We start from the raw sequence: 288,358 nt of genomic DNA, 5'->3' as shown, positions 1-288,358 counted from the left end.
TACAAACCTGTCAAGCCCACCCATTCACTTTCAGTGTCTAGGTGAGGGTCCAATGATGAAGCATGCCACAGGTGGTACCTGTGGGTGAGGACCCTTTATATAAATATGTGTGTGTATATATATATAGATGATTGCGTGTCCTCTTGTAGTCATGGAACCGTCCAATAATTATATGTAGCCCTGAGAATTTTGTTTTGATGTGGTTACGTATTATAATATAGCGTTGAGCTACTGGATTAAACCAAGCACTGTTTTTTGCACTTTAAATCAGGTGGTATGTTTACAACCAATGACAACACTTGTCTTTTAAATTGAAAAAGAAAAAAGAGAAAAAAGTGTGTGTAACTGTTTAAAAGGAATGCTGTAGGTAGTTTGGCGTCATGTGATCAAGTCCCCAGGGAGGGACGAAACGCGTCATGGCTGCCTACACTGTTTGTACGCTGTAAAGAATAAAAACGAAGGTATTTCAAGATTTAGGCGGTCCGTGCTCTTCATTTGCGTCCCGAGAAGAAAAAGCAGAGACTGGAGTATTCTTCGATATATATATATATATATATATATATATATATATATACATATATATATATATATATATATATATATATATATAAACGTAAATCAAGGTGGATCATGGACCTCGAGACCAAGTTCCCGGGGGGCCATAACCTTGATGAGGAATTATCAACTCACTTGCATGAATAAACTATAAGTGAGATGGAGATATCGACTGAACATGAGAAGGGCATATGTATACTATGATTTCTAATACTTTGCTGTATACTGTGAATAACTGCATAATATGATCACAGAATTTTAACGTATGATGTTTTTAATTACGTTTTATGTTATGTTTGTTCTAGGAGAGACAATCAATTCACTGTCCTGTGCACTTCACTGTCTCCTTCTTCTCTTTTTTGGGGATCGAAGACACCCCTGTAAGATTATATAATTCACAAATGTATGCACTTATTTCTTGCACTAGTATTCGTAAGTATTCCGGCAGGAGAACAGATCTACACAACTTTTTTAAGTGGCTTCATCTTATCTCATTTTGAAACTGTCTCTAAGATGTTTCGTTCTGTTGAGAAACCATACTTTTTTATCGCCCAGAAACCTTTTTCGTTCCCTTGGATTTTTCCAGAAGACTGGGAAATATTGATACATTATGTATATTGGGGGTAATAGCGCGGGGTGGAGCGTAGATCAGACTCCCCAGGGCGGGGCTCTACACCTAGAGATTACTAACTCTCAGAACTGGGACGACTGGGCTTTTTCTGGTACTATACCGAGTGGAATGTAAGAATCATATGCATTTATTGGTTCGTTGGTGTTTTAATTTATATAGGTACTATACTGAGTGAAAAGCAATAACCATATGCTTATGGCTGATTCCTTGCGGTTCGACAAATGAGTAAAAGCATATACTTATTTAGTACTGTTCAGCAGAATGTTTTGAAGTAGATTATACTTTAGAAAACAATTGTGTTACAATGTATTTAGATACTTCACCACTTAGTAATGGCGGATCTGAAAATGTATCTTGTCATGTGACCTGTAAATAATGTAGCCGCCCTTTGTTTGTGTTTATTTAAACATACCGGTTATGTCGAAGCATTTCGTGTGATCAAGACACAAGTCAAGACTGAGCGTGACCAAGCCGTATTGGCGAAACGCGTCGTGGAGATTTTTTCATCTGCCAAATAAATCCTTGAACTGGAGCTCTGGGTGTCCTGTTTTCTTCAAGAGTTTTGAAGTTTCGTGGAGCGAATATATATATATATATATTACATATATATATATTATATATATATATATATATATATATATATATATATATATATATATATATATAATATATATATATATATATATACATATATGTGATCAAGGCTGCAGGGACGGCCGAAACACGTCGTGACAAGCTGTTTATTTGGGAATGAATGAATGCTGCAACACAAGTTGGTTCATGCCTCGTATTTCTACCTAAGGGGTGGAGTGCTGCTGCTGCGAGGTATTGCAGATATATATATATATATATATATATATATATATATATATATATATATGTAAAGGGTTTTGACCTTTCTTCCACACACTCTGATATCCTTTGGGATCTTGTTCGCGCTATATAAAACTTTATAAATAAATGAAATAAAATAAATATATATATGCAACAAACAAGAAGCCCATTTAGGAGAGCCCACGCAGATAGCAGGAATTTAGTTTTTATTGGGAAGTTGCAGCACACTGAATGCAAGTCTGTTCCAAAAGAAATTAAGCAGCATAACGCGTTTCATGCTTCACGCAGCATTTCCTCAGAGGCTAGAGTCCTTGTCAAGTGAAGCACACCGGCATTACTCAAATAGTCTCACCAGCTGCCCCAGTGGGCATTGGCTCTCGCTTAGCATGCTGGTTCTTGCAGTGCTGTTAATAATACTACAGTGAGTTGCTTGCACTTATCAAAATTTGGACAGAAATAAAAACCCCAGTGGGTCTAGAAAAGAGTCCCGCTCTCACCAGGTTGCATCTTGTTGCCTCCCAAACGGCTATTCTGCCTCTTGCACTGCCTTTCGGTAAAATGCAGCGCGGTCCATCCTTTCATGGCAGGGCTCTCCTACGACCGGGACCAGCCGTCATTAAATCCAACAAACAAGAAGCCCATTTAGGAGCGCCCACGCAGATAGCAGGAATTTCGTTTCTATTGGGAAGTTGCAGCACACTGAATGCAAGTCTGTTCCAAAAGAAATTAAGGAGCCTAACGTGTTTCATGCTTCACACAGCATTTCCTCAGAGGCTAGAGTCCTTGTCAAGTGAAGCACACCGGCATTACTCAAATAGTCTCACCAGCTGCCCCAGTGGGCGTTGGCTCTCGCTTAGCATGCTGGTTCTTGTAGTGCCGTTAATAATACTACAGTGAGTTGCTTGCACTTATCAAAATTTGGACAGAAATAAAAACCCCATATGTGTGTGTATATATATATATATATATATATATATATATATATATACCTATACTAATATAATAAAGAGAGAGCCCAAACCTTTGAGGCGGGTAATCTCAGGAACCACAGCACCAATCACAACACCCAATACAGCGTTGGAAAGGGAAGTTGCAGCAGAAGGACATAGGCTATGCAGACGCCCACCATATACATTTAAAAGGTAAAAGAACCGTGCCAGTATAGTAGTCCCTTGTGGGCGTGTCAGCGTTGTGCTGTGGGCGTGTGCTGGGGGGCGTGACAAACGCTGGGGGCGTGTGGTACGTTCCACCCTTCATGCCATGTCTCATATCGTGTGCTGTGGGCGTGTGCTGGGGCGTGGGCATGTGCGGGGCGCGGGATTACGGGGAAAAAAAAGCGAGCGTTGTGCCCAATATATCATTGTTTTTTCTTCCCAGGTTCTGTACATTCCAGCTCCGGGTGTCCACCCTGCTCCTTTAACCCCTTGCCCGTGGCCGGAATTCCGCTCCTGTTCAGGACATTCCGATCGCAGGCGTGGTCATGACGGCCCCCAGCCGTCATCAGCACACGAGCACTGTGTGCCATGACAGCTGGGGGCCGTCATCAGCATGGAAGGGGTTAAATACCCCTGCACCCCATAATCATAACCCGCCCTTACTCCTTAAAATACCCCAACACCCTTAAACACTAACCCATCATAACCCTATAAATATACCCTGTACCCCAAAACCCAAACCTATCCCTAAACCCTAAAAATACCCCTGTACCCCAAAACCCAAACCTAGCCCTGAACCCTATAAATACCCCTGTACCTCAAACCCCAAACCTACCCCTGAACCCTAAAAATACCCCTGTACCCCAAAACCCAAACCTAGCCCTGAACCCTAAAAATACCATTAGTTCAGAGAGATTCGAAAAGATTGGATCAAGGAGATGTCCTTTCGTGTGTGTGTGGGTTGACAATTCGTGAGATGAAGCTGGTATGCTGCTAGGTCGAGTGCTAGTTCCCTCGCCACATTGTCTCCAGGATTATCAAAGTGGAGGTTGAGGTTTCCTAGAATGGTGAAGTTGGGTAGGGTGGTATATAAGGAGCCCCGAGAGTGACATCAGGGGAGAGAATTGAATAGTAAAAAGAGCAATTTCACAATCTGAGGTGGGGCTATCAAGAAAACGGCATGTAAGGTGATTTTTGTATATAATTGCTATTCCCCCCCCTTGCCATTGGGTCTATCGAGGCATTGAATCAGGTAGCCCGAGGGCAGGGCCTGAACAACGTCTGAGTCAGCATCTGGGGAGAGCCAGGTTTCTGTTAAGCACAGAACTTCAAGGCAGGAGTCCTGTAGGAGCTTGTAGATTTTCACAGCATGTTTAGGCAGGGACTTGCAGTTCAGCAGGGCCATGCAGATTTGGTTACGTATTGGGTAGCGCGGATCTGAAAGGGGAAAACTGTAGGAGCAGTGGGGGCGGTGACTTTGTTGTTTCCCAGTGGAGATTGACTGAGCACATTGGGGCTGGGGAGCCTGTCTGAGTTCAAGAAGAGTTTCCCCAGAGTAGCATAGGGGCGACCGGGAGATAGGGACAGAGGTTCCTGGCCCTAGGACCATTCTGGCGTGGACGGGCACAGACGGGCTTACCCGTCATGCTTATTTAAAGATTTAAATAAGGCATACTAGTGACATAGAGCTCTGCCAGTGGACTCAAATCTGACCTCCAGGCCTCCTGTTTTTCAATTACTTGTAGCCACCAACATTTTACATTCCACAGACAGATGCTTAAATATGTGAAAGAGAGGGGGGGTTACGGCTTCTGCACAGGAGGCATAAAGATAGCTAGGAAAAGGGGACATATGTGCAAGGAAATGGCACAGTGTGGAACTGTGGCAAATTTTGCAGGGCCCGCTGCGCTGTTTCCAAAACACAGGGTTTTGCCCTATTTACAAGAAAATGGATCACCCCTGTGGTTTCCCTAGTTCTGGTGCTAAGAATTGCGGCCTAGCGCCAACACAGAACCTTACGCCATAGTGCAAGGGTGCCTGCATTGCAAGGAAGAAAGTTTATGTCAAAGGGTACCCCTTCCTGCACATAAACAATCAATAATGGCAATTTGATACTTCTATGTGTGCTGCATTCTGCAGCATACATAGATGTAGTAGTAAATCACCGTTGTTTAATGATGTTTTTGTAAATGAAGGAACAACTTGATGCACAAAAACAATCATTAATGGCATTTTGCTCTTTCTATGTGTGCTGCAGAATGCAGCACACATAGAAAAAGCAAAACAAGGAGAAATAAAAGTATTTCTCCTCGTTGCGCCAATCTAACGGCTGCTTCTGCACGGCATTCGTTTTTGGCCCTGTCTCAGATTTACAGATCCTTGTAAATCTGGGGCAGCGTAAAAAAGCTGTTGGTTGCGGTGGAACGCCCACAGGAACATCCGTTGCACGCAGAGACGTTTTAAGGCCAAAGTTGGCTCTGGCCCAGGGCCCCACCATTTCAGGGGGCCCCTGATAGAGCCAGCTCTGTTCAGCAAGTCTTGCCCTGATGACCTTAACTCATTCTTAGAGGGATTGTTTTAAATACCGTTTTCCTTTAATTTAGTTTTAATGTGGGTGAGGTTTGCAGAGAAATGTTGTGTTTTTTGTTTCATGCAGCATCCATAAAAAAAAGCTTCTTTTAGAACATAGCAAGACCTCACATATGAGAAATGGGAGGGTGTAACAGAGATTATTTGTAGAAATATTCGTGAGCTGCTACAATATTAAAAACTACACATCACTATCCCTGAATATTAGATTTAAAAAAATTTAGAATTTGGACCTGGCCAAACAGGGCATAAAAGAGCTGAAATTGGATCATAAATTCAAGCTGTTCCAAACAGGGGACTCTAAATAAGTTTGGCCCAGGGCCCCCACAATCCTTAAGATGTCCCTGATTACATGCCCCTTTCGTGCATAAAAAGTGGCTTAACGTAACTTTGTAAATATGGAACAGTGCATTGTGCCACTGGAGCGTCGGTAAAAGTGACGTTCGGATGGCACATTCCCCATGTACATATGCCCCAAGTTTTTGAACTCTTGCAGAAGGAGGAAGCACTGGGGCATGAGCTAAAATGGTGCAGTTGATTAGAGCAACCAAGAGGAAACCATGTGGTACCTAGTGTAGGGTGAGACACCTGTAGGACAAACAAGACCAGTGACTGTAACAATTCAACACCTGGGAATGTTGCACTGGAACACCCGCTAATATCCCTTGCAGTACAGTACAGTATAGCAAGGAAATGCGGAACCGTCAGACTTAACTCTTATCAGAATGTGGTTGCCCGATCCCACCGAGAGCCATCTTAAGGACTTTTAGGGCAATGCAGAAACATATTTTAGGACCTCCCTTTTGGAACAATTTGAATAGGTTTCCTATTTTCAGCTACTTAAAGCCTTCAAAATGCCACACAATATTGGCCTGTATATTATTTTTTCAGAAAGGTGGACATGCAACAACACTTGAAATCACAGGCTTCCCAATGTCCATCTGCCAAATTGAACTAAAAGAAAACAGCTATAACAAACGCTGATAAAGGAAAGACAAAGTGAAGGTGACTCAGTGGATGTTTAGTGGACTATTTCATTATACTAAAATAGCACAAATGGATATAGCACTTAAAACTGTAACTTTAATTGCTGGGTATTCGCAATTACTTATTAGTCTCCCTTCACAACTAGCATTCTTGTAGCATCAGTGAAAATCAAAGCACTATTCCAAGGACTTTCAACATTCTTTACTAAAATATAGGATATTTTTTTCCTTTATTTTCTTCCCCTACTTGGCCTTCAATCTGGTATAATTTTCTAGCTAGACAGTTACCTCTGGCTCTACTAAGTAATAGAAATGGAAGGGGCATGGGGCAGGCGATGGAGAGAGAAGAAAATAAAACAGTATAGTGAGAGAGAGGGAAGACAGAGATAGGTAGTTAGACAGAAAGAGGAGGAGGTAGAGAAAGAGAGGTCAAGAGACAAGTAAGGTTTTAGACAAGGGTGAGCGGAGTTGGCAGAGTGACACTACACGAATTTCCGCTGAGTTGCCTAAAACCTCTGTTGAATTCCACTCCACTCGGCTCCGCCCTGCCGCAACACGAAATTTACCTCTGGCGGCGGTACTTCCTGACTCCATGTTGCCTGCCTGCCTGCCTCCTTGGGGATGTATGTCGCTACAACGCATGCTTTTACAACGCATGCCATTACGATGCAGGTTTTACAACGCAAGTCATTACAACGCCTTGCGTTGGGGGGCGCTGGATAGTGAATAGTTTAATTTACTATTCCAACTCCAGTCCCCGTGGATAGTAGGGAAGGTGTTGGATAGTAATTAAACTATTCCCTATCCTAGAGCGCCCTCCAGCGCAATTCGTTGTAATGACTTGCGTTGTAAAAGTTGCGTCGTAATGGTAGTGTGTTGTAAAAGTTGCGTTGTAAAGGATGTTTCCCCTCCTTGGTGCATGACGATTCTTCTTCTCCTCCAGTGGACTGTAAAATGGAAACCCCTTCCTGCAGGACTCGCGAGGACTGTGCATGCGCACGCATGCGAAGTCCTCGCGAGTCTTGCTGGAAGGGGTTTCCATTTTACAGTAAAAAACAAAGGAGGTGTCCCCGACGTGACACCAGACTCTCTTGCTCTTTCTTGCATTTTCCACACAGTCTCGAAAAACTGAACCAATTTATATGTACAAATGTAACATTTAATTCTTATAGCAATATTACAATAAACATTTTTTTGAACAAGTTTATTCTAAAATCACAATCTGGCAAATTCTGGTACTTAATCATACAGATTGTCACTTGATGTATCCATAAACACACTTTCACACCTATGTGCATACAATACAAATACAATATTTCATCAACATCACAGTTAAAATAATCACAAAAATCTCAAACATCTATACAAATAAAAATACTGTAACCATAGGGTTGTCAACGCAGCATTTTGGTAGATGAAATTCAATAAGGCCACCTTCTTCAGGACTATTTATATGGCAACAGTGATCTATTGGTAAAAGTATTAAAAAAAACATTACTGCTATAATAAAAATATCACCCTCACATACGAAAATAGCTCAGTTATTATTGGCAAATCCATTCTAGTTAGAAACATCTCCTTACTACTCATTCATTCAATCTGTTAATTAGATTTTTTTTGTATCGAAGCAATTTTTTTTTTCTGGAAGTTTAGATTACTAAAAAAATATCTGTGTGTTTTACACGGACTCAGTTAATTTGGGGATTCTGAGTCACAAAATATATCTGCAATCGGAAAATATTATGTACTAGCAGCCCGTCCCGACGTTGTCCGGGTATGAATTGCTGCCGGCCAGTAGTATATTGTTTTGTAGGATTTCGTTTTGATAGCATTTCTTATCTGTGACAGGCCTGTGAAACGCTCCGATTCACAGTGCACTGTTGATGCACTTAAGAGTGTGCGTTCAGTAGTGTGTGAACTCGAGTTTCCCTACTTTATTTTTCCTTGCAATATTATATAGCACGAACTCGACAACATGGCATGAGCACAATTTACATTACAGAAGAACACATTCATTTGTGGTAGGCACGGGGAGACAAAGCGATTTGCCTGGAATCACAGAATGTTGAGCTGATACCGAGATTCGAACGTAGCTCCCCAGCTCTAAAGTTCGCAATTCTAGAACTTGTGGCGGGAGGTGTGTCTAAAAGTGTATGTCGGTGCTGGCCATCAATGAGAGAGACGTGTGCATTTTTCAAATTGGTGGTGAAAAAATATGAGTATGTTGCTGGAGATGTGGGCCGCCGTGCCACCAATGTACTTACCGGGGGAGGGTAAACACCCATTATTCCGCAACTTTCTTTCCGCATACCATCACTCTGCATACTTTCATTACGAAAGTACCATGACTCCGCAATGCCATTATAACGCATGGCATTACATTTTATATGCTTTACCAAGCATACATTTACAACGAAATTCGTTGTAAATGCATGAATGGTAAAAGCATGTTTTTTTTATGTTTGAATAAGGGAAGTATGGGTATAGGGGTATATGTTTTGCGGTACTGAGGTATATGTTTTGGGGTGTTTGGGTATTTTAAATGTTCAGATATACTTTTGGGTTATGGTGTACAGGGGTAGTTTTAGGGTTTAGGGATAGGTATGGGTTTTGGGGTACAGGGGTATTTTTAGGGTTCAGGGCTAGGTCTGGGTTTTGGGGTATAGGGGTATTTTTAGGGTTCAGGGGTAAGTTTGGGTTTTGGGGTACAGGGGTATTTTAAGGGTTCAGGGTTAGGTTTGGGTTTTGGGGTACAGGGGTATTTTTAGGGTTCAGGGCTAGGTTAGGGTTTTGGGGTACAGTGGTATTTTAGGGTTCAGGGTTAGGTTTGGGTTGTGGGGTACAGGGTTATTTTTATGGTTCAGGGGTAGGTTTGGGTTTTGGGGTACAGGATTATTTTAAGGGTTCAGGGCTAGGTTTGGGTTTTGGGGTACAGGGGTATTTTTAGGGTTCAGGGCTAGGTTATGGTTTTGGGGTACAGGGGTATTTTAGGGTTCAGGGGTAGGTTTGGGCTTTGGGGTACAGGAGTATTTTAAGGCTTCAGGGCTAGGTTTGGGTTTTGGGGTACAGGGGTATTTTAGGGTTCAGGGGTAGGTTTGGGTTTTGGGGTACAGGGGTATTTTTAGGGTTCAGGGCTAGGTTTGGGTTTTGGAGTGCAAGGGTATTTTTAGGGATTAGGGATAGGTTTGGGTTTTGGGGTACAGGGTATATTTATAGGGTTAAGATGGGTTAGTGTTTAAGGGTGTTGGGGTATTTTAAGGATTCAGGGTGAGTTATGATTATGGGGTGCAGGGTATTTTAAGGAGTAACGGTGGGTTATGATTATGGGGTGCAGGGGTATTTAAAGGGAGCAGGGTGGACACCCGGAGCTGGAATGTACAGAACCTGGGAAGAAAAAACAATGAAATATTGGGCACACACTCGCTTTTTTTTCCGCAATCCCGCGCCCCACACACGCCCACGCCCACAGCACACGCTCATAGCACAAGATATGAGACATGGCATGAAGGGCGGAACGTACCACACGCCCCCAGCGTTTGTCATGCCCCCAGCACACACCCACAGCACAACGCAGGCACGCCCACAAGGGACTACTTTGCTGGCACGGTTCTTTTACCTTTTAAATGTATATGGTGGGCGTCTGCATAGCCTATGTCCTTCTGCTGCAACTGCCCTTTCCAACGCTGTATTGGGTGTTGTGATTGGTGCTGGGGTTCCTGAGATTACCCGCCTCAAAGGTTTGGGCTCTCTCTTTATTATATTAGTATAGATATAGATGTGATACAAACTCGTCAACTTGGTGATTGCAATTTAAATGTCACTACCATTCTAGTTCATTACCTTAACTGGGGGACTGAATTATCACCCCACTGGAATTATTGATGGTTCCTACACATCGGAATTCTGCTTCCGTAGTCTCATTTGGTTCAACCTGAGACCATCATAGGAGTCAATAAAATATGTCTCAGTTAATCTCCTCTGTTTATTATTACTTTTTTAATTTTGAGTTGCAATCTATAGTTTGTACTCTCCACAATTTAATTTGTGCTCTCCAATTATTTTCGTTCTGTAGAGGGAGATCCTATTGTTGTTAATGCACTCAATTCAGGCGCTCTGCAGTTATCCTTTCAGAGTTAGCATAAGCAAACTATACAAAAAGGGAAAAATATACAAAAAAGGAACATATGTGCTATCTTCTACATAATGTTCTCATTCATAAATATTTTATCTCAATGCCGTAAAATATATCGCTATGACTGGTGCCTATCGAGTATATAATATAATATTACAACCCCCCCCAACTCTATGTGCGAGTGATCTACATTGCTTTCGTACCATAATCATGTTGGTATATTTCTTCAAAGTTCCCATGTCCTATATTCCCTAGGAGATTAGGCTGAAAAAGCTAAGGGAAACAGTCCTTTACTATCAACAATGGTGGCCTGGAAGGAAACTACTGCCAGGAGGCACAATGGTTTCGTCCCACCGGCTTTTCAAATCACCCCATTGTTAGAAACAAAAACACAATTCTTTTACTTTTGCACGCGCCATCTATTACTTTATAGGCACTTTCCCCTCCAAGTCTACTTACTTCTGATCAAGGCCTAATCCCGTCATCATGATCGGGTGTCTGTCTTTAATTTGGTGAGGTACGCGTCACTCCATACGCCATCTTTATATTTAGTTGTGTACGTATGGGTGCTTCCATTTTTCTTTTTTTCAAAAACGGAAACGTGTGTCAATATAACTTTATTGATACATACTTATAATTTACAAAAAGCCTCTTCAAATTAGTGGTGGAAATTAGGCCTACATTTGGAAATGATTTACCTCTACCATATAAATCGCAAAATATTAACAGAGATACATTAAACATTTAATTTGATAACATTTAGTTAAAGGCATATATGCGATCCTATTATTAATACACTTGATTTTTAATAATCTTACCTCATTGTTTGTACCTAACTCGATCAGCAACAACTTTTTCTAATTGTGCCAACCGTCCGTGTGTTCTTGCATCATCGGTGCAATGGGCTTTATCTTTCTCATATGTATCAATTGTAATTACATTTCCAACCATTGTCAATAGGGTCTTTATTACCAACATTGTATCATTACCCAGGAGTCATTCTTTTACTTACTTTTTTACTTGTACTTCCTTAGTATTCCCCAGCAGACGTTTGATACTATAGTTGGATATAGTTTTTTTAGGGTTCTCCATTTTTGACTGCAAACTTGTAACACCTGCAGTTTTAATGTTTTTAACTGTTTTGTTCCCCTCTTTTTCCCCCTTCTTTAATCATGAATAACCCATCCCTAAACCCTAAAAAATACCCTTACCACTCTATACCCTTACCCACCCCTCAACCCATCCCAAACCCTTAAAAAGCCCTTTCCCTTACACCCAAATATATATACAGGACATTTCTGGACCAAGATGAATGATGTGAATTGGACAGAGGATTCTTATCTAATAACACTGGATATAGAATCCTTATACACAAGTATTGACCATAAGCAAGGACTAGAGGCAGTCAAATACTTCCTTTCCTTACAACCAATAAAGTTCTATGGCCATAATAAAGTCATAATCGAACTGATTAGCTGGTGCCTTAACAATAATGTCTTCCTATTCAACAATACTCTATATAAACATCTCAGAGGCGTGGCCATGGGGGCCTGCTTTTCCCCCAGCTAGGCGTGTTTACACGTAGGCTGGTGGGAGGAGCAGGTCCTCAGGCACATACACCGCCAACAACTGGATGAGAATGTGTCCACATATTATAGATATATTGACGATGTCTTTTTAATATGGCGGGGAGATTTAGCATCAGCAGTCAAATTCATTGAAGAGATCAATGTTAATGACTTTAATTTGAAGTTTACGTCACACATTCACCCAACTCAAATTGACTTTCTTGATGTAAGGCTGCATGTGGAAAATTCCAGACTTGAAAGTACTATGTTCAGAAAACCCACAGCAGGGAACATTACGCTCCATGCGAACAGCTCACACCCCAGACACTTGTTAGCCAATATACCTTATGGGGAAATTCTAAGATTAAAACGAATATGCAGCAATAATGAAAACTTTAAAACCTGTCAGGAAGATATGCGGACTAGACTCATCAAGAGAGGATATAGTGATCAAATCATAAATGATGCAATTGTAAAAGCCCAGGATCGTCCACGATCCAGTTTATTTGAGAAAAAAACCAACAACACTGGGAAAAAAGATGAAAATGATTCTATAGATAGCCCGAGATTGATCACTACATACTCAAGACAGGAACGCAAAATTAGAACTATCATACAGAAACACTGGCCCATTGTATTAACAGATACAGTTCTTCATGAACGCCTGTCGCCTTCTCCTACTATAACTTTCAGAAGGGGCAGATCGATGGGCAATGATTTAGACAAGAATTCCCCAGAAACGAGAAAGTCCGTGAATTGGTTTCAGCCAACCAGGGTCTTTAAACGATGCACAGCTTGTCGAGCATGTAAATTTGGATGTAGTAAAACATCTTACATGACTCCATTTGATGCATCTCCAGTGGCAATTAAGGGCAGCTTTAATTGCAAAACAGAGTTCGGCGTGTATGTCCTGACCTGTACCTGTGGCCTTAGATATATGGGAAGCACAAGGCTACAGGTACACGTCAGGATACTACAACATCTAAGAACCATCCTTCATCATGACACAGCTTACCCAGTGGCACGACACTTCAACAAATGTCATAACAGGGATCTAAACTGTCTGTCTTATTATGTCATTGGGGCAGTGCCAGCAAGCAAAAGAGGTGGCAACCGTGACAAACAATTAAGACAGCTGGAAACAAAATTTATCCTTGAACTAGACAGTAAGAGGCCACAGGGAATGAATAATGCAGAGGACATGCACACTTATTTATGAACCCAGTGCTTTGCTCCAACAAGTATTAACATAGCTATTAATTCAACTATGAATACTGATGATTATTTTACTTGCAAAATTAAATACCTATGAAAGATGCCATGTCAGTAACTCTATCTCTTAAAAGGAAAAAAATACTTTTAACAAACAATGATGATATTATATATTTTAAGCAATTTTACAAATCTTTTATATAGTTTTTAATAGTGTTTTTTTATCCGGCTGGAGTAAAAACTTTACACTGTTGAGATTGTATGAAATGAGATTTTGCTTTTAAAGGATATATATATATATATATAGCATGTTTGTAAGGGAAACCTTAGATGAAATCGCACTTTATATTTATTCACTGTTGGTTGTATTTTTGCACAATTCCTGTTGCACTTTATTTACAAATCTTTGCACTAGAAAAAGGCACTAAAGCACTTTCGGTTGCGTATTTGCACATATATATAATTTTGGAGTCAATGAGTTGATCAACAGGATAAAATGAAGTCTAAAAAATGTGATAAATATCCCGCTCTACAGTGGACAAATTTCGATGTGATTATAACATCATGGATTTAACCAGCGAAAATATGTCTTTTATTTATTTATTCATATGATTATCAGTATTTATACTGATAAATGTTTTAAATAATGAGACTGCACTTGAGAACAATAGTGCTAAAATGTGTTGATATTTCTTTCAAGGCATTCATGCAGCAATCATGTTGGGAACTACGAGAACTATATATAGTCTGTTGTTTCTGTCCAGCATCATGTGACCCAAACCATCATCGTGGAAGCGTTGTGTACATTGTTAACCACATTACAAAAAGTGAAAAATGCATAATGAACGCTGAATGTGAACAAGGGCTCCTGAAGCCCGAAACACGTCGTTGCTGGCTGGGTTGAACAACTAATAAAAACTTACCTTGCCTGAAAAAACGCTGTGGTCGGTCTAAGTTCCTGCTTCGCCGCGAAGAAACGGAAGTGGCCGGAATTATTGGTGCATATATATATATATATATATATATATATATATATATGCCTCCAGCTGGTTTCGGTGCCAACGAAACCTCCCGAGCACTTTCTCCAGCGCACAGACACAAGTAACGCTCCAAAAACCAGTCTTTCAATTCATCGTGGTTTTATTCAATCATAAGTGCAGGGGTGCAGATGAGAGCATCGAACAGACGCGTTTCGGGCGTGGCCGCCCTTGCTCACTGTTAACGGGTAGGTGGACAAACAGACATTTATATAGGTCACATTGCATTTCAAAAAAGCGCGGTTTAAATGAAAAAAGCGCGTTCTCACAAAATTAGAAAACATGGTAAAAGGACTTATACAAAATTCAAAGTAAGTAATGCTGCTCAAAACATGTCGGCCATCTTAACTTAGTCAAGGAAAAAATCTGACTTAATGAATCTAATACTTCAACAGTTCATGCAGATAAATCCAAATCTTGTCGTGATTCATAAGACAAAATGTGTATTCCATAAATAAAATTTCAACTAGAGGCAATTCAATTTGTAAGTGTATGTACTAATAGTGAAGCCCAAATACCCCAAAAAGTTTTTTTGTGACAATCGACAGAAACACATGTTATGAGTGCATTGAAAAATAAAGAGCACAAATGCCCCATGTCCTTACCATTGTTTTTGTATATTATTTCTACATGTATTATTCAAAGTCATGAATCAATACCTATGTTTGTCCATCCTATCATAAAAAAACATAATATTACAAAAATGGGGGAGTGACAAAAAGTCAGCGATCAGGCTCGTTTTGACAAATTGTGTGCCAGGTTAAATCCAATACCAAAAATAAAAAATAAAAAAAGTTGAATACTGTGTAAATAAATGAATATTATCCAATAAGGTGTACATCATTGTGATTAATATTTGTTAAATTCTCAGATGTTGACGCCACATCCTTTTTGTTCCTAGAGTCACATAGTGTGGAGATATGTGTAAAGTCAATCATTTGATTTGTACCAAACGATGATATTGGTGAATTCAATAGTGCACTCTGGCTTCTTTATTCAGTATTAGGAATCTAAACGGAAACATGATATCTGAAAACGATAATATGCAGAGATTTATAGAAAGTTCCTCAAATCTTCTCCCATATTGAGTCCTGCAGGAATTTTACTATTGAGTCTTATGATGTACATTGACTCCAGTTGTCTTAATTTCTTTTCGTAATCCCCTCCTTTTTTGGATGTTCTTACAGCATCTATTACAAAATAGTTTAGCTGAGATAGGTTTCTGTTGTGAAATTGGTCGAAGTGTCGGGCTACAGGGTAGCTCTGATCACAATTCACAATAGCCCGGAGATGTTGGAGGATACGCTGGTATACAGGTAGTTTGGTACTCCCTATGTACCTCAAATTACAAGTACAAGTCAAGACATACACTGCTAGTTCTGTCCTGCAGGTATAATGGGCTTTTATTGCAATGGGCTTTGGATCAAAAGGAGTTGTGTAGGTCCTAGTATTAATGCCAAAATGGCATGCACGGCAAGAGATACAGCGGTAGAAACCCTTACGGGGTGATAGCCAATCATCATTTATTACAGTTTCTGGTGCATTGGATACCAGCTCATTGCGCATGCTATAAGCCCTTCTATATGTCACTGTTGGTTTATCTGGTAAGACATCATTTAATACAGGGTCAGTTAGAATTACTGGCCACTGTTTTCTTACCAGATTAGAAATTTGACGGGCTTGTCTGCTGTAGCTGGTAATTAGTCTGATTTCATTGCCTTTGTCTGTAGAGCTTGTTACATTTTTATTTATTGGGGTTTCTGCCAATAAATTCATTCTGTCAACTTTATTTGCCTTGATTCTGGCTTTATTTAGTTCTGTTCTTTTGTAGCCTCTTGCTTCCAAACGGGCACTCGCCTCTTTTTGGTGCTGATCCCTAAGTTCTACCGTACTACAAGTCCTATGTATTCTCAGGAACTCCCCGTAGGGGATTGCTCTAATAGTATGTTGTGGATGAAAACTTTGAGCATGCAGGATGCTATTTCCCGCTGTACTTTTCCTAAAAAGACTTGTTACAAGGGTATTGTCCACTATTTCAACAAGAACATCAAGGAAACTGACTTTGTGTTTGCTTATTTCAGCAGAAAACCTCAAATTAGAGTTATTCTTATTAATGTTCGATACAAACAAATTGGCTTCCTCCCAACTCCCTCTCCAGACAATAAAAATATCGTCAATATACCTGATATACTTCACAATGTTGTCATTCCAAGCTGTGGCATGTTCCACCTTGAGGACATGCTCCTCCCACCAGCCCACGTGGAGCCCCGCGTAGCTGGGGGAGAAGCATGCCCCCATAGCCACACCCCTCAACTGCTTGTAAACCTTCTCATTAAAAAGGAAAACATTATTATTAAGGCAGCGTTCAATCATTGTGATCAGCATGGCATTGTGCTTGTACAGTTCAACAGGTCTTTTGTCCAAATAAAATTTGATAGCTTTTAGACCTTCTTCATGTGAAATGCTGGTATAAAGACTGGCAATGTCCATTGTCATTAACAGGTATTCCGCTGACCAATTGCATTGATTAACGTTTCTGAGGAATTCCGTCGAGTCCTTGATGTAGGCAGGCAACTTTATTACAAAGTCTTGCAAGTAATAGTCAATATATTTTGAGGTGTTCTCAAATAGGCTATTTATAGCAGATACTATTGGCCGCCCTGGAATTGGAGAGACATCCTTATGAACTTTCGGGATGAAATAGATATTGGGTAGTACTGGGTGATCTTTTTGTAAAAAGTTCATTTCTTCCTTAGATAACAGACCATCTCTTTTCCATCCGTGAAGTTCCTTATGATAGGATTGTTGAATCAACCTTGTGGTTTTAAGATCAATTTGTGTATAACATTCTGGATCATTGAGATGTTTATATGCCTCATCCATATATTGTTGTTTGCTCCAGAGTACAATGTTCCCACCTTTGTCAGAGGGTTTGACAATCACTGTTTGCTCCATTTTTAGTTTTTTCATTAACTCATTATATGGTCTTGTCTTAATGTTTGTAACTCTTTCTTTTTCTTTGGTACGTGAATTAAGTGTTTTGAGGCCATCTATTATAAGATCCGCATATACATCTATTGCATCCTTAGGCATTATTGGCATGAAGGTTGATGGTAATTTGAAAGGGCTCTCTACAGTTTGGCCCAGGCTGATGCCCTCTTCCCTGGCCACCTCCTGTGTAGTTTGGGTGGGTATATCTTCAGATGATTGCAGTGTATGCATTGTTTTCATTAATGTAATGTCTTTAGCTTGCAGTCCACTCTTTCTCATTGATGGGGTAGGGGTCATCATTGTACTTTTTTTCGTGGTCCCCACTCCTTCCTTGATTGCAAAGTATTTGCGTAATTTTATTTTCCTAATGAATTTAAATATATCCACTCTGGTGTGGCCATAGTTGAAATTGCTCTCTGGGCAATAGGAAAGTCCCAATGTCAATAATTGCTTTTCCGCCTGGTCCAATGTAATATCAGTGAGGTTGATTATAGTATTGTCATTTACTATTTGTTGCTTTTCCAATTCCTTTTTTTCGGTGGTCGCTCTCTGCCTCTTTGCGCACTTCCTGCGTTGTCTTCGCCTTGAGTTCCTGAGCTGTTTGCTTGTGTGTTTCTGGAGCGTAGTGTGCCCCTTCGTTGCATTCTCATGAACTCCAATTCTTCCCTCAGAGTTAGTTGACCCATATCCCCTTCCTTTGCACCTGGGATTCCGCTATCAGAGTCTTCACTTGTTGGTACTAAGCTTTCATTGGATGTCGTGGCAATTGAGTCACCTAGATTTGCTGTTGCGGGTTCTACTCGCGGTTGGGCTTGTGCTTGTTTGGGAGCATTCTTGCCCGATGTCCTTTGTTTTCGCAAGTGATCATATTTTAGCGCAAAAGTGTAAATTTGCCCTAATTTATAATCTTGTTCATCACGGGCAAATTTATATACCTTTCTGGTTTTTATTGTTGCTTCGTGTTTGCTCAGCCGTTTTTTGATATCTTTTCGTGTTTGTTCAATCAACGCCTGATCTTTGGCAAATTGTTCTTTTGCAATTTCTTCATTTATACGTATAATTTCCAAAAGATCCTTATCTCGATCAATTTTGGCATATTTTATCAAAAGGCATAACAGTCTCATTGAAGCTTCCAGGTTTGATTCTGCCCATTCTTTGAGTAGCATCGGGTTTGGATTGTCGAAGCTAGGTACTAACATAATCCTTAAGCCTCGTGGCACCCTGCCTACTTCATGGTATTTTTCTAATGAGCGGATCTCCCACCATTTCGTGAGTTCACTCCTCATATGTTTTTCCAAATCCCTTAGTAATTTCTTAATGTCGTTTTCCGTTTCAGTTTCTGCACTTGTATTTTTATTTCTGTCTCCACTCTGTGTGACCTTGGGCAAATTTAAAAACAGCTGATCGAACGCCTCCTCCCGTTCCCGCTCCTCCGACATTCTCCTATCTTTGCCCCCTTAAGTTATGCACAAAGAGTTATTAGCTTAAGGAAATGGCACGTTTGGAGTGTGCCGCTCCTTACCGCTGGTTTGACGGAGCACCTCTGCAACCTGGGGGGAAATCACAGCTTCTTGTGCCGACACGGCGTTTTTTTCCCACCGCCTCCGGGATACTAAGCACGGGATCCCCGTTCGACGACGGATTTTCCCGCAGCGGTTCACTCGGACGTCGGCAACTTCACTCCTAGTTCTCCTCCAGGGGGTTGACGTAGTTTGCTTCCCAAAGCATAAATCCAAAGCGGTCCGTTTAACAAGTCAGCCAACTTGATGCAAAGGGGTCTGTGCTAACAGGAACCGACCGTCCTGTGTTTATATGCCTCCAGCTGGTTTCGGTGCCAACGAAACCTCCCGAGCACTTTCTCCAGCGCACAGACACAAGTAACGCTCCAAAAACCAGTCTTTCAATTCATCGTGGTTTTATTCAATCATAAGTGCAGGGGTGCAGATGAGAGCATCGAACAGACGCGTTTCGGGCGTGGCCGCCCTTGCTCACTGTTAACGGGTAGGTGGACAAACAGACATTTATATAGGTCACATTGCATTTCAAAAAAGCGCGGTTTAAATGAAAAAAGCGCGTTCTCACAAAATTAGAAAACATGGTAAAAGGACTTATACAAAATTCAAAGTAAGTAATGCTGCTCAAAACATGTCGGCCATCTTAATATATATATATTGTTTTTCATTCAATGGCTCTGCAGCAAAGAAAGCACACGGCAGCAGAAAGGTCTGTGAAAACCTCATTTATTTTGCATAAAGATGTCCCAGCTTCCGTCCATTAATCTTGTTAGCCCGACGCGTTTCAGTGCTTCCCTGCACTTTCCTCTGGGGCTGGATGGCAGTGCGTTTCAAATGCAAATGGCTTGTGCAATTTCCAGTTCCTTTTGGCTTAAGTAGATCCATTCAGGAGGCGCTATAGTAGCACGTGACTTTTTTATGTCTTCTGGGAATTGTAGTTTGTATCGCCTGATTAATTCCCGTAGTGGGTTCCACACTGTCATTCACTAATTTCTATATATATATTGTTGCAGCAAATGTCCCAATGCGAGAGGAGCAACTCAATGGCTGGTGCTGGCGGCGAGGTCCGAGACGCCCTCGCAATTAATGTTTTACAGCAAAAAACCTTCCAAAGGGTTTTTTGCTGTAAAAAAAAAAATATATATATATATATATATATATGCAGTAACTTCCCTCCACACGTAGAGGAAACAGAGGCCAGAGGGGATTCCAGGTATGAACCACGTTTATTCAGAAGCAATATGCAGTACTGGCGAATGCATTTCGACCTTAAGTCTTCTTCAGCGCCCCATACCGCAGAGAGTCATTCCCTAAAAATAGTCCCTTCACAGCAACTCGTTATAAGTAGTCCTGCATGGTACCGCCCCCTTGCTGATGCTTCACACATGTTGCCTGTCACGGTGAAATGCCAGAACTCCAACTCCCAGAATGCAAAATGCGATGCATCCTGGCTGGTGGTGTGGAGGTTGTGAGTTGTATTCACACCTCCGATTACTTCCAAACACTGCATGGCTCTCCCTGGGTCCCCTCGGGCCGCCGCTGCCATTCAAATCAGGTAAGCCTATCCAGCAGGGACAGCCATACTTCGGCACAGCGTCCTGATGGAGGTATGAATACCTCACGCCACCGGAGCCTCCCGAGATGAAATGGCGGACATAAGACTTCTCAGTACCCTGAGTTCGTAGATCCGCTGCAAGCAGCGAACGGTCACCAGCTTGAGTCCGAGTCATATATATATATCTATACTACTATTATAAAGGAAGAACTTTGAACCTTTGAGACGGGTAAACTCTGGAACCACAGCGCCAATCTACACACCCGATACATCGTTGTAATCGTCAGGGTGTGCAGATGGACATAGGCTATATAAACTTAATAAATATACGTTATTTAAAAGATGTACCGGAAAAAAAGTAGTCCCTTGGAAGAAGTGCCGGCCGCGACGTGCGTGCCCGACGTGAGGAGCGCGGGGAGGAGCGGCATCCAGGAGCGCGAGGAGGACCGGCGGGCATGGCGCGGGCATGGTGCGGGGAGGAGCGGTGAGGAGCGGCGGACAGGCGGTGAGGAGCGGCGGACAGGCGGGGAGGAGCAGTGAGCAGCGGATGAGGTAGGTTATTTATTTATTTATTTAGGAGCGGTGAGCGGCGGTAAAATGAAGCAAAAATGAAAATCGTGAGCAAGAGGAAGCAAACGGAGCATTACAAAAGTTAGCCAAACGGTGCATTACTGGACGAAAAAGTTACGTGTGCAGGTTACAAAAGCGTACATCGTGGGCAGGAGGAAGCAAACGGAGCATTACAAAAGTGAGCCAAACGGTGCATTACAGGAGGAAAAAGTTACTTGTGCACGTTACAAAAGCGTAAAAAGTAAACATAGAGGTATAATACTGCAATATATGGAGGAAGGCTCCGGGGGACCCACGGACAACGTCCGGGCGGGTGCCCTGAAGCCTAATTGCTCCCAGACAACGTCGGGACGGGCTGCTATTAAAGCGACAAAGTAAACATAGAGGTATAATACTGCAATATATGGAGGAAGGCTTCAGGGGACCCAAGGACAACGTCGAGGCGGGTGGGGGCCCTGAAGCCTAATTGCACCCGGACAACGTCAGGACGGGCTGCTAGTACTAATATAATAAAGAGAGAGCCCAAACCTTTGAGGTGGGTAATCTCAGGAACCACAGCACAAATCACAACACCCAATACAGCGTTGGAAAGGGCAGTTGCAGCAGAAGGACATAGGCTATGCAGACGCCCACCATATACATTTGAAAGGTAAAAGAACCGTGCCAGCAAAGTAGTCCCTTGTGGGCGTGCCTGCGTTGTGCTGTGGGCATGTACTGGGGGTGTGACAAACGCTGGGGGCGTGTGGTACGTTCCGCTCTTCATGCCATGTCTCATATCGTGTGCTGTGGGCGTGGGCGTGTGTGGGGCGCGGGATTACGGAAAAAAAGCGAGTGTTGTGCCCAATATTTCATTATTTTTTCTTCCCAGGTTCTGTACATTCCAATTCCGGGTGTCCACCCTGCTCCCTTTAAATACCCCTGCACCCCATAATCAAAACCCACTGTTACTCCTTAAAATACCCTGCACCCCATAATCATAACCCACCCTTACTCCTTAAAATACCCCAACACCCTTAAACACTAACCCATCTTAACCCTATAAATATAACCTGTACCCCAAAACCCAAACCTATCCCTAATCCCTAAAAATACCCCTGCACCCCAAAACCCAAACCTAGCCCTGAACCCTAAAAATACCCCTGTACCCCAAAACCCAAACCTACCCCTGAACCCTAAAATACCCCTGTACCCCAAAACCCAAACCTAGCCCTGAACCCTTAAAATACTCGTGTACCCCAAAACCTAAACCTACCCCTGAACCCTAAAAATACCCCTGTACCCCACAACCCAAACCTACCCCTGAACCCTAAAATACCCCTGTACCCCAAAAACATAACCTAGCCCTGAACCCTAAAAATACCCCTGTACCCCAAAACCCAAACCTAGCCCTGAACCCTTAAAATACTCCTGTACCCCAAAACCCAAACCTACCCCTGAACCATAAAAAATAACCCTGTACCCCACAACCCAAACGTACCCCTGAATCCTAAAATACCCCTGTACCCCAAAACCCTAACCTAGCCCTGAACCCTAAAAATACCCCTGTACCCCAAAACCCAAACCTAACCCTGAACCCTTAAAATACCCCTGTACCCCAAAACCCAAACCTACCCCTAAACCCTAAAAATACCCCTATACCCCAAAACCCAGACCTAGCCCTGAAGCCTAAAAATACCCCTGTACCCCAAAACCCATACCTATCCCTGAACCCTAAAATACCCCTGTACCCCAAAACCCAAACCTAGCCCTGAACCCTTAAAATACTCGTGTACCCCAAAACCCAAACCTACTCCTGAACCCTAAAAATACCCCTGTACCCCACAACCCAAACCTACCCCTGAACCCTAAAATACCCCTGTACCCCAAAACCCATACCTATCCCTAAACCCTAAAACAACCCCTGTACCCCATAACCCAAAACTATATCTGAACCCTTAAAATACCCAAACACCCCAAAACATATACCTCAGTACCCCAAAACATATACCCCTATACCCATACTTCCCTTATCCAAACATAAAAAAACATGCCTTTACCATTCATGCATTTACAACGAATTTCGTTGTAAATGTATGCGTGGTAAATCATATAAAATGTAATGCCATGTGTTATAATGGCATTGCGGAGTCATGGTACTTTCGTAATGAAAGTATGCAGAGTTTTGGTATGCGGAAAGAAAGTTGCGGAATAATGGGTGTTTACCCTCCCCCGGTAAGCACATTGGTGGCACGGCGGCCCACATCTCCAGCAACATACCCATTTTTTTTCACCACCAATTTGAAAAATGCACACGTCTCTCTCATTGATGGCCAGCACCGACATACACTTTTAGACACACCTCCCGCCACAAGTTCTAGAATTGCGAACTTTAGAGCTGGGGAGCTAGGTTCAAATCTCGGCATCAGCTCAACATCCTGTGATTCCAGGCAAATCGCTTTGTCTCCCCGTGCCTACCACAAATGAATGTATTCTTCTGTAATGTAAATTGTGCTCATGCCATGTTGTCGAGTTCGCGCTATATAATATTGCAAGGAAAAATAAAGTAGGGAAACTCGAGTTCACACACTACTGAATGCGCACTCTTAAGTGCATCAGCAGTGCACTGTGAATCGGAGCGTTTCACAGGCCTGTCACAGATAAGAAATGCTATCAAAACGAAATCCTACAAAACAATATACTACTGGCCGGCAGCAAATCATACCCGGACAACATTGGGACGGGCTGCTAGTATATATATATATATATATATATGTACACACACACACACATACACGCACGTACGTCCACACACACACACACACACACACACACACACACTCTCTTATTGGGTTTCACTCTCATTGTAAAGTCATACGTGGTAAAGGCGTAAGCGTAGTAAAGGCATTGTGTGCTAAAGGATGCGTGGTAAAGGCTGATTCCCATGGAAAATAAGCAATAGAGGTAATGAAAGTCATAGCAAGAAAGTATCTAGGTGGTGAGAGAAAACAGGTAGAAAACGAAGAAGAGGTGAAGGAGAGGTGTCTGACTTGTAGAGAGTGAGATACAGAGCGAGAGAGAGACAGGGTAGGACAGAGAGAGAAAGAAAGACAGAGGGAGTGAGGGGGTGATTACTAGAACAACAGGCTCTATCACAGAGAGAAAGAATCCAATAAGCTAACAGTCCTGCGGGAGAGGTAGCGCATGCGGGAGGGCCACAATGAGGCAATATGTCTTCCCTTCCCACTAGTTGAAAATAGCACTCTGTGATTCTCAACTCACGCTTGGCAGTCTGCTTGCAAAGGGAAAGGAGCTACTGAAGGTGAGGCGGTATGTCTTTGCCAATCTGTTGACTTGCATAGCCTAACAGAGAGATATAATGTCACGTCCTTTAGTGCTCATAGAAGAAGAAGGGTGACCATAATGACAAGCACACCAGCTATAAAAAAGGACTTTAGTAAATGAAGCCTGTAATTCAGAGTGGAAATTAGGAGAGACTGAATTTTTAAAGACAATTGTGTTGCAGAGCACCTTATGCAGAATCATCTTTGGAATAATAGTATCCCAAACCCATAGAGGACTGAAACAACATGCTTGTCCACATGTCCATATAACCTGAATAATCTGACCAGAAAGACAAGCTCTCTAACTACATTTAGAGACATAGAGTGGTCTCTCTAGTCCATGGGAGACGAGAGGAGTAAGTTTGTGGGAGTAGAGGGTGACTGAGAAGAATTATTCAGAGAGACACTGCAAACCGACAGCTCAAGAAACGACGAGGTGCCTATCACATCAACCAGTTTTAGTGGCCCCATGGACACAAAAATAAATCCCCACTTACTGTTCAAATATTGTCTTTTGTCAGAATCCCATAATTTAGCAATCATATCTTAATTATGACAAGAAAGAGAGAAGAACAAATATTTTCACACAGTCTCCCAAAAACAAATCCCCCAATGACCACACAAAGGTGGTAGTAGCTGGGACGCCTAATTTGGGCTCAGAATCAATCATTGGTGTGAGTCAGGTAAACCTACCTTCTTTCGCTACTTAGAGCCTATCTACGTAGATGAATCTGCCCTGATTGTATCATCTTAGCAGGGTGTGATGAGGTTGTGGCTTCCTCATTCTAACTGGCACTTCTTGGTTGGGTAAGTCCCAAGTGGTGAAAGCAGCTAGGTTTACCTGATTCACACATTGATTGAGTATGAGCCCTAATGAGGCATCAAAGCTACTACCATCACAGTTTTTTGTGATTTATTTTTAAAAGCGATATCTTAAACATAAGTAAAATCAATATTTCTATCCTATAACAAGCTCCCTTAAGCAGAATGAAGATTAAAACTACAAGTCTCCAAAGGCTGCATCCTCGACCTTGTCTTCTCAACATCACCAAAACCTAGAGCAATCCTCCAATACCTCTTTGATGGGACCCATCACTTTGCTATACCTAATTCCATGCTCAGCACCCTACCAACAAACTAAGGTCAAAACCAAAGAAAAGACCAAACTTTCATATTCTTTAAGGACCTCTCCACAGACAACCTAATAACGTTGGTGCTCCTGTCTCCCCATATCAAATCTACATCTGATGCCAACGACTCTACTAAAGAACTTCACATTTTTTGGGAAAACTGTGAACATGAATGCCCCAAGTACAACACACAAGTGCACGCCGAAACCGTTGGCACTCTGATTCTCTAAAGACCTTGATGATAATGAACAACCCATCCACAGACAGGAAAGAAAATGAAAGAAAAACAAAACTCCAGGGCACATTTTGATACAGAAGTGCCTTCACGCAACACACAGACAGCTCATCACATCAGCCAAAGCAAAGCCCTATATCAACATCATCAATGAAGCCACCTACAGAAGCAGAACACTATTCAAGATAATCAAGCACTGCAATAACACCATGCCGGACCCATCCATTCCTCACTCCAAGGAAAAATGCAATGACATAAACCTCTTTTTTAGTGACAAAATACAGAAGATGTGTCTCACACCCATCCCTTCCCGTAGAATCCCACAATTGTCAGCCTTCAAAGCCTCATCTCTCCCATATCTCGCTGACATACTCAACTCCCTTAAATATAACTCTTATGAAGATGATGCCTTACCATCGTCCTTCATAAAAACTCTCTCTGGGGAAGCTCTATTACCCCCACTTACCATTGTCAGTCCCTACGCACTCCTAACATCTTCAGACAAACTCTCAAGACAAGCCACATCCTCCCTCTACAAAATATTATATATTAAATCCTGATGACCTCCCCAACAACTGGCCTATCACTCACCTACCATCCAGAGATGTTTTAAAGCGTGGACTCTAAGTGGTCAATTGCCCAGGGCCCCCATCTTCCAGGGGGCCCCTGAGAAGCTAAATATACTCTTTATTAGACTTCCATTTCTCTATCACAGCCAATCTCCCTCTCTTTGCCTTCCTTTAACCATAACTTTTATCTCTCTCTTCCCAGTGGCATCTTAAGAAAATATTTTGGGTAATTGGGTAAGACAGATTTAATTTGTTTTTTATGTAATTCTATTTCTCAATCCAGAGTTGTTCTCAACAGGACCCACAAAATATGTCTTACTCAGGGTCCCCAAAATCCTTAAGGTGACACTGTGGGTTAGTGTCAGCCTAAGTGGTTTTGTTTTGACAATGACTGGTCAGATATGTTTTCATTTACTTCTGGTGGAAAACACAAGGAAGCCATGGTAATGCAATCACTAGTTGATATTTGAATGTAGGAAGATGGTGAAATGTGGGACTCTAAACAGAGGCACAAAGTGCACTTGATATTTTTAACTCGGGTGGGACGAGGCAACGCCTTTTCCTTCAAGAGAGGAGGCGTTAGGATGAAGTGGGAGTGGCCCAGTGGGGTGTTTTGGTGGAACCTGTCATCTGTCGTCTTGCAGAGAGGCAAGATGTAACTGACCTCGTTTTTTGAAGTCGACAGTGACCGTTTTAAAATCTCATCACACCATAGCTAAGATTGCACCTGAGGCTGCTGAACACGAGTTTAAACAAACATTGGTAAAGCCAATAGATCTGGCTTTGGCAAGCTACTGTGATGGTTATATTTATTTTGTTTTCTATTGCAATCATTTGCAGAAAATATAAAACGAAGAATAAAAAACATGTTGGCATCTAATCTTGGCAGAACTATGCTTGAAATTAAAATGTTAAATTAAAAAAGAAATAACCACTTGTATAATTTTGATAGAATACTATGGTTTCTTCCTAGTAGGGAGCTCTAAGAGCAAGTATAAAAACTTCAGATTTTAAATGAGCATGACACGAAAATATGATTATTTTTGGCACAAAGAAAAAGTAGTCTTGGCTTTGCCATAGTGTGATCTGAATACATAGTTACAGCCCACAAACATGGCTACAAAATAAGACGAATTGAAAGAAAAGAAGCATGGGCATAATAAAGTATTGGTCCACCAGCCTTAGCACTGAAGCCCCCCTCCTTCTTAGGCAGATGTGCATTTGTCATCAGGAAAATGCTTTCACAGTGGAAGACAGCACATTGCTGAAGTTAGTTAAAACATTGCTCTCTGCTGTGGTGGGCAGGAGGAACATGCAGCTTACCTGTTCAATGAGTAAGACGGTTAATCCAAAGCACCTCTGTAGGACAACACAGAATGGAAGTGCATGGAGGAGTTTAGCGGAGAGAAGCAAATGAGTGAGACAGAGCGTTCTGTACATGAAGGAGAGAGCAACATGGAGAGAAGTGCATGAGGGAGAGTGTAATATGATGCAAGGGAGTAGGGAAGTTGAGCAGCACATGATGGAGAGAGCAACATGAAAGACGGGGTTGGTATTTGGTAGGGGTGGGCTGGAAAACCTGCACACTCATGGAGTGCTTAACCAAAAATAAAGAAATTAGTTCTCTCAAAGTGATAAGTGGAAGGATACAGGTCAGGCAATCAAAAGGATGGTAAAGTCCTTCAGACAGGGGAGGGACAAACATAAGAAGGGGAAGGCAAGCCATTAAATAAGAAGCAAGCAAATGAGAGTGACAATCAAGCCAACTAATGCTAAGCAATGGGCGGACTATAAACCCACTGTAATTACACAATAGGTAGTCAATATCTAAATTTGAAAGGTGGCAAGGGAAAAAGGTGGATGATGGAGTGGAGCCTAAAAATACCTGCAATGGCAGATAGTAACAGGAAATTAAGGTAGTACTCAATGGCTCAGTGATGGAGTATCTGAAGACATGAAGTAGAAGGTATGCAATAGGAGAACAGAACAGCATTCAGCTACTTTGAAGCAATGCAGAAGGTTTACTAGCCTGAATGAGAGTGAGAAAGATGTTTATGGAGCTAAGACTGTGCTTTGCTCTGGAGGCCGCAAATGGGCAGCAAATCAATGTGAGTTGTTTTGGTGAAAAACTATTACTGCAGCAGCACAGAGGTCATCTTGAAAGGATGGGAGGCATTCCGCCTCGAATGCGACATGAACATTATAATATAGAGAAATGAAAGCCATCTTGAAGAGCTGACAAATTTCTTTATTCCTCCCGAGACTCACACCTTTTGCCTCGTGGAACCAAATTCCCGGAGGACTGCCTGCTTTAATTTGCCCAGAATCAATGTAACGCTCATGAGTTTGGATTCTGTGCTTGCGTACCCACAGATCACTCAAAGGTGTTTGCCAGACATCATGACAGGGTCAAAGAATCAAGAAAGGAATGGAATTTTGCCAGTATTAAAGCAGGAGGTGTTTAATACATTGAAATTAGTATGAAAAAAATGAATAATCACTATTATACCAAAGGTTAGCATCATTCCAGAAAGGAACCACTTCAGAACGTAGGTGCAGAAGGAAGGGGAGTATGTGGGAAATGTAGGTAAATATTTGAGAAGTTTGGTCATGAGCATATAAGAGATCGATTTCTTTTGAAATGTTGTAATGACAAACTGCATGAAGTATTGTGGTTTCCCTACTATCCCCACTGAATGCGGTGTTACTGGTGGCAAAAAAGGTGGAACAGGGGGTGATGTATGTTAGAGTGAGAAAAAGAGATGGTGAAAAAAGCTGGATTTGAATATAGTAGCAGTAAAGAAGTTAAAAGGCAAAGTCAGCAAAGAATTGAAATGTAAACCCTATATTTTAGGTATGGTATGACTGGATATTGTCAAAGCACAACTTTTAAAGAGGCAAACAGTCAGTGCACAGTCATGGTATACAAAAGAGCAAAGTTTATTTGCCCAGCTCGAGCGTGAACCTCCAGTTATCATCTGACAAGAGTTTCACTTGGCTGGAGTTACATTGAGTCTTTTATGTCATAGTAAATCCATAGGAGTAGGTTTGAAGATCTAAATCATCTACTACTTGCATCTACAAGGTCACTCTTATTGGGCACTTGAAAGCACCAATTTTGACAGTTATGCAGCTTAGCAGTAAAACTGTTACCTACAGCTAACTAATGTTCATTAGTTTTCAAGGCCCCAGTCAGGCATTCATAAGATAAAGCAGACTTTATGTGCCTGTCCTTGGATTCTTTCAGTAATTGGACAAGGAGGGGAAACTTCTTTAATCGAATGGGCTCACCCATGTTCTGCACCTGATTTTGATAATTGCAAGCGAGTAATGAAACTTTACTTATTTCTGCCTAAACCACTAATTAGGAAAGTTACCCCCAAGCAGATACAGGATGAAGGGTCAGTCTCATAATGTTTAAACAAAGTTCAAGGAATGATGAATTCATACTTCAGCACACTTATCTTGATCTCCAAGGTCCTTTTTAAATCGAAAACACAATTTCTACCACCATTGCATATCTGAGCTGAGCCCACGCCTAGCCCGCACCTGTGTTTTTTCAAGAGACAAGTAATACGTTTTCATTAACAAGTTTTTACATAATACAAGCACATTACAAAGGCAGTCTTGAAGCAGTCATAACATGGAATGGTTGAACGATGGTTCACTTATATATGTTTTCTCTTTTGACTTTCACAAACCACCCTTTGAACCTTCGTTCAAACATTAATAGTATCATTTCTCAATCAATTTCTATTTTACACAGCTCCTCGCAGTGGAGCAGTTCTTGGCTAAATATGTTTTGCTGGGGGATGTAAGGAAACCCCTATTGACCCCTCTGAACCCCATACTTGCCTTATAGCCCACTGTTGTCTCCCTAGCCTTCTTCCTGCCTTCCACACCTGACCTATGGAAATAAAAGAGAGACCACGTTGAGAAAGGTGCCCCCAACTACCGTTGTCATCAACAATTGCGAGGGGACAAGACCAATGGTCGAGTGGGGCAGAGGGAGAAAAGTAAGTCATCGCTGGAAGGAGAGAGAGCGAGCCGGAAGCAGAGGAGCATGGAGCGAGATGCGAAAGACTGAGAGCAGAATGTATGCACAAGGAACACACCATCAGGGTACAGGAGGACACTGACCCCGACGAGACGCCAGAAGCGTGGAGAGAGGCGTGGTGGTCCAGGTTTCCCATGGATGAAGTGTGCGAGTCACCATAGCTCAGGAGAGTTGCGGCAGACGCGGTTAGGTGAATACAGAATTGTTGTAAGGGCAGTCGGGACACAACTAGGTTCCGGGAGTGTATGTGCAGCTGGGTAGAAACATTGAAGATTTTTTTTCTTTGTTTCTTCTCTTCATTCCCCCTTTCTTTTCTTTGCTATTACCAATTGTTTCACTTTGAATCTTTTTTCCTTTACACAAAGTCGGTATTTTCTTTTTCGTGTCTTTCCCTGAGAAGACTCTGAGAGGACAGAAGACCTCAATCAAGGGAACTAGGGTGATTTGTGAACTGCCTATTGTGTATTTTACCCGTTATGTGATGCCGTAAGGAAAAGGGACTGGGTGGGAGAAAACTCTTGATGGCAATCAGTGATTCCTCATTTCAAGTATAATAATACCAGCATATGTATGAACAGTCCTGGGAATAGGGAAATTCTAGGGACACAGGATTGCATGTGCACCTTTCCACCAAGAGTGTGTTATTCAGACCACAAAATCCACCAGTCACTGAGTGTGGTAACAGTTTCTATTCTCTACAAGCACTGAGAAAAGTACTCTTACTTACCGCTGTTTTCTTTTCCTTTTTGAGCCTCCAAGTGACACCCTCGTTGACGAAGTCAACGTTCTTTAAGAGAAAAGAGCAAAGAAGAAGTCAATGAAAATCACCCATGAGTGCCTAATTATATAAAAGATTCCATCATTAAGAAGCACATTCAGACTCCTCACTTCTTTTTCCACCCAGCCCTCCCACAGGGCTGTAGCAGCTTGGGTGCTCACAGAAGTCCTGTTTGAGAAGTTACTCTCACTTAGTTCAGATACTGTATCCAGTGACAGTTCCTCTAGGATCTGTCAATAACTATATTGGAGGGGTCTAAACAGAGTACATTTTCTTCACCATCCTGAAGGCTGGCAGAAGTTAAATTAGCCCATACCCGCTAGTAGCTCGAGGGGCACTCCTGGGGTAACCACAACTTTGGTTGAGCCACCAAGAGGCATTTTTAGCAGCTTCTACTCTGTGTCTGTTATTTCGCCGATATGAGACCACGGTCCGGGTTTATTCCTAATGCATGCCCAGTGTCTTTTTGTTGCTTTCCTTAACCTCTATTCTCCTTTATCTAGCACCAGTAAGTGTAGACCAGGTATGTACTAGCCCGTCATAAGAGAAGATAGTCACTTACGGTATTGGTTGAGCGAGAGCTGCACTCTCTGCCTGTGCTGGTTCTTCCCCTGATAGCAGCCCAAGTATTTCATCCAACTCTTTCAGATGTTTTTCTTCTTCTGTGATCTCAGGTTGCATGGTGCTGTCTTGTTGCTGAATGGTTGTGGGTATTGCTGAAATCCTTCTGTTCTGGTGATGGTAGATGCTTTCAGCACCGCTTGCGATGGGACACTCTTCAGTTGGGACGCATGGATCTAATTCTTGTTGTTGGTACATCTGACTGCAATTTGCATGGCCAACAGGACCTGCTCATTGCCCTTCCACCGAAGCTGAAGACTGTTGGACCTCTGGAAGCTGCAGATGACCACCCAGTCACCTGGCTGGAAGCGATTCCCACTACCTTGCAAATGTTATGGCAAGGCCACCTTCACCTATTGTTTAATAGAAGCAAGATGTTATTTGACATAATAGTTGTCATTTCTTTTTTTGGAACTTCCCAGGCTGTCATTGCTCTGTCAGGCACAATTTTCTAGGGGCTCAATTTTCTTTTGCATCAGGGGTATTTCTCATGCTGTTAAGTGCAATAAGCGTCCATCCATGTCAATTTTGTTTCTGCACATACCTGTGCAATCTTATACTTGAGCACACCATTCTTTCTTTCCACAGCACCTGCTACTTCTCAGTGGAAGGCACAGTGGAACTTTTAGTTCACCCCTAAAGCTTTGCAAACTAGTTCCATGACTTTATTTAGAAAATGTGATCCATTGTCTGTCCAAACCACTTTTGGTATTCCAAACCTTGGTATTAAAACTTTCACTAAGCACTTTGCCGTTGCCATAGAATCATTCACTTAGACCGGATAGGCTTCTACTAGGGGTGGGTGGTAAAATCCGCTGCACGGGCAGAGTTTTCAGGGTTTTGCTACTTTGTGTTCCCTTTGGATTACAAAGTTTTTGGCAAAAACTCCGCCTAAGCCTCGTAGCAGAGCACGTTGCCCACCCTTAATTTTAGCACCCGCATCACTTTGAATTGCAGTTAGGAGTCAGAGATAATCTGTGACAAATATAGTAAATCAAGAATACAGCTCATGTGTTCTCCGAGCCAAAATAAACTGCATGTTGGTGAAAGCAGCTACATAGTTATTTACTATCTACCAAATGTGTGCGGTGAGCATGCGCACATGACACTAGATGACCTGTTTGGCCTAGATGTGAATGCTCTGCTCTCTGATCTGTGATCTCAACCCAAAATTGAGTAGAGGAACCGTACTGGGGTCAGCCCACAGACGAATACAAACAGCAAATGACGCATGTGATAATTAATCCTATATGTCTAGAGGAATTTGAACTGGGGTATGCATTGGGATGCCACCAAGCTGAAGGCCTTATCACAGGCCAGCTGTTTATCAAGTTTTAATAGCAAATTTGGGGGACTTTCTCATCTTCCATTATTAAGGGCATATGAGAGGAAGATACCTCTACTGGGTATATACGGAGGAGAGGTTTTTTCGCTTGACCCGACATTTGAATGGTACAGATTAGAAGGCCTTAGAAGGCTTTTATCCCTCCCCCAAAGGGTACTATGGTTCAGGCCATAAGAAGAGAGTGCAATCTGGGCTCTTCGAACTTGATGGCCTCTACACGGGCCATAAGATATTTCAATACTTTTAAGGAGAATGATGAGGTGTTAAAAGTCTTCAAATTGTGTTGGGAAGAGATTCAATGCAGCAAAAGATCTTGGGCAAAGGTTGTAAGAAAAAGATTGATTACTCTTAAGAACCTCCATTTAGATAGTGGTATAATTACATCTTGGTCCCGCCTCCCAGGCAAGCGCGCATTGAAATACGCGGTTGCCTCGGTATCCAAATTGAATGACCAACCTTATCTGCGCAAGAAACCATCCATCCTTTTCTCATTCCATACACTGGGCCAGGATACTGTTTTCACCTATTTATCGCAGCTACCAGACCCAAGGCTGCGAAATGAAATATTGAGTGTCAAGGTGGATTGCAATTCAATTTATTCATCCTGCCTATACTCGTCCAGGGTCCAGCATAACTGTGATCTCTGCCCCTGCATCCTTAAAGCTAAATGTACCCTACTACATATATTGATGGATTGTCTCTTTTATCTTGTAAATCGAATTACGTTTTTAAGACCTCTGTTTTTTAAATATGGTGTTGTCCATAGAATTAATATTTACAACAAGGGGTGGTGAGGGACAGAGTCTCTGAATTAAGCAGAATACTCTCACCCAGTCAAAAGATCAGGGCTAGATCCAACACCGTTTTTTAGCTCATTGCACCATCCCAGTTTCAGAACCTGGCTGTATGCTAATTAGTCTGTTCCTGTCCCAGTGCATGATGGGAACAGGGCAAACCAAACTACAAAAGCCAATTCTTACACTGGGAAGGAAACAAGCTTCCGGGGACCGGTTTCTGGCATTACAGCCGTCTTCGGCCCGGCTTGCTTGAATCCTGATGGTGCAATGAGCAAGGGACTCATGTCTGAGTATACCCTTCCACGCTTAGGGTGGACAAAAATATTTACAACAAGGGGTGGTGAGGGACAGAGTCTCTAAATTAAGCAGAATACCCTCACCCAGTCAAAAGATCAGGGCTAGATCCAACACCGTTTTTTTTAGAATTAAAGCTGGGGAGCTGTTGACAGAAATACGTTATCTGGATGTGGCTGTTGGAACTGCGTGGTTTTTACGGTCTGTTAAACACATACCTCGAAGAGAACAGGATCCTGGACCCTTCCCAGTCAGGGTTCCGCAGCAACCACAGCACCGAGACCGCCCTCATCGCCGCCACCGATGAAATCAGGACTCTGCTAGACAACGGGGAGACTGCAGCACTCATCCTCCTAGACCTCTCCGCCGCCTTCAACACCGTCTGCCACCGCACACTACGCGCACGCCTCCACGCCGCAGGGATCCGAGGCAAGGCTCTGGAATGGACCACCTCCTTCCTCTTTGGCAGAACCCAGAGCATCCGCCTCCCCCCGTTCCGTTCCGAAGCCTCCGAGATCATCTGCGGCATACCTCAAGGATCCTCCCTCAGCCCGAAACTGTTCAACATTTACACGGCCCCGCTCACACACGTCACCTGACAGCAAGACCTCAACCTAATCTCCTACGCCGACGACACTCAACTGATCCTCTCCCTCACCAAGGACCACATCACCGCCAAAGCCAACCTCCATGAAGGAATGAAGGCCGTCGCCGACTGGATGAAGATCGGCCATCTGAAGCTGAACTCGGACAAGACGGAGGTTCTCATCCTCAGCTCCAACCCGTCAGCCTGGGACGACTCCTGGTGGCCAACGGCACTGGGGGCAGCCCCGACCCCCACCGACCACGCACGCAACCTGGGAATCATCCTCTACTCAATGCTCTCAATGACCAAGCAATGTCCCCCTATTTATGCTGTGGCTGTCAAAGGCGCGGAGATACTCCTCCGGGAGTCGAGTCCAGCGCGGTACAAACTCGCAAATAAATAAAAATAAATAAGTCAACGCCGTCTCCTCCTCCTGCTTCAACACCCTCCACATGCTCCGCAAGATCTACAGATGGATCCCGACAGATACAAGAAAGACAGTCACCCAGGCCCTCGTCAGCAGCAGACTCGACTATGGAAACGCCCTCTATGCGGGAGCCCCGACCAAGTTCATCAATCGACTACAACACATCTAAAATGCCTCGGCATGACTGATCCTCGATGTACAACGACAAGGCCACATCACCCCCCACCTGAGAAACCTGCACTGGCTCCCTGTCAACAAGAGGATATCCTTCAAGCTCCTAATCCACACACACAAGGCACTCCACAAGACCGGCCCAGCCTACCTCAACAGACGGCTCTCCTTCTACACCCCCAACCGCCAGCTACACTCCGCTGACCACTCACTTGGCACCATCCCGCGCATCCGAAGAACAACAACCGGCGGGAGATCCTTCTCCAACCCTCCCACTGCCTTAGAGCAGCAGAAACATAGTGGAGTAGCTGTGGATACTACAAGGGTCAGAGATAAGGGTGTTTGGACATACATACTTTTGTGTTGACACTAGTGGCAAACTACTGGGTTTCACACTAGGATCTTTTCCTGTAAAGTTATTCACACAATTATAAAGAGCTCAGCTCGACCCCGCAAGACATGTGCGTGTTTGGGAGGTTGCTCTAATTTTTTAGGTCAAGCTGGAGAAAGCAATGCGAAGCATTGCGTCCAGCGAAGTATCTATTGTTGTCCGCTTTCGGGAATCTGAGACAGGGGATGTGCACGGGGCGATTTCACTTTGTGGGCGCGCACGCCCAGCCCGGCGCCGTGCACATCTCCTGTGTCAGATTCACAGCAAGACAGCCTCTCGCCGCTCTCAATCGCGCGCACACATAGCCACACTCACGCATGCGCACACACACATATACACCCACGCAGGCACAATGCAGCAGGGCGCACGCACACAGAACCACATATACACACGCACAGCTAACAGACACACAGTCACACATATATATACATACACACGCACAGCTGCACACGCGCACCCACACAGCTACACTCACACACACGCACACACCCCTCACTCCCCCCCTCCCCTGCCGCCACCCCCACTACAACTAAGCCCCACTTACCGCATATAAATATTAAATTTATCATTATCTGATGTCCAAGCCCGCGGTTTCCACAAACCAATTCTACACGTCCAGCCCCTTCCATGCAGGATAGGCCGAGGAGTCTTGAAGTCCCCGCCTCTTTCTGTTAACCGTGAGCCTCATGTAGTGAAGTAGTCGAAGGCAGAGTATGTTTATCTTTTAGAGCGAGTGCAAACGCCCCGGCCCCCCCCCCCCCGCAGCCGCAGGTGACACAGGTGGAGCAATGGCACGAGGAGGAAGGACGAGCCTCGAGCGCGCTCTGCAGCTCCCCCTCCCGCTGGTGGGCAGTGCCACCACCGGAAGTTGTAATCCCGGATGTTCCGGGGGGAGCCGCAGCATAAACAGAGATGGCGGAGGCAGTGGCGGCGGCTGTAGCGGCTCCGGGGATACAGTCAGCAGCGGCCGCCGGCTCCTCTTCCTCCGCCACCCGGGGCCCCACCACCCTCGCCATCATCCCCACTATCCCTCCATGGGGAGGCTGGACCCGGCAGGTAGCCTGCAGGTGAGACCTCTGGGCTGAACCAGGGTTGTTGCCCGATATTGGTCCTCTTAAGTGTCGTGGCTTGCGCCGACCCCCCAATGCACCCCCTTGCAGCGAGTGCACCACCGTGTGCTCAGCAAGCCGTCTGCATACACCGGCCAACTGATCTGTACTTTCCTGCCGGTTATTCTGTAATCATTCAGTAGTGAGCATCCTACTTCCGCGATGCCCTCACGCCTCTCTCATTTCCCCGCTGTAATATTCGACTTCCCCCCATTGCAGGTAGCCTGCTATGCATCTTAATAATACAGCACTGCACCGCCTACATCTCACTTTACTATTGCTACGTTACTACTGCCATGCTGTACTCCATTTGTCCCCTGGTGCTGCCGTGCTTACACGTTTCCTGCACCCTGGAACCACACTATTACAATGCATTTTAAAAGGGGTCTGCTGATCCTATACCTCCCCCCCCCCCCCACCCAACTGCTGTTCCTTGAAAGCACAACCTTTCAGCACCCTGCTGCTGCAGTGCAATGCAATTTTGGTGTCCCAGCTGGATCATGTTATCTTGCTGCATCCTGCTCCTATTTCATATACCTTTTTAGGTCGAGCTGGAGAAAGCAATGCGAAGCATTGCATCCAGCGAAGTATCTATTGTTGTCCACTTTTGGGAATCTGAGACAGGGGATGTGCACGCGGCGATTTCACTTTGTGGGCGCGCATGCCCAGCCCAGCGCCGTGCACATCTCCTGTGTCAGATTCACAGCAAGATAGACTCTCGCCGCTCTCAATCGCGCGCACACATAGCCACACTCACGCATGCGCACACATACACCCACGCAGGCACAATGCAGCAGGGCGCACGCACACAGAACCACATATACACACGCACAGCTAACAGACACACAGTCACACATATAAATACATACACACGCACAGCTGTACACGCGCACCCACACAGCTACACACACGCACACACCCCTCACTCCCCCCTCCCCTGCCGCCACCACCACTACAACTAAGCCCCACTTACTGCATCGGCGCAACTCCGGACTTCAGCCGCCACCGCGGGGCTCTCCCTCGGGCATGAGAGCCCCACGTCACCACTGCTCCTCTCCTGGCCAGCCACTCCATGGGCGCGAGCTTCCAGCAGGAAACGGAAGTCCCGCCCCACGGCAGTTTTTGTTTTTGTCAGTGCACGCGCACATCTTGTTCAGAAGTGTGGTGGTTGTCATCCAGGAGTCAGAGGCTTGTTTAATGAAGCAAGCGTCGGCATTCTCAAAGGTCGCATCAGACAGCCTGTGTCGGCATCTTTTTCTTTTCTTGTTATTAATAGTTACCCTGGATTCATCCACCTTCAACTTCCCCGATGCACAAGGGTGAGCTATGGGTGTGTATTATTGATAACACGGTCCCTTTGATAACTGCCACTGAGGGAGGGTTTCTTTGTTTATAGATATTTATCGCTCTCCAACAAGCATCCATAGCAAACCATATTTTACACCTTGTACATCGCATGGGGAAGATATGGGCTTGCGTAAATGACAACCCGTTCCCGTTGATATCTGCCACTAAGGGAGGGTTACTTTGGTTGTGGATAGTGAGTGCTTTTAAATTAAGCAACCTAGGCAGACCAATAAAGTTTGCAAATAATATTGAGGCAGGAATAAAGAAAAAACGCCACGCCTAAAGGTCTCCATGGCAACGCGTAAGTGCGTTGCGCTGTTGCGGTCACGTGACGTGATGACACTGCAATCACGTTCTCACATGACCACAAGCCCGCTCCGCACAAAGAGACGCCTCGCCCGATCGCCGGTTGTTCTTCACAGCGGTAACGGGACAAAGGGTCCGGCGTAGCCTCACTTTTGAAGTAGTAAGGAGTTGCGGGGGCAGGCACCTTGGAGGGGGGCCTAAAATAACAGAGGGCTTCTCATAAAATAACTTAAAGGATGCCTGATAAACAGTGGGCAGATAGCAAACAGGGGATGGTTTTCAATTAATAACATGCTTGGATTAACTTTACTCATGACTAGGGGTAATTTAGAACATACTGCATATACTACCGAGGTCATAATTAGATTGTGATCCTAACCTTTGATATATGACCAACTTGGCTAAAGACCCAACAGTTGAAATTTACGGTAATCACTGGCCTGTTTTACAAGGTGCGCAAGGCCTTTTAACCTGGGTGGCCAAAAAACCCGGATGAGTTTGGACAGACCAGACACAGATGCTAGCTCTCTGCTAACCTAAAAACTTCTCTTCTCCATGTTTAGCCCTGCAGGGTTCAGTGAGCTATTTTGGGGTTTTGTCATGTTTCCAGGCTTCTTGTTTTTGTGCATTTCCAGTGTGATTCATATTGTGGTGCAGGTTTTGGGATTTACACATTTTTATGGTCTAGAGTTGTGGTATGTTAGAAAGTTTAATAACCTCAAATTCATTGGCATGAAGATGGTGCACATGTGGAATAAAAAAGATGGAGGATGGTTGACAAGTGAGATCTGAGTGGCAGCAGCAACTGGCAGCAAACCGCCTCACCCATAACTTTTTTCTCTCACTGCCTCTCGTATTCAGCCCTCCATACTACCACACCCACCACCACCATCACCACAACTTCCACCACCACCACGTCCACCACCACCACCACCACACCTACCTCCACCTCCACCACGTCCACAACCATCACCACCCCGTCCACCATCACCATGTCCACCACATCCACCACCACATCCGCCACCACCATGTCCACCACCAACACCATGTCCACCACCACGGCCACCACCACATCCACCACGAGGCCACTACCACGTCCACCATTGCTATAGGTGTCACATTTGCGAAAGTTAAAACTATTGGCATTGTAAATGACAAAGCTATTAATTTCGCTATTTTCAAAAACAACACATAAATAAACAAGCATTTGCAATGCAATAGGTCTCGCATTAGGAAAGTTTGAGCTATTGGTATTGTAAATGGCAAAGTTTTTATTTATGTTTCTTTTTTTTTAAATAGCTAAATTAATAGCTTCGTCATTTACAATGCCAATAGTTATAACTTTCGCATATGTGATACCTATAGCATTTGTAATGCAATATGTTTTGTATTTACAAACCGCGAGAGGACAAAAAAAAGCTCCGGACCACCGCCTCCTCCCAGGCCTTCAAAAGGGACCTCAAAGTTCTCCTCCTCGAGAGACACCTCCAAAAGTAATTCACGTCCTCTTGCTATTTCTGAGGAAGACTTCCCACTACTGATAATTTCTACTTTCCATGACCATGGAAGTGCCTTCCCAGTGTATGCCTGTGATTGGAGGGTCTGCCTTTTTGCAGTATATTCCATGTACTGGTGTTCGGTGCCCTTTTGTAACATGCACACACCACTCTGCCCTTGCAACACACGGCTGCTACCTCTCACATGTCTTTGCCTTTGATACTTGCACAAGTGCCACCTTTCCCATGTAACGCTTGTTCCTGAGCCTGAGTGTCTAGCACTTATTGCAGGACTATAACTCTAATTAGACTCTGTTTTCTCTTATAACTGCACACTTGTCACTTTCATTTCCTCTTGTGCACTTTTGACTACCTCATGTATTTTGGTTGCTCACAATTTTTACTCAAGTATTTTGTTTGCTCACGATTGTCACTATTACCTTTACTACCTCATGTATTTTTGGTTGCTCATAGTTTTCACTACCTCATGTATTTTGTTTGCTCACAATTGTCACTATTACCTTATGTAAGTAACGTATGTTTTTGCAACCTGTTCTTTTGTAATGTTTCTCATTATGTTTCATTTCTGTTCCTAATGTGAAGCGCTCTGACGCCTTCGGGTAAAGTCCGCGCTATATAAAAATGCATAAATACATAAATAAATAAATACCGCCTTCGGGTAAAGTCCACGCTATATAAAAATGCATAAATAAATAAATACCGCAAATCAAACATCCTCGTCACTCTGCCGGCCTGCGACCAGGAAGTCAGGCAGGCCGGCGCGACAACCGGAAACAGGAAGTAGGAGGGCTGGAGCCTACCCCGCCTCCCACGGAAGAGCCGCGATTGTTTGGAGCACCGGAGCAGGCAGGAGCCTACCCTGCGCCCCGGTGCCGAAGCAGGGAAGAAGAGTCCTGCTGCCGGGCCCTGCAGCTGAGGAGAGCCGCCGCACGAAGGAAGCCGGTGAGTGGGTTGCTGAGCTGCAGGGGGTGGGGGGCGGGGGGGGGGGGGGGGGGGTGGGGGAGCATGTGTGTGCGCGCGCGCGTGCGGGGGGGCGGGCTGTGTATGTGTGTGTGCGTGTGTGTGTGTATGTGTCTTGGAGTGCGTGTGTGTGACTGTGGGGGAGGGGGTGTGTGTGTGAGCGAGTGTCTGTCTGCGCGCGCATGTGTACGGTGCGGGACGCGACGTGCGCGTTCGCGCACACGAATCCAGGAAAAAAAGCTCGTACACCCTCTTGTCCTCCTTCCCCCCAGACTGATCGCTATACGTCTCCAGCTGGACACATGCATCCTTGCGGATGCATTTTGCCAGCGAGACCCAAAAATGTGTCATTTACAATACCAATAGCTCAAACTTTCCTAATGCGAGACCTATTGCATTGCAAATGCTTGTTTTATTTTGGAAACAACCAATCGGAAACAGCTAACTATCAGACAATCTGATTGTACACTGTCCTGACAGCAAAACACTCGACCCTGCCTTGCATGTGTGTATAGTATCTCCAGAGTGGACACCATGGAAAACCCATGCTCATCATCGCTGTTGAGTTGAGTGAGTTGCTTTAAAGGTGGGGAAGAAATGCAAGGCGAGCCACCTGGAAATGTAGCAAGTGAATGAGACATGATAGGTAACAAATAAGGGAGGGCAAGGTGGGGTAGGGGTGAAGGTCAGGGGCTAAAACATGAGTGACACTCGCATGTAGAGGGCGACCTAGGTGCTTGATTTTAAACTTGTTTTTTATGAGGTGAACTGATGAGTTCTTGCTACCTCGCACGTGCAGGCACTCAAAAAAATATATATTGCCCTAGCGCGAACAACAGCCAAGGAAGTGAAGCGATCCGTTTTGCTCCCAGTAGTCCTGATAAGAAGAAGACCTCTTGAAAGTTACATCTAAAAGTAACGTAACGTAATTGGTCATCACAAAGGCCCAAACAGTACAATTGTATGGAAATGCTGCCATCTTGTGGCTGAAGGTGGGGCAAGCCCTAGAGATATCAGCAGTTTGTCAAAAACACAGTGTAAATGATAGCGCTGCATTTTCGTGGCTTGAGTCCTCAGTTACATTAAGGTGGGCTCGGCTAACTCCGCGGAATCTCACCGAGTTTTTATGTTACTCGGCGAGTTCCGCCCACCACTAGCCCCTTCTACCCATTTTGAGAACATATCCACCACCATGAGGATACATCTGAATGTATTTGTTGTGGGAAATTTAATGTAGTCCAGTTGCAGTCCCTCAAAAGGTACTGTTGGTTGCACAAAGTGGCCCTTAAGTAATGGAGCTGTATTTCCCACATTACGCTCAGCACACACCATACAACTCTGACCCACTTCTGTAGCGTATTTCCTAATGTTCTTGTTAGCCCAAAACATAGTCATACAGTTCATTAAGCCATCTCTGCCCATAAATGCGGGACTGAGAATTGTTACTGTCATTGGGTAAAGATACTTATCTGGCAACATGTTCTGTGTTCCAGTTTTGTCCATCCAGCACCCATTCAAATGTGTGCCAGTCAGAGATCATTGTGTTTTTTTTGTTCCTCCTCTGTAGCATCCTTTTGCATTTCCTGTATACCTTCCAATGCCATATCAATAGTCATTTGTTCTGTAGGTAACTGAACCACGAACATGAGGTTGGAAATGTCCCTTGCATTTCTTTAGCTACTTTGTCTGCAAAGGCATTTCCTTGGCCCACCTTGTCAGTCACTTTCTTATGTGCATTACATTTTATTATTGCCACTTTTTTATGAAGAGCTAGAGAATGCAATAGTCTTGTTATCAGTACAACATGCTGTATTTTTCCCCCGGAGATGTGATAAAACTCAGTTCCTTCCCTAATCTTCCAAAATTATTGGCGACACTGAATGCATACTCGGTGTCTGTATAGGTGTTGACAATCCCATCTACTGCTATTTCACATGCTCTAGTCAGGGCATTTATTTCGGCAGCGTCTGCTGATTGTTTCATTATTCCACAACTTTCAACAACATTGTGTAACGTTGTAATTGCTTATGCTGCGGATACTGTGCCATCTTCTGTTCTAAGACATGAACCAGCCACCCATAGCTTCCATTCAGCATCACCAAATGGTGTATTCTGCATATCTATTCTGCCCTTTGTCTGTTCCTCCATTCTGTAAATGCAATCATGCCCAACAAAGGATAGCTGTAAACTTTCAATGTGAGCTAGTAGTGTTGCTGGGTTCAAAATATTACACCTGTGTATGTGCACAAGGAGATTAAACGAACATACTGCATAGTGTGTTATCCGCGCATTAGTCAAATGTTGTGTTCTTGATTTATTCAGTATTAGGTCAACTGAATGAAGGACTTATACGTGTACTGTGTATCCCATAATTAATGTTTCAGTTTGCTGTAATACAAAAGTTGCTGCCGCTACTGCTTTGAGGCACAATGGCAATGCCCTGGTCACAGTATAAGGAGGGCAGAGAAGTAAGTGCATAGTCTTTTGTAATCACCCCACCACTGGGTGAGAACTGAAAGAGCACATCCGTTGGACTCTAGAAAGGAGAGGACAAAGTCTTTGGTACAGTCAGGCAACCCCAAAGCAGGAGATTCGCAGAGAGCTTGCCAAATGGCAAGGAAGCTATGTTCATGGTCCACTGACCAATACAACGGCTCAGGTGTGTCCTTGTGGGTAAGACAAATAATGGCTTTGCCAATAATGAAAAATGAGGAATCCAAGGGCGGCAGTAGCCAGCCGTTCTTAAAAATGTACATACCTTTTTTGTGTGATTGGAGGTAGAACAGCCACAACTGATTTTGTGCGCCGTGAGCCCAATTGTCTCTGCCCTTTTGAAAAGAATTGTCCTAGATAGGAAGCCTCTTGTTGAACAAATTGTATTTTATCAGGAGATACTTGTGTCCTCTGACAGATAGTAAGTTCAGTACATTTACAATATTGTTTGTGCACTGTTCTTCACTAGTGCTTGCCAATAATAAATTGTCTATGTACTGAATTAAGTTTGTTGTTTGATAGCTTTGGAAAGCATCCAATTCCTTCTTTAATGCCTGATTATATATTGAAAGGCTCTCACAGTAGCCCTGTGGATTTATTTGGGAAACAATAACTTTGTCCTGTGACTGAGAAAGTAAATAAAAACATGCTATCCTCATACACAGGGCTAGAAAGGAAAGCATCTTTAAATATATCACAGAAAAGGGTTTTGTCAGGTGTCAGAGTAAATAGGATGGTTACTGTGTTTGGAACTTCAGGGAATTGTGGGACCATTATCTTGTTAATCTCGTGCAATCAACAATGAACCTCCAAGAGGCAGGCCTAGTTTTATCCTTCTGTTTTTTAAGAACCGGAAGTATAGGGCTGTCGCAGGGACTACCTGTTATTTACTTGACTATACCCTCCTTTAACAGGTCCCTTGCTATGTCTTGTAGGCCGTGCAATCTTTCTTGCAGAATCTTATACAAGAGTATTCTTGGCAACTTTACATTCTATTTGACATTAATCCTTACAGGGTTGATATACATTCTTCCTACATCACTTTTATGTTCAGCCCAAACACTGTCATCAGTTACTAGTAGCAGTGCCACTAGTATTGTCTGCAATCCTGATCTAACAATGCCCATGAATTCAAACAGCTGCTTTCCTCCATCTATCTCCAAATAGACTCCATCCAGAGAATATTTTAGAGTTGCCCTTAGTTTCTTCAATAAATCCAAACCTAGTAAGCTATATGCACATTTATCAGTCATCAAAAATGAATGCTTATTAGTAATGGGAGCCATGGTATATTTTATGGGGGCGTGAATAGGGATGGATACCAGAACACTGCTGAATCCCACAGATCGTTTATTCTTTCCCGAGAATGGAACCTGTGGGAGTGTAGTTTTCGTAATGGAGGAGTTGGTGGCCCCTGTATATCGAGGATAACTTTAACAGGTGTGCCCTCTATCTCCCCTAGTATGTACGCATATGTATTGCCCACTGGGCCAGCAGTCCGATGTACTAAACCTCTTGGGAAGCCCGATGGGTAATAATGCTGTACATAGCTCACATCATCAGAAGCTTGATAATCATAGTCAACTTGTATCATCTGAGTTTGCTATGACCTACTGTCAAAATAGTTCTAACTCTGTTGATCAGCTGATTGCTGAGTATTTTGTCTCTTCTCGTCTGCTCTATTTGTGTCCCTCCCCTGTATTGCTCCTCCTCTCTCTCTGCCTGCGAGGCTTTCGACTATCACGTGCCCAATTGGCTGAACCTCCACAATTGTGACATGGCTGTGAAGGCTGTTCCCCTGTCAGATACTGTTGGTTGGTATTGTGCTGCCCGCCCTTTCCCTGAGGTGGGGCTGACTGAGCTCTCTGTTGTCCTCTTGTGCCTCTTTATCCTCTTCCCTGGCCACCACTTCCTTTATTCTGGGAAAACCTGTTTTATCAGCACCTTAGTTTTGAGCTCTTTGTGTTTCCTTTCTTTTACTTCCTCTTCCTTAGCATGCATATCCTCATAGCTCTTGGCTAAATGAAGTACTTCTGCCAGAATCTTGTGTGTCCATATGAGATTTTACTGTCGAATTTCCTGTTTTATGGACTCTTGTAAGTTATTTACAAAATGAGAACTCAAAGCATGCTGAAATGTCTCAGCAGCTGGACAGCTCCACTGCATGACGTAAACACCTTTTGTATTCTACCAAAATAGGCACTCACTATCTCTCCTACTTCTTGTTTGCTGTTATTTAACTTGTGATAATCTATTTTACGTTGGGGTATTGCTTTATTCACTTTTATTAATATCTTATCAGGGGATGTACGTCAGTACAACGCGATCTTTTAGATCGCAGTACTTTACAACGCTGCCATTACAATGCTGTGCGCGGATTGAGGATTATTATAATTTTATATTCCAACACCAGCCCACGTAACAGTAGGGAAGGTGTTGGAATATAAAATTACAATATTCCTTATGCAACAGCGCCATCCAGTGCACGTCGTAGTAACGACTTGCGTTGTAATGGCATCGGTGTAAAGGTGCGGTGTAAACACCGCGTTGTAAACAATGTTTCCCTTATCAGGTAGTCTTATCAGGTCTTCACTTAGTCCTGCTCCCTTTCTGTCCTCACTGTTCACAGCTATTTGATCCTAATCTGTTTTTAGTGCAACATCACTGTTGTCCCTTATCGGTCTCCAGACATCTGAAGGCAATATAATGGGGGGAGTGTTAGGGGGTTTATAATACATTAAAAAAATAAGACTTACCTGAAGCTGCCAGCCACCTGGCGCCTCGGTGTTTCTCTGCTTCCTGGTCCCAGCAGATACTGGGACAACTACAGAGACTCCCTGAGCAATCCCCGCGCAGCTCTCATGCTATTCCCAAGCATGGGAGCAGTGCGGGGATTGGTCTGAGCGGGCTGGTTTAACGCTCGCTCAGGCACAGAGTCTGTGCTGTTTCTCCAACCCGACAGTGCAATACAGCTGGGTTGGGGAAACTTAACAGCGCAAGTCTGTTTGGCCAGCCTAAAACGGCCGGCCAAACAGACAGCGCAATTAGAAGTGTACATAGTACTCCATTCCTCCTCCCTCCCATGGCACGGCCCGCCCCTCCCTAAACATGCTGGCTCAGCCAGCAGCTAAAAAATAAAACAATAATAAAATATTGTTTTATTTTTCAGCTGCTGGCTCCGAGTCAGTGGGGTGACACTCCTCTGTTATTTCGGAGGAGTCGCCGCTGAGATTGCAATCCTATAATACTCCTAGGCCTTAGAGGCAGCACTGGGGTTATAAGATTGCTGCTATTGGTCATGCTGCCAGGAGAATCAACCTGACACCCATATACTGTAAATGCAGAATGAGTTTGCGTGGGGGTGCGGCATTTTCCCCCACCTCTTCTTCAGTGAAGGCTGTGTTGGGCACCAACCCCCATAGTGCCAAGGGGTGTGGATTACAACAGTGCATTATCGCAGCAGCTAACAACTGTTGCAATTAAATAGTTATTTGGAGTTAAGTGACTCACATCCATATTCTGTGGTTTTGAGGGGAGTTCTCACATCTGTGAGCTAGGTTTGTCCCATTACCTCTAATACAAGCTATTTATGGCCATGATGGCCAGGGCAGACTTCAGAATCTTGAAAGGGGTGGTAATTGAGGAGGAACCTAACTATTTTAATGACAAGAATTTATTGGAAGCCATTGATGCATTAGTGAAAGCTTTAGTGTTTGAAGCCATTTAGCCACCCTGAAAACTATTAGGCTTAAGGCTCTGCATACAACTGCCCCCAGTGTTCCTGTGCCTGGACCATTCAGTTTTTCCCATTCTATGGTAAGTAAGGCCAGGAACCTAGCCAGCATTGCCTGCCGTAGCCCTCTAAAACCAAAGCCAAGCATAAGTAGGGGCTGCATGCAGATGTGTGTGAACAGCTTATGACCACTTTACATGTTAAATGAGAGACAACTTGGTGGGAAAACTGCCGCACATATTGGATGCAACGTGGGTTCTAAGACCTCAACACCCCGGCTGATGTATATTACAAGATTATTGTGTTGGGCTCATATGATTCTACTTACACTGAGTCAGAGGAGGACTCAGGCAAGTTTTGACACCTCTTGTTTGTGCACCACAAGCATAAAAGGCAAATTGATCCAGGTGGAGATCTGGAATGGCCACCAGATTTCCACCAATTGGACTGTTACTGATATGTACACTCCAGAGGACCTTGTCCGTTCCTGGTGTTCTGGCTGGACACTTTCTTCCAAGGTCGTTGACTACACCTAGTGTCGCATTTGACAAGGACATTACAAACAAACTAAGAGTTGAATGTTGCAGACCCCCCTCAGCCTGCAAGGTGACTGTGACACTCGAAATAAACCACAAAATGTGCGTTGAAATTTTCGATGTACCCCAACAAAGGTATAGCTAGAGATAGAAGGGGTGTCAAGAAAAGCTGTTAGAGCTGATGGGCTCCCTCGACAAAGATGTTTGATCTGGCAGTAACTGCCAAAGATAAGGAACTGGCGATCAATCCAGGTATTGGAGGAATGGGTGCAGAGAAAAAATTGCCTATAAGGCAACGCCAAATGTGCAATTTTCCCAGAGGAGCGTCATACCGACCAGCGTTGACTAAAAGTTGCAAGGTCTTCCTTCTTCAGAAAGGATGCCCATAGCAGAATGGTTCCCATTCGAGGCCGCTTTGTCAATGAGCTTAGCAAATACATCAGAACCATAACAGCCTTCAATCAACAAGATACCCTAACTCTCTTCTGCTTCAGAAGAACTGCCTTTGCAGATCCGATAGGTATCTGGATTTTTTTTACTATCTATGGCAAGAGGCAGTGGAAGATCTTTTTCAAAAGGTATCCTAAGAGGCAGCTCTCACAGAGGTTTCCTGACAGTATTTTCGGATGACAACAGTGCTATTTTCATAAGTCGAGTTAAGAGTAAGCAGAGTCTGATTGCCCAAAACTCCAGTTTTGCAACCCAAGACCAAGTTTATTTTCTTCTCAGTAGCAGGCCATTATAAATTAAGAAGTTTTCAATTGCTAATGAAAGTCACAATGAAGAAATCTCTTACCCACCCAGCCAGCCGCGGTCCGTGGAGGGAGTTGCGGTGGGGCGAAAGACAGGGCGGGGGAGGGGCAGGGTGGGGGATGCTAAAAACCAGAGTATGGATAATTGGAGGTAAGTAAACAATTTAATTAATAAAACGAATTTCGTAGCGCGGGCTGCATCGCATTAGATTTAACACTATCCATCATAGCTTCAACATCACACAAAGAGTGAACCCATTTTTTTATCCAACCAGGACAAAATCTTGTGCTGGCTTTCCTCCCTCTCAAAACCTCAAAGGGACAAAACTTAGTACTGGAATGAGGAGTGGTTCTGTAAAACCACAACATACTGTCTAATGAAGACAACACATCATGACTTCCCTTGACAGCCAATTTGATGGTCTCTCCCACAACTCTGTTCATTCTTTCCACTAGGCCATTACCCTGTGGATAATATAGAGAACTCTTGAGGTGCTTAATGCCACTGGACTTTAGAAAAATTTGAAATTCATTACTCACAAATTGACTTCCATTGTCCGAAACCAGAAATTGGGGAAAGCCTTCCCTCAAAAACACCTCCTTCATGAACTTAATGACGCTAGCAGCACTAGCTTCTCTAACCATTCTGACCTCAGGCCACTTGGAAGCATAATCTATCATAACAATGACAAACCTCATGTTCTGAGGAAGAATCTCATAGGGACCCATTATATCCACACCTACTTTAATCCATGGGCCGTCAGGATACTCAACAGGAGAAAGAGGAGGCGTATTGGCTTTGAGTGTCTTATCGGAAGAAGAGCTCAACAAACAATTTTCAACAGAAGTCCTGATCTCATTGTCCATACTAGGCTACCAAAAATTCTCTCGAACCCGTCGTATAGTAAGTGAAATGCCCAGATGTCCATCATGAGATTCCTTGATAATTATTGACCTGAGAGAATGCGGAGGAATCAACTTATCACACCTCATGAGTAAACCATCCTCTAACGAAATCTCAGATTCAACCTTCCAATAAGGCTGAAGTTCAGGAGAAAGAGCTTTCTCATTCGGCCATCCATTCGTAACAAACATACACACGTCTTGAAGAACCTTGTCTTCAGAAAAAGCCAATCTCCAATCATCCTCAGACCCAACCGCCAAAACAGGAATGTCCACTGAGGCCACAAAACAATCTTCTTCATCCTCATCACACAGCTCTTGGAATCCAGTGCCTTCACACAAAACAGAAGATTGAGGAAAACGTGACAAATAGTCAGCTCTAATATTCTTACCCCCAGCTATGTGAGTAATATCAAACTGATACTGTAACATTTTACTAACCATTCTAGTGATTCTAGGGGTACAACATTTACTTGGACCTGACGATAATATAGACTCAAGAGGTTTGTGATCAGTAACTAAATTGAAATGCCTTCCACAAACATATGGGCGAAACTTGTCAATAGCCCACAAGCAAGCTAGTAATTCTTTTTCGATCACAGAGTAATGTTCTTCAGATCCTCTCAGAACTCTGGATGCAAATGCAACCGTACATTCTTGGTCAAAAGATCTTTTCGTGATAATAGCACCTAAACCACTTTTACACGCATCGACTGTAATGAAACAAGGCAGTGCTGGGGCAAAAGGTGTCAGTGCATTGCTCTCCTTAAGAGCTTTTTTAACCTCCCTGGAAGCACAATCACAATCAGATGACCAAATAAATTTTGAGGAACTTTTAAGAAGATTACTGATAGGCCTAACTAAGGACGCATAATTGTACACAAATCTGGAATAGTATTCCAATAGTCCCAATAAAGACTTAACTCCTGTTTTGTCACTGGGTACAGGAGCTTCCATTATAGCATCAATAAGACATTGCCTGGGTTTGATGCCATCCTTGGATAAAATATGGCCTAGATACTCTATTTCATCACATGCAAATTTACACTTCTCAATCTTTAACACCACACCATGTTTTAAAAAAATCTCAAGTACTCTCCTGATAATATTGTCGTGGATTTCATTGTTCTTAGCATAAATAAGGACATCATCTTGGAATACTAGAACTCCCTCCACACCCCTCAACATATTCTGCATAACCCTCTGAAAAACTGAAGCAGCGGAGGCTAACCCAAATGGCATCCTTTTATAACGGAACATACCTAGAGGGGAGACAAAAGCAGTCAAGGAGCATGAATCTGGATGAAGCTCAATTTGATGATAGGCGCTAGCCAAGTCAAGCTTAGAGAAAACTCTTGCGCCTTTGATGCATGAGAATAAATCAGTTATTTTGGGTAATGGGTGTGAGTCTACCCAGATCTCCTTGTTGAGAGACCTGAGATCCACACACACTCTAAGTTTACCATCCCGTTTGCGGGCAACCACCAAGAGAGATAACCAGAGTGAAGAATCCGTAGGTTTAATGACCCCCTTCTCACATAAAGAAGTACGTTCCTTATCAAGATCTTCCCTGACACTAAACGGGACACTTCTAAGTTTGTGTTTAATCAGAGTTGTGCCCTTTTTAACAATCATTTTATGCTTAAAACCTGAGATCTTACCCAATTCATTACTGAAAACAGTGGTAAACTCATTGACCCATCTTGTGTTTGCTCCATCACAAGTTATGAGCATTACTTGTTCTTTTGCCCCTGGTCTTAATTGCATACCAAACAACCCTTGGTAAAACCACCCTAGGATTTTAAGACCTTTGACAGCCACATATATCTTTCCCCTCAATTTCCTGCCTTTGATAACTAAGAAATATTCGATGAAACCCATTAGTTCGATCTTCCGTCCTTGATAGGACACCGGTGATCGATCAGGAGGAAAAAGATCTCTCCCTCCCCATGTTTCTTGGAACTGTTTCTGGGTATCATTGTAATCCTGGCTCCGGAGTCAACTAATAAGTTTAAGGTTTTATCACCAACTCTTATATCCACAACAGGATCAACACATGTAGAGGGATCTCCAGTGAGTGGAATGTGATACTGATCAGAATGACTGTGATCCTGGACAACAGAGACAATCTCTTCTTCAGAATCATCTGATTCTAAGACACAGGCCACAGATTGCTTTTGAAATTTCTTTTTTAAACAAACACTAGCAAAATGACCCGTTTTTTTGCAGTAATTACATGTGACATTGAAAGCAGGACATTTTGAGCCTTTAGTGTGAGGAGAACTACCACAACGTAAACAGATGTTAGAAAGTATGGTGTTATCAGATTTTTTTCTTTGAAAAATTGGACCCACTTTTCTTTACAAATGGGTTTTTGGATTTTTTTGATGGACCTACATAATTAATGGTATTAGGATCACCCGGTTTATCTTCCAACTCCTTGAGAGATATGTTAGATGTTTCAATGCTTTTGGCTACCTTAATAGTCTCATCAAGGGGATGGGTTATCCATGGACAGCAACTTTTGTCTGATATGTTTATCCTTACAGTTCGCAACAAATTGATCACGAATTAACTGTTTCATGAAATTCTCAAGTAAACAAACAGACGCAAGTTTTCTGAGAAAAGAGATGTAGTCATCTACGCCTCGTTGTCAGATTGTTTTCTCTTGAAAAACGTATGCCTTAGCACAATTACATTGGGCTGATTATCAAAGCGAGCCTTGAGTTTAGCTACAGTGGACAGGTACTCATCAGAATATCTCACCCCCATCAGGTAGATCTGGCAAGTGCTTGAAAATTGATCCACCTTCGAACCCCATAGAATGTAATAGAAGACACTTCTTCCTCTCTGGTCGAAACCTTGAAGCACCTATGGCACCTAAATATGTTTCAAATGCGTTGAACCATATATCCCACTTAACTGCAGGTTCACCAGGAGTTTCAAGAAATGAAGGAGGAGCATTGACAGATTGCATTGAGGACATAACTGATAAATATAGAGTGAATGTAAACAAAACTTGAATAGAGAAAGAACTGTAATAACACAACGTTACAATAAACTGTGTTTGTAGAGAGTCCACAGGTGTGCAAATCACCGGAGTGTTGAAAGGTAGATCCGCCAATGATTTATGAAAACTAAAAAAAAAGAGTCACAGTTCTTTAAATCCTGAAGGATTTGTTGAAAGAAAAATGATAAAAAGAAAAAAATATATCCTTGAATAAAAGAACAATATTGAAGTATTGACAAAAAAAACCAATCCTTTGTGCCATAAAAGTCAAGCTTTCCAGAAAGATGTAGTCTAAAAACAAAGCGACAATGGAAATTCTTAATAGAATTCTTCTTTGAGCAAGCCTTCTGTCTGAACAAGAAACAATGGAGATTCTTATTAGAATACTTCCTTGAGCGAGCCTTCCTTTTGAACAAAAAAAACAATTGCAGAATAGAACAATTACGTCATGGTTGGCAAAGTGGCAGACAACAAAAAAAATGGCTGACACACTGGTGGTTGGCAAATGTAGTATTCTATGCGCATGCGCGAGATTGAGGAATCAAAATCTCACAGGAGCACGGCAAATGGCAGAAGAGACAACTGGATTGGGCATGCACGAGACTGAGACAGAGTCTCGCGCGAGCGGCAACTTGTAAGCAAGTAAATGACAACAGCGCGATGAATCCTCAGCGCGAGAAAGTGCGCGATGTATCCTGAGCGCAGGGAGCAGGCACGAGTCAACAGTCAACAGTCAGGTAGGTCTCATTTTGAAAAATAACTTCTTTAAAATCCAACTTTACAAGCGAAATAGTGCAAGCGGATTAAAGTAGAAGCAGAATGGAAACATTAAAATTGTTGTAACCTTCAGTTATTAGATCGATTGATAAAAGAGTACAAATTGGGAAAAAAAAAAGTCTACTTCTTTTTAAATATTCCACAAGGAGAAATATCAACAAACTACGCTTTCAAAAATTTAGAAAGAATTACCAACAGTCTACTTCCTTAAAAAGAAGCAAAAATAAGGAGATGTCAACCAAGCTCGCTTGCCAACCACGCTGTAAATAAAAATAGGGATGGAAGAAAGGTAAAAGATAGTTGAATAAGCTGTATAACTTATCTTCACTATGCTCGCGTTGAATGTTGAAGATGACAATATTAGAGTAAGATCCAAAGTTGGCTTGAACTTGATGCAGCAGATGATGTTGAAAGAAGATAAAAAAAATTTGAGGTTATTGAATCTTGAATCTTAAAAATAGCCATGGGTTCAGCTGAGTAGAGTCTTCGTCGCCAAAAATATGTTATAATCTCAATAATTCTTGGATCCAGGTAATGATTCAAAAAAATGTAATGTTGAGAAACAGGTCTACACAGCTCATCATCTGCCAGCAGTCTCCAACAGTCTCAGTTGACATCAAACATTGGAATAATAACATTCTAACAGCAGTGACATCACAAGCCCATTTGACACAAGCTCTACATGTAATCTCATTGAGTACAGCTTAATATGTATAGAGTTTGTTTAACAAATGAACACAGCGAACCTAGAGTATAACAGTCAGGTACACCGGGGTAGGCGTATTTTAGAAACACCAGTTGAGCACGTTTAGTCAACTTTTATAATTGTATGTATTTTATCCGTTTTAAGTATCATATGGCTCAGAAACCATATCAATGCTTATACAGTATTATTTCATAATACTCCTTTTACTGTACGCACTTTACTTTATGACAAGTTTTGCAATTGTGCCAATTCACTTCTCTTGCACGAGAAAGAGGACTGCTCAATAAATAACAACTTTTATTGAAAACGCCCGTCTCTCTCTATTTCTCTGCACTCCTGGTGAAACTAAGCATGCACGATTGACTGAGTGAAATAGCTGTTTATTGTTTTCCGTGACTCTGGAGATATACTCCTTATTCTGGGGGGAGCAAAGTTGTCATGTTTATGCGGTTGTCAGAAACTAATCCCTTCTTGTCTATTCAGGAAAGTTAACCCCTTCCTGTTCACTCGAGAAAGTTTCTAGTGACCTCTGAGCTAGCTGGCATTCATAATTAAGTCTAACGTATTCAATAGAGACCTAGATGACCTCAGTCCTACGTCTAAACTATCGTTTATGTTATTCCAATGCGCAGAGCCTATTGGGAATATAGGAACTACACTACATGGCGCCCAACGTTTGGTAAGGCGATAATCTAAAGCTAGATACTAGAGTAACTCAATCGTGCTTTTCACACAGACCCCTTTTCCCGTAAAAACTCCAATAGACGTCTGGAGAGGGTAAAAGGTTAATATCCGCCAGAACTTAGTAGGATGAGAATCCTATGTATTAGTTTTTGGTTTAGTCAACGTTAAAGGATACAGTGTTCCAAAATATTGTGCACCTAATCTTTGTTTCCTTGAAACTTGCTCTGAAAAACTTTCTATCAGTAAAATGGTGGAAAGTGATGATGAAAGGGAGAGAGCTAGAATAGCAGCTCAATTTCTAGCGGATGACACAAGTCTCCAAAATGAAGACCCGAATGGTATAATCATTCCGGTAAATGTAAGAAAAACTATAACTATGAAACTTATAGAAAAGGGAGTATTATCAAGAGGTGGTACAGTCATATTTGTGGTAGAGGCCCATGAACATCGGCAGACAGAGGTATTCTATTCATGGATACATTTTCCTGAAGCAAATCCAATAACACACGATTTCCACTATTACAAAATAGAGGAATCTCCAGAGGAATACGCCCCTTTCGAGGACGTTGAAATTCCATTAACATACCAAGAGCACATGGTCTGGTTTAATGGCGCCATAAAACATCAAAATCACATCACCAGGCTCGGTCCACTAGGTAGACCGGGAGCCACATGGCCGGTTCTAGCCAGCTATACACCACATCCCGACATTGAAAAAATGTCAAGCGGAGAACTTTTAGTTAAGCTAAAAGAATTAACAAAAGCATATAGAGAATTAGTTCAATTGACAATTGACGGTACAACGATCCGCCAGAAATCGGAAAGAAGAGGACGGTCAGAACACAAAGAAGAGCACGTCAAGTCCAAAGACAAGGAACCTGCTCATCAAAGTAAAAAATTACAATATCCAAAAAAGAAGGTAGCTAGTATTAAAATAAAACATGCCGAGGATTCTGAGGACACAACTGAAAAACGGAAGCTTGGAAAGTGACGCAAATTGAAACTGCTGAAAAAATACAAGAAATTGATCGTATTCATTTGGAAAAATCACTGTCTGTAGTGGACAATGGGTTAACGACTCTGTCCTCCAGAATTTATTCACTGGACAGCATTGTATCATCTGCTATTGATATAATAGAGCAGGACTTGCTAATGTTACAACATGGCCAGTCCCAATTGCGTTCTATTGTACAGCTAGGGTGGCCGTTGCAAAACCTTCGTTCAGGCTACGTGCCATGGCGTCTAATCAACACAACATCATTATTTTCTATCTTTAACCTTACAGATAAACAAATCTCGTTGGCACAAAAAGGAGCAGACTATACGGTACTGAGCATTGAAAAACTTGAGAGATTAACATTGACAATGTCAGAGAGACCTGTCATTGAATGGATAATACATGGTACAATTACAATTCCGATAACAACTTTTCAGTTTCAGTATTGCCAACAGTATATACCAGCAGGCCTGTATGAAAGGTTGGGTAAAGGATACATCAAGTCAACCTGGAATTTACCTTATACACATAGATGCTATAGTGAAGGGAAAAAAGAGGTATTTCTTAGTGGTAATAACTGTAAAAATTCACTAAGCGGTACACTTCTGTGTCAAGGTATTAACTTGCATGGAGCCTGTGAAGGTTCATCAAATAACCTTTCATGTCACCTGCACGGCACCCCTGCAGCACAAATAGAGCCTTTTTGCAGACAGCTTCCCAACGGCAGCTACGTTATAATAAGTGACCACAGCTGTTGTGGCATGGTGCCAGGAAAAGCCTATCTCGTGAGCGTTACTTCCAGGGTCATTTGCTGTATGCAAGTATTGTATCCAAACAGCAAACCAGACAAGGAGGCAGCAATATGGCCATCTCTGAATATCTCTTCTATTCGAATTGATACTTTAAGCAGAATGAAGTCTATTCTTTTACAGACAACTGTGCCTTTAACCTCGTCCAAAGACACGTATGATCTGCAAGTTGCAAGGACAGCGGCAGAGATACATACCCTATTATCGACAAATTGCCCCGTGCATTTTGTAGAAATGTTAAGCCAAATTCTAAACATGTCTGATACCAGTGGCATCGCACATGTATTTAAGACAATTTTTTCAGGACTGTTAGCACCCTTTGAAACAGTTCTGGGCATCTTCCCGAATTTCGTGCATTCTGTATTCGGCGGCCTGCCTCTTCTTTTGGGATTCGTAGCAGGAATTTTATTTTTGTTCCTTCTGCTCCGTATGGCAAGCCAAGCCACAGACAAAACTCAGGCTACAATGGAAGAAAAGATCAGGGCTATACGATACCGAGAACGGATCACTAAAGTCCTCGGCTTTGCCCGGCTAAGAGATCTGAGTACTACCTGGTTTCTTTCATTCAGACCAATCTGGCAAGATTGCTTCTTACCTGTGCTACGATGTCTGCTATGCGGGGAAGAATGCGTGTTGGATGTCTGTCTTACACTACCAACAGCAGTACCAATGGATATCGATACTTTGCTTGGTTCGGTAACGGCTCATGCAACGTGTTGTCCCCAGCGGCTACCTATTCTGATGACGGCATTCGTTGAGACCTCACCATTACGATTGGGTGGCGGTGAAGTACGAGATGAAAGCAGCATCACACAGGTACAACCTTCTGTGAGCATTGCTCATGTAGAAATCGATGATGGCAATGATTCTCACATATGCACTATCTCAGCTTTTTCGAACCTGGTCGAACTTTCACCTACTGTTGTAGACCAATTTTTCGCCAGCCTGTCTGATTTAATGTTCTCTCCTAACAATGAGAATAACTTTTGAAACAATCGAGCACACAGCGTTCCCTGAACTCTGAATTCGGCCTTCAGTTTTTGATAAACAACACTACTGAAAACATCTGAACAATTTTTTTCCCCTGAAAGCGAAATTATTTTTCCGTTTCCAAAATATTTACCTTTTTTTTGGCACATGGTACTCTGCTTAAAGTAGAACTATTCTTAGAGAACAGAACTTCTATTTTTAGAGACTCTAGAGACAATATTTTGACTTAGCCTCTAGCACATGTACAGTATTGTATAAATATGTGATGAAATGGTCTAGACCTTCTCTTCTGTATTAAGAGCCATTTCATAAATGTAATTTTCGCAATTAATTCAGCAGATATTTATATATGCATTATCTGAATGATACCACTGCTTGAAAAACGTACAGCATAATACTCATTTTCGTGTACATACCATTTCAAATGCATTTTATGTATTTTGGGGTGGGTTGGAAAACACATGCATCGTTATATGTTTAGTATTGCTTAGTATTTAGTAAGGATGGACATTATACGTGGAGTGGGTGTTGTGAACGTATCTAGGACCCTAATTAAATATTCCCGATTTATGCCCTTATGTGGTTATAACAAATAATATCCTCATTAAGGCATAAGAATCATATCCATATTTAGTCATAGCCAATGCAGTCCAAATACGGCAAGGCTACTCCCATAGACTCCTAGAAAGTACAACGCGTTCTTTAAACAAACCAAGACTCCAGCAGTCCGGGAATTCCCCCTGCTTTTGTTTTGATTTGCCCAAGAACTCCTGGAGTCCAGAAAGAACTGTAAGTTCTTAGTGACGTCTTATGTCCAACCTTACGTCAAACTCGGCACCTTCCAGGTATAAATATACCAGCATTTGCCTTAAGCAAACACATGGTGGTTTGGAGCAGATTGACTATCTACTTGCCCGACGCCCAGCTGATGTGAGTGCTGAAGAAAGCCGACCCTCCCATTGACGCACTGAGAAAGACGCTGTATTTTCTCCTACCAAGAAATCCAGCTCCAGTGTTTCCAGTCACCCTTGCGGGTTGCTGGGAGATCGAGTCCTGAGAGAGATACAAGACCTCCTTCATTCTATAACCAAGATACGGAGCTGATTAGATCCTTAGAGAATTCTTGATACAGATTCTTGGCAAAACTATCTTAACTCACTTACTCCTTCCCACGTATTAGCCTTAGGTCAGGTACACCGGGGTAGGCGTATTTTAGAAACACAAGTTGAGCACGTTTAGTCAACTTTTATAATTGTATGTATTTTATCCGTTTTAAGTATCATATGGCTCAGAAACCATATCAATGCTTTTACAGTATTATTTCATAATACTCCTTTTACTGTACGCACTTTACTTTATGACAAGTATTGCAATTGTGGCAATTCACTTCTCTTGCACGAGAAAGAGGACTACTCAATAAAAAATAACTTTTATTGAAAACGCCCGTCTCTCTATTTCTCTGCACTCCTGGTGAAACTAAGCATGCACGATTGACTGAGTGAAATTGCTGTCTATTGTATTCCGCGCCTCTGGAGATATACTCCTTATTCTGGGGGGAGCAAAGTTGTCATGTTTATGCGGTTGTCAGAAACGAATCCCTTCTTGTTTATTCAGGAAAGTTAACCCCTTCCTGTTCACTCGAGAAAGTTTCTAGTGACCTCTGAGCTAGCTGGCATTCATAATTAAGTCTAACGTATTCAATAGAGACCTAGATGACCTCAGTCCTACGTCTAAACTATTGTTTATGTTATTCCAATGCGCAGAGCCTATTGGGAATATAGTAACTACACTACAATATCTGCTCTGAACGGAAGCACGAGCAGCTTCATACTGGTTTCAGCCTTGTTAGGGATCCTCACGGAGGTCAACTTGACATCCTATGGCACAGTAACCTATGGGGCTCACATCCGGACATACCCATGACAGTTAGGGAGATTCAGTGAGAAGAATAATTAGGTGAAGAATGGAATGCTTGAACTAATTTCAACCCCTGGTAATAAGCATTCCAGTCCATAGATGTTTTGCAGACGGGGACAAACCACAAGCAAATAAGCCTTGGTTCTCATGTTGAAAACGTACAAACATCCGGGCTTTTGCTCTTTTTTTCCAAATGTGTTCCTGATTTAGACATGGAAATACTGTCCATGCTACTAAAATACTGGCTTGGAGGCAACCTTAGAGGCCAGGCCTCTCTCACCTGGGCCTATGAGCCAGGGTACTGCACTGTGGTGCCCAGGGAAGAGGGTTTATTTGTATGCAGCATCATTTAATTGTATCTGACGTACTTTTCATGTGTGGTCCAAAATTGGGGAAAGGATTGCCTGAATGCAGGTGAAAGAAGATATATTTCAATACTGTTAACTGAATCTGCATTGTGCTCGTTAAAAAAAGGAAATACACTTTGGAACCATCTAAATATATGCTGAGAATTAGTATGAGTCTTTTTTAAGGCTGCAAAGGGGGTGATAGGGTCCTTGTAGCCATGGCTAGGGCACCCCCATTGAACCCTTTTAGCCCATTTAACATTGCACTCTGGTAATTTTCCATTTAACAATATATGTTTGTGCTGAAAATATGTAAATCTAAATCAGTGTCAGAGAAAACCCAAAATAAGGCTTTGTTTGTACAATGCTCGGCAGACCTTATCTAGACCTGGCCTTCGCTTTGAAATACTTTGGAGTAAAAAGGCCAAATGTACCAGAACTTAGATTTATCTCACTAGGTCCCATTTCGAAAGTTATAGTGACTTTAGCAGAAGTAAAGCTCGTTTCACTTGCTTTGATTTCCCTCTGTCTTTCTATTAAAAAATCTTCTGTGTTTTATATCATCTTTTGTGGTGCATATTTTATCTTGCGCTCTGTATCTGGGAAACCATTGTGGAATTTTAAGCCACACTTGCCTAACTTAAGAGCATTGGTATGCCTAATTAAGGAATATGATCACATCACCCCGGTACTGAAGGAAATCCACTGGCACTGCTGCTCTAACCCGCACCATCTTCAAGACCAGGTGTGCTATCTAAAACATGTTGATTTATCTTCACCAGGAATCCAGAAAGCTGAAAGCAACACTAGAGCGAGTAGCCACTTTTTGTGTTCAACATGTTTATGTTGTATGTCCAGATCGACTGAGTTAGGATGACACACTGATAATAGTAAGAAACAGGGTAGCTATTCTCGGGGCACCCACTTAGTCCAGACAAAAGCTGAGTACTCATTGGTGCCTTTCTAGCCAGAACTGAAAAATGTTGATACAAAAAGGGTGTAGGGCCATAATACCCCATCATCATCCCAGATACATAGGGCCAGATGTAGGTAATCTCGATTTACCTACTCTTAAATACCGAATCATACCGATTCGGTATTTAAGAGTAGGCAAATGGGATGTAGGTAATTTCACTTTTGAAATTACCGAATCGGAATGATTCAGTAATTACCGAATCGGTATTTACCGATTCGGTAATTGCCATTGATTCCTATGGGCCTGGAGGCCCATAGGATTGAATGTCAATTAACGAATCGGTAAATACAGATTCGGTAAAATGACCGAATTTGCAAGGGGGACAGGGTGTCACTATGACACCCTGTTGCACCCCTCAATTGTGCATGGGTGCACATGTTGCTGACATACATGCCCTTAGGGCATGTATGTCTGCAACATGGCACATTTTTTAAAGCAAAAAAAAATGCTTTTTGAAGGGTTTCATTATTTACCACCAACTTCTAGTTGGTGGTAAATAACGAATTCTTAAACCATTGTAGCACTGATTACAGTGCTACCTACATGTTAAATTACAGAATCTGTAAGGTTACCGAATCGGTATTTTACAGAATCGGAAAAATTACAAATTCGGTAAAATTACCGATTCTGTAATTTAACATGCCCCTACATCTCACTGTCCAAATACCGGTCGGAAACGGCCGAAAATCGGTAATTTCGGCCGTTTCCGACCGATATTTGCCTACCTACATCGGGCCCATAGTCTTTATTTATACCAAAAGCATCCACTATTACAAAGGGATACCTGGGTGTTTTTAGGTATTTTTAACCTTTAGAAGACCCCGGCAGGCAAATATCTCAAAGTGCTCCCTGGAATACGGTTGAGCTCATCCTGGCTTTTCGGGACTAGGAGGCAAACCGATGATGAAGAATGCCACTATTAGAGTGGGTGAGGGTCACGACGATATCCTACACATGATGTGGTTGGGCCCTGCATTACGCATCCACTGGGAGGGAGCGATCCAACTCTTGAATTTATGTACTGACAGAACACTCCCAAGTAATTGGGAGGCCTGCATACTGGGCGTGTTCGCCAGGGACAAAATACACAGAGCCACTACCCGATTCCTGGGCCTGGTTTTAGCCAAAAATCTTATCACCAAATCCTGGAAGTTGGAAGACCCCCTGACCCTACAAGGCTTAGTCACTTCATATTGAACTGGGCCAAGGCGGAGGGTGCTGCCCTACACATAGAGGATACCCTTTGACTGCGTAAATATCGAATCTCATCCCAGTGGAATATAATTCTATCGACACTCCAGGTAGAGCTGACTACGGGGAGAGCTACTGACATCCCTAATACAGGATATCCTGAATTAAGCTCGTAATCGGGATGACATACCAGAATAACTGGGTCAAATACACAACACATACACCAGTTGTATTATGATGTGGAAATAAACCAAGGCCACGTAGGAGATTAACACAGGACTTCAGGACGCCATAAGAGGTGCAGATCCCCCCCCCACCGTTGGGTAGGCTCAATCCCCCCGCCCCCACTGTTCCAATTGTTCTTCTCATTTAGTTGTCAGATCTATAATCAAGAGATGCAATACTGACGTGGGATGTATCACACACAGACCGGCAGCTGTTGCACACAGCAAAACGGCAACCTTACGCAAGAACATAGCAGTTTAATGCTTGGGTTTTCTCTTTTTTCTCACTGTCAATTGCAATGTGATTACATGCTTGTGCAATCGAACCATGCTGTTTAACAGTTTAAATTGTATGTATAAGCCATATCACTGTAATGTAACATTCTTTAATAGTTGGAATTGTCTGTTACTTGTGTAACCTCAAAAACTAATAAAACAGATAAAAAAAAAATAATAGAGTGGGTTGAGGGTCCTAAAGTGAAAACCAAAAGATTTTAGGTCTACATGGGTCAATTTCCAGATGCTCTGCCATGACCTCCATTCTTCTTCTTTAGGCCACAATGTTTTAGGATACCTTGACGTGTATTTGATTTGTTCTGGGAGACGCTATGCAATACTCCTTAATTTTTCTCTCCTATTCCAGTCTAACAGTGGCCTAGGTTGCATTCAGGGTTGATAAAGGTACCATCTAAAAAGCCATCACACCTGGAACCCCTGCTCTGCTGGATGATAAGCTCACAATCTCCACTGGCTCTCAGCTCACATGCAACCAGGACACCTTCAGAATGGAGATGAAGAAGTACCAAAAAGAAAAGAACAATGCAACAGGCCTTCCTCATCTTTGCACCCAGGATCTGGAACGATATTCCCATATCCATCATGACTGCCCTCACCGTGCTCCAATTCAGTAAAGAGCTGAAGAATACCTCTTTCAAGAATAGCATTTGATGATGGGTGTACCAGTCCACAAACCAGCTACCCCTCCTATCAGATGTTGCCTGTGTGTTTGCCTTCGACTCTTTACAGTGCTACACTGCCTTTCTGTATTGCCTGTGCAATATACATACCACATACATATTAATGCACTAAACTGGAAACAATTAGTTAACATTTGAGAACGATGGGGCATATTTACAAGGGCTTTATCTCCGCTTTTTTGGCTTAAAAAGCCAAAAAAGCGGAGATAAAACTATTGCCCTATTTACAAGAGGGTGCTAACATGCATAATCGCATGTTAGCACCCTTTTTCCCAACGCCTCCGTTTGCATCTCTAATGAGATGCAAAGTGGGCCTCACTGGGCGTACCCTGGATGGACTACCATGCAAATATTGCTGATGTTCACATCGCGATATTTACATGGCAGCCACAGGATTTTAGCACACGTTAGATTTTGGCGAAAACTACGGTTTTCGCCAAAATCTAACGTCTGCCAAAATCCTTACTTACCTATGCTTAACATAGGGGTGGATTATGCTGATACGAACACAGGGTCGTATCAGCAAGGTTATCGCCGTTTTGCAGGGAACATCGCTGGAAAACCAGCGATGTTCCCTGCAAAACGGCGATGACCTTGCTATCGCTGGAATTTTTATCGCCCTGGAGAAACGCGTTGTTAATAACGCGCTACCAGGGCAATAAATTCCAGAGATAGCCTGCAATAAAAAATGTATCGCTAAGCATGGCCAGCGATAATTATCGCTGGCCGTTGATGATATGCCCTGATATTAGTTGTGTGGAGAGACCATGGCCAAGCTTTTCTACCTAGTGTAACTGACATCACGTATGTCCACTTATTACTGCCTTAAAATATATGTACTTATTTATTTGCATTAATATTTGTATTAGCCCACTTTCACAATTCCAGAGGCTTAACCGTCAACTGATGTCACTTCCTGTGATGGCATTTTCTAAGAAGTGCTATAATATGGAAATTAGAGGGACTTGCACATTTGGCCAAGTTGTGAAGACAATTTTTATCAGATCGTTCACTGGCTTCAGGTCTTAAACAACTGTAGGAATGCAATGCAAAATCAGTCTGCAGTTAGAATGAGTAAAAAGTTTCTCCCTCCCCCTACCTCCCCCTAAAATGTTTAGAAAATGCTTGGTTTCTTAGTGTTGTCATCAGTAGTCTTTGGTTTTTCCATATGTTTTCCTTTGCATTTTTGCTTCTCTACTGATGTCACATTGTTGTTATATATCCTTTCTTTCAATAAAGCTTTCAAACATAAATAAAAGTGAAAGCGTACCACCTAAAGCAGTAGATTTGGCAAATATTCCATCACTGTTAAATGTGGCTTTTGATGGATGTTTTAAACTTGGCTGTCGAGTTAGTTAATAAATAAAAGAAGACATAAACCTCCTCCGGGTCCTTAACAGAAATGAAAACGTTCAGACGTGAAAGCTTGGAAACGTTTTGTTGATCTCAGATACATCCTTTATACGAACATCCTTTCCACGGCTTGCCTTCCGCTTGGGGTCCTTATTGCTGATTCAGGCTCCTGGCTTGACTTTGTCTTGAGTCTCTGTGTGAATTTGCTGAAGGGTTTATTTATGCGTTTATAAAGAGTGCGAACATTGCCCAAAGGTACTAGAACACTTTACAAATAGACACAGATGATTACATAAAGCACATGATTACATAATCCAAGATGCTGGTAAATTTAAATAAGCCTAGAACACTAAAGTATGGAAATAAAATATTACATAAGGCACAGGATTCATAGCTGCCAGGTTTTCAGTACTCATAAGTGTGATATTTCCATGTTTGGGAGATTTCTACTTGTGATATTTAAAACACTTTGTGTGGCGTCTTATTGAGGGCAGTAGTAAAAGACAAGGTAGGCAGTTCAAAAGCAAACCTTGTGTATTCCTTCTATCGCAGTACCTGAACTTTGGCATTTATAGTGGGAATAGCAAAACTAGAAGTACCAGTATTGGGTGGAAGAATCAGAATTAGATTAACAACTCATGCCTAAAAATGGACAACTAGTGATTTTTTAGGTTGTCTGATGTCAGCTCCTTTGCTACTTCTAAGAAAACTTTCTATTTTGGTGCCTGTGAAAAAAGGGATTTATTTTTGTAAATACGCTTGAGATATGGTTTACAACACATATAATTAAGTGTTCATTGTAGTTTATTAAAGGCAGCCTGATTAGCAAAGTCTCAAGTAATTTTAAATAATTCACATATATTTATTCAGCCTGAGTCTTCATACAATCTTCCATCTGTGGTTTAGAAACTGACTTTGTTGCGACTGATTGTTTCATGGTTTTTCAGAGACATCTCGCGTTCCATGTCATGAGCAAGTAGCACTTCTAATCCTGTTTTGTAGTGTTGTCTAACAAAGGCAAAGAGTAGAGAAAAGCTGAAAGGGATACGTTGCTCATGTATGGGACTGGATAATGTAGACTTGTGTTCCCTACACAGGCAAAATATTAAATGTAGGGAAATTTTGAATATAAGAACAACTGCCCTCGTTCTTTTAAGGAAGGTTTTTTTCAAACTATTCAGGTAGTGCTAGCGCCATGTTGTTCAGCGAAACATTCCAAATTTGTAAGGGAGTGATCTGCATCCTGCATATGGCAAATAGAACTGCTCAGAAGAGTTTGTGAGTACACACTTTTGGAGTAGCGACCAGCAGTGCTTGCAGGGCAGGACATTTTATCAATAAACTCTACTTGTGCAGGAAGTGGTGGTCCTCACAGGTTCCGGTGGGAGCTTGTCAGGGTGTATGTGCGGCGCATGTAATGCTCTGTCAATGCAGCCGTACATCTCATCAGAGAAAAGAGCATGTGGACAGAAGGGCAGGAGTGGCCAAGTAAGCCACTCTTGCCACTCTGACACCACAGCAGTCCCCCCTCTTAGTCTTTCAGGACAGAATCCAAGGGCTCATGTGTCTCTTTCCTGCTGATCTCTCCTCATTAGTGGTGAATAGCTCAACAGAGGAGGGGTTGCTCTCTGTTTAGGATGTTCTCAGAAATGCTTCTCTCCATCAACAGACTGAGGGCGTTTCTAAGTGGCTCTCCTAAAATCCATAGGCGACTGCGACAGACTTCAAGACACTGACACCTGATTCATGGGAGCAAAAGTAGGCTGCATCCCTGCCCATCAGTCACAGAAGTGTGCATTATTTTGACAACCATCTGACGTCTCCACTGGATTCAAGCTAGCCTGGCTGATGAAGGGTGATGCCCTGAAACCGGTCCCAGGATGCGTGTTTCCGGTTCAGGGAAGACTGGCTTGGCAGTTTGGGCTGGATTGCTCCCATAAGGAACAGGGTGAAGACTGATTTGCATATGGCTGGGTCCAAACGTTACCTTGGGGTGTGGTCTGATTAATAGTAGATCCCTGGTCAAACACCATCAGGAGGTGTCGGACCTGCTGGAAGATATGGATCTGGATGCCCTTTTCATTACAGAGACCTGGGCCAGTGCAGACTCCTCTGTTGAGCTGGGCCATGCCTGCCCGGATGGGTATAAGATGTTTCACAAACCCAGGTCCCAGGGAAGAGGGGGGGGGGGGTCGGAGTGATCTATAAGGACAGGTGGAACTTCGCCCCCTTACAGGTTGACGATGTTGCAGGGATAGAACTGATGGGCTTTACCCTGCAAGAAACTAAAGGAAGGATACTAACTGGTATGATCTACTATAGACCACCTGGCCTGGACACGCAGTACCAGGCACTGTTTGATACTATTGCCACCCTTGCTCTGACCCATTCCAGACTGTTGCTCCTGGGGGACTTTAACCTATGGGACAATGGGACCCTAGGGAGTCACCTGAAGGACTTACAATATATATGTGAGAATTGTGGTCCTGATCAGCTGATATTGGAACCTACCCACTTAGGCGGACACGCATTGGACCTGGTGTTCGCAAACCAGACAGAGACAAAGGTGAGTGGTATTTTACCCCAATGTTGGACTGACCACTCCCTGATTCACTTTCAGATCACGGTACCTATCCAGGTGAATAAAAATGTTTGCCCTGTAACCCACCGAAAGAGAAGGGACTGGTCCAAATTACCAAAGGACAAAACAAATTTTATCTTTACCAATCAGATACCTTTTGATCCAGATGAGTCGGTGGGCCAGAACTACCACGTCTACTGTAAGCATATCATTGAGACCCTCGATGAACTTGTCCCCTGAAAAAGATAAAGAACAGAAGCAAACCCTCAGCCCCCTGGTTCAGTGAGGAGCTGAAATCACTACGTAATCAGTGTAGACAGGCAGAAAGGAAGTGGCGAAGACTATATTTAGAGTCTGATAAGAGACTGCTAAAGATAGTGCAGGCTAAATATAAAGGGGCCATTGTCAAAACAAAGGCACTTTTTTATGCCATTGCCATACTCCAATCACTGAACAGCACAAAAACTCTCTTTAATATAATAAGAGACCTTTCTAACCCCGCCTGCATGAGCAATAAGGTGGTTGCAACTCAAAAACTTTGCGACAAAATGGCCGTCTTCTTTGAAGAAAAGATTGCCAAAATTGTGGGGGTGTTTGCTCAGGGTGAGGCAAGCTGTCAGGATATACCATCTCAGATGGTAGAGGAGGAACCACTGGTAGTATCATCTATGGAGAGCTTTCCTCCTCTTACAGACGAGCTCTTTACCTGCTTGGCGCTCAGCATATCCTCTGGGTCCTCTTTAGATCCCCTTCCTCATAGGATCTGGAAGGAGTATGGCCCAGGGCTATTTCCCCGGATGCGTCTGATTTGCTGCCAATCCCTGGAGGAAGGAGTAGTGCCGGAGGTATGGAAACAGGCAGTGGTAACTCCTCTACTCAAGAAGCCCTCGCTGGATCCAACAATCCCAGCCCACTTTAGGCCTATATCTCTTCTGCCCTATCCTATAAAATGTTTGGAAAAGGCTGTTAGCAGGTCCTTGTCAAGTTATCTGGAAGATAACTGCCTATTGGATAGGGATCAGTTTGGATTCCGCCCAGGCCACGGGACAGAAACTGCATTAGCAACCATGTTGGACACTCTGCGAATGCGAGCCGACAACGGCAACTCGTCAGTACTTGTGCTGTTGGATATGTCGGTCGCATTCGACACGGTTAGCCATGCAGTTCTGCTAGTTAGACTGGAGAAACTGGGCGTGAAAGGCAAGGCTCTGAAATGGCTACAATCATACCTGTCCAGTAGACAACAGGTAGTGACCATGACTCCGTTTGCCTCCCTCAAGTCCCCGGTCCACCATGGAGTGCCACAGGGCTCGTCGATCAGCCCTATCCTTTTTAATATATATTTGCAGCCTTTGATCCCTATTATAAAATCTTATGGGATCGATTTGATTAATTACGCTGATGACACCCAATTGGTGTTCTCTCTGGAAGGGAAACATGCGGCGTCCATGGACACATTCCAGGAATGCATGTGTCGGGTCTCCGGCTGGCTTAAAGCAAACTCCCTTCAATTTAACGAGGGGAAAACGGAGGTAGTCTATTGCTCGTTGGTCAAACTGAATCAACAGCTACCATGTGAGCTTAGGCTTTCGCTGGGGGCCGATCCCTGCATCCCAGTAAAGACCGTGCGGAATGTGGGGGTACTGTTTGATGAAAACCTTCAAATGGTTTTGCAAACTAACAAAACAATTAGTGTCTGTTTTGGCTTGCTAAAAGCACTCAGACAGATTCTTCCCCTCCTGCCTGATGAGACTAGACCTCTGGTGGTAAGGAGCACAATCTTGGCTAGACTGGATTACTGTAACTCCCTATACTTGGGCGCCCCGTATACATCTTGCAGGGGCTGTCGCTAGCGGCCAAGTTGGCACTCAATAGACCACGCAGCTCCTCTACCACAATGGCCTCGAGAGACCTTCATTGGCTGCCTATATGGGACAGAGTCTAAGTCTGGCAACTATCACCAGATTCAAGAGATCCAGGTTGGGAGGTAGAGCTTTCTGCACAGTAGCGTCTCGCCTATGGACAAGCTGCCCCAGAACATCAGGCAAGCCGACTCCTTGATAGGCTCAGAAAGAGCCTAAAGACATGGCTATTCGCCAAAGTCTGAGACCCTGGCGCCCACCATCCAGCCTTTCAATTTGCTGTTTCCATCTGATTGGGTTTTTTCTCGAACCCCCAGGATACCCGTAGGGTGGCAGCCGCGCTATATAAGAGTACTATACAATACAATACAATACAATACAAACTGGGGTGGTGTGGTGAGCAAAAGAATGATAGATTTAAACCAGATCCTTGTGACTGGGGATGAATGTTCGCATTGTCCAGCATTCCGTCCATCAATTGTTTCTTTTGCATATGTCGCCCTAAGTGGGAAGGGTATGCCCAGACGTGGGTCCCGTGCTCACTACACCACTGGATTCAAGCTAGCCTGGCTGATGAAGGGTGAGGCCCTGAAACCAGTCCCAGGATGCTTGTCTCTGGTCCAGGGAGGGCCTGGCTTGGCAGTTTGGGCTGGTCTGTTCCCATAAGGGACAGGGTCAAGACTAATTTGCATATGGCTGGGTCCAAACTGGGGTGGTGTGGTGGGCAAAAGAAGGATAGATTAAACCCAGATCGTTGTGACTGGGGGTGAATGTTTGCATTGTCCATGCATTCTGTCCATCGATTGTTTCTTTTGCATATGTCTTCTTAACAAAGGCATGATATCTCAGTCGGCAGCAAGTGAATGCGCTTGCTGCACTGACACCTTTGTCTCTGTACTCAGCAGACACATATTATTTACACAAAGTGCGTGCAAATTATTATGAACCTATTGGACCAGCTCTGATTTGTGTGCCAAAGTATTTCAATGTGCTAAAGGGATAAAATTACCCCATTTGCGTTAATCTAACCACTGATGAGTGACATTTGGCAGAGCAGACGATTACATTACCCAAAGATGGAGGTACATTTAAATCAGTCAAAATAATTAGTGTATGGTATATACATTGTAAATTACAGCAGTCACAAAAATTGAAAAACAGGACGTGGACCGGTGCCAAGTGCATCATGGAGTCTAGTGAATCAGGGTAAAGAAGTAAGCCTCAGGGCATCGCTCAGAGTGCAGACTAAATCGAAGGCAAGAACTAGGGAGGGGTGAGGTTACCTAAAACATCTGTAAAGACAAGGGCTTTCAGCTCAGTTTTAAAATAACCTTCGATGTGGTTGTGTGTAGGTTTGGAGCTCCATACTCTGGTTGTGCATCGTGAGTGTGATTGCCCCAGTTACTTACCGGTAATCTTCATTGTTCCCAGGCAGTCTCATCCTCGTTGCAGTCATTACAAAGTTCGGTCGTGTTACCTCATGACAGGAACAAAAACAGGAGAATGCATATTTGTTAGCCCCACTCATCCCACCTTGGTGCCACAACATGTCTGGCAGTCCTGCTTCCTCCTGTATATTTCCAAGCCCTCGCCAAAGGAAAGAGCAAGGATGGGACAAAATCTATGAAACATAGGGGATGGGTAAACGTATATGTTATGTTATGTAAGTTATACTCGCTGCTGGAATTTTTGTGAACCCTGCATGTTACAGGTTTGATGGCAGGCCCGGGAGACTCAGCCTTTTAGCTTTCAGAGCTTGATAGAGCGAGTGTGGATGTGTTAGGGAATAGTAATACATGGTATTGACAGTACTACGAATATGCTAAAAAAAAGCACTATCTAAAACTTTATCAGCATTACTGTTCTGAATCGTGCTAATTATGCTGACTCAGAGGTGCCAAAGTCTGAGGATGTTTAACTTGTGGTGTACAGGTTACATATAGATGACCAACACTGGCATTCAATCCCCCACTTCCGAAGAGCGACCTCAGGCAGCAGATTGTTCTCCCATCTCGCCGCCAAGACCTGGAACACCCTCCCCATCCACCTACGGCAGACCCAAGACCTGCTGACCTTCAGAAAACTCCTCAAAACCTGGCTTTTCGAGCAGTAGCAGCATTCCCCACCCCAGTGCCTTGAGACCCTCACGGGTGAGGAGTGCGCTTTACAAATTATATGATTGATTGATTGATTCAATCTGCTGAAATACTACCACAGGTATTCAACCTTCTGAACTATCTCTTCTGCCTACCGAAGTTAATGTGTACAACATGCAGCACAGATTGCTAACAGTTTACCTACGGGATCATGTACCCCCTCCAATTGTCCATAAAAATGTTAGTCACAGAGGAGTTCTGTGACCACTCAGGTAGGAGGTCACGTGTAATATCCTTTTACTATACATGCAGGGGTATTTTATCCCACATAAGTGGCTTTTCCAGATCATCAAAAAAGCTGTCAAGGAGTCCTATGTCTTTATTGAGTACCTTATTCAGTCCTTTGCATTCTGAGACTTGTAGTTTTATTTTTCTGTTTACATAACGAGAAATACAAGTTCCAGAATGCAAAGGACTGTCAAGACTATACGCAGGGCCACTGGAATTATGTGGCAGGGGAAGGCCAGATTTTGCAGCAGGGCTGTGTAAATTATACAGCAAGAAAAGGCAAATTAATATGGCTTAATGCTGCACATTTTGTTATAGCATTACTTAAATATGTTGTCATGTTTAAACGTGTTAACACTTGATGCGCATTAGTCCCATCCCAGTAGTACCAGGGTAACACCCAAATTTAAGCAATAAGCAACAGAAAGGTGACCAGTTAACCTTAACAAAGGGCCTCCTAGTGCAAGGCAACATGAGTTGCAGCATTTTTAGTAGCTTTGGAACCTTTCGAGCTAGAAACAATTTTTTTTATTAAAATCTGAAGATTATGCTGCAGTTGATGAATAATCTGGCAAATGGGAGAAATCAATAATTATGTGAAAAATGTTGCAGCTGCATAATCGTATAATTTCAGTAGCCCTCACTATATGCAGTATACACACCTGGCCTTGTTGATTTCTTCACTAATGGAGTTCCCCTCCTGCCCCCCAAGCCACTCCAATTTGATTAGGAAGCTTGGCTGAACAAACTGAGTATGAACCCCACTCTATGTTTTAGGTCTCCCCTACCCAGCGCATGTGCTGTGCTGCGAAACGTGACATTTACTAATTAGTGGGCTTACAACTAGTCCACAACTCGCTATTGGTTTTTTTCATTGTCATGCTCATTTACAATCTTTTGATTGATTAGCTGCTGTAGCTTCCCTTTCTTCCTTGTGTTAGGTCCTACTTGGAGCATGGACCAAGCACATCTGATCTCCCTCATCTTTGTTCTTTTGGACAAGCAATGTGAATGCTTTTAAAATATGCATTTTTCTTGAAGACTGAAATCAAAAGATGTACTTTACCGTTACATTGGGTTTTCTTGCTTTTAAAAGATGGGTTTTTATTTTATATTGGCTTTTCTTTACAGTAAATAAATTCATGACACTGCATGGATTTGCACGTCTGGATGTTTTATGGCTTCTTTAACCCTGTATGCTCACTTTACACACTTTAGTTACTTATACCCACAAATGTAGTACTCTGTGTCACTCCACTCTCCACCAATCCAATCTCTGCCACTCCACTCTAAGCCATTCCAGTCTCCACCCCTCCACTCAATGCCACACCACTGTACACTACTCCTCTGTACACCATTCCACTCCACGCCACTCTATGCCACTCCAATCCACGCCACTCTACTCCATTACAAGCCTTTCCACTCTAAGCCACTCCATGCTGTTCTACGCCACTATACAACTATGCCACTCTACTCTGTGCATTTTCACTCCACTCTAGGCCACTTTATTCCACTCCACTCTATGCCACTCTACTCCATGTCACCCCAATATACGCTACTCCACTCTACTCTGTGTGACTCCACGCCACTCTACTCCATTGCATTATATGCCATTCTACTCTGTGCCAATCTATTCTATACCACTGTGTAGTGCCTTGTGAGCTAGCAATTACGGAACCCTTGTGGCTCCCGATGGACTGCGTAGAGCTGTGATGTAAGTGTTAGAGCGGAATGTAATGAAGGCTCATTTAGAATGTTGAGTTTGCAGTTATTCGCAGAAGACCAGAACCACTTCACAGGTCTTTAAAGAATAAAGAAGAAAGAGCGACTCTTGGGATAGTGAAATTATTCCGATGGCAGTAAAGAAAGTCATGTTTCCAGCTATCATTAAAGATGATCCATAGGCCAGGACATTGCAAGGCCACACAGATAAGTTGCATAAACCAAGTCACATTGATCCACAAGCAGTGTAATTAAGTTCAACACTGGTCTACAATGCTATTGTGTCCCGGAAACCATGTCACCTTTCAATACCACCAAAAAGCAAAATACTGGTGATAGATGGATTGCCTGGTTAGAGATGTTGCAGGGATTCTGCGAAATCACAGAACTATACTTGGGACCATAGAATCTTAGTAGGCAGGTACTGAGTTATTCTACTACTTTAGTACTCATGACTGACTAGCTATAGTGTCTCACTTGCCCTCCTACTCACTCACAGAGGAACAAGTGATTAGACACCCCAGAACACAACACCCCAGATCTTTACAGGAATCGCGGTGACTGGAGACACCCTTTCGCTCTCACACTCGTACATGTCCACAATAAGATCTTCCAGAGACACGAGAAAAGTTTAAAATATTTATTTTAACTATCGTGCTCTAGTATGCAGTATACGTACCACAATAAGTAAGAAGATGCCTAACACAAATACTGTCAGCATTGTAAGTAATTAAAAAATCATAAAGGGTGCTGTCATTATATAAGAGAGGGTATTCTAACCGCCCTCCCCTTCTACAGAAGCAAAGTGATTATATATCAAAAGATTTCAGGGTATTCGTAGCAGACCGCGTCCTATTAAGCATGCACAGATGAAGATTCTACATCTCAGGTGTAATCGTGATCTTGTCTGTGTAGATATATATGACAAAGAGTACGTGTTCCCAAACAACAGCTGCATGTGTGTGTTTTGTCCATGTGCGAGAGCCTGATCAAAACAGAATAACAAGGGGCATTGTTGTAGGACCTTGTCTACGGTGTTTAGACTAAATCCCAGGAAAATCCAGAACACAAAATAACAGTAAGTTCTGTGTGAAAGTACAGAGTGGCACAAAGCAAAACATGTGTGTTGTAACGTGTGTAAAGCACAGTAAAGACTGCAGCGTGCTCAAACTAACATAGGGGAAACAGCAATGAGCCTGCACGGGACATATGACAGAGACATTTGAAGATTGCATTGATGTACTTGAGGTTACTGATCAAATACCTCACAAATCTTGCTGGTTATGCTGTAAAAGAAGTCATAAGGAAGATGCTGCAAACTGTTGACGAAATCACATATCGTCAGATTAAAGAAACTTTGAACCTCAAGATCTATCCAACGCCCAATGTAGATTATAAAAGATACATTTTCAGTGACGAGCTATAGAAAGCTGGTGAAACCATTGATGAAGTTGTGGAAATACTTGACACACTCATCAAACACAGTCAGTTAAATTAATTTAATGACAAAGAAGGTATATGTCTTAGAATTATTGATGGATGCTTTTCAGATTAATTCAGATGATGAATACTGAGAGAAACTTAGTCAGGAGTGAATGTTAACTCCTTCGATGCTGCGCAAATTTTCGCACTGTGCGGGCATATTAAATCAGTGGGCGGAGTTCGGACGGCCCCTGCCATCCTCCGCACACGCCCACCGTGACATCGGACTAGTGGGGGCCATCCGAAGCACACAAGGGGTTAATGGCTGCCAGAGCTGAAGAGCGTGCCAATAGACAAGCTGCTGACATGGTGGCCAGAAATGCCCAGAATGAATCAGCCATGAGTGTGAACAGTAAGCAAAGCAAAAGACTGAAGGACACAAGGTGATGTCTACATGTAAAAAGAAGTTGTGTTTAAGATGTGGATTTTTGGTTCTACACAAAGGCAAATGTCCCACCATTGGACATATATGTAATGGCTGTGGGAAGAGAACCATTTTGTGATGGTTTGCATAGCAAAGGAAAAGGCAATTGCAACATGGTGCGAAGACAAATGATTGATGGGCAAGCGGCGACATTAGTGAAGACAAATTGACCCTGAACGAAATAAATTGTCATCTAAATCATCATCAAACAGTTCTTCTATATCAGTATCAAGTCAAGGTGAAGAAGATCGCTGTGCCATATCAATGTTTACGTCAGAAAAGTGTGCGCATTTGGACAGGCCGCATGTAAAGAAAAATGTCAGTTATGGAAAACTCCACATGCCAAAGCACCAAAAGTCATTCATACATTATCTGAAAGTTACACTGAAAGTAAATGGTTGTTTGATACCTTTTTTCATCGACAGTGGTGAGGAAAAACATTATGCCTGAGGAGAAATATAATGAATTATCTCCATTCCCGTAACTTACGCCATCGAAAACTAAAACGTATACCTGGAATGTGTTGACGCCCTTAAAAAGTCAAGATTCATTTGTAGCGACAATGAAACACAAGAAAACGAAGGTGCAAGCACCCATCCATGTGCCTCAAGGTACAGCATCAAGTGCCTATCTACTCAGTTTTAGCACAACTGCTGATATGGGAATGATTTCCGTAAACTACAACATGAATGCTCACCACAAAATAGTAATCAATTCCCTTCGTTATTTCATGGTTTATGAAAGATTAAGACTATGAAAGTAAAGCTGCATATTAGTGAGGACATCTGTCCTATTGCTCAAAGACATAGACAAATAGCTTTTCATTTACAGGATGCTGTTGAAAAGGACCCTAATCATTATTTAAGCATGATATCATTGAGCATTCTACTGGTCCCACACCATAGGTTCCTCCCATCATGGTAGTGTCCAAAAAGGACAGTGAAGGAGCAGTATGCATATGCCGAGAGTGAAAATAGAGCCGAGAGTGACCATAATCCCTTGGTTCTATAAATAGAGCCGAGAGTGACCATAATCCCTTGGTTCTATAAATAGAGCCGAGAGTGACCATAATCCCTTGGTTCTATCGATCAAAGAAGGTACCTTTGCAGAGCCCACGGTGGCAGAGGCGTCCCTGCCGCAGGTCTTATTATCCAACAATGAAAGAAGGGTTAGCTGGCCTAAAATAGCCCTGGATGAGGAGGTTCTGTCAAGGATTAGAACCATGCTGAGGGATACAATGATTCAAATCAGCGGGTTCAGTCAGGAGTCGGCCCTTCTGGATAACATTACTACATTACATAGGGATCTTTTTCTAAATCTCAAAACTCTCTTTATTAAATCTACTGGCCCCAGAAGAAACAAGCCGAAGCCCCTAACCTGGTACGACAGTGCTTGCAGGGAGTCACAAAAGGCGCTGCATGCGGCTTTAAAGTCAAGAGATCAGAGCTTAATCCGCAGTTGCAGGGCCACTTACAAAGCTGTGCAGGCCACTGCCAAGAAGAATTGGGACGAGACCCGTTGGAAGGAACTGTTGGAGGCTTGCCAGAGTAATAATATGACTAAATTCTGGCGGCAGCTTAAATGGGGCAATCGCCCACAGGATAGATCCCCCTCAAATAGTGTTGAGCCAAGGGAATGGGTTGAATACTATGGGAATCAATTCAAAGCGAATGTCACCAGTCCCGCAAATTTGATGCCCATTACTTCCAACGAAGCCTTGGTTTTTACGTCTACTGAAGTGAGGGCAGTGTTAAGGGTCATCCCGGGGGGTAAAGCACCAGGTCCTGACTGCATACCAGCTGACATGTTTAAGCAGGAACAGGACCTTTGGGTCCCATACATTGTTCTTTTGGCCAATGCTTTGGCAAGGGGTGCGAAAGTCCCTGACTCATGGCTGGGGGCGGAGATCCTCCCCATTCATAAGAAGGGTGACCGCTCAGTAACGGCTAATTATCGACCTATAAGCCTCATTGATGCTGTACAAAAGATTGTGGCTCGCCTTCTTTTGGGTAGGATCCAGACTTGGATTTCTGACTATGATGTTTTAAGTCCTCTCCAGGCGGGTTTTCGGCAACATATGGGGACCTTAGAGCAAGTTTTTAGATTTATGCTATTATATTGGAAGGTGGTCCATCTTGGGGGAGGTCTGTTGTTTGCGGCATTCGTGGACCTCAGGTCAGCTTTCGACCTAGTACCCAGGACTAAGCTCTGGGAAGTTTTGCTGGATTTAGGCATGCCCAAAGAGCTGGTGGCGCTGCTGATCAATCTGCACTCAAACACCTATGCCAAAGTAAGATGGGGTGGTCCAGGGGAGGTCACTGACAGTTTCAAAGTTGCTAAGGGGGTTAGACAAGGGTGTGTGTTGGCCCCCACCCTTTTTTCCTTGTTTATTAATGGGGTGACCAAGTATTTTTCTAACTATCCAACGGACGCGCCCTCCCTTGCTGGAAGGAAAATTCCCCTCCTCATGTTCACGGACGACACTCTTATTATTTCTAAAACGAGGCAGGGACCTCAGTCCGCACTGACCCATTTTGAGTGTTTCTGCAGCGAGCATGAGTTAGAGGTGAATGTTAACAAGACCAAATTTATGGTTCTGCGAGGCCCCAAGGCTGTGAAGGCCAAGGTGTCGATGAGCGGAGCCATTTTGGATCAAACGGAGGTTTTTACATACCTGGGTGTCACATTAAGTGAGAACTTGAGCTGGAAACCCCAACTGGATCTTATGACCCTGAAACATGCACAACTTGGGGGAGCCTTATTGAAGGAGTACGCAAAATCTCTCACTAAACCCATGGCACCGTTGGTAAAAATTTATGGTTCCAAGATAATTCCTGCAACTATCTACGGTGCAGAACTGTGGGGGTATAGTGATTTATCCTCTTTGAGGGTGGCTCAGAATAGGTTCCTCAGAATGGCAACTGGTCTCCCACAATCAACACCCTGCTTACCCCTGCAGCTTGACCTAGGTGTTAAATCCATCGAGGATGAGGTACGGTATAGACCACTGGCGTTCTGGCATCGTCTGTGGACTACACCTGAATTAACCCTGTTTGCTGAGGCTATCGTTGAGGTGAGGGGACTTGAAGGGTCCCATAGGGTTCCCTGGTTCTCTCATCTCAGGATGCTTCTGAAAAATTTGAGCCTGGAGGCATTATGGGTTGATCCAGCACGCGCGACCTTTCCATCAAAAAAGGCACTTAAAGATATTTATTGGCATTGGATCACTGAGAGGAGATCCGCTATGGTTGTTGGTCCTACCATGTCACTGGAATTTTTGGTTGTAAAGGATGTCCCTAAATACGAAGCCTATTGGGACTTAATTACTAAGCCAAACGATCGCAAACTGTATCACCAATTACGAGTAGGCTCGTTACCTGTGCGGGGGCTTACGCACTCCTGGACAACTGGTGGTAGCGATAAGTGCCCCTTCTGTGTAACAGCAGTAGAGAATATTGAACATCTTTTCTTCTGCTGCCCTAAGTATTTGTTACCCAGGAAAGTTTGGCTTTTACCAGTCTGCCGTTTACTAGGGACTAGATCTGCTGTTGCAGCGTCTAGGATTCTTAAAACTGATACTTCCCCTCCTATCGCCATTGGTGTAGCAAAATTTGTGAGCTGGGCTTGGTCAATCCGTACTCGCAACCTTGGCAAATGAAGTTCCCTTTGTATATGTTTTTATGACTTTTTAGCTCTAATATAGCATTGTTTTTATGTAGAAAGGGGTCTTCTCGTTCATCATTGTCTAAAATGTAATACTTTTCTTAACATGGTTTTAAAATGTAATGTATTTATTATCTTATATGTAAAAGTGCATGAACTGTTTTTTATTAAGTATTTGTCTTTTATGATGCAAATTGAATAAAGACCTCTTGACTGAGTATGCATATGCATTGGCATATGTCAGGAAAACAAGGCAATTAAAAGAAAACAACATCCAGGTCCACACATTGCTGACATAACACAATCAAATGGTGCAGAGGTCTTCTTTCGCCTTGGTTTGAAACAAGGTTATCATCATTTGGAACTCGAAGAGAAATGCAGGTACATTACAACCTTTTGTACACATGTTGGTGTGTTTCGATAAAAAAAGGCCAAATTTTGGTGTGTCATCGGCCGCAACTTTTTCAAGACGTCATTTGACGTATCATACAGCCTGTCATGAATGCTTCCAATTATAGTGATGGTAACTTGGTTTTCAGAGCTACACAAAAAGTGCACGATAAAGCTCTCACACAAGTTTGCCACCTACTGACTGCTGCAGGTTTGACTTTGAAAGCAGATAAATCTGAGTTTCACAAGACAAAGCTAAAAGCCTTTGGCTGTATCTTTTCTGATGAGGGTATGACACCTGATACTGCTAAAGTATTAGCTCTGTCAAATGCTGATCCCCCACAAACATTTTTTATTGGTGCATTCATTTCTTGGCATGGCCAGTTACTGTTCCAGATATACAGAAGACTTTGCCACTGTAAGTGCTTCATTGAGAGAGTTGATGCAAAAGAATGTTTCATTTCTTTGGTCACCTGGATGTTAAAAATGTTTTAAGAAACTCAAACAAGCCATTACGAATGCTACTGAAATGGCATATTTCAATCCAAAACTTTTTACAGAGGTTGTTGTCAATGCTAGCCCAGTCGTGCAAGGTGCTATCTTTGCACAGTACAGTGGACACATGAATGCTTGAAGCAATATTGTGGCATATGCAAGTAGGAGTTTGTCCCAAACAGAACGTGCTTATTCACAACCTGAAAAAGAATGTTTACCCATGGTATGGGCCTTTCCATGTATTTCTATATGGAAAGGCTTTTATTCTGGTAACCGATCATCCAGATTTACAACTATATTTGGCAATCCAAATGCCAAGATGCCTCCTCAAATTGAATGATGGGGCCTACGATTACAAGAGTACAATTATAACACTGTGCATACTCCAAGGAAGGATCGGAACTCTGCTGACTACTTTTCCAGAGTTCCTATACAAGGTCATGGTACTCCATCCAAGTCAGCTGAAGTCTATATACATTTTTTTGTAAAATCAAACACACCAGCTCCCATTTTGTTAGCCCAGATTATCACAGCCACAAGCCATGATAATAATATGGTACAGTTAAAAGATATAATGATACATCAGCAGTCGCAGCCCATCCCCTGCCAAAGAGACAGGCCGGGGGAGGGAGCTGGGGGAGGGGATCAGGGGTGGTTTGGGGGACAAAATAAAAAATAAATAAAACAGGGGTGTGGAATTTAATAAAATATCTACTTGTCCATGGGGCAGGTTGCTTCATAAATCTACATGCCCTGTAACAAAATCCACTTGTCCCTTTTGTGCCATGTAATGCGGTATCAAATTACGGCAGCAATCTCATATATAAGAGTTCTGATATAATCTCTCTAATTATGCCAGGGCTTGTACCATAGTAGGTTTGCATACTAGCAATTCCCTTATGCTGCCATGTTTCTGCAGGTCTATATACTGGGCTGAAGGTATTGGTAAGAAATAGATCAAGGGTTGGAATGCCCTTTTGAGTCTGTGCAAACCTACTAACGTGCTTGTTGGGTTTGCACCAACTCTTTTCTAATCTTTTCCCGTACTGAAAAAGGTTGGAACTTTACTCCTAACAGTCGCAGACGTAAAACTTCTTCCAGGGTTGGGAAAAAAGTGGCTAGAGGAAAAGTGAACTTGAAACATTACGATTTTCACATGAGCCAATCTACACATGCACATGTGCTCATGCTAAAATGCAGTTCACAAATAATTTCTAGGAGTACTATTTCTTGGCCTACTTCTGTAAATTCTTATGAATTCATGGAAACTGTATATATGCACTTAATGCAAGGATATGTACCATGGATGCACTTTTGAGACTTTCGTTAATAATTGGGCTTCTAATTAGGCCTGGCGTTAACCATGACCTATTGTGTTTAATAAAATTCTGTCTCTCTCTCTCGCTCTCTTTTTCTCTCCGTCTATCAGATGGCTTCACTGTCAGTGACAGTATTCTGCTATTTGACAAGGAGCATATTGGCACACAAAGTAGTTTTGTTCAGTGCCCGGAACTGCTGTGGCAATGTGTGCTTTTTGAGACCAAATTTTTTTTGCTTTTGCCAATGCTTGTTAGAATGGTGAGGGCCCAGCAGCTCCCACACGGATACGGTTTTACAAAAACCATGCCTGAACAAGTCACGCATTGACAAAACGAAAAGGCTGATCACCAATTTCAGACCTACTGGCTTTGCCAATGCTTGTTTATTTTTGTTTCCGGTAATCGTATTTAAACTGGTTACACTGATCTTCCATTATGAATTTTTTTGGGAAATACAAGCATACATCAACAGGTTGCTAAATGATGCTGCAAAGATATGGTACCTAAAATCTTACAGTAGCAAAATGGTTTTTTTCCTACTTGCATTTTTTTAAACATTTTATTTTGAAAGCAAAGAATCATCACTCATGCTTTGAAGCTTAGGCAAATATTTGTATATAATCAGAGAGCATTCTGGGAGAGTTATACATAGCCTCATATTGCTAAACTTTGAAAACGTGTATACACATTAATACTGAAACCACCGTCAGTAGTGCAGGCCGAGCTTACAGCGTTTACTTTTAGTGCTCACCCTAATAATAAAGGCTTTGCATTAATGAACAATAAATACAAGCTTGAACAGCATTTAACACATGGACACAAATATTACCTTAACTGCAGACATTGCCCTTTCCTGATCCATTAAGTGATACTGTAAACTTGGAGCCAAAGGGTTTGTGATGTAGGGCCTTGGGCCACTTGTCCCAAGGACACTTGAAAACTTGTTGCCCTTGACCCCAAACAATATGTCCCGGGAGTTGCGCTCTTCTGGGACATGCTCCCAGTCTGCACTGCGGCCAATCATGATGCTACAGGAAAGATCAGAGACATAACTGTAGGAACTGAAATGAATATGTAAATAGAAACCTGAGAATGAGTGAATGAATGTGGATAGAGATGGATGTGTTGTCTTCACCCTGGCCCTTATCCTGTTCCCGGCCTTTAGTCCCGATCATGGGGGATTTATGAATTTGGAGCCCTTGCTGGTATTAGAGCCATATTACCCTATGATGATTAATAGAAACGTCAGATCAACTACAAAAGTGTTTATATAGTAAAAATGTTAAAAAATGTGTAGATTGTTTACAAAAAAAACTCGCTATTATGTGTACTATCTAATACAAGAAAGTTTGTTTAAATTTCAGCTTGTATGTTCCTTTCCTTGGCTACACCAATTTGCCATGACGAAGGTGCCCCACACCGAAACGCGCGTCGGCGCTACCATCTGGGACGGCAACATTATACCTTCACCTTTGCCCTCCCACGGTTGCACCCCTGGCCAGGCAACCATAAGCCCATCGATTGGTTGCAGGCCTTTTGAAATGTACCAGGTTAAGCGGTGCGAATGTGTATATGTATTGAATGATCCCCTATAGATATGAGTGCCTGTTGAGTCCCCGTTAAAACGCCCCGGAATATATGGAACACTTGACTGTATGATGGAATTTTTCCCTTAACTGATGATGAAATAGCACTTTGACTGTATTTTATAAATCCTTGTATACCCTATCCCACTATATGTTTTTTTTTAAATATGTGCCAAAAAATCAATAAAAAAATATATATTTGTCATACAAAGTTTCATTTGAATCTTTGGCTCTGATACTTGACAATAGTGCTCCCCCTTTAACAGAACTGGATCCCTGAGAGGACCATTGAGTATCTATTCAGGCAGGGTGTCCTTCTGTCTTTCTGTTTTGATTTCCCCCCCCTCCTGCCTACATCCTGTACCACATTGGGGAACCCCCTTCTATTCTTCATTGACTTCACAGCCCTGAGCTGTGGGGGTTGTTTTTGGGCCCTTGCCCTTTAGGTGAAGACAACTACCGTCCCTGAATGAATGTGTGAAAGATTACACAATAGGTTCTATAGTCTTGCCGTACATCCTACATTCTATTTTTCTGACCACTGGGTGTGATCCCCTTGTCTGAAAAAAAAACCATCCCCTAGTGGTTTGCCAGACCTAATCCCTGTTGCCTACCGACATGGACAGCATCAAGACCTTTGGCTTCTCCGATGAGGAGTTTGCCAAGATGTTGGGAGTCCCTGTTGATGGAAATCCCTCCTCCTTACCCAAAAGCCTCAATGGGGATTGGACTAAATTACTTAATCTAAAGAAAAAAAACCAAGAGAACCGAATTGCATGCCCAATTCATGCTGGACTACTTAAGAGCTGGCACCATTCCGATTGGACTGAGAGTTCGCAACATACCTGGTATGTTCGTTGAAATCAGACAGTTCCTGGAGCGATGGGCCCTCATTTCCAATCGATGCTCCAGGGACTGGATGATGCTCATTGTAGAAACCGCCCGAATAGTGATAGACCTCCTCAATAAGGAAATCTCAGAACTAGAGGATAAACTTAAGGATGGTGATGCGGTGGATTTGGGAAAGAAGAAATTAGAGGAAATCCAACAAGACCTTGACTCTTTCTCAGACTATCTCCTGAAAAGGAAGACTGAGAAACTACGTAAAGATATCAGGTTTTACTCCCAAGAACGCACTTACCCATACTTAAGCGCGGGTTTTTATACCAATCAAAATGAGAACGGATCTAACGGACCAACCCCTAACTGGGGACGAAAAAAGTTGACGACATTCTCAGACACCACAGACTCTGAGGGGGATACCCCTGATGAATATGACCCCAGCTATGATCAGGGACACGGCCTTAGTCGCCCCAATGGGAATGGAGGATATGAACGAAACAACCCCCAGAATCATTTTTTAGGGAATCGCCGTGGCAACTCACGCCCAATCCATCGGACACGCCAAACGAGGAACTTCCATCAGGGTCGAGGCCAACCCCAAATATATGTCCAGACCCGCCATCAACAATACTGGAGAACATAAGAGGGATCCCGGTCTTCAATCTAACTGGTGAAGAGATGGATCCATCTACCACCAAACTACTTACCCGGGGTCTATCTTTTGTCCCGTCAGCCAATTTCGATAAGTTCGAATTTAACCGAGATCTACAACAGTTTTTTCGAAAAGTTCGCTTAAAGAAGTTTTTCTTAGACAGTCCCCCCAATATAACTGTGGAGAACAAATCTGGGTGCAAACCCCCCTCCTCATTTACTCCATCTCTGGAAATGGTTGGCCCTGAGGTCAACATTTTTGAGAAGGCTGTCATGCGAAAAATAGAAAAAATGACCCAATATGTACCAATACCCGCGGCCAATCTACCAGAACCTGAAAATGCTGTCCTCAGGGACCTGAAGGACAACACAAAAATCACCATCAAACCCTGTGACAAAGGGGGAGGGATTGTCATCTTGGAAACCACCCAATACATTGACAAAATGAATGAGCTCCTATCCTCCTCTGGACATTACACCGTGACCATGCGCAACCCGGAGAACAACTTAAAACAACGAATACTGACCATGGTTGAAAGAGCAGTGGAAACTAACACTATCTGTGAAGCTGAGGCTGAGTTCCTCACTCCCAGATACACTCGGATGCCCATCATTTATGGAGTTCCCAAAACTCATAAAAACAGCCAGGATCCACCCCTGAGACCTATTGTCTCCACAATAGGATCGGCAACCGAGCTGCTGTCTAAATATATAGACAAATTTCTTAAGCCTCTGGTCTCGGAACTTGAATCCTATGTCAAGGACACAGGCCATTTTATTAGCCTAGTGGAGGGCACCCCATTCTTTGAAAATCGCGAATGGTTGGTTACCCTAGACGTAGAATCTTTGTATTCTAATATTCCTCAACATGGAGCATATAAGGCCATTGAGGACATTCTGTCCATCAGATCTGAGATGGGCAACGCTGAATTCATCCTTCAATGTCTTAAAGTGGTGCTCTTTGAAAACTACTTTGAATTTGGACCCACCCTATACAGACAGACAACAGGAGTAAGCATGGGGGCAAGCTGTGCTCCCAGCATTGCTTGCCTCTACATGGGGGAATTTGAACAAGTCAACATCTTTAATGAGATGGCCCCCTTCCATGAGAACGTCAAGAATTGGAAACGATTCATTGATGATATTTTCTTTATATGGAAGGGGGACCGAACCAGCTTGGATGAATTCATCCTATGGCTCAATGCAGCTGACGTCAATCTCCGGTTCACCTGTCACTGCAACCAGCATAAAATCGAATTCCTAGATATATGGGTAGAGCACCAAGATCAATCCATAAAGGTATCTTTGTACACCAAACCTACCGCTCGTAACACCATCCTCCAGTATCAAAGTTTTCATCCCCGCTGTCAGAAGGATAGTATACCGTATAGTCAGTTTCTCCGCATTAGGAGGAACTGCTCTGATATACGGGATTTCCTGACCCAGTCCGACATCCTAAAAGAGAAACTTCTGTATCGTGGATACCCTCCCAAATTGGTCAAGGACTCCTTTAAAAGGGCCAGATACACCAACCGTGAGACTATGTTTCAATCAGAACCCAAGGAAAGCAATGATCAATTGGTATGTATCACTCGCCACTCCAACCTCAACCATAAAGTTCGCCAGGCCATAAACTCCAGCTGGCACTTATTAAACTTGGATAAAAACAAGACACTAAATAAACCGATCTTCGCATTCAGAAGGAACAGAAATCTTAAAAACTACCTTATTAGAGGCAAAATAGAAGAGACCCCTGATACTACCCAGAGTGCCATTACCAATTTGAAACCTATATATGGAAACCACCGATGCGGCACATGCCAGGCGTGTCCCCATGCCGTTATTGGTGACACCCTAGCCACCAAGGAACGTACCATCTCTGTTACCCGCAATAAAACCATGACCAACTGCCGAACCAGCAACGTAATCTATGCTATAATATGCCCCTGTGATCTCCCTTATATAGGGGAAACTGGACGTGAATGCCGCATCAGGATAGGCGAACATAAATCCAATATCAGAAACCTAAAAACGACGGCCCCTATCGTCTCTCATTGGATTGAGAAAGCCCACTCTGAAAAAGACCTTCGCTGGTTTATACTAGAAAAAATAAAGGCTAAACCTGGAATAGACCCTGTCAATCTGCGTAAAAAAAGAGGTCTTTTGGATTTTTTTCATGAATTCTGTGTCTAAGGGCCTCAATGAAGAATGTCCATGGCACAATACCTTTCTATAAACTCTGCCTGTCTGTCTCGCTAATAGCGTAATATGAGCTATTCATATGACTGCTGCGACCTGACACCAACCCTAGTCATATTGCTAAATTATGCCGTAATCCTGGGCCTCTTCTAATTTATTGAATAAAACCTCATGGCAATTATATTCTAAAATCCTTTAGAGAATGGTGTTCTGAATACATTGATATCACTATCATACGACCATATATGCGGAACGTGTTACAAATATAAAACACCGGAGGTGCCCCTAATAGTGTGAGAATCTCCACTCCAAGATGGCGACCGCATCTAAATACATCAGTCCACCCTCTGTGACCATGCACTCAGGCATTTGAGATTCCTCACCCCAAGATGGCGACTGTATCTAAATACATCAGTCCGTCCTTTGTGACCATGCACTCCAGGCGCAGCCGAGGCCAATGAGAGCGTGACGTACATATAAACGCGCCCGCCGTCATGGCACTCACTCCTCCGAGGCTCCCCGTCGCCTTGATACTGAAGCGGCATGGACTAGAACACCCGCTGCCTGGACGCGCCCCGATATATCGCCGAAACAGGTAAGAAGCGAACCCATCTCTCACCCGCGTATACCCACTTAGACGAGAAATACGGTTATTCCAAACATTGACCCTGTCTCATTTATACAGGGAATCGTTCGTCCCCGAACCCGCCATTGAAGCGAGAAGGGATACTGATATAGGAGCTCGCTCCATCATTGCCCACCCCCCAGACGCGGCCACCATATCACTGCGAACTACAGGTCAGTACTGTAAAATATACCTTCTATCACATCTCCTATCCCCCTCTAATAATGGACGCATCTAAACCATGCAAGACAAGACCGCTTATGTCCCTAACCTTCCCCCTAGGGACTATATTCCCTGGGAACTGCATGCGGAAGAAATAGAGAACTCCGAGGCCCTTGTGAAGGATGAGACGTGGCCCCTATATACTTATAGCAACAAGGTGAGCTGACCCATCTATTCCCTGCTATTTTTAAACCGCGTAACTACCTATCCATCTAGCGACGAACATCGTGCCTTTGAGGTCACCCTGTAAGTTATGTTTGATCTAATGGATGGGTCTGAACACAGAAAGCCGTGAACACGAGAAAAGGGGTCTTTTACTAAGGAATGAATGATCGAAGCTGAAAACGATCCGATCCCCCCCTAAGTATTGTTCCTTATCTTATTTTGCAGTCCCTGAGTACCAGCTAGACCCATTCTGAAGTATCTAGGAAGCAATGACACCGCCGTACGCCTTAAAACACTGTGTGAAGGTAGGAAAGTGTCCCTCCCGCCTACATTACTCTATGTACAGAGTGCTCTTGATAAATCAAAAAGGAATCCCTACTATCACATGACCTTAACGCTATGTGCATTTCGAGTCATTGAATTATATACCCGTTTGGTTTCCAACAGGGATAAGAAATAAGAAATAAGAAAAAAGAAAAGAATGATCCCCTCTCTCTTCAAATATATTCTCCATTGAACCTGATAACGATTTGAAGCCCCCCAAATTGCAGGTAACATCCCTCCCACCATACACTTGTTTTTCTATACCCTAGGTAGATAGAATGGAGGAACTGCAATATAAATGAACCGTAAAATGGAGACCATGAAATTCCCAAGATCTTCTTGAACCCTGAAAGATCAGAGACATAACTGTAGGAACTGAAATGAATATGTAAATAGAAACCTGAGAATGCATGAGTGAATGAATGTGGATAGAGATGGATGTGTTGTCTTCACCCTGGCCCTTATCCTGTTCCCGGCCTTTAGTCCCCGATCATGGGGGATTTATGAATTTGGAGCCCTTGCTGGTATTAGAGCCATATTACCCTATGATGATTAACAGAAACGTCAGATCAACTACAAAAGTGTTTATATAGTAAAAATGTTAAAAAATGTGTAGATTGTTTACAAAAAAACTCGCTATTATGTGTACTATCTAATACAAGAAAGTTTGTTTAAATTTCAGCTTGTATGTTCCTTTCCTTGGCTACACCAATTTGCCCTGACGAAGGTGCCCCACACCGAAACGCGCGTCGGCGCTACCATCTGGGACGGCAACATTATACCTTCACCTTTGCCCTCCCACGGTTGCACCCCTGGCCAGGCAACCATAAGCCCATCGATTGGTTGCAGGCCTTTTGAAATGTACCAGGTTAAGCGGTGCAAATGTGTATATGTATTGAATGATCCCCTATAGATATGAGTGCCTGTTGAGTCCCCGTTAAAACGCCCCGGAATATATGGAACACTTGACTGTATGATGGAATTTTTCCCTTAACTGATGATGAAATAGCACTTTGACTGTATTTTATAAATCCTTGTATACCCTATCCCACTATATGTTTTTTTTTAAATATGTGCCAAAAAATCAATAAAAAAATATATATTTGTCATACAAAGTTTCATTTGAATCTTTGGCTCTGATACTTGACAATAGTGCTCCCCCTTTAATAGAACTGGATCCCTGAGAGGACCATTGAGTATCTATTCAGGCAGGGTGTCCTTCTGTCTTTCTGTTTTGATTTCCCCCCCCTCCTGCCTACATCCTGTACCACATTGGGGAACCCCCTTCTATTCTTTATCAGCTACAGGAAAGCAGCTTCAGGATTGGCCTGAGCGCTATGACTTTGCGCTCTCATGCAGACTGGGAAGTCTGTGCCTTCTTTCTCTGGCCCCAACAACGCAGCTGTGGCTGGAGAAGGCTTCACTGTGCATGGGAAGTTATGGGAAGTTTGGCTCGCCTGAAATGGCCAGCCAAACACCTCATTTGCAGTGAATGGACAAGGGAGTGCACTACCACTTCCCCACCACATTGTCATCCCCTGGATCTGCCCACAAGACTCGTCAGAGTTCTGGGGGCGGGTCCAAGGGGATCAAAATAAAACTATAATAAAACGGGTTAGAACCCTGTTTTATGGCGCTCCTTCGCCATAATGGAGCGGCCGCCACTGCACATCAGTCATGGAACCAGCAAACTCGACCTCTCACCAGGGATGGTGAATGTAAAGGATGAACTGCCCATAATTCAGGAGGGAGTTATACTGATAGGGTCGAGAGTCTTGATTTCGGAGAGTCTACAGGCAGAAAATGGTTGAAGTGGCACACGAAGGACATCGTGGAATCATTGCCGAAACACGTGCTCACCGAGACACAGTCTGGTTTCCATATCTCAATGAGCGGTTTGTAAAGGAATTAAAGACCTGTCATCTATGCAACTGCCTTTCCACAAAAGTTACTCAACGTACCTTAAACATGTCAGAACTCCAGTAGCATACCTGGGACAGATTAGCCATGATTTTCGGTCCACTTGACAATGGGCATCACCTGCTGATTGCTGATTTCCATTAATTGAGGATCTCTCATTTACCACTCAAGAACGAGTCATTAAGAGACTAGATGGCATCTTTGCGACAAAGGGTGTTCCAGCCATATTGAAATCTGACAATGACCGGCCTTTTAGCAGTTGAGAGTTCAAAGATGTATTAGAGCAACTTGAATAAAAAACAACAGAAGAGCATACCTCTGTGATTGCAGGCCAATGGACTGGTTGAGTGCTTTATATTTACGCTAAAGAAAGCAGTGCAGCGTGCTACTCTTTAGAAGCTCGATTTAAAAACTGTGTTAAACTCTACCTTGAAAGCTTATTGTTTTACACCTCACTTGACCACAGGTGAAAGTCCTGCAACATTGATATTCGGGAGAGCAATGACAACCAAGAGCGTCAGTGGACCAGAGCCCGAGAAAAAAAGGAGAACACAAATCATGAGAAGGCCTTGGATCATAAACAAAAGATGAACGCATATGTTGACAAAAGACGACATGTGATGAACATCATCTTTAAAAGAAGAGATCGAGTGCTTGCACACCAGATGTAGAAAAGAAAATCTGATACTCTACTTGATGCAGACATTTTCAAGTGGTGTCTACCAAGAGACACATGGTGACTGCTCAGCGCCCTGGGGAGTCTATTGCCAAAGACTGTTCTCACTTTCTGGGGTTAACTCATCCTTCATCAGATATACATGTTAAAGGAGAAACGGGTTCTGAAGCACCATGATTGCTGTTGCCTCTCCACTGCCGAAACGCATCTCTGATGTGTCCTTGTGCTGGGGGAGACCTGATCAAATAAACAAGGCAATTTTCCCCTGACTTCGAGTGCTGTTTCTCTTTTCTCTTAATGGAGTTGAGGGACATATTTAAATATTGTAGTGTGCACCACCAGCGATTTGGAAGCATGCCAGCATCATCGCAACTTTATAAGAATCTTAATTTTTCATTTAACAGAGGGGGAGATGTAATGTCTTGCAAGTTAGCAATGACGGAACCCTTGTGGCGCCTGATGGACTCCGTAGAGCTGTGATACAAGTGTTAGAGTGGAGTGCAATGAAGGCTGACTTAGAATGTTGAGTTTGCAGTTACACGCAGAAGAATAAAGACATGCAATGCTAAACTCTGTATGAGGCGTAGTCATTGGTGGGTAACCAGGCTGGGGAAGATACCACATCCTCTGCACTACCTCATTCCACTGTAATCCACACTTCACCCTACTCTGCACCATGCCACGCCACTCCCCTCTAATCCATGCTGCTGTATGACATTCCACTCCACACCACTCTACTCCATACCTCTCTACTCCACTTCATTCTACGCCACTTGACTTTACTCTATGACGCTCTACTCTGTACCACTCTATTCTATGCCATTCTACGGCAATCCACTCTACTCCACTCTTCTCTATATAACTCAGCTCTACACCAGGTCAATAATTTTTATCCACGCTGCTGTACAACCTGGCTAAAACACATTAGCAAAGCCATGCATGCCATATTTTCTTGACAGCACATAACTCATCACAGTAGATTAGCTACTAATTATGGGTTCCGGAGTAGCGTGCTACTCTCCATAAAGCCCTTCACTGCCTTAAGAGGCGTAATAAGCGCTCACTTCCCCCATTGCTTTGTGCCACCTCCTCTACCCGGATCTTCAAAGCCGACCTCAAATCTCTTTTCCAAAGACACTTTCAGAACTAATACTTTCATTCTCAGACCACTCGAGGAAGTTCGCTCTTCATTGTAAATCTGTATTTCTTTACTGTACATTCTCCACCCCTGCGTGCTCTGTTGAATTTTGTGTTTGTGTACCCTTCATTTCAAGTCTCCTGTTTATCTTTGTAATGTTCTATTATGTAACACTTTTCTCTTGTAACGTAACTGGCTCTATTGTACAGCGCTCTGACACCTTCGGGTAATGACCGCGCTTTATAAAAATGCACAAAATAAAATGAATAAATAAATAAATTACATAGGCAAAACCTATTGGCTTTGTAAGTGCTTGTTTTGTTCCTGTCATGAGGTAACATTACCTCACTTTGTAAGGAATATGAGGAGGACAAGGAACGTAGGCGTAATAGCCACCTCTGCTACCTATTGAAGAAAAAGTTCTGTCGGAACACCGGCGGCTCTCGAGTCACATCTACCGGAAGAAGGACAGGCTTTTCTGAGAGTCTTTGCTAATACTCCTAAAATGGCCTCCCAATGGACTCAAACACAAAATTATATGCGGACTAGTGTCTAAAACGGCCAGAAAAACCGGAACTTCATCAACGGAAGTTGGTACTACTCACCTATCCTTAGCCCTTCCGCCGGGAGCGGCCATATTGGACACCGAGTTTGTTGTGAGGGGGAAGGAAAAGGGGAGGGGGCAAGAAGTGAAGGAAATTAAACAGAATTCCTGCGGAGAAGAGCCCCTCCAGAGAAAGACTCCGCCTCTGTAGACAGCCGGTCAAAGAGGCGGAGCCCCAGTTAGGAGAGAGCCGGCGGGGAGGCGGGGCAGACAGCAGCCCGAGGTACGGTTGTGTGGATGGGACGAGGGTGCAGGTACCAGCTGAGAGACAGCTGGGGTAGGCTCTGCCCTCTCGTGTGTGCCAGCTCATCTCCTTTGTACTCAACGTTTAGGGCCCCGCTGTATCGCTGCCTTGTCAGTAGCACTAGCACCTTGCGTTTATAGTACCACCTTTTGATAGAGATAAACCCAATGAATCATATTTTAAGCTTTTTCTGTCCAAAGTCGAGTTATACGTGCCAAAGGGAGGAAGCTGCCAATATTCCCCTACCTGATCACCCAGGGCTGTGGTGTTGTGTTCACTTATTATGCCGATGTGCTAGTTCGCCCTGGGATGCGGTCAACGGTCCACCTGGAACCTCCCATACCTTGTCTGGCTGTTGATTTCGTGTCTAGTAGTGCCCCCTCCACATACCGCTCCATCTCTCGCCATGACTTTCCCATTTGGTGTACTCTAACACTGTTCTCATGATGATGTAACATGATGTTTCTGGTGTTGTGATATGGTGGTGTGTGCACCTAACAGTCTTGGTTGCTGCGATGCCCGTTCGTATATTGCGCCCACTCGTCTTTCTGTGAACCATCCCTCTTACGATCTGTCATAGTGCATCCCTGCTCTATTGCGTCCGTTTTTGCGTGTTGCGACTACGCCTACTGACTAGTTTGTATTGGTACTCCACACCCGGTCCCACGGTCCTCAACATCGTCCATTACGACACCAAAATTTTTTTACATTTAATGTCTGTATTCTCCCTCTGTTTTATGGGTGTTCTACCAACCTCATGGCTTAGTTAAAGTTCTGTGTGTTTTCTGGTACCCCATCCCTTGACGCTTCTGGTGCGTGCCCCAAGAAGCCTATTGCTGCTGCATGTTCACATTGAGCACCTATCAGTCGCATTCTGTATATCTCGGTTTGTAACATGCACTTTGACTTCCCCCTGCTATCTATCTATCTATCTGTATTTAGGTCTGGCCTTGAGACAGTCTCACCAGCCTCATGTTTCCCCCCCCCCCCCCCCCCCCCCAAAATATTACAAATTCGTACATACTTGCTTGGCCTTAGATTAGCCCTCTTCACTAATTAGTCTGTTAAGGTTTCGTTTGTATGTTTCTTTCACCCACCACAGCACGGGTCAGTGGGTCCGCCCACTTTATTAATTTGCTATCTGACATTGTGATAGAAGGCAGTTTATCTTGGCATTTGCACAGCCGACTGAAAAAAAGTGCTCTGAGGTTTTGTTCATGGGTTCCAAGGCTACATTGTAAAACATTTTTTTGTATATTTTTTATATTTACACAAAAAATAAATTTTGAAAGCTTCTGATGGCAGACATATTGGCCTTGGCAGTAGTTAGTATAGCTACGGAATCCCACAGCGGAGCACTTTGAATTTGAAAGGATATGTCGCCCCAGTTGGCTCATCTTTATTTTCATATAGAAACAAGCATTTAGAATGAAATAGGTTTTGCAACTGCGAGTTTTTGAGCTATTGGCATTGTAAATGGCTATGCCTTTTATAAAAATTTTAAAAGGCATTGTCATTTACAATACCAAAAGCAATACCTATTGCATTACAGTGCACGGTGTCCCCGAAGTGGGCGCCACGCTCAGTATTAAATAAAAAAATAAAATAATAATAAACAGAGCTCAGTGTCCCTGAAGCGGGTGATGCGCTCAACATGTAAATATAACAAAATAAAGCAGCCACAATTTTCCCCATTAGTGTCAATAACAAAAATAGTGCTCACTCACTAGATAAAGCAGTCTGTGTAACGCGCGAAGTAAAAGGTCCAGTCCTTATGGACGGTAACAAATGCCGACAAGGCGGTAACAGGTAGGGACTAACAAGCCTCTTAATGAATCGTAAGCCAGCATTTAGCAAGGACAATGAGACCAGCCAAGGAAAAATATTGGCGGTGAGTGGGCAAGGCTACCACAGCATACTTCCGCCTCCCAGTTTACCACCTTCACTCCTCCTTGCACCCCCCTTCCCTTGTCCACCTTCAGCCCTCATCCCCTCCAACCCCCCCTCACCTCTGCCCCTCCCGCTTTTTTTCAATTTGTTGCCTTTTGATATTTTTTATTATTCACATCTTCCATATTTTGATGTGCTTATTTCCCATATGTATCATTTTGAAATCTGTCATGCGGAGACTTATATGTTGTTTATATACATTGATGCTATGTATGTCCCCTGTCTTATTGACCTTCTTGTCTCTAAAATGTAAAGCGCTCCGATACCCCTGCGTCCAGCTAGCGCTATATAAAACCTCTAAAATAAATACTCTATTACAGCTTGCTTCGCAGAGCGAGCAGTGTATGCTTGCTGCTGCTAGGCTCCACCTAAAAAGCCTTACCGATGTGGTCCAGACGTTCATAAAGGAAGCATATTCAATATGTATTTGCCAATAAAGTTGGCTAGATATTTATTTAAAAAAATCCCAAATCATAAAATTGGCTACTACAACAGAAAGTGTTATGCCCGGGGTGTTGAGTCTAGTTAACTGCGCTCGGGGGTGGCATAAGAAAACTTTTGCGTGCTCTTTATACAAAATATTGCAGTCTGCCTATATATTTGGCTGGAAGCTGTTGTGGGACGAAATTGCAACAATCCGTGCCAGAGTAGATAAAAACATTGGCAGCTATGATTTGCTATGAAAAACGTAGATGCAGAAGTATGCGCCACTAGCGTGAGGAAAACAAACTCTGAATGCTGCTGCAGTTTGAGTTATAAATACATATCCGAGTCTTATTAAGACTCTAAGAATTCATTCCAGTTGCATTGGGGATGGGCAGGCTCTCCTAATGGTAAGCCATAGACTCACATGCCACAAATTGGAGGATTTGCTAAAGTTGTGCTAATCTTTGATTTTAATGAAGTTTGATTTTCAAACAGTTTAGATTTATCCAACAACATACCACCCCACCTTTCTTTGTTTTGAGCTATATTGGTTTATCTGCATACTTGTAAAATGAAAAAGACATTTCATGGACAGATGAACCAGAGTAGTGAGATAAAGGTTGAAAAACTTTAACCTGGACGCATCCAACTCCTAACTTTTACCTAATTCTTAGTCAATTGGTTTCACCTTCAAGGAACACATCACCAGGAATGCCAATGCAACTTTTTATAAGTCTTCTCTACTAAACAAGTAGCCTAAGCACTCGTACTCGCGTGTATGGAATGTGGAAACATCATTCTCCATGGTCTCCTAGGACCAGAGTGTCCTCCTTAACGACACCCTTCACACTGCACTAGGCCTCATCAGGGATCTGTAGTAATTCAACTAAATCATGCCTACCGTGAAGGAAATATACTGGCTTCTCTAACCTGCCCTCCATTATCTTAAAAAGCAGTTACATAATCTACAAAGCCTTTAAGACTGGCACACCTGCCAACCTTGCTGACAAATTCTCATTCTTCAGTGGCTCTCGACATGCATGCAATTAGGGCACTGCAGGATTGGAGATTGAAGTAAAAAAAAAAGAGAAAAACTTGAAGAAAGTCACCGCTATCTACTAACCCAGAATCTGGAACAACTTCTCTGTACCTATCAGAACCACCCAACTCCATAACTCCTTTAGTTTAGGAAAGACCTCAACACAAGCATTCAGACAACGTACTACATCTCATCACCATAGAAGGTTCCCGTCCTCACTTCAAACTGGGGAACTCATCTCGTCTCCACCCTGCTGTCATTCTCGATTGTATTGTCTGTCTAATATCCCTGTTCAAAATTCCTCAGTTTCCTCTGGCTAGGTTTGCAGTGGATGAGTACCCACATACATACACCATTTAACATGGGGGGCAACTTTGAGTCTTGAAGAACTTGCCACAGCGCTAGTTTGGGTGATATTGTAAACAAACCCAGTTGGACAGACTGAGATCTCAAGAAAATAGTTAAATCAGTCCAGGGCTACACCCTGCCATTAATAGATGCACTAGTCTACTCTGTGGTATAGCCCAACCCACTGCCATGCTGAATGATTTATTAAAAAAGAATTGTAATGAAAATTGTAAAGCAAGCTATGTTCTTATAATTAACTTTGGAAACTCCGTATACTCCCTATAGTTAAATTCTTTTGCATGCCACTGGTTCCATATATGGTGCTCTGGCCTTTATAGAAACTTACGCAGCAGTATTTTGAAAGGTTAGCACTACTACAGAGGTTCATTAAATGACAGGTTTTTTAAAGGTGAGGCTGCATGTGTCTCCAAGACCAATATGGTTCTTGGCCTAAGACAGTTAGTTGGCTGTCAAAATCTTGTTTACGCTGCTTGATAGATTGTCTAAGTCATCAAGACCTCTTTTATGGTAGGCGTGCCAAGATTATCAGTATTATCTGGCAAAAGATCAACATGTCTGGTCATGGTTATTACTTTAAAAATAACTTTTTAATGAACACCTTTGAAATACGGTAGAGTATAATTTAAGGTGAACACCTTTAGTCATAACCATTTGAGAATTGTTTAAGGAACATAAATTAAGGCTACAGCCCTGTTCTGTTAACTACCTGTTTTCTTTTGTTAGGATTCTGTAGAGCAGACACCTTTTTTTGGATATACTGGGACAGTGTTATCATAAGAATTTAGCAGCATGAATAGGTCCGAAGCAGGAGCGGCTCCTCCACTAAGACAGAGGAGCGACGCCTCCACTAAGACAGAGGAGCGACGCCTCACTACTTTCTTGCAGTGTGAGAAGAGGACACATAAATGGTAATAACTTTCCGTTATTACTATTTTATGTTTGGTTGCGGGTGGGCGGGTCTGCTTTGCGAGCAGGCAGGGGAGGAGCAGTGTACTCACTCTTGAGGGCTCAATGACTGGTCGGCACTCTGGGGCCGCCCAAACCAGTCATGTGCACACTGATCTTCTCTATGCAGGCTGCAGTGCAGGAGCAGAGAAGGTGCTGGACCCAGTCGGCGTAATGGTAAGTCTATTTTTTTGTTGCTAAATCAAACCTACCCCCCACCCACCCGCAAAACATGCTGGGCGCTACTGCTCTGAAGCTGTCTAAAAGTTTTTAATATGACAGTCTATGGAGGTGCTTTAAGAGCAGTTCGTTAGTTGAGTGTCTCACTGTAAAATCTAATGTATACTCTGTAGTGCATGTTTTTGAGCCTCTTTGGTTTTGAGGCTGCCTTTGTAGTTATTTTCTGTTGTAAGATAAGATCAGTGATCTAAAAGTTCAAATAGTCTAGTGCCTAATAGATTGCAATATATATTTTCATACCAAGGGGGTTACTGGGGTCTCCCATAATCACTGTTGAAAATTAAAAAATGTAGAAATCTGCATAAACACAACAGATCTTCTTTTACATTTTTTTTATTTTTTTTATCCAGCTCAGGTATTCCAAAAGCAGCAGTCATACCTTGCTGTCCAGTTTATGCGCTCTGTATCGTGGAGTACAGGCTACATTTTGCTTCCGGACCTCTGTGCAGGGTACAGTTAACCTCAAGTATGACTTGGGACAGTTTCTTTCAGCACCCAGGTCGAGGATGGTAGGACGAACCCTACATTGTTATTTTTGTTGCTTTGGATGGTGACAGCAGTAGGGAGCTAGGTGAGTGAGGGGTTCCTTAAAGTAACTTGGAGGTGATGTAGCAGGGTAATGTCCTTGTCAGTCTAAGTCACCACTGCTGGGGTTTGGTCAACAGCCATTTATTGTGACTCCTGACCCTGCTTGCAGGCCAGGTCACCCCCTACCGCCGAACAGCTCCACCTGTTCACCGCCCGCTGCCCCCACCGCTGCCTCCAGCGTGAGTTCGCGCCAGCTGTCCCCTTTGCCCCACTAGCATCGCTGTGCCTGGTGGTTTGTTTCTTTATTCTATAATCCATCCTTGTATTTCCTTCCTTGTATTCTGCGCTTTTTTTCGCCGCTTTTGCACTCTTGCCCCGCATCCTCCCCCACCCCCCCACCCCCATTCCTGCTCCGGACCCCCGCTTTCCCGCCGCTGCCCCTGCGGCCACGCCCCCTTGCCGCCTCCTCCCGCCTCCCAGCTGCTCCTCCCTCCCTCCTCGCCTTTATATGGCGGCCGCTGCGCGGCAGTAGGAGTGACCCCTGACCCTGCTTGCAGGCCAGGTCATCCCCTACTGCCGAACAGCTCCACCTGTTCACCGCCCGCTGCCGCCTCGAGCACGAGTTTGCCCCAGCTGTCCCCTTTGCCCCACTAGCACTGCTGTGCCTGGTGGTTTGTTTCTTTATTCTATAATCCATCCTTGGATTTCCTTCCTTGTATTTTGCGCTTTTTTTTCGCCGCTTTTGCACTCTCTTGTTCCGGACCCCCTCTTTCCCGCCGCTGCCCCTGCGGCCACGCCCCCTCGCCGCCCCCTCCTGCTTCCAAGCTGCTCCTCCCTCCCTCCTCGTCTTTATATGGCGGCCGCTGCGCGGCTGCGCCAAAAGCAAGCCCGTCTGCGCCTGGACCGCACCCAGCGCCAGAACCCCTGGACCCCGCATCACCAGACTCCGCTACGATGCCAGCACCCTCCACGCACTCTATGCCGGCCGAAACTACACCTGCTTCCAGGCCGCCCCAAAACTGACTCACGGACCTTTTTCCTGCCACACCTGCAGCTTCACCTGCGACAGAACCACCAAACCTCCAAGGACTGGACCCAACCACTTCCGATGCATACTGCTCAACACCCGCTCCGCACGCAAACACGCAGTCGAGCTCTGGGATCTGCTCGACACCTCCGCCCCAGACGTGGCCTTCCTGACCGAGACCCGGTGGACCGATTCCTCGGTGCCCGACATCGCCATAGCCATCCTGGACGGCGACAAGATCACCCGCAGGGATCGCGCCAACGGAATTGGAGGAGGAATAGCCATCGTCCACAAGTCGACCATCAAGGTCGCCACCCTCGCAGACGACACCCTCAACACCGCCGAACACCTGCACTTCCGAATCCCCACCGACCCCAACACCACCCTTAGAGGAACACTGATCTACAGACCACCTGGACCCCGGGCTCAGTTCAGCGACTCCATCGCCGACCTCGCCAGCACCCACGCACTCGCCTCCACTGACTACATCCTCCTCGGGGACCTAAATTTCCAACTTGAGAACAACGACGACATTAACTCCGCCACCCTCATCGACAACCTTGCCAACCTCGGCCTCAGACAACCCGTCACCACACCTACCCACGCTGCTGGTCACACACTGGACCCGATTTTTTTTCTACAGGTACTCACGTCACTTTCGACCACACCACCGAACTCCACTGGACCAACCACCGCTGCATCCATTTCAACAAACCAACCACGCACCACCGCACCCAACAGATGCCTCGCCGCTGCTGGAGCAAAGTCACCGAAGACCAGCTGACCACCACCCTCGCCCAGAACCCACCCACCGACCCAGATGCCGCGGCCCGCTACCTCAGACAGTGGATCGACAACTGCGCCCACTCAAGAAACCATCCAACAACCACGCCAGCAAGAGTGCCACCTGGTTCACCGACGAGCTGCAGACTTCCAAACGCGCCTGCCGGAAACTGAAGAAGATATGGCTCCGCGAACGCATTCCGGACAACTACGCAGCCCACAAAGACGCCACTCGCAGACATCACCACCTCATCAGAATAGCCAAGAGATCCTCCTTCAAAGACCGCCTGGATAACAACGCACACGACAGCAAAGAGCTCTTCAGCATCGTAAAGGAACTCTCCAACGCCAACGACATACCTCCCTCACATGAACTCTGCGACTCGCTGGCCACCTTCTTCCACCGCAAGATCGCTGACATCCATGACAGTTTCAACACCATGACCGCCTGACTACGCCTGACCCCACCTCCCCTGTGAACACCACCAGCACCAACCGCCTGTCCTCTGCAAGACCATGAACTCCATCCACTCAGGATCCCCTTCAGACCCGTGCCCACACCACATATTTAACAAAGCAGGAGCTGCCATCGCACCCCAACTACGGAAGGTCATCAACATCTCCTTCAAAACAGCAACATTCCTGGAAAGCCTGAAATACGCCAAAATCGACGCCTTCCTCAAGAAGCCCAAGGCGGACCCCAAGGACCTCAAGAACTTCAGGCCCATCTCCCTGCTCCCGTTCCCGGTGAAGGTCATTGAGAAAATCAACATGCAACTGACCCGCCACCTGGAAGACAACAACATCCTGGACCCGTACCAGTCCGGGTTCAGACGTAACCACAGCACCGAGACCGCCCTCATCGCCGTCACTGACGACATAAGGCGCCAACTAGACAACGGCGAAACATCCGCCCTCATCCTCCTGGACCTGTCAGCTGCCTTCGACATGGTCTGCCATCGCATTCTAAAGACACGCCTCCTAGAAGCCGGAATTCAAGAGAAGGCCCTCGTCTGGACCACGTCCTTCCTCTCCGGCAGAACCCAGAGCGTCCGCCTCCTGCCCTTCCAATCTGAGGCCACCGACATCATCTGCGGCGTTCCCCAGGGCTCATCCCTCAGCCCGACGCTGTTCAACGTCTACATGGGCCCCCCTCGCACAAGTGGCCCACCAACACGACCTCAACATCATCTCCTACGCCGCCGACACCCAACTCATCCTCTCCCTCACCAAGGACCCGCACACCGCCAAAACCAACCTCCACGAGGGAATGAAGACTGTCGCCATCTGGATGAAGAACAGCCGTCTGAAGCTGAACTCGGACAAGATGGAGGTACTCATCCTCGGACCCACCCCCTCAGCCTGGGACGACTCCTGGTGGCCGACCACACTGGGGACAGCACCGACACCCACTGACCATGCACGCAACCTAGGATTCATCCTCGACTCCTCCCTCTCCATGTCTAAACAGGTCAACGCAGTCTCCTCCTGCTACAACACCCTCCACATGCTTCGCAGACTACGGCAACACACTCTACGCAGGAATCCCAGCCAAACACCTACGACGACTACAATGCATCCAAAATGCCTCTGCCCAACTCATCGTCAACGTCCCTCGCCGCAGCCACATCACCCCGCACCTGAGAGATCTACACTGGCTCCCTGTCGACAAGAGAATCCACTTCAAACTCCTCACCCACGCACAGAAGGCACTCCACAACGCCGGACAAGCCTACCTGAACAGCAGACTCCGCTTCTACACCCCTACGCGCCAGCTCCGCTCCGCCAGTCTCGCCCTCGCAGTTGTCCCCCGCATCCAACTTACTACCTCCGGTGGCAGACCCTTCTCTTACCTCGCCGCCAAGACCTGGAACACCCTCCCTACCCACCTAAGGCAGACCCAAGACCTACTCGCCTTCAGAAGACTCCTCAAGACCTGGCTCTTCGAGCAGTAACGCCCCCCCCATCAGCGCCTTGAGACCCTCACGGGTAAGTAGTGCGCTTTACAAGTATTCTGATTGATTGTAGTAAGGCAGCTCTTCTGGTTCTAGATGGTCTTCTCCTTCTTGCGGCTTTTAAAAAAATTTCTTCAAGGTTGACGGTACAGGAATTTGTGGTTCCCTCTTATACAGCGGGAGAACACACCTTGTCTCCACACTGTCTGGGTGGATGGCAAGAAGTGGCGATGAGGGATTAGCCTGGGGGTTATTACTGGATTTTATATTTAGGCGTCGGTGCAATTTGTCCCTGGGATACAGTTGTGCTCTTCCCACACACACACAGTCTCTCTGATTAAAACTAGTTGCCCCCTTGTAAACTTGTTGGAGAGATTTACCCTCTTCTTTACAAGTTTTAGTGTTGTGGTTCCCTCTCTCCAAGCAGCACCACTTCAAACATGCAGGTAAAAATACATCCCCTTTGGTTTTGCCTCGGTAAAAATACATAGTAATAAATTGTAGTCCCCAAGTTTAAATGCTACTATAACTTGCATGTCAATCCCTGGAGTGTGATCTCTCATTTATGTGCTGCAACTGTTTGGGTTTTAGCAGTATGATCTTCTGTTAGTCTTTCATTCATTCAATAATTTTCTTCTATCATTTTTAAGAACACTGATCTTTTTATTGCTCATGACAATATTCAGATATTCATCTGTCAAAGATATGTTTCTTCATTTCTGTAGTGTGTGGCTCGACATCTAAATTGGCTGGTTATGTTTGACTGGGTTGGGAATGTTTACATGAGACACTCAGGTGAATGCCCAATATATCTGTATCCGGGAGCATTGGGGCATTAATACTTCCCATAATCGCCAACATCTCTGTTTGCTTACTGTGGTCAGTTGTTCATCATCTGTTTTTGAGGCTATGAGGTGACTGTAGTGCTCAAAAGGACCTGTTTACCTCTAGAGCAGTTTGTAGGCATTCTGAACATCAGCAAGTAGCTTTCTCATACATGACTCAACCTGCGGGTAACTGCTGCCTTGTTGGTGTTGGGTCCGGATGGTACAAATCTACTGTACTGATGTTAACTATGAGCTCATTTTACACATTCGGGTCAAAGTTAGCAACACTTTTAGCACTAGCTGTCCTTTTTGGTAACTCGGGAACAATTTCACATTCCCAGCATCTACCTAAGTACCCTCACTTGGCTAGGTTCTGCTTGTGCATTCTGATCCTGTCAGTTTTTGATGTATCAGGCCATGACTGGGGGAAAAAGTGTATTGAGCTCTCATAAATGGGTACAAGACAATTCTTTTGTCAGAAGTTAGGCACTTTTCTTTGACAATGTGGTTCCAAAAACGTGAGTTTGGTCTTGTGAATTTCGTATTTCTGCTATTTTCAGCATACCTGTTTTTGGTACTTGTCACTCTCTTAATGATCTACTTCAGAAACCAGGATGTCATTGCTGTAGTTAAATATGTTCATTACGGGCCTGGTGAACCTCCAGCATTCTCCTTGAAAGTTCTCTCTGGTACAGCATATCCTGAAGCTCACCATTGTGTACTTGAAAGAATTCGGGTTAGAAGTAAACATTGTCATTTTTGTTGCTCTTGCAGATGTATTTAGTTGGTTGTAACGTCTCCTTAGGTAGTACTTTGATATGTTGGCCCCATTGTCATGTCGTTTATTTGTACCTTTGATGCATTTCACTTTCACTCGGGACATCGGGTTGGCATATGTCCAGAAAAACAAAAAATGTTTTTATTTCCGCATTCTGTTTAGGCAGCCCATTCATAGAAGACACCGTCCGGTTTGTTCCTGCGATCTAACTGATGATCCTCCTTTTCTGCTATGTGGTCAAATTGAATTTTGCTCCCAGTGGCTGGTAGATAAGGTGGCATATTATAACTGAAAAATACAGCCATTATTTTAAGAGGGAGAAATTTAAAGTGCAGAAAAATGTTCCAGTTATGAACGTTTTTACAGAACATGTTTTCTACACTTTAAATTTCTCCCAAAAAAACCCAAAAACTGGTTGTATGATTGTGCTGGATGTAGGATTGTCTGGTAACAATGTGCAAGTTGCTTAGCCTTCGGTAGCTCACATTGATTTCCACTGATCAGAAGTAGCTGTTTCTACAGAAAAGATTAGAGACCCCTGTCCCATACACTTCTCTTCCATTGCCATCTGCTTAAGTCCATCTTTTCCTATTAGATCATGCATATGAAGTGAGCTGTATTGTATGGCGTGACGTTTGGCTTCTGCTATCCCATTATAAAGGAGCCTGGTGGCTGCTTCTTTATTGCCAATTGAGATTGATCAGTTTGAGTAGCTAAGACGCTGGATATGCTACTTCTCTTGTTCTTAACTAACTTTGTATGTTGACTAAACTTACTTTTGTTGTCTAAATTGAGGATTGCAACTTATGAAATCGGCAACTCTCGAGCACTATTTTAGTGATTCAGAGCAAAAAACAGGATCTGTGCCCTGCCTGTTGCTGAGGGGTGTAATTGGAACTTGCATTTTGGGGTGCGCTGGGTGGCTAAGATATTGAACTCGGAGGTGAAATCTTCTTAGAAGACGGAGGTAAAAATCTTTGCGGTGACTTCTTTCACCGTTCTTCTCTAATGCTTGATAATTGAGTAATAGGCTTCTCTACAATATGGCAAACAGTGAATTTAAAAGTACACTTGGCCATTAACATCGGCCTCCGCGTAACCGGATTAAATATTCTTTGCAGCGTTCTCCTTCAGGAACATGAGCAGGATTAATTGCAAGTGTGACACATTAATACACTGTTGACTATTAGTCATGGCATGAGTGGAATTTCGTGTTCCATTTTTTTTGTACCGTTTAACAGGTAGCATGTTTGAACACTCACTCTTGTGCTGTTAAATTGGCTTTTGCCTAATGTGACGTAAAAAACGTTTATAAGATCTGCTCTAACTCCACGAGCCCCCTAGTGTGGTGTTGAAAATTAGCATCTAGTGGTGTACTTTGTAGACAGTTCTTTTAATTAATGCTCTATTCATACTTCCTTTACCAGCATGCAATACAGTTGCTATATTTGCAAAATGCATTAAGTACACTCTCATCTTAAACAACTCTCTTGCAATCACTGGGAGAACGCCTCCTGGTCAGGCTTTTAAACACACAGAATCCTGATTTTTTTATTCTGTAACACTATGTTAACTATGCAACTCTTAGTTGCATCTCGCATGGAATGGGATTATTTTTAATATATTTATGTGCTTGTTTACCTTAAATAATGCAACACAACATTTGAAAAGGTATCAGCAGAAATGTGCACAGAAACCAAGCACAAAGTATGAGCATTCATGGTGTTCCTTCAACAAAGAACTGTTACCCAAACATGCCAACTACCCATAGACAGTGGGTAAGTTCAACATGTATAATATTAATATCCCTGGTGAAAATGTTTGTTAGCTGTGCACTAAGTACGACTTAAGCCTATAGAATGCTTTACAATATTTTTTTAAAGATTGCATGGTGAGAGTATTTCAGAATGATTCTAGCACAAAACAACTGGATCATTAATTAAGAATTCTCGTCAGTAGCAAATCAACGTTCTTGTAGAAAGAATATTTAAATGTTGAAAAACGGCTTGTGACGGGTGGTGTGGCAACATTTCACACCATTAAAAAAGGCTACAGACAAACAGGAGTTAACATTGTGAGGACAAGACCGAGTTGCTACCATTCTAGGTTCTATTATGGTGCCACAAGCATAGAAGTGGGCACAATTGAATGGCTCTGCAGTTCTAATCCCAACAGTGTTTTCCTTTCAGAGATAGATGATTGCACATTTTTATGAATGTCTGTACTTATAATTGTCCAGTTCTAACACTGCCCTCCTAATAAACTCTCCCCCTCCCACCTACCATTGTATGCATACCTCCTTGAGCCATGCTAAAAGACTTGAAACACATCTTCCCAGAAGCCCAGCTGTCCTCCCTTGCTACTGTTTACTCTTCAGCTATAGGTATGTAGTAAAATAGAAGTAGTAGGGAGAGGTTTGTGAGAGGTCTTAACTGTTAACAGTGTGGAGCAGGTGGATAGTCTCATGCCTCCCATTGGCTCCCCCAGCTTCCACTAGAGCAGAGGGATGTACTGTTTCTCCATTGCCCGCTGTAACACCATAGATGCACTGCTCGCTTATATGAAATTCTTGGAATGGATGAGTATAATCCACAGTTGGATAAGGGTGGGTCGAGCAGAACCGGCCGGGGCAGTAGTTTCTTTTCTCTTAGTTATATGCATATTAATCCATTCATTTGTAATCGCTGTAGGCTGGAAAGAAATGAAGGGAAGAACGGGTAAATGTTTGTCCAGACAGAATGGTTTCATTTTAACCTTGAATGCACAGAGAGTGATTAAGCCATGGGGGAGGAGGTGTACATGTAAAACGAAATGGATTAAAAACATTAATGTATAAATACTTGTAGGTGAGGAAAATCAGAAACCTCATGCATGTGGGGATTTATATTAAATCATTCCACAACCTCTCCCATTCGATACATCTGTTCGACACCGCTCTGTGCCTTGAACATTAAGAATGGGCCCTGGTGATGTGTTCCCAGTAATAAATGCAGATTAGGTAGCTAATTTAGCACTGGCAATTCCGCATCGCCGTCTCCCATTTCCAATGCTCCTAGGAGAGGAGGCATAGGGGCAGAGGGAGGGGAAGACAGCTGCCCAAAGGCTGCACTGTTCCAAGCTCCAGCATTAACAAGCATTTGCAATGCAGTCGGTCTCGCATTTAAGCGAGTTTAAGCTATTTGCATTGTAATTAACAATGCCTTTTATTTATGTTTTAAAAAACAAAAATAATACGCATTGTCGTTCACATTGCCAATAGCTTAACATCTCGTAAATGCAGGACCTATTACATTGCAAATGCTTGTTTTTGTCTGCCCCTTGCCTGAAATTGCTTCTTCTTCAATGGAAAGTAATTGGGGAAAAATACATTATCCTGATTTTTAAAAAAATTATTATTTCCTACTTTGCTTTTCTAAAATGCTGGCATGTAATTTTGTCGGAATAGTGATATAACGTGCAGTGCTCTGAATCGTGCACTGGGGGCAGTGTTACCTGCCGGGTCCTGCCTGGGCACTCTTTCAATGCACTTCCTGCTGTGTTGGTTGTCCAGAGCTGTGGTTAAGTCGTTACTCTTTTTGCATGCTTCCTTGACGTTAGTCGATTGCTCCACAGACTAAAAAGAGGCTTAGTGACAGGCCAGAACCAAGCGCCTTAGATCCAGCTGATCAAATTGATGGCGCAACGTGTGCCACAATTTTATAGAGAGCGATTCTGAGTTCAATACGCTTTACTACTTTTTCTGAATCACAGGATCCCAGCACTCGATGTAATGAAAAGAAATACTGACAGCCCGAGACGCTACGAGGTGCCCATTTAAGCCAACAGGCTTTTGTGGACTTTCTGAAATTGAACTCATTGCATACATGTGGAATAAAGGTGGAAGGTGCATGTTCCCTATGGACATACTTGCAATTTCCCTAAACGTCCTGCAACTAAAATCGATAGTCAATTCTGTCAAAAAAACCTTATTCCTTTTACACTTTAGAAAAATAAATGAAAAACATTTGTGGCTCACTGTATGGAATATATAATTTTGTTGTTTACTTTTACATAGATGTCATCATGGAAGTCTGCATTATCTTTCTTTGTCAACACCAATGTTTACATTTTAACTTTCTGTTGCAGTGAGAAGAGAGATTGAAGAGACAGAAGAAAAACCTATTTCAACAAAGAACAAGCGCTCGCCAGGCATCTGCTGTTTATTTTTGCATCGCCCTTTCACTTTAAAGTGAAGGCGAGATGCAAAACTAAACACGCGGCGCCATGTCTCCTTTTTTTGTCTGGCCCCATCAGAGAGCTGGACTGGAGCATGCAAGGCAGCGTGACGAAGCTTCTGATAAGAAACTTTGTCTCGACAGCCGTAATGCAGGCGATCCAGTCCGGATGGGCCGGGCCAAATAGCCAAAGGGAGGCAACACAGATAGCTCATTTCTAATGGAAGGCCACCGTTTAGCATAAACGTTGAGGCCAGCCAATGGAAATGAGGGGCGGGGCTTACATCCCTTTTGTCAATCCTCATTAGCAATAAATCTCACTGAGTGAGCGGCGCTTGTGCGCAGCAACGCTAGGCGAGACCTAAAAATGGGCCCTGGTACTGGGTGACCTGTTCCCAGAAATAAATGCCAATTGGGCAACTCATTTAGCACCCCCAATTCCCCCTCTCCGTCTCCTATTTCCAATGCTCCGAGGAGCGGAGGAGAAGGGGCAGAGGGAGGGGGAGACAGCAGCCCACAGGTTTTACTGCCCCATCATTTAAAAACAATCATTGGGAAGGCCAATAAGCCTTGCCTTTATGAGAGCAATTGGCTTGGTCAACTTTTTTTAATTTGCTTGTGCCATTGCCTGTGATTGCTGGCTTTCGATTCATTATGAGACTTGTTAGTCCCTCCTTGCTACTGCCTTGTCTCCATTTGTTACCGCCCATAACTACTGGACCTTTTACTTGTGTCCTAACTCAGGAGCTTCCATTAGCAGTTTACAGAACTATTTAGCTTAATAATGTGCACAGTGCTTGCGGAACTGCAGCAATGGAGGCCGCTTCATGTATTAGCAGCTCGCCATACATGCTTTCACTCTGGCTGCCTCCCAACCTTCCCTCCCCCTCCCCCAGTACTCGCAGATGCCGGCAATCGCAAATTATAATGGCATACAACACCATTCAGTAGGTGAAGGAAAAATTGCAACATTTTCATTTAAATGAGATGTCAACTCACTCTCTCGCCGCACCATACATCTTAATGTACTTTACTGTCTGCATTCACTTGCAGCTGCATGCTTTGCGCATCTTATGAACATGGGCGCCACGCTTTAATAAAGCATGGCGCTTGTGTTGATATTATGAAAGCGGGCGACATGCTGCAGCATAATGTTTATTCTTCAGCACGGCGCTCGCTCTCATATTATCACCACAGGCGCCATGCTTTAATAAAACGTGGCACGCTTGTTTTTGAAACTGCAGGTCTAACCGCTTGGTGAAAACAAACTACTCCCTTTTGCTCTTTCGAGAGGCTGTGAAGTCCAGGTAGAGCCTGTGTTCTGTTTCTGCCCTATAAAGACGTGTTCTCTGTTCATGAGGTTTTTGCGAGCCCAGTAAATAGTAGCAAAGATTCATCTATTTCAGAATGATTTGTTGCATGTAAATGTAATTAAACTCAAAGATGCAGACCACATCGAGTCGCACTGTGAGGACCTGACACAATTTATGCTTAAGATAAACCCGCAGTCATCATTTTAATTAAGTCCAGACATTCTTTTCCGATATCCAGATTTATTTGAAAAGAGAATAGACACTCGATCGTCCTTCAGAGACATCAGCAAGTCTGGAGTTACATTTGATAAGTCATCTGTACTGAGGCTTTATGGAAGCATCTCGGGCAGGATCGATTGTCTTGTCTTCATTGTTGTCATGTCTGTGAGTCGTGTGACGCATGTACCGGTGTCTGTACTCTTTGCTGAGGAGGGAGATTAATTCTATCTAGTCTATTTGGTAAATTTTTTTGTTTTTATATTTCTTCCTACCAAAATTAATTTTTACCTCAATTGAAAATTTATCTAGATTTCACCCTTGGATGACCCTCTGTTGTTCCCATGTATATTGGGGGGCGAGGGTGGGAAGAGCGCACTGTGTTGCCTTCTGTATATGGGGTAGGGGCACTTTCACGCTAATGCAGAGCTTGGGTTTTATTTCTATTTTGGTTGGTGGCGTTGAATTGGGAACGATTGTGTGACGTTCCATGCAATTTTCCTAGGCATCTTTCCAAAACCTCTCATGCTTTGTAAGTGCCACTAAGAGTTTGAGCTATTGGCATTAAAAGTCACAATGTCTTTTATATATGTGTTTGTTTATTTATAAAGTTTTATTTAGCACGAACAAGATCCAGAGGGATATCGGAGCGCTTTACAATAGGATGAGGAAGGATATAGATGCAAAATCGACATCAAGTAGGAGTAGAAAACAGGAATGATCGCATTTTCAGGGACAAATGCACAAAAAAGAACCATAACAAATGATAGTCCAATGGAAGTAAGAACAATGTCTTTGAGCAGGTGTGCCTAGCCCAATTAGGGTAAGAATTTGTTCATAAACTATTTTTTGACTTCCAATTTGAATGCTGTGTTGAAGAGATTCGGCATACTTCTGGCGGAAGATAGTTCCATAGCTTTGGGACAGCGCCAGAAAAGTCTCTGACAAGTTCTCTTTTTCCTACAGATTAGTGGTTTCAAGAGGAACGTCTTGTCGCTTCTTGAGGCTCTTACACCACAAGAAAGCTTCAGTTTTTGCTCCAGGTACCTGGGAGTATTGAAGTGAAGGGCTTTATGCACCAGAACGACTATCTTTAATTGAATACGTGCTTCATAAGGCAACCATTTGAGAGATTGTAGGACTGGGGATATGTACTTGTTTCGCTTAGTGCCTGTAACCAGTCTAGCCACTGTATTCAGTGATGCTCTTAGTGGAGCCAGGGAGTGTTTGGGAAGGCCAAAGAGGGTCGCGCTGCCGTAGTCCAGCCTAGGCAGGACAAGCGCTTGCACCAGCTGCTTGATATAATTTTGTGGAAGGAAAGGTTTGATATTTCTGAGTGTCCTCATCTAGTGGTTTGCTCCCTTGCATATCTTACTGATGTGATTTTTCATATTCAGGTACTTATCCAAGGTGACTCGGAGCATATTGGCTGAGTCTATGATGAGAGGAGTGCAGTTGAAGGCAGTGAGGTGATTCAATCAGAGGTCAAACTTGGGGGTGTGGTTCGGAGGGGAGATGACCAGGAATACCGTTTTGGAGGTGTTGAGCAGAAGATGGCTCTCAGTTAACCAGTTTTGAGTAGACGTTAGGGTCGGGTGGAGAGAGATGATGTTTTCAGGGGAAGAGATTTTCATATAGAGTTGAGTATCATCCGCATCCATATCAAAGAGAGTGTTTGAGGAGTTTAAAGAGTTAGCTAATGGTTCCAAGAACCGGTTGAAGAGTATGGGAGATAGGGCAGATCCTTGGGGACCCCCCATGAGAGCTGGAGAGGGCTGGGAGAGAGAGTGGCTTGCCTTGACCCGTTGAAAGCCGAAATCCATTGTAGCACCTGACCAGAAAAATCCACCCTATTTTTCAGAGTGGCGAGGAGATTGTCATGATTAACCATGTCGAATGCAGATGAAAGGTCAAGGAGGATCAGGAGGCAGGATTAGTTTTGGTCAAGCATTTTTAACGAGTCATCCATGACGTGAGTGAGTGCCGACTCGATGCTGCTTTAAAAACACATAATAAAAGGTATTGTCATTTACAATGCCAATACTTAAACGCTCGCAAATGCCAGACCTATTGCATTTAAAATGCTTGTTACATTTGTACATTTGTACATGAATGGGCAATTTTCCGTGGTGGCAGTTTTATACTGTTTGTATAGTAAATGCTAGACTCTTTCCTAGTAGGCCCCTGAAAATGGTTTCATTTGTTCTGCTTATTTGTTCGTGGTGTTCTGGTCCTGTAAAATAATCTCTGTTTTGGCAATGTAACTTCCTCTTAAGGTAAACAACTAGAAACAAAAGTAGTACAGACTTCTGCTGCATGAGCCGCAACTTGTTCAAGGTTGGAGGAGATGGAGTAGATCATATTGACTAAAACTACAAGATGGAACACAAGTTGAGATTATAACATAGGGATGTGAGTGGACATGCCCTTTGTACATCAAATGCACATCTAAAGTAGGTTTCCCTGTTAGGTTCTTAAGTTCAGGCAATGAATTGTTACTGCTGACAGGAAAAGCGAGAAGAGGCCGGGTGGGTGGAGGCTCTTCTGAATTGCAACTGTTGGCACTCTTGCCAAATTCAATATGAGAAATTCACTCGCTTGTAGCATTTGAAAGGAAAGTTAAACCGCACTCTTTTCATAATTTTGACATATGCAGTACACGGATAGCCTGTTGGGAGTTTGGTGCTGTACCAGTTAAGTATAATAATGATGAGGAGGTTCCAAAAAATGGTTAATTCTCATCTCCTCCTAGCTTCTTCATCTTTCCTCCCCACCCACCTTTACTCTTTAAATGCACTCACCACTTTAGGATTCGTTCATTATCTTCTCTTGATTTTGTTTAGCATTTTTGATTAACCCCAAAACAAAACTAGCAACGTATCATATGAAAGAAATTACATCTTAAGCATCATATCATTTTGGATTCGGGCCCATTAAGAAAGAATAACATTACCTGGACCTGGCATCCTAAGATGTGTTTTTTGTGGGTACAGGAAACTGTAATCCCATTGTCATCACACCATCAAGTTGCTTGACTGTTTGCTCCACCTCGCTAATTGGCTGCTTGTTGTTGGATGACTTTCTGGCAAAATATGGTACCAGCATGGACTATTCTATTAGTGTTTGGCAGACTGGGCAATATCAGGATGCCCCATTGCAAATAACTTGGCGGACGCTAGACCAAGCTTTATTAGAATACATCCTGAATGTGTTTTACATAGGCCTCATCCTATTGGAATCTATCTGTTTAGTGATTGAGTTATTGGAAGGCAGAACGAGTACAAGCTGACCCCACATTGGCTGTTGGAACTTGAAGTCGGCATGGAATAATGAAAAGGAGCCAGGATGATGACTGGGGCATGGACTGTGAGGGAGTTGCAGCGTGGGTTATTAGAACAGTCTTTGTGCTGATTCTAAGGGGATATAAAGGGATGGCATCCTGGATAGGGGTGGACCAGGGGAAATCTCAGCCTAGAATGGCTCAAGGCTATAGTTGGCTATCGAAAGTAACCTGGTATGAGGCAGGTCAGAAGGGGCTATTATAAGGTGGTTTTTAAGGAAGCGCAGTTACGTTGAGCTAATAAAAGTCAGTGTGGGTAAAGGTAGGGCCAGACTGGCTATTGCAAGGACACCTGGATTAAGGCAACACAGTTTGGGCTATTGAAAGGCAGTGTAGGTGAAAGTTGAGTGAGTTTGAGGTTTTGCAGGGAAGCCTTTGTGAAGGCCGTGCCAGGAGATCTATTTGAAGGCCTCTTTCATGGGGGAAGGTTTTCTTCTTTCACCTTGTTCCAGCTTTCTTTTGGTGGTGTAGTGATGGATTAGCCTAATAGGGTACTTTTATTCATCATGGGGTCTTTCCCTGACGGATCCAGCACATTTTGTTCAGTTCTCTTCATGTATGCGTCGATTTTCCCCAGGCGTTGCTAAATATTGATACCTTGCACCCAAGATGTGCCCCTCTCTACATTAGGCTGCACTGTAAAGAGACTGGACTGAGAAACAGCAACACAGTTTTATAGGTTCTGTGGAGAGACAAAGGATCTGACACTTACTAACGGCTTTTTAACATTTGTGAGATTTAAAAAGTAGCCTATTTGTGTTTTGGCAATGGAATGAAAGTACGGTGATAGTCTTGTTATTACATTCAAAATAACAGCAAAAATGTCTAAATTCTATGGCATGTAGGTATTATCAGTGTGCTTATTCTGTTCTTTAAATTGTTTTAATCAGATGAGTAACAGCAGCACGAAGAGAGCACCGACGACGGCAACACAGAGGCTTAAACAGGATTACCTACGAATTAAGAAAGACCCAGTGCCTTATATTTGTGCTGAACCGCTCCCATCAAATATCCTTGAATGGTAAGAGTCTGAAGAGCTGACCGTTGTTAAAGAGAACTTCAACGAAGTTAGACCCTGCTCGCATTACCCAATTGGAGGTTTTTAGGTCTCGCCTGAGCCAGCGCATGCGCCGATTTGGCGAGACATTTAGGAAGGGCTTTTCTAAGTGCTACCAAAGCAGCTACCAGCTTGCGGTCACGCGCCCGCATCCCTTGTTGTCTTTCACTTTCGCGCAAAGCGCGGGTGCCGCGATTATAGCAAAAGTAAAGAAATAGATCTTTTTTTCTATTTCTTTACTTTTGCTATAATTGCGGCACGCTCGCTTTACTTTTAATGTTTAAAGTAAAGCACCGGTGCCGCGATTATAGTAAAAGTAAAGAAATATAAAAAAATATCTATTCCTTTACTTTTGCTATAATCGCGGCACCCGTGCTTTACTTTTAACATTAAAAGTGAAGGGCGGATGCCGCGTCTCTAGTCTCAAACGCCTTCACACAACAACCGATGCGTCTACACCCACCATATGGACCACTGTTAACACCTGGCAATCAATATGAGTATTGCTGTCAGGGCTTTGAAATATCACATTAATGTTCCATGTGGTGATATTTTAGCTGGAATTTCCAAATACATTATGGAGGTTCAAATTAATAATTATCAGACCAGCTTTTATATTTTGCTAAAGAGAAGGAGCTGCAGAGAAAGAGAGAGTATTATTAAAATAAAAAATGCAGATCAAGCCCCTAATCGAAGGGGCATTTTAGAAGCACTCTAAATAGGTTGCATTTTGCTTTCTGCTTTTGTTTTAAATGTATTAGTTCTAGACACCCAGTCATCCGTATACCTTTATCTGAATGTTTAACAGTTTGTCTTTTTTACCTTTATTCCACTCCATCCTTTTCCCCCATATGCGGAAGGAGGTTGAGAATTGCACTTGAAGACATTTTATGTTAACTTTTGCTATTCCCTGGTGATTAAATCTGTTGCACAACATCCTCGTCCTTTTTATAAAATAAATCATCCTTGCTCTCCACCTTTCGCTCCTGCTGAAAAGAGGCTCTGGCAGCCTGCTTTAAAAGTCTACATTTTGTGATTTTTATTTCCAACGGAGCCCGGTGCCGGTAAGCTGCTGCTGCTGGGTGGGATACAGCGTCTGCCCCCAGCGAATCTTTAACAAAGAAATGATTTGCAAGGAAGGAAAAAGCACATTTGTTCATGGTTCAGCCTTCCCAAATCATTCGCCTCCCCAGTTAAAAGTCCAATGTGACCCATGGTTTTATCATTTAACGCCTTATGTTTTGTTCCTATAGACCTCTTCATTTTGGTATATGAATGTTAAATATGTTTACATAGGTATTCACTAATCAAAACAACTTCCAAAATTGATTTCTGATAACCAAGTGGATGTCTTTTACACGTTTGTGTCTTTTAGCCAGTAAGCAGGGTATGCAGCTTTTGTTTTCTGACAATATCTAAAAATGTCATATTATGCTCTTGACTTGAAACCATTCTCCACTAGTTCCACAGGGCAACCGGTTTTAAGTCCTATGTGTCTGCCTGTCTGGCAGTTCCAAACTTTTACTTGTTTTTGCTTGTACACATGGAATGCTGTGTGCTATTCGTAGAGCTGTTTTCTGGACCGATGCAGACATGCGCATACAAATAAAATGTGGGTGCAAGTATGGACAAAACCATCCTGCCCTTGTCGTTTTTTTTTTTTGTGTGCGTGGCTGATCTGGCCCTAAGAACGAGAGGAAACGTAAACACTCATTGGCATAGCCAATAGGTCTCGCCTTTGGGACCTTATAAGTGTTTAACCATGCTACAGTTAATGTTGTTGCACCAAGGATATTGTGCTGCATAACTAAATACTTATAAGGTGCCAAAAGCGAGACCTATTGTCTATGTCATTGCTTGTTTGTATCTTTTTTTCTGCCTCAATGAGGCTTAAGAAATACTTTAAAAGTATTTCAGAGCAGAGTAGTCGTATTGTCTGTCTGTTCCTCAGTGGTGATCATTCTCATGCAAGGCAAATTCTAAGGCATCTTAATCCTCTTTCTGTATAAGCCCTGCTTATGCATGGTTGGAATGTTTGGAACTAGTTAATAACATCGTGATATACTAAAATGTCTTCTAATGCTAATGCTAGTTTACATGTAATGCTACAACAGCGATAAGAGCCAAACGTCTGTTCTGAGTAAACATAGGGATAACATAGCCTATACAAGCACTTATACAAATTCATATTAATAATAATAATAATAATAATAATAATATTAGAGACATTAGGAAAGTTTTACCGTATACTGTTTGATTACTCTATTTGTTCAAATACTAAGGTAGCTATTTCTTTTTCTGGTTTTCCATGGAGCTGTGCTCTGCAGCGTTATTTACTTAAAAAATCTCCAAGAGTATAACATATTATAGTGCTTGAGATTCTAGCCATCCTTCTACCGGTTATTTTTTGGTTTTGAGCTACATAATGGTGCCGGAAGTGTCATGGGTGATGTAGACTAATTGTTCAATGTTGTGACGACCCCTGTGAGGTCCATTTAGAGGAGACTTTTTTATTATTGCATTATAAAAAGTTGTTCTCCGTATAAAACGTCACTTTTGGCGGAAGGAAGATGGGAAGCATTAAAATTGATTGCATCAAAACACTCCTTCTCCTTATTCAGTGTTGCAAGTCAGTTTTGATTGGTGAAAGTCAGCCCTGTAAAAGGATTCTAATATTCTGCCAAATTGTCAGTAAATAATTGCACTTATCTGGCTTTTAAAGATGTACAAGCTTTTCATGCTTTATCAAGCAGCAAAGATAACCTCGTGAAATAAACGTCAACCGCAGTGAAGTGGCAATTTAGTCTTTCTTTCTTCCGAGGTCAGAATAAGTACCATTGAGAGGGGTACTAATTAACATTGAGTTGGAATTGAATGAGGATGCATACATTATTAATGGCAATATTATTACATAGTCTGCCATTTAATACTAACAGGCATGCTCCCCAGGAGCACGTTCATACCAGCAGTGAATGCCACTGAATTTGATTCCATTGGGTCTAAAACACACTCACCTGTTCTCCTTTTGTAGCTGTGTGCTGGTGGGTTGGCCTCTTTAATAATAATAAAACTAACAATTCTATTAACAATTGTGTGGAGGGTCCAGGGGAATATTTACCGACCTGTCTGCTCGCTCCCCATTATCAAGTTACAAAACACACATCAGAGCAGACCAGGTCTGGGAATGGTGTGTGACTATGCTAGTAACTGCAAGACGGTTGGATGCATGTGTGCATAAAGCCGTTGAGAAACATGCGCTAGAACCAGACCCATCAGCCCAACCTTTATGTCGGAGTTTAAGTCATGTGGGGGTTTTCTGGTCATTCAACACCACATACGACCATATAGTGCCGGTGTGGGAAAGAATGTTAATACTCTAGCCATGTGTCTCATCGTGGAGTGATATTGATAAAGTGCAGTGCTCAAGTGGTAGTGATAAATAAAATTGACTACTCTGATTCAGCAGAAAGTTTGAGTTGAAGTCTGAGTGTCAAAAATAAAAACACGCCGAGTAGTGGGACTACCCTATGGCGCTGTGCAGTACGGTCGACATGTTTCAGCCTGGTGGGGGGTTTCCCCGGCTTTCTTCAGGACCTTTAAATATAGACTGGCTACTGCAACTACAAAGATTGTGTGAAGTGAAAAATATCGAAATGTACTAATAAAGTTACATATCTACCAGGAACTTAAACGGTAGTATGTCCACTGGAGGGAGAGAGGCAAATCTTCTTCTTCCCAGCTTTTTGTGGGTGATGACCCCACCTCACCCGGCAACCGCTCGGGAGAATGAGGCCCCGCTCTATCCGTCGGTGTCCCCGCATGTAAGCCGAGCCGAGCTTGCATGCGGGGACACCGACGGACTGCACAGCGCCATAGGGTAGTCCCACTACTCGGCGTGTTTTTATTTTTGACACTCAGACTTCAACTCAAACTTTCTGCTGAATCTGAGTAGTCAATTTTATTTATCACTACCACTTGAGCACTGCACTTTATCAATATCACTCCACGATGAGACACATGGCTAGAGTATTAACATTCTTTCCCACACCGGCACTATATGGTGGTATGTGGTGTTGAATGACCAGAAAACCCCCACATGACGTAAACTCCGACATAAAGGTTAGGCTGATGGGTCTGGTTCTAGCGCATGTTTCTCAACGGCTTTATGCACACATGCATCCAACCGTCTTTCAGTTACTAGCATAGTCACACACCATTCCCAGACCTGGTCTTCTCTGATGTTTGTTTTGTAGGGTTGGCCTCTTTATACTTATCCCACTGTGAAAATAGTTAACAATGCAATATATTTGTTTTTCTCCCATATACAAACAAATCTGTAGTTGGTGGAGTGGTTTGTCATGTGGTGATGTGAGTTGCTTTCTTGTGATCTTTCCATGCTTCCTACTGAGTTTTATACATAGCGCACAAAAGCGTGGAGCTTTGATGTGTTCTATCAAAGCCCTTAGTGGTTTACATCATACCTTTTTGTAGCTGACATTGGCGAGCGAGTTCTTCACGGGGAGTCAGCACCACTCTAAGCACCCACCCTGACAGTTCTGTGTTTTGGACCTGCCGTCTGCCTCACACAAAATAGACCATGTTGAGACCTACAAGATGAGGTTGTGCAAACCATTCTTGTTGCTATAACCCCACAGTGCCCTAGTGTTCTTGAGGGGAAGAGCTCCTCAACACCTTTCAATTAAAGTGTAATTGCAGGTGGAGACATAGCAGACTGATACCAGACAGATTCTGTGAAGTGGAACAGACGTGGGCATGAAACGAGAGGCAACTCATAGACTGACATTTGTATGCCAGGGTTATCCAACGTTTTCATCATTGACAGTAACTTCCGACCAATGAAATACATCCTGAGATACTGCCTAATAGTAACTTAAGCAGTCTTGAATAAAGGAAGGAGAGAAAGAGAAAAATAGGTGAGGGGTAAAGAAAAAAAGTGAGAAGGGAGGCACAAATGTCAATCAAGAGGTAAAGGAGAGAAGAAGTTAAGGCATGCGGAAAATGAAATAAGGAACAAAGGAGCAAAAAATAACAAAAGGAGGAAAGGAAAGAAGAGCAGTAGGAAAGGCAAGAAGAACTAGAGAAGGAGAGAAAGAAGCTAAAGAATGCTGTCTTGAAGGAAAAGAAATTAAGAACGAGAAAGTGTGATGTGAGAACGAAGTAAACATGAAAATGAGCAGCAACAGGCAGGAGTATGTGCAAAGAGTATAGAAAAATGAAAGAGAATCAGAGAAAGAAACTGCAAAAAGAGAGAGCAAGAAGGCGAGACTGAAAGGAGGGAGAAGAAAGGGTAAAGAAAGGAGGAAAAAGTAAAGGGAGAATAGAAGAAAGGACACAAAGGAGGGGATAAAGAAATGAAAAAAAGTGAAACAAAGCACGAACTGATGAAAGGAAGAAACAGAGGAAAGAAAGGAGGAGAAAAGAAGAAATAAAGCAAGAGGCGAGGGAGAGGAATGAAAGGGAAAGATTAGTAAAAGGGAAAGAGGGAAGCAGAAAAGAGACTGGAACGAGAAGGGAAAACTTATATGTAGTTCAGCTTTGAAAAGTGCATCTTTGGATATTGTTAATAACCCTACAGATATTTTACATTGACATTTATTAAATAGAAATCACTGGAGGTAATATGTTTTAAGGTGAAGGTTTTCAAACTGTATGCTGTTTCCGGAGGCATGTATTTATGGGCAGCCTTTTTCCCTTCCAGTATGGCATTGTTTATTTAAGAAGAGAGTGGGGGAAGGGGAGGGAGGAGGCGATTGTGTGCTGCTCCTGTCTCCTTTCACTCTCTCACAAGACTGGTGCACAGAGTTTTAAAATACATCATCACAAGGGAAGCAGCAGAATAATCCCAAACTAAGTTGCTCTGCAGCGAGATACTGGTAGCTCTTGATCAACATGTTGGAGACTTCTGGTGCGCACAAATTTAAAATTACATTCACACTGTTTTGCAGTAGAAAACAACGGAAATCATACTAGCCTTATAAAAATTAGCATTTCAAAGTTTGTTCTCCCATGTAAGAAGAGATTCCACAAATGTTACAGTATGATATCATCCATCGTCATTTTTTATTCATAATAACGAACTATTTGAGCCCTAGCAAAAACGCAGGTACAAGCCAACCTAAAGTACTTAATATCTTTGTATTTTGAAGATCTTCCACTTTACCTAAATGTATCAAATTCAAATAATAAAACATTGGCTCTTTTCCATGAGTTGCTTAAGCAAACCGTTGAATCTCACTGGGGTACCTTTGCAACCTAGCTAAGCCCCCACAAAACTCCCCTTTAACCAGCGGAGTTCAATTTGAGCCTTGTAGGGGCCATTTTTCATTTTATTTAATGCATAGAGGACTTGCATAATTGTGCTGTATGGATTAGGTTATGAGTGTACAATACAAACAGGCAAAACAATAGCTAAAGATTAAAGAGCATCCGAAATTAAGCATAAAAAGTAGAAGACCGAAGATGTTCATCAGGAGGTGAATGGAATGATAAGGTGCCTGCTTTCAGATGTTGATCAATGTATTGCTTTAATCTTAAAAGTGATATGTGCAGTCTACGTAATAGCTTTAAGTAACTTGACTTGCATCAGAAAACATGGAGGATAAAAAATTGAATTTGTACACTCTGAAAGCTGAAGGTTAATCTTTTACTTGGTTGAAATAGTTGACTTGTTGAATTGAGCTATATTTACAGTTAATAAATCTCAAGTTAAACGATAGTACTTATATATTTATAACCATGCAGTATTTGTTCCTGGATCGTTGTGCCTCAGAACACCGGGATTAACAGCTTCTGGTGTAAACCAAATAAAAGGTATTGATTTCATTAGTCTCTAATGGCTCAGACTGGGTGTGAACCGTTAGAATTCAAAGTTGTGATATTCAAATTGCACACAAATCTCTTCAATAGGCAGTTATTACACTGAGGTATATCAGTGACTCATTGTTTGGGTGTCATGGTCTATTTCTCCGCATTGAGCTCAAGTACCTGGTGCAACACCGTTTCAACGATGTGTGTGCATATATATTGTAATCTGAGGTGTTTGTACCAACACATGTTCCAAAGTGTCTGTAACAATGCATATATGTTTTGAGGTGTCTGTCTTCAGGCAACAAATTCTTATTTTAGTTAGAAAACATTCAGTCAGGTTCTTTTTGTGAATATTTGCACAAGATTAACACCTGCATTTCTATTTTTTGTAGGTTTGTTTAATTTGAAGTTCTGTACCTCACTCTCCATGCTTGTCTTTTTCTTTCTCAGGCATTATGTTGTGTGGGGGCCTGAGATGACACCCTATGAAGGTAAGCCAAGGTTTGCAAAAAACCCTTTTACGTGGCTTACAGTGTAATTTTATATTTGGTATAAATTCTAGATTTGAACGTTTTAGAAGTATTTTGATTGTTTTTGCAATGATGGATCACAATGTGAATTAAGTACAATGTTCCATTGAGTTTTCAAACTTTAAATGATAAAATTAGGAACCAGTATTCTACCTGGTGGATCTTACAAGCTTTTACATCCTTTGCCCATAGCTACAAAAGCAAACTTTTGTTAACTTTAAAAGTTCCATAGGTCAAGTATCTCATAGCTTTATGCTGTGCTTTTTTAAATATTTATTGCACAGACCGAAAACGATTGAATTTGTATTATTTGTTCCAGTTAAAAATAAATTCCATAAAACAGCACAATTGGATCAGTAAATTCAAATTCAGAACAATAGTCTCACCCCTGATTTTAATTTAAAACAAATACTTATTTTATAATATAAATGTATTGAGTTTAAAACATGCAGATGCTGTATGCTGGTGTATTTTTGTTTTAAGTTGTATGGCAGCCACTGATGAAGACCGAAGACATGTAATGTGTCATGCAAAAGCCTCACGGCTATCTTGTCTAGTTAAAGTACTCTGTGTATTTATAACGCGGTCTAATTGAATCGTAGGCTTTGCATGCATAAAGCCAGGTTGTGTCCCCTGCCTATTTTGGAGGAAAGTAAGATGTAAATAAATACTGAAGGCAAAGAGTGCGGTTACCTTTTGTAAAAAACGAAGAATCTGAATTTTAATATGGAAAAACAAATGTCTTTTCAAAATGTTTAATTGCAACAAACATGGACAGCCCTAGTACCGCAACCTGGGGCAGAGTAAAGTCTAGAATCCTAACAAGGGTTCAAGTACTACATTATGCAAGACACAGACTAAACAATTCAAACAAAGAGCAATTATTACTACGTCACATAGAAAAACAAATAGAAAAACAATAATACCCCTACCCAATAATAAAATATATACAAAATGTAATGAAAATGATAATATACAATCACAGGACAATGGTGCTCACTGGGTTACACACAAAGCACATACAGGTAGAGATTAACAGTGTAAACAAAAACAGTGGCTGAGGAAAAATTGTACATAAAGACTGTCACAACGTAACACAGAAACAAAAGTAGCAAAAATTGCAATCACAAAAGATCTATATAATATGCCTACAAAAATTCATTTAAAAGACCAATGAAAAATCAATCAGTTTCATTATTCAATGTATTATTAACTGCTAGTACGGCCGCCATCTTGAGGTAATGCAACCCAATGGGTAATATCATAAGAGGTCACCAAAAAGAAACCAGCTGAAATCAAGCTCACCAAAGCATGATCGGATGTCCATATAGTCTCTATTCTATTTCCTCTAGCATATGATCCCATGAATGCAATACATCTAACAGCTCCCAATACTTAAAAAAGTTCCTAGATATCAAAGTACTCCACTAAAGTGTAATAAAAAAATTGAACACTGGGCAGTTACATTAAAAAACACCTGAAAACTCAGTAAGTTTTGTATAGCAGCTTACCAGGATCATACGAAAAAAATGTGTGCTGATATTCCTGTTCTATTAGGAACCATAATGTTTCTGCTCTATTTATGGTTAGCTTGGTGTCAGTTGAAATACAACACACCTGAGTGTCAAAGACTTAACAGCCCGGGTAAGAAATTAAAGCGAAAAAGGCCATCTTACTCTAGTCAAATTAACAGTAATTAAACTGTAGTACTCTAACTCATCAATAAATTGTCATTAGAAATAATCTAACATAATGGCTAATTAGCCAAAGAACCACATGATCCCAGTTGAATACCATTGCGCCAAGCCATAAATAGCCAAAGGGCCCAGTGAGATACAGCAACCCAAAAAGAGAAAGAAAACAACCATCTTAGTTCAGGCAAATTATAAAATACTTAATCGGATTGGCATACGGGCACTCCAAAAAGGAAATAATTACACCATACCAGTACAATTTCTATTCACTCATCTAGGTAGTGTCGACAGTTCCGCGTCCGTATCATCCGCGCCGGATGTGACGTGCGTGGTGCTCATATAGGCGCCCCTAGCGCATTGACTTCATGTCCTTTTCTTTCCGTGCCATCCCGGAGAGCTACTTCGGTCACTTTTTGACCAACATTTCAACTTTTGCTGAGTCCCCCCCCCCCCCCCCCCCCCCCCCCATCCCTCCTTCTTTCTAGGATGCTTGGGATCTGTCCCCTTCAAAACCTACAGCTTTTAAACCTCGTGGGGAATAACAGAGATGTCTGTGACTGATACCCCTACTTCGTCTGTCTGTGGTGCCTGGGGTCGAGCCACAACGCCAAGGCCTGCCACGATTGTCGTTCTATGCACCCAAAGGCAGTCTGGGAGTGGGTGATTAAGTTCCTTTGCAGCGCAGTGAAGGAAGACCCTGTGTCGCTTTCTCACTCGGGGGTTGTCTCAGTCTCGTAGTCACTCCTGGGTCCACTCCCGAAGCTATTTCCATGATGGATCTTCCTTGAAGTCGTTGTATGGCAAGTTTTTAAAATAAAATGAAAGTGAAAGCACAGCTTGACTTCGCACCATTCCAAGTCGCTGGAAGGAGCCTTGCACCTCTAGGCCTGCTCCTGCACGCTACCTACGGAGCCGGCGACTACTGTCTCTGTGCCTTCCAGATTTCCCTGGTGCCGGAATAACTTCTGCCCAGCTTCGGGAGTTCTGAGGCCATGTCCTGTACCATTTGGCGGCCTACTCCCTCTGGTGTGCCTTCTGACAGCAAGGATCCAACAGGTGCTCCATCTAGATTACCTTTGTGGGCCCGATACTGGCTGAGCCCCTTCGATCTATCCCAGACCTGGACCAAGTCCAGTTCTTAACTCTATTCCAGCTCCACAGTCTTCACCAGAGTTCAGACCATAGATGCTGTTTCCGGCTCCACATGAGGAGGCTATCTTTCTGCACGGCTCTGAGGAGGCGTGCTTCTGTCCCTGTTGAGGCGGCGGCACCTAGAGCACGGCAACCTTCTGGTTCGTACATGGTGCCTTTTGACTTTAGCACAAGTTTAAGGGTGAAGTTGAGTATGAGGCCCTTAACCCCACCATTGACATAACTCAGTCCTATTCTTAGGAGTACTGGTACACAGAGTGTGTTAATGTCAGCGGGCACAACACCTTCCTAGATTTGGGTGTGGTTTCTCCTCCAGTTCTGGCCGCCAAAGCGAGTGAGGCCTTCGCAATGGTCAGGAAAAGGGCAGTGAGGCCCTTGACCTCCAGCTTCCATCCGTAGAAGTGAAGGCTAATGTCTTAATGAAGGTGCTGCAGCCAGGGCAAACCACTACATAGCCCATGCTACCATTTAACAAAGCAAGCAGGGATATCCTACTCTGGTCCAAACCCTGATCAAGGCTCCCAGTCAACCTCTAGGTTGCCTGCGGTCACTGCCCTGTGCTAAGGGGCCCGGCATTCCCTACCCAGAAACTCACCCCTTGGAATGGGAGTTCAAAAGATTTGACTCATTTGGCAAGAAGATTTTCTCTTCTGTCAGCCTGGCATTGCGGTCAGTTAATCATGCTTGCCTTCTGAGATGCCACTCCTACGCCCTATGAGATTCGGTGGCACAAGTGCTACCCATGGTCTCTGAGGAAGCTCAGACAGTCCTCACACACGAAATATTTGATGGCTGGCATGTGGCAAAATTCACTATAAGATGTGGATGGACACCATTAATTCCATTGACATGGCCATGGGCTCCAGGTAGCTCTTAGTGACACGCATGATTGCTATCCACAGACTTTTCAGTGTTCAGGTGACCCTCATGGACATGCCCTTCGATGGCTCTCGCCTGTTGGACGAAAAAGCAGAGGCAGCTCTGGATTTGAAAGGCAAAATATTTTAGGATGTCAATAATAACGTTCTATAGTTTCATTTTCAAGTGCTGAAATTAATGTTACATCGAAGGGGATGATCAGGGGTACAAATATTTAATGAGAGAATGTCTTTTTAGCGACGAACACTTCAATACCCCTAGAAGTTGTAAAGGAAGTCTGGATACTTCTTACTTTATATAAGTGTGTATGCTAGTTTGATCTCTAGCTGCTTTGATAACGACAATAGATGTGGAAGCAAGTGAGTATAGTTTCTGGAAGGGAAATTGATAAATAAATTAAATAGTAAGTTATTTTGCAACATTTAGGTACATAGAGGAAGTCCTAGGATATGCATGTTAATAATATTAAGGCTGTAATTTCAGACATTACCCATTTGAAATCCGAATGGCAACTTGCCAGTTATGATATATGAAACTGATGAGGAACACAATGTATGGAAGCAGTTGGGCTGATGTAATTTACTTTATTTATACCATTGGATTGTAATGGGTAGGGAGTCAATGACTACAGTATAAAATAGGAAGGTATTGCCTTTTTAGGGTGTACTCTAAAGATGTTTATACTTTTAGTTCTGTCTTGTTTATTGTATTGTAACTGCATTTATATAACGCTTACTACCCCTGATGAGGCGTCAAAGCGCTTTTTTGTCAAGTAGCACGCTACTCTTGAACCAAAACGGGATTAGTGGGTGTAAGTATAGGGAAATATGCAATCAATTAGAGTGGTGGACATGTTAGTCTGTTATTTGGATTGAAAAGGAATAGTGGAGAGTGCTAAAAGAGGGAGGGGTCTATAACCTTTTTTGTGGGGGGAGTTTTTAGCCGTAGGAGTGGGTTTGGGCTGAGTAAAAGAGATTGAGGGGAAGAGTTTGAGGGAAGGGATTGGAAAGGCTTGTTTGAAAGATCTACAAGGCTTTCTAGGCAGGGGAGAGGTCTGCTTGTGACTTTTTATGTAAGAGCAGTCTGGCGGCTGAGTTCTGAATCCATTGTAGTCTTTTCATAGTCATTAAAGGTGATCAGTGGTAGAGGCTATTGGCGTAATAGAGTTGGGACAGAACAAGAGAGATGGTAGCCTGGATCTTGTGTGGCAGTCCCAGATGGGGGAAGATTCGTCGCAGAATTTTTATAGTACCAAAGCTTGATCTTGCTAGATTGTCCACTTGGGCTTTCATTGATAGCTTGGAGTCCATAGTAGTTCCGAGGTTTCTTACTTCCTTTGATACTTTAGGCGGTGTTCCCAGATCATCAGGCCAGGCTGCGAGTGGGTCATAATTTTTCCAATCCCAACACGTGAGAATTTCCATTTTTAGAAACATGCCATGTGAGATGGCTGCCCATCATCCATTGATCCACGGCTCTGAGAGAACTGAAAATTGGTGAGTTTACAATGTCTTTGGGCATTCCAGTTGAAGGAGTGTTTGGGTGCCTCCTGCATAGTTCTAGCACCTGAAGTGAAATTGATTGATCAGTGCCGGTAATGACTTCATGTAGATGTTGAAAAGCATGGCGAGATGATAGTGTGTTGAGGGACCCCTGCTTTTGCGAAGTCCGGTTTAGACGAGAAAGGAGGGTATGTATGACATTAATTGTTATGAAGGTAGGATGTGATCCAGTCTAGAGCTGTCCCCTCTATGCTGGCTTCGTAGAGTCTTTGTATGAGAGTTTAAAGTTCAACTGGGTCAAAGGCAGCAGAGCGGTCCAAGAGAAGTAGCACAGTAACCCCCCAACCCTGTCACCTCTTACGGTCATCCTAGATAACCGCAGAGATTGTTAGAAGAATTGTCTTGAAGGTTAGTTAGTGGTGGACACTGGTCAGAAGGGCTGCTGGCAGGCCTGTTTGCTTTGACCAGATCCATAAATTCACTGTGTGAAATTTGTTGTAAGGAATAGAGGGGCTGGGTTAGAGCATTCATGGAGTGTTGTTTTTGTAAAGGGTTGGTGCTGGTGCTTTTTTTCTTTTTTAAATATGTGTCCAAATTGTCTGCTTTGGCCATGTAATGATTTGCCAGTTTGTCTGTGAAATCTTGAGTAATGGGATGAGCTCCTTCCAGGCAATGTGTACCTTTTTTTAGCATTTTGATAGCTGATATGTATAATCCGTTAAGTTTCTGTACGCGAAGTTTGTCTTGATTTGTGTTTGTTTTGAGCCAGGCCAGTTGCAGGTTTCTAATTTGTTGTTTTATCTCTTATCTCTGTATTTCTCCAAGGTGCCTGTTGTCTTTTGTTCTGTTGTGTAGTTTTTAGTGGTATCAGGATATCAAAAGCTTCCTGTAGCCCCTCGTAGTTTTTGAACAGAATTTGTGTCTAGATCCATACTGGATGTTAGCTGTGTTTCTTAGTGTTCCAAATTGCGTTTTTTCTACAGTCGATAGGTGCATGCACGTAAGGTGGTTTTAAGTGCATCGCTTTGTGTTGGTTTATTTTGGAAAGCAAGTAAATGCTAGTCTGACCATGTGAGTGGAGTCATTGCTTGAAAGGTAACTAGTTCTGTATTTGCAAAAATGTCTTAGTGGATGTGTCCAGTGAAGTGTGTGGGTTTGCGGATGATTTGATGCAGGTTCAGTGCGTTTAGGCCAGTGATTAATGTTTTCGGATGGGGCATATTAGGTTTGTCAAACCATATGTTGAGGTCACCCAGAATGCATGGGTTGGAGTGTAGGGTTATCAGGTTTGAAACCATGTCTAGTAGTGTATCTTGTAATGTTGCATCGCTAGGTGGAGGTCTGTATAGGATTGTATCTGGTGAAAAGGACCTTACAACCTTATATGGAGATGTCGTCCGCTTTAGTGATATGTAATGTTTGCCTGAACACAACCTCTTAGCCACCTCCTCTTTTGTCTGTACGATTCTGCGTGATAGTTTGCTAGCCTAGAGGAATGGCTTCATGCAGGACTGGAGCCATATCACTTCCCAATCACGATTCAGTTATGACGAGCGTTTCAGGTGGTGTGTCAGTGAAAAGGTAGTAGATGTGATGACTGTTTTTAGAGAGCGATCAAGCATTTATTAGTAGACAGTTTAAAGACTGTGTTTTGGGGATAGTGTGACTTTGTTTTGTAGACAATTGAGCAGTATTTTATGGGCTTGTAGTAGATGTGTCCTAGATGTTGGTATTAGCTGTATGAGGATAGCAATCGTGTAGCAGTTCTGTATAGTGTCCTCATTCAGCAGGCTAAGAAGGCATTTTGATGGGTCTGTGTGTTTAGGTGGTAGAGACTGTTTGAGGGGGAGTTGGTGAGCTGTGTTTTTGTGGTGTAACCTTGTGCAGTAGGCATGGAGAAGTGAAGTTGTGAGGAGTGGCATGTTGCTTATTTTGTTTGTGTCTGTTTTGTGTATGATTTAGGGGTGGTGGTACAGCATGTTGGTCATGTTGTAAGGTTCTAAATTGTCCAATGGATGAGAGGCTGGTAAAATAGTTTTCGTGTTGCTGTATATGTGTTAGGTGTGGGGGAAGAGAGAAAGCTTGGCATTGGAGTTTGTTCTTGATGTGTGTCATTTGTGTAGTCTGGAAGGTGGGTGTATGTTTGTAGTTTGCTATGGAAAGTATTATGAGGTGTTATGCGTGAGAGATTTTGTTGTGCTGGTGTGTGTGTGTGTGTTTTTGAGGAGGAGTGAAAGGAGGTTCTGATGTATTTGTTTTCTGAGAAGGATTTGTATGTGAAAGTATTGTTGGTGAGTGGAAGTTGTAAGGTAAAGGGGTTGGTGATTTGTTTGTGAGTAGAGTGTATGATAGAGGGGATGAACTAGAGTTGTATTGTAATTGTATTGTAATTGCATTTGTATAGTGCTTACTACCCCTGACAAGGCGTCAAAGCGCTTTTTCGGCGGGTAGCGCGCTACTCCGGGACCCATAGAGGATTAGTGTTGAATTAGTATAGTGAAACATGCAAGTACATTTTAAGTGGTGGATAGGTTAGTCAGTTATTTGGATTTTGAATGATAGTAGAAGGATAGAGGAGGACAAAGGTTTGTATTTATTCATCGCTCGCTTGTTGACGCACGCTATTCAGGAAGCCTATAAAGGATTAGTGGTGAATTAATATGGTGAAATATGAGGTAATTTCAGTGGTGGATATTAGTCTGTTACTTGGAGTGACAAGGATAGCGGAGGGATAAAAGGGGAAGAAAGATTTGCATTCATATATTACTTGTTACCCCTGATGGGTGTTGGAAGTGCATTTCTGGCGAGTAGCACGCCACACTGGAACCCAGAAAGGATTAGTGTTGAAAATTAGTATAGTATAAATATGAAATAATTTGAGTAGTAGATATGTTATTCAGTTATTTGGGCAGTATATTAGTATAGTTGAATATGGAATTTGAGAAGTGAACATGTTAGTCTGTTAATTTTGATAGAAAAAGGATAGTGGAGGCATAACAGAGTGAAGGATTTTTTTTTAAGTCAACTGATGGAAGGATCATTATATATCTGTTAGTGATAAAAGGTGGACTGTTTGGTGTAATTACAGCAGGGAGAGTGTGTCTGTGTGGGATGTAGTTATTTATAGTGTTGATTGGCGTTGTGTTAGTAATGAGTGTATTGGTTAGTGGTATAGGATAGAGTTGTGTACTATTTGTGGGTGATGGTGGGTATGTGTGGTAGTTGGGATAGTAGGGTGTGTAGATGTGGTTTGGTTGGGTTGGTGGTGCATGCTGGTACATTAGTCTGTGCAGTGTTGTGCGTGGTGTATATTTGGTGTGAGTGTGTTGTGGATGGTGTGGGCTGGGTATTGCTAAATGAGAAAAAGGGCAGCATTTCTGGCTCTAGTCCCGACCAGTCTCGAACAGGCCCAAACAGGCAACTACCCTTGTCCTCTCTGCCCTTAGCCTCAACACCGGGGCTGAGACACCCTGACCTTAAGTAGCCCTTGTAATCAGGTGACCCCTTTGGCCAATGGGAACCGTAGCCCTAACCCTCCCAGTCACAACACTAGCCCTAAGTCTTAGAAACAATAGGACACCAGCCAATCACAGCCCTAGTCCAAACATCCAATCATACTTGCACCCCTATGCCCTATGTCCAATAGAAACCCCAAGCCCAGGAACCAATCAGAAAACCTCCACCTATCCTCCAATCAGATCACTAACCCTTACTTCCACTAGAATCACTTGTGAGAAGTTAGCCTGGCATATGATGTCCACTAGTTCTAGTGGGCACCTTGTACCAGTCTAATCGACCATTATTGATGGTGGTTGTAAAGTCAACCTTATAGAAAGCTATCCTAGTAGCATGGACCAGCAGTCTTTAGGCTAAGACTTCTGTAGGCGAGTTAAGCAAGTTGTTTTACCATATATAATCCCTTGAATACCAAATGAAAGGACACCACACCAGGTATATATCAAATATATATGTATTTAATATAAACACAACCCTTCAGCACTCTTTATGAGGTCAGAGGTAAAAATACTATACAAGGCACACAGTTAATACACAATAAGTTGCACAGTATACGTTATGCCCTAGGGGCTTCACTAACCATATACTAAGAAAGTGGTATAAGTACCACGTGAGAGTTAGAAAGCAGGCCTAGGGCCTGTAGAATCGCTGGGGCTACACTAAGCAACCAAAGGTTAAGAAGTAGGAGACCCACGGGAGTCGCATGCAGTGTCTAAACACAGGCGCAGGCTCCCATTGACTTTCTATGGAGTTCGTAAAAGTTATAAAGTTACAAGTTAAGGACACTTCCGGATGGACTAGGACGGAACCCTTTTAGACTTAGACACTAGGAGGGCCAATACCCTCGAGACTACCAGAGTACTCGTTACCTCGCCCACGGAAGCCGAGTGAATAGGTGTCTTTTGATGTCGGGTTTCGTCGTCGTTTTCTATGGAGCGCTGCAAAGAAGTGCTGCAGGCGACCAGAGGAAAAGTGTCCGGGTGGATCCAAGGGTGGATCAGAGATATGAAGAACCTGAAAGCAGAGGGGACAGAGTCTGGGTCACTAGCCAGTGACCAAGAAGGAACCAGGGGATATCGCATGTTAGAAGGTGAAGGTGAGTTTGTCTCTTCAGCCACGAGGTCCAGGAGGCATCAACGATGACCAGGAGCTGGATTCGAGCTGTCCCACGATGGATCTAGTTAACTGCAGCGTCTGTATCCGGATTGGTCCCAACAAGCCTTGGCAACCGCAACCCACGCAGGATGTCGAGATTGGCTCTGTTGCAGACCAGCAAGTACTCGTGTTACCTCGCCCACGGAAGCCGAGTGAATAGGTGTCTTTTGATGTCTGGTTTCGTCGTCGTTTTCTATGGAGAGCTGCAAAGAAGTGCTGCAGGCGACCAGAGGAAAAGTGTCCGGGTGGATCCAAGGGTGGATCAGAGATATGAAGATCCTGAAAGCAGAGGGGACAGAGTCTGGGTCACTAGCCAGTGACCAGGAATGCAAAGAAGTGCTGCAGGCGACGGGAGGAAATGTTTCCGGGTGGATCCAAGGGTGGATCGGAGATATGAAGAACCTGAAAGCAGAGGGGACAGAGTCTGGGTCACTAGCCAGTGACCAAGAAGGAACCAGGCGATGTCGCATGTTTGAAGGTGAAGGTGAGTTTGTCTCTTCAGCCACGAGGTCCAGGAGGCATCAACGATGACCAGGAGCTGGATTCGAGCTGTCCCACGATGGATCTAGTTGACTGCAGCGTCTGTATCCGGATTGGACCCAACAAGCCTTGGCAACCGCAACCCACGCAGGATGTCGAGATTGGCGCTGTTGCAGACCAGCAAGGTCTCTGGCGCTTCTGCTTTGCAGGGAAGCTAGGGCAAGCCTGGGGCAACCAGGATCGCAAGTTACATTCAAGATGGCGTCTTCAGGGGGCTCACTAGCCAACGGGCAAGGAACCGGGAAGACGCGTCGAGCAATGTGAAGGCTGGGCCCAAGGGACACTCAAGGAGTGTGGGGGCCTGGGCTTCGGGTCAAATGATGCTCAGGGCTGGGGCTTCTTGTACCCCAATGCACAACTTACTGAGGCTTCAGAAAAGGAGTGTAGGTAGCAAAATGCAGGATGTCCAAGATGTCCGGTCCCACCTCTCTCGTGTCCGCCACGGGTCTCAGCTTTGCTGTGGATGTGGGTCGGGGTCAGAGAAGTCTGGAAGTCCAGTTCTTGAGTCGCAGAGTCTTCGGGTTCCGGCGGGAGCCTTGAAACTGCAGACCGGCAAAGTTGCTATTGGTGCCTTTTTGAACTCCTTGACCACAAGGGAGATGTCTTACACCTTCTAGTCAGAATAGAATGTCGAAGGTCCAAGAGTTCTGTATCAAAGTTTCTTTCCAGGATAATCTAGAGTCCTGGGGACACAGCTCCTATACTTATACTAAGGATGAGAGCTGGATTACCTGCCTAGGTCCCTCCTATGGGTGGACCTGAGAAGGGGGTGGTTACACCCCTTTCCCTTTGTCCAGTTTCGCACCAGAGCTGGGGCTGGACTGCCCCAGCAACTGGTTTGAACCGGGCTATGCATGGAGCACCTTGTGTGCCCCGGGCAGTGTCTAGATGCATTCACTGAATGCAGCCCTCCCTGCCCCAATACACAAGACCCCAGTCTGGGGAGGTGCTGGCACCTCCCTGAACAGGAAACCTATTGTCCATGCCGCCCTTGCTGGAGTTTCCCCCAGCAACAGGAGGTCAGACTTGTGTCTGTGCCAGCGGCATCCATTTTGTGATGCTGATGCTCTGTTTAACTTTAACCGGGTAAGGCAGTAACATACATGTCTTTTCCCTCTAGAAGGGTGGAATTCTACCCCCGCCGCCAGAATTGGCGGGGGAGGGGTCGTATTCCAAAGTGTTTGACACCTTACACAACATGTTTTGATAAAGCCAAACCAAAGTTAGCATTAACCGCGAGGATTATAATGCACTTAAGAGTATATGGTATGGCTATATTATAGAACAGCTATAAGGAGATGGTTCCGAAAGCTTCAGAGTGGCTCAGCTCATGCTAGGGCACCCTCTCACATAAAACCAAGCACTCTGCCTCCAGGATTGTCGAAGCCTACCATAGGAGTGACTTATAGGTGCGTATGTGTCTATATATCAGGTAGATATAGGTATACTATATCTAAGTAAGGGGTGATTACACCTTACCCAGGCTGTGTGAACAGACCTGTGGCATCAGTTTGGAAGGCAAACCAGGGGTGGCACAATACATGCTGCAGCCCCTGGTAGGCCTAGGGTGCACCTATGCCCTGGGTAACTATGGTACACTATACAGGGGCTCACAAGAGTGACCCAGTATCCAATCTGGTATGTACCTAAAGTACATGGTATCAATTTAGAGAGAGAACAGCTGGGCTATGGGTCTGATTAGCAGGCCCACATCCACACTAAAGTCGAAAAACCAGAGAATCACAGCAAAAAGTGGGGGTCACCATAGGAAGCAGACCCTACTCTCCTACATCACTGACCCAGGAACCAATTGGCACCCTCAAATACTCAACCAATGAGAACACTAACCCTATTCCAGTAGAAACACCAGATACAGCCACCAATCAGTGCACACATGTAGCATCCAATAGCAACCTTTATAAGGAGCCTGCGGCCTCAGGCAGTGTTTTCTGGGCAGGGGTTTGTAAGCTGCTCCTCAATTCAGAATCTCCTAGGAGAGAGACGAGCTCAATCCACAATCTGGAGTTCTGTAGCCAAGGGTCTAGAAATTTTGCCCTCTAACAATACTGCTTTTCCAAGACTTGGAGAACTCACTCTCCTAGCCAAAAAAATAAGTGTTACAATCCCTTTCTTAATATATCTTAAACAACTAACAGCATATTGCTACAGTCTAGAGAACCCTGTGTTCCGTCTCTGATGTGTAATATATCTGTTTCTGGGGGTGGGGGCGGGGAGGGAGTTAATCTGGTTTCACTGACTTGCTAAGACAAAATGGGAGCTGGGGGTGGATTGCTTAGCACAGATGCCTGTGAACAGATCAAGGGAGAAACTAGGAGGGAAAATCAGGTAGTCACAGGCAATTCACAAATACAACAGATTTTGGACTGCAAAGCCTAAAATGCAACAGGTAAAATGAGACTGCCACGGGCAAGTAACAATTTATAGGATAACTTTGGATTGTTTTACAATATCAATATCCACATCTCCTAATGAGAACTTTTAACTAATCCCTAAAATGTTGTATCTGAAAGAGACACGTTAGTGATAGATTCCTTACCTTAGAATATCCCCAGGCGTCAGACTGGATCCGGAAATTTTTGCGTAGCAGTACCCTTGCGCGTCGGTAGGCGTCGTCTGCGGCTCCGCGTCCGTGGGCGCCGTGATGACGTCGTCTGAGTACTTAGACGCCGCCTCCGCGTGCTGACGTCAGTTCTTCTTTTTTACGAGCCATCCGGAAAAAGTGGTACCGTAGTCTTTTTTGACTAAACTTTTTTGATCTCTTTTGGGTCATTCTTTTTCGAGTCTTCGACTCCGAACGGTGCCGGTAGGGATGCCAGGTTTTAAGCCCTGTGAGGATTGCGACCGACTGATGTCAGTCACCGACCCTCACCGTCTGTGTCTCCACTGTCTCGGCGTTGACCACGACGACAAGACCTGTTCCGACTGCCGGGCCCTGACTTCGAAAGCTAGACGGGAGCGGTCCCGCAAGCGACCCGAACTCCGGCAGTCGGCCCCGCGCCAGGAACGGTCCCGGTTCGGACGGAGGTCGAGGGACCGGTTGCGGGAGAGGAGCCAGCCGAGCTCCGGGAGTCGACATCACTCCTCAGGGTCGAAGTCGTCAGGTAAGCACAAGAAGTCGAAGAAATGTCATTGCTCTTCAGACTCCCCCCGACGCTCGCAGTCTCAGGCGTCACGTCCGGCCCCATACCCTCCGGTCCCTGGGCCGCGCGCGACGCCGGAGGAGATCGAGCAGTTCCTCATGGCCATGAGGTCCCTCACTCCCCCGACCGGCTCCGCGGCGCCTTCGGGCCTAGCGGACCTGTCTGGGGGCCCTTGCGTGTCGGGGGCTTCAGCCCAGACGCCGCCGGGTGCTTCGGCCCCGGCGCCGCAGGCCCCCACTGGATCCGGATCCGGATCCGGGTCGTCGCCGGTGGGCTTGACGACCTCCCCGGCGCCAGTCCCTCAGGTGTCACCCCCGGTGCCGTCTTCGGGCGGCACTGTCCCCGATGCCTCCCTCGACCCGGTTCCGGCGCCGAAATGGCGCCGCTTTCGAAGCCGTTCGGAGAGTTCACTTTCCATGAACCGGCCCCATCATTTGATCCCCCTGAGTACCAGGAGATGGGTGATGTGGAGAATTGGGAGGGGTCTGAGGACCCTCTGACACGGGAGTGTCAGTCCCAGGAGGACTGGACAGGTGGACTTGGGGATGCCAGTGACCTGGACACTTCGCCAGTCACTGGTTTTGTCTCCCCTCCTACCGTGGCTACGGAGGAGGAGGCTACCTACAGTGTGGTATTGACGCGGGCGGCCAAGGCCTTGGGCCTTGAACTCCTCGTCGCGACCGTGAGGACTACCCTCCTCACTGAGATCCTTAAACCGCAGTCAAGCTCGGCGGAGTCTCAGCTGCCGTTTAATGAGGCCTTGACTGACGTTCTTGTGGGCACTTGGTCCAGGCCCGCTACAGGTTCGCCTGTAGATAGGAACGTGGCCAGACGCCACCCCCCGGCCCCGGGCGACCCTTGTTTCCTGTCCACCCACCCCACCCCTGAGAGCCTTCCAATTCCCAGACCGCATTCCCGTCGGCTCCGCCTGACAGGGAATCCAAGAGGTATGAGCAATATGGCAAAAAGGTATTCTCCTCCCTGAGTCTGGGACTGCGGTCTTCCAACACCGCATGCCTCTTGGGCCGCTACACCCACTCTCTGTGGGATACGGTCGCGTACGTGCTGCTGACACGAAGTTTCCGCCATGCTGCTAAGCTACGGCTGGTATAACTGCCTCAATTTGTTTTTAAAATTGCCGCTTTCTCTGTGAATTGAATACTATTTTGCACAGTTCATTGTTTTAATATCGCCGTTTTCTGTGTAAATGAATACTATTTTGCACAGTTCATTGTTTTTAAATTTAAACTTCTGTTTGTAGGCACAAGCTAGGAAAACTCACTTTTGGGGGACTTACTGACTTTCAGGCACCGCCTCTCTCCCTGGTCCACTGCAGCTTGTGCTGTTTGTTGTGGAGGGAGCCTGGTAGCGCGGCAGCAGAGTGAAACACACTCACTTCCGGGGGCCATTTTGGAGGAGGTGACGGTCTAGTGGTTACAATTGGACCCTCATCAACCCCCTATTTAAAGCTCACACGATGCCTCCGCGCAGCGGACGCGAGCAGCTGGCGCACCGACGGCGCGCCTAAGGTGCGCCTAAGGTGCGCCTAAGGTAAGCCCGTCTGTGCCGCGGCTGTGCCGCGGCCGGGCTAAGGGCCTTACATGCTGCACATTTACCCTCAAATCAAGTCCTGACCAGGGATTATATACTTTCCTTGAATAAAGGATCAACTCTGTGCCATGAGGCCCTGAAGCATGAAAAATGGGAAGGCTCTGTTAGCTGCAGGCATTTTAAAGTAACTCTCGCCTCTGAGCCTGCCCTAAATGGGAAGACAGGGCCCAATTTTATCCGAGGAGGACTCATGAATGTAAGGTCTATGTGTAAGAATGCACTACACATTTTTGACCTCATTACAGAGGCCGACCTGGATTGGCTTCTGCTCACAGAGACTTGGCTAAAAGCCTGGTGTAACCCCGATATAGCAATAGCTCTCCTGAGAGGCTACTTAATTCAAAGATTAAACAGGCAGGAGCAACGCGGGGGAGGGCTTGCAATTATTTATCGGGACACCATGAAGTGCACCATTCAGGTAATACCAGACATAAAAGGGGCAGAAAGCATAGCCTTTTGTCTGCAGATTCATGACTCTTTTACCTTTTCAGGAGCCCTAATATATCGTCCACCTGGGCAGACTAAAGAGTTCTTGGAGAACATCGGGGAAGCAATTGGCGATCTTACCCTCAGATTTTCCAACTTTACCCTGTTAGGGGATCTTAACCTCCATTTAGACTCTCCAAGTGACCCAGAGGTGACTCGCTTTATGGATATAATCAATGTTCTTGGATTAACTTTGTTGACTCAGGACCCTACACATATAGCGGGTCATATGCTTGATTGCATCTGCTCCAACCTTGACACTCTTAAGGTCAAATCCCCTTGGTTTCAAACTTGTTCAGACCATAAATTCATCCCATTCGACTTTGCAGTCAAAGGTGATGTTTTAAGGAAAGGTGCTGGCAAAGTAGTCGGCCGGGTCAAATCAGGATGGAAAAAGATACTTGCCAATCCTGATCTTCTAAAGAATGTAAAACGGAGTAAACCCATCTTGACTGGCCACACCTCAACAGATAACAACCGCTTCTGTGATTGGATCACCACACTTAGTGGGCAAATGGACCCTATAAGCCCAGCGAACTCACATGAAATCAAAAAAAGAACATCTGCTCCATGGTTCTCACTCGCCTTAAAAGAGGAATTAGGTGAAGTTAGAACGTTGCAACAGAGGTGGCGCCGAAATTATGAGAGCACTGACCAAAACATCTTTAAAACAGCTCGGAGGCGGTATCATGCCTCCATTAAACTTGCCAAAAAACATTATTACTCGGAGGCTATATCCTCCGCCAATAATAGGCAGAAGGAGATATTCAGGATTGTAAACAGTTTCAGTAATCCCAGATCGATTTCGCAGGAAAGTCCGCCCTCCTTGACCCTCTGTAATTGCATCGCTAATTACTTTGAGCAAAAAATCTTAGACATTACCAAAGATTTTCCCCAACCGGTGCCTCTCCCCATGGAAGATTTGACTGGGGAGAACTCCGAGACCGTCTGTTTTAAAACGTTTTGTCCCATCAGCTTAGAAGAGTCCCGCCTTGCCGTTTTATCAAGCAGGTCTGGATCTCCATTTGATCCCTGCCCCCCCGATGTTTCTACGAGCCTTAGTGGATGAGGTAAATCCCATTATCAATGCGATTATTAATTCGTCACTGTCCTCCGCTGTTATCCCTATGGAGTGGAAACTGGCAGCCATAAAGCCCTTACAGAAACAAGCACTGGCGTTGCCAATAGGTCTCGCAGTAGGAAAGTTGGAGCTATTACAATTGCAAATAACAATGCCTTTTATTTTTGTTTTCATTTAAAAAACATAAAGGGCTTTATCATTTACAAAACCAATAGCTCCTACTTTCCTACTGCGAGACCTATTGGCAACGCCAGTGCTTGTTTAAAATCCATTTAAGCACTCCATGAGGTGCCGGTGTCCTCAAGCAGTCTCCTTCGTGTACTTTTCTCCCTTTTGCACTTGTGTTGCTCATTGTTGCCGAAGTGCGTCTTCCTGCCTGCTACTCTCCCATGTGCTTCTCCCCATTACCTTTCCACGCATTCCGTGTTGTCTCCCCCACCCCCAAACATTCATTTTGATTTTCCATATGTGTTGGTTTCGCCTACTGTCCTACTCTCCATTGTGTTGCTTACACCTCCCTCCCTACGTTGATTTCATTTTCCCCGTCTTCCTTGTGTTGCTTCTAGGCCCCCTGTTGCTTGTGCCCCCCCCCTCACTTTATTTGGAAGAAAAAAAAACGTATGCGTGTTTTTTTTTCTATCCAGAACTTGGATCGGTAACTGAAAAGAAAGAGATTAAAAAGTGACTGGGTCATTTTGTAGGCACGCACGTATGTGGTGGGCTCACCAACAACATGATGCAGGTGGCCTTATCAAATGCTTTAAAAAAACTTTAATTCTGCTGGATAGCATCGGGGTTAAAAAAAAAACTGTTTGCAAAGCCGTTTGATCACAAGGGCGAAATCAATTGGCCGTTCAAATGTTTGTTTTTTAAACATTTTATTTTCTGATGTATTTAACCAGAGCTCCAACCCTCTCATGCCCCTCACATCTTTTGGTGTTGTGTGGAGATTGGTGGGGGTTGTACATTTGATGTTACATTTGTTTGTGCATTCGTTACGATGTGTGCTTACGTCGCAGTAAACCCTTGGCACCTGTGCCGTGGCAACTATACATCAGAATACGGACCTTGCCTGTCTTTTTAGTGTGAAGAAAGCAGCATTTAGTGCAATTTCCCGTGAGAGTTCCTGTTTTAATTTACGTGCGATGACAGTAGTTCAGTGCATGATACTACTCTGATGCTTTGGAAAGTTCATGAACTGTTTATTTGACCCTGTGGCGCCATCAGCAGACTGGTGTTGTGAAACTCTGCGGTAATGTTGCGGCGGTGAAATCTCGCCCACTCCAGGGTGGCAGGCAGCAGATGTTTGGGTTGATAAACCGAGTGGCCGAAGGATATTAAAGAGAACGTATAGGAACAGTGATCTGGAGGGCACTGAGGAGGAATCAGTAGGTGTGGTGGCGTAGTCAGAGGGGTGGCTAATGAGAACAGCATGCGGCCGGGAAACTGAAAGTACGGCCGGCCATGAATAATTAGGGGAGGAGAAGCAGAGGGGTGGCTAATGAGAACAACATGCGGCCGGGAAACTGAAAGTACGGCCGGCCATCCGGCCGGCCATGAATAATTAGGGGAGGAGAAGCCGCACAGCACACGCTGGGAGAAGCCCTTTGATGTGCTGTGCGGCGGTGAAAAAATGCAATTAGGAGGGAGGGAGGCTGATGCGCGTGCTTGTTTGGTCACGTGATTAACGTGAACTTAATGAAAACCGCAGCGCAAGAAGCCCTTGGTTTCACGAGGATTTCAAGCACTTGAATTCTCGCTCCGCTCAATGCGCTTGCGCGCATTGATAGGTCGCGAGACCTAAAAACCACTAGCTGACCCGACAACCCTCTCGAACCTACGTCCCATCTCATTACTTCCAGTATTGTCTAAATTGACGGAAGCGTTCGTAAATAAACAGCTCACCAAGGTCTTGGAGGATAATGATATCCTGCATACCAACCAGACAGGCTTCAGGGCTAAGCACTCGACAGAATCTGCCCTCCTGTTTACGGCTGAGACCCTGCGGGCTGCCATCGACAAGGGGAAGAAAGCCGTCCTGATTTTACTAGATTTATCAGCGGCTTTTTATTCGGTCTCGCACCCTATATTAATCGACCGCCTAGTAAAATCTGGTTTAGGGGGAGCAGTGCTGGTGTGGCTTAAGAATTTTCTCAGTCAAAGGCGCCAAGTCACCGTACTGGGAGAGTTTCGCTCTGAGGAGAAGGTTATTATGACAGGGGTGCCACAGGACTCTAGCCAGAGCCCGGTACTTTTTAACTTATACATGGTCCCCCTGATCGAACTAATCGCATCTTTTCAGATCAGCATAATATCATATGCTGATTATACTCCGCTCATCCTAGTACTGGATAGAGAGTCCTCTGGAGCGGAGGAAAATCTTAAAAACTGTCTGGCCGCCACATTCGATTGGATGAGGAGTAACCATCTCAAATGCAATTCGGGTAAAACCGAAATCCTGCCTTTTGGTCATCAAAATCTGTTCTCTCCAAAGCAGCGGTGGCCAGAAGATATTGAAGCCCCCCCAAACACTATCTCCACCGCCCGTAACCTGGGCATTAAGTTTGATGACTCCCTGTCATTTAAACAACAGGCGGTGACTGTGGCTGGTACCTGTTTTAACATTTTCAGAGGCCTCAGAAAATTCTTCGACCTTCTCCCCCTGACAGCAAGGCAAACGGTGGCGGTTGCACTTATAACATCAAGATTGGATTACTGCAACAGCCTGTATGCGGGAGCAAATAAATCTGTACTCCACAGGTTGCAGATGGTCCAACATGCAGCCGCCAGCCTTGCCCTTGGTTGGCCGAGGAAGTCATCCGCCTCGGCCGCACTCAATGCCCTCCATTGGCTGCCAATACATAAGCGTATTTTGTTTAAAATACTGGTCATCACATTTAGGGCTTTCCATCTTAAGGACCTAAATATCTGTCAAACGACTTTAGGCGCTACTTACCAGTTCGGAGCCTTAGGTCATCAAATCAGAATTTATTGCGGATCCCAAACTTCAGGCTTGCCACCAAGGGAGGAAAATCCCTCGCTGTATTGGGATCCAGGGCATGGAATAAGCTCCCACTGCAGCTTCGTCAAATCCCCTCAGAGAGCCAGTTTAGGAAAGCCTTGAAAACTTGGATTTTCAGACTTACTGATACCGCCAGTAAAGCCTTGGTGTAAATGTACAGGATCTCCTAAAAACCCAACAGTCAGCCGGCGTCACTCCAACTTGCAACGGTACCAGCGCCAAGATGCTCCCTGGAGTGATAGCCGCGCTATAAAAATGTGCCATTACATTACAGAATGCCCGTTGGAGGTACGGGCTAAACTCGGCCAAGCCCTTGTGGAAGGCCGAGATGCGCCACGTTATTCTATCCGGTGTGGACTGGATACCACCGACTCACTAGGCGGAGCGATGGCAATGACGGTGGCGATTCGTCGCCACGCCTGGTTGAGATCCGCCAATTTCTCGGCTGATGTCCAGAACACACTCATGGACATGCCGTTTGATGGCGTCACCTTTTTGGCGACAAGGCAGACCATGCGCTTGAGCGCTTTAAGGAGTCCAGGACTACAGCCAAGTCCTTGGGCCTCTCGGCCCCGCGCCAGCAATCGGCCGTCTTTCACTCCTTTCGTGGCCACGGAAGGGGTGTACCCACACGTGCTGCCAGCCACGCACCGCAGGGTAATACCCAACGCGGTGGCGGCCGCGGAAACCGCCGTGGCGGCGGTCTGGGACAACGGCGAGGTCAGTCCAGACCTTCCCCCGCAGCATCCACCCCCAAACCCTCCTAGTCCGTGCTTTCAGGCCCATGTGTCGCCAGTGGGGGTTCGCCATCACCTCCTTCACTGGCACACTGTCACTTAGGACAGTTGGGTGCTGCAAATCGTCCGAAGGGGCTACTCCCTCCCCTTCGAGACGACCCCTCCAGCCATGCCACTGCAATACCACCGCGTATCGGGGGATCATTTGCGACTCCTGCAGGAGGAAGTTACGGCCCTCTTGGCCAAGGGGGCCATCAAGCGCGTTCCTGGGCCAGAAGTAGGATGTGGTTGTTACTCCCACTACTTTCTGGTACCCAAGAAGGGCAAAGGGGGCCTACCCCCTATCTTGGACCAACGGAACGTCAACGGCTTCCTCCGGAAGGAGAAGTTCAAAATGCTGACACTGGCTCAGGTCCTAGCTGCCCTGGACCCTGGAGACTGGATGATAGCGTTGGACTTGCAGGACGCTTATTTCCACATCCCCGTCCTGCTGGCCCACCGGCGCTACCTGCGGTTCACGGTTGGCCACGAGCACTTTCAGTTTACCGTGCTCCCCTTCGGCCTTACCAGCGCCCCACAGGTGTTCACAAAGGTGATGGCGGTGGTCGCAGCTCATCTGCCAGGTTTGGGGTTTCAGTCTTCCCCCTACCTCGACGACTGGTTGTTGAAGGCAGGCTCGCCCCAGACAGTCGTCAGCCACCTCCAGACGACGGCAAACCTCCTGCACCTGCTGGGGTTTTCCATCAATGTGCCGAAGTCACACCTGTGCCCCTCTCAGAAGCTCCTCTTCATCGGAGCGGTTCTCGACTCGGCGCAGTTTCGGGTTTATCCTCCCGAACAGCGGGTCCGGGATATTCAGGCTCCGATTCCACTCTTTCGGCCTTTATCCCGGGTCTTAGTCAGGTTGACGCTGCGGCTTCTGGGGCTGATGGCCTCCTGCATCCTTCTGGTGCATCACGCCCGGTGGCGGATGCGGGCTCTGCAGTGGGACCTTAAGTTTCAGTGGGCCCAGCATCAGGGCAACCTTTCCGACCATGTCCTGATCTCGGAGGGCACTGCAAGACAGCTGCAGTGGTGGCTCACGGACCGCGATTGGGTCAGCGGCAGATCCCTCTCCCTTCCCCAACCGGAGCACGTAGTTGTGATGGACGCGTCCCTCCAGGACTGGGGGGGCCACATGGGAGAGGCGGAGATCAGAGGCCTCTGGTCTCCGGCGGAGTCCCGGCTGCATATCAACCTTTTGGAGCTGCGGGCGATTCGTCTAGCACTGAAGGCATTCCTCCCCTCTGTCCGGGGGAGTGTAGTGCAAGTGTTCACGGACAACACCACCGCCATGTGGTACTGCAACAAACAGAGCGGGGTGGGGTCGTGGACACTTTGCCAGGAGGCTCTGCGCCTCTGGCAGTGGCTGGAACATCAGGGCGTGACCCTGGTGGTTCAACACCTTGCAGGTTCTTTGAACGCCAGGGCGGACGAACTCAGCCGTCGGTGCATGATGGATCACGAATGGCGTCTGAACTCGGACGTGGCGCAAGGCCTCTCTCAGCAGTGGGGAGAGCCTTGGTTAGATCTATTCGCCACCGAAGAGTACGCGCAATGTCATCAGTTCTGCATGTTGGAATTTCCAAGGCGGCACTCGCTCGGCGACGCTTTTCGTCGCGAGTGGAGTTGCGGTCTGTTGTACGCCTTTCCGCCTATACCACTTCTGCCCAGAGTGCTGAAGAAGATCAGGCGCGACTGGGCACAAGTCATCCTTGTAGCTCCGGACTGGGCACGAAGGTACTGGTATCCAGAGCTACTCAGTATGTCAGTCGATTCCCCCGGTTCGTCTGCCTCTTCAGGAGGACCTTCTGTCGCAGCAGCAGGGGACGGTCCTCCACCCGAACCTGTCCAGTCTCCACCTCCATGCTTGGAGATTGAGCGGCGACAGTTGAGGCCATTTGACTTGCCTACTGAAGTCTTTAATGTCATTCTGGCAGCCAGGCGTCCCTCCACAAAATCGGTATACGCCTGCAGGTGGAATACATTTGTGGCATGGTGCACAGCAAAGGCTGTGGATCCACTTTCTTCCCCTCTTTCTGAGGTTCTTCTCTTCCTTCTTTCTCTTGCCCAACAGGGCTCTGCTCTAGGCACTATCAAGGGCTTCCCTTCTGCCCTTTCAGCCTTTCTGAGGCTGCCTGATCAACCTTCTTTGTTCAAGTCCCCGATTGTAAATAGGTTTTTGAAGGGCATCACACACACGTTTCCTCCTCTTCCGTTTGTGGTGCCTCAGTGGGACTTGAACCTTGTTCTTACGTTTCTGATGTGCGCTCCCTTTGAGCTACTTCACAACTGTCCTCTCCGTCTTCTTACTCTGAAGACTGCTTTCCTGGTTGCCATCACCTCTGCCAGGAGAGTGAGTGAGCTCCAGGCACTTTCATGTACACCCCCTTTCCTTTCTGTCCATCCGGACAAGGTTGTGTTGCGTACTAATCCATCTTTCCTGCCCAAGGTTGTCATGGCCTTCCATATCGTGCAGTCTATCACCTTGCCCACCTTCTTTCCGCCACCGTATCCCTCTAAAGAGGAAGAGCGGCTCCACCGTCTGGACCCAAAACGTGCACTTTCATTCTACTTGGATCGCACATGCCAGTTCCGGGTGGATGACCAACTCTGTTGGTTACGTGGGCGCTAAGAAGGGGAAAGCGGTGCACAAGCGGGCCATCTCTCGGTGGATCATCTTGTGTATCCAGGCATGTTACTCCTTGGCTAAAAAGGAGTCCCCTGTTGGATTGCGGGCTCATTCCACCCGAGCCACGGCGACTACAACTGCCCTGGGCCGGGGAGTGCCCTTGCAGGACATTTGCCAGGCAGCTACGTGGGCCTCGCTGCACACGTTTGCGAGATACCACTGCCTGGACTGCCAAGTCCGGAGGGATGGCTTCTTTGGCCGTTCCGTCCTCCAGGACTTTCTGGTGTGATTATTGGTTCGCAGACCCACCACCGGGGTTGGTATTGCTGGGGTATCTATTCTAAGGTAAGGAATCTATCACTAACTAATGTCTCTTACAGATATATCGTTACACAAGTAGTAACTTGTGCGTTTGAAATTATATCAGTTGTTTGATCTCTGACGGAAAATAAGAAACACTACTGTTATTGAAGAGTAGAATGAAAATAAAATTAAATACATTTAAGAACATTACAAGACACGTTGTTTTTGAAACGTTCACAACTAAAATGTTCATATTTTTCTGAAAGGTTGGTGACCTAGATTTCACCATATTAGGAGTGAATCGAAATTTGCCTAGCTAATGTGACGGTAAGTTTCAATTCTATTAAGGACACGGAGGCGAGGATTATGCTTTTCTTTCTCCGCCATTTATTAAATACAAAACACACAGCAGCCCAAGAAAAGCTCTTATTGTAACAAAACATCATATTACATCAAGAAAACTTGAGAGAAAAACCACCAAGTATGAAATAGTGCAAAATGTCTCAGACTTTAAACCACAAGTCCCAGCACTCCAACTTGTAAGGCAACGAGGATAGTCCTTTCACAGTGTCCATTATCCATAGATAGGAAGTCCCCTCTCTCAGTCCTTCCTCTTTCTTCGCGAATTACGCTTCATCCTCACTGGTCCTGCTTGGCACCATCATTGCCTAGTGAGAAAACACATCCGCGTCAGCGTTGTACAACCAGATGAATGTCAGCAAATATAAGCAGAAACAACATCAGGCATGAACTCAACAGTACCAAAACTGGAAAACCTACGTACTTACTGAAATACGGGTGGGACGTCACTCGTGGACGATCTGGGTGGGATAATCCTCGCCTCCGTGTCCTTAATAGAATTGAAACTTACCGTCACATTAGCTAGGCAAATTTCGATTCTATGGCAGGACCGGAGGCTCGGATTATGCTAGTTTAAAGCTTACTCACCACCAAATGGGCAATATCCACCACTGGCTTGAAGTAAAACTTCTTAAAAGTGGACTCTGAAGACCAATCCGCTGCACGCATCAAGTCTTCCAAACGTGCACCTACTGCAAAAGCCTTAGAGGCCATGGCCCCTCTGGCAGAATGAGCTCCGAAGCGTTTCGTATATATGCCTGCCTCCTGCATGACCCAGCGCACCCACCTAGCAATGGTGGGGGAAGAGACTGCATGGTGTGGCTTTCGCAAGGCAATCAACAACTGGCGTTCGCCCGGAGGGCGGAGATCCCAAGTGATGTCCTCATACGCTTTCAAACAATGCACGACACACAATTTTGGAACATCCACAAAAGCAGGGTACGAAATCGCCCTGGAGCCAGATTTTGTACGGCGGCCAACCGTAAAGGTGACGCCCTCAGGCGAAAACACCCGTGCGGACACATCCAGCGCCCGAACATCAGACACTCTGCGACATGACACCAAGCATAACAGCATGGCCAACTTGGCTGAAAGCTCCTTTAAAGACAAATATCCATTAGCTTGCCAGGATAGAAACAAGTTCAACACTACGTTCACGTCCCAGAGGACGGAGTAACGAGGTTCCGGCGGCAAGGACAACCGGATTCCTCGCAAGAGCCTGCACACAAAAGGATGCTCGCCCACAGGAGAGCCGTCCACCGGCAGATGCGCCGCAGAAATCGCTGAACGCATGGCATTAATCGTGCGATATGCCAAACCCGCCGTAGCCAAGTCAGCTAGAAAGTTCAGGATGGGAACCACTCCGGCGACCAAGTGATCCAGACCCCGTCGAAGACACCAACGCACCCACTTAGTCCAAGCGGATTTGTAGCGCTTCGACGTACTGGGAGCCCAGGCTTTGGACAAAAGCCCCTCAGCCGGTCGCGAAAGCCCTGGGAGCGACCAGCGACCCCTGAAAGCCTCCATACCATGAGATGGAGAGACCCCTGCACGAGGAGGTGATGAGGTTCCTGATCTGGACTGAGAAGCAGGTGAGGAAACTGGGGGAGTAGGATTGGAGAATCCCAAGAAAGTTCCAGTAGAACCGGAAACCACACTTGAGACCTCCAGAACGGAGTCACTAGGACCAGCTCCCCCTTCTGGCGGCGTAGCTGCGCCGCCGTTCTCGTTATCATGGAGAAGGGAGGAAATGCATAAGGAGACTCCCGGCTCCAGTCCTGAAGAAACGCGTCCGTGGCTTCCGCCGCCGGATCCGGTCTCCAACTGAAGAACCTTGGGAGTTGATGATCCAACCGAGAGGCAAAGAGGTCGATCGAAAAAGGACCCCAAAGGTCGTTCAGCCATTGAAAAACCGGAACATCCAACTTCCACTGACTGAAATCTCGCAGATATCTGGAGTGCCAGTCCGCCACCTGATTGGACTGGACTGGCCCGGTAAGTATTCTGCCTGTACTGACACATGATTGTCCAGGCAATAGGCCCAAAACTCCTTCGCGAGATTCGCCAGCGCACGGGACCGAGAACCCCCCAAATGGTTCACGTACCGTACGGCTGAGACGTTGTCCATCTTCAGCAGGACGCACGACTGCACTAAATCCTTGGTCCAGCAACGGACGGCAAAAGACCCCGCCAAGAGTTCGACAGTTGATGTGCAACTTCTGCTCTTCTGGCGACCAGGCTCCGCCCGTGGAAAACTCTCCGCAGCGTGCGCCCCAACCGGCTCTGCTGGCATCGGATTCGATCACCAAATCCGGGACCGACCCAAAAATCGCCCGACCATTCCAGGCCTCCATGTGTGAAAGCCACCACAACATCTCCTCCTTCACCTCTTCCGAGAAAGGGACCACTTGATCGTAAGACAAACCTCTGCGCAAGTGAAAAGCTTTGAGGCGTTGGAGGGCCCTGTAATGAAGTGGCCCTGGGAAAATCGCCTGAATGGACGACGACAAAAGGCCCACTACTCTGGCGATCTGCCTCAACGACGTGTGGGTCTTCCCCAACGTCTGCCGCAGTACATGCCGGATCTTGGACAACTTGCGGGCAGGAAGACTGAGGTTGGATTCGACCGAGTCTATGATGAAACCCAGGAACTCTATCCGTTGAGAAGGAACAAGAACCGACTTGGTCTCGTTGATAACGAACCCCAGCTTCTGCAAAAGTGACACCGTAAGCTGCAACTGTAGGCGCAGCCTCCGAGGGCATTGGTCTAAAAGCAAAATGTCGTCCAAATAGACGATGAGTCGAATGCCTTGACCGCGTAAAGACTCTATCACCGGGTGCAACACTTTCGTGAAGCACCACGGCGCGGAAGACAGACCGAAAGGAAGGGCCACGAACTCGAACACCTGACCCTTCCAGAGAAACTGCAGGAAACGACGGTGCGGGGGATGAATGGGAACCACCAGATAGGCGTCCTTTAAATCCAACCGCACCATCCAATCCTGTGAGAGAAGAATGTCGCGCAAAAGATGGATCCCCTCCATCTTGAAGTGGCGATACACCAGCCACCCGTTGAACTCTCTGAGATTGATGACTGGACGACGGCCTCCACCAGGCTTGTCCACAAGAAAAAGGTTGCTGATGAACCCCGAGGGATGACGTGTTGACTGACGAACGGCTCCTTTGCGAAGCAAGTCCGCGACCTCCTAGTCTATCAACAACGCATCGGCCTCTGAGAACACCATCGGAGGAGGGGCACTTACCTGAAACGGCTGATCGTAAAATTCTATATGGAAACCGCGGACGGTTTGGAGTACCCACGCGTCCGCAGTAAGATGTGCCCACTCCCCCCAGAAGGCCGCTAAACGGCCGCCAACGCGAACCTGATCTGCTGGAAGTACACTCACCGGTAGCGGAGTTGTTTCCGGCACCCTTCCTGAAGCCGCGACCTCCAAAGCGCTGTCCTCTGGTGGGATAGAAGTTTGTATAGTTGGCAGATGTATTATACTGTCCTCGTCCGGAGCCTTGCCCTCTGTTGCTGGCATTCTGGCCACCACGGCCGGTCGCACGGCCCCTGTTGCGACCAGCCCCGGAGGAAAAACGCTGATGGAACACGCGTTTAATGCTGGATTGTGCTTTGTCCAGCGAGGTAAAGGTGGAGACGAATTTGCCTAACTCTTTAATGAAGGGCTCGCCAAAGAGGCCACCTTGGGCCACAGCCCCCGCCTCCGAAGAGGCTAGATCCCCTAGCTTCGGGTCCAACTTAATTAAAAAGGACCGTCTGCGTTCTGTGGAAAGGGCGCAGTTGGCGTTACCCAAGAAAATAATCACCCTCTGAGCCCAATTTGACAGCACCTCAGGGGAAATAGTCGCACCCGTGACCTTAGCTTCCTCCGCCATATCTAGAATTTTAGTAATCGGACCCACCGCGTCCAACAACTTATCCTGGCAGGACCGCCAAGAACGGTCTATGCCCTTGCGCGGGTCCTTCATGAACTTCGCCAGAAAGGTTGCCATCTTGGCATCAAGGTCTGGAGTCATGGCCACTTTGCCTTCCAAAGACGGTCTAGGGCATTCCCCCCGTAAGCAACCCCTGGCCTCCTTTTCCAGCGGTTTGCGCAGCCTGCTTGCAACGAACTTGGCTACATTGTCGCCCGGGGCCCACGCAGCTGACCGCGGATGAATAATTTCATCCGGGTCCAACATGCCTGAACTATCCCGCGGCAACTCCGCAACCGAGCCCGAAGGACGCCAGGAACGCTCCGACTGGTCATCCTCATCCGAATCCGGGGAATCCCTGTCAGGGGAAGAAGGTGCAACCTCCGAAGACGCCACCGGGACAGGGGCAGCGGGCTGCTCCGCGGGGGGCGCGGTCGCCTTGGCCAGGAATGCATCCCTGAGCCGCTCAAAGGCGCCCTTATCCACCCCTTGGGCACCCTCCGACGGCCCTTCCCTGCAAGGTTTCTTCGGAGCTGGGGGACCCTCCCCTGAAGTGCCTGGGAGATCAGCGCGAGCCAGCTTGGCACACTCCTCTACAATGCGCGCTGAAAGGCGGTCTTCCATAGGGCCAACCACCTCAGTTACACACCTATAAATAGAACTATCAACCGCCTGATAGAACTCATCATCATTGAGATAAGACTGGGAATCGTCATAGTATTCCTCCTCCATGGTTAACGTCCCTGAGAGACAGTGCCCCGCACTTGACCAAGAGGACACCTAAAGGAGCACCAAACACCGCCCCAGCAAAATGGGGGTCAAGAAATATTGCCACAGACCGAAGGACTGCAAAGGTTTTTGGGCGGTAGGGACTGACCGCAATTAGGGCGCACTCCAGCCCCACACAGCGCGCTGACCCACCACAAGGGACCAGGTCTGCCCCCCCACAGCGCGCTACCACACCAGGAGCCAAGAGTGCATCAGCCGGCACCACCGGCAGAAAACGCAGTAAAACCGCAGTACCGACCCTCAACAGGGCGTAGCAGTGAACAAAATCACTGAATCAGGGCTACAGACCCAGCCAGAACCGGGCGTAAATGAGGGGGCAAGAGGGCAAGGCTCCGCGTTCGTTGGTCTCCTCAGCGCGGCTCCTCTGAGGAGAAAACCGCGCCGAAGACCAACGAGACGCCGCAGCGCCCTCTGGCGGCTGATACACGCCGCGCAACAACACCGGGATAAAGGTCGCGAAAGGAGCGGAAAACCCGCTCCCGCGACGTCTTTGGGGCTCTGCAAAGAAAGAACTGCCACAGCGTTCGCACAAACCCCAAAATAATAATAGTAAACCCCAACTGTGAGGCTAAATCCACATGAAACCCAAGAGCAAAGAAAAAACACTTAACTGGCTGCGAGAGCAGCGAAGAAAGAGAGGAAGGACTGAGAGAGGGGACTTCCTATCTATGGATAATGGACACTGTGAAAGGACTATCCTCGTTGCCTTACAAGTTGGAGTGCTGGGACTTGTGGTTTAAAGTCTGAGACATTTTGCACTATTTCATACTTGGTGGTTTTTCTCTCAAGTTTTCTTGATGTAATATGATGTTTTGTTACAATAAAAGCTTTTCTTGGGCTGCTGTGTGTTTTGTATTTAATAAATGGCGGAGAAAGAAAAGCATAATCCGAGCCTCCGGTCCTGCCATAGAATCTTTATATTTAGGTAACTGTATTACCTGGACTAATTCATTGCTTAATTCACACATGATTGATTGAGATCTAATGCTTCCCAAAACGATGCTCTGTCTGTAAATTGCTGCGTTCTGATATAAAGGCATCCATGCTGCAGCCTCCAAAATCTTTCTTTATGAAAAAAAAAACTGCCTGCTTTGTCACTGCTTATTCAATCAGCAGTAAATTAAAACAAGCATTGAAAAAGCAATACGTCTCGCCTTTGATTAAGTTATAGCCATTAACTTTGCTATGGCTATATAAGTTATGTAAGTTAGTGTAATCTTAAAAATAAGTTTACAAATATACAATTCTCCAGCTTTGATACACAAGCAAAGATTACACGATATTTAAATATGCAAGCCCTGCGCACACACTCCAGTCACTTTAGGACGATTATTTACAAGTTTGAATAAATATCTAAATATTCATGACTTGACAGCACTCCAGTCAGTGTACGCACATATCTACAAAAAACAACATTGCACGGTTATACGTTTTAACACTGCTTAACCCCTTCGACGCTCATGACGAGCTGGGCTCGTCATGAGGTAGCCTCCTCGCACGCTCATGACGAGCCCAGCTCGTCATGAATAATGGGTTTTTGCATATTCCAGCACAGCAGGGGAAAATGCGCCGCAACGATGCGGTTAAATAGGCCGATTTCTACTGTTGATTTCCCTAATATTACCACAAACAGTGGCTCCAGCAACCACAAATCAATGCTGCCTTCCATGCATCGGAAAAAATCTTTTACGGCGTGTCTTTAAAAGGTCATAACTGCCCCGATTTGCAATCATAGGCCCCTTTTTAGCCATCTGATACGCTATCGGAGTCACCTTTATTTTGGTGCCCGGGCTTGCTTTCTGCCCCAATCGGACCTACAAAGTGAGAAGGATGGAAGGAAAGATGACCCCCACTTCTAGACTGGGAGGGTGGAGGAAGGGAAAAAAAAATTGGGCTTTGTCACCATCTGCACCACCAAATGTACTGTGACCAAAAAATGCTGGGCATCCTTCCCAAGTCTTCCTTTTTTGGAATCTCCTTTTTTCTTAAAAATATTACTTGTTCAAATATCTTAGTTCATTTTATCCTTGCTAATGTACTCCATGCCTTCATGTTCATTCCTGGTTCTATCCTCCATTGCCACTCCTGCTCTCAGCGCCCATGCGTATACTATCCCCTCTGTTCCCCTATAGCACTTTGAAGTAGCCTTGGGCACTATAGAAGCAACAAAGGTGTGTGTTGTGTGTTTATTATAATATATATATATTACAATGTCCCTTTCTCCCTTGTCACTGCACCTTCTATGCCTTCTTTTCTCTGTTGCTCTGTGGCCTTCTATCCACTCCCCCTTGTTTCTGCCAAGCGCTGCGACACAGAATAAGGGCAGCGAAGGCACTATGCAAACAACAAGCATGGCTTGAAATAGCGTCGGAAACCCATGTGCGAGACAGAATATTATGATTAGATTATTGGATCGGTACATAAGCTTGATTCTTTTGGAAGACAGTGGTATTACTCTAACCTTAGGCACAAGTGAGATGAACGTGGTGCCTCGAGGACGATCCGTCAAACTTCCAACGAGCTGGTTGGACTGTCCTGCCCCCCAACACTGCCTTCTGTAGTTGGGTATCATTGGTGTATGATCAGAGAGACCCCTTGGCTCCATCAGTTGTCACTAGCGTCACATGAAAGAAAGGCTCGGTGTGCAGAGATTCAGGCCACGCACCTTCAGACACCAGCAGGCACCCAACCTGCTCACTTATTTCTCTGATTCAAACCTGTGACCTTGCGCACCCGGTTATTGAGCACAGGAGGCTGATAGCCGGGGTGAGAGAGAAAGAGTGGCATGCAGAAGAAGAAACGAAGCGAGAGGAACAAAAAGAAAGAATAAGAGAGAGCGGGACACGGGGAGCACTAGCAAAAGTAAGTGTTACGCTTGGAGCGGGTAGGGACGCAGCATTGATGGGCAACAACCGGGCTCGGGTTAACTGAGGCTTTATTGATGCTAGTAAATGGTCAGTACAACTCCTCCTGACTGGTGTACGCCTCTGTGGGGATCGGCTTCGTCTCCGTTGGCGGTCCTTCTCCTTGCGGAACCCTTCCGGACTTCTGTGGGATGGCTCTTCCTCTTCGGAGTCCGTCGCTGCTGGGCTCGGGCTCCCCAATGAGGGAAACAGAAAATAAAAGGGCTGTGTGAGACTTCCGTTCAGTCACGTTGTTCAGGGGAAGGGAGTGAGGGGATGTCACCGGTGCTCGATTTACTAACAGTGCATTAGTGGTGAGTGAAGTGGTAAGTGCACAGGGAAAAGGGTACCGGGATTCAGGTTTCCCGTGGCTTAGTACTTAGAGTACCCCTACTGCCGACCCAGCCCTGCAACCGGTCACGCACCTGTACAAGCCACGCACCTCCCCTGGGTGAGTGGCTGGGCGGCTCGTGGGAACGGTGGCCTCCTGGCTTTCCTCCGTCCTCGGCAGACGCCGCCTCTGCCTCGTTCTGACGACTCTTCTCCGTGTCTCCCCCGGCCTTGGATGTTTCTTGCCGCTCTCCGTCTCCCTCTGTATACCACGATCCTCCCTCCGATGTTCCTCTCCTTCAGACTTCCTCTCCTCCGTACTCCGTATTCGCCTCCTGTATCTCCGCACGCCAACCGCTCCTCTCCACTAACCGCCGGGTGAACAAGCACACCTGCGTCTCCGTGGGTCCTCCCTTTGACGGGAATGCATCGTTGGCCGGCTCCTCCCACTCGTTCTCTGTCCACGAATTAAAGGGCCATTCCCCTTCCGCCGTATCGGCAATACTTGACTCCACGTCCTGTGGTGAGGGAAGAGAGAGAGAGAGGGGGGTGGTAAAAGTGCAATGTCATTCTCTTCCCCGTCTTTCGGACCGTCCCGAGGGTTTCTGGGACTGGTAGGCGGCTGGTATGAGTCATATCCCTGAGTCCTCCGGTACACCCCGTTACAGTAAGCTTGCGAGAAACATACGAGGAGAGAAAAACTTGCGCAAATGGGGGATGGAGAGGAGTGAGTAAAAGAGAGGGAGAAACATAGAAAGACAAATAAGGCAAGAGAAGAAAAGAGCAAGAAAGATAAGGCAGATAGGACATACGGTGGAACCAGAGCATGCTGAGGAATTTACATGATTATTTTTGCCGCCTCAGCTTGTGCTTTGGCTCGTAGAGCCAAGCCAGTGTCCAGGCTCGGCTCCTCAAATTATGTCTCAGGCTCTCTCACCTCTCACCCAGGTCTCTGGTGCTGCGAGATGTGTTCGGAATGTGCAGTATTTCTGAAAGGACAGTCAGATTTTGGGAGGATGGTAGAAATGCGGCTGGCTTGGGGGGTAGAGGGGGGTCGCTGGCAGGTAGAGGGAGGGGTCGTTGATGTAATTAAGCCCTCTCACCAGGTGACTGTAACTTGAACCCACGGACACCTCTGTAGGCCGCCTGTGAAACCTTAACTCAGATGCTCCCAGCTGCAGAGAAAGATGGAGAAACGCCGGCTCCAGTTGCAGGAAAAAGCAAACCGGTAATACGCATGGATTATACTTTAACCACGGGGTTGTGTGACGCTTTAGGGCTACCGTACCGGTGCGTCATTATTACATGACGCAGGGCCACAGGAAGGGGGTGGAATGCTTCCCGAGGGATGGCTGGCAAGTTTAAGATAAGAAACGCACGCTAGAGATTCACCGGACGTACGCCGCTTCTGGTTTTCACTAAATGTTATATGATGTTGGCCTGACGGGGGGGGGGAGATGAACTTCAGAAGCAGCATGACTATGGCGCAGTACAAACGTTTCCTGACCACAGAGGCCCCTGCTTGAAAGCTAACCTACAGCGTGGCACATCTTTCACTATACGCTCCAACGTGACTGTGACAGGCGGCGGGGGCTCGGAACGAGTCCAGGGAGGAGCCGATGTGTGCCCACAAGGGACAAAGGACATTGTAAAATAAAATAGTGCTCACCGAGTATACATTGCGGAACGTGTAACGCCGCAAGTAAAACATCCAGTCCCGGTGGGCGGGGCTAAAAGTGGACAAGGCGGTAACCAGGAGGGACTATGAAGCTTCCTTTTCAATCGTGAGCCAGCGTTTTGCATGGAGGATGACGCAAGCCAATAGGAATCATGGGCGGGGCTTCAAGTCCACGTCGTGAACCATATTGATTTCAAAAAGCTCTTGAATGCTGAGAGCAGCGCATGTGCGCTGCTATTGCCAGCCGAGACCTTAAAAAAAAAAAAGACATCCTATATTGTGGTTGTCTGCATGAGTGGATCTCTGCAAAACCCCAAATGGTAAATGAACAAGCAACAGATCTCCAAAGAAATAAAGTGCCATGTTCAAGGAGAACAGGGCCACTTTAAAGATGAGAGCACAATAACATTCCTTAATCAATTTTACGAAATCAAGAAAACTTTAAGAAATAAAATAGTTGCAATGGATAAGACCAACCAAAGATAAATGACCCTTTAATATTTAAGAGTATATGATGTAAAATGGCCACTGGAACGTTAGTTGTGTATTGCCCATGATATGTCACCAGAGACCGCTCTTGCGTTAGAAACACAAATAAGGACAATTTATCAAGAAACTGTATTGCTTCATAGAGGCTGGTATGTTGGGGGCATAGTCAATATTCTTCTATGCTGGTACACTCCAAAACTTTGAGTCATCTTGGTACGTTTCAGGGGGACACAGCTCCAAGGAGTAAGAAGGCCGCTGCTTATTTCCATCTAGAGCCAAGACCAATAAAAGCTTCTTTTGTTGGGAAAGTAATTCCTGGCCTCTACTACAACCCTAGTGCTTTTGCGGACCAGTTTTCATGCTCTCTCTCAGGGTCCAGTCCCTAGTAGAGTCGTCTTCAGAGCTGGGAGCCCTTCTGCTTTTTGCATATGTGTAGCAGCAACAGGATGCCAACGGCTTCACCCTTGAAGAACAGACCCAGTCCCTGGGTGCCAACAGGAGGTAGGAACTCTTCAGTCAGGAAGAATCTTATTTTCTTCCAGATGTTTCTTTACGGGGCAGGAATGTCTTATGAATGTGGTGTTGAGGTGCCAGTATTATCCTGTGCACTAGCCAGTATTTGGAGTTTTCCTTACACACAACTCTGGCAACTTTCTTGCAGAGTTCTCATCTCACATTTTGACATCTCTTTCTCATTTTACAGCACACCATCCCAGAATCCCTTATCCATAATGGCCCTAGCCTTCTGCCAGCTTCAGCAGCCTTTACTTCTTGCTCTCCCTGATGGAAATGAGATATTTTGCACTCACTCCCCCCCGACCCCCCCCTTCCCAGTGCTAGAACTAGTTTTCATCATTTTCCACTCCCAATTGGAGGCGCAGGTAGGAAATCTGTGATGGGTGTCAAAATGGAAGCTTTTGGTTCCAGACCACCCTATTTGAGGTCAGCACATTGAGAAAAGAGCTGTGAAATCTGTCATTTGTGTTGACAGCTGCCCCTGTCCTCCTCCTGGATGGGTCATCTCTGCTTAGTGGCCACTTCAGTGTTAACTTTAATGGAAAAGTATCAAAGAATCTTCTTTCAAAAAAGTATTTGATTTTTATTTAAACTAAGTGGAAATTAACCTTAATTGACTGCTGTATTTTGTTCCCAGTCTAAATTATGACTATTATGCATGTTTATTGAATTGTAGGGTTACCTACACAGTGACAAACCGCTTTGTTAACGGTTTTCTGAGGGGCATGCTTGTCATCAATATCTAGCATGCCCCAATTTATACATTGAGCACACAGCTTTGTGGTCTTATTAGGCACATTTTAGAGCTGATTTAGCCAATTTGTAGAAGTAACTTTCCGACAGGGCGTTTTTTTTGTTTCCAGGTGCCCCTGCAGGGCTTTTAAACTGCAAAGTTCAGTGTTGATGTTGCTTTCGGGAGTCATACACTTACCATATATTTGGGTGGCACAAATGCACACTTTTGCCCAAATGATATATAACTTCCAAGCCACTTTTTTCTGCACCACCTACTATGGAAAATGAACCAATCTAAAGAAGTGAATTCATTGCTCAGTGTATGTTTTAAAGAAAACATTCATTCTATGAGGCTGTTACCGGTGTCCTAAAGCAGAGTTCTCAAGTAAACAAAACCAGAGCGAAAAAGGTCGGGGCACCAACAAAAAAAAATGATGTCCTTTCTTACCTGGATATTTGTTTCGTCTTCTCCTCCACCCCTTCATTGTAAAACGTTGTGCTTTATTTCAATTATCTGGCAGCAAATTGCAAGACTAGTAGGATCAGGACGCAGTAAACCAGAACTTTGCATTAAGCAATGAATACGTTCAATTTTATTTTTAGATAGTTCTACAACCACTTTCTGGTTTCACTACACCATGCATTCCAGAAAGGCACAGACAATTAGCATACTGTTCTTTTAGCTAGAACACTCTTTGCCCGCATTTTCTTAGATATTCATGCCCATTAATGGTGCTGGATATGGGCACTGAGACCTAATGACGTTTGTGTTAGTGCAAGTTTGACTCTCTCTTTACGTGTCTCAAATTCGCTCCATGGCTTCAAAACCTAGCAGTGCCCTGCACTCTTCTCTCTGCATATTCACATCCGTTAAACACATCATACCCTCTCGTTTCAGTTAGCTGCTGTTTGTCCATGTGCCCCAAACTCCTTTCTCTATTTGAGTGCACAAGTTATTTTCTCTGTTCTTGTGCACCTTTTGCATAAAATCCTCAATCTGCTTTTTCTAAACAGTTTTCTCTGTGTGGCCCAAGCTATCTCCGTGTGTTCAGGTGCCCTAATCTGCTTTTTACACTGCCCACGCACCACCAGCTCCTTAAACACTACATTATCCCTGTGCTGCACCCCCATATCCCTGTGCTGCTCACCCATATCCCTGTGCTGCTCACCCACGAGAGACAGAGAGAGAGAGACACACACAGATAGAGAGATAGATGATTGAGAGAGAGAGAGAGAGACACACACACACACACACACACACACTCCCCCCCCGCCCCCACCCCCCCCCCCCCCCCTGAGAGAGACATAGACCGAGGGACGGACACGCGGAGGGAGCGAGGCGGAGTGAGAGCGTGAGTGACGGACGCGCGGAGGGAGCGTGACGGACGAACAGAAAGAGCATGCGTGAGAGAGACACACACTTTGTGAGAGAGAGAGAGACACACCGAGGGTGAGAGAGAGGCGTCTATTTCTGATCTTGAAATAGATTTCCAAGTTGTTAATACAAGATACTTTTATATGTTTATATTATAACCTACTTATTCTACGATTATCCTGTAAATATGGTGTGATTGCAACTGGCATTGAAGACTGCTAGCTTTTTCGCACACAATGTTTGTCTGCAGCTGCACCAACTGTTCATGTGATTTAGGTTGTCTGCCAGTTTGCCTCAGACTTCTTCCACTACCCATGTACACCAAGCGTTCTCAGTGTTCAGTTCGGGACCAGACTGAGGTGTCTGTCTTTACTCAGTGTTGGCTGATGTTTGCATAAATCTTTTCTGTAGTCCTGGTGCAGAGTTAACTATGCGGTAAGCAGGTACCCTCAAAAAAGGTCCATGTTCAAGGAGAACAGGGCCACTTTAAAGATGAGAGCACAATAAAATTCCCTAATCAATTTTGGGAAATCAAGAAAACTTTAAGAAACAAAATAGTTGCAATGGATAAGACCAACCAAAGATAAATGACCCTTAAATATTTAAGAGGATATGGTGTAAAATGTATTAAGAAATAGAGTAACCCTTAGACCAGAGGGAAACAGGGTAAGTTACAGTATTAAAACAAGAAGGTTCCCTTGGTTGAACTCTGACTGCTTCAATCCACTATTCAATCAACTATAGTTCCTCTTTCATTCTAATAACTCATGATCAAAACTTCCATCAGTCGTACTGCATTTTGCTCAAAACGCCTTCGTATAAGTAGAACCACAAAGGCACTTAAAAATCTAGAAATGATCCAGCCTTACGGTGCCAAGGTGTGCAATACACTCAGTTTTATTAAAAACATTTTTTTGTTTGAAATGGTTTAAAAACACCTGCATACACCAATCAAATGTACATATGCCACTAATAGTGATTTAATATCCTGTCACACTATACAATTCAAAAACATCAGTATTTCATTAAAAACATATACATAAATGATTTCATTAAAACCACAGAGGTTTGTTTTGTCGACGCGTTTCGGTGGATCCTGCTTTCGCACCACCTTCCTCAGGACAGTTAAAACACAATAATATCTGAAAAGAATTAAAAAAAAATAATAATAAATCACTAGTGTACCTTGGCAAACGTTTACATAGCAAAACTTCATCCATTGTTACATGAATGTATATTACTATTCAGATTTCATAATTGCTTCTCAAAGAGAGGTAAAAATGACATCTCATCCTGTGCTTATTTGTGAGTCCCACTTATAGTTTTTAGAACAAAAGCACATCTACGCACTTTATACCAGGAACGTAACCCTCTTTACATTCACGCACTTATTAGACTCTAAACATGCATCCTCAATTCTATCTATTCTTTATTTATAGATCATCTCATGAGCATACCTTTATAAACTTTTCCAGATTCCCTGATCTTTACTTCAAAGAAACTGCAATCAGCTTTCGCTGTTATTCTTTCTATAAAACAGATATTTACATGTATAGTTTTTCTTCAATGGGTATATCTGCTTACATTTTTAACCTTTTATGTACTCTCCCTTAAATAAGATGTTTAGAGTGTTTAATCATATATCGCTCCCCAGTCATATTAGTATTCTGCACGTGTTGCTTCCCTTGTAGGTTATTCACATGGACGGTCCACCTGATCCAAAATTATTGTTTAAAAGAGCCGCTTTAAACCTAGTGCTGCTGGGCCATAATTCAAACCTTTCAATCCATGAGTACACTAATATCGCTCACCCGTTGATACGTGGTGTCTTCCTTTGCTGTTAAGATTAATACGTGGTCCACAGCAAGAACTTGAAGCACCCCTTCCTGTTCCTCTGTGTTGGGGTTAATCAATTATCCCAGGATTGCGTTTTATGATAGAAACCAAAAACTGACATTGTTTCTATTATACTTAAAAGTATAGAATGCCACATCATACGCTATTTTTCACCCTTGTGTTCTGGGCTTCATCTCTCCTTTGTTACCTTCTTACTAATTTTATTCTTCCATCCCGTTATCGCTGTGGCCAATATATCAAAACCACATTTACAGCGCGGGTGATAGTGGGTGCTCTTAATTCATCATTAGAACCTCTATGCCCACTCACATTGTTTACTATTTATAATCCTCCTTTATTATGAGTTTAAGATATTTCGAGTATATAATCCCATTATCCTACATCTCAAGCCATATTTAGTTTAAAAATGCGTTCATTTGTCCTAATAGTTAGAGCGCTCTACTGTGGCTCGTGCATGGTTGTACTTAAATTGCTATGCATTATTAACGTTCCTTATAGGATCCCCATTGCATTGGTGTAACTATAAATGGTACATATTACTGCTGTTCTGGTCCCTGCACTAAATCTGAGGATAATCCCTGTTTGTTCCTAGAGTAAGGGTGCACGTTGCAGTAGCAACTACTATCGCGCACTGGAGGTCACAAAGCTGTATTTTCACGACCCCTATTGCCGCCGCTTTGGCCCCTGCCCTTTATCTAAAGATAATCCCCGTTTATTCCTGGAGTAAGGGTGCACGTTGCAATAGCAACTACTATCTCACACCAGAGGCCACAAAGCTATATTTTTTACGACTCAAACTCCTTCTTACCTCACGTGTCCGCGACCGCGCTGTGCTTCCTTCTAGATTGACGGGGCAAACAGAAGACACGCTCTCCTACCGGCCTTTAAATTACGCACTGACCTCACGTGATGTCGAGTTCTGGTTTTATTAGACTAAATACACTTGACTTTTGAGAAAAGGTGGGCCTTATCTTAGCCTAGTTTATATATATCGATATCCACCATTACGCCATTGCTTAACGCAGTATTATTTTCTGGCACCCATGCCCATGATTTCACATTAACTGCATGCTTTGCGCCTGATGTTGAACCTATTTTCAATTTAGGCTTTCCTCCACGTATCCGTCCACACATGACCTACAGTTATTTAATCATATATGTGTATTGCGGGTAAAAGCCGGCACCCTGCTTCTCTTTATATCTCCCAACCTTTGGACTGGTCTACCATAGCTATTTGGCAGCCATATTTGAATATCACAATCCTGCATGTCATGGTATTAAGCAAACATTTTATATGAAACATAAAGTTATACAGAAGGTGTCCCCTCTGTAACCATATAGACTGTATTACATTATTTTGGATCAGGTGGACGGTCCATGTGAATAACCTACTAGGGAAGCAACACATGCAGAATAATATGACTGGGGAGTGATATATGATTAAACACTCTAAACACCTTATTTAAGGGTGAGTACATAATAGGTTAAAAATGTAAGCAGATATACCTATTGAGGAAAAACTATACATGTAAATATCTGTTCCCTCAGTCTCATAGAAAGAATAACGGCGAAAGCTGATTGCAGTTTCTTTGAAGTAAAGATCAGGGAATCTGGAAAAGTTTATATAGTTATGCTCATGAGATGATCTATAAATAAAGAATAGATAGAATTGAGGATGCATGTTTTAGAGTCTAATAAGTGTGTGAATGTAAAGAGGGTTATGTTCTTGGTATAGATAAAGTGCGTAGATGTGCTTTTGTTCTAAAAACTATAAGTGGGACCCACAAATAAGCACAGGATGAGATGTCATGTTTACCTCTCAATGAGAGGCAATTATGAAATCTGAATAGTAATATACATTAATGTAACAATGGATTAATTTTTGCAATGTAAATGTTTGCCATGGTACACTAGTGATTGTTTTTAAATAAAAATTCTTTTCACAGATTGTGTTTTTAACTGTCCTCAGGAAGGTGGTGCGAAAGCAGGATCCACCGAAACGCGTTGACAAAACAAACCTCTGTGGTTTTAATTAAATCATTTATGTATATGTTTTTAATGAAATACTGATGTTTTTGATTTTGAATTGTAAAGTGTGACAGGATATTAAATCACTATTAGTGGCATATGTACATTTGATTGGTGTATGCAGGTGTTTTTAAACCATTTCAAACAATAAAAAAAAAACTGAGTGTAATGTACACCTTGGCAGCATAAGGCTGGATAATTTGTAGATTGTAAAGTGCCTTTGTGGTTCTACTTATACTAAGGGGTTTTGAGCAAAATGTAGTATGACTGATGGAAGTTTTGATCATGAGTTATTAGAATGAAGAGGAACTATAGTTGATTGAATAGTGGATTGAAGCAGTCCGATTTCAACCAAGGGAAACTTCTTGTTTTAGTATGGTGTAAAATGGCCACTGGAACGTTAGTTGTGCATTAACCAAGCTATGTCACCAGAGACCAATTTATCAACAAACTGTATTGCTTCATAGAGGCTGGGATGTCGGGGCACAATCAATAAAGGGAAACATTGTGAATAAAGAAAACCTCCAGAGGTACATGGAATAAGTTCAGAGAACCAAATCAGGAGTTGATGCAAAGACTGATAGGAAGCCACTGGACTACCCAGGACTGCATAGTTATGAATTTGGATTCTGGAGACGTGCAGGAGAGACTTGCAAAAGATTCTTGATTTCAAGGAAGATCATGAGAAAAAAATAACGGGATGAAAATCTAAAGCTGCATTGCGGGCACCTTCACCTTAATTCAGCTGCCTTTTATGTGACAAATAAGTGACATCATAGGAAATACGGGATCCATCTTTGATTGAGAAGCAGCAGTACGAATTGCTGTGCCCACTATCTTGGATTAGGAATGAAGATGTAGTGCAGCTGTGCTTTTTCTGAAAACTATGAGACCAGGATAATTCCAGAAAACATAAAATGACATCACAGGAATTACAGGAGGCATCTTTGATTGGGAAACAGCCATAGCATTCCACTGAGCCCATCATTTTAGATTGGGAATGATGATATAATCCAGCGCCACCTCGTCGTTGAGAACTATGACAACTTCGAGGATTTCAGACTGTAAGTAATTGACTTTCTAAAATAAGAAAGCTCTCTCAAGTACATTTTTCTCCTAACATTTTCCTCGCAGAGGTTTATTCATTTAGGGGAAAAGTTGTGTGGATCTACAATCCTTGAGTACTGTTGAGCCATTCTTGGCGTCCTTGAGGCACAACACTCACATGGAGAACAAGCATTTGCAATGCAATAGGTCTCGCATTTGAGAGAGTTTGAGCTATTTGCATTGTAAATGGCAATGCCTTTTATGTATGTTTTGGTTTTTAAAACCTAAATAAAAGGCATTTTCATTTACAATGCCAAAAGCTTAAAATTGTGTAAATGCAAGTCCTAATGTATTGCAAATACTTGTTTGGTATTGTACTACTGAATCCAAATCTAGAAAAGTAGTCAAATTAAAAGCAACTGCTAACTTTCATAACTGCTCGTGTTCCTGCCACAATGAGCTCTCCGCTGCTCAGGCAAAACAATTCTGAGTAGTGCACAATTTAAGGCCCAACGCTGTAGTCTCTCAGATATACGTCAGAACAAATGGGTCAGGTGGTTAATACAGATTTATGATGCCTATTAATTTCATCCTAATCTATCACAAAACACTACACTGCAAAAGCTTAAGCCACAACACAGCTGCGTTTCTGCGGACTGACCGTTCCTTTGTTCGTGATGCCTATTTCATGTGTGCTGTTGTAGTTTGCAGTAAATGATTATTAACACTGAGGACAGTGGGAAGTTCGAGGTAATGTTCACATCAGTTTTACCTTTAGAAAGACCACAGAGTCCTCGGACGGCTCTTTATTTCGAGATGGTGCCTGGATACAAACGCCCGAGGCATATTACATGGCAACATTTAATTGTGTAGCATAATCTGGGGTGCATCCGTGAGCTGACTAGCAATTTAAATGTTAGAACCTGAATTGTTTCAAGGGAAATCCCGAGGAATTATTGATTTTAATATACATTCGCAGTAGCTTTAGGGCATAATTAGAACTACATCACTATAAAATAGAGTCCGTAGTAATATGTAATAGGTAAAGTAATCGGAGCATGGGGATATTCTTGAATGCTTGATGTTTAAAAAAATATATTATTTTCAACAAATGCTGTTCCATTCCGTAATACAGTGGTATCTATTTAACCTAGATACTCAAAAACGTTAGAAGTTTAACTTTTTTTTTTAAAGTCCTTCATTATAGATTTCTTGGCATTTGCCGGCAGATTTATATCTTTTGATGGCTCTGCTTGTGGTTTAGCTATGAATGTCACAGGCTCGGTGTCCCCCCCCCCCCCTGCCGTGCCCCCCAAACCCCCTTCCAGAGTGTGAGCTTAGATGGGCCATCAGCGCACGCACCACAGCTGCGGCCTCTTCATCTCATTGTGGGGGTGACGAGGAGTGAGGACATCGACAAAAGCCACGGCTTTGCAGACGTTACGGGTTTCCAATTCCCACAGCACAAACATAGGCGTCAAAGGTATTTTTTATGAAAGCGGAGGAAAGGCACGACCCAACAGAGCAACATCGGGGGAAAACCAGTACTTAAAAGAAGCAAGCTAAGACAAAACAGAACTGATAGAAATAACTGTGCATCTAGTTTACAGCGGCACACAACACGTCCCTCTGTTTCCTTGCTGACATGTTGCTTTGTGTTCTGTCTTCGCCTTGCGTGTCAAGATCCGTCCTGGCTCAAATGTAAACCCGAGTCTGTGGCGTCCTTTATTGGGAGAAGATGCGTATTTGAAGTATTTTCCATGAACATAGACTAGAGTACGGTGGCTGATGATGGGGTCGGTGAGGGGGGCATATGAACCACAGCGCCGCGCTCAACAGTAAAGTTGAAAGAAAAACAAGGAGAAACACGAGAGACGGCCTGTGGCCGTCAAAGTGAAAGTACGGCCGGCGGAGGGCATTGCTGTGGGGAGGGGGGAGGAGAAATGCGACACGGCGGGAGGGGGCGGAGCGGGGAGAGCGGCATGAGGGTGTGATGCAGCAGGGGCCTTTGAAGTGAAGCTAAGCTTCACTTCAAAGGTGTGGGAGGAGTGCTGCTGGTGATTGACTGGCGGTTTAATGATGTGCACGCGCATTTTAGGTCAATGCGCTTGCGCATTGACCTAAAAGCGCATGGGCACAGCATCAAATATATATAGGGGCTTATTTAAGCCCCTATATATCTCGCTCCCGCTCAATGCGCATGCGCATTGAGATAGGTCGCTCGACCTAAAAAGGAGTAAGTGTAACAAGACTGGCTGTGAGAGAGTAACCCTTTTCCGTGCCCCCATATTCACTTAATGAAATTGATGATTGTCCTTGCGAAAGAAACCTAATCTATAATAGTACAAGTTCACTACGTGTGGGACTGTTGCTGGGGTTTCTCAAGTTACAGTTGTTGAAAAAGAACCCCACTATTGTGGGTGTTTTTACAAGTAATGTATTGCCAGATGTAACCTACCCTTTTTAGGTCTCCTGGCGTTTAACAGCGCGTCAGCGCTGTGTCCGCCAGGAGACCTTTTGTTGCTGACTCTGCTTCCCAGGAGACAGCACCTGGCCGCGCGCATTTCGCAAAAGGCGATCGTCGCAGGCCACGCGCGCGCGAACGCGGCTTTCTCCTGGGAAGCGCAAACATACACAGGCACACCTCCCCCCGCATGCATGCGCACACACATACACAAGCACACATACACGCACGGAGACACATCCCCCCCCCACCCCTCCGCCGTCGCACACACAGACACACGCACACATACAGGCATCCCCCCTTCCCCGCTCACCGGCACTCCGGACGGTTGCAGCCTCCGACCGCGGGGCTCTCCCTCGGGCATGGGAGCCCCGCGTCACCACTGCTCCTCCAGGCACTCCGTGGGCGCGGGCTTCACAAAACAGAAGTCCCGCCCCCACCATAGGTTTCGTTTTTAGGAGTGCGCGCGCAGTAGCGCATGCGCACAACCTCCAGAGTCACTGGAGTGTCAGCCCCTACTATCTTTCTTTGTAGAAAATGATGTACCATTGTTTTGATGTCTTCTGTGCCCATGATAAGAATTTTTAGTAGCTTAATAAAGGCGTCCTCTTTAATGTGTGACTTCACGGGTAAACAATAAGAAAATATGCAAGGCATCCCTTAGACGTTGTGACACACTAAGTTGCCAATTCATCAAGCTTGTTTCTGTGAGTGAATGTCTATTGCTCCTAGAAATCCAGGATCGCGTCACACCTAAGCTAGGAGTGCGACCCTACAACTTCCGGACTCACATAAAAACTACTGTGAATTAGGATCAACCTAATTTCAAAGGTGAGGAAAGCTTCACTTGTAAAGTCGTGCAGCACCGCAGTCTCGATCTCCCCTCGGGTGTGCCGTTCAGCACTGTTCACACAGTGACCACTCAACTGCGACATATCACCCTTCTCAGTCCTCTGGTCCAGATGTGGCGACCAACAGGTGATTTTAGAGCTCACGCCAGGGATGATGTAGCTTTCCACTCAGGTTAGTCATGGATTTCCGGGTTAGTCATGGATTTGCCTGCAGGTTCGATTGAAAGGGGTGCATGCGGATGAGTCGTCTTAACATTCCACAGTTCAACTCAGTGATGAAGCCTGCTCATAGGTATGTGGGTTGGATCACAGGCAGTTTGGAACTCATTCCTTCTAAATAGCTCATGTACATCCTGAGAATGCATCATGAAGGTGGGCCAATAGAGTGTCAGATGTTTGCAGCACTGTGATCGGAGTGCTATCTGGACTCAACAGGTCAAATGTAGGAATCATAGGGGAATTTCACTCCATCATCATCCTTATCTCTATAGAGTTTTTTAAAGCTGGGTTTTTTTCACCTCTCGGTGGTGTCATTAGTTGATCAGAGGCAGCTCGTGCTTGGGGTGAATGCAAAGGGATGAGTATGTGCAAAGCTTACTAAAAGAACAGGTGTGTGTACCACTGGGGCTACAGTGCAATCCATGTAACCCTTGTGGCGTTGGGGCAGTCTTGTACCCTTTTTGGTGGTTTTGGGTGTAATGCGGAAATAATAGTGTTCGTAGTAGTGTAAGCTATTGTAAAGTACGTTCCTGTGTCAGGCTTACTTTAGTTTAGGAGTGAGGTAGCCTCGTTTTGGGGCTTGACATTGTCATGAGAGGAGGTGTTCTTTCTTGAAGGCGGGCAGGCCCTGTAGGTGTGCAATGGCCTGCTGCCGTTTACCCAGTGTCTGTTTGATTGGCTGCCGTGCTACCCACTTCTTCACCTGGTAGCATTCGTTCTTCTAGGCGCAAACATTGCCCAGCTTTATCCTTGCATATAATTTGGGATTTGCGTATATTTAATGTTTTTTGGTATTGAAAGGCTCTGGTCCCTGCTAATTGTCGAGGAACTTGGCCCTGCGTTGCTGGTCTCATAATGACAGGTGGGAAGTTTCCTGGTTTTTCTATCTGGTTATTTCCACTGTCACTATTGTGGTTGCTGATAGTGAGTAGTGAGTGCAGCGTAGTGAGTGCAGCGTAGTGAGTGCAGCGTAGTGAGTGCAGCGTAGTGAGTGCAGCGTAGTGAGTGCAGCGTAGTGAGTGCAGCGTAGTGGGTGCAGCGTAGTGGGTGCAGCGTAGTGGGTGCAGCGTAGTGGGTGCAGCGTAGTGGGTGCAGCGTAGTGGGTGCAGCGTAGTGGGTGCAGCGTAGTGGGTGCAGCGTAGTGGGTGCAGCGTAGTGGGTGCAGCGTAGTGGGTGCAGCGTAGTGGGTGCAGCGTAGTGGGTGCAGAGTAGTGGGTGCAGAGTAGTGGGTGCAGAGTAGTGGGTGCAGAGTAGTGGGTGCAGAGTAGTGGGTGCAGAGTAGTGGGTGCAGAGTAGTGGGTGCAGAGTAGTGGGTGCAGAGTAGTGGGTGCAGAGTAGTGGGTGCAGAGTAGTGGGTGCAGAGTAGTGGGTGCAGAGTAGTGGGTGCAGAGTAGTGGGTGCAGAGTAGTGGGTGCAGAGTAGTGGGTAGTGGGTGCAGAGTAGTGGGTAGTGGGTGCAGAGTAGTGGGTAGTGGGTGCAGAGTAGTGGGTGCAGAGTAGTGGGTAGTGGGTGCAGAGTAGTGGGTGCAGAGTAGTGGGTGCAGAGTAGTGAGTAGTGGGTGCAGAGTAGTGGGTAGTGGGTGCAGAGTAGTGGGTAGTGGGTGCAGAGTAGTGGGTAGTGGGTGCAGAGTAGTGGGTAGTGGGTGCAGAGTAGTGGGCAGTGGGTGCAGAGTAGTGGGCAGTGGGTGCAGAGTAGTGGGCAGTGGGTGCAGAGTAGTGAGCAGTGGGTGCAGAGTAGTGAGCAGTGGGTGCAGAGTAGTGAGCAGTGGGTGCAGAGTAGTGAGCAGTGAGTGCAGAGTAGTGAGCAGTGAGTGCAGAGTAGTGAGCAGTGAGTGCAGAGTAGTGAGCAGTGAGTGCAGAGTAGTGAGCAGTGAGTGCAGAGTAGTGAGCAGTGAGTGCAGAGTAGTGAGCAGTGAGTGCAGAGTAGTGAGCAGTGAGTGCAGAGTAGTGAGCAGTGAGTGCAGAGCAGTGAGTGCAAAGTAGTGAGTAGTGAGTGCAGAGTAGTGAGTAGTGAGTGCAGAGTAGTGAGCAGTGAGTGCAGAGCAGTGAGTGCAAAGTAGTGAGCAGTGAGTGCAGAGTAGTGAGCAGTGAGTGCAGAGTAGTGAGCAGTGGGTGCAGAGTAGTGGGTGCAGAGTAGTGGGTGCAGAGTAGTGGGTGCAGAGTAGTGGGTGCAGAGTAGTGAGCTGCCTCAAGTGAAGTACTCTGGTACCCAAGGATGACTAGCAAACAATATTATTCACAACATTGCTTACTATTCAGCAACATTTGACAGTTTGCAAATCATCTTTATACAACAATTCAGAGTTTGATAACAAATTAATGTAACACATTGTAATATACAATGCCAATAGCTCAAACTTTAATACTGGGAGACCTATTGCATTGTAAATGCTTGTTGGTTAACTTTTCATTAGACCTCCCGGAATGGCATCATACTTTGTGGAAGCCTGTGCTTGTGTCTAGAAACTCCTGACCCAGAACGAAAGCTGTACTATGACGGAAATCCTTCTCATCCTGTGATCAGTTGCAGTGCTGTAGTAGTGTTTTGAGATGATTCTGATCATTTGTTAAAGAAGAATGTTGTATAGTAGAACACATGTCCGGCTTCTACCCTTATCTCCATCCTGTATTGACTCTAGCACACCTGCCTGATGCTCTGAACCTCTTCTAATTGTGTGGTGAAATAATTGGTGCATGTTTTATTATGTCCTATGAATGTATTATTATTACATCTTTCACTTAGATATTTTTATTTTCTGCCAACTAAAAATAACAAAATATTTTTCTAATTTTACAACTCTAGGTGGCTATTATCATGGAAAGTTAATTTTCCCTCGAGAATTTCCTTTTAAACCTCCTAGTATTTATATGATTACACCTAATGGAAGATTTAAATGTAATACAAGGTAAGGACCTTCTTTTTCGCACTATTTGTTTGATGATTTTCCTTTACCATAATGGGCAGTTTCAGTGTAATACAAGGTTGAGTTTTAAAAAAAAATTATTTGTTTAATAAATGTCATTTGATATATGTTGTGGTTGTTCGGTGATCTGCCTTCAACTGCTAAACTCAATCTGCAACGTTTTCCTTTTGATAAAGCACGTTTCGTCGTGATCACAACTTCCTCAGGGCTCTTACACAAAGTTCTCTATATGAGGGCGTCTATGCTCCAAGGTATACATAAACCACAGTTCCACAGTATGGATTAGTTTTAATGTTGTATGGATACAAGTCCCAAATATTAGTCCAAACAATTCCGAAATTTTGGCTATGCAACCATAGCGGGTACGCGGCAGGTTATAACACCGGAATCTGAGTCTGGGTCCAAGTTTACCCAAACTCTCTGGCTTGTACCCCGTAGCATGTGCGCGGGGAATTCGCAGCGTCCCTTGCAGGTTGCACCATTGATATTTAATCTTTCAAAAATAAGCCTGATTTGTATGTATATTTTTGGGTGTAACATAAAAAAACATGCCTGGTGGCAAACATGACATGGCAGCTATCTGGCATTTCAGATTTACCAAAAGTGCATCTATCAAGCGGTCTTTCGCTGGGAGGGACAAGTTGAGACCCTCATTTGACCTTGCTGAATGGTACAGCCGCCTGCTATAAATGCCCTCTCGTGTACTTGGAAATGATACCTTTCCCCTGACGTCTAAAATCCTGGCTAGTCTACACAGTGTTCATCTTTGGTCTTTATGAGGTTGGAGTGGCAGTATGTCTCACACTAAGGATCACTTAAATGAAGGGTGGCTGAAAAAGGACCTTGCAGAGAAATAACCAATGTTTAACTTCTTGCTGTGTTTCTCAAATGTGAGCCTTCTGAATAATTTCACTTTGGTCAGCTTTTTCTATTCCAGAAGGAAGGTATGACTTCTTTTTTTTTTTTCTCCTATTTATTGAGGTTTATTTCACAAACTGACAAATAACTAAAAAACGAAGAACAACTTGCAGGAGCCCAACGTCTTATGCCATTCTGATCCCCCCCCCCCCCCAACTGCCCAAAAACCATCATGCTTCCACCCAGCTGGCTTGTCCCGGACATCTCCAGCTCCACTCTGAGGGCTTCCATGATAAAGCTGTATGTAAGGTCCCAAGTTGATTCTAGCAGGCGGAATATTTTATTTGGCTATTTTTCAACAGCTCCTTCGCGTATCTAGTAGTCCTGTCACTCACGGTAGCGGATCCTGCAACCCCTCAAAACTTCTTTTGTGAGGATTTCTTGTGTAGCTCTACTTTACTTAGTGAAGCCTGCCTCATTGTACCCATCAGTGCAATGTTTCACCTTGAATCTCTTAAAGAGTTGCATGTTGTCCAGAAGTGTTACTTGACCTGCAGGTCTGATAACATTTTAAAGATTTTTTGAGGCCGGCCTAGATGATTTATTCTTCCGCCCAGGTGCTCACTGCCTTGAATCTCTTGACCGCAATTTCTGGAACTAGGTGACCTTCGAGCATCTGCCTGTATTTGGTGCATTTACTGGACTGGCCCTGATTCATCCCTGTATCACTGGCTAGAACAATGTAGGTGCCCCCTTAATGGCTGTGTCCTGATGATGACTTGGAAATAACATATATGGTTTAAACAACAACAGTTTTACAATCAGACTAGGTTGTCGCTTGAATTTTAAGAGGCTAAACTATGCACTTTTGTGGACGCAGAGCTTCTATTTTGACATAAGTGTATTTTATTAAAGATATGCACACCAGCATTTATCTTCTCAGTCCTTCCCTGTTTCGTTGTGTGTAGCATGTTTTCTTTTTTTTATAAAGTCTTTTTGTTACATACAAGCCAGGCTTGATTGTTTTCCAGCATTAAATCTCTAATTCTTTAGTATCTCAGCAGACTTGGGGCCTAGAAATCTAATATTCTGAATATTATTGCTAATAGTGTGTGTAAGATCGCTATCTTATTTTAAAAGTTTTATTTTCAGACACGCTAGCAAAAGGGAGAAATATATTTTCAGCTCTGAGCCATCCTGCCTTCTACAAATCAGACTTGGAAGGAAATAGAAATGGCTATGTTTATCTGTCTTCAATGTGCTTCTGTAACCGAGGCTTTGCTAGTGATCCGGAGTGAGGATACGAAAAACTGCACATAAGTTCCCCTCCCCTCTCCATAGAGAATAATTAGAGGAGAAAGTATAAAGAGATGTGAGAATTTTAGAGGGGCATGCTAGAGGATTGATTGCCAGGGGGTATGTCAGACAGACCTTGAAAATTCTAATCGCTGTTGCTAATCAGATTTTATCATTGGTGCTATTTTTAGGGCCTACTGGCCCCTTCTGGTGACCTGACAAAGAACAGTGTTCTGTTCACTCACAAAGTGAATTAGCAGTAAAGATGCACTTAGGGGGCGTGGCTACGAGCCGACCGAGATGGCGGCGTAGTGCGAGAGCTCTGACACCGAAGCGGCTCTTTCGCCACTAATCTGTCTGTCCATCCGGCGCTAGTGTACCTTCCGACGCTGAACCAGAGTGAGGGAGCTGAGCGGCGCCTGCCGACACTGCCCCGGTCAAAATCGGGCGAGGATAGCCAGAGGAAGACCGACAGATCGGAAGGGGCCCTGCCGCGTGTGCAAGCACCGGCCTGCCGCTACGCTGCAGTCCGACTGGAAGTGACCTGTGGACGGCGGGCCTGACCGGAAGGGGGCGCTGATGAGCTGTGGAACGCATCGGAGGTTGATTTGATCGGGAGCGGAGGCGTGCCATTCCGGCCGCAACTTCGCCCAGCGTGCCGCTGCCCACGAGTGACCGTATATTCGGTCCCCGGTGGCGGAGCGCCTGTGTGGCGGGACCGGGAAACCTCCTGAACGGCTGTGCGGGCGGAGCGCGGAGGCGACGCCCGCCCCCACCTCTGGCGGCGACTACATTACCGAGTTAAGGCACGGGAGCAAATACCGTACCTTCGGAACCCTGGGAGCGGCACGCGGAGACTGCCGCGCTTGATCCTGTGCTGCAGGCACCGGCGATACTCAGCATAAATAGGCACACATGCGACTTCAGGGACACGTCCTCTACTTCCATGGCCGGTGGCTTTCCAATCTGTGTCCTGAGGGGCGCTGCATGAGTCAGTGGTGAAACGATCGGGCAAGAGGTCGGCGGGTGCTGCCTAGGAGCTAGAGGTAGGGGGACCTGCTGATTTCCCAGAGGGGAGGCGGTGGAACCAATTGTACGCTGCTTCTTGACCACTGACACCGTTGGTCTGATACGCCTTGTGGAGGTGCCTTGGCGGGAGACGCCATTTTGATACCGAGGCCGAACGACCGTGCTGCGGAGCGGACCCCCAACGTGCCACCTAACGGACGCAATGGTGGGAAGAGGTCCCAGGAATGCTGCGGCGCAAGCGAAGCTAGAGAAGTACACCTTCGACAAAACTGTCACACAACATCCAGAGGGTCGGCCTTCCACGGGCAAAGGTCCAGAAGGGGACGGCGCCAAACGAGTGACATTGGAGGATCTGATGAAAATGCTTACAAGCGTGCAAGCAACAGTGGGATCTATCTCTACAGATGTTGGCCTACTGAGGGCGGATTTCCACAAAATGACGGAGCGTGTGGCCCAGGTGGAAGTGGTCACCAAGTCGTTAGTGGAGGACACTTCTGAACTACAGCTGGCTGCTGAACGCCTGGAAGCGGTCACCAAGAAGCTGCAGGAACGACTGGACAATCAGGAAGGGAGGTCGCGGAGGAACAACATCCGCATCTTAGGCATTCCGGAGTCGGAGGGCAAACGCACGATGGATTTCTATGTGGAGGACTTAATTACGACAAAATTGCAGCCGAAAGGCCTCTCCCGTTTCTTTTCAGTCGAAAGGGCGCATAGGGTCCCCGGGGGGACACCGAAACCAGGGGCAGCGCCGCGACCAGTGTTGGCGAGACTCTTTAATTTTCGGTATAGAGATGCCATACTTCAAACAGCCAGAAATTCTGCCCCAATCAAGGTACTGAACTCCACCATCGCTTTCTTCCCGGACTATACAGCTGAGGTGGCCCGGCGGCGAAAGACTTTTATCGACATCAAGAAAAGCTTGCGGGCCAAAGACATACCATACTCAATGTTGTTACCGGCGAGACTAAGAATCGTGGACAATCACAAAGCGTAGTTCTTCGACACACCGGAGGCGGCGAGGGACTGGCTGGACGGTTGGAGACGTGTGGAGGCGCCTAGGAGGAACAGCAGGAGTCAGCGCGAACAAGGAACAGCTAACCAGTCGAATCAAATGGCGTCCCAAGGTCATAGCCAGGACCTGTTCGCTGACCCGGGTCTGGAGGAGGGAGAGCATCCGGAGGAGTGAGTACCAGTGGACATGTTCAGCACACTGACTTTGAGACTCTTGGTCCCCGCTCTGTGTTGGGCGGAAGAGGTCACATGGAGCTGCTATCGGATCGCAGAGCTTCTTATCCCCGACAAGCAAGTACAATGGGTTGGGTTGGGACTACGCGCTCTGCTAAGTTGGAGGAGGCGGGTGGTTTTCGGCCCGTGCAGCAGGGAGGCAGGGAGGGGGGTGGGCAGGGTCTGTTGAATGTTTTGGTTCTGATTTTTGTATTTCACTATAGTATTCCACGGCACGACACGAGATACACTGTGCAACGTGAGGGAAACACATCATTTAGCGACCGTGCGCGCGAGGTTCGTTCCTTCTTGCCTTGTGGGAAGCCACACACCCTGATCAATGGCGACACACGTGATGGCTACACCTGAGTTCCAAATGTCACATCCCTCCCGCGCTCCATCACTGACGGCCCTCACATGGAATGTTAGGGGGTTGGGCGATAAAGTGAAGCGGGGCCTAGTGCTACAATATTTGAAACGCTATAAACCGGCAATAGTCCTGCTGCAGGAGACCCATCTTGTGGGCGCGGCCTCTAAGGCGATGGATAGATGGGTGTACAAATTAATTGCGCATGCGGACTTCTCCTCCGGCTCTAGAGGGACTGGGATACTTATACGAAAGAACTTCCAGATGGTGTGTCAACAGACTAAAATAGATATTCAGGGCCGCTTTGCAGCTGTGACGGTACAGTGGGAGGGCCAACTTTTCAACTTTGTGTCCGTATACGTTCCGCCTGGCCTACAGGCCACGGCTCACACTGCCCTTGCTACCTTTCTACTGTCCCTACCGACGGCGACACTTGTCCTAGGGGGCGACTTTAATGATGTTGTAGATCATGAGCTCGATAGACACCCACATGCTGCGACGGTGCGGGGAGGCGGGCGACTCGCCGGTCTGTTGGACGCCCTGGGATTGACAGACTGCTGGCGATACAAACACCCTTATGACAAACAATACACTTATTACTCGGCGACACATAACTGTCTCTCACGGATTGATCACATTTTAGTGTCGGGGGAGGGACTACACGGCGTGGAGGAGGTAGGCATCTGCCCCTGGGGAATCTCCGACCACTCCCCGCTAAGACTCACATACACAAACCGCCGCTCTCGTAGAAACCGTGTGTTTCCTGTCCATGCGAGCTATCTGCAGTACGCCCCATTGAGAAAAACCCTCTCTGCTACAGCTGAGCACTACTTCCAAGAGAACGCGGGCTCCGTTGACTCTCGGAGTACCTTATGGGAAGCGTATAAAACGGTGCTGCAGGGGCAAGCGATTGCATCCATAGCGGCTCATAGGCGAACACAGCGGCAAGAACTTGGCACCCTTGAGGAGGCCCTCACAATCGCAATCTCTGATCAGGAATCTCATCCATCCCGGGGAACTGCTCAGGCGGTCCGACTGTGCCGAATAGAATGGATGACATATCAAAAGGAGTTGGTTCGGTCCTCGATTCAGGCCACCCGTCACAGGATTTACGAGTTGGGCGACAAGGCAGGAAAGATGCTGGCTTGGCTCGATAAAAAAGAAAAGGCGGGCAGGGTCATTGCACAACTAGCACTGCCTGGCGGGCGTGTGACCTCTGACCCCGGTGTCATAGTGGAACTGCTAGCTGACCACTTCGAGGAGATATACGCTCCCCAGGCGAGGTACACGGTGGAGGAGGCTTACGACTACATTAAAGATCTGGCGATCCCCTGTCTCTCGCCTGAGGCAGCGCTTTTGCTGGAGGCCGACATTACTGTGGAGGAGGTGCGGGAGGCGACCAACGCACTGGCGTCTGGAAAGGCACTGGGACCCAACGGTCTCCCGGTGGAACTGTACAAGCAAACAGCCCAGACGACAGCCCCCCATCTCCTTAGCATGTTCAAGGACAGCCTGGAGGTAGGAGTGCTTCCGGGAGATCAACGTCTGGCCACAATCATCCCGATCCACAAATCTGGTAAGGTGCCAGAGGCGTGTACTTCTTACCGCCCCATCTCCTTGCTAAATGCGGAACCAAAGATCCTAGCCAAATTATTAGCACTGCGGTTAGCTCCCCATCTTGCCACTCTGGTACACCCAGATCAGTCTGGCTTAATGCAAAATCATAATACCTCACATAATTTGCGCCGTTTACAGGTGGTACTGGCTCGCCGAGACTATATACAGGAACCGGCGGTACTACTTTCCCTTGATGCCACTATGGCGTTTGACACCGTGGAGTGGCCTTATCTGTTTGCTGTGCTTCGTCACATGGGCTTCGGCCCCCAGTTCTGCACGTGGGTCCGCCTGCTCTATACCAGCCCCCTGGCTCAGGTAGCAGCTAATGGTCACATCTCCATGGATTTCCCGCTCGGACATGGGACGAGGCAGGGCTGCCCGTTGTCCCCTCTACTATTTACACTAGTCCTGGAGCCACTGGCGATTTGGGTCCGATGGGAGCCATCCATCAAGGGTATCCGGTGGTCACTGACGTGGGAGGACCAGATATCACTCTACGCGGACGATATCCTGCTCTATCTCACCTCCCCTAAGAAATCGATCCTAGAACTGCTTAATGTCTGCGAGAATTTTGGGAGAGTGTCGGGCTATAGAATTAACTGGTCGAAATCAGTCTTATTCGTTCTTGCTGGCTGCCCACTCCCCCCCCTGCCAAGGGACTGTCCGTTAGTTTACACTGACACCCCTTTTAAGTATCTGGGAGTTTACGTCACTCCTAACCCGGACGAATTCCACGCCTTAAATTTGAAACCCCCACTGGAACGGTTCAATAGAGATGTCAGGGTGTGGCGCTCCCTTCCTCTCACCCTACTGGGTAAAGCTGCCTTGTTCAAGATGATGGCGCTGCCCCGTTTCCTGTACCTCCTGGAGAACACGCCATTTCCGGTACCCCCCTCCTATTTTAAGGCCATCGCAGCGGCAGTTTCCACTCTGCTTTGGAACGGGAAGCTGGCTCGTGTTGCGCAATGCAAACTGGTGAAGGACTGGTACGATGGAGGTATAGCACTCCCTAATATTGAGCTGTACTACTGGGCTGCCCACCTTAAACAGATCAATTACTGGTTACACGCCTCACAGACGGAACCCGCCTACTTGGCGGACAGGCAGAATACCGAACCCAGGGGCCTGTTAAGAAACCTTTATAGCCGAGCCGCCCCGACCGATCTACTGGGCCCGACTCGTCACACGATTCAACTCTGGTATAAGGCACATAGACATCTTCAGTGTGCGAACACTATCACACAGATGACACCCCTGTGGGACTCATACAGGTTGGGTTACATGGGCAACACCAAAGGGTTCCAGGCGTGGGACGCCATAGGTATTTCTGCGGTGGGGGACCTCTGGAAAAACCACAAAGTAGTAGATTTTGATTTCCTGCAAACCAAATACGGTATGGCCAGGTCCGAACATTACAGGTACATGCAGATACGGCATGCGCTGCGGGCGGCCATCCCGAAGGGAACAACTTTGCAGGAATCCACCCCTCTAGAAGATAGACTACTGACTTACCATATGTCCCACAAAGCCACCTCCTACACATACCGGAAACTAGTTAACAATCTCCCTGACATGCTGTCCAAATTGCGTTCTAGTTGGGTGGCAGATATTGGTGACCTGGACGACTCGGAGTGGCAGGAGGCTCTCTCGTCCCCGCGCGAATGCGATTCCTTCCAGACTTAAACTGGTGCAGTTGAAAATACTGCACCGCACATACTATACCAGAACGGTCCTGCATTAGATAGGGAAAGCTACACACGAATACTGTCTCCGTGGATGCGGAGAAAGGGGGACGTTCTATCATACTATTTGGGACTGCGGTCGGTTAGCCAGGTACTGGACGGCAGTGATGTGAACTATCTCCCAAACTATGGCTACCTCCCTGCTGCCTGACCCGCGCTGCTGTTTATTGAATATATGGGAAGCAGTGGACTTAATGTATAGATGGGAAGCACACCGTTTTTTAAACCAATTTTCCTCTTGTTTTCAACGTCCAGATCCATTTTTTCCATGTTTTGCGTGCTTTAACACCGGTGACGTGCCTAGCCCAAACGCACGTGTAAACTAAAACATCATCAACTTGGGGCTGTCTTTCAGCCCCAAAACCAGTGGCACAGCTCATATCGCATTTGCAAGTATTCTCAATGTTTTCAATGTTATATACTCCAATAAATTCCAAGTTTTTTCTCTCCATTTTCATTTACACTTTAAACCTTTCTGGTCCACAAGCAGGGACATGCAATTTTCAAAGTTTCTCATGTTTTAAGTGGGCCATCCGAACCTCTTCTTCAAAAAACACGATAAAGGCAAAATTCATCAAGAGCAGTTTATTAGCACCAATGCATTTCGGGCCACTGGGGGCCCTTCGTCAGGGTGTAACTGGAAATAATTAAAAAACATACATTAAAAAACATCCGGTTTGTGTACATAATATATGGTACAAATTTCACTCCGCTAAATGTAACATCTCGTTCCTTCTATGATGTTCTGCTTTGTTACCCCCAATTTTATTGCAACATTGTTCCCTCTTACTTAATAAATAACTGCCCTCCTCTAACCCAATCAACCAAACCTCCCCCACCTTTATCCTCCCTTACTTCCATCTTATTAGTGCAGGCCCTCCAGTTCCGCTCTTTACTCGTCTCCTCCCCCGCTTAACAACCATCAGTCAAGTCTACTCCTTCCCCCACCATCTACGCATTTACCGCTAAATCTTCAGTTCACACATTTCCTGAGCATGAATTCATACTCCGCTTTAACCACACTAGTTAAAACACCCCTCTCCCTCCAACAATCTATCCGATTTAACTTCCGCGTACCTGCTCAGTTTATATTCATCTTCCTCAATTCCTGCACCAAAACGATTAAGCTTTGTGTTACCCGTCCTTCAACTCTTTATACAATCATTCTCCCCTCCCCCTCTACCACGTGACATTCTACACCCGACCAATGTTCATCGATGACACCTTGTCAAAGCACTACAACTCCCATAATGCTTTAAAAATATAATCGAATATACGAAGTTCAAAACTGATGACTTATGTTACAAATCCGTACCACTTTTACATATAAACAATCAACTGTATAATGTCCAAAATTTTCCAGTGTTCGTCTGATTTCCCAGAAACAAATAATAAGCATGCTCAGTGAATTGTGTTGTTCCGCCCTGCTTGGGACAAACGACAATGTTTTTTTTCTCTATTTCAACTCTTCGTTTTATGATGGGTGCTAACCCGTTAGGGCATAAACCATTGAAACATCATGTATAGATGGGAAGCACACCGTTTTTTAAACCAATTTTCCTCTTGTTTTCAACGTCCAGATCCATTTTTTCCATGTTTTGCGTGCTTTAACACCGGTGACGTGCCTAGCCCAAACGCACGTCTAAACTAAAACATCATCAACTTGGGGCTGTCTTTCAGCCCCAAAACCAGTGGCACAGCTCATATCGCATTTGCAAGTATTCTCAATGTTTTCAATGTTATATACTCCAATAAATTCCAAGTTTTTTCTCTCCATTTTCATTTACACTTTAAACCTTTCTGGTCCACAAGCAGGGACATGCAATTTTCAAAGTTTCTCATGTTTTAAGTGGGCCATCCGAACCTCTTCTTCAAAAAACACGATAAAGGCAAAATTCATCAAGAGCAGTTTATTAGCACCAATGCATTTCGGACCACTGGGGGCCCTTCGTCAGGGTGTAACTGGAAATAATTAAAAAACATACATTAAAAAACATCCGGTTTGTGTACATAATATATGGTACAAATTTCACTCCGCTAAATGTAACATCTCGTTCCTTCTATGATGTTCTGCTTTGTTACCCCCAATTTTATTGCAACATTGTTCCCTCTTACTTAATAAATAACTGCCCTCCTCTAACCCAATCAACCAAACCTCCCCCACCTTTATCCTCCCTTACTTCCATCTTATTAGTGCAGGCCCTCCAGTTCCGCTCTTTACTCGTCTCCTCCCCCGCTTAACAACCATCAGTCAAGTCTACTCCTTCCCCCACCATCTACGCATTTACCGCTAAATCTTCAGTTCACACATTTCCTGAGCATGAATTCATACTCCGCTTTAACCACACTAGTTAAAACACCCCTCTCCCTCCAACAATCTATCCGATTTAACTTCCGCGTACCTGCTCAGTTTATATTCATCTTCCTCAATTCCTGCACCAAAACGATTAAGCTTTGTGTTACCCGTCCTTCAACTCTTTATACAATCATTCTCCCCTCCCCCTCTACCACGTGACATTCTACACCCGACCAATGTTCATCGATGACACCTTGTCAAAGCACTACAACTCCCATAATGCTTTAAAAATATAATCGAATATACGAAGTTCAAAACTGATGACTTATGTTACAAATCCGTACCACTTTTACATATAAACAATCAACTGTATAATGTCCAAAATTTTCCAGTGTTCGTCTGATTTCCCAGAAACAAATAATAAGCATGCTCAGTGAATTGTGTTGTTCCGCCCTGCTTGGGACAAACGACAATGTTTTTTTTCTCTATCGTGTTTTTTGAAGAAGAGGTTCGGATGGCCCACTTAAAACATGAGAAACTTTGAAAATTGCATGTCCCTGCTTGTGGACCAGAAAGGTTTAAAGTGTAAATGAAAATGGAGAGAAAAAACTTGGAATTTATTGGAGTATATAACATTGAAAACATTGAGAATACTTGCAAATGCGATATGAGCTGTGCCACTGGTTTTGGGGCTGAAAGACAGCCCCAAGTTGATGATGTTTTAGTTTACACGTGCGTTTGGGCTAGGCACGTCACCGGTGTTAAAGCACGCAAAACATGGAAAAAATGGATCTGGACGTTGAAAACAAGAGGAAAATTGGTTTAAAAAACGGTGTGCTTCCCATCTATACATGATGTTTCAATGGTTTATGCCCTAACGGGTTAGCACCCATCATAAAACGAAGAGTTGAAATAGAGAAAAAAAACATTGTCGTTTGTCCCAAGCAGGGCGGAACAACACAATTCACTGAGCATGCTTATTATTTGTTTCTGGGAAATCAGACGAACACTGGAAAATTTTGGACATTATACAGTTGATTGTTTATATGTAAAAGTGGTACGGATTTGTAACATAAGTCATCAGTTTTGAACTTCGTATATTCGATTATATTTTTAAAGCATTATGGGAGTTGTAGTGCTTTGACAAGGTGTCATCGATGAACATTGGTCGGGTGTAGAATGTCACGTGGTAGAGGGGGAGGGGAGAATGATTGTATAAAGAGTTGAAGGACGGGTAACACAAAGCTTAATCGTTTTGGTGCAGGAATTGAGGAAGATGAATATAAACTGAGCAGGTACGCGGAAGTTAAATCGGATAGATTGTTGGAGGGAGAGGGGTGTTTTAACTAGTGTGGTTAAAGCGGAGTATGAATTCATGCTCAGGAAATGTGTGAACTGAAGATTTAGCGGTAAATGCGTAGATGGTGGGGGAAGGAGTAGACTTGACTGATGGTTGTTAAGCGGGGGAGGAGACGAGTAAAGAGCGGAACTGGAGGGCCTGCACTAATAAGATGGAAGTAAGGGAGGATAAAGGTGGGGGAGGTTTGGTTGATTGGGTTAGAGGAGGGCAGTTATTTATTAAGTAAGAGGGAACAATGTTGCAATAAAATTGGGGGTAACAAAGCAGAACATCATAGAAGGAACGAGATGTTACATTTAGCGGAGTGAAATTTGTACCATATATTATGTACACAAACCGGATGTTTTTTAATGTATGTTTTTTAATTATTTCCAGTTACACCCTGACGAAGGGCCCCCAGTGGCCCGAAATGCATTGGTGCTAATAAACTGCTCTTGATGAATTTTGCCTTTATCGTGTTTTTTGAAGAAGAGGTTCGGATGGCCCACTTAAAACATGAGAAACTTTGAAAATTGCATGTCCCTGCTTGTGGACCAGAAAGGTTTAAAGTGTAAATGAAAATGGAGAGAAAAAACTTGGAATTTATTGGAGTATATAACATTGAAAACATTGAGAATACTTGCAAATGCGATATGAGCTATGCCACTGGTTTTGGGGCTGAAAGACAGCCCCAAGTTGATGATGTTTTAGTTTACACGTGCGTTTGGGCTAGGCACGTCACCGGTGTTAAAGCACGCAAAACATGGAAAAAATGGATCTGGACGTTGAAAACAAGAGGAAAATTGGTTTAAAAAACGGTGTGCTTCCCATCTATACATGATGTTTCAATGGTTTATGCCCTAACGGGTTAGCACCCATCATAAAACGAAGAGTTGAAATAGAGAAAAAAAACATTGTCGTTTGTCCCAAGCAGGGCGGAACAACACAATTCACTGAGCATGCTTATTATTTGTTTCTGGGAAATCAGACGAACACTGGAAAATTTTGGACATTATACAGTTGATTGTTTATATGTAAAAGTGGTACGGATTTGTAACATAAGTCATCAGTTTTGAACTTCGTATATTCGATTATATTTTTAAAGCATTATGGGAGTTGTAGTGCTTTGACAAGGTGTCATCGATGAACATTGGTCGGGTGTAGAATGTCACGTGGTAGAGGGGGAGGGGAGAATGATTGTATAAAGAGTTGAAGGACGGGTAACACAAAGCTTAATCGTTTTGGTGCAGGAATTGAGGAAGATGAATATAAACTGAGCAGGTACGCGGAAGTTAAATCGGATAGATTGTTGGAGGGAGAGGGGTGTTTTAACTAGTGTGGTTAAAGCGGAGTATGAATTCATGCTCAGGAAATGTGTGAACTGAAGATTTAGCGGTAAATGCGTAGATGGTGGGGGAAGGAGTAGACTTGACTGATGGTTGTTAAGCGGGGGAGGAGACGAGTAAAGAGCGGAACTGGAGGGCCTGCACTAATAAGATGGAAGTAAGGGAGGATAAAGGTGGGGGAGGTTTGGTTGATTGGGTTAGAGGAGGGCAGTTATTTATTAAGTAAGAGGGAACAATGTTGCAATAAAATTGGGGGTAACAAAGCAGAACATCATAGAAGGAACGAGATGTTACATTTAGCGGAGTGAAATTTGTACCATATATTATGTACACAAACCGGATGTTTTTTAATGTATGTTTTTTAATTATTTCCAGTTACACCCTGACGAAGGGCCCCCAGTGGCCCGAAATGCATTGGTGCTAATAAACTGCTCTTGATGAATTTTGCCTTTATCGTGTTTTTTGAAGAAGAGGTTCGGATGGCCCACTTAAAACATGAGAAACTTTGAAAATTGCATGTCCCTGCTTGTGGACCAGAAAGGTTTAAAGTGTAAATGAAAATGGAGAGAAAAAACTTGGAATTTATTGGAGTATATAACATTGAAAACATTGAGAATACTTGCAAATGCGATATGAGCTGTGCCACTGGTTTTGGGGCTGAAAGACAGCCCCAAGTTGATGAAGCAGTGGACTTAACCCATCGGCAGCAGGACTGGGTCATGTTGGGCCTGATGGTCGCGAAACGCAATGTTGCTAAGCTATGGGGCTCGACTGTGCTACCCACACTGAGAGAATGGTGCAGCGACATGGATGAAGCAATGGTGGCCGAGAGGGCAGTGTTTGTCCACCGGGGATGCCCCCAAAAATGGGGTCAGATCTGGGGGGCGTGGAACAGGTTCAGGGGAAACATTTGTGAGCCGCCGCGGGAGGACTCGGATGAGTGCCTGTCGGATTGAGGATTAAAACTGTACTATGGATGTAAGTGGTGATATGTCTTGTTGCTTTGGAGCCCGCTCTGTCATTACAGGGGATGGTGGTACTAGGGACGGTTCTGTGGTGCATAGCTAATGTTAACAACACTGTCATTGCGAATGTATGTCTAGTTGCCTTCAAAGATCGCGCTGTGTTCTTATGTTGTGCCTTTGCTTTAATGAACAGTTTGGTTAAACAGTTAAAACGTGGACCTACATTGTTTCAGATACCTGTATCAGCTGCATTATGCACAAAGTGTTTCATTTGCCGCCGGACCCCAGGGCTACCGGCTACACGGCTGTGTAAACCTTATATTGATGTTTTGCCACTGGTTATATTGCGGCCGGCCCCAGAGGTTGTAGGCCCTAAGCTGTGTTCTGATGACAATGTGCAATAAAGGTCTTTAAAAAAAAAAAAAAAAAAGATGCACTTAAATCTTGTTTTTATTTTGACACATTTGCTCTGAGTTCAGAGACCGACGCCAAAAGTCAGTTTGTCTTCATGCAATCAACTTTGGAGTCATAAGTAAAAAAAGTTGAAGATTTTGTACAGTGAACGGTCTGAAAATCGTGCCATACAAAGAGTGTGAAATGATAGGCTGTTTGTCAATTTTCTTTCTAACCCGCAGCATTTAAATATCTAATAAGTGAGCCAGGTATAAAAGCACAATCTTTGTATCTCTCAGTGATGAAAAACAAGATTATATTGGATGAAAACAAATTAGAAAACTTTACTTGGTGATGAGCAAATGATGATAATCATTTTTGCTAAAACCCAATTTCCAAAGATTGTTTATATGCTATATAGTTTTATCAGTAAAACTGCATGTTAGTAAGAAGGTTTGTGGCCATTTCAGTAGAAAATGTGCGGTCTATAAATAAAGGTGCACTACCACATCATGCTTTTGTAATGTATTAGTTAAAAGTGAGTTTTTACACATGAACTGAGAAAGATTCTTACCCACGCCCTGATGGCAATTGTATTGGTGAACTAATCGGCAAGTCGGGGTCATGTGTACCCTATGTGTGAGCTACATTTTTATCATACATGGAGCAAACATTTAGGCCCATATTTATGTAAAAGTAATGCAGCACAGCAAGTCACCTTGCTGTGCTGCGGTCAGGGAAAGGGTAGGGAGGTGCCATATTTATTACAATACAGCAAATTTCTGTCCTTTCCCCCGTGCTAGCGCCAACGCAGGTACCATTGCACCATAGTTCAGGGGTGCCTGCGTTGCATGCAGGATTATTTTTGTGCAGGAAGGGACACCTTCCTGCTCCAAAACAATCCCGGACGTGTATTCCTCTACGTATGTGTGCTGCAGAATGCAGCACTACTAGAAAGAATAAGTAACAAGGAGAAATGAAAATATTGCTCCTCGTTATGCCTCACCTAGGCGTAGCAGTTTGGCGCATTCCCAGGACTACCAGCAATAAAAAATCTAAGAATGCGTCAATCTCTGGGAGTTGAGAACACCCAAGCAAAGCCTTTCATGGGCAGAGTAATGCAACGTAGCCATTTGCACTGCATTGCAATACTCCAGGTTTAGCAAGCCACTCGTGGGCCATGCAAAGTGGCTGTTCATGGCTTGATTAATCACATTTTAGGGTTTGCGGCGCACATGCAACACGATGCATATCCTTTATATGTATACCCCTTAGTCTATTAAATCAAATACATTTTGTTTTTGTACAGCAGAAATGTTGAACGCATATATCTGAAAGTAGTCTCGTGATAATGAAGAAGGCGGCTCTGTAAAATAAAATGATTGCCTAGGGTCACCCAATTTGAGACCAGTTTTCAGGTCTAGTACAGTTAGGTTGAGTAGATTATACAAGTTACTAGGCATGCAGGTCTAGTAAATGTGTATGATTTTTCGAGGCCTGCTAGATATATAACAACTGTTGGCTTTATAATGTATTGCAAGCCTTTATTAGTGAATTCTAATAACCATTCAGCAAATATAACAGTCATGAGGCTGAGAAAACGTATGTAGATATTAGGTTGACTAGAGTAGGTGCATAGGGAATATGGAGGAATATTATGAAAAATGCTCTGGGTTTTCCTAATGTTCATTTTATTTTGTGATAGATGAGATTACCACAATAATTACCATCATTCTGATACACAAGATTTATGGACAAACACTATATAATAAATAACTGTGTTGTAAAATACCTAAAACTGTGTTTCTACTATTTCTAGAGCCAGGATGGGGATCAGTTTCTATATGCACAGTCCTCTCCCTGCAGATGAGGGTTGTCTAACTCCTATCACTCCCTATATCAAATGGGCATAACATCTTGTAGGGAGGAGTGTGAGACACCCTCCAGTTATCCTTTTTCTCTGAAGAGGTCACACTGTTATTGCTTTATTTCTCAGGTGGATTGTTCGGAATTCATTTATGTGCTAAGCAGAATAGATGCTTGTATTTTACCTTGCATTGCTCTCTAACATACATTGCGTTGGAATTTGAGCTGCAGAAAATGTTTCTAAAAGTATACCAACATAAGTCCTTAGTAAAAATTGTTCTCTATTCGTTCCTTGACCTGGGTTCCTACTAGGCATATTCAGTTGCCTTTGTTCTTCTTACTAAATGATGGTACTTGGGTTGTGGGAGTTTCAAGCACAAGTGTGTGGGTGGGTATGACCCGCTGTGATCCCCTAACTAATGGGGTACAATCCCTAGCTAATCGTACCCAATTTAGGCATTTTCAAGATGGCTGAAGTATTCTGCCACATCAAACTTGGGACTCTATGGGGGTGGGGGGAACGGGGCGAGTGTACTATCATAATCCTAGTGTCTTCCCGCATCTAACTCTAAAATCAAGTTTTTACAGGCCCTGTATCCTCAGAAAACTCTGGTAGAACACAGATGGGCTTCAGCAACCAGATAGTGGGTGAACATAAGTTTTTTTGGCATTCTGTTGCCCTCCATTGAAGTGTGCCCCAAATGTCACATGAAAACACCCAACAATGTCTTCATGATTTACATTCTGCTGGTGCAAAACCAAGGTTCTCTGTCTTGTTGGTTGACCATGTGTGGTGGGTTTGATAATAGAATAGAGTACGAAAGGGATTTGATAAAAGTTTAACCACTCTACTAGGATGCATTCATTAACCAACAGATAGTCTTTTTTTCAATTATGAGATCCCACATAGACACTTTTGAGTGTCGGTTTGTTTCAGTGCTGAATCAAATAATTCTCAAGCAAGAAGGGTGATAACTTAGATAAAGGAGTTTCATCCGTTTTCCCAGAGTGTAAGTTGAAAGTGCCAAAGAGAATATTATTGTTTTTAGGGGAGATTAGTTTAGAGGCATCCAGTCTTTTTTTTTTTTTTAAACCTTTATTTCGTAAAAAAGAACAGTTACAGACCTACAACCACAGAGGCCGGTCAGGTATACGCAACAATAATAGCATATCAATACACAGCTCATCAGCCGACAGCCCGAGGGTCCGGCAGCGTAAAAGCACAATGTTATCTGGAGCTCATGGTCAGGGAGGATAAATAAAAGGTTTCATATTTTACAATGTAGAAACAACAAAGAAGAAAAACACAAAAAGAATCGAGGCAAAAACCAAGCAATATAATGACCGCTACATGCAGCAGTGGGGGATAGATAGAAAGCAAGCGTCAAAAAATCATGGGAGAGGGGAGTGGGGATCAAGAGTGAGCCGCACCTCACCTATAACCATAAAGCCAATTACCGAAACGTACAGTCAAGGAGATCGTGGAATATCAAAGGGCTCAGTAGGGGGGGGAGCACAGATCTCTCCTCGATATGAATTCCATTGGCACCATATCCTTCCCCACTTCTTGGGCCTACCACGGGAGATGTACACAATCTTTTCTCGAAACATGCACCAGTCCATGTTCTCCTCCCAGGTCGAGACCAACGGTGCCCTATGAGATCCCCACAATTGAGCTATATCCCTTTTCGCAATCATGTGAGGCATCCAGTCTTCAACAAAAGAGTTGGTCTCAACTAACTGACAGTAGATTGTTTGCAAAGATTCCAAAACACAGCATTAATACAACTACTACGTCTTAAATGATGTAACATCTTATCAGTTCTTCAAGCAACTTGGTTAGATGCCCATTGCTAGATGCTCACCTTAGAACCTTTTTTTATTCTCTTTATTGTTATCTATAGCAAGGACCCATCACTCAGCTAAGTGCTGAGAGATATTCACAGTCTTACCACAGGGACAGACAGTCCATGTACAAGTTGAAGTGGCTCAAGTTACCTGGTGCATCAGTGCTTGAAATATACAGATGCACAGCTGTGGCTAATCTGGGCACCAGTGATCGGTTTGATTTCAGCTTCTAAAGGCACTCCTCACCTCCTCCAAAACTCATTGCTAAGGCTAGAGTATGAGTGGCTTTGGGCAGCACAGGTTCAGCAGCACTGCAAGGACCACTGGGGTCTTAGGTCGCAGTACTCGCTGTTGCAGCAGAGTCGGCTCCACATCTCCGGACTCTGGTCTGACTGATACAATGTGGTTGCACTGGTGGACTCGTATTGGGGTCATGGGATGATTGGTCTCGCTTGTTGTAGAAACTCGTAGAGAGGCTTGGCGACCTTGTTCAGGCTTGTTTTGGCATTGATTACACTCTCCAGGTTAGTTTACTACATCTGTGCTGGACCATACAACTTATTCTCAGGTAGTGTCTTCTTGTAGATAGCCAGGTGCTGGTTCACCTATCTTAGCTTATAGGCTCCAACTCTCCAACAAGATGCACAGATTCCAGGTGATGTCTTTCAACTCTAGAAGATTATCTATCAAAGTTACAGTTAGATCTCAGCAGTCCTTCGAGTTTAGCAGATCACTCTTTTCCCTGGTCAGTGAAGAATTTGGAACTGGAATAAAGTTTGATCGTTTGGGCCCCACTTTTATGCACATTTTCCACACCAGTTTGGGACAGTTACCTTTCGTAATTCGTTTTATGTCTGCAAGGGTGAAGACTCTCACAGACGGTAGTGACTATGCTAGTTTGAGCTCAGTGAAGTATGAAGACTGCACTTGATTGTCCTCAGCCATCTGGAGTAGTACTCCGGAGAGGCGGGGCCTGCCTAGAAAATGCCCTCTGATTAACTACAGAATACACCCCCACCATCCCCCAAACCCCCTCCCCCCACCCTACCCTACCCACCCACTGCACTATCAAACTAAATGGTAGTGATAAGGAAGAGATGATAATTATCAGGCATTGGACAACAGGTTATAATTTAATAACTAAGGCAGCCCTGTCTCCATCCACCCTTGCTTCTTTGACTGAGGTTAAATCCACTTGCTTAGGAATCCATGCAGTACACTTCCGTTCTCTAAGTAGGCTGGTCCTCCACCACCATCTTGTGCTGTGTATTGCCAAAATGGATCTTGCAGCTCTCTGAAGTCTTACACTTCAGTGGAACGTAGTCCGGCTATCATTCAAGAGCGTGAGTGAAAGGGATGTCTGTGCAGGGTCTTGCATTACATTCAAGTGGAACTTTATACATGTGGGACCTGTAGGCAACATACCTATCCCTGAACAGAAAAAAATGTCTGCTTGTTCCTGCCAGTGAGAAACGATAGTTTGCTACCACATATTCATGTATATGACTCAGGAAGTGAATGATTGAGCATATTTATATAGTGCACAACTACTCAGTGTCCCAGCCCCATGATCAGTAGTGAGATGTCTACTTCAAAGCCAATAGCTTTGAATCAAGGCAATGAGCAGCGTCTTTGATAACAACATTCTTTTTATTGGTCTGGTCCCTCCCAGCTTAGCAGGAGTCCATATTCACATAAATAGGGAGAAAGGATGACCCTGCAAACTACAAAGTGATAACTCTGCTTGACCTGGGGGCCAAGTTCTTTGCCGCCTTGATTTTGCAGGAACTCCAAGATTGGACAATCCAGTCATATTTGGTACGATGGTTCCAGACTGGCTTTAGCAAAATTCCTGGCACTATTAATAATATAGTGTCTTTCACCCATCTAGTCCACAAAAGTCTTGCCCGCAAGCAAGGCTTGAACGCATGCTTTATCGAATAATACATATATAAATTTTTAATTAATATTGATAGCATTCAATAGGATTGACGGTGGCTACCTATGGCACAAACTGAACAACTGGGGTTTTCCAGCAAAGATTTTATACTCTATCATTGCCCTGTACTCCAACAACTGGGTTCAGGTAAAATTCAGTCGCAATGGCACCCTCTCCAACAGAGTGTATATTAACAAGGGGCTAAAGCAGTTATGTGTGTTGGCCCTCATCCTTTTTAATGTATTTATTGCCAACATAGAACCCACTAAGAAAAATCCTAAAGCATGCCCCCCGAAATCCAACTCTACTTTACATCATGCAGTACGTCGACAACACTATATTGTTGACTATTCAGCGTTTGGCCTCCAATCATAAACTAAATATCTTGGCCTCCTACTGTACAACCAATGGTTTAAAAATAAAGGGGCAGATGTACAATCCAATTTTGCATGCGCTAACGGGTTAGCGACCTGTTGTGCTTGCAAAATCCTAATGGGTCATGTACAATTCCTATTTAGCGTGTCACAATTTTTTTGCGACTCGCTCAATATGAATTGCAACTTGCTATTATGATGGGGCGTTTTAAGAGTGTCCCTTCCTAATAGCTACTCTCAACCCCATGTATTGATGTTTTGTGACCGCAATTGCGGTCGCAAAACACTCACAATTTACCCCTCTCTTCAAGAGGGTGGTAATGCAGTCGCAAATGGGAAGGGGTCCCCAGGGGACCCCTTCCTCTCTGCAAATGCAGGGTGAAATATTTTTTAGGGGCAGGCAGTGGTCCCAGGGACCACTACCGCCCCTAAAAAATTCAACTAAAACGCTACTTTTTAAAACGTTTTAATGCAACCTGTTTTCCTTTAAGAAAAACAGGCTGCGTGTTAAAAAAAAAACAAACAAAAAAACTGCTTTATTTAAAAGCAGTCCCAGGCATGGAGGTCTGCTGCGCCCAGCAGGCCACCATCCCTAGGAGGGGCAGCCATTCCCAATGGGGTCGCGAATTGCAAGTGCCTCATTAATATGCACGTGGCATGCAATTTGCGACCCCATTGGGAATCGCAATCAGTGTCACAGACACTGTTGTACATACCAATTTGCGAGTCGCTATTGCGACGCAATTTGCGAGTCGCAAATTCCTTGGTCGTACATCTGGCCCAAACTGTGAACAACAATACGTAATTTCCGTTGCCAACCTACTGTTATAGCTCGGCATTGAATTTCGGGCTTCAGGTGCATCCAAACTTCACACGGAAGCTTTCTTAAAAGGGCTACAGGGATTACAGCTGCAGTGTGTAAAATGTAAAATACCCTCACAGGTCCCTCCCTGCTGCATCTTTTGCAGGTCATAAATGCTAAGTTTTTGCTCCTGCCCCATGAAGTTTCCCGGATAAGTTCAAAGGATGGCTAAACCTAAATCAGTCAACGCTGTTCAGATCAATTTTCAGACTCACAAATTCCACCAGGGAAGCTCAGATCCAGCTGAAATTTGATCTTACAGAGCAAGGTCTAGCTCGGAGAGCAAACCTGCTAACGGTTTGGTTCAAACTAAGAAATTGCTGAGGCTAGAAGCTTCAAATTTCATCTAGGTCAAGATGTGATTAACTTCCTTTCCTCAGCAAACGCCCATATAGCAGGCCCTCGCTGATCTCCAAATGGTCCAACTATGGTCGTTGAACATCTATGGATGCTTCAAATGCCTCTTGAGAAGATCAGTAAATTATCTCTCCCCTGTCAAAGGCGAATAAACAAAATCTTTCTAAGACTTGTGATGGACTTATTTGATGTAGGGATAGTTGCGAAAAGATGGACATATGCCTGTCAAGACACCTGGTATCGCTTTTGTCCCTGTCTGAGAGAATCCGTAGTCCTTGTGCTGTGCACATGCCCGATGTGTGAGTTTGAAAGGAGGCTGCTGCTGAAGCCATTTTTCAGGGAGTTGAACATTTGATCATGCCAGGAGGCAGGCAAGCACTGCTTCCAAGGCAAAGACTACAGATTTATGGCAAGATTTTCCAAGGTTATGGAAAAAGTCACCAAAAGGACTGCCGAACAACTAAAGGCAGGCAGCTTGCCCCGGTGAAGCACAAACAATAGGACCTGCACTATGCACATCCCACTTTTATTTTTTTAAGTCCTCCATATAAATCGATGAAGATGTATATTTTTTTTAATCTTGCCTCTGAGCCCTGTGGCTATCCGGATAAAAGTATGTCGCTGCCAGCCACTGTGAAGCATTAATAACCGGATCTGCACATTGCACTTTTTTACACCTGTCCACGTACCTTGGGGCCAGATGTAGGTGGCCAAATACCAATTCTGCATTACTGGCCGGTATGTGGCTGAGAGCAATGTAGGGGAGTTGAAACCTACTTGTAAAATAAAGAATCGCAAAATTGCGATTACTTATTTTGCTCTTGCATTTAAGGAATCGGAAATAGCGATTTCTTAAATGCAATGTAAGTAGCACTAAAAAAGGTGCACTTCAGCCTTAAGGTGGTAAGTTGTGATTTCCTTTAACAAAGCACTTTTTTGCTTTTTTAAAAGTGCCCTTAGGGCATGTATGTGTGCCACATGTGCACACATGCACATTTCAGGGGTGCAACAGGGTGTCCTTTGGACACCCTGGCACCCTTGAAATAGCTCCCGCTATTTGCGATTCCTTAATACCGAATCGCAAATAGTGAATATCTTCCCATTCATTCCTAAGGGCCTCCTAGCCCATAGGAATGAATGGCTATGTATTGCTTATTAATAAATCTCAATTAGCGATTTGTTATTAAGGAATATTAAGGAATCACTAATATTTTAGTGTTTCTTACCTACATTCAATTTAGCGAGTCCTTAATAGCGATTCGGTAAAATCACTATCAAGGACTCGCTAAATTGAATTTAGCTACATCTGGCCCTAGATGCTGCTGTTTTAAATGTTCAATTCTTTCTAATCTTACTGCACTGAGCACTGCTGCAATTAGATAACATATTAAAACATTTTTTTATCTGTTTTCTTCTACATTATATTTTCTCTGTATTGCATTTTCATGTACGAGTAAAATTGTTTGGTTTCAACTATATTTGAATTGTTTTAATCAACTATCAAATAAAGGATTTAAACACAAGACTAGAGAGCCCACATGGTGTCCTCTTCCAGACCAGAGAGCTAGGATCTTGGCCTCTACCATGGCAAAGTCTAGGACTAAAACTGCCGCATGATTTTCATGTTTCCTGGTCAGAAATTCAAGATGCCAGATACGCTACAGTTGGCTTCATCCAGGACGGGGATGCAAACCTGTAATACCATGCACGGGACATTCCTGTCCCCTCAACTACTTTCCAGTATATCCTAGACCATTTCTGTGAAAGACGTGTGAAATTTCATTGTCACCCTTAACCATCACTATAGTTCTTGGCTGATAGCCTTAGGCGCACCTCCCTGCTGCACACAATAAAATCATTGCTTCATGGTTCTTTTCTAAATTGAAATAGGAGTACCTATACATGGTGCGTCTGCCAACTGAAATTAAGCATATGTTTGTAGAGAGCGTGGTGTGTGTAATTGTCAGTCCCCTAAATGTTTCCCTGCTAGGAGTAAGAGCACCTTTTTGACATCAGATTGTACTGCTCATACCATAAAAACCTTTTCACAAAGGCAGTTGTTAAATTGTTACAGGAAGGTAATAATTATATTGGCCAGGCACTCATTTTCCTTGTGTGTTATGTGCCTGTGATATAAAGGTAGATCACACCACAAACTCATCATATTTTCTTTGAACTGTAAGTCAGAACTTTTTTTATCCAGTTTTCCGGGAAAAATAAGAACTACAAACACTTGATGGCAATGAAAATTTAATAAAGTAGCAGTCTGGATATTATCCTAACCTAATAAAACCAAATGTCTTGGGATTTCATATCTCCAAGGCTTTGAAGTGCCTGCCCTTGGATGCAACCATGCTTACTGATCTTTTCATTGCCTCATAAACCCATTTTCTTTACCCACAGCGTGGGAATGTGAAGACTGTAACTTGATGTAAACCTTATTAAGAGGATACGACCTCTTCCTGCTACCAGTCTGCTCTACCTCTAAAGTGTACCACCAGCGGATCCATGCAGCCATTTCACCCAAAAATAAATACATCTGACCAACTTTGCTAATTTCCAAATGGAAATGTAATCAGATTTTATAGCACTGTATTGCCATTAATATGGCATTGCAGCTCTTTTGGATGTGTGTACTGTTAGAAATGGGATCCCTGGTTGGCCAAGGCTTGCGCCAAGGCCAGGCAGAAATCACCATTCCTAGTTAGGGTAAGGAAGTCACCCGCCAAGACAACCCCTGCTCACCCCCTTGGTAGCTTGGCACGAGCAGTCAGGCCTATCTCGGAGGTCATGTGTAAAGCATTTGCTCACGCACCCCCAGCAACAACCTCCCGGGCCCCCCACAAAAGGAACTCCACACAAGATATATATGAAAATAGCCTTTGTATTGAAAAACACACTTGGATATAAATACACAATTTACAAGGTGCCAGGGGCACGGGCAGGGTTTAAAGGGACCATATACAGGACAGGGCCATGGGACCACTGCCAGGAATATGCACATGATGGAACTGGCATTTAGAACACATAACAACTGGGAGCTTCCTAGAACTAGTACTAGAACACATAACAACCAGGAGCTAGCATTAGAACACATGACAACCCGGAGCTTCATAGAACTAGCAGTAGAACTCACTCTAACCAGAAGCAACATACATGAGGCATCGGATATTCAGGAGGGAAGGAATGACAAAGCACATAACATAACAGGAGCACTTTCAGAGGTGCAACACAGAATACTCTCTCAGGGATCACATAAGAACATTAGCCAATAACTTCCAACAGGCCAGCGGCCTTTCTGGGGCTAGGACCCCCAATGTCTCAATGTCAGGACAGGCTGCAAGTAGCCCGTCATACACCTACACGTAGCAGCTGCCCACGAAGTGCTGGGCAGCTGAGGGGCCAGGATGGGGCCAACATGTTGGAGCCTCACAGGCTCGGAACAGATAACATAAGTGGAGCCTCTCCGGCCTCGAGAAAGGGAGGCACAGGCGGAGCCTCTCAGGCTCGAGGGGTTAAGATACTGGTGGAGCCTCTCAGGGCTCGCTCGCATGCGGGGGGCATCGTTGGAGTCCTTCCCGGACTCGAGGACAACAGGGAGGGGCCCTCGGGAACCTCGCCAGCACACGGCACTTCCCCAGGTAGAGGAGCGACCTGGAGCCCGCCCGCACTCACCGGTTGTTGGAGGCGGCGGCTCCTCCTGGCAGTCAGCTCCTCTCTGCTGGGCTCCTTGGCGTGGCGGTGGCGGGGCTCTCTCCTCGGGGGAGCCTCGCAGGGGGGACAGCTCTCACTTCGGCCGGCAGGGCATGGTGGATCGGCCAGACGGCAGAGCTCCCAGAACTTCCGGGTGCGCGTGGGGAAGCCCTCAGGGCCGAGCCAATCCCTGCGCGGCCCGGGAATGACGCGATAGGAGTCCCGGCCGCCGGAGCCAATGAAACTGTGGCAATGCTTTCTCCGGGGCCGCCAATAGCAGCGCGGCCCTGGATAGGGAGGCGGGCGCAGCGCCTCTCCGGCTGACTCAGGGCTGCGGCGGTGACGAGAGCGGACTCAGGGCAATGCCGGGTGGGCACTGGCGTGGTAGAAGGTGTCCATAAATCGAGGTGGGCACTCGATGGGGGGGAAATAGAACAGAGCCAGGTCCCGGGGCAGGGTAGGCACCTGTCAGGGACGTTACGATCGGCAGACAGCGGCGAGGCAGCCGCGAGTGGGGGAGTAGAGCGCTTCCCGAGCGCTAGGCAGAAGGTAAAGCGCTTCCTGGCGCTAGGACATCAGAACAAACAGCAGAGTCTTGGTAGAGTCCCAAAACAGGAGGTGGAGCACAGCCGCTCCTAGGAAGGAAAAGACCATCAGAAGTCCAGGAGCAGGCAAGCCAACCCTGAGCCCAAGCGATACAAAAGGGGATGATGGACGGAGCGTTTGAGCAAATCAAACACTCACCCCCAGTCAACTGATCTGGGTTTAATCCATCATCATTCTTTAGCCCACTCAGCCACCCCATTTCAGACATGGCTATATGCAAACCAGTCTGACCCTGTGCCTCATGGGAACAGTCCAGCCCGAACTGCCAAGCCATGTCTTCCATGGACCGGAAACAAGCATCCTGGGACTGGTTTCGGATTCATAATCCTCATCAGCCAGGCTATCTTGAATCCAGTGGCCAAGTGAGCAGCGGCACGCCCCTGGTAGATTCAAGTTGGGAACAAGAACATTTTAGAAGAGGTTACAGCCTCTTTTTATACATGAAATTCCTTTGTCTAAAGGTGCTGGGTGGGGGAGAAACCAGTCACAGCTGGTTTTGGGAGGATCTTGTTTTCCCCAGCCACCCTTTCCATTCATCAGGCAGGCCAGGGTCATCAGACGCACCCCAGGGGGGTGGAGCCAGCATTGTGGGGGGAAAGCCCAGCCCCATACAGGATACAGGCACAGCCCCTCCCTCACATCAGCATGTTAATCTCTCCATTCACCCCCGGGGCAGACCCACACAGACTCCTGGAGCCAGGCTCCCCAGCCGGCTTCAGCCAATCACGCGCCAGCACACCCACTGCACACACACACCCATGTCTAGAAGTGGCACTTCCATTTTAGAGACACACACGCCGCATACATCATCTTGCAGCATTCAATCACACGAGTCCACACATACCAGACTCGAGCCTGTACCCCCCACGCATCAGGAACTACCAGGGACACACACATTCCCCATGCATTCCTATGGGAGGGCAGGCCTCTCTCATCTACACGCACTCAGAGTGGGAATCACCATCCCCAGGTCACATATAACAAGCAAAAACTTCAGGGGTGGACCTGCCAGAAGGCCCAGTCCAACATGTACTGTTCCATTCTGGTCTCGAGGCTTCTGGCATATACCAAAGTAGTCAGTCTGTCTGTTACTTTTTTGTATTATAATCTCTCTTGGGGGTTGGGTTAAATATTTTTTGGGAGCTGTTTGGTTGTAGTGTTTGTTGAGTGAAGTCCGATATATTTACCAAATCAACTGTTGATCTACCATTGCCTGGTGTGAGGTAATTTATGTAATGTCTTGTTATGGTCCATAGTGCCCCTTTGAATCCTGCTAGTTCAGGGTGTGTTGTCTTATGTGGATTTATATAGCACTTACTAACTTTGAGGCGTTTTTGGGGAGAGACTCAAACAAATCCATTGCCACCAAGTGTTAGTGATTGGTTTGTGTCAATTGGTTACAGTTTGTCAAGCTTTTTATCATGCAGCTGTCATGCATCTTTGATGGTCTTCTCATTCAGGTTTATTAAGCAGCGCACTTTAAAAGTATAATATTTATTATTCTGTGTATTTGGGTTATAGAGGCTGAATTGCATTCTTGACTTCATCATGAATTCAAGGCTACCTAGGAGATGTATCATCTATGTAAGGCTCTTCTCTCTTTATCAACTGTGGTAGCTGCACGCTTCTAGATGTATATGGGGTGCTGCATGCCTTAGCCTTGCACAAGAAAGTCAAAAGAATTATGAAGCTATGGGGAAGACAGCTTTGTATGTGAACATCATGAAAAATATTATTTGGCTGTATTTTTGAGATTTATGATGCCATCCTGGCCGTTGGTCAATGTGGACATCCTGCCTAACATATGGCCTTACGAATGCCTCGTGATGATTGATTGACATGCAGTATGTGAATTGTGATGTAATGATTCACAATCCAATGGATTCAAGCATATTTATTAAGAAAATGATAATGTAAGGTAAGGTTTTGACTGTCCTCTAATTTTAGTGATGAGGATTTCTAAAGATTCACATTCTTTGAGATGTTAAATTCAATCCTTAGCACAATCTTTTGATAGTTTTATTAGTAATGATCACAAGAAGAGATATTTTCTGGTCTTTGTCTTTAATTTTCTGTGCCTAGCTAAAATTAAAGACAAAGACCAGAAAAAATCTCTTTGTGATCATTACTAATGAAACAATTATTAAATTAAGCATGTGCTAAGGATTGAATTTATGTGGTAAGGACCCAAGTTTCAGGGTTTTTGAGTGGTTAGGGTGATTCCCCTCCTCTGTAGCACCACATAAATATTGATGTGAAAACTGATAAGGATGTTGAATGTGAGAGCCAGATTTCTCCTAGAGTTAATTCACCCCATCTGAGTAGTAAATTATTTGAGATGTTGGTGGTTTTCCTTTGATATAACTGATTTTTGTGATTTATTTGCCTGACAGTTGGACTCGCTTCAGGTTCCACAGGAAAATAAGATCTTATGGTAATTTCTCTAAATGCTGGATGGTAGTAGGGCATGATTCCTCTCTATTTCCATTGATTCTATCTAGGAAAAAGTCAGGTCTTAACAGTTCCCCTTGAATTCCAAGTGATGGTCGGTAGCCTCTGTGCTTTCTGGAAGCAAGTTCCATAATTTTTCAGCTTGTAAAAAGTTGGCCATGTCTCCAATCGTTTTCATCTTATAATGTGGTATGATTAGTGGACGTGTTAATCTAGACCATACTGTTATTTTGTGAGTCATTTTTAAGTGTAGCTTGTATGAAAGTTGGATCATTGTTGTGTATGTTCTTGTCAGAAATACAGAGCAACTAGAAAATTGATGGTCTGGTAACTGGGAGACGATGGATGGCTTGTGAGACAAATCATGTGAAAGTTGTCTCACTGCTGCATTCTAGAATCTATGAATGCTTTTTCTGGCTGAGGTTATGTGATCTAGTCCAGTTGCAAAGCAGTATCGTCGTAGGACTAGTGACGTTGCCTTCCCCACTGGAGAGGGAAGATGCATCGTAGTGTCCTTGTGGTGTGGAATGTGGATTTTGTCACCCCCCCCCCCCCCCCAATTACCTGTCTTTAAGATGGCTAGTATTGTTCTAGAAATGCTCCGATGGGAAATGTGTTGACAGTTCGGTTTAGTGCAGGTAATGCAACCATTGTTCATAGAATTTTATTGAAGGTTTGTGGAGGGGGGCATGGGTGTGAAGATGAGCCAGCTGGTTGTCTCGCCTCCAACAAGACATGGAATTTCTGAAATGACAACTAAAACTTTGTTCTAGCAATTCTGTCTTATGGTGATTCTTCCAAGCGTATGTTCAGATTGACAGCTGCTTGATAGAGTTCTAATTTTGCAGCTTTCAAGAAGTGATCTTTCATTTGGTTGTAGGTATCGTATGTTTTAGGTGTTCGAGCTCTGCATTCGTGATGGCGGAATTCTGATAGTGTTGTGTTCAGTTCTTTTGTGGGGCATTTTGCATCTGAAATACTTTGAGTAGTCAGTACTTTTTGCATTTTTATGCTGGATATCCCTAGCCCATGGGAAAGGTCCCTTCTGGCTAAACTTCTGCTAGGCACAGTCCGATCAATGCTTTGTTTTCTTTTAATCAAGTTTGACAAAGCCTCCATCCTTGTGTGTCCAAGTGACGAGAAATCAGTTCAAACCCTGGAGCACCTTTTCTTTTTCTGTAAATATTACGAGCACCTAACAAAGGTTTTTAAAACCTATTCTTAAAGTGTATGGTTTTACCCAGTGGAGGCCATCCATGTATTTTCTTAGCTAACTCACAAATCCTAAAATCTGTCTTCATGTGGGCTCAGCTATCCGTTAACGCAAAAAATTATCTGGCCATTTTTTTTTATTCTGAAGCTCAAAGGTGTATGCTTGTTTATATAAAAGATGCCGTTGTTTTTAGGTCTTGCGACCTATCGATGCGCGCATGCGCATCGAGCGGAGCGAGAATTCAAGTGGCAAAAACATCATGAAACCACCAGCTTTTTGCTGGCGTTTTCATGCAGTTCATGTGAACCACGTGAGCAAACATGCACGCGCATTCACGGCCAGGGCTTCTCCTCCCCTAATTATTCATGGCCGGCCGTACTTTCACTTTCCCGCTTCTCCTCCCCTAATCATTCATTCCCGGCCGCTCACAGCACATCAAAGGGCTTCGCCCAGCGTGCGCTCTGCATTCTCTCCCCAGCCAGCTTCCCCCATCCCTCGCACCCCCTCCCCCTTCAGGCCCCCACCATTTGCTTCCATAGCTTGCAAAGACCTCACAGAGAGCCTTTGACGGTATTGTCCTTGCTGTTTGCAAACATCGCATGTCTGTTTTCTGCCTCAGCAGTCGGTAAGCCAGCTGGCGCTTCATGCTTTTACTGTAATTTGCTACATTAGTATTTTTTCACCGTGAGTCATTCTCAGCACTCCAATGGAGATCATAGTTTGCTTTCAATTCTCCATCTCTGGTCTGTACTTCGAATGTACGTTTGTGGTCTTTCACTAGCTCCGCTACCTAGTTTCTCTCGTAACCCTCCCACACTAAAATCTGCTGCAGCTCGGTGTCACGTCTGCTTCAGCTCACCCAGTTTTCTCTTTCTTCACCATCACTCTCCCACCACCTTTGCCTCTGCCAAAGTTGATTCTTTTTAAATTGCGCTAGTACAGCACATGAAAAACAATAATTTTTTTTAATCTATAAAATTGCGCTCGTACTTGCAAAGCCATCAGTAGCCGAAACCAGTCGTGCTTTTAATTGCTTTCAAATTACCCACAATGCGGAGTCATGCAAGGTGCAGACTCCTTGAAAGATCAGAACTAAAACTTAAAAATGCCTGTCGCCGATACAGGCTTTGCAAATGCGGACAACAATAAAAGCTACTGCCATCCGAAAAGCATTAGCAAAGCAAGAGCAGATTTTGCCAATGCTGGTTCGCTCCCTGTGCCACTACAAAAACTAGCCAGCTGCAAATCCGTTTTGGCCCCGCCCCTTAACTGCCAGTCTGCCTCCCCTCTGTAAGAGAACAAGCAACCCCAAAAGCGTTGACCATGTGGGGCTTCACCATTTAGGTGCAGCTCGAGTCCTACGGCACAGCGAGCTACGGTAGCCCTCTTCTTGCGGCACTTAAAGCTGCAACTGTGGCCAATTCACAGCTTCTTTTCAACAGGTAAAGTGGGAAGAGAAACCTTTTAGGAAATTCACTGCAGCTGATCTTCCAAAACCATTTAAAAACAGAACAAACCCTGATCACTATAGAAGCTGCATGGCACGGGAACCTCCATTTGAAAATGGTCAATGCTTAAATAACTGCATCAGCGTCAACACCGTCGTGAAGCAGTCTCTTAATTGTAGCATCTTAATTCCCAATCACGCTGCGAGCTGGCAGGCAAATAGCTCACCAGATTGAAGTGAACATTAATTACATTTCATCATGACGCAGAGTTCTTCGGTGCCATGCGGGTGTGGGATGCTTAAATTAATAAGTCTTCACCACGGTCGAAATGCCTCTTACATTAGTTAAAACTTGTAGAATTTGCAACAATGGTGATAAGAAACCTGGAAAATTGATTCATCTAGATACGTTACACTGCAGAGGTTACTTTAACTACACGTGGTAGGCGAGCATTAATTAACGCTAAATAGATTAAAAGCACAAGACTCAAGTAATACATATCAAAATACATTTTCAAAAACAAAGTAAAAAGAAGCATACAATCAAACATCTTGCGAAAATGAAAAATACAAGTGGAAGGTCCAATTCTTAAATCATTACGGACTGTACACACTGCAATTACAAACCACCTGCTTTCAATAGGGAACATGTAGCAACAAGCATTGGCATTGCCAATAGGTCTCGCTTGTGGGACCTTATAAGTATTTAGTTTTGCAGCACAATATCCTTGTTGCATAATCGGATATTGTGCTGCAAAACTAAATACTTATAAGGTCCCACAAGCGAGACCTATTGGCAATGCCAATGCTTGTTATCTCCTGTGATTTATTTTTTATTTTTTATTGGAACTTTTTAACTATGCCAGTCTTGTACCTTTTTATGATCATTTGCTCTCAATGATCGAATAAAGAAATTGAAAAATGTATCCTCTGAGTCCAATGGACTCAGAGGATACAGAGATGGTGGAAAGGTTTGTCAGAAGTGACGCGTTTTGGGTTCACATAGGTACTTGTATAGCGCAACTCTTTAGCACTCCAAAAAGACATTACCAGAAAGGTGAGGTCACTTGTTAGCCTTTGCCTCCTTTTTTCACTGATTCTTCCAGGCAGTATGCGTTAGACTTGTTTATGCATATCCAGAAAGTATGCATTACTTTGCTGGCTTGTTGGTTACGTTTTGAGCAATAATTAGTAGATTAGGAATTTCTATATTGTGTCTATATATGTGTGTGCTATTTGTACAGCTGAAACCTATACAATGTTAGCAGATTGCAATGCACGAATAAAGGGAAGGATGCAGTCAACAAGCGATTTCAGAAGTAGCTAGTACGTGGACTGTATCATGAGGTAAAGTTACTGTATCATGATGTAGATGTCTTTAAAGTGGTGCGTCTTCAACCCTTTCTTGAATTTGAGTTGGGTTGCGGCGAGCCTGTTGATCCAGGGATGGTGATCCATATCCTGGATGTAAAAACGAAAAAGGGCTGTTGCCTAGTTTTTTAATTCACTCTTTTAATTTATTATTTTATTTTATATACTTTTACTCAAGTTTAGGAGTGTTCTGACTCAGATAGTGCTTTGACTTGGGTCAGCCCGCTGCCCATAACTGATAGGATTTGTTGTTTATCTCCTTTCCTTGCTTCTTTTTCAGAGAGCTTACGTCCACCTTAGTTTGTTCCTCCCCAGGAGCATAGCTTCCTTGCATCAGTTTGATAGGGTGTCTTGTATCAACCATAGCTCACATCTGGGAACTAGGTTTTCTTTTTCTTTCAGCAGCCCATGGGAAGTGTGTATATTGTCTTGCTTTCTCACCAAAATGCTGCTTCTCCCGTTACAGCCATGCTCCTCCACGCTTGCCTTATTGCTCCCCCACGCTTGCCTTATTGCTCCACCACAGCTTGTCTGTTGTTTCCACTGAGACTTCCCACTTACCTTTTCTGTTAATCCCTACCTCCTTTCTCACTTCTCCCTCCCTTCTCACTTCTCCCTCCCTTCTCACTTCTCCCTCCCTTCTCACTTCTGCCTCCCTTATCACCATTGCTCTTCCTGCTCGAAATTCCAATCTTTTGCTCCCCATGTTCGCTTTCATGCATTTCTAATATATTTTTTAACCCTCTGTCTCGCTCAACATTTTTTCCTCACCACTGCTCCTATGTTGCTCCCCTAACCCTCTCTGGTCACCTTTACCCCCTAGCCCTCTGATCACCTTTACTCTCCTGCTCATCTGTTGCTCTCTGCTGTTGTTTTTGCACTTAAGATATATCTTTTTAATTTACTGCTTAAAAATCTGAATCGCCATTTTAGACGAGTAAATTAAAAGTAAAAAAAATGACTGAGGCAGTGTCATGACTCTTGTAGAAGTCAGTATGCTACGGCTGCCTTAAAAAAAACCAGTACAGACGCTATTTGGTTAAACAGAGATAAATTGGCAAGCCGAAAGGTCACCTAATTACTTTCAAAGGACAGACTGATTGGATTTTACAGTGCTTGTCTAGTTAGTACCATGCATTTGAGATTGCACAGGCGTTGTCTACAGATAAATAGTGCGGTATGATGTAAGAATGTTTATTATACATGCATGTATTGAGATAGACGTTTAATTGCTTGGTGCCACTTAATTTTCATCTTTCTCTGTTGTTCTCCCTCACTCCCTCCACTCTCTCCCTCCACTCTCTCTCTGCTCCTCTATCTCCTCTTGCTCTAACCACTCTGGTGTTTTCTCTCTAACCTCTCCCCTTTGCTCCTCTCTCTCTTTTACAGGTTATGCCTCTCCATCACAGACTTTCACCCGGATACCTGGAACCCTGCATGGTCTGTATCAACGATATTGACTGGACTCTTAAGCTTTATGGTGGAGAAGGGACCGACGCTGGGCAGTATAGAGACATCAGACTTCACGGTATGTTTTTAGATCTACTTAGTGCACTTCCCTTGGATATGAATTCTTCAAGAACTAAGAAATGAGTGATAGATAAAAACTTCAACTTGCTACCTCTTCCCAGGCCATAGTCCTAATATCCTGAATCTGTCTGCTGGTGTATGAATGTTTGGTGTGCACGAGAGCTCTGGGGTTGAGAACCGAGTATGCCAATGCCATGGGATGAAGGATTATCACCCTTGTTAATAATCCCCTGTTCAGCTGATGGTATGCTGCAATGTGCTGCGCAATATTTGTTGGGTAATTGGCCGCAAGTGTTTAGGAGCGGTTGCAAGCCAAAAGGATGCTCTACAAGTTCCTGCTGAGTAAAGTATCTCTGGCTGAGATGTGTAATAAGTCCTTTCATTGGTGACTTGTTACAGTTACTTTCAACTCAGAAATCCTGCTTGGCTAATGCATGATTATTCAGTGGTCCTTTTGGATTGAAAGGGGTCCATTATGGCAAGGAAAGCTGTTTTATACTTTCCTCACTTTTGTAACTTCTGTTTTCCCTCCGTTTGCTCAGTAATCCATAGACCAATAGAGGGTATTCACATTTCATCGGACCACCAGCATAACATGGGGCTCTACTGACGAGGGAAGCATCCACTGAGTGCCTACAGTGTCGTTTCATTTCCTCTTATGTGTGTCATATATGTAGTGGGTATGGTGTAGATAATCATCTTTAGCATGCCAGGCCCAAGCCAGTTGCCCACCAATTATTTAATATGGTATTGACTCTCTGGGCTTCCTGATTTGGGAGCTATATTTCTGTTTCACATTCCTAACCCACCTAATAGACTGGATGAAGGTTATTTCACCCACCTCCCTATCATTTTACTCCCAAAGAGAGTTGTTTACTGTTGTCAGTTCTGCTCATCAATACACTTCAATGCAGGACATACCTAGGTTTTATTCACATCATTTTGTGGGTACATTTATTTTTTCAAAACACTGTTTAGGATTGTAACATTTTTCAGTAAACCTTCAAACCTTTTCTCTACTTCTCATACTTGCACTCATGCATCCATTCTTTCAACCACTGAATCATTCATGCATTCATCCCCTTACACATTCAGAATAAAACACACAAACTTGACAAGCATATGCAAACGAAGTTAAAAGCATAAAAATAGAAGAATGAAAATGTGCTAACTAATTGCGGTGAGTGTATGATTACAATAACAATAAAATCAAACCTAACATGTGACCCTCTTCTAATGTGATTGCAGTTAGTGGATTGGCGTTTTAATATACCATTATGGCCACCACATGTAAGACATTTTGGTACAGTAAAACAATGATACAGTGTGTACAACAGTATTGTAACAGTATAAGACTACTGCCGGTTTAGGAGTGGTGACCGAGCAGCAACAAGCAGCTAAATGGCATTGCCTATGGATCTGGAGTACATTAAAAAAGCAAGAGATGGGAATGAAACTGTACCTATAAAAGGAGAGAATGGAAAATGTAAACCTGCCTCACAAGTGCTGGCCTTGAAGGGTACTCCTTTTCACCTGGACGTTCACTTGTTATCAACCAAAATGCCATCACTTATAGCAATACAGTTAATGGCTGAAGTGTGCTGTTGTGTTGCCTCAAGCTGAAAGCTGTCCTGGAAGGAACTCGAGTGTGAATGAGACTCAACTAAACGTGTCAGGCCCTGCTAAGGGGATGTATCAAGTATTCTCACAGTGAAAACCTTCTACCTTCCATCCCCAAGGATTCAGAGTGTGTAATCAGCAGCAAAATATTTGTATTCTAAGGTAATCTACATGAGTCCATGTAAGAAATACCTGTTTGCAGGCTTTAAAGCTATGATCATTGACATATGCCTTTCATAATTCAGTCATACATACAGCCTTTATTGTAACTTTTCATAGTGAACAAATCAGACCTACTGCATCTGACTTAACTGTTCCCACTAAACCTTTCGGGCCTATAGTTTTTAAAATTGACTTGTCTCCATATACAACACATTCTCCTACAATGAGCAGAAGTATAGCAAAGAACAGGTGCGCAGTCATACATTTATAAATATGTACAAAATGACAGTTAGCATAATAATATACAACCCTTATATGGCGGCCTAACAAGGATTCTTGAAGTTCAAATTTTCTACACCAAGTGTTTGTCTGTGGGTTGGAGACACCAAAAACATTGCAGACTACGGTAATATGTGAGATTCCATGCTTGTAAATGTGTGTTTCCTGGCTTTGGGACAGCATAATAATCCACCTCTAGGGGCCTGTTGCGTTGAACATATGATTTTTACAGTAGGTAAGTCAGGCCTACTGCATTTGTTGAAACATTTCCTAATCAACAGATCAGACCTGTGGCATCTGACGTGTTACCCACGGTACCAATCAAGCCTGTTGCCATTATCATTGGTTTGTCATACAACCAGCTCAGGCCTACTGTATTGAATGGAAGCTTTCGCAGTCAGATTACAATATGAACAAAATTACAGTTGGCAAAACAATATGGTCCCCTCCTTGGGGGATTTAACGAAAATTATTGAAGTGCATAACGTCTACCGTGAAGGTTAGAGGGGGTGACCATCAACAAAAATCTTACCTACTCCAGTACGAGTCATCCTACAAAATACCAATATGCAGGCATTAACTCACTGTAACACCAATCCGTCCTTTAATGATGACTGGCGGCTTTACCACATGCTTATCCCAATGAATAGGCCTGGCCTACTATCTTTGTTATAACCGTTAAATACTAAAGAGATCATACCTAGGACTTCTGACATAGCTTTTTCCAATGAACCAATCAGGACTACAGTTTACCATTCGTTTCTTGCCATAACCATCCCAGCCATACTGTATTGTGCATAAGCGTTCCGATAAGGCAACAAAGAGTCAGGCATAAAGTCCTATAATTATAAATACAACATTTGCAGTTAGTTAAGCAATATGCAGTCCGGCAAAACAATATACAGTCCCATCTAAGAGGGCATAACTAGGATTATCACAGTGCACTTCTACCACCAGGGGAATCAAAAGTGCTAACAGCACCAAAAAGCCTTGCATACTACGTTAATCTGAGATTCCATTTAGCTACCTGTCTACAGTCTTTAATTTAGTGTAATACCAATCCACTCTTAAAAGTTTGTTCTTTAACATATTTTTTTAGTTTAACGGAATAGATTTGTCCTACTGGTTGTCATTGCTTTTTATAATGAAATTATAATACATGGGATTCTGTAATCACTATATATATGCCACTCTCTAATTTCTTTATAATCTGCAACTTGTGGCACAACAAGTGCTGATTATAAAGGAAGCCGTCAGAACTCGACTATTAAAAGTTATTGCAGTTGAGTTCAGAGGTCACAATGCCTGCTGCCAGAACCAGCAGTTCAGGTGAAAGGCAAGTTACGTCACAGAGCATAATTGAAGTAGCTGTGTTGAGCAACGAAAACCGAATTTGTCTTCTGCGCTATTTTATTCTTTACAATGACCGAGAGAACAGGTTTTAATTTTTCGCACTTATTAGATGGTTGGAGGAAAGCTAGAATCTTTCTGCATGTTTATTCACATTCCTAGCTCGTGCAGTTTTTTAGGTTTCGCCCTGGCCGTTGCAACTGCATAGCAGTTGCTCCGCCCAGGGCGAAATCTTATGGCCTACATATGGGGCTTTGGTCCCGCCTCTGTCTCCCATTGGCTAGCTCCATAAATGGAGGCTAGCCATTGGAAGAGATTGGCTGTCAATCACGCTTTCCCCGTGAACGCGATTCGGGGCGTTTCCGTGTCTTTTTTTAAGTCACGCCCTCTCCTCTTCCCATTGGCTGGAATTTTACCTTCCAGCCAATGGGAAGGGGAGAGCACGAAAAACACGCCCCCGAATCTGCCGGCCCGGGACACCCCCGTGACGTCATTTCCCAGGCCGTGCTGTGATTGGCTGCCGGCCCGGGACCTGACTTGTTTAGTACTTGTGCCCTGCTTAAGAGCATGCTAAAAGTCTCACAATGCTATTTTTTTTACTTTAAAAAACTAATGACTAAACCAAGGTGACCCACTGGGTTTGACAAAACCTGTCTACGGGCAAACATCGCTATAATTCTCTGTCGCTGTTACTGCCTTTACATGCACTTACATCCCATAACGCTTTAAAAACGCAGAAGAATATCCATATGTACAATTTTGCCATGTGTATATTACAAGTGTGGCAAGTAAATTAACAACTCGTAATGTGCTTTTATTACGTGAGTTTTTGAGGTCGGAAAGACTACAATTTTGAGTTTCTTATACGTGCCCGGCAGTAAACAACACCAGGAATACCCTCCTTTGAGCGTGTGTGCTCTTTCTATGTCTAGGATTGCCTGACGCCGCCATAGAAACAGAGAAGGTCCTCAGTCCGAGGTATTCAGCAGCCCGGTCCATTGAACCCGCTCCAGAGGAGGTGGGCGGAGCCACGCTCTTCCACGCAGGGCTGCTCGCTCGTGAATCGACTAAAACCCACTCGATAACAGAGAGCGGCGGAGGGATTGGAGAATGCGAAGCTCCTCCCAGGGGTACGTGCTGTCACACTCAGAGGACTCCTCCCCCGTCTCGGGGTTTTAGCTCGGCGGTGACATTCCAGGATGACGCCCGGGGGATGGGCAGAGGGTGGTGCGAGAGCTTGGGCTTCCGGACCCCGGGAACCGAAGATGAGTCTGGAGCAGGGAGGGACCCACAGTGGCACTCAGACGCAGAGAGGTAAGGTTTTCCTACCAGACATGTGAAACCCAGCACCTTCCCAACGTCAGGCACCTCACACCTTGTAACTAGACATCAGCATCTCGGCAACCTATCCCCGACATAAACTTCCCACACCTTCTTCCCTGACCTCGGCTACCATGCATCTCCTCGCGAGACATAGGTTTCCATGTATCTTTCATCCTTTTCACCAACATTACTAACAAGGTAACCTGGTGCCTGACATCCGCTACTCGACACCTGCTGCCTTCTCTACCTGCCCCCTTCTGGTCTCATCGCCAGCATCAGCCACTCGACAGGCAACTTCAGAGTCTCTCCCGATCCCAACCTTATCGCTTTTACTTCTGTTTTCGGACTTCTGCCCAAGCATCAACATGCCAACCTTATGAGTGCATCGCAAGTTCCACGTATAGCCTCCTTAAGCGTCTTCCTGTAAGGACCAGTTCATCAGTACAGTTCTAGATCACTTGCTTCTTGGCACATAATTCCTAGCATTCAGATATTCACCTTGTCATCATCAGCTTTGCACGAACTGATACCCTTCATCAGAACAGCAGGAGTTCCACCTCTTAATCAGTGAGTCAGTAACTAGGTTGTGTAATTGATTAGGTACTTGCTTTCCGACATCCGCTCAACAACACTTTGTCAAAAACATCTAACATGTATTTTATTGTATTTGAGCATTGATCTAGTGCTTACCAACCCTATGTGAGGCACGGAAGTTTTTGCCAACGTGGGCAGCAAGTTGGGCCATGTAGGGTGTGTGGTTGTAAGTGAGGTGAGTTGTCTTTGTTTTTTGATCCTATGTGGGAAGTGTTTCCAAGACATGCGGTTATTGTGTTATGGGATCCAGAGTTTAGCAGGGTGTTAATTCAGAGGTGTGTGTGTTAGAGCCGTAGTTTATGGTTTTCATCAAGCTACCCGCTTTGAGACGCCCTGCAGGTCCATTTACGGTATTTGTTATGATCATAGTGTACTTAACGGGTTACTACATTGGGCTGTCCAGCCTGATCTAGGACCTAGTGGAACTTAACAAAAAGCCAGGTGTTCAGTTTCTAGCGGAATTCAAGAAGTGAGGGGCAGGCACTTATGTGTAGCAACAGGTCATTCCACACTTTTAAGAGTGATGTAGAAGAAGGCTCGTCGACTTGATCTGCTTTTCCATATGTATGGGAATAGCGCAAGTATGAGTCAGTACAAGTGGAGGTGTGTGAAAGCAGATGCAATTATTGAGGTATGGTGGGTCAGTGTTATGTAGTGCCTTTAAAGTGTGAGTGAGGATTTTGATTGGTGTTAGTTTGTGAATGGGTAGTTCCTTCAGGTGTGGTGTGATGCAAGTGTGGCATGAGAGATTGAGAGTGATTGTGGCTGCCAATTTGAGCATGGTCTGCAGCCTTCTGGTGAGTTTTATGTTGACAAAAGGAACAAATGATGGACGGAATGCTGAACAATGCAAATATTCACTCCCAGTCACAAAGATCTGGGTTTAATCTATCGTTCTTTTGCTCACCACGCCACCCCAGTTTAGACCCATCCATATGCAATTAGTCTTCACCCTGTCCCTCATGGGAACAGTCCAGCCCAAACTGCCATCCTAGGTCCTCCCTGGACCTGAACAAGCAACCTGGGACCGGTTTCTGAGCACCACCCCTCCTCAGCAAGGCTAGCTTGAATCCAGTTTTATGTTGATCCAGGCATAGAAGCTGTTCTGTAGTCCACCTTGCCTGTAAGCAGGACGTGCATGACAGTTTTCTGGGTGCCTATTTGGAGCCATTTGAAAATCTTACTCCGCATCTTCAGGGAATGGAAGCATGAAATGGTGATGGCATTGATTTGGGTGGTCATGTTGATTTCGTTGTCAGTGATGATCCTGAGGTTGTTGGCATGGGTTGTGGGGTTGGGTGTCGGTTCTAGCTCTGTTGGCCACCAGATGTAGCCCATCGGTGAAGTGGTCTTACAGAAGATCACAATTTCTGTTTTGTTAGTGTCCACTTTAGAAAACTGATCTTTAGCCAGTGGGTGATTTCTTTTACCGAGGCAGTCAACTTGATCGGGGTGCTGGTCGTGTTCCCTGTGAGGGTGGGAATGAGTTGTGTGTCCTCTGCATAGAAGAGGATGTTGATGTCCGAATGGGTAATGCTGGCTACAGGGATCATGTATTTGTTGAAGAGGGTTGGGCTCAGGGAGGATCCTTGCAGGACTCCACAGATGAATTTGCGGGCGTTCAAGGTGTACGGTGCCAGGCTGACTGATTGGTTCCCTCCAGTCCGGAATGAGCAGATATATTGGAGTGCGTGTCCTGGGATTTCAATTGGATGAGGATGAGAGACTGCGTCAAAAGCTGCAGAGAGTTCTCAGAGGATGAGGGGCACCGTGTCTCCTCTGTCCACAGTTATGCAGATGTCATCCGTTGCGGCAATGAGAGCAGAATCTGTTCTGTGTGTGTGTGTGTGTGTGTGTGTGTGTGTGTGTGTGTGTGTGTGTATATATGTATATATAGTTAGGATTTTTTCTCTATGGGATTTTTGAAAATTCTATGTGTAATAACTTTGGCGTTTGTGGACGGAATTGGCTGAAATTTTCAGGAAAATGGCACATTTTGTTTCTGAGCAGCCCTTGAAAATTTGGGGGGGGTTCGTCAAGGGGGGGTCGAGAAAAAAGGGGGGTCCCAAAACGTGTTTTTAACATTGAGTTTTCCATAGGGCGGTTGGCCTCACTTTTAGCCCGAACGGCTGAATGGATTTGCACGAAACTTGGCAAAATTGTAGGGACTGGTAGCCCGATGTGCCTTTTGTAGGTCTCAATATATGTGCTCCAGTGGATTTTGAGAAATTAACGTTTAAAAAAAGATATATATCTGTAACAGCGGACCTGGCAGCGTCCCAGGACGCGTACTTTTCGCGCAACGGAGCTTTGTGAAGCGAAGCTGATTGGTTCTCCGGCGTCTGTCAACATTCCAAAAAGTCCGTAGCGGCCGCCATCTTGTCTCTCGGTAGGATCGAGAGACAAGAGGAGGTCAAAACAAAGGGGGAAATAACTATAAGGGGGCATAGTAGATCCTCGCTGACCCCCTAGGTTTGATGTGGAGGTTTTAAAAGGGCCCCGCGGGGCAAAAAAAATAAATAATAATAATAATCGAACGGCTGAATGGATTTGCACGAAACTTGGCAAAATATTAGGGACTGGTAGCCCGATGTGCCTTTGCTAGGTCTCAATATATGTGCTCCAGTGGATTTTGAGAAATTAACGTTCAAAAAAAGATATATATCTGTAACAGCGCTCCGCTTCGCGTAACGGAGGTTTGCGAAGCTGATTGGTCATTCTGTCACTGGGCTATAGTTGGGCTACATCTGGCTGATATTTGGGCTACATTTGTATTTTTGTGTGTCTGGCGGCCATCTTTGGGCTACATTGGGCTTCATTGGGCTACATTGGGCTACATTTGGGCTCCAACATATATATAGGCCAATGTAGCCCAATATATATTTTTCAAAGTTAATTTTCGTAAAAACCACTGGAGCATATATCTTGAGACATAGCAAAGGCACATCGGGCTACCAGTCCCTACAATTTTGCCAAGTTTCGTGGAAATCCATTCAGCCGTTCGAGCTAAAAGTGAGTCCAACCGCCCTATGGAAATGAAGGAAATGAATGGGTAATTTGTAATTAGCAAATAGCTAATCGCAAACTAGGAATGGTAAAGAATCGCTATTTATTCCTTAAAGTTCGCTATTTAGGAAATGCAAAAAACTTTGATGATACATATGGCGGTTCATCTCTAACAAGATAAGAAGCATAGGGATACATTTATGATGACTGGCGCATCACCAGGGATGTGTTAGTCATTCTGTGCCGCTGTTCCGTCACCTATGGTGTGCTGCATTTACAATGCGGCGCATCATGGGGCAAAAACAGCACAGATGCGTGATGTATCTGTGCCGTAAAGGTGGCGCATTGCTGGAGTTGTATCGCAAGTGTGATGAAGCTCCAGCAAGGGTCGGGGGTGCCCCTGTCGCAGGGTTTCTGTTCTCACACAGAACTGTGGACAGAGGATTGGAACCTCGGCGAATTAGGGTGTCCCAAAACTCACGTTAGTAATCAAAAACTCCTTAGCAAGCTAGGTACAGTGTCACATTGGATATAACAAACTCTCAATGTTTAGACAATCCAGAATATGAACTTATAGTACCTCAGGATACGTGGAACTCATGAACAGTCGGTCGTTATATATTTCTTAGAAACCAGAACATGGAGTTAAGAAGAACACATGTGTATTTGAAATGTTTATTTACTAATGCCGTCTTCTCAGGCGTAGTATCTTAGATAATACAAGTACACATATTATCAGTAGCAAAATTACCAGCATAGTTACTAGTACATAAAAAGCGAATGGTGATAGTATGTTAACATGCTGTAAATGAATAAGAGTTAGCAACACTTATAAGCAGCCGCGGGCCGTGGAGGGAGTTACGGTGAGGCAGGGAGGCGGGGAGGGGGAGAAGCAGGGTGGAGAATACAAGTACACATATTATCAGTAGCAAAATTACCAGCATAGTTACTAGTACATAAAAAGCGAATGGTGACAGTATGTTAACATGCTGTAAATGAATAAGAGTTAGCAACACTTATAAGCAGCCGCGGGCCGTGGAGGGAGTTACGGTGGGGCAGGGAGGCGGGGAGGGGGAGGGGCAAGGTAGAGAGTGCTCCACCCTGCTTCTCCCCCTCCCCGCCTCCCTGCCTCACCGTAACTCCCTCCACGGCCCGCGGCTGCTTATATCTCACCCTCCCTAATACACATATTATATTATTTGCTAAGAAGGTCTCTTTGTGTTGGTTTAGGGCGTGCCCATACTTTAGTGTCTTAGATTTGAAGAAATCACATCAGCATACACCAGCTCTCTCTTCATGTGAACCGCATCAACTGTTGTGTATATGTGTTCGGCAAAGCAATATAAAACCCGCCTCATGCCCAGAATTGGCAGAAGTTGCACTTATGTTATGAGTATGAAGTCGTGGAGATCAGACCTCATAACAATTCTGTATCGTGTTGTTCTTGAAACTTTAGCACTCGCTGTACAGATATAGTTTAACAAGCAAAGCAGATAGTAGAGCAATAACATATTATTCTCATGTAAACCACGATGAACTACTAGGTGGAAAGCTAAAGTAACAACTAAGTGTCGTGTGCAGAAGTTGCAAAAAAGGAAAAATGGCGTTTAAACCGGTAATGAGCCCATGCTAACTTAACACGGTGTAAAGATATCCAGGACCTAGATGACACCTCCCCATGATCCGGAAACGAACTGAATAAGATAATAGAAGTGCCATCTCATGAGAGCAGATTGCAAGTTTATATGTGGACGGTCCGCAAGGTAAAGCATTAAAAACTAGGAAAATTTAATGCTAAAGAAAAATAAAACAGCCAAGTACTTTATCGAGTCTTAAGCCAATAGGCAAGGTAAATAATAAAAACTTGACAAATAAGTCAATGAATTGTCAATGAAATGCTAGTACTCCGTATATCAAACATGAAAAAGGTCTATGACATAACTGTGTATGCAAAATAAGCTGCAACAGCCTCCAATAGGAAGTCACCGTCTTCATCCGAAAACAGTTCAGCCATCCAATTTAAAAGCGGAAAAGAACATACGTGCTCTCCCAGCACCGGATCCTCTATCACCATCAGAGGACAGCTCGGTGGGTTTTCAAGAAAGCTCTGTTCCAAGAAAGACTGTGCTGCCGCCAGTAAATTCCAGGGACCAAGTAGTCCATGCATCAATGCCACAGCCATAATCCTTTCGCCAGGACAAACCAACTCGTGAGTAATGATAGGAGTCATCAGCTGATTAAAGTCGACGTCAGGAGAAACCGGTCCGCAGAGACACAAATCAATGGCCCAATCGAAATCACAGGTCAGGCAGTGAAATACAGGCTGGACACAGGTGAAGTAGGAGAATCGAAAAGATAATCCATATGCCGTGCTTAATATCGCCAACGGCATTGTGCCATAATATTCTAGCATGCGATTGCGGAACAGTGTCAGCAGCTGCAGGGTGGGAGGTTGCATAGGAGGGACATCCATATTTAAAAATGTAAAAAAGCACAAGAGCGTCCGCTGGTAATGCAAGTAAAAATGCCAATCCACGAACCAGAGTGGAGAAAATAGAATGAAAGGAAGCAGGGATGACTCCAAAGATTTTCTCAAATGAAGTCACGAGACCACTGGTAACAACTTTAAAAAAGTGCGCCAGGGCTTTTGTGGAGGATGCGTTAAAGATAGTCGGAACCATCTTGCTGAAATTGAAAGGCAAATCTGAATTGAAAAGGGTCTGCACCTCTGTACGGGTGTTCGCTATGTGAAGCACGAAAGTTTCACGGGCCGAACTCAAGGCCACCTCTCTCTGAGACAAAAGAGCTCTTATTCTTGCCATGCCGTTGAAATCTGTCCCAAGGTTGGTATTTGTGGCCAGATTGAAAACTCCCTATGCTCATGTGTGGGAGGAAATAGAACATTTCTGCAGCAAATAACCCGTTCACTTACTGTTACGATAAAAGGAATACTTTTAATTAACTCAGAACAATCTTCATTATTGAGCATCAAATAACTACCATTTTCCAACAACTTGAACGTGGGGATGATAGCAGGAACTGGCGTGCCTTGCAACACGCAAGCCATATTTGGTCGGTGTTTGTTGCATGAACCGTGTAACTGTATGTGCCTACACATTAGTGAATGATCTGGCGTCTCAGTGCATTCCTCTCCATTCAGATAAACTTCTTGATCATCTTTGAAACATCTGTATGTGTATGGAAGCGACCAGACCTCATGAAGAAAAGCACTACCTAAAGGTTCATAACGACCTATTGATATATATTTCATACAATTTGAAAACTTATATAAAGCAAAAGGCAGCGTTATTAAACCGTGGATAAGGCACGTTGCCAAAAAACCCGCAATCCTCTGCTGATGATGTCACTGAGCATGTCATGAATGATGTAATATGTGACATCATCAGCAGTGGATTACGGGTAATAGTATCTCTAGTTTACTCCCCTATAGCTGTCTTTCTTTTAACATAAGTGTCTGTTTCCTTCCCTTATACTCACTGTTTTTGGTTCGCTTCCGGTTCGCGTACCGGCGAGTGAACTGGGAAGCGAACTAAGAGAAATAGAGGTTGGCACAGTTCCAAATATTGTACCAATTTTTTAATAACGGGGAGGTAGTTCTGAAAAGAACTTTTTTTTTTTATTGTTTTTGTTGTTTTATATTTTTTTTATTATTTTTCGGAACATTTTTTTACTTTTTTTGAATTTTTCTGAACAGTTTTATATTTTTTTGGGTTTTTCTTGGAGGGGGCAATGAAAACGATTCATTGTAAAGGGCTCAACAGGAGCAACAAAACAAAAAAAGAAGTATTTATTATTTTGGGCGTTTCGTACAAACTTGCATATGATAGTCAATAGCTCTGTTGATCAGAGTGATGCTTCTTTCTCCGTAGGAAATGAATCCATCGCAAAATACGCAGATGTGTTTTACTTCACCAAATTTCATTTGTATATTTGGCACCATCTCCCTGCCCTCTGGTCCAGTTACTTCCGGTACAACAGATCTTCTGGCCATAATAGGGAGATTATCTAGGTCGTTCCGAAACTGTGCAGCACTGTAGTTGTTAGGATGCCACCTAGTCATATGGCGATGCATTGTGTAGTTTCCGAAACTGTATTTTTTCTCGGTTCCTCTGGACAGTCTATCTTGACATATAAGGCAAGTTACGTATCTTGCATTTACTTTTTTCTGACCTTTGGGAATTTTAAAAAATTGCCAAATGAAGTTTTCTTTCCGGTGAGACGTCCTGGGCTGCTCAGGCAAAAACTGCCTCTCTTCGTGCTCGTCGTCCTGTTCCTCTTCTTCCTCTTCTTGTTGAATTATAACTTGAGCAGGTGGTCCACTCTTCCTTGGATGTGGTGGAGGTGGTGGGGAAGCACCAGCTGAAGCTACTAAAGAAGCCATTGCTCAGTGATCACAAAGGGTCTTTCTCTCACAATGATGAAAGTCAGAGTGAGGAAAGAAGGAGGGATTTTCATCATTTGGGAAAAACAAGAGTTCTCAACCAATCAAAAGTGTTCATTTTAGATTATATGACCTAGTCTTACATCATTAGGAAACCAAAAGTGAAATGAACCAATGAAAAGTGTTATTACCAAGTCACATGACTTGCTGTGTTTACGTTAAGCGCTTTGCAGGGCCTCCCGGTTTGCTTCCAGAAACCTGCGCTTTGCGACTCGCTTCGCGTACCAGTTCGCTAACGTAGCACGTCATATGACGTATCACGCGACAACGTGAAACGTCATGCGGACGGGAGGCGTCACGATGTTGTTTTCTAACGCGGCACTTGCGGTAAAGAAACGTTTACCGGCTCGCGGTCTATTTCGCGGCATCAAGGTCAGCTAACGGGAAGCTTCCCGATTCGCGAAGCGGGAACGAAGAAAAAAAAATATTTTAAAAAAAAATTATTCATAAACATATAAAATATATTTTTGGATTTAAAGAAGAATACATTTTACAGCTACAGATATTAGCTGTTAAAAAACCAATGAAATTCACAGAAAAAACCATAGGTTATAGACCATATATAGTTAGGAATTAGCATTTACAAAACCTTGAAAATCCACTGAAAAAACCATAGGTTATAGACCATATATAGTTAGGAATTAGCATTTAGAAAACCTTATTTTACTCACACAAAACCATTGAAATTCCATATATAGTTAGTTGCACTAACTATATATCGCGCACCCGCAATCCACTGCTGATGATGTCACATATTACATCATTCATGACATGGTCAGTGACATCACTGATGACATCACTGATGACATCTCAAATGACATCACTGATGACATCATCTAGTGTCTGTGTGTTTTTGTAAAGTTTAAATACGTTTTACATATTGAAGAATGAGTGGATGTATGGAAGACTGAGTGTGTGTGTGGCTGGCTGGGAGGTGTGTGACTCTGTGCATATCAATGTGTACTTGTATCAGTGATTGTATAAGAGAGTAAGTATGTGTTAGTATATGTGTGAAAAGTATGGTGTTCTGTGTTTAACTATAGATGAGGAAATCGAAGTGTGATTGATTCTTCACAGGACTGACTAGGTGTATGAGTGCATATGATAGTGTTCTAATAATAACTGACTGTATGTATGAGTAATTGTATGGGTGAATGAGTGAATGTGTGTGTAGACGTACGAATCAGTGAGTGCGTATGTAGTAACTGGTATTGGTGTGTCATGATGTCATCAGTGATGTCATTTGAGATGTCATCAGTGATGTCATTTCAGATGTCATTAGTGATGTCATCAGTGATGTCACTGAAGTATGGTGTTCTGTGTTTAACTGTATAGATGAAGAAATGGAAGTGTGATTGATTCTTTACAGGACTGACTTGGTGTGTGAGTAACTCCATGGATGAGTGGCAGTGTGTGACTGTCTGCATAGGTGTATGAGTGCATATGATAGTGTTGTAATAATGAGTGACTGTATGTATGAGTGATTGTATGGGTGAATGAGTGAATGTGTGTGTAGACGTAGGAATCAGTGAGTGCGTATGTAGTAACTGGTATTGGTGTGTCATGATGTCATCAGTGATGTCATTTGAGATGTCATCAGTGATGTCATCAGTGATGTCATTTGAGATGTCATCAGTGATGTCATCAGTGATGTCACTGACCATGTCATGAATGATGTAATATGTGACATCATCAGCAGTGGATTGCGGGTGCGCGATATATAGTTAGTGCAACTAACTATATATGGAATTTCAATGGTTTTGTGTGAGTAAAATAAGGTTTTCTAAATGCTAATTCCTAACTATATATGGTCTATAACCTATGGTTTTTTCAGTGAATATATATATATTCACTGAAAAAACCATAGGTTATAGACCATATATAGTTAGGAATTAGCATTTACAAAACCTTGAAAATTCACTGAAAAAACCATAGGTTATAGACCATATATAGTTAGGAATTAGCATTTAAAAAACCTTATTTTACTCACACAAAACCATTGAAATTCCATATATAGTTAGTTGCACTAACTATATATCGCGCACCCGCAATCCACTGCTGATCATGTCACATATTACATCATTCATGACATGGTCAGTGACATCACTGATGACATCACTGATGACATCTCAAATGACATCACTGATGACATCACTGATGACATCTCAAATGACATCACTGATGAGATCACTGATGACATCATCCAGTGACTGTGTGTTTCTGTAAAGTTTAAATATGTTTTACATATTGAAGAATGAGTAGATGTATAAGTGTCTGGACGAAGGATTTAGTAGGTGCATGACTGAATGTATGAGTGAGTGATTAAATGTGTCTCACTGAGTGCATGGGTTAGTGACTAAACTGTCTTAATTTGTGCATCATTATGTCTGTTGTTCTGTAAACTGCTGCATGTGTTGATCAGTAGCTATATGATTAACTATATGGGTTATTGATTGATTGTCCAAGTATTTGTATAGGAGACTGAGTGTGTGTGTGGCTGGCTGGGAGGTGTGTGACTCTGTGCCGATCAATGTGTACTTGTATCAATGATTGTATAAGAAAGTAAGTATGTGTTAGTGTATGTTTGAAAATGTAAGGTGCTCTATGTTTAACTGTATAGACAAGAAAATGGAAGTGTGATTGATTCTTTACAGGACTGACTAGGTGTGTGAGTAACTCCATGGATGAGTGGCAGAGTGTAAGTGTCTGTATAGGTGTATGAGTGCATATGATAGTGTTGTAAAGATGAGTGATTGTATGTATGAATGATTGTATGGGTGAATGAGTGAATGTGTGTGTAGACGTAGGAATCAGTGAGTACGTATGTAGTAACTAGTATTGGTGTGTCAATGGTTTCAAAAATTATACTCTGTATTTAACACTGGGTGAAACAGAGGTTATATTAAAACGTGAGGAGATGCATTGTATTGTCACATGAATGATATCATCAGTGATGTGGTCATTGATGTCATTTGAGATGTCATCAGTGATGTCATCAGTGATGTCACTGACCATGTCATGAATGATGTAATATGTGACATGATCAGCAGTGGATTGCGGGTGCGCGATATATAGTTAGTGCAACTAACTATATATGGAATTTCAATGGTTTTGTGTGAGTAAAATAAGGTTTTTTAAATGCTAATTCCTAACTATATATGGTCTATAACCTATGGTTTTTTCAGTGAATTTTCAAGGTTTTGTAAATGCTAATTCCTAACTATATATGGTCTATAACCTATGGTTTTTTCAGTGAATTTCAATGGTTTTTTAATAGCAAATATCATAAGCTGTCGAATGTCAAGTACGTGGTAAGTAAAAACATTTTCGTGTTTATGCACACTGATCTGCTTTGAATACTGCCCCCCACCCCTCATTTCTATTAGGAGTACTCTCTCTTTGCAGATAGTGAAGGGTAGTTAACGCAGCCCTTTGCCCCCTTTGTAATACGTCGTGCCTGCTTCTCTCTCCATTTGATTGATTGTTCTCTTTGGTTCATTCTCTATTTACAAACAAGCACAGAGTCGCAATACTCTGTTTAGTCTTTGCAGATAGCGAAAAATCGTGTAAAAAAACAAAAGGAATCGAGCAAAATCAGTAGGCCACTAATGGGATCTCTTTTTGACCTCGCTAAAATAGAAACATTAGGAACAACCTGTTGAAAATAGCAATGCGTATGTACATAAGCGGCGTTCATTTGTGTTCACAGTACCCCTTGTTGATTGTTTCAATCGAGCATTGAATTGTTCGAAGTTAATTCTCTTAAGGATCTTCTCTACCTGCAAACGAGGAAGAATAGGAATATTCTCTCTCCCTTTGCAGATAGTGAAGGGTAGGTAACGCAAGCCTTTAACACGTCGTACCTATTTCATTCCTCATTGATTGATTGATTGTCCGAACATTGACTGTTTGGGAATTAGTTCTTTTTGGAGGTATTCCCTGTTTGCAAATAAACGTAGGAAAATCTTTGCAAGTAGTGAAAGGGTACGTAATGCGGACCTTTCTCCCCCGTTGTAATCTGTCATGCCTATCTACTCCCCACTGATTGATGCACCTTTTTCACCCGGACCATTTACTAGAGATACGTCATCTGGCCCGACCAGAGAGCACCCCTAGTGAAAAGGACATATGCAATAATAACGAAGTGATCACTGTATCCTGTTAACAGAAACTTTACCATGAAACAACCTGGAAAGAAAAAAATAGGAAAACGAAAATCAGTAGGCCACTGATGAACATGAACTTTTATTAAACAACAAACAAAGAAACGATAACATAACGTAATGATAAAACCTATTAATGTCCTAGAAACAAGAAAACGTTAAAGTATGCCAGTGGTGAGAGACCAGAAAAACAGTCCGAGAAACCAAATCACCCCTCGCTGTCCCAACTCATGCACTCTGAAAGTTCAAAGTTTTGAGGAGTGCTTGTAACATTGTCTGAAGCCTATTTGCAATTGCTTCATCTTCACTATTCTTAAAGTAAGTGGGGGCTGTTGTGATGCGGTGCCACCCTGAACCGCTTGACGGAGGCCCCCGAGGGACGGTGTCATGTCGCGGACTCGGAGGGGGCGCTTGGCTCCGGCCCCCTCCCCAAGTCGTGTTGCCCTGGTGTGGCCTGAGATCGCCCCCGACATAGGTGGCCGGCTCCCGGGGTCAAGCGGAACTTTTTTCCTTTTGGTGACTCTTCCATTCTTCACCTTGTCCCACAATCCGTTTCACCTAAAGACACGCTGTAGTGGGGCACCCCTTTTCCGTTTCATTTGCCATTCAGCCCGCTTTTGCTACACTGTGCCTCTTCCGCTATTCAGCTGTTTACCGCCCGCTCTTTCGACTACAGCGTCTCGCTCACCATGTACTTGAGTTGCTCCCGCTCTTGCGGTGCAGCGATAGGCGGCTGCCACAGGACTCTCAAAATGGCGGCCATCTCTTCAGATTTGGGCGTGGTCCACTAAAATGGGCCTGCGACACCTTGGAACTCGGACGCTTGTCTGCTAGAGCTTGGGCTCCATTCTCGAAAGCGTCCCCTCATCCTTGAAGATTCTACAAAAGTCTTGGGGGCCCCCGACTCCCGCAGGCTTCTGGTGGGGAGCGCCTAGCATGATTGCTCGTGGAATGGCCACGACGGAGCTACGAAATGGTGGTGCTCTCATGCTAACGCCAGCTTCCGTCTGAAACATCCAGAAACACTGTAGACTACCAATTCGATCAGTTCCGGTAGCGCTCCAATGTGACCCGGTAGAGAAGAACTTGCCCTCCCCTCTTTGACTGATGGTTCTTGTTGCCTGTCCCTTCTGTTGTCATTTAACAGAACTATTTAGCCTGCTGAAAGGGGTTGTGTGCCGTCCGCTGGTTGGTGGAGACATTTTGACTATATTCTGGACCTGCGTTGTCGCGTAATGCGTCATATGACGTGCCGCGTTAGAAAGTTTAATAAATTATTAAACACAATAAACAATCCTTAAAAAATAAAAAAAAATAAAAAATAATCAACAAAACCAACAATCAATTAACAACAGTATTTGAAAAGTCTATCATTCATTTTTCATTGCAGTACGCTGCCCAGAAAGCTTCCCGGTTCCCGGACCGGGCGCTACCCACGCAAAAAAACAAAAAAAAAATTTTTTTTTTTTTTTGCCCCGCGGGGCCGTTTTAAAGCCTCCACATTAAACCTAGGGGGTCAGGGAGGATCTACTATGCCCCCTTATGGTTATTTGCCCCTTTGTTTTGGCCTCCTCTTGTCTCTCGATCCTACCGAGAGACAAGATGGCGGCCGCTACGGACTTTTTGGAATGTTGACAGACGCCAGAGAACCAATCAGCTTCGCTTCACAAAGCTCCGTTGCGCGAAAAGTACGCGTCCTGGAGCGCTGCCCAGAGCGCGCTTACAGATATATATCTTTTTTTAAACGTTAATTTCTCAAAATCCACTGGAGCACATATATTGAGACCTACAAAAGGCACATCGGGCTACCAGTCCCTACAATTTTGCCAAGTTTCGTGCAAATCCATTCAGCCGTTCGGGCTAAAAGTGAGGCCAACCGCCCTATGGAAATTAACATGGGAAAAACGCGTTTTGGGACCCCCCTTTTTTCTCGGCCCCCCCTTGACGAACCCCCCCAAAATTTTCAGGGGCTGCTCAGAAACAAAATGTGCCATTTTCCTGAAAATTTCAGCCAATTCCGTCCACAAACGCCAAAGTTATTAGACATAGAATTTTCAAAAATCCCATAGAGAAAAAATCCTAACTATATATACCTACTGGCGACCGCCAGTAGGTAATATATATATATATATATATATATATATATATATATTAATTAAATAAAATTTTGATGACACCAAGAGGAGATTCTTACAACGCGGCTACAAACATGAAGACATCATCCAGGGAGAAATAAAGGCCAAAATAAAAACCAGAGCAGAAACATTATTACCCAAATCATCAGGTATTGATTTGGTCAAGGAACAAACCAAGACCAATCCCCCAAGGATGATCGTCACATACAGCAAGGAATGTCACAAAATACGTAAGATACTAAGCAAGTACTGGCATCTGATACATAAAGACCCTGATATAGGCAAAAACATAGGAGAAAGACCACTAATGACCTATAGAAGAGCTCCCAACCTTGCGGACCATCTGGTACATAGCCATTACGAAGAGAAGAAAAAGACCAATTGGCTCACCGAAAAGAAGAAAGGTTTCGTAAGATGCAGTACCTGCAAAGCCTGCAAGATAGGTAAAAATATGAAAACAACCATTGATCCCAAAGGCAAGACTTACATTATAAGAGAACACATCACATGTGAAACCAGCTTTGTAGTTTATATTCTACAATGTTATTGTGGAAAGCAATACATCGGAAGTACCACGTGCACCTTAAAGAAAAGAATGTTGGAGCACATTCGTGCAATACAGAACAAAGACTTTACATATGCTATGGCCAAACACATAGCGACCCATGCCAACAAGACGTGGAAAGACACCCACTTTTTTGGCTTGGCAGCAATACAGCAACATGAACGTGGTGGCAACAAAAAACAAAACTTAAGAAGATTAGAATCAAGACTAATCATGCGTTTCAAAACAAGACAACCGATAGGATTGAATGAGAGCGAAGAACTCTATTTCCACCTCTGAACAAATGTTTTCTTAAAACATGCCGAAGGGAAATTAATATTCAAAACCAAAAATTGGGAATCTACATATAACCAAATGAAAACTTTTTGCTTTCTCTACAAGATGCGTATGCACATGACAGTGTCTAATGAAAGGCAGTGACAAGGGCACTCAGCCCGAGGAATCATTAAATGACTGCACAGCCAGATAAATTAACACATGGCATTTATACGAAGGACACATTTCAATATGTGTACAGTCTAACACACTGCCTAGACACATTAATCTGAGTGCTTACAGAACCTTGAATTTAGCAAAATGTGTGCATGCATGGAAATTAAAACTTAATAAGAATATTATAAACAAACAAGCGAAACCAGCCTTGAACTGCATGTCCCACAATGCACTTTGACAAGCATTATAAGATATATAGTTGTAAGTAAAGTAGGACAACTGTGTAACACTGCCGTGAGAAGGAACCATCTGGTTCGAAACGCGTAGGCTTCAACAGTGTCTCAATAAATCTTCATTTCCAAAGAGCGGAGTGCTGGTTTTCCTTTTTCGTGAGTAATATATATGTATGTGTATATGTATATGTGTGTGTGTATATATAGACTGCGTGTGCTCATTTGAAAGTCAGCCTGTGACGAAGGGCGGGAGCCCGAAACGCGTCGGCGTTTTGACTTTTATGAACTGTGTGCTGCTGGCGGTGCATATACCCTGTTGCAGTCTCCAATAAAAAGATGCACAAGATTTCACCTGTGTGGGCTCCATCTCTTGAGGCAACTTTGTGTGGCAATATATATATATATATATATATATATATATATATGTATATATGTATATATATATATATATATATATATATATATATGTATATATATATATATGTATGTATATATGTATGTATATATGTATATATATATATATGTATATATATGTATATATGTATATATATATATATATATATATGTATATATATATATATATATATGTATATATATGTATATATGTATATATATATATATATATATATATATATATATATATGTATGTGTATATATATGTATGTGTATATATATATGTATGTGTATATATATATGTATGTGTATATATATATGTATGTGTATATATATATATGTATGTGTATATATATATATATATATATATGTATGTGTATATATATATATATATATATGTATGTGTATATATATATATATATATATGTATATATGTATATATATATATATATATATATATGTATATATATATATATTTCACCAAATATTCCCCAGAAGGGGAAAACAACGGGTCGCACAGCCAGTTCAGATTTAAACAGCAATCCTTTTTATTTTTTCAATTCACAGGGCAAATAGCGCATTGATCTACGCGTTTCGGTGTCACTCCACCTTGCTCACGATCACCGGGTTTGCCCCACCCACAAACATTTAAACATATTGTTTTCTTTTTTTTTTTTTTTTTTTTTTTGGCCATTTCCTGTCACATGTCATGCTAAGGATTCTGGTCCTTGTAGTTTTACTGGTTGTCTGAAACAAAATTATTAATAAATTGTGCGCACAAGTTGCAAAATCAAAAACTATTGATTAGTGTTTGAGAGTCCCACACCTGTCCCGCCTTCGAATAGGCTGATATGTCACATTCAATTTTGTACCGCCTTCTAATAGGCAGATAACATCGCAATTTTTTGACAGTGTTCACATAGTTAATATTTCATTATCATTTTACAAGTGCACATGCAATTCCTCAGATTGATTCAACCCGTTCGGGTGCATAGTCCTCAGGTTAATGATGAATCTAGATTCAGCTCGCCTTAGTTTTTTTGCTCGATCACCTCCCCGCTCACCTTTGGGGATTGTTTGTATGCCATAAAATCTCAGTTTTAGCCAATCCCCCTGATGTGATTGTTCCATATGTTTGGCTATGGCATTTGAGCGGTCCTTATGAATTGTTGCACGCATATGCTGTAAAATGCGATTTTTCAATTCCCCAGTTGTACTCCCTACATATTGCAAAGGGCACAGGCATTCTACTATGTATACAGTGAATGGTGTTTTGCACGTGATACATTGTTTGATTTGCCATTTCTTTTTATTGGCTAATGTAATTTCTTTGGTTGGCTTAGCGATCTGACATATTTTACAACCGTGGCATTTTACGAACCCCTTGGTTTTCAGCCAATCATCCTGTCGTTTTTTCTGAAAGTGGCTGTGTATTAGATGATCCTTCAGGTTTTTAGCGCGCCTGTATGTTATTATAGGGTGCGTGCCCATGAGTTCTTTTGCAGTATTGTCCAGTTGTAAGAGTTTCCAGTTTTTTCTTAGGATTTTGGATATTTTGTCGCTTTCTTGGGAGAAGTCCATTATTAAACGGATTTTATCCGTTTCTGTGTCATCCTGTTTGTTTTTCCTCTTGAGACATTCCTCTCTTGTTTTCATATCAGTTTTTATTAGACTGTTTCTCACTGTTTGTGATGGGTATTTCCTTTTGATGAATCTTTCCATTGTCCTTTCGCTGTTTCTCTTCCATTCTTCTTGCTCACTGCATATCCGACGGACTCTCAAAAATTCACCGTACGGTATGCTGTTGAGTAGTGTTTTTTGGTGGAAGCTGGTGGCTTCAAGTGTGGCATTAGTTGAAGTTTGTTTGCGGTGGAGAGTTGTGTGTATCTGTTGGTTCTTGATATAAATTTCTGTATCCAGGAATACAATTCTTTCCTTGCTCATATTATAAGTGAACTTTAGATTTTTCACACTGTTATTCATTATTTGAAAGTATTCCTGGAATTCTGATTCAGTTCCATCCCAGATAATCAACAAATCGTCGATAAATCTCTTCCAACTCACGACTTTGTTCACAGATGTTTCATTCATAGAGTTCCACGCCAGTTCCTGCTCCCACCAACCCATCGTAAGACAAGCATATGATGGACTAAAGGAAAATCCCATGGCTGTCCCACTTCGTTGTTTGAAGATTTCTCCTCCAAAGGTGAATACATTGTGTTCCAAACAGATTGTGATCATTTCCAGTAGCATCTGGTTATGGCTACTGAATTCCAAAGTCCTCTCCTTTAAGAAGAAATTGCATGCTCTTACTCCCATTTCATTGTCGATGTTGGTATATAACCCAATGACATCCATTGAGATCAACCAATATGAATCCTGCCACGGAGTGTCAACCAAAGTTCTTAAGAGGTCACTAGTGTCCTGAATGTAGGAGTTCAGTTTCGATACAAAGGGTTTTAGGAAGTGATCGATATATTCCGCCATTGGCTCCAACAATGAGCCCTTAGCTGATATTATTGGTCTTCCAGGTGGGTTTTTTTGGTCCTTATGAATCTTAGGCAAAAAGTAAATTGTTGCCAATATTGGTTGAGTTACCGTGAGAAATTTTTGTTCCATATCATCAATGAGTCCGTTCATTTTCCACACATTTAATTTGTCATCAATTTTGTTCTTTATTTCCATGGTTGGATTATACTTCAATTTTTCATAATGCATATGATTTCTTAATTGTCTGTTTGCTTCCATTACATATGCATTACGGTCCAAAATTATCACATTTCCGCCCTTGTCGGCAGTTTTTATTTCTATATTGTCATCTTCCGATAAATTTTTTAGTGCCAGTCGTTCCTCTTTTGTTAAATTGTCTTGGCCATAATTCAATTTCAATTTATACAGATCCTGTATAACTGCATCTTGAAACAGGTCCACTTTGTTGCCGGGAGTCAATTGTGGGTAGAACTTGGATTTAGGTTTTTTTCCACTCAGACCTGCTCCACGCTGTGTTACAGCCTGTGAGAGGGTCACTTCTTGTGATGGATCCTGAGTCATATTCATTAAAGTCAGAAAGCCTTCTGCATCCTTCAATGGTAACGTTCCCTCACTTGTTGTAGTTTGGGTGATGTTTTGCTCTTTCAGTATTTTTTCTCTAAATGCTTTTGCTAGTTTAATTTTCCTGATATACAGGTATAGATCAATTCTCACCTGCGCCAGGTTCATGTGGCTTTTTGGACAAAAATTAATTCCCCTCTTCAGTAGGGATGTTTCCGTTGATGTTGATTCTCTTTCTGATAAGTTTATCACTTGTAATTCATCCATTATTTTTGTTTCTTCCTCATGGTTCGTGTCTCCACTCCTGTCTTCTCTGCTCCGCCACTTGCTCCTTTTGCCTCTTCTGTTGCATTTTTTCCGGGCCATTGCCTTCCTCTCCCCCTTCCTCTCCGTGACTGAAATTGTGGAGTTGGGCGGTTCCGCTCCCAGTATCGCTGTTGTAGAATGAGGCGCATGTCCCCTAAAAAAGGAATCCTTCTGGTGGTCTCATTTTCATCACCAGGTGTTTGTTCAGTAGATACTATTGAAGACGCCGAACTGGACATGCTTGACATACTCGTCCAAGCCATTTGTTCTTTTAAGCCATCAAATTTCCGAGCAAAAGAAAAAATACGGCCTTCCGCATAGTCATTAGTGTCTCTGATGAATTTAGAATGTTTCCTGTCCATCACAATCTCCTCATGTTTATCAATTTCTGTTTCAAGATCCTCCTTGAATTTGGTGAGTTCCGATGTTAGTTTTAGAGTGATTATTTCTTTTTCTACTTCCTGCAACTCCTCTTTGAGTTTTTCCAAAGATATTTCAATATGCTTGATTAGAATTTCAATGAGGCCCAATGATGATTGCAGTATATGTTCACCCCATTCTTCTAGCAGTTCATTAGATACATCGCTGTTATTGGGCATTAATAGGATTCTCAAACCCCTAGGCACCATCTTAGCCTCTAAGTACTTTTTCAACGTGATAATTTCCCATGATTTGTTGATTTCCTTTCGACTCAGTTTTTCCCAATTTTTTAATTTGCTTCTCGCATCCGTTTTCCCTGAGGTTGAAGCTGCACCCGTTTTATCTCTTGGGTTGCTTTTGTCAAACAATTCAGTTACTTTCACCGAGCGTTTTGCCTCACGCTTTTCCATATTTGCGCTGTTTGTTAATTTCCCCTTTGAACTTATATTCGTTTCCTTTCGCTTTTTGGATTTGCTGTTATGCCCCGTTTCTGGCCGGTACTCTCTGGGTGGCTAGTAGTAGTGTTTTTGGCCGCTAAACACAGTATAATATTTGCGGTTTTGCAACTTCAGTCACTCGATTTCCCGATGTTAGCCGATGCTGATTTGTTTAGCCAGACACTTTCTTGCGCATTCATTCGGTACACACGCTTACCGTTTCTCTCCAAACGTGTCCCCTTCTGCGCTCCAATCTCGGAATTGGTTTCAGTGTTGGTATTCTTTGGATAGCAATTCCTTTTATCCACAGCAACGGCGTTCACTGCCTCCCTCCTTGTATCTCCTCCACAACGGTTCCTTTTCGGGAGCTTGTGCAGCGCTCTCACATGTGCGGTATCCTGCGGCAGAACCCAGCCGCTTAATATTTCACCAAATATTCCCCAGAAGGGGAAAACAACGGGTCGCACAGCCAATTCAGATTTAAACAGCAATCCTTTTTATTTTTTCAATTCACAGGGCGAGCTGAATCTAGATTCATCATTAACCTGAGGACTATGCACCCGAACCGCAAATATTATACTGTGTTTAGCGGCCAAAAACACTACTACTAGCCACCCAGAGAGTACCGGCCAGAAACGGGGCATAACAGCAAATCCAAAAAGCAAAAGGAAACGAATATAAGTTCAAAGGGGAAATTAACAAACAGCGCAAATATGGAAAAGCGTGAGGCAAAACGCTCGGTGAAAGTAACTGAATTGTTTGACAAAAGCAACCCAAGAGATAAAACGGGTGCAGCTTCAACCTCAGGGAAAACGGATGCGAGAAGCAAATTAAAAAATTGGGAAAAACTGAGTCGAAAGGAAATCAACAAATCATGGGAAATTATCACGTTGAAAAAGTACTTAGAGGCTAAGATGGTGCCTAGGGGTTTGAGAATCCTATTAATGCCCAATAACAGCGATGTATCTAATGAACTGCTAGAAGAATGGGGTGAACATATACTGCAATCATCATTGGGCCTCATTGAAATTCTAATCAAGCATATTGAAATATCTTTGGAAAAACTCAAAGAGGAGTTGCAGGAAGTAGAAAAAGAAATAATCACTCTAAAACTAACATCGGAACTAACCAAATTCAAGGAGGATCTTGAAACAGAAATTGATAAACATGAGGAGATTGTGATGGACAGGAAACATTCTAAATTCATCAGAGACACTAATGACTATGCGGAAGGCCGTATTTTTTTCTTTTGCTCGGAAATTTGATGGCTTAAAAGAACAAATGGCTTGGACGAATATGTCAAGCATGTCCAGTTCGGCGTCTTCAATAGTATCTACTGAACAAACACCTGGTGATGAAAATGAGACCACCAGAAGGATTCCTTTTTTAGGGGACATGCGCCTCATTCTACAACAGCGATATTGGGAGCGGAACCGCCCAACTCCACAATTTCAGTCACGGAGAGGAAGGGGGAGAGGAAGGCAATGGCCCGTAAAAAATGCAACAGAAGAGGCAAAAGGAGCAAGTGGCGGAGCAGAGAAGACAGGAGTGGAGACACGAACCATGAGGAAGAAACAAAAATAATGGATGAATTACAAGTGATAAACTTATCAGAAAGAGAATTAACATCAACGGAAACATCCCTACTGAAGAGAGGAATTAATTTTTGTCCAAAAAGCCACATGAACCTGGCGCAGGTGAGAATTGATCTATACCTGTATATCAGGAAAATTAAACTAGCAAAAGCATTTAGAGAAAAAATACTGAAAGAGCAAAACATCACCCAAACTACAACAAGTGAGGGAACGTTACCATTGAAGGATGCAGAAGGCTTTCTGACTTTAATGAATATGACTCAGGATCCATCACAAGAAGTGACCCTCTCACAGGCTGTAACACAGCGTGGAGCAGGTCTGAGTGGAAAAAAACCTAAATCCAAGTTCTACCCACAATTGACTCCCGGCAACAAAGTGGACCTGTTTCAAGATGCAGTTATACAGGATCTGTATAAATTGAAATTGAATTATGGCCAAGACAATTTAACAAAAGAGGAACGACTGGCACTAAAAAATTTATCGGAAGATGACAATATAGAAATAAAAACTGCCGACAAGGGCGGAAATGTGATAATTTTGGACCGTAATGCATATGTAATGGAAGCAAACAGACAATTAAGAAATCATATGCATTATGAAAAATTGAAGTATAATCCAACCATGGAAATAAAGAACAAAATTGATGACAAATTAAATGTGTGGAAAATGAACGGACTCATTGATGATATGGAACAAAAATTTCTCACGGTAACTCAACCAATATTGGCAACAATTTACTTTACCCACCTGGAAGACCAATAATATCAGCTAAGGGCTCATTGTTGGAGCCAATGGCGGAATATATCGATCACTTCCTAAAACCCTTTGTATCGAAACTGAACTCCTACATTCAGGACACTAGTGACCTCTTAAGAACTTTGGTTGACACTCCGTGGCAGGATTCATATTGGTTGATCTCAATGGATGTCATTGGGTTATATACCAACATCGACAATGAAATGGGAGTAAGAGCATGCAATTTCTTCTTAAAGGAGAGGACTTTGGAATTCAGTAGCCATAACCAGATGCTACTGGAAATGATCACAATCTGTTTGGAACAAAATGTATTCACCTTTGGAGGAGAAATCTTCAAACAACGAAGTGGGACAGCCATGGGATTTTCCTTTAGTCCATCATATGCTTGTCTTACGATGGGTTGGTGGGAGCAGGAACTGGCGTGGAACTCTATGAATGAAACATCTGTGAACAAAGTCGTGAGTTGGAAGAGATTTATCGACGATTTGTTGATTATCTGGGATGGAACTGAATCAGAATTCCAGGAATACTTTCAAATAATGAATAACAGTGTGAAAAATCTAAAGTTCACTTATAATATGAGCAAGGAAAGAATTGTATTCCTGGATACAGAAATTTATATCAAGAACCAACAGATACACACAACTCTCCACCGCAAACAAACTTCAACTAATGCCACACTTGAAGCCACCAGCTTCCACCAAAAAACACTACTCAACAGCATACCGTACGGTGAATTTTTGAGAGTCCGTCGGATATGCAGTGAGCAAGAAGAATGGAAGAGAAACAGCGAAAGGACAATGGAAAGATTCATCAAAAGGAAATACCCATCACAAACAGTGAGAAACAGTCTAATAAAAACTGATATGAAAACAAGAGAGGAATGTCTCAAGAGGAAAAACAAACAGGATGACACAGAAACGGATAAAATCCGTTTAATAATGGACTTCTCCCAAGAAAGCGACAAAATATCCAAAATCCTAAGAAAAAACTGGAAACTCTTACAACTGGACTGCAAAAGAACTCATGGGCACGCACCCTATAATAACATACAGGCGCGCTAAAACCTGAAGGATCATCTAATACACAGCCACTTTCAGAAAAAACGACAGGATGATTGGCTGAAAACCAAGGGGTTCGTAAAATGCCACGGTTGTAAAATATGTCAGATCGCTAAGCCAACCAAAGAAATTACATTAGCCAATAAAAAGAAATGGCAAATCAAACAATGTATCACGTGCAAAACACCATTCACTGTATACATAGTAGAATGCCCGTGCCCTTTGCAATATGTAGGGAGTACAACTGGGGAATTGAAAAATCGCATTTTACAGCATATGCGTGCAACAGTTCATAAGGACCGCTCAAATGCCATAGCCAAACATATGGAACAATCACATCAGGGGGATTGGCTAAAACTGAGATTTTATGGCATACAAACAATCCCCAAAGGTGAGCGGGGAGGTGATCGAGCAAAAAAACTAAGGCGAGCTGAATCTAGATTCATCATTAACCTGAGGACTATGCACCCGAACGGGTTGAATCAATCTGAGGAATTGCATGTGCACTTGTAAAATGATAATGAAATATTAACTATGTGAACACTGTCAAAAAATTGCGATGTTATCTGCCTATTAGAAGGCGGTACAACATTGAATGTAACATATCAGCCTATTCGAAGGCGGGACAGGTGTGGGAATCTCAAACACTAATCAATAGTTTTTGATTTTGCAACTTGTGCGCACAATTTATTAATAATTTTGTTTCAGACAACCAGTAAAACTACAAGGACCAGAATCCTTAGCATGACATGTGACAGGAAATGCCAAAAAAAAACAAAAAAAAATGAAAACAATATGTTTAAATGTTTGTGGGTGGGGCAAACCCGGTGATCGTGAGCAAGGTGGAGTGACACCGAAACGCGTAGATAAATGCGCTATTTGCCCTGTGAATTGAAAAAATAAAAAGGATTGCTGTTTAAATCTGAACTGGCTGTGCGACCCGTTGTTTTCCCCTTCTGGGGAATATTTGGTGAAATATTAAGCGGCTGGGTTCTGCCGCAGGATACCGCACATGTGAGAGCGCTGCACAAGCTCCCGAAAAGGAACCGTTGTGGAGGAGATATATATATATATATATATATATGGCAATACGCCCACTGGGGCGGGTCTGAAAGTATAAAATGACTTCATTGGTAGCCGTGACTGGAATGCAGCCAGTGATCAAGGGCAAAGTGGTGCCCGAAACGCGTTTGGCTTTGTGAAATTTACCGAAGGAGCGAACATGAAATGCTTGCATTAAAAATATGGAGACAACTTTCTTGTGCGAGGTGTTTTTACAAAGGTAACTTTTCGTGTTGGAGATATATATATATATATATATATATATATATATATATATATATATATATATATATATATATATATATATATGTGTATATATGTGTATATGTGTATATATATATATATGTGTATATATATATATATATATATATGTGTATATATATATATATATATGTGTATATATGTGTGTGTATATATATATATATATATGTGTGTATATATATATATATATATATATATATATATATATATGTGTGTGTATATATATATATATATATATATATATATATATATATACACCAAATCCTTCTGTGAAGCACACACAATTCTCCACGCTGCCACACCATCAGGAACGGACCACAGCAAAGGTAGTTTATAAAGTGCAATTTATTCCATAATTCGATATATATATATATTTTTTTTTCTTTTTTTTTTTCTTTTTTTTTTTCTTTTTTTTACTTCACTGGGACGAAAGACTTTTGAGTGCCGTCATTCTTCGTTTTATTGAACGACTTTGTAAGGAATATATATATATATTATTATATATTTTTTTTTGGGCGGTTTGATTATAGTGGTAGGGCAAAGACGAGCGTATGAAGAGAGATGCTGTTGCAGAAGGTAAACATAATGAATAGGTACAATAGTTGGCTACACCCACCTAAATACATACTACTTTGTACATAAATTAGGACTAGCGTCTAGTCAAATAAGGTCAGGACATAGTTAGTGATGGAAACTAATACAAGTTTTTGATGGTATATTGGGTAGAAAAATAGGTGGTCCCAGTGCTTAGTTTGTAATAGAATGAATGTGGTTGGCCAGCCAGTATTTTTAAATGTCAGCGCACCTAATATCAAGGCTTGGAGTTTTGCATCGACCTCATGTCGGCCAAAATCCCCCAAATCTGCAAATCAAGGACAGGGCACCGATCCTTTTCCTTGCTGGGCCTGTCTCAATGAAACCAACTTTCCCTGGAATTAAGATGCATTAAAACAACCCCTATGTTCAGAAAAAAGTTAAAAACCTCGCTCTTAGCCAACAACTGACATTGATCCCTTCCTTCCCTTGACCGTTCCACTTCTGCCCTAGTGCCAGGGCACTCCTTAGAGTAACAGTTGCGCTTTATAAATAATACCCCTACATTTACAATACATGTTTTTTTCCATCCACTACTAGACACTCCATGCCCCCTTTCTCACTCGTGCAGGTTCCTACATTTTTCCCCTGCAAACGTTTTTCTGTCTTTCTCTTCCTCCTCTTTCCCTTTTGTATTTTTTTGTTTTTGTTGCTATCTTGCTCATGGTCCATGTCAGATGAGGAACAATAAGTTCTGGGCTGCAAAAAGGAGTGCTGGTGGACCCCACTGGCGCGATATCTATATATAGAGAAATATAGAGATCTATATAGCTATGGATACCTGGAATTTTCCAAATTATCACACTTAGCAGTGTGATGGTTCGTAGTTGTGTTTCTATCATTGGCAGCATGGCAGGGGCAATGTGTGGTGCAAGCTGCAGTGGCCTCCTGATGAGAGCCCAGGCACTTACTGTTTTACAAATTAAGCATTTATGTATGTGTGTGTGTGAATATGTATGCATGTATGTATATGTATATGTATGTATGTATGTATGTATGTATGTATATATATATATATATATATATATATATATATATATATATAGATATATATATAGATATAGATATATATATATAGATAGATAGAGAGCGAGAGATCAATGCAAGTTGGTAAGTACTGCTAAAAGGCTGAAATGTGGACTGCTACAAGCAATAGCGACATAGTGTCATACGAATGGAAAGACTGCTTTGCAACTCATAGTGGTAGAGGGTGCTCCAACATAGAAGACTCATAATGCTGTTGATAACACATACAATTATGTAATGCAAATCCCTATAGTGGAAGAGAGATCTAATGGCACGACATTGCTAATTTTTTTTTATTTTTTTTTTATCGAACCTTTATTTGTAGCAAATCAGAGTACAGAGACGGGCCTACAACCATCACGGCCGGCCGCTAGTAAAGTCAAAACAATGCGAGCAATAAGCATTGTGGCAACAATTCAAGATACAGGATAATACAGTAACAATACAGAATTCGAAAGAGGCATAGCAGCTCGAGTAAGGATATAAAAGGTTCATTTTACTAATAAGGAGCAAAAAGAAGCGTCACGCAGTCACACGCATTCCCACGATAGTGCTTAAATCAGGATAGATGAAACAGTGTCTACACGATGAGGGGGGCCCCAGGGGACAAAATATACATAACAGGAGAAACAAAGGCGCAGCCCCAGCATACAACGGGTCCAAACCCACCCTCCAGCGCCATACACACCGCGAGAAACACAGGCAACGACGACAACTGAGAAAAAGAAAGACTAAAGGGCCATAGAAACGAACACAAACATACGCCCCACCCGCAACCCCCCACCCTGCACACCCGCAGAATGTCATGGCCTACCCCCCAGCCGCGTGCCTGTCGCCCTAATAGAACCCGAAATATAGAAAGATAGAAAAGAAGGAAAACAAAAAGAAAAAGAGAGAAAGAAATGGAGGAGGACCCCCAGTGCGCCGCTCGGCCCCGCCCTGCACCCCAACACTACGAAAATCCCAAAAAGGAGGCAATACCACAAAGAAGATCAATAAAGCCTGGGTATGGGAACAAAGAAATAGCAATCACAGATATCCACGACACCGCCCGTCAATAATAAAGCAAATAGAGGACAGGCCACCTCAGCCCTGACCCTGTCTGATAAGAATACTGCCTGAAATTCTATCAATAAGCAATGGGAAGCACAGTCTCGAAGGTCCGAACAGGATAGGCGGGCCCGGACGGAACAAGGCCATAAAAAAGCATAATAATTCAAAGCCACCCAAATAGAGACAGTAAAGATAAGGCAACCACAGCGCCGGTCCCATGAACTTCCAAAAGCTGACACAAGAACAGCATCCAGGAGGAGAAAGTCAAACAGTCTGGCCATGGCCGCGAACCCCCGAGGCCAGTCCAAGAAGGAAAACAACGCTCCACTCCCATCCGCCGGTCAAACATGTGCCCCGAGGACAAAGTCATACAGGCGATCAAGACGGCCAGCACGGGCAAAGAAGTCCGGGCTCCAAGCGGTCCGAGGAACCGAAACCTTCCCCACGGAGGCAGCAGCATGGTCAGCGGCCGACTCCCGGAGTAGGACCATGGTCGACATAGGTAGCGAAACAGCGATGGCGTCCAGTCCCATACCCAGGACTCTGGCGTAGCAATCAACAGTCTCCTGCAATGTCGTTAAGGCAGCCAACACATCTCGGGGTGTGAACTCCGTCGTGCGATGCGGGCATCCCTGTCCCATCTCTGCAACAGCCGCCCGGCCCGGACGTGAGCCGCGAAGAAAGGCGCCAGCCGCCATCTTGAGCCGATCGGCGCCGGTCCCCTGCACAGATCCAGGGAGCGGGCCGCACCGTGGGGACACCGCAGTATGCATCTCCAGGACAAACAAATTGTGGGGCAGGGTCCAGAAAGGAGAGCCACCAAAAGGCTAAAGTCCCGCCGGGCCCCGGGAGTCGCCCACCGATATTAGAGCGATCTCCAGTTATGCCTGGGCAACAAACGTTGGGGAGGGGGCAGGAGTCAAGCGCCCCCTCCGATCCCACGCCTCCACTCTGTCCCACGAGGGTCCACGTCGATCAGTTCGTGTCGTTACCGCTGGCAGCGGTCGGTCAGAACATCGGCCCCCACCGGCGAGGCACCGCTCCACCCTCGACGGCCGTCGATGCTGCGGCCGAGGCCGGAGGCCCCGCCTAATCAACGCCCCGGTTCCACCATCACACGGGCCGCAAGGCAGATGGGGAGATTTCTCAGGATCTGCGGCACGTAGACGCTCCGGAAGCAGACGGTAGGTGTTCGCTTTCTCTCCGGAGGCAAAGGAGAGCACTTTGGGTCAGGATATTCGGCAGGATAGTCGTGTGGGGCAAAGGGGCTCGCGGAGCCGAGCGACTATGCGGCCATTTCAGACGGCTGCTTGGCTCCTCCCCCCCTGACATTGCTAATCTTGATGGTAGATGATGCCCCAACATTGAATGAACAAATGCCTTTGAATAACACACCTTTTGTTGTAGTAAAATCCCCTTAGTGGGCAAAGACATGCGGAATACACCAATACCAACAAAAAAGTCACCATACATATTAACCAATTTCTCACTTGCAGCTCTACTTTTGTGGTTTATGTACTCGAGTGTCCCTGCAGCCTAATACGCTATGTGTGTGTGATCAAGGCCGCTTGATTGCCGAAACACGTCACAACTTGGATTTAAGAAGCAATAAATCTATCGTACCTTGTGTAGCTGGTTTGTGGTTCCTTAGAGCGTGTTTATTCTGCCTTATATTACGGACGACTGCCAATGGCTCTGCCGGCTCACGCGCCACCTCCCTAGGATCTCTGGTTTCCGGAAGGAGCGCTCTTTTTTGGTGGATATATATGTGGATATATCTATCTATCTATCTATCTATCTATCTATCTATCTATCTCCCTCAGTAGGGAGTATGGCCAAGTTATAGGTTATTTTGAGCAATTGTACTACTAAACATGCATTCACACTTTTTTTTATTTTTTTTTTTACTACAAATCAAAGGTCAAATTTACTACAGTACAGCAAAAGTTACCTGGGAAGCATTTTACTGCCTCCCAGATTGTCTGTACCAATCACTTTACAATTGGAAACAACACAGTGCCAGCTGACACATGGAGCAAACAAGGTGATGAATAAGGAGGGTATGAAAATACTAGAGGCAAGAAGATGGCCAGAACTGATAAGTCTGATGATCAGTAGCAGAATGTGTCACTATTACGCAATACAATGGGTTTGTGCAAAGAGACTTGGCGGTAACTAATTATGGAACTGAGGGGCTGGAAATAATATTATGCTTACTACCCAAAAAGAATTAAAACATTACATGTTTAACTTGAGTTGAGGGCAGTTCTGTGCTGCTTACTGTAAATGCATAAACATGCGCACAGATGCGTTTCACAATTAGCTGTTATTTGTGGCCCCTCCAGTTTTATAAATATCCCCTTGCTTTGCCCCCCCCCCCCAAAAGTCACTTCTAGTGACGCCACTGTTTGAAGTCGCTCCCATCACAAGGAGGCGCATCACAAAACATTTAAATAATTTAATACAAAAACTGGCATCCAGATACCACCAAAAAGTTAACTGGGGTGGTTCATGTGAATAAGCTGGTACAAGACAGAATGCCTTTATTGTTTTTCGACCAATTCCAGGTACCCACGAGCCCCATTAGGAAACAGCGATCCATATTAACGTGGGCAGGTGTCTCCAGACAGACTTGGCCACATGCAAAACAATGTGCTGTGTTAAACTCTCTTCATTTAGCTGGAATAGTTATTGTGAAGCTTGCAAAATAGGTTTAACCACGTAATTGAGGTATCAGCCCATTGCTTTGCCATGCACAAATAGGAAGGAGATGAGTTGTGGATCCGGTACTTACAATTTTTTAGCTTTTCTTGCTAATTAATAAAAAGCCACTCTGGGTACAGGTATTGTTTTAGTGTCGCTTAACAGTGCAGCAGTTCAAATCTAAGAAACTCTGATTTTAATCCTATTTTATAATAATAATTATATTGTGTTGTCTTTTATTATCTCCCTACAGAAGAGACAGCTGGCCGCTCAAAGCTTAGCATTTAATTTGAAAGATAAAGTTTTCTGTGAGCTGTTTCCAGAAGTAGTGGAGGTAAGAAAGGCATATTTCTGTTTGCATCAGATTTTGATTCTGTATTGCATGCAAGTTTGGACGTACATTGTGGCCTAGACCAGGCCGTTTTGGTGATGGCAGGATTGTGTTAACCTGTAAGTAGTTCGCACAAGATCAAAAGCAAAACTTTCTGTATCAAAGTTGATGCACCCTTTGAAAGTGGCAATTAGAATATCTTACACAGAACATATAGTACCGCCCAGCAACTACCCATGCTCATTTGGGGTAGAAAGTGAACATCTCAAAAAGAAATACCCAAGTTGTGAGCACACATACGCAAATTTGGCCACATTGCAAAAATTCTGAATTTCGGGCAGAATCTTACCCTTTGCTAAACATAGTCAACAGATAAGTGGTATAAAGTCTTGAAACCTCACTGATTCCTTGTTTATTATTGTTCCCTTCAATCCCTTTTGCCTTTGCCAGGCAGATCCACAACAGGCCTCGCCTATATTCCAGTACCATTATCACTCCATGGAATTTTTCCACTCCACTCACTATCTGGACACGCGTTATGACTTTCTGAAGAGATATGTTGCTCATTGCTGACCACCAGAGGGCTTAAACATGGCCAGCCCTGTAGGGCCTGGCTAACCATGTACTGTACTCCTTGAAATCACTGGACGACATTCACACAAAAAATATCTAATGTAATATGTTCTGGCCGAAATGTAACTCTCTGACCTCCTATCCATCCCTTCTCATGTTCATAAGGTCTTAGCTTACAGTCCACCGTGATTGTTAACTTATTAGATTAACTAGTCTAAGACACAACTAAGACTTGCAGAGCCATTCAAGGCTGCCTACATACTATTAGCCATCAAGTGTGTGCCCATCAGTCACATCTCTTCATCTAGCGCTGTGTCCTGTAACACTTTTGCCATACGAGATCAAATTAAGAACACCCTTTCACATCCGTTACGCGTAATAGCATACAATCCATGTGGGTAAGTGCTTTAGTGTCCCAGATGGGGGTAGTAAATGCTTTATATGTAGTACAGTACAACACAAAGTATAATCTGGAAATCAGGACGTTTTGGTGCTCTAAATAATAAACAACGGTACAAAAGGGGGGTGGTGATGGACGGAGCATCTGAATCAATCAAACACTCACACCCAGTCAAAAGATCTGGGTTTAATCCATCACCGTTCTTTAGCCCACTCTGCCACCCCAGTTCAGACATGGCTATATGCAAATCAGTCTGACCCTGTGCCTCATGGGAACAGTCCAGCCCGAAACTGCCAAGCCATGTCTTCTCTGGACCGGAAACAAGCTTCAGAGGACCGGTTTCTGGCATTCCAGCCGTCTTCAGCCCGGCTTGCTTGAATCCAGTGGCAAAGTGAGCAAGGGACTCACGTCTGAGCATACCCTGCCACACTTATGGTGGCCAAAAGAGGTACAAAAGGGGTGTGGTGATGGACGGAACAGTGATGGATTAAACCCAGATCCAGGGAAGACATGGCTTGGCAGTTCGGGCTGGACTGTTCCCATGAGGCACAGGGTCAGACTGATTTGCATATAGCCATGTCTGAACTGGGGTGGCATAGTGGGCTAAAGAACGGTGATGGATTAAACCCAGATCTTTTGACTGGGTGTGAGTGTTTGATTGGTTCGGATGCTCTGTCCATCACCACCCCCTTTTGTACCGCTTTGGCCGCCATAAGTGTGGCAGGGTATGCTCAGACGGGATTTTCATCACTTAAGATCCTCTAAATTGGTTTTCCCTTTGACTTGTACATTGGAGAGGCTTATACTTGCCAAAGGATGGCTTGTTAGGTTGGATGCATTGCCTGGAGGTGTTCCTTTAAGTTTATTTTAATTCTTAACATTTTTAATAACTAGTTCATTAAGAATTCATTACTTAAATTCCCATTAGAGCGGGCATCCAAGATGGCCAGTAGCTCCCGATGACCCGCGCCTCGCCTCCCTTCATCCTGCCAAAATCCTGCGGTGCTTTTGAGGGGCCGACCCGGCGGAGTGCGAGCGGCGTGCGGTGATGTCGCTCTGGGCCCGTAGGGAGCACCGCGCCGGTGAATATTGGGCCTCCATGCTCACAGAAGCCGGGGACTCGTGTGGCGGAGGCGGCCGGCGCCATGCCTGTCAACATCAGCGGCGCCGGCCGGAAGTTCCCGGCCGCTTCGCATCCCAGAGTACGAGACTCGACCGGAGACCCCTGGACAGTGGCGGCGGGGATCCGGTCGGTGTGCGGCGTCTGTCGGGGGCCGGGTGGCGGCCCTGAGGTGCATTTCCCCCCCACCCACCCCCGACCGAGAACAGCTGTAGCGGTGCAATCCGTGTGCTCGCGGGTCCCCCTGGCTGTCATTGTGCTTGTGGAGAGCCTTGGGGCCGGAATTGTCCCCCTACCTGGCCATCACGGGGCTCACGACCGGACTGTGCTCTGCCTGGAGGGCCCTGCACTTGACTGGACCCGGCTGTGTGGGACGGTGCGCCGTACACTGAGAGGCACTGGGCTGAGGCATATACGGCCACGGACACTGCCCATATTTGCTAAAGGAGGCCCCTTTGCTGCTTTTGCCAACCACCTGCTTGGCTGGGGGGGGGGGTCTAGATATTAACGAAGGTGCAGTAGGTGGGCTGCGAGGGACCCGAACTACCGACGGAGCTCGGAGACCTCCCCAAAGACCTGAGGTGCTGGCGGATACCATCCTGTGGCCTTCCTTGGATTGTGGTATGGTTGGCAGTGTATTCTCTGGGCGTCCCTATTTTGCCTGGTGGTACTGGTGATGTACTGTGCGTTCTGATGCTGGGCGCCCCTCCGGGCTGCTGGGCTGTCGGTGGACACCATCCTTCTGGTTGAGTGGGTCTCCATCTAACATCCACGTTGGGAGGAAGTAAAGAATCCGCTGATTCAGTGTTGGAACCTACGCTGCAGGACGTGATGGCCTCTATTGCAGGTGTTAAGGCCTCTTTGGGGCAGCAGATGGCATCACTAGATCATAAGCTGGACACTGTGTCCATTGAAGTCAACCTGCTCCGCGCTGATCTCACCAAAACTAGTGAGAAGGTCAAATCGATTGATATCAAAACTGCAAGCTTGACGATGATGTGTCGAAGTTGCAGCGGGAGGTTCGTGCACTCAAGGAGGCCAGCGTCTCGGCGAGCCGCAAGCTGGATGATTATGAAGGGCGGGCTCGGAGGAATAATATACGGATAATTGGCGTTCCGGAGAAGGCTGAAGGTTTGACCCCAGATCTCTTTGTTGAAGACATTGTCCTTAAACATCTGCAGCCGAAAGGATTGAGTAACTTTTTTACGATAGAGCGCGCCCATAGAATTCCGGGAGGGCGACCCAAGCCAGGGGCTCCACCACGTGATTGCGAGGACGCACAAGTTCAGAGCTAGAGACGCTATACTGCAGGCTTCTAGATCCGGTGCTCCCCTGAGTTATGAGAATTCCACCCTCACCTTCTTTCCGGACTTTACTCAGACGGTCCAGAGACGGCGACAGAGTTTCATGGGAGTCAAGAAACGGCTCCGGAATAAGGGTCTCAAGTATGCCATGTTATACCCGGTCAAATTACGAGTTGAAGTGGGGGGGGAAGGCCTGGTTCTTTGACAACCCAGAGATTGCCTCGAATTGGTTGGAGGGTCTCTCCCCTCAAGGGGATTCCCCAGGGGGCAGCGGTGATGGACATGGTGCTCAGGAACAGGAATGATAAGTACCACCGTAGCTGGAGCAGCGTGGGCTGCAGAGGGGGGGTACCGCTTGTTAGTTAATCCTGTGTTCCTGTGTAGTTGTTTTCTTCTGCGGGGTATGGCTCCAGGCGTGAGATATGTTTCTTATGGGCGGGGGCGGTGATGCGGAGGTTGGGCTTCCGCCTCTGATCTATATTTAGATAGTTATTAGTTAAAGTATGGGGCGACAGGCACACTGCGAGTTGGGGGTAGGCAAATGCCGTGAACAGGGTGGGGGGAGGTGGGATGGGTATTTTTTTTTTTTTATTGTTGTTTTTCTTTTGGTTTTCTTTTTTTTTTTTTTGCCTCTGGTGACTTCAATGTATCGAGACATTCTTCACATGGGTTGAATGGGGCAGAGTAGTCGAGGATCAGGGATGCGAGTTCTGAGCTGGAATGTGAATGGCTTGGGTGACAAGATCAAGAGAGGGATGGTCAGCCAACTTATCAGACGTCACTCCCCGGATGTGGTATTACTGCAGGAGACACACTTAGTCGGTAATAGATGCATGGCCCTCCATAAAGGGGGGTATAAATTGGTGGTGCATGCTGGGTTTACCACCGGCTCTCGGGGAGTCTGTGTTCTGGTCAAGAACTCCTTCCCTCTGTCGGTGCAAGCTACTTGGGTGGAACAAAGGGGCAGATATGCGGGAGTCTCGGGGCAGGTGGAGGGTTGGACGGTTACCTTTTTGTCTATATATGTGCCATCGGGCCTCCAGGCCGAGACTTTCCGAGATTAGGCCGCTGTTTTTCTCACGTTGCCCCTTGGTGGTCTAGTCTTAGGTGGTGACTTCAATGCGGTCCTAGATGGAGAGATGGACTGCAACCCTCCGCAGGTGCTTAGATCAACACATAGGTGGCTCCCAGAATTTCTAGAAATGCTGGGGCTGGTTGATAGCGGGGGATTACGCAACCCAACATTGACACACTATTCCCATATTTCTGCAGCTCACGGTAGTTTATCTAGGATAGATTATATTTTGTTACCTGCGGCAATGGCAACCAAGTTTCTTGGGAGGGGCATTTCTGACCATTCTCCACTATGGGTGCTGCTTGCCCCTGATCTGCCAGCAGTGGGGAGGATAGCTCCCATTAGTGCCTGGCAGTTAAAAGACCCAGCCATTAAAAAAGAGCTGCTCCAGATGTCAGACCGTTATTTCCTGGAAAATGTGGGGTCTGTTGACTCGGCGCAGTCCCTCTGGGAAGCATACAAAACGGTGGCGAGAGGCGAGGTATTATCCTTAGTGTCAGGCAAGAAGAAGAAAAGACAAGCAGATGTAGCCCTGAAAGAGACGGAGGTTATTCTTTTGGAGGAGAGGGTGGCCAAGTCGTCTACTCCGGAGGGGCTCCACTTGCTAAGACTCCGACAGGAGGAATGTAAAGATCTCGTTAGGGATAGAGTGGTGGCCCATAAAAAAGCCGTCCAGAGCCGTATATAGGAGCACGGCGATAAAACAGGTAAATTGATTGCATGGCTTGAGCATGGGTAGCGGGCATCTAGGTTGGTACCAGAGTTGGAAGGGCGGGAGTCATGTAGGATCACGGATCCTCAGGCGGTGGCAGACGAGTTTTCAGTATATTACAGGAAAGTTTACACGACCAGTAGTGCATTTACAGAAGCCGACAATAGCGAAATGATTAGAGATATCATCATGCCGAGTTTGTCAGAGGAAGACAGGAGTTATCTCGACTCCGCGTTTTCAAACGACGAAGTTGCTCAAGCGATCAGGCAGATAAAATCCGGCAAAGTGACAGGCCCCAACGGGATACCGATAGTTGTATAAACTGAATGCTGGTAGACTCTCCCCATACGTCCGAGCCATGTTCTTGGAAAGCAAGGAGAAGGGTGAGCTCCCATATGACCAACGAGTGGCCGATATTTTGGTCATATACAAAGCTGGTAAGTCTAAGACATAATGCTCATCTTATAGGCCCATATCGCTCCTCAACGCAGAGCCCAAAATCCTAGCGAAAATCCTATCCACTAGGCTGGTCAAGGTGATCACGTCCCTCATCCACCCGGATCAATCCGGTTTCATGCCTCGTCTTAACACGGCACTGAACTTGCGTAGACTGCATGGCGTCCTTGGCGGCTCCCCGAAGATCCACGAGCCGATGGTGTTGGTATCTTTAGACGCCACAATGGCCTTCGATAGAGTGGAGTGGCAATATTTGTTTCCGGTGTTGGCAAAGCTGGGCTTTGGAAATTAGTTTATCAGTTGGATTCGCTTGCTGTACGCAACACTCCTAGCCAGAGTGGTAGTTAATAATTGCAGGTCTGGTGATTTTTCTTTAGGTAGAGGCACGAGACAGGGATGTCCGTTGTCTCCTCTGCTTTTTGCCCTTGGCAGCCAAGGTCAGATGGGATAGATCGATACGGGGCTTACGATGGTCACCTGACTGGGAAGACAAGATCTCGCTTCATGCGGCTGATGTCTTGCTTTACCTCACTAACCCAGAGACTCCTTTCGTAACTTTCTGGATGTGCTTGCCATTTTTGGTTGGTACTCCGGACTGGCCTAAACTGGACAAAGTCGGTGCTATTTGTTCTGGTGGGCGGCCCTCAGGTGGTTCCGCAGGCGTGCCCTATTCATATTGAGACCGTCTGCTTTAAATACTTGGGTATATTTATCACGCTCAATCCACAGTTACGATACGCAAATAATCTAACTTCCCCATTGAACAGGTGTAAGAAAGATGTGGAGCGCTGGAAAACCCTTCCGCTCTCCTTGCTCGGGAGAGCTATGCTCTTCAAGATGATGGCTTTGCCTCGGTTTTTGTATGTTTTTACAGAACTCGATGGTTCCGGTCCCGGCGGCATATTTTTGGGAAATAGAGACTCTTCAGAGGCAGCTCTTGTGGGATGGTAGGGCCTGTATAGCGTTCGGTAAATTGACACTCCCGTGGTATGACGGTGGGATCGGGATTCCAGATCTGCAGAAGTACTATTGGGCCTCACAGCTGGCGGCGGTGAATCACATGGTCTACTGACTCCCCGGAAATCCAGGCTCTGCCATGGACCAGGGCCAGGCCCGTGGGGGGGGGGGGTTAATGGAGAGAGCTCTGTATTCCAGGCCCGGGAGATTTCCGTTGACTGGTCCAACCGCACATGCGATCCAGGTGTGGCACGCAGCCAATACAGGTGTAGGGTGGGAAGGCAAATTGACGCTAGCCACTCCCCTGCTAAACTCTGAGAAGCTGGGTAGTCTGTGGAAATCGAAGGGGTTCGATAGGTGGGATCTTATCGGAATTGCCCAAATAACATATGTATGGGGGAAAGACACAGTGCACACCTTCGAGTCCCTCAAAAAACAATATAGTTTGCATGATAACGAATATTATCGATATCGATAAGTGAGACATGCCCTCACCACCCACATCCCTAAAAACACAGTGCTCCCGGAGGCATCGCCCCTGGGGGACAGAGTATTGGATGGATTTATCCCCCAAAAAACCATCTCCCTGATATACAGGAAATTGGTCAATAATATGGAGAACCCATTGGTGCGGATTAGAGCCCAATGGAGTGCGGATGGGTTAGAACTAGACGATGAGGACTGGACAGAGGCGGCCTCTTTCCCAAAGGTGGTCGCCATCCAGATGCGACTTTGACTGGTGCAACTGAAGATACTCCATAGATCCTATATAACTGGACCCCGTTTGGGACAACCTGAGAGCGGAGAATGCAGGAGAAAGTGTGGGGAAATCGGTACTCTAATGCATACTCTCTGGCATTGTGTCAAGATACAGTTGTATTGGACGAAGATCCATGATGAGCTGGGGGGAGTTATGGGTGTGGAGATACGACCGGTGGCCCGGAGGTGTTTGTTGAACGTGTGGGAGCCTACTGATCTAAATGCGTACCAGAAACAGTGGGTGACGTTGGCGTATATGGTGGCTAAACGGAATATAGCTCAGCTCTGGGGAGCCAGTCAGCCGCCCGAGTCACCAAATGGGCGGAGGACCTTGACTGGTGCATGATTAGGGAAAAAGCAGTTTGTGGCCAGGGGCTGCCCGAAGAAGTGGGGTAAGATATGGGGCGCATGGAATAGTTATAGAGGAGAGATCTGTGAACCACCTACGCCAATATTGGTCCCAGAGGCACAGGACTCCCCAAGATCCCTACACTAAATGTTGTTGTATTTGATTCTGTTCTTTGCTACAATGCCCCATGTGTTGGAATTGTAATGTGCTCACCTGAAATTTAATTTTCCTTTTTGTAATGTCTTTCTTTTATTTCTCAACAAAGAGTTATAAAAAGAAAAGAATTCATTACTTATAAAAGAAATACATCTGTCACCTATAAACACATCGTTTTATGGTTGTGATGTCTTAAAACACCCAATTAGAATCATTAAACATGTCGCAATATAATTTCATACCGAAATGATATTCACAAACCTGAGCACCTTCAAACTATTTCTTTATTATATCTTAGACATAGTGCAACTGCAATTGCGAACATATTGTATACCAAAGTGGAGGTGTCAGACAATGTCTGCACTACAGCTATGTTAAATAATTACTTTAAATGTATCTTCCTCTTCATGTGGGTACAATAGAAGGTGTGAAATTTCTTCAGGCTTTTTAGACTTGCGCCTAAACACAGGCGCTTGCTTTCTTTTAATGTTGCATATATTAATAAATTGACCTTCTAAACGTAGCATTTCTTTTAACGGAGGGACTGGAAATATTCCATATGTAGAATAAGCTGACCAATTTCATTCTCAGATGCAAAAAAATTGGTTAGACTTGTTTATTCTGAATAAAAATGTTTATCCAATTTAAACACAAATTCCTTGCTTTCTCATGCAGTCTTCTTATTTAGTAAGAGGCTCGCCTTTAATAAATGTCTGTGTTAATTTAGAGATCATATGAGAAAACAAAATACCTGCTCACGTTATCTGTTGTTTTGTTCAAAAGTGTAACTTGCTAGCAGCTAGTTCTTTAAGGCTATCTACAACCAGCAATTTAGTGCTTTGCCCAGTGAGTGCTACTTATTTGATGTGTACAATTTCATTTTTCAAACTTATCAAATGTAGGCCCAACTCTAATCCTAAGGCCTCCACCAAAAAAGGTGGTGACAAGTTGAATACACATCTCTAAGCCATTCCTTCAAACTTTTTCAAATAGGACCACCTTTGACAACTAGGTATTTAATGTTGGCATCTTTAAGTAACCTCCAAGATTCCTAATAAATCTATACAGGCCCTTTTATTACAGTTATCAGCTTACGAATAACCAGTTTCTCATGCTCCTCAAATTTGCCAATAAAGATAGCTCCCAGTAATGTGTGTATATATAAGCTTATCCTTCCAAAAATGAAACTCTTTAATTTCCAACCAAACTTGCATGTCTTACTATCCAGTGAAGGGCCATTGTTTTTGTTGCGTTAACTAGTTAGTCAGAAACACCTTGTTCGATTCTGTTCAGTAATTATAAAAGTAGATACAAATTTTAAAGTACATAAAAACGTTAAAAATCCATACCTTTATAACATAGGATAATACATTTTTAAAAGCATCTGACGGCGAGGATGGTCTTGTGACCTCTGAGAGTTTGCACATAAAGAAAGAAACAACCAATAATTTCCAATATTGTTGATTTCAATATGGGCTATGAAAGCCTTTTTGCCTAAAAGGAGTACATTTCACAAACAAAATTAACGTTCATCAGTGTTTAGGGGGATATGCCTTCACAAGGGCAAACGGCTGGGCCGCCACCATTGTACTGCCCTAATAGAAAGCAAATTAATGTACGGAGGGAGCCCAACCTGAATCTAAGCAGCAGAGTCCGCTCACAATGACTAGAAACGAGTAATAAGGCTCCATTCCTTGATTTAGTTTTTAACTGGAAATATTGAACATTTGTCAGTTTAGGGAGCTCCTTTCCTTGCGGTTGGATTCTATAAAAGTGTGCTTCAGTCAGGATTCGTCACTTTTCCATATCATGCTTGGGTCAGTAAAAAGAAAAGACGTTCCCAGTTTGGTAAAGCAACTACCAACATAAGATAGCCAGGCGCTATTCAGCCCTGAATTGCAACAAGGGCAATCTGATATCTTGCTGACTTAAATGATGATGCACTGGGGTTAGACCTTATAGATAGCAACAACATCGAAGGAGAAAGCAGAATAAGACCGTAAATATCTGATCAGCCCATCTCTTAATGGCAGATAAAATAAGGACAGCAAGGCAGTAGGGATAGAATTATCCAACAGAAGCGATTATTTCCACTTTGGATACACAACACCAGGTGATATTCCCCCATACACCCTCTCTATACATTGTGAGAGGCACACCTTGGGTTTTGCAGATCTCTAAGAACACTGGCTTTTTTACTGAGAGGCAAACCCACAGCAGATTGAAAAGTGCACCAATAGACTGCATAGGTTCTGACATCTGGCTCTAATGTTCAGATGCCATGGGTCAGAAATATCAAACCAAAGGTCTAAATAGGGAATGCTAGACACTTTAGACAATTTTCAAGAATTGATGCTTTAAAAACATAAATTTTGGGCTTTCCGACCTCAAGCCATGACACTTCACATAATTAATATACATGTCCAGGCCAGAGATAAAATTGGTGAAGCCCAGTACCATATTTTTCAGGCTGTGAGGAGTGCATGCTAGCAGCACAGCATCATCCATGTATTCTAGGCAGATCGTAGTATGGCCAAATCATGGAACTACTCAGATGAGTTTCCGGGCTGTCAATATACAGAATATAAGGTATTGGAGCTAGGATACACCCCTGCTGTACTCCCCTTTCTAAACCAAAAGCGTCAAAGTATTCTCCGTTCTGGACATACCAGTCTCTAGCAGATATATTTCGATGGAAATCCGACAAGGAGACCAGATTGACCTAACTAAAATATTTAAGTGTATTTATTTGATGAATGTTTGTTTATATATTTTTGTGCATTTTTTTGCTGTGGAAGATATCAAAAATGCTTTGGTTGGGATAGTCTGCTTACAGTAATGAAGTCGACACCTTGCTCCTCTCAAAATCCCCCATGGGCTTACAGAAAATCTTGGATGCCTTTTGCGATTTCTGCAGGGATAGGGGTTTAGAAATCAATGTACTATAACCAAAATTTATGGTTTTCAACCCCAGTAAGAATGTTCGATCTAATCTCCGCATGAATGGTGTTCTGTTAGAAATGGTAACCGAATTTGATTAATTGGGTCTTACCCTAAATGAAAATAAGACCTGGAAACCCCAAGTGGCCATATCTAATCTAAGGCTAATACAGACAGCTGGGGGCTTGTCCAAGCACTATAGAAAGTCCTTTCATAAACCCCTGACCCCGTCCACAGAGATTTATAAGATGCAGGCCAGAAGCTCAGCTCTTTACGGGGCTGAACTCTGGGGGCACTCGAACCTTAAGTCAATTTCGCATGCTGAAAACAATTTTCTTAGACAACTGATAGGGCTTCCGCGAACCTTCCCATTTTTGCCCTTGTACATGGATTTGGGGGTGTGACCAATCGCACAGGAAATTGCAAGGTGCCCGCTATTGTACTGGGGACGTCTGTGGGCAACAAACAAGCTAGCGGAGTACAGAGAAAAACTCCAAGAGGTACTTAGCCTACCTGGGGGCAGCGAAGCTTCCCTGGCTTATGCATATCAAAAAAAGCTTAAATGAGATGGGCTGTCCCGAGCTATGGACAAGTCCTCTAATTGCCCACACCAGGGTCACGCGAACATATTTAACCACTTGGTTTTGGAAGGCAAACTTTGCAAACTTTGATAATATCTCAGAAGACCCCAAGATTGGCTCTTTAGCTCACCAGTTCTTGGCTATAAAAACCATATACCAATTAGAGCCGTGTTTGGACTTTATTCATCCAACCATTGCCCGGACACTCTATTTGCAGTTCCGTCATGGTTGCCTCCCCTTGCATTCTTTTCTTAATATGTGGTCTAAGGATGCCCCCATGTCCTGCCCTGCATGTGGTCTAGCTGAGGAAACCGAATTACACGTTTTTTTAATGCCAAGGCTACTCTAAGATTAGAAGAAGAGAATTACAGCAAGTATTCAAGAACCTTGGTGCCATCCATTGTATAGATGTGTTTAGGCTTTTAAAACATGACACCAGAATGCATATAGTTTTTGCTACCTCACGATTCCTTGCTGCTATGTGGTGGGCTCGTATGCAATTTTTAAAACCTTAATGAAATATATCTTTTTATCAGTGATTTTTGACTAATTGTGAATGATCTTTTTTTATCAATGTATTTTATTCTTTTAACACTCTTGTTAAAATCTTTTTTTAATTGTTCACATGAAATGCTGTCTTTTATGGTCTTTCATGGTTTTATAACCGTAATAAAGATGTAATAAAGTAAAAGTAAAGTAATGAAGTTAAAAAGGTAGAACCACTGACCTAGACCACAGCTTGGGCATGTTAATGTGATCGAAGGCACTAAACTGGTTGATAAAGGCCAAGTACAGAGGCCTGCATTTAGCAACAACATATTTCCCGATGAAAAGGTGGAGGTTAAAACGCTACTCCATAGTGCAAAGACCTTCTCTAAATCAATACTTACAGATGCTAAGGATATTTCCATCATTGACACAAGCCCTTTTTTGTTGAACTCAATGCCCAAACCGTTGGCTGATGAGTCAATGATGGAAATTGGCCCGTAACAGCAAGGGTCTGATTGGTTGGTCTTTTTTAAAAATTGCAACAATCAGTGAAGCCGACCATGAAGAAGGGAGGTTGAAGGAATTAAAGTTGTTTAAAAAGTTAGTTAGGAGAGTCGCCCACGTTTCATTATTACACTTTAAAAGGTAATTTGGAACCCGGTCTGTTTGGGGAGCCTTGCCTAAAGGGCATTGCTTCAAAACTTCAACAACCTCCTCTAATTCAATTCTAAGATGTGAACTCCATGCGTTGGGAGCATAGCTCGAGGTATGGTGTGCAGATTAAACGATCATATGGTTAATGGTAGAAAAGTGGGTAACCCGCTGTTCGGCAGTAATGTGTGAGCTGACAGAAGAGAGAACACTATCCCCACTTTGAATCTTATGAACTGTGTACTAGAACTTTGTGCATTTATTCTTATTGCCCTCAATAATTGAAGATTGTTTGATCCAATCTCCGTTTTTCTGGCACTAATGACATATTTATAGGTAAGCCTAAGATGCACCACCTTTGCTTTATACCTGGAAATCTTAGCAAGGGCTTTTTTCCCGGTGTCTATTAGCCAGAGAACACACATTAAACCATCGGGCAGATTGTTCTGTACTGGGTGACATTGGTTTCATAACCAAGCATTTAACAGCAGAAAGCGCCTCCACAATTTTATAAATCCAATCAATATTTCCCTTGCTCAAAGACAAGCGAAACATATTAGGTTTAGGGAGGTTCCACCCAAAATGCAAACCCACGTTTTTGGAGTGAAGCATGATGCTCTGGGCTGACCAATGCGGAGAATCAGAGGAAGGAATCATGATAAACATGCTGAGAGGGTTGTGGGCCCCAGTGCACAGATTATGAACTTCACTCTTAGAAACAAGATTCATCATTGATCGAGTCATAAACACACAATCAACAGTAGATGAGGGACCCCCGCCATAAACGGTGCTTCTGTAAGCTCTTAAAACCGTCATGTTCTTGCACATTGAGATCACGCTCCAGAATACAATTGCCTAGCTCATAGTCTCTAAGATTGGGACGCTCGTTTTTACATTATAAAGTGGAGACATACGTGAAACCCATATCAGCACCAGGAGAGTTGCACTAAAATTCTCTAAGATAATCATATTTTGTCCATTTGCCGAAGGCCTATACAGGTTAGACAGACTGTTCATAACTCTGGAAGTTATTATTCTTGGCATCAGAAAATTAGTTCTTATGAAAGTTAAGCAAACAGAATTTGAAGTTGTTAGTACAAATAATAACAAAAAAATGTATGGCATCACATTTGACATCAACGGGAAAGACCTTAAGTGTGAATGACAATCTGAGCCAGATGGATAAACCACCCTTTGCTCTACCGGAGCTAGAAAGTTGTGCTGAAATAGAGTAACAGCAATAACCATCTTGGAAGATATCCGAAACCTCCCAAGTTGCCTTTAAAAGAATAATATTGAACTTCTCAATAAACGATACTCATTCATCTGATCTGATTATGCAAGTATGGCCAGCAATATTCCAGCTAATCCTATTCACTAGGATGCCTAAATGTGAAATGGAGATCGGGACCTCTGATGAGACTGATGCATTGTTCAAAATTGGGTCAACAATGGATTGGAAAATATTGTGATTAGAGTTCCTCCTTTTTCATTCCACGTCTGGGCAGGCCAGTAGTGGTAAAAAAAATTATTCTGCAGTGCTGTCAAGACCATGGTTGCAAAAGATTACGTTTTTTTTTGTTTGAATATATTTTATTGGTTTATGTAGACAGTTGATTGATACACAGATATACAATGCAAATATAAAAGGATAGGAAGTATTTCACGTACATTTGCACATAAAAGAGGTAAAACAAGGTAGTACAATGGCAGCTCTCAGCAAAACAGTTGCTATGTGTACCAGTTCTCATATTAGAAAGGCTATGACAACGTTCATAGATAACTTAACTGCAATGGGCGTAATAGCATTCTACATGCGTGGCAACGCAACCTTAGGGCGTCGTGGAGTAAAGTTCAGTGGGAGGTGGCATGTACTTGTGGCTCTGTTTCGTGTTTACCTAATTCCTGATTTGCAGCGTGTGGTAGCACCAGGTGTGGTATGTGATCAGGAGTACCGAATATCGGATGTGGTCATTCCTCCAATTCAACATATTAAATTTTTTTAACAAATATGGCAGTGGAATCTGCCACCGTAACATCCAAACAGGACCCCATTGGGGACAAGAGGTCAAACGGGACAAAACAGGGGAAAAAAAAGATAGGGTCTCCGTTACCACGGAGTGATCGCTGAGTGGGGTGGAAAGAAAAAATGGGGGGGATAGGTCATGTCATTAAATATACAGTGTCGTGAGTTGCAAAAGATTGTTATCGCATAATTAACATGGGTTGCTGGATAATTGCCAATGGGCTTATAGAAATAGCTAAGAGGTAAAACCAGGACACTACTAAACCATGCACTTGATATCCTGGAGTAGATGCGTAAGTGGCTGACGCATGCTGGTTTGGTAAAGTTGATTACAATTATTTCTTGGTTGTATGTCTTAGGAGCTGTCTTAATACAAAAGACCCTTCTCACCATTAGGATTTAATCGTAATTTGCAGGATTAAAATCAAGGTGCCTAGAAAGCCAATGTATGGTTTTGTTCTTTAGCTGAGAGACGTACTCCGGCACCTCGTCATCAAGAGGAGGAACATTGCCCCAAGTGAGAACATAAGCGCAAGCCTGGAGTGGTAAATTAATGATTGGCAGATGCCGTGATGACTTGCTTAAGGGGCGTGAGTATCTATCACCCAAAACTACAGCATTACCCTTGACAGGAATGCAAAACTAAGTTTGTCAGCTGTCATCCAGCTAGATTGAATCGCAACTGCATCTGCGATGGTACCCCTGGATGACCGTGGATGGTTAGCCATAATGGAGGGACTATCATAAAGAGCTAAGATTTTAACAAGAAGAGTGTTGGACCTAAAGTCATGCAACATTGGGCTCAGATGCTTCTTCAATAGACCTCCAAGCTGTTAGGCTGATGTACCATGACAGTGGCAAAGGGAGTGGAAGGTTAGAAAATGTGTTGCAGCATCATGAGAATCGAGGACCTTGTCAATACTTGCTGTTGTTATTGCTGCCTGCTTCTTCTGCTGGACAGTGTGCTGATGACGCTAGCTGCCCTTGCAAGGGAATTATCAGTACTGGTCAAAAAGTGAGTGCCAGTATTGCCTGCTGCCTTATTTTTCCCTATGATTAGCTAAGTACACTCACTGCTTTTGCCTCTGGACAAAAAGACAGTGGGGTGGGGTGGCCTGGCCCAGCCTTGATCTGTAATGGTCAGATGTAGATGGGCCCAATCTTGTCCCGCTTCACAGGCTCAAGGTTCATTTATATCTCTCTTCTCCCCAGCTCCTATTTCAGCTGAAGTATAGGCCTTGTATTCCTGGCCTCAGCAGGTAAGTGACGGAAGAATATCGTGTCCCACGCAGCGGGCTCAAGGCACACTTCTATTACCCCCAGGTCCCTTTTGTCCTCGTCCCATTCATAACAAAGTGGAGATGACCATCTCCCGACAGACAAAAACAAGAGGAATACTGGGACCCTAATACTTCCCCTCCCACCGGGAGTACATAAGCAGTACTTACCCAGCATCCCGCTTGTTCTTTTTTCTGTCTGTCGACAGAATGGATGGTGTGCTGGTGCTGCTCCTGCTGGGCTGGAGTGGTGGTACTTCTCTTCACGCCCCGCCCGGCTCCTGGGGTTCGTTGCCCTGATAGAGTGTGCCTTGGGTTGGGTCTGCAATAGATATTGCGTGTTGGTGCCAGTCCTGGATTGTAGACTGGCTGGCCTTCTGGTATTTGCCGCGTTAAGCAGCGGGTACTCTTGGGGATGCCGGGGTTTGAACCCGGGGCCTCATGCAGAGATGCATGCGCTCTGCCACTGAGCTACATGTCCTGTTGTCTCCCCTGGATTCCTGTTGGCCTGTCGCGGTTTTCTCTGCTTTTCGTTTCTGCCCCTCTGCATTCCTGCTTCTCGGGGTGTCGCGGCTGCGGGTGTCCTGGCCTGGCCTTGGGTGTGCTGCGCCTGCCCTTTTTCTGGTGCGTCTGCTTCCTTGCCTGGGCTCTCTCTTGTGTCCTGGCGGGGTGCTCTGCTGTTGTGGCCGCATCCTGGTGGGTCCTTCAGGGGTCCTGTGACTCTGGGTATGAGGGCTTTCTGCTGGTTCGGGTTGGCCTTGGGCTGTGCCTCCTGGGCTTTCTAGCTTTGCGGTCCCTTTTCGAGCTGCTGTTGGAAGTGTTTTGCCGGGCGTTTTGGCTTGATTCTGCCTCCCTTGCTTCCCCGGGCTTTGCTCCCAGTGTGGGTCTGTTTGGGTGCCCCCCCCCCATCTCTGGTTGGTGTGCGGTTCTGTGGTGCTCTTACCTCTGTGGGGCCCTCCCTCCTGGCAGCTTGTTGTCTGGGGGTTTCCTGCTGCTTGGTCCTCTGCCTTCTCTGCCTCCTCCTGCTTCCACTTTGGCGGTTTCCTCAGTTTCTTTCCGGCCTTCTGTGTGGTTCGGCGGTGGTGTGCTGGTGGTTCCCTGTTCCTTCCTGCCCTTTGCTTTGGCCTGGGCGCTGCGTGGGCTCCTTTCGGGGTTTGGTGGGGCGTGCGTGGTTCGGATTGCTTGGCTCTGGTCCTGTCTTCCTGGTTCCTTTGGCGTTTGTTGCCCTGGTTTGTGCTGTTTGCTTGGCTCCTCTCCGGTGTTGCTGGGTTCGGGCCTTGTGGTCTTTTGGTCTAGGTGCTGTGCACCCTGGTGTCGTTTCTATTTTCCGCTGCTCCTGCCCTTGCTGCTTGCCTGGCCTCGGTGTGGGGTGCATGTGAGGTCCTTTGCCGTGTTGGCTCCTGTTTTTTTGTCTGCCCACTGTGCATGGTTTGGGAGCTGCTGGGGTTTCCCGGTTGCTCTGTACTTGCGTACTGCCTCCCTTTTGGGGTCGAGGGTTTCTGGGGTTGTGGCCGGTGGCTCTGTGCCCGTCCTTGTTGGGCTTGTTTGTTGTTGTTTTCCGGTCTTGTTGGCCTCTCCTTTGTTGGTCGGCTTTCGGCTGTTTTTTTTTTCTGGGGGCGTCTCTGGGCAGTGTTCTTTGGGTTGGCCTCCTCTGCCCGTGCTGTTCTGGGTTTGGTGGCCTTCCTGGTTTGGTTGGTGGCCTCCTTCCCTGTGGGGTTGTTTGGCCTCCTGGAGTTTTCGGGTGCCTTTCCCCTTTCCTGTCTTTCGGTTTGGTTCAGTTATCACTCCTGTTCGGCTCCTGGCCTCTTGTTTCTACCTGGGCCTCCTCGGCAGGGTTTTGTGGGTTTTCCTCCTCTGGACTCTTTGGAGCCGGGTCTTTCAGTTTCTGGCCTGTGCTTTCTCCTTCCTTGTTGGTCTATGTGCTTGTGCCTGCGCTCTGTTGGCCGTTTCTTTCTTTAGCATTCTTCGGGGCTGTCTCAGTTTGCTCTGTGTCCGTGTGGCTGCCGGGTCCTGTGTGCCTTCCTGTTGGTTCTGGGCTTTGCGGCCTTGTCAGGTGGGTTGCTTTGGCGTATCCTTTGTGTCTTGGTCCCGGTTGCCCTTTGTCCAGTTTCTCTGGTTGGCCTTGGCCTTCTGTTTGTCTCCAGTCCTTGTCCCTGCTGTCCTGTTCTGGGATGCGGGCCGGTTGTTTCCAGCGGTCTCCCTTTCCCTCCTTCTCTGTACTCCCTTGGGTTGCTGCTTTTGTTGTGGTTTCCTGGGTGTGCTTATGGGTGTGGAAGGCCGGTTTCTGCTTTGGTATTCTCCACTTTGATATGAATTGGACGAGGACATAAGGGACCTGGGGGTAATGCTCTATCACTTACCGGTAACCTTCATGACTCCGGGTCCCATTGTCCTCGTCCCATTCATACACCCCCCCCCCCCTCCCTCCGGGACGGCCGGCCTTCCTGTCTGGGCTTGGTTGTACAGGAGGGATGCTGGGTAAGTACTGCTTATGTACTCCCGGTGGGAGGGGCAGTATTAGGGTCCCACATTCCTCTTGTTTTTTTCTGTCGGGAGATGGTCATCTCCACTTTGTTATGAATGGGACGAGGACAACTGGACCCGGAGTAATGAAGATTACTGGTAATTAATAGAGCATTTCTCCTCTCCCCACCTCCTAGTCCAGTGGCAGTGTGGGTCTTGTAGTCCTGTCCCCTGCAGGTAAGTGGCAGAAGGACAGCATGTCATGTTAACTTCCAAATTATTAGAGATGCAATATGCTTTCAACACATCCAGTTGTCTCTTGAGTCTTACCAGAGTGTGATGCATAATGGCCAAATTGTCAACGTTTTTGAAGAATAGTATGTCTTCCATTTAATTTAGGAGGGATACTGTTAATTGCCTGTAAAGTTATATAGAAAGAGGAAAAAAAGGAAAGGTACTATACACCAACGTTTTCAAACCATTGAGTCTTTATTCTTTTTTTCCCTCCATGTGTACATATAAGTATAGTATGGAAGGCAATTCATAAAGATAAATGGCATCCGAGATGGCTTGTTTTCATTCAACTTTTAGCCATTATAGCTTCCTGTAAACAGACGAGAATGTGGATTTTAAGTCCACTTAGCAACACTTAGATTGCCTGTACTTCTAGGTTTAACATAATATAGCTTTGGGAAAGGATAGTAGTAAGGGTTAACTAGCCTTTACTAAAGGAATTGGTTGTACTTGGCCCAGTCTTCAAGGACCCTCCTCAAGATTTTGAAATAATTTTAAGAAACATCAAACAGGGATATTAATCTATATGCCATCCGCCTTCTGGGCCCTCGTATTGTAAATTTCCATAATCATTGAGTCTCGCCAGCTTTTATAGATGTGGCATTTATAAAGCCTATGAGATTAAGTGTAACGAGTAGTCTCTTGTCACACTGAACTCGTAACTGGGCAGGATCCTTTGAGTTCCAGCCTTGCAACAGTTACCCAATGACCGACCTTTTCAAGACTAGAAGGCAAGTGAGGCATGTTTGTAGGTTTGGCAGTCTAGCTATTCGGAGACTGCACTGGATTCTATCCCTAGTTGGGACCCTACAATGGTACCTGCAAACAATTCTTTCACAATTTTAGAATCGATTCTGCCTGTTTATACTTCTTAGATTTTGCATTGCATTGCATGGCCAAAACGGTGTCCCGCTTTCTTGTAGCACGCTTCAACTTTTCATACATTCAATGCCAGTCTTTTTTGTAAATATTTTTCTAGTTTTGTTGATCAATTACAACGTACACTTTTGAGGTGTATTTACTAAAACAAACAAAAGAAAAGCTATAACCCTCGTAATAATATTGAGTTGGAACCAGGAAATAGTATCAGCAGGTGAGAAAGATGAGATGTATCTCCTTTTTAAGTACCCATTTAGACGGATGGCAAGAATGTCATTGGCTAGACAGACTAATTAAAATCAGAGTAAAAATACATATACAAATACTTTCAAATTGTAACTTTGTCTTGTGACCTGAAAGTCACACAATTTAGAGTCCGAAACGGGCACAACTTGTTAATGAATTCATGCTTCTAGTTCCTCAGTATGAGTCTTTTTCCCCAATTCTTAAATGTTACTCCAAATCTGTGATTTTGTTGCAATAAAAAGCCTCACGAGTTGACTTGCTGCATTTCATACTGGGCTGATGCAAACTGGTACTTTTAATATGAATTTAACCGATCCTTCATACATGTAACATATAACTTATGCCCAATTAAATCTCTTTTCTGTTGCAGGAGATCAAAAGAAAGCAAAAAGCACAAGAGGACCTGATCAACCGACCGCAAACCCTCCCATTGCCGGACGTGGTCCCAGACACAGAAGCCCACCATGGCCAAAACGGTGTTGCACTACTAAATGGGCATGTGCCCTTGGCTGCTGCCAACCACCCCGGTCTTCAGCAGGCGAACCGCAATCATGGACTGTTGGGAGGTGCCCTAGCGAACTTATTTGTCATTGTGGGCTTTGCAGCCTTTGCCTACACGGTCAAGTACGTGCTGAGGAGCATAGCCCAGGAATGAGGCTGGGGCCAGAGGTTGAGGCACACTCTGAGACCAAATTAGTGATAGTTCTGGACAGCAAGCAGGCAAAACGGTTGGGACTCTCGGGGCACCAGGCATTGGCACTGGGGTTAATAACTATTTGTGCGACTGTGATCCAGGTAATACGTTGGTCGACTTGTGGATTTAATTTTTTATGATTTTGTTTCTCTTATTTTTATTTTAGAAATGAGGCAGGCGTGATTTCTTTTTTTGGGGGGGGGGGAGGGCAGTGGGAGGGTGGTTCAACGGCTTAAAAACCTTGTGTTGCAGCTTATAAATATTTGTCATATAATAACTACAGTGTGCGTGTCCGTGGTTGAATATTTGAGGCATCGGGAAACAATCAGACTCCTTGATCCTAATCAATGCTGCTCAAGGTAATTATTTGAGTGTTTGCAGGACTACGTAAAACCTTACTTTAAAGTGAATGAGGCCTTTTTTATAAACTAAAGAACCATTTTAAAATTCTGAAACGTAAACAGTTTTATATCAATGTGTTTTATTTCTGTGTACGATCAGGATGATTCCTTTTAACTTGGCTGCTGTGAGAATCCATGCTATCAACTATGAGGAAGCCTCTGCCATTGTATGTATTACATCACCTAACTACACTACCTTTTTCAAGGCTAGATGATTGATTTTCAATTTAGGAATATAAATACCCATATTTATTATCGAATATGTTTAAACCCATGAGGCGGCAAGAACCTCATTTTTTTTCAGATCTTTTTATTGATTTTTACAAATATGTTAAATCAAACACAGAAGAACATAAAATGAGGTCGTCCAAGGTACACGTTCAGAGATCTGTACAACATAGATTGAAAATGTGAAAAAGAAAACATGCAATTAGAGAGATTTTTTTTTTAAGTTAACATGTTCTAAATCCTTGTTCGCCTAATAGGGTTGACCGATTCATATCTTTAGGTAGAGCTCTAATTTGAGAATTGTATATAAGGAACCCTCCAAAGATGCTCTTACTTTATCTTGCAGTTACAAAAGAAAAACGTGATTATCGGCTAAATTATAAAAACAAACTGTCAGACCCCGTTTCAGTGGGGACCACAGGGCAGATGGGGGCTACTTGGCCCCAACTACTGTGTTGGCTGAGGTTGTTTGCCATTGTTGTCCTGGGATCTGGCCTACGTGCCCAGTTTACAGAGTCACTGGGCAAACTTGGCACATACAACTCCCTTCTGCTCTTGACTTGAACTCTACAGTAAACCAGCAGACATAATTATTTAAATGTCAAACCCAGTGCTCATCTTTTTTTTAAATGATTTTTTTTAGTTACTTAGTAGTGCCATACACTACACTATTCAATTTGTAGTGTAAGTCAGTGACCCTGGTGGGCGCTTTCTCTAGTGTAGCTACACCCGCTGATTCACTTTTCTGCGCTAAACCGATGCCGGGTGACTCCCTTAATGGTCGGTCTTACCTAGTAGTGGCAAAGGCATGAATGGGACACTAATGTAGTAGTCATGTGCGCACTCAGTCTACATTGTTTTAAATCTTCTTTCCCCTGGTGCTCTAGTAGGTATGCAGTTGTTTGTGGCAACCTTTTTGAGGCATATCTGGCACTTTGTAGTCCTTCTGTGGGGAAGCTGTGGTGAGTGAGAACAACTTCTGCGGCCGCTGCTTGAGACAGGCATAACTGAATCACTGAGTGAACAGCCACCCAGAACGGTCTTTGTGGTGCAGCAGCCCGAGCACATGGAACAAACGCTCACTCACTCACTCACTCACTCACTCACTCACTCACTCACTCACTCACTCACTCACTCACTCACTCACTCACACACTCACACACTCACACACTCACACACTCACACACTCACACACTCACACACTCTCACTCTCTCACTCTCTCACTCTCACACACTCTCACACACTCTCACACACTCACTCTCTCTCACTATCACACACTCACTCTCACACACTCTCACTATCACACGCTCACTCACTCACACTCTCTCTCACACACTCTCTCTCACACACTCTCTCTCACACACTCTCTCTCACACACTCTCTCTCACACACTCTCTCTCACACACTCTCACTCTCTCTCACACACTCTCACTCTCTCTCACTCTCTCTCACTCTCTCTCACACACTTACTCTCTCACACTTACTCTCTCACACTTACTCTCTCACACTCACTCTCTCTCACACTCACTCTCTCTCACACACACTCTCTCTCACACACACTCTCTCTCACACACACTCTCTCTCACACACACTCTCTCTCACACACACACACACACTCTCTCACACACACACTCTCTCACACACACTCTCTCTCACACACACTCTCTCTCACACACACTCTCTCTCACACACACTCTCTCTCACACACACACTCTCACACACACACTCTCTCACACACATTCCCACTCACACTCACACACACTCACTCTCACACTCGGCTGGTGCCGCACCAAGTGGCCTGGCCTGGCAGTTCGGGCTGGACTGTTCCCTTGGGGAGCAGGGTGAAGACTAATTTGCATATGGCTGGGTCAAACTGGAGTGGTGGCGTGAGCAAATAAATGCTGGATTAAACGCAGATCATTTGTTCTTTTTGCTCCAAGTGGGCCTGACCTGTAGTATCTCTGGCCGCGCCAGTGGTGTATGGCGGTGGTATCCCTGACTGGGCCAGTTAGGCAGTAGTAGCCGTGATTGCCCATAATGGGTTGTCTAGTAACTGGCTAGGAGAGTCCAGGGGGGGCACTCCACAGCACAGGTCACTCCTAGCTCACTCTCAGCAGTTTCCTTCTTCTAGATATCCTCCAGCCCTCGGGATACCCTGGACTTCTCTTCCTGGACAGTCTCTCCTACTGCAAAGCCAGACCTACTCCTCCTCTCTCTCAGTAGGCAGGCAGGCTTCTGGGAACTCAGCAGACCCCTAATTTCCTGCAGCCAAAAGTGCAGACCTCAGTTGATGTCACCTCACCCCGAGGTATTAGACAGAAACCAGCCCTGGTCAAACAGCAGTCCGAGTACTCTGCAGAGCACTTGCCTCATTGGCTTTAAAGGACTTGGAACTGCAACAGAGTGGGCGGTTTGGGTCCCGCTTTAATTTTCCAAACAGGGGTTGGGGTTCATGATCTTATGCTCCAGAACCTGGTTAGGACTGTTCTCATTTCAGGTGTCCTTTCCAGGCTCCTCCCCAGATTCAGCTTTTTGGTAGTGATGCTTGTCACAGCATGTAGCACTAGGCAGTTTCCAAATTGGAACACCCATAACACAGGCACAATGAAATGAGGTTCCTACAGCTGTCTCTCATAAGCCCAACGGAAGCAGAATTCATGTATAGACCAAAGGCCAGGCCTGACCTAGAAATTGACATTACACAACAGAAATTGCAGGCACATCAATCACCATTACCATCAGCCCAATGGCTTTGCCTATGAACTACTAATCAGTACCCCCTGCTAACAAAAGTATTTATGGAATTTTTTAAGGTAGCTCTGGCTCCATACTCTTCACTTTTGTCTGGATCTCCCCCTGGAATGTAGGCAATACACATCTCCTGCCTTGTAGAGCTGGCCTTGTCCTCCATCAAATGTGGGTTCAACTAGCTTTGGCACTCCGGCTCACTCTCACATATACCCCTACCACTGGACACGTGCTGCACACACAACACATACTGAGGATGCCAGTGCAAGTTTCTGCACATTCATAAAACAGCATAACTTTACAAAAAAGGGTCTGGTAGGCCTCTCGCTCAGTGATGCAGGTAAAAAGATCTGGACACCGTATTAATATTCCAAAACCTGACATGCTACCACCATGGCTTTATGTGCTATACTATAATAAGGGTATTGTTGGTGTGTCCCCACAGTAAAGGTCTAGGACCTTACATATCAGGAAGCGGCCTGAGCCTCTGCACACCAACATAGATTAGCATGACACCAGGCATTAAATACGTCTGGATTCCAAATATGCACGCAGTTGAGCACACCATGTTAATCATTAAGTAGACATTCCTGTTCTGACCGTTATCTCTGTGAATGCCAATCGCCCTCATTTGCACACATTGAAAATATAGTTTCTGCCAGTCGTTTTCAGTGCATTTACAAATAATGGACAACAGCTGAGGGTCTCTGCACAATTTAAAAAGAACGATTGGAATCCCAATGTAAATTCGTTCCTAAACCTATACTTTATAACTGTACATTGCGTCCCCATCTTGTTTAAAGCTCTATTTTTACATTAATTGCAAATACGAGATCTGTTTCTTTTTTGGCTGAAGTAAAAGTGAGCAGGAGCTTTCCCCCTGAAGGCAGACTGCAGACTGACTTTAACCATGATATTTCATTTGCTTGAGAAACCCAGTCAGTGGCTGGGAGCCACATGTATGGGTTTATTCTTGAATCTCTTCTGCAGATGTCCTCCAGGCACATCAAACAGCGCATCCTAGCAATTCTCTCTCTGTGTGTACTGGCAACAGCGCTATCCATGTTTGGCCTGTTGGATGTATTCCTGGTCCTTCTAGAGAAGGAAGGTGTGAACAAAGTAGCTCAACTACAGTACATGTGGTTATAAACACATAAACTAGAATCCTGTGCTTGACATAGTGGACCGTCTGAGCTTAGTATTTGGGTGAATGAAAGGATATTTCTAAATCATATCTAGAGAATGGGTGTCCTGGGGCTGGGAGGAAGCAGTTACAGGTGAGCAGCTATTTGAGGTTAAAAAGTTGAGTTTTTTTTTTTGCCAGTTTATGGAATGTGAGTAAGCACTGAGTGGCGTGAAGATTAGCAGGACGGTCCAAGCCTTGCTGGTGATTACAGAGAAGGCCCGACCTTCGAGGCGAGTTTTTGTAAACCTAGGGATGGATTGGCTGAGGTAGAATGCGAAGAGTGAGATGTGACTTATTGTTTAAAATACAAATTGCAGTAGTTGGAACAGGTTGAATGAAGAACCCTGTAAGATAGGAAATGCGTGCTTTAAACATGAAGGGTTGTTGCAAATGAGGACATGGTGCCTCTGTGGTGGTTTTCTGTTAATGCATCTAAACGTACCACTCAAGGAACACATAGTCTTATAACAAGTCAGAATCATTGACTTTGATCATGCTTTTTGTTCGCACAGGAGGGACCTTTATAGTCATGTACCTGAAATGAGGCAGTCACAAAGAGAGCAGATAGCTTTTAATTGGAGTGGGCATTGCTGCAAGTCCATTCACTTGCGAAGGTTTCAGTGATTTATTTATTTATTTTTTATGCCTCCATTTATTGGACTTTCTGTATTGCTTCAAACTTTCAACAGCTATTAGATGATACAGTGTATGTTATGAAATGATTGATCGCAAAAGAAAGGAAAAAAGAAAATTCAGCCCAGAAGAAAAGCTAGGTTGAAAAAAATGGGGAAAAAGTAATCCGTTGAAGAGTAAACAAGTAACCATTGTATAAATGAATGTAAAAAATGAGGAGTCCATTTCCAAACCTCTCTTCTAATGTCGAGGAGAGAATTCATTTCCCAGTGGAGTCCATAAAATGTGTACAGTAGGTTAAAATAAATAGAGAAATAAGCCAGGTGTTGCAGCCTATCGAAAGCAGAAGTCTACAAAGTCATGTGATGACACATGATGATTTAAGATTAAACATCCTCTGGAGGGCCTGTGGGTGCTTCAAAAAAGGCTCCTGGCTTCAGCAATGTTAAAAGAGCACTTAAGGCGATCTTAAACCTTTGTTTATAACTTATTTTATTGTTGTACAATAATTTGTAACTAATGCTAATCAAAGTATCCGTATAGTTGGAGCAGTATGGGGGTAACCTTGGACCTTAATCTATAATATTTATTTATTTAGGACTTTTTAAACATTGCTTTCGGTTGCATTGCGGTCGCTTCTCAAAGATAGCAAGGATTTTGGGTGCGAAATGTCCACAGTGATAACTTTTATCCAGGTTATCCTGTTTTGGTGGCATATGAGATGTCAGGAGTATTTGATTCGTCATGGCGTGCACTGTATGAATTTTAGTGCGTTATAGATGTGGCCTGGTCCCTTCATGGATGGTGGGAGAGGTTCAGCTTGTTAGGGGTTTGGGCTGATGCTAAAGCTAGGGAGCTGTGAGGGGCCCTCCCAAATAGGAATGCCTTCAGAGCTTTACTAAATGTTGTCATGCTCTTTTTGGTTCCTCTAGTTTTGGCTTAAAGGCTTCCTAAATTCTAGACTGTGTACTCTGAATGTTCTACCGCCATGCTGTTTCTGTTGCATCTGATTTGTAGTTTTTTCTTTTAGAGCTGGCAGGGTGCACAATCCTGCAGAGATGTTAAGTGTTTTCCTTCTGATAGTGCACAGGTTACTGAATTTAATACAGTCCGGTTTTGTTAGCGCAAAGAGACTTTTGCTTCTTAGTTTTCTTACCTTTTGTGTTTATCAAATACATTTATAGGGACCATGGGCTACACTAAGTTGCTGTAGTGTGGCTATGACAGGAACGGCTTCCTTGTAAATTCAGTTTGGTTACTTTGGGAACAGTGGCCCGTTTAAGGCATGCTCTGATTTCGGGAGCCAGTGTATTGTTGTGGTCTTCGATAATGGAACATGGGCATGGTTTGTTCAGTCTGTTTGAAACTTTGATTTTTCCAACTAATGTGAAAGCTTGTGCTACGCACCCTGAAAATACATTTGCCTAATTATTTGGTATGGGGGGGGGGGGGGGTGTTTGGGAGTTTACTCCAAAGTCTTCCCAAATGTTCTCATGGCTGTTCGTAAAGGGGACTTTAGATTTTTGAGTGATTGATGGTGACAAAAGTGTGCTTGATTTCTTCCAGTTTTCACCTCATGAAAAATTGTGACCCATGTTTAGTTCATAGTTTCACCAACCAGAGCTTATTAATAGGCTTCCTAAGCAATATGGATACTCGCAGAGCTGATTTTTCTTTAAAAAAAATTTGAACATCTACCAAGGTTTGTTATAGTGACACTCAAGCTTGAATACACATTTTTTCATATTTGCTGACATTTTTATCAACTGACTGTGTTCGTTGCTCAGGCTAGAGATATAGCATCCAAGGTTCAGAACATTGAGATGTGAGGCCTACAGTAGACATGGTGTACATATCTTTGAAGGATGTTGTGAATTAAATATATTGAACACTTTTAAAACCTGATTGGTGATAACTTAATTCATTGGATGTATGCCAACCAACTTTGGAGGCTTTAATGTTGATAGAAGGTTGTTTCAACCCAGAAGGCTATTGTAATTGTTTGTTTATTCAGCTCATGGTTTGATTTGGACTGTTGGAAATTCTATGGTCCGACATTGGTCCAAATTGCAGATTGGGGGAAATTTTAGGGGTTCTAGATGATCCAAAAGTTCTAATACTGGTTTGTTGTGACAGATGTCCACCACGAATTTGTAGTTCTCCAATATTTGATCTTTCATAGATTCACATACTTGAATAATCCCTGCCGTCAAGCTGGAGTTCCACTGTTAACCTAGTATAATGTTAAATATAGACAGAAAATCTTTAACATGGTCACAAAAATAGCATGTTCACCGCTTTTTAAAAGATCCAATAGGCACATAGCACAGAATTCCCACTTCCCTACCCAGGTCACCTTGCACAGATTTCTACTGCATGTCATGTGTGAAGGGAGTCCCTTGAGCTCTTCTGAGTCAGTCACTGATAAGTTGGCTATTTCTGCTTCTTTATTTCTTAATTTCTCAGAGAATATCCATCATCTCTATACCTACCACCTCACAATAAAAAGGCTGCTGAAACAAAGGCAATATTCATTGATGAGTCAAAAACTTAAACAGTTATTGGTACTGCAGTGAACACTACTACAACTGGTTTCAGACAATTGGCTGGTGCTGCTGTGTTACACAGGAAAGGTTGTCCACTTTTCACCTTTTTTTTTAGGCCGGAGGTACAGAGAAGAACGCTAGACATGCCATACGACAAAGAATCCCTCTTTGGACAACATTTAGATAAAACTGTCCAGTCTGTTAAATCTAAAACAGACACAGCAAGGTCCTTCAGTAGTGATGACCTCAGCTCTTTTGAGGAAATAGCTGTTTGTGGTAAGTGGTCACCCAAAGAAGCACAGCTATGTATCGTTGTTTTCAAAGATAACAAATGTAAGCAGACTGCACTTGTTTCTTCCAAGAATAAAGAACTCCTCAGTATTGTTCTGCACAAACCCATCAAGTATGTACAAAGTCACCAAGTAGGTAGGAACATGCTCCACCTGCTTTTCATGGAAGAAGTGGTGCGTGTACCAGGCATAACCAGTTTGTGTGCTTACATCCTCAGCAGAATACTCAAGAGTATTTAGAATGGGAGTTAAATCAAAGGGGACTGAATCACATAATCATCTGCTGGGGCAAACCAAATCTGTACATGTATATTGTGGGGAAATATTTTTTAACGAACTGGTCAGGAACTTATGTGTACGCTGAAAAGAGAAACCAGGAGCCATGTCCCCTTATCCTAATTGCCCCATGGTAGCCCAGACAGTACTGGTTCACAAAGCTACTTCTCCTGAATTTTGCTGAAGCATGCACGGAATAGATTCACAACGCAAGGACCAGATCCTGCATCCCGATCCACACTTCTTGAGCTTGTTTCACAAATTCAATGAATTCCGCCTCCTAGACATTTCAGAAGACTGCAAAGACCTACTATCTAATGCCAGAGCAGTCTCAACATATAGAACGTATTGGGCAAAATGGAAATGATTCTGTCCTGGGGTGCCGAACATATTTTGCACCCAGTATCCGCTTCCCCAAACAAGCATTTAACGTACTGTACCTGCTGCGTTTAGCAAGGTATGCTTCAAGTCGTGTATTAGTCAAAGTTGGCTTCCATTGATGCTTCAGAAGAACACTAAACCAGCCATCACTTTGGTCTAATAGACTTGTTGTGGAATTCCTTATTAGTCACTTCAGAGCCTCTCCCTCATTAAGACAACCTCTTTACCCATGTCAACTAAACCCAGTTTTATCCAAATTGATCAGGAGTTCTTTTCATGTACTTCACAATGGAGAATTAAAAATTCCTTTCTTGGAAGATGGCACTCTATTGGCTCTAACATCAGTTGGGAGGGTAAGTGAAATTCAAGACTTTAATGATAAAAGAACCTGTCCATCAGTTCTAGTATGAGTCGTACTGTGAACAAATCCATGTTTTGTTCCCGAAGTAACATGATTCGTTTGAATGAACCAGTAGTCTTAAAAGCATACTTTCAAAATCCAATTTAATGTCACTGAATGATTCCTTCATACCTTAGATGTCAAAAGGTGTTCAAAGTTTTATATTGACAGAACTAAATCAGTCTACAAATCTTTCTGAGCAAGGAATAGCTCGCATGGCGTCTGCAACCGTGTTCTTTTTTTCATAATAAAGAAGGCTGCCCACGCTGAGGGAATGTTACAGCACATTCCACAAGAAGTGTATCTACATCCAGAACCTTGTTTGCAGTAGCGGACATTTGGAGTCAGTAACTTGGAAGAACAGACACATCGTTATGCAACATTACTGTCTGGATTTGACAGTACACAGATATGGTGGTAGGACAAGCCATTATCAGTTCTCTCTTTCAGTAAGGTGAGCCTGCTTTCCTCTTTTTGTATCCCACCATCTGCTAACAGCTGTTTACTGCAAATCTACTGCTTGCTTCTCTGATTGGTTCATGCATGGGAGTCTAGGAAGCATGTGAATCTATGAAAGATCCAATATTGGAGAAAGGAAAAAGGTACTTGCATGTAACTGCAGTTTTCAATTATTGGTATCTTTCTTAAATTCCCATGCAAAAATTGATGTACTCGTTGGCTATGGATGAACAACAATCAAGGGTGATCCCATACATTAAAACAGTGGAGGGCAATATGATCACAAACGCCAAAGAAATAGCGAACGCCTTTGCTGGTTATTATCATGCCCTGTTTGCCCATAGACCATTTACTGCAGTAGAAATGGCAAACCCACTAATAAATGACCTCCCAATTTTGCCCATACGACGACACACCAAGAGGACCTTGATATGCCCATAATGCCAGTCGAAATAGGAGAAAACCTATCCGGTCTACAATCCAGGAAATCACCAGAGCGAGCGGCTTTCCAGTTGATTTCATCCACCCTCACTCGCACTCTTTATATAAGGAACCAACCCAATACGGGAGCTGCCACATGACCTGCATAAGACAGCAGTTGTTGCGAACCTAAAGACTAGTAAACCACCCGAGCAATATTCTTCCTATGGGCCAATTTAGCTTTTAAAAGCAGATACCAAAGTTCTTGTTGGACGTTTTTTCTTTTTTTTTGTAGCTACAAGTCCTCCAAAAGATGTACTTTGGCCTAGTTTTAAAGCTTATCTCAAGATTCTGTACACATCACCTGTGGCGCAAGTGAAAGTTAAAATGGCTTTTTGAGACCCCTTTCTGATTGAGAGGGGCATCAGGCATGGCTCCACTTTCTCTCAACTTTTATTTCCATTAGCAATCTATCTCCTAGTGGAATGGATTAGGATAGATGCATTAATTGACGACTCCAGACCAGAGGATCTGTACATCCTTATGCACTAACAGTGTGCTTCTGTTCTTTAGACACCCTCAAATAACGAATAATCGCATCATGCACATACTGCATCTATATGTAGACCTGTAACCTGGAATATATCTTTATTGGTCCAGCTTAACAAGTCAGAGGAAATTGACGTGGCAGTCCCACCTTTAATTACATACAGGAAGTTTCAAATACTTGGGAATTCACATTGTCACAACAAGCCTGGAACTTTAATGCCTCGCCCCTACAGAGGCAACTAGATCACAATATTAGTACATAGTCCTCCCTTCCCATTCCTAGAACAAGCATGATTACACTCACTAAAATGATAGCCCTTCTGAAATTTCGATACATCCTACTAAATGTATTCTATGCCTTTCCAAAGTCCTTCTTTGATAAATTAAAAGCTATTTTATGGAAATATCTGTCGCTAGGAAAACGACAGTAGTAGCCTGTGCTTTATTACTGGGCCACTCCACTCTGAATCATGAATGATTGGAAGTTTGGAAACAGAGACGACGTATAGATTAGAATTGCAATACTTTCATGGCAAAGCACTAACATGCATCGAATGGCACCATCAGATTACATGAGGACAACCCCCCGATAATTGATATCGGGGAAAGAGACAATATTGTCATTCATCGACCTAAGTTTTGTATTCTACTTGAATAAGCACCAATTATTTAGATTACTTCAACTGAGATTTCTTCAACTGAAATAAATACTCGGATCGATAAGACTCAAACTGATACATTCCCAGAGTTTAACCCGTTGGAATATAAACGGACACTAGAACTAAGGATCTGTCACTTGTTGATAATTAACACACAAGACCCGACCACACAACTTCAAATCCAATTGGAAGCAGATCTTGGTATTCTCAAGGACAATGATTGGAGAAAGACAAAGATGGCTCTGCGTACAATAGCTAGTTATTCAATTCAACTACCTTCATAGAATTTACTGTACTTCGGGAAGTTATCCAAAACTAAACCATGGATAGCGCTGAATTGCACCAGAGGTCACGAGGGGAGTAGCACCTTGCTACACATGATCTGGGTTTGACCTTTTCTAAAACCTTACTGAACAAAGATCCAACACGATCTCTCAATGGTTATGGGACAAATTATTGACCTAACACCCAAGGCATTTCTCTTAAGACTCAGGCGACATGGGTGACACTACGGCAGAGCGTACACTCATTGCACTTGGCTGCCTGATTGCCAAAAGAAACAGAGCAAGAAAATCAAGCGCAGAGACATCCCCCCACCTCCCCCAAACTCCAGTTTTGCATTATAACTGATTATATTAGTTACGAAATTGGCTGTTTTTGAGGACGGCCAGACCATGGTTATGGTGGTGGCACTGATATGTGGTCCATTTATATTTGGAAACTTTTTTGATTTGCTTCTTTTAGTGTGGATGGGTGAATCTATGGGATCTACCCCTGATGTTTTTGTCTCCAGCCTTTGAATATCAGTCTGACATACTGCCTCAAATCTACGATTCCTTGCACATGCTGAAGGTGAGAAGTGATTTTACTTGTCAGTTGAGGGTACTTCTTGTGGGAGGTCACTTTTGTGAGGTGGTGATCTGTGTAGCAGTGTTTTTGGTATGTGAGAGCACAGACTCACTTGCTGGTGGACCAGCAGAGTTAGTTTTACTTAAAGTCACTTTGATGTAGACTTTGATCCCTGCACTTGCCCTTTAGAAGTGCAGGGTAACGGTAGCACTTTTCTTAGATAAAAAGCGATTTTTATCTATCACTACTTAGATGATTTGTTACTCAAAACATCTTCCAAATTAAAGTGATGCATAACTTCCATATGATCCTTCATCGTCTACCAGACCTGGACCCCCACGAGGAAAAAGAAACCGTGCAACCAGTCCAGATCATAGTTTATAGCAAAGCAGTTTTAAAAGCAGCAGTGCTCCTAAACAAGTGACAGTAGGTAATGGCTTGTCCAACAGTCTCTACTGTTCTGGTTAACATTGCTTCATGACTTTCCATATCACCAAATACCAGCTCACATTTGTGTCTGTTAAAGGTACTTTGAAAACAAGTGGTCTCTAACATCTGAGTTTGGGAAGAATGGATTTTGTTGACTGCTGTACAGTCTGTCAAGTGGTGTTGGAGATCAAATGTTCTTCTTGGTGTCTTCTAGTAAGATGAGTAAGGCTATTGTAGTGGATGCATCACTGAAAAGCTGGGGAGCACACACAAGCAAACTATTCACTCAGGGTAATGTCTCCCAGGGGTCTCCAACCAGTAGCTCTTGAGCTACTGTACCTCTCCAGCTATCTCTTGAGTAGCTCACCTGTGTGCTGTCAAGCTTATTAAATTAGAAACCGTTTACTTGGTTGAATTAACATACATATACAACATTGAAATTATACAACATTAATATTAGCATCTCTCAATGCGTTTCACTGAACAGAAGTAGCTCTCGGTACATAAAAGGTTGGCGACCCCCTGCAAGAAAAGAAGTACATCACAGATTTACATCAGTATGTCGGATCAGAGGGCTGTCTCTTAGCCCTCAAATAGTCTTTCCAGCAGTTTTTGCCAATGTACTATGGTTAACTAACACTACCATGGTATGTCACAAGATGCTAAGCATTTTTTATATTACCATGTGCCAAACTTGCTGCATTTCTCTTGAGACTTCTGCAGTGCACCTACCTGGATTTCTGAATTCTAATTGGACAAGCTCATTAGCCGTCTTTTTGAAGAACTCCGATGGGAATATTATTTTGAGGTGCTTACAGGCATAGCGCTAGCGAAAATGGCAATGTTGAATTCAAGCATGTGACTGGGTGTATGTAGTAGTACAGAACTATTTGTACAGATGAAGGAATGATTGGTTCCAAGTACTCGAAGCCAATAGTAGCAGTTAATGGAAACTAGCAGCACTGAATGCACTGACTGACATACCCACTCATTTTATCAGCACACAGGCGTGTTGCACTCTGAGCACCTGCAAAGTGATTCTTAATATGGAAGCTGCCAAGCTAAAGTGCATCAGTGACTCCTAACCCCAGTGATAACATGCAGCAAGTACTTAATACTCTTAAGTGTAAAAAAAAAAAAAACTTCAAAGGAGGATCCTGATGAACATCAGTACACCAAAGGTTTCATGATAGTTGTTTCAGAAAGACAGAGGCATCGTATATGATACTTAAAGAGAAATGCACCCTAAGAGACAATGATACCCTTCATAATTCAGGTAAGTTTCTGTTCTAAACATTAAGGAATCTGGTACACTTTCTCTGTAACGCTGTCTTTTTTGCCTCACCCTCCGTCTGTTCTATCCCGGTCTGATCTGAGCAATTAAGCTGATTGCTGGCTTGGCTGAGCAGGGAGCTCTTGCATAGTAGGTCCTAATATGGTAGCCACCCGGCCTTAGACACCTAATTACTTTTGTCCCCCCATATTTGAATGCAGCAAAGACTTGTATTTCGTTTGGTTATGCAAGCATTCAAAGGTGGTCCCCAGATAAAAGGTATTCCGGGTTTTCCCAAGTGCTCCACTATAGGCTGCTCTGTCATTTTCAACATTGAGAGTGTCCTCAAAGTGTAGAGGCATCATGACATCCTTGCTCTGCTTTTGAGGGCCCTTGGTGACGAGGGGACATGAGATCAAGAGAAATCTGTTCGAGGCGTGTGGGCTGCTGAATTCATATCTATAGCATAGATCGCCGCCTAGTGTTGGGTCCGGATGATTGCACATTGTTGTCCTGGAAGAGTCTCACGAGATAGGTGGCTCCTCCCCTGGACTACAGTGCGCATGGGCATCGACTCCATCCTCAGATTGTTTTTTTCTGCCATTGGGTTCAGATGTAATTTTGTTATCTCCAGTTCGGAATCAACATAGACTTTTTCGAGGCCCAAAGGCCTTTTTCTAACTGTCGGTATTGTTTGCGTTCGGTGCCCAGCTCTTTTCCGACTCGGTTCCTGAGTTCGCCATCCAGGGAGTCGCGTGACTCTTCGGTGCTCGAGGCCCAGTCGACGCAGCAAGACCTTCGACGACACATCATGGAACGGAGCCCGTTCAAGAAGTGTCCCGTGTGTGGATCGAAGTATCCCCACATTGACGTCCACCCGGTGTGCAACAAGTGCCTGTCGCCGGACCACGATGAAGCCAGCTGTATGGCTTGTTCCAGGTTTCGGTCGAAGAAGACGATTCAGCTTCGGCGTGTGGCGTGCCTGGAGGCCCGGCAGTCGGCCCCGGCACCGGTGGACATCTTCGAGAGAGAAGAAGCGGACGAACACGAAGTTCAGATGCAGATTTCACCTCCAGCGGAGCAGATCGAACTCTACTATCAAGTGGATGTCGAAGGCCTAGACGTAGAAGAAGTCGTCGACGAGGTAGGAGACGACAATGAGGCCTATGGGGCCATGGAAGATAGCTCGGAGGAAGAGCTATGGCCCGTTCGAACAATTACAAAGGCTCAGGTCGAGGGATCGCTACACGGCCTTACCCAAGACCTTATACCAGGATCCACGGCCTCGCATACGGGCCCGGCTACGGACACTTCGGCGGAGCAGTCATTGCCGAAAACAAAACCGAAAGTGAAACCATCGGTGTCTGCAAAAACGAAAGTGGTGGAGACGCCATCGAAACCAAAGACGTCGACTCCTCTATCGACACCCTCGACTTCCGAGGTGTCGGGACACCCGAAGCCGAAGAAATCTATCGACCCGGTGAAGTCGACCAAGGGCGTCGAGCCCAAAAAGGTCAAGGGCGTCGAGCCAACGTCGAAGAAGGGCGTCGAGCCAAAGTCAAGCAAGGGCGTCGAGCCAAAGTCAAGCAAGGGCGTCGAGCCGAAAACTGGGGCCCCGACTCCAGTAGTCAAGGGCGCCGATCCAAGAACGTCGGCGCCGAAGTCTGTCAACACGGAAGGAGGCCATGGCGACCCTAAGAAGGATGCCCTTCCGCCGAGGCCGGAGAAACCCAAGGCATCGACGCTCGATTCTTCACCAAGAACGTCTGTCGGGTCGACGAAACCGTCCGCTTCCTTTACGAAGCAGGTCTCGGACTCCCTGAAACGTATCGGGAACAAGGCTTCTGCGGAAGACCCGAAGGCACCTTCCACCCCGAAGCTAACTGCCACGACGCAAAAGTCTTCGACGCCAATCCTGTTCACGTTGCCGCCGAAGGTGGCACTGAAGGCCTTCGCACCACGATCGGTGCCTGAAGCGCACTTGCAGGGATCTGCGGGGTCGAAGCCAACTCTCCCGATTGGGAGCTTGAAGCATCGACAACCCTTGGTGGAGGAGCAGTCTGAACATTTCATCGACGCCGACACCGGGAAACTTACCCTTTACAAAAGGAAGATCACGGCGACGCAGCCTTTGGAGTCATTCACCATTCCTTTAAAGTGCAAGAAGCCTGCTTCGGATTCCCCGGTTTTGGTCGAACCATTGGTTCCTCGGACTCCAATACCTGCCACACCCTCACGCACTTATTCGGATGTGGAGGATGCAGGGGATGAGGACGAGGAATATAACTTCCCTGCCAACACAGATCCTGATGAACAACAGGACTCCTGGACAGATGCAGGAGACCCTGGGGATCAGCACACTGCCCAGGACCCTCAGGTGTACCATGTCAAGACCTCTCCCACTGAGGATTCTGTGGCATTTAATGCCTTGATTGAGAGGGCGGCTAAGAACCACGACGTTCAGCTGCATGCTGACCCTGTTGAGGTGGACTTTCTCTTTGACACTTTTTCAACAGCTGAAAAGACTGTGAAGACTCTCCCTATGCTAAAAGCGGTCCTGAAACATGCTGCAGACATTTTTAAGGAACCCACACGGGCAAGGGTGGTCAACCCTAGAATTGAAAAGAAATGCAGACCGGCTCCTGGCGATCCTACTTACATCAAGGGCCAGTTGCCATTGGACTCTCTGGTCGTTTCTAATGCCCGTAAAAGGGCGAACTCGCAAACCACTGGTGAAGCTCCTCCCCCAGACAAAGAATCCAAAGTGCTGGAAGCATCGGGGAAAAGAGTAGCAGTTCAGGCAGCCAATATCTGGCGTATCTCAAACACTCAAGCCCTCTTGGCCAGATACGACAGGGCACACTACGACACACTAGAGACCCTGTTGCAACATCTACCAGATCAATATAAGGAGGCAGCGGAGATGCTATTAAGTGTGCACTAGACGTTGCGGACACTGCAGCCAGGGCAATTAACACCAGTGTGATGTTGAGACGTCAGGCATTGCTCAGAATCTCCGGGTTCAAACCGGAGATACAAACTACCATCCTCAACCAGCCAGTAAACCCTGACAGATTATTTGGTCCTGAGGTGGATACCACCCTGGAAAAAGTAAAGAAGGATACCGAGACTGCTAAGTCCATGGGAGCTCTCCAGTCCCAACAGTTTAGGGGGAGCACTTTTCGTCGCTCCGGCAATAGAGGTGTTTCCAGAGGCCAGATGTCCCAGCAAACGCCATTCAATAAAGGTGGGGCGCAATCCTCTTACACCAAGCAAAGTAGAGGAGGATATCTGGGCAACAGCACCAAGGGCAGAGGCAGGGGTAACAACAACTCCCGTTCCTCCGCCACCAACAAACAGTGACGCCCTGTCACTGCCCCCCGACCATTCCACACCTGTCGGGGGGAGACTCCAGCAGTTCCTGCCGGTCTGGAAATCCATCACCACAGACAGGTGGGTCAGGAAGCTTATCCAATTCGGTTATTGTCTGGAGCTAACATCCACTCCACCCAACATACCACTCAAACACCGTCCTATGTCCACAGAGCATTTGCACTTATTGCAGCAGGAGGTTCTTGTCATGCTGCAAAAAGGCGCAATAGAGCTCGTGCCAGTGGAGGAAGAAGGCACAGGAGTGTACTCCCTGTACTTCTTGATCCCAAAGAAGGACGGGTCCCTCAGACCCATTCTGGACCTCAGACCCCTAAACCAGTATATTCTCTCCGAACACTTCCACATGCTAACACTGCAGCAGGTTCTTCCGTTTCTCAATCAGGGAGACTTCCTCGCAACCTTGGATCTCAAGGATGCTTACTTTCACATTCCTCTCCATCCATCACACAGGAAATACCTCAGATTCACCATTCAGAATCAGCATTATCAATTCAAGGTCCTTCCTTTCGGAGTGACCACAGCCCCCAGAGTGTTCACAAAATGTCTGGCGTCAGTGGCTGCGCACCTCAGGAGGCAGAATGTGCATGTCTACCCTTATCTGGACGACTGGCTGGTGCAGGCAAAGTCGGCCCAGCAGTGCGCCGCCGACATGTCCCACACCATTCACCTTCTTCACGGTCTGGGCTTTTCACTGAACTATTCGAAGTCGCACCTTCAACCAGCCCATGTGCGGCAGTATCTAGGCGCGACAATAGATACTCTGGCAGCCACGGCTCAGCCAAATTCAGTGAGGATCAACAACATTCAGTCACTGATCCAAAAGTTCAGACTGCAACACTCGCTTCCGGCAAGAGTGTTCATGCAGTTGATAGGCATGATGGCCTCCTGCATCTTCATAGTCCGCACGCGAGGCTACATATGCGTCTGCTCCAAGAATGCTTGGCTCATCAGTGGACTCAGGCTCAAGGACAGTTGAACGACCTAGTGTTGGTGACCGGTCGGGCATACAACTCTCTGCATTGGTGGACTCCACACAACCTTTGCAAGGGCCGACCGTTCCAGGAGTCTGTGCCACAGATTATCCTAACAGACGCATCTCTCCAGGGATGGGGAGCTCATGTACTCCACTACACGGTGCAGGGTCTATGGACGACGCAGCAAAAGAAGATGCACATCAACTGCCTAGAACTGATGGCAATCTTCATGGCGATGAAAGCATTCAAAGTACATCTGTGCAACAAGGTCGTGTGGATCCGGACGGACAACATGACGGCCATGTACTACATCCAAAAGCAGGGAGGTACACACTCTCCACACTTGTCTCATCTGGCTCAGAGCATGTGGAAGTGGGCCATTCAGAGGAACATCTTTCTCATGGCGCAACACTTCCCGGGCAAAGACCATCAGATGGCGGATCTGCTCAGCATGTACAGCCACCAAATGCACGAGTGGGAGATACATCCATCAGTACTCCGCCCGTACTTCCAGCAGTGGGGTCATCCGGAGATAGACCTGTTCGCCACAAGGGAAAACGCAAAATGCCAAAGCTTTGCCGCCAGGTTCCCTCACCCACAGTCTCAGGGCAATGCGATATGGATGAACTGGTCAGGCAGATTTGTGTACGCTTTTCCCCCAGCGCCTCTCATACGCTAGTGGCACGAAAGCTAAAGCAACACTCGATGACGCTCATCCTGGTTGTTCCAACGTGGGCACGCCAACCATGGTACACCACGTTTCTAGAACTCTCCGTGGTACCGCATCAAAGGCTGCACCTCACACCCAGGCTTTTGACGCAGAACCGTGGTGACATTCAGCATCCAGATCCGCAACAGCTCAACCTGGCGATCTGGCTCCTGAGGTCTTAGAGTTTGGCTACCTTGACTTGCCTCCTGAATACATGGATATCATTCGGGAGGCAAGAAAGCCCACTACTAGGCCCTGCTATGCAGCGAAATGGAAGCGGTTTGTCATTTACTGTACTGAACACAACATCAACCCGCTAGATGCCTCTATTCCCAACATCATTTGTTATTTGTTACATCTTTACAAATGCAATCTAGCATATGCTTCCATTCGGATACACTTATCCGCCATAGCGGCTCATCTCCAAAACAGGCAGCATCTCTCCCTTTTCAGGGTGCCTGCCATTAAAGCCTTCCTAGAAGGACTGAAACGGGTCATCCCTCCCAGGACCCCGCCAGCTCCTGTATGGAACCTCAATGTGGTCCTCACCAGGTTAATGGGCCCACCTTTTGAGGCTCTACATTCATGTGAGATTCAGTTCTTAACGTGGAAAGTGGCTTTTTTCATTGCCATTACGTCTCTACAACGTGTTGGTGAGCTACTGGCGCTCACTGTACAAGAGCCATTCATTCAAATTCACTCCAACAGGGTGGTGCTCCGCACTAACCCTAAATTTCTTCCTAAAGTGGTTTCGCAGTTCCATGTCAATCAGACCATTGAGCTGCCCGCGTTCTTTCATAACCCAGAGACAGTTGCCGAAAGAATGCTCCACACTCTTGATGTGAAACGAGCTTTGATGTACTACATCGATACGACCAAAGAATTTAGGAAGACACAACAACTCTTTGTTGCCTTTTCAGCCCAGCACAAAGGCAACCCCATTTCCAAAGCAGGTATAGCCAGGTGGATCGTTAAGTGTATTCAGATTTGCTATCACAAGGCTAAGCGCACCTTAACGGTCCCCCCCAGAGCCCTCTCCACCCGCAAGTTGGGGGCCTCCATGGCTTTCCTTGGTAATATCTCTTTGGAAGATATTTGTAGAGCAGCCACATGGTCTACACCACACACATTTACTAAACACTACTGTGTAGATGTGCACTCCAAGCAGCTGTAGGGCAGGCTGTTCTTAAAACACTCTTTCAGACGTCTGCAGCTGGCACAGGCGGCCGCCGTTAATGGAGGTACTGCTATGTATTCTATGCTATAGATATGAATTCAGCAGCCCACATGCCTCGAACTGAATATGCTACTTACCAGTATGCATCTGTTCTTGGCATGTGGGGCTGCTGACATTCATATTGGCCGCCCTCCTCCCCGGCTGCAGAATTTTACACTTACTCTTAGCATGGCCATCGCTTACACTGTTACACTCCATCGTCGCCACAATGGCTAAAAACAATCTGAGGATGGAGTCGATGCCCATGCGCACTGTAGTCCAGGGGAGGAGCCACCTATCTCGTGATACTTCGAAGACTCTTCCAGGACAACAATGTGCAATCATCCGGACCCAACACTAGGCGGCGATCTATGCTATAGATATGAATGTCAGCAGCCCTACATGCCAAGAACAGATGCATACTGGTAAGTAGCATATTCATTCCCTGATAGCATTTGGAATCCATAAGCATTGTCCATGACTTTTATGACATTTTTCATAGGACGTGAAGGGTTGGACAGCTGATAAAGGCCTCCTGAATCAAGAAGTCTGTAACATCGGAAAGCTCATGGTAAAGTTATGGAATTAAGTGGTCCATCATCTAAGGCTATGTTTTTATGAGATTAAGAAGATTGTGAGACACCGAAAGAAGTCCCTCCATACTTAAAGGTTACTAGATGTTCACTCTAGAGCAAAGTATGTTACTTTAAAAATATGTATATTTTATTGTGTTACTTGCAAATAACAAGGACCCCCTGTAAACAGATCAGATTCCTGGGACAGGGTAAAACATATAGTGAAAAATAACACTCCCAGGCAATATGCAATACAAAGCAATGTAAACAAGCAAATCACAAAAAAAGCTTTAAATTAGAAAAAGTCATATATTTGAATTATTTCGAGAAAACGTATTTGTGGATAAAAAAACAACAGCCAAAAGATTATCAACAATACATATTAAAATTAATTCCATAACTAACAATTTAGTCAAGATAACGATGGTTTCTTCGACGTGCATTTCGACACAAGTGGTGTCTTCGTCAGGAAAGTTCCATCATATGAACAAATCTTAAAAAGGAAACATGCTGTGCGGTCTAAATTCTTCAGTGGGTCATTCAAATATTAGAATGAAGATAAATAATATGCGAATGTATGTATGTATATATATATATATAGATATTGATATCTGCTAGCCGCTGGTTAAATGTCCGTTATGTTCGCAATATTAGATGCTCTGATGTATATAACGGTAGAGCCCGTATAAAGGAATGCGGCGATTAGAAAATCTGTCTTGCAAGTGCTCACAGTTTTGTAAGGTACCCGTGTCGGCCGATGTATGGGCTGTTGATCACGGTGTATATGCTTAAGGAGCGGTTAAAGCTTCCTCGATATTTTCATTCTGTCAACGTCGCTGATTTATGAAAGGCGAACAGCTGCGTTCGTTGCTGATTTGTAATTTCAATGTCAAGGCGCGTTTCTGTAGGGGCACATGCAACCTCCTCGTCCTTATCGGTACATGGCCAATGCCGGTTTCCTTTTTAAGATCTGTTCATATGATGGTACTTTCCTGACGAAGACACCACTTGTGTCGAAACGTGCGTCGAAGAAACCATCATTATCTTGACTAAATTGTTAATTATGGAATGAAGTTTAATATGTATTGTTGATAATCTTTTGACTGTTTTTTATCCACAAATAATTTTTATCGAAATAGTTCAAATATGACTTTTTCTAATTTAAAGCTTTTTTTGTGATATTTTATTGTGTTAACCAGGCACATAACCGTGCATACAGTACATTCGGATAGGCAAACATTCCTGTCCGTTGTGGACCTTTCCTTTCCCCCTTTACCTTCTATTTTCTCAGCGGTCCGGAGACCAGACCGTGACCCTCCTGCTGGAGCATCTTCTCCTTAGCCACTCCTCTGATTGGTGTTTCTCGCAAGGATTGACCTCCTCTGAGGTCTCAGGTCCTACATCCAGACCATGGTATGATCTCCACCTCCTCCTACTTTGTTGAATTTCTTGGGACAGCCTCTACCCCAGAATAACACCCTTTACACTCCCTTGCTTATGTTCATTCCTTCCCTCCATCGTAGGGACCTGTTATTTGCCCCACATCTGTGCGACATTCCTTTTAGTCATAATGGTGTAATTCATGAACTGTCGCCATTGTTTGGAATTCCAAGTATCACTAGTTGTGGAGTTTTAGGAAAGTCTGGTGTCAAGACTACCTCCAGTTCCTTTATTATTGCTCCCTAATTAATAATTTTAGGACAGTACCAAATTGTGTGGAGGAATGTGCCCTTCGCTGTGACTCATCGTAGGCAGTTGGGGGGTGGTGGCCCTTCCCATTTAGAAAAGCTTACCTCTGTTAAAATAGACACTGTGTAGTGCTTTAAACTGTCTATGTAAATCCTGTTAACTCACTGACTTCTTTTAGTACCCGTCCTGACCATAGTGAGACTGCCATTGCTATCTTTCCATGCCATCCGAGTGCCCTGATAGTGATATCCCATGATTTTTCCAGCGCCTTAGTTGAGGCAAGCAGGCTTTTTTTTGGTATGGCCTCCCATATAAATCGTGTATGCATGAGGCCGGTGCCATCCTGACTCTTTCCAGTAGGGTTGCTGGAGCACTGTGTGGAGTGAATCACCATTCCTAATTACCCTAAGTTTTATGGTCCTATAATACGCCCTCAGGTCAGGGAGGGCTATGCCCTCATTCTGTCTTGATCTATATATGGTTTGCAGAGCTATCCTTGGGGACTCCTCGTTCCACAGCAGCCTTCTTGTTTATTTCCGATCTTTTCAAAATGGGCCTCCAGCAATTCTAAGGAGAGTTTTGTAGTATGTACTAGAACTTGGGCAGAAAGATCATCTTTTAAAGGGCTGCCTGTCCCCTAATCATTAAGGGTAGCATGCAGCATCTGTTCCAGCCAAGCAGAATGCCTCGAGTACTCCGTCGAGGTTCTTTTCCTGAAGTAGATCCCTGTTGGTCGGAACCTCGAGCTCTAGGTATTTAAACCTCACCACTGAGCCATGAAAAGCGCCCGGTCACTGCTCTCTCCCAGTCTCTCATTTGGTACAGTATTGCCTTTTTCTAGTTTATACCATAACCCAAGTACCCCTGAAAGTTACGAAAAATGGACAGGATTGCTGTCTCCAGGTTAGCTAGGTATATCAGAACATCGTCTGCTTAAAGTGAGATTTTGTTCCAGTTCGTTCATTACTTCTGGAAAACCATTTATGTTCGTCCTGCAATGCACCCAGCACCCTATTGGCTCCAAGCATAACATGAATTGCAGGGGGGAAGAGTGGGCACCCCTGTCTTGTCCCTCGTCCCGTCCAAACTTGTCTGATGTTGCCCCATTTACTCTCACCACAGCTTTCGGACCTTATATAACAGGGTGACCCATTGACTGACAGAATTTGGGATCAAACCGTTGCAGGGTAAGATGGAGGTACCTTTAATCAATGAAACCAAATGCTTTTCAGTATGTAGTGATAGGATGGCCCTAGTCATCCGATCATGTTTGGTGTCTTCAAGCCACGCATGCAGCCACCTAAGGTTGAGACGGGTGGCTCTCCCAGGCATAAATCCTGTTTGGCCTGCATGTATTGAAGAGTTGAGTATCTCTCCTATACTGCGAAGCTAAACACCTGAGTCCAGGGTGACACTAACCTTATTTGCTGCAAAAAGGCTTTACCTCCAGTGTTTGCACCATGTTGTTATAGATTTACAGATTGTGCAGACTGCTGTAATTAATGCTTGCGTTTGACATGGTGCCTTTTTATTTAAAACTTAAGGATGAGAATCTTAATCATAGGCCTACTCAAATTACTCATTGTGTCAACCTGCACACCTCAAATGTGGTCTTAGTTTTTTTTGTTGTTGTTTAATTTTGTCATTAGATTTGAAAGCATGAGAAGCACTTGGAACAACACAAGAACATTATTACATGCATCGTTCAGTCTCCAGGAATTGTGAGCTTTGTGATACAGGCTGCTAAATGTTTGTGGCTGCTGTCTATTTTATGTTTTGTATGATCAAAACACTCATTAAGGTTTGGCCCAAGTGTCACCAGCGTTTTAAGTAGGTCTAATTCCAGGCCTCTCGTTTGTGTCTTCTGCAAAGACCTGTTAGGCTTCTGAGTGTTTTATGCGGAAGTCTGAATGTTCAAAGTAGTGGTCTATGTGACCAAGGAATGGGTTGTAGTCACTTTGCTGAAACTGTGGTGCAAAACTCAATGTTTTGAAAGCAAACTCATCAGATACGTCTAAAGATGCAATTGTATTTAGTGAGGATAACATTCTGTAGGATCCCAACACCAAAGGAACACAAAAAAGGTTTCACAAGTTACTCTTTGCAATACCAAAGACCATAATCCCATACACCATGCAAAAACCATTATACGGTAATGAACTATGAAAGCATTTGGAATGCCTTGGGTTTAGAGACCTGAGTGATTCGTATTTGTGTCACTGAAAGGTTGAAACATTTCTTTCACTTGGAAGAGATGATGGCATTTCATAAGAGAATATGGGCAACACTATTACAATATAGACTTCACTGAGATAGACTGCTTGTCTTTGGGTTAATTACAGTTGTCTATAGCATCTCCGAACAAACTACCATGCTTATGAACCAGTTATTCAGTGATGAGTGAATCTTCCAACACACCCTGAGCTTGTTCAGCTTGGCTTCAAAGTATCACTGTATGGACATTTGAATATTCAGGAAGACTGCATGCACATTCAGGCATTGTTTAGACAACTTAAAAAAATATTCTATCCTTTGAAGTGGAAGAAATTGCATTTGGTGCCCACCACAAAGTCCTAATCCTTCACAGTGTCAAAAAGTGACACGCTGTTTATTCATCATAGCCTCATCTTATTTTAATTTTTGCTGATAACTGTTTACAGGAACCTCCTTCCCGGCGAATCTCCCTACCAGACATCTTTTTTCACATTTTGCAATTCATGAAGTGAATTGCAGGCATTGTTGGCTGATGAGCCTTTTATAACCTTTACTAGAGACAAGTGGTCCTTGGACACATTCTACTTTTCTACCCAAGGGGATTTTGGATTTGCATGCTTACCAGTTCGTAAACTCCAGGTTTTTTATTTTTTTATTCTTCTATTGCCTTTCAGCAACATCTTCACACATTTGATGTGAAGAGAGTATTACAATATTACTTGTAAATAACAGTTGTGATGCATTTCAGCTCGTATTATACATGCATAGCATTTTAGGCAGGCCTCTCAACAAGCAACCGGACTCTGTATTGATTGTTGATTGGATAGCATTGTATTTCCTAAAAAGAAACAGGACTGATCCCGGCACTCCGAGGTAAGTTGACTACGGCGGTAGCTAAGAAAGCAGTACTTTTATTTAACATTTCTCCTATAGCTATTGGTTCGACTCTGAGATCTATTCATACTTTCTGTTTTTAGTATTGTCTGGGCTTTGATTCCAGTAGTGACTCCCTGTGGATCTCTTAGTAAAGGTGACCTCCAGATTCCATATGTCATTATCTAAGGAGAATCATTTGGTGGCAAAGGACTGGTTACTCCCCTGCAATATTTCTTCCATGATGATATCCTCTCCAGATTCATAACTGACTCACTCTTTCTCTGCTCATTGGAGGTTAGTTACAGATCTGTTACATAAAAAGAATTGACTCCTAGTGCCTAACTCTGTAAGCTGAAGTCTATGCTGCTCCCTTAAAAAAACAGAAAAAAGCCACTCCTTTCTCTTGGGACTGCTGTGTAAGCTTTGTTTTTCCAAATTTTCTCATTTTTAAAAAGTGTGGGCATAATTTTTTTTAAGTGATTGAAAAAGGGGTGTTTCTGAGGTCCAACCTGGTTGCCTGGAATTATTCTTAAGGTTGTGAATCTGAGTATGGACCCTTGTTATGTTATGTTATGTTATTTTTTATTTGTTAAGCGCACATACGCCCGAAGGCTTCTTGGCGCTGGAGAGAGTCAAACATAACAGTACATAAAAGACACAAATCGCTACTTACAATAAACCTGAGAAAAAAGAAAAGTTTTGAATGTCTTCCTAAAAGTAAGGAGGTCCCTGCTATGTCGCAGAGTCAGGGGGAGTGAATTCCACAATGAGGCAGCTAAAAATTGGAAACTGCTGCCTCCCTGACGTTTCCTTTTAAAACGGGGAACCTCAAGTAGGTCTTTGTGGGCAGATCTCAGGCTGCGCGAAGGTTGATATCTACGCAGCAGTTGTCTAAGAAACATGGGACCCTTGCCCTCCAAAGCCTTAAACACAATGCAACCCACCTTAAACATTGCTCTCTGCTCCACAGGCAGCCAATGCAAGGTCTCCAGTCCATGTCTGATCGATTCCCACTTCGGGACTTTACAAATAAGTCTCGCTGCTTGATTTTGCAGGTATTGCAATCTTTTCAACTGGCCGATAGGAGCCCCTAAATAGAGGCCGTTTGAAAAATCGATGTGAGAAAGGACGAGAGCACTGACTGCTTGAATTAAGGCCAAACCTGTGAGGAGATGTGCTATTTTCTTGATCTTCCTCAGTTGGAAAAACCCCGTAGAGACCACTGTTCCAACTTGAGACTCCAAGGAGAGATCCTCACTGAGAGTCACTCCCAAACTTTTTGTTGTACGGGATTTTTTAGGAGGCGAGCCCATGTCCGATGGCCAAAAACAAGGGTTCCAACTGATCTCACTCTTCCCAGGTAGAATGAGCTCCGTTTTCCCCGGATTTAGCTTAAGGTGGTTTAAGGACATCCACCTTTGAATAAAGGACATGGTTGCTCGAAAATCCTCAGCCGCATTGTCTGAGTTTAAGACAAAAACCAACTGCAGATCATCTGCGTAGTTATATACATCAACATTAAACTGTTGTAAGGAGAACAAAAGAGGCCGCATATACAAATTAAATAATAAAGGGGACAAGGAAGATCCTTGGGGAACCCCACAGAAGGAAATATTTTTTGGAGCTGTAAAAGAACCCAGACGAACCGACTGAGTACGTTCTGAAATAAAGGACCTGATCCAGGCCAGAGCCGAACCTCGAAGTCCAGCCTGTTTGACACGGTTGGCCAAGATGGTATAGTCAACCGTGTCGAACGCGGCGGACAGATCTAATAACACCAAGGCCTGGTGCAGGTCCCTGTCAGCATTAGACCTCAAGGTGTTCTGAACGGCCAATATCACTGCCTCGGTGGAATGACCAGGCCGGAAACCTGCCTGGTTAGATTGTAAATAACCAGAGGCCTCCACAAAGCTTGATAGACAATTGGTCACATGGGCCTCCAATATTTTGGATAGGTAAGGCAGTAACGATATTGGTCTGTAATTTGAGAGGTCTGAAGAGTCAATGCCGGGTTTCTTTTTTAAAGGGATCAGCAAAGCCTGTTTAAAACTGTCCGGAACAATCCCTGACATCAAGGAATTATTGAGCAGAGAAAGCAGGCTATCAGGGATTACCCGACCAATCTCCCTCATTATATGAGGAGGACAGACATCCTGAGGAGATCCAGATTTAACTCTGGTAAGCAAGTCTGGAAGGATTTGGTCTGTAATTAAAGGGAAGGAATGCAAAGTAAGGGGATTAAAAAAGGTATCATCTATCGGCATGCAAACTGGAAGCCTGGATAGAGTATCCTTAATCAAAACTATTTTATCATAAAAATAATCATTCAAGGAATTGCAGAGGCATTGTGAAGGGACAACTGGGGGAGAAGTCCTTTCATCATTGCACAGCTCAGTCACAATCCTGAATATTTCTTTCGACTTATTAGTCGCATTGAGTATTTTAGAAGAGAAATAATCAGTTTTGCGAGTGTGCAGTGTCTTTTGGTAGGCTTTACGAATTAGACAGTATGCAATTTTTGCTTGAGGGCAGTAATTAGTACGCCTTGCTGGAGGACTGTTCCAGATAAGCAACTTTTCCTTTCACCTAACACCTCAATTGGCCTCCAATAAATACATGCTGATTGCTTAAGGGTTTGCACCATAGTATTCTGTTTACCTCTAACCTTTAGATCTCCTTTTTGAGAGTGTTTGTCATCCGGAGACTGCGTTAAATAATAGCTATTGGAAAGACCCGCCAACCGCCTTCCACGTGATAGGCGCAGCCTAATTGAAAAGTGGTTCATCTGAGTCACATGTGTATGCATTATCCGGACGGTGTAGTGTTTTAAATGCCTGTGTTGGGAAGAGCTGTGAGTCTAAACCTACGCTCATCTTTCGGCCTTTGAAGCCGTTTTATATACAACATTTTTTTAGTCTGAATAATACCTTGACATTAGGTGTAACTTCAAAAGCTCCTATTGAATCCTCCGCGCAAATCATTGTTTTTTTTAATAACCTCTTTTTATTCTGGTTTTGTAACAAATAACATTTCAGTTGTATGGCAGTGTATGTGGCTTATCAGTTTCGTCTCTCCCATTTCATGTCCAGGGCTCAAATGCAAAACATAGTTCACTAAAGCTGTAAATGTATATCTTAACCTTCAAACATCTTTTCATTTTCACCCCATCTTCATTGTTCATCACCTTCCGTTCCATATGTGCTCCCCATGGGCCCATATTTTGAGGCGCTTGTTGTGGTATCCTCTCCCCTCTGTTTTCATACAGCTGTCCATTCCTCCCCACCATTGTTCCATGTTGGAAGTTGTCCGGGTCCCTCAATGCCCCAGGATGTCTCTTTTTGCCTTTGTGCATCCCAACATGCAAAAGATTGTTTAGATCTTGTTAGTTCTTTTTCTCCTTGTATCCAGAGTACTGCCTTTCTGCTTAGTATTTGTGCATCCCCACAGCCAGTGTATGAAGGTGCCCTCAGAAAATCATTATTGAGAACATTTGTACCGTGTGCCTGCAAGTACGCAGAACTGGAACATACAAAGATCATCTCATCTGGTACTGGGTAGATAATGATACAGTTATCAGTTTATTCATGATGTACTCTGCTGCCGAACAGGAAACAAGCCAGTGATTCACGAGTGGGTTATAAATGGCAGAATTGCGTTCAGAAAGCACCTTCCATTTAGAACTTTTATTATATGTATCACAGATTCCCTTCTGTCCTATTCAGCTGAGTTACAGAAGGTCTTTTCAGTGCTCATTAGACATGCTATTGTGTTTATTTCATATAATGAGAAGCATGTGATGCAATTATAAAGAATATCTTGTGTGGCCGAGTAATGTATGGTAAAAGGTATTTCGCGATTGAAGCAACCGTGTGTTGGTTTTGTAAATAGTGACTAAGTAGCATTACACAGGAGAGGTACACCAGCTGGCAAACCTTCCTTATTGTAACATGAACCTTAGCGAGCAACACTTGCTGTCCCATGTCTTTAACTTGTGAACACACTTTCGGAAGCTGGGGTGCACTATGTACTTTCTGTGAGCTGAGATTCCGACATTGGTCTACACCCCGAACTCTCGGATCATGCTTTAATTCAGTAATGTTGCATTTCATACTAAAATTGTCACATTGTTATCAAATAAGTCACCTCCAGAGACTTCAGACTATACAGAACGCCGCAGCTAGACTCATCCTCGGCCTTCCCTGACAAAACAACATCACTCACTACCTCACGCAACTCCACTGGCTCCCCTTACAGAAGAGATGCCAATTCATGCTGCTGACCCTCGCATAAAAGGCTCTCCACAACTAAGGATCTGCATACATTAACCACTGCCTGAACTTCCACTAACTGCCGAAGATTCCCCTCCGCCTCTCTTTCACTTACCCATACTCCTTGCATCTACCAAAGCAGAAGTGGAGGACACTCCATTATAAATGAGACACTGAGAAGGTAGGTATGAAGAAGCTCCTTTATTGAAGTATAAAAGAAGTAGGCAATAAGCAAAGGCAACCACGTCTACAGTCTGTGTATTTCGCCCCTCTCGGCCGTTATGGAATCCCAACTATCATTCTGATTCCATTATGGCTCCAGAAGAACAGGAACATGAGCACAAGACTGCTGAGAAGATGCACACAAAAGGACATAACGTGCTCCTTCTCCAACATCGCAGCATGGACCTGGAACAGCCTCCTCACGCCTCTCTGGACCATCACCTCACTTTCGGAATTCTGAATGGCCATCAAGACCTGACTGTTCGAAATGTGCTTCTGGGACCTGCAAACACATGGATAGCCTATCGGGGGAGTAGCCATGCTTTATAAATCCTGATTGATTGATT

The 288,358-nt window shown here is 44.2% G+C and overlaps 1 protein-coding gene across 2 annotated transcripts; it reads left to right on the top strand.

Moving 5' to 3' along the window:
- Window positions 1-91,724: 91,724 nt before the first annotated feature.
- UBE2J2 (ubiquitin conjugating enzyme E2 J2) lies at window positions 91,725-258,608 on the top strand. Of its 2 annotated transcripts, XM_078642381.1 has the most exons (8): window positions 91,725-91,942; window positions 112,804-112,934; window positions 120,249-120,289; window positions 168,221-168,323; window positions 202,233-202,371; window positions 237,669-237,749; window positions 252,760-252,884; window positions 257,824-257,960. In XM_078642381.1, exons 2-7 carry the CDS (start codon window positions 112,804-112,806, stop codon window positions 252,841-252,843), a joined length of 579 nt encoding a protein of 192 aa, XP_078498507.1. In that variant the 5' UTR covers window positions 91,725-91,942; the 3' UTR covers window positions 252,844-252,884; window positions 257,824-257,960. The 2 variants fall into 2 exon arrangements, with proteins under 2 accessions (XP_078498507.1, XP_078498506.1); XM_078642380.1 differs by lacking the exon at window positions 252,760-252,884 and having other exon boundaries at window positions 91,729-91,942; window positions 257,824-258,608.
- Window positions 258,609-288,358: the final 29,750 nt, after the last annotated feature.

The sequence above is a fragment of the Lissotriton helveticus genome, chromosome 5_1 (assembly GCF_964261635.1).
Source record: "Lissotriton helveticus chromosome 5_1, aLisHel1.1, whole genome shotgun sequence".
NCBI lineage: Eukaryota > Metazoa > Chordata > Amphibia > Caudata > Salamandridae > Lissotriton > Lissotriton helveticus.
This window is presented reverse-complemented; position numbering and strand designations above follow the sequence as displayed.

Bases quoted from the DNA above. Each gene is read 5' to 3' on its own strand.
- UBE2J2 (XM_078642380.1), top strand. From the start codon at position 112,804: ATGAGTAACAGCAGCACGAAGAGAGCACCGACGACGGCAACACAGAGG. The intron at 112,935-120,248 runs GTAAGAGTCTGA...TTTCTTTCTCAG, and splicing joins CCATCAAATATCCTTGAATG to GCATTATGTTGTGTGGGGGC. The intron at 202,372-237,668 runs GTATGTTTTTAG...ATCTCCCTACAG, and splicing joins TAGAGACATCAGACTTCACG to AAGAGACAGCTGGCCGCTCA.